General features: G+C 39.0%; 2 protein-coding genes and 1 pseudogene across 6 annotated transcripts; 2 read left to right on the top strand and 1 right to left on the bottom strand.

The window, feature by feature from the left end:
• The first annotated feature begins 8,322 nt into the window (after positions 1 to 8,322).
• SGIP1 (SH3GL interacting endocytic adaptor 1) lies at positions 8,323 to 177,629 on the top strand. 2 transcript variants are annotated; one of them, XM_081145952.1, is made up of 25 exons: positions 36,524 to 36,676; positions 84,637 to 84,700; positions 90,249 to 90,273; positions 91,264 to 91,347; positions 93,164 to 93,235; positions 96,833 to 96,889; positions 99,394 to 99,448; positions 100,157 to 100,332; positions 124,815 to 124,839; positions 125,782 to 125,833; positions 127,100 to 127,185; positions 129,529 to 129,621; positions 131,495 to 131,569; positions 133,722 to 134,222; positions 141,388 to 141,515; positions 142,426 to 142,552; positions 147,118 to 147,183; positions 148,115 to 148,174; positions 162,370 to 162,481; positions 166,353 to 166,508; positions 168,516 to 168,648; positions 171,889 to 172,091; positions 173,164 to 173,228; positions 173,808 to 173,972; positions 174,927 to 177,629. In XM_081145952.1, exons 1-25 carry the CDS (start codon positions 36,589 to 36,591, stop codon positions 174,947 to 174,949), a joined length of 2,691 nt encoding a protein of 896 aa, XP_081002078.1. In that variant the 5' UTR covers positions 36,524 to 36,588; the 3' UTR covers positions 174,950 to 177,629. The 2 variants fall into 2 exon arrangements, with proteins under 2 accessions (XP_081002077.1, XP_081002078.1); XM_081145951.1 differs by lacking the exons at positions 36,524 to 36,676; positions 91,264 to 91,347; positions 93,164 to 93,235; positions 133,722 to 134,222; positions 148,115 to 148,174 and adding exons at positions 8,323 to 8,606; positions 8,909 to 9,045.
• LOC308561230 (THO complex subunit 2 pseudogene) lies at positions 31,814 to 36,588 on the bottom strand (annotated as a pseudogene). Its single transcript has one exon. The product of its transcript is annotated as a THO complex subunit 2 pseudogene (transcript).
• A 5,738-nt stretch (positions 177,630 to 183,367) lies between the features above and the next one.
• Positions 183,368 to 205,807, top strand: DYNLT5 (dynein light chain Tctex-type family member 5). Of its 3 annotated transcripts, none has more exons than XM_081145953.1 (5): positions 183,368 to 183,519; positions 185,117 to 185,287; positions 195,857 to 195,946; positions 202,594 to 202,718; positions 203,572 to 205,807. In XM_081145953.1, the coding sequence occupies exons 3-5, from the start codon at positions 195,925 to 195,927 to the stop codon at positions 203,773 to 203,775; spliced, it is 351 nt and encodes a 116-aa protein (XP_081002079.1). In that variant the 5' UTR covers positions 183,368 to 183,519; positions 185,117 to 185,287; positions 195,857 to 195,924; the 3' UTR covers positions 203,776 to 205,807. The 3 variants fall into 3 exon arrangements, with proteins under 3 accessions (XP_081002079.1, XP_081002081.1, XP_081002080.1); XM_081145954.1 differs by lacking the exon at positions 183,368 to 183,519 and adding an exon at positions 183,911 to 183,969 and having other exon boundaries at positions 203,572 to 205,412; XM_081145955.1 differs by lacking the exon at positions 185,117 to 185,287 and having other exon boundaries at positions 183,379 to 183,519; positions 203,572 to 205,291.
• Positions 205,808 to 212,259: the final 6,452 nt, after the last annotated feature.

Below are 212,259 nucleotides of genomic sequence, written 5' to 3' on the forward strand. Positions count from 1 at the left end.
TTCCCATCATCATTTATCCCTGATTTACCCTCTTTTACCTACCCTACCCCCCTTCCCCTCTGGTAATCTTACTTGTTGTCTGTGTCAATGAGTTGTTGGGGTTTTTTTTTTTTGCTTAATCCATTCACCTGTTTCAACCAGGTGACAACTGGCAGTCTGTTCTCATATCTATGCCTCTGTTTCTATGTTGTTGTTTTATTTTGTTTATTAGATTCCACATATAAGTGAAATCATATGGTACTTATCTTTCCCTGACTGGCTTATTTCACAGCATAATCTCCAGGTCCATCCATGCTTTTGCAAAGGGTAAGATGTCCTTTTTATGGCTGAATAGTATTCCATTGTGTAAATGTACTACAACTTGTTTATCCACTCATCTACTGATGGGCACTTGGGTTGCTTCCATAGCTTGGCTATTGTAAATAATGCTGCAATAAACATAGAAGTGCATATATTCTTTTGAATTTGTGTTTTGGGTTTCTACGGGTATATTCCCAGAAGTGGAATCACTGGGTCATGAGGCAGATCCATTTTTAATTTCTGGGGGTATCTCCATACTGCTTCCCACAGTGGTGGCACCAATCTGCATTCCCACCAACAGTGCACAAGGGCTCCCTTCTCTCCACATCCTGGCCTGGCCAACACTTGCTGTTTGTTGATTTATTGATGATTGTCATTCTGACAGGTGTGATATGATATCTCATTGTAGTTTTAATTTGCATTTCTCTAATGATTAGGGATGTTGAGTATCTCTTATGTTTATTGGCCATCTGTATGTCCTCTTTGGAAAAGTGTCTACTCAGGTCCTTTGCCCATATATTAATTGGATTGTTTGGTTTTTAGTGTTGAGTTGTGTAAGTCCTTTAGCAGATATATCATTGGCGAATATGTTCTTCTACTCAGTGGGTTGTCTTTTCTTTTCATGGTTTCCTTTGCTATGTAAAACCTTTTTAATTTGATGTAGTCCCATTTGTTATTTTTTCTTTATCTAACCTGCTTTGGATACTGTCAGACTTGGAACTTCTTGGTTTTGTCTCTTGGTTCCAACATTTCATTTACTTCTTGAATGTGCTAACAGGTCTTAATTTTACTGATTTTTTTACTTTCAGCACTTCATGGGGTGAGCTGAATCACTCTTTTGCAAGTGACAGGCAACCTAGAGCAAAATTGGGAAACTATTGGTTCCTGTAACCATGGGAAAGTCAGAAGCAAGAGGAGGGGGGAAAGGGCTCACAAGCCAGTCGTGCTGGCTCTCTCTCCCTTGCTCTCCACGTCAGTGTCATTCTTTCCTGCACACAGGCTTTCAGGAAATGTTAAGGCACATGTATATATGGTATGTGGAGGGTGGGAAAAGATGGATAAATAGTTTGGGGATTAGGGAAATATAAACTGTGAAATACTGAAGACAAACAAAAATGAGATCCCAAACGTGGCTATATTTTTAGTGACTAAAACACAACAGAAAGTAAGGTAATTGGAACTGAGAAAGTAGGGAACCTTGAAGTAAGCACTTTGAACTGAGGAAGGAGTGCTGAATTCATGAAGAGTGGGGACAAGTGGTGAGATAAAGAGGACTGTGATACCCTTGCTGAAGTCACAGAGGAAAGTTTGACCTAGAGTTAGTCTGGGGCTGCTATAAAGAAAAACCGCCAAAATGCGGCAAGGGAGGCAGGATGAATCCTAGAAGGCATTTTTGGCAATGGTCCCAATGAGTGACACAGAAGCTGAAATGGAGAAATAAGAAAACGTCAACCCCTACTCTTCACCTAGTGAGTTGGGGAAGAAGGCTAGGGCTTGGCAGAGGGAGAAGGTCTCCAGTAGAGTAGACACAGAGGAAAGAGGAAATAAAGGAAATAATTAAAGGAAAACCAAAGCTGAGTTGGGCAAGTTGATGCTAAAGTTTGACAATACTCATTTTTGTCCACTATTGAGTAGGAGATCCAGACAGAATGCTTAAGAGCTATGCGAGGAGAAACTGAAGTAGAGGAGAGGTGGAGATGGGGTAGGTCTGAATGAGGATAAGTCTGCAGTATCTTACTTGCTTTTGAAAGAGCAGCTCAGGCAATAGCTCTTCTGGGAAGCCTTCTTTGCCTCCCCTTGACCCTCGGTGTCCCTCCTTTCTGCTGTCTTAGCTCCGAATACTTAGAAATCTGTGTTGTAATTCTTGGTTTGCTCATCCGCCTCCTCCTCTGTAGAATAAGCATCTTGAAAGGTTTATGCCTTTTTTATCTGTGTCCCAAAACCTGACACAATGCCTGGGTATAGATAATTTTTAACATATCTTTGTTGGATTAAAAAAAAAAAAAAAATGAATGAACTTGAGTGTGGTGAAGATACCCATTAGTACATAACCTCTTAAATTTAATCCATCCCTCTTGCCCACAATGTTTGTTGAGTTGGCTTTCTGTCAGGATGCAGAGCAGTGCTATCCAATGGAAATACAGTGTGAGCCGCAAATGTGAACCACATGTGTGACTGAAAATTTTCAAGTACACACATTTATATAACCAAATGTATAAAAATAAATTTCAACATGTAATTGTTGTAAAGAATATTAATGAGATATTTTAGAGTCTCTCTGTTTTGTGCTCTCTTCGAAATCCGATGTGCATCTTAAATTTACATCACATCTCAATTTCGACTAGACGCATTTCAAAGGACACTTAAGACATATTCCTGATTTTAATGACTTTTTTCAGTGTGTCTCCATTTAACAAGATGGCAGATTTATAAAAGAAGTTTGTATATTTTATCATCTTAAGTAAGTTTTTTATGTCTTTCTTTGTTAATGAGTTTTATTTATTTAATGAATAAGTTGAAATTTATCAGAATCTTTTCAGCATAATATTATATTCACAATATAATATTGTGAATTATATTTATAGATTTCTTAATGTTAAACTATTGTTTCTTACTCTTAAAATAAAGTCTAATTTATTATGATATATAATGTTTTTGAAAAGCTGGATTCTGTTTGCTCTTATTTTATTTAAAATTTTGCATCAATATTCATAAATGGGATTGAGCTATAGTTTCTTTTTTCTTTTTTCTATTTTTTGTCAGGTTTGGTAACTTATAAAGTGAACTTTAGAACTTTTTCTCTAGTTTCTTGAACTGTTAAAATTGCATCAGAGTAAACTGATTCCTCAAAGAGAAAAGAATTCCATTGTATTTGAGTCAGTTATTGTTGTTGCGGGTCTATGCTTCAAGCACATTGCCGCTGGGCCTATCAATGTTCCCTCTCAGCAATATCCATTATATCCTTGATCACAGCTACAACATTTAAAAATTTTAATAAGAATGGCTTCACTACTTCCATGCACTCTTTCTGGCTCTCAGTATGGCTCTTTTATCAGAGCAGTCTGCTCTTATTTATTGCTGCTGTATCCCTGAATTATACCAAAAGTAAAAAAATAGATTTTTTAAAAAAATGACTCTCCAATTTTCTACATTTCCTCTGCTTTCAATGGGGATGTTTTCTCTGCTTCAGTGAGCTGTAATTGTTTACTTCTCTTTTGAAACTGCTGATTCTTCTCATATATGCAGCCTTTATTGCTTATCTGTCAATGTAGGTCTAGATTAAGCAGTACTTCCCGGCTGATACAAGTTCCTTGCACACTGTGTAGGTTTGGATACATGGCTCTCCGGGTAGGGATGGACCAATGGGTGGCAAGCATAGGAGGGCATGCCTTGTTCTTGGTGTAAGTGGGCCAGCCAGCAGGGTCTGCTTTCCCCCTTCCTCCCCTCTCTCCACAGTGAGGAGGATGACTACAGGGTCCACAGGTTTCTCTCTGGATGGAGTGAGTGAAAATATATGAATAACCTCTCAAGTATGCTGATGGGATCAGTGTGGCTTTCTGAGTCCCTCTGTGATCATGAACCTTATGTAAGTTTTATCTTAGATGCACCGAGTAATGTTGATGTGGTGAACAGTTTTTGCTTCATAGTTTCTATCCCCACACTTATTCTGGTAATAGCTCCTTTTCTCCCTTTGACAGTCTTTTCTACCCCTCCAATCATATCTGGGCATTTGTATTCTTAACGGTTGTTTGTCGTAGAAACTTGCCTGTCTTCCTCCCCGTGTTTAGCCACGATAGTGGTCATGTGACTAAGTTCAATGAGTTTTGGTTTAAATTAGTCCATCAGGAGACCTCATCAAACCTGACTCCATTGATTAGCCCAAAGGGTGAACAATGGTCCAAGCCAGGTCAATCAGAGCCCATCCCAGGAATATTTGTGAAGTAGATCTTGGATAGGCCAGCTGTGGAGATGTAAGCTTAAAGGATTTAAATGTTCAGCTCCCTGATCACATGGAGAAAAATTAGTAAGAGGAAAGAAGCTGACGTGCTAGAAAAAACAGAGTCCTGAGTACTTGGTTCTGGTATTCACGTTTTATGGAGCACCTCCTGTTTCTTGCTTTCCCTTAGCTGTGCAGTTCTTCATATATAATTCTGCAAGCTACCCAAATAAATCCCCTTTTTGCCCACGTCAGTTTCAGTTGTAGTTCTTCATTTTAACTGAGAGTATAGTGAGTATGGGCTTATATGTATATTGCTCTTTCACCTATTTCATCCCATGGAACCTAACTCTTCATGTGGGATCCTTTGTTAATTTTTAGGGAGACTGAACAATATTTTCCCTTCTACATTCATTTAAATTTCCTCAACGGAATAGCAAGAGAGATATTGGATACATTATTAAACTTTCCCTCTATGTTAATTTCTTTCCTCTGTCCTTTGTGATTCAGTTCTCATTATTTTCTTTCCCTTTCTGAAACATGAACTGATTTCTCCCTCAAACGTTAAAATTGAGGAATAAATTCAACTATTCTAGTTAGAATATAATAGTATTTGATTCCAAAAACCATGTGTAACAGGGCAGCACCACTGTAAAAATTTTATTTCAGAAACAATTTTAAATGTCTAGTGAGTTTAGTAATTAAGATTTTTGTCTTGAACTAGTTGCAGGTACTGAATGAGCACTACTAGTGTGATCTAGGCACACAGTCATCTGGACTAACTCCTAGAAGGTTTGTAACTTTGGTGCAAGTTAATAATTTGCCCAATATTTTCCACAAATCCTTTGACTTCTGTTTGACTTGCAAAAAATATTCCATTAATTCCATTAATTAGCATAGGAAATATAGTCAATAATATTGTAATAACTATATATGGTGCCAGTTGGGTACTGGAAATATCAGGCAGAATGCTTTGTAATGTATATGATTGTCTAACCACTACATTGTACACCTGAAGCTAATACAAAATAATACTGAATGTAAACTATAATTGAAAAAAAATTCTTTAATAAAAAATAAAATTAAAAATATATTAAATGAGAATAAATACATCTTTAAAAAAGTATTCCATTATTTTAGCAGCTATGAATTCTCCTTTGCACTTGTTGGTAAGCAAAAACTATACTGGGAAGTGATGAAATTTAGATCACAATCTAAAAGTACTGTCTTTGTTCTTGAACTAAGCTCTTTTTTTTTCTTTTTTCCCCCCCAAAACCTATGAAAAGGCCCTGGTTCGTATGGCTCAGTTGGTTGGAGCATTGTCCCATACACCAAAGGGTGGTGGGTTTAATTCCTGGTCAGGGCACATATCCAGGTTTTGGATTCAATCCCAGGTTAAGTCATATCAGGAAGCAACCAATCAATGTTTCTCTCTCACATTGATGTTTCTCTCTGTCTCCCTTCCTCTCTCTAAAATCAATTAAAAAAAAAACAAACCTGTGAGAAGACAAAAGTAGGATATTTAATCTTTTCTAATAACAAACCGGAAGCAATGTTTTATTTGAAGCAGAACTTTGTTCATCAGGTATTCTTACACTTGGTGATAGCGTCTTCTCAATAAAGTTATTCCAAATTTAACCAATCTTGGGACTAGCCTTACCACCTTTAACTGCACATCCGTTTCTTGGTCCGTCTCTGACAATCATATCTAGACACTTTTGTTTTTCTTATAAACACCCACAGATCAAAAGAATCTTTGAACTCTCTGTGTCTAGCTAGTTGCCTTGCTGCAAGTCTAAAACAAAACTGATGCATGCCCTATTAAATCTATCTGAAAGGCTTGCTCTAAAACACTGTAAAAAATTTCATGGGGTGAGGGAAGGCAGGCAGCCAGGGTTTCTCTGACTATCTCACCCCTCACATCTCTAACAATGCCTCCTATCCCCGCATCTCAGTGCTTGCACTTACTTCCAGATTTTATATAAGCCATTTTTCTTATTTAGAACCCCCAATCTTATTTAGAACAGCCACTCCAGACCCATTCCAATTTTCTTTGGACTCTAAAATTTCATCTTCGTAGAAGAAACTTTCCTAACGCATCTCATTTGGTTCTCATCATTCTTCTACTTCCAGCGTCTCAGGACTCTCCAACAGGTTACATCTCTGGATACGGCACCTGGTCTTTCACTAAGTTATTCTCTGTGCATGTTATATAACTCTCACTTGGCTGCAAACTTCTTTGATGCCTCTGGCAGCCCTTTGGTGGTAATAATACTAATATTACAAAGCTAATATGGAGGGTTTATTATGCTCCAGACACAATGCTAAGTAATTTACTGGCAAGGTTACTATGCACAATGCATAGTAAGCCATTAATATAGGTTTGTCATTAATACTATTTATAGCCCCATGAAGTAGTATTATCTTCTTTTCCCGCATAAGGAAACTGTGAGGCACAGAGAGTTACATAACTAGTACAGAGTCCTGTAGTTCATTAAGTGGCAGAGACAGAACTTGATCCCAGTCTGTTTGGCACCATTATCTGTCCGTGTTCTTAACCAGTACAAAATTTTTGGCTAAATACACACACACACACACACACACTCTAGTCCCTCTCTCTCTCCCTCTCTCTCCCTCTCTCTCTCTTTCTCTCTCTCTCTCTCTCTGCAATAACACCCTTGCTGTTTTCAGGGCAGTGTAAGTTGTACTTAGACAGGTTTTACTCTGAAGTTTTTTTCCTCTTTTAAAATTCACCTGCCTCATAGCTATAAGGAAAAAAGTCACAAGTATTTCTGTCTCCCTGGAGAATTTCATTTTAATATTTAGAGGCCGTTGCTATATGTGTACTTAGAGGGAACAATGAGCTGTTTAAAACTTCTAAGTTGCTTAGGAACTGGGTTTTTGTTTTTTAACTGTTAATATGCTACTTAAGTCAGCTTCTTTCGCTATATTTCCTTTCGTACATCTAGCCACCTCATAGTTGCTCTGGTGGAAAGAGCTGAACTATGTCAAGGGCTGAGCAATATTGAAAGTTCATAGGTATATTTACAACATAACTGATTAATCGAATTAGAGGTTCAGTGATGATCATGCAATGCATCTTACTTCTTAAAGTTATTTCCTTTAGTGCTCTGAGTGGCCCTGTGATGTAATGGCTTTTCTCCTAGTCATGTTGCTAGATTGTGGAGGGAGAAATGCCCTTCTGTTGCTGTCCCCTAGGGCTTTAAAAAGGCTTTCCCCTTCCTTCCCATCTCCCTCCCTTTTCATCCCATAGGCCACCTGCCCTCTTCTTCCTTAGCGGCCAGACCCTGCTGGAAGGGCACAGAGATCTAGGCACCCAGGGGCCTGGCGCCCTCTGAAAGGCGCCCGGGGTCGCAGGGGACCAGTCAGGTGGCAGATTATCAACCCAAGCAGACCAGGCGTCATAACCCTCCCCGCTTCGGCAGCAGCGCGGCCCCAGATCCCATCCCTGGAGGCTGAGAAACCCGGGGTTCGCCCCCCGCCAGCCAGAGCCCAGCCCAGGTGCCTCCCTCCGGATTTCCACCGGGGTCAGCGCATGGGCTCGAGGGCGCTCACGGCCGCCGGGGCAGCGGCGGGAAGACGCGTCGTTGGGAAGAAAGTTGCTTTCCTACAAGGACTGCGGGTGGCCGCCGCACTCCCCACCGCGGGCAGCCAGGCGGGGGCGCGCGGGCGCGGGGCGCGGGGCGCGGGCGCGGAGCCGAGCGGCGCCCGCGGGGTCCAGGCGGCGGCCGGCCGCGCGCCCGGGTCGCGGCGCTGAGCGGCGGCGAGCGCAGCCGCCTTCCGTCGGGCGGAGGCCTCCCCTCCCCGCCCGCTGCCCTGCGTCCCGCCTCCCGCCCCAGAAATGATCTCGGGCATTGCCAGTTTGATGCCAGAGCCCCCCTCGGGTGGGTTCTTTTGTCTCTTTGTTTTAATGACAGTTCCCAGCCCTTGGCACGCCGCGCTTGGTTAACTCCCTGGCTCTCTTGAAGGCAGCTGGGGTGCAATTTCTTCTGCATCATCTTTTGGGGGATAATTGTTTATGACGTCAGCCGATTGATTTTTCTCCCTTGAATGAGGGGGGGAGGGGTCACAGATGTGTGCGGAGGCCACAGACACTGACATTCCTTTAGGGCAGAAGGAGCCGGGGAATAGGAGCTGGGAAGTGTGCGGCTAAGACTTCAGGCTGCGCGGCGTTAAGTTCTTGTTTTTGTTGTTGTTTTTTAAAATCCCCTCCGCAGCGAGCCGCTTAGGTGCTCCTTTCACGCCGCGTCCTGCGCTAGGTGGCAGCGCCTGATCCTAACCCCGGGTACCCGGCGGCTGCAGTCGGTTTCGGAGGCGCGGAGGAGGGGCGGGGGAAGTGCGTCACCAGGTGGGGAAGGGGCTGCGCGGGGCGCCGGGCGGCAGGGGCTGGGGGTGGAAGCGAGAACGCGGCGGGGAAATAGGTTCGGTGCGCTCTCCCGGGGTATTGTGTCAGGAGATGCGGGCCGGCTACCATGTGACGCGGGCCAGCGCTGAAGGGATTGGCCGGGCGCGCGGGCGGCGCAGCTCGCCGGCTGGCTGCTCGCTCCCTTTCTCTCGCAGCATCTTCCCGGGCGCCCGTAGGTGAAGCAGCACCAGCTGCATCCATGGCCTGTCTTTGGGGTTAATACTTGTCTTCTTTGGCTTCAGCAGCAACGGATAGAGCAGATCTCCCGGAAGCAGCTGCAGCAGTGTTGGGAGGATTTAGCTGGGACCTGGAATCGTATCCTCCTGTGTTTTTTCAGACTCCTTGGAAATTAAGGAATGCAATTCTGCCACCATGATGGAAGGTAGGATGCTTTCTGCCGTGGTTGACAGGCTTCAGGCAAGGTGTTGGGCAGGACAGCGTTGAAGAATTGTGTGCAGCTTGTGTTTGTGGCTGGTCTAGAACCTGGGTGCTGGGATTTGCAAGCAGAAGTGCTGCAGTTTGCTTGCAGTGGACCAGGGCTCAGACTCATGGAATCAAACCACAGGGTTTCTGTTTAGCTCAGAACCTACTGAGCTCCCAGCTCTTTTAAAAGAGAAAAAAATCTAAAGTGCTTGCAGGGAGCTGAGATAGAGCTACTAAAGAGCTTGCAGAGCAAATAAGTTGGGAGAGAAGATAAGGTTGTCTGCTCTGGATTCCTGGGACTACACTGATTAAACATTTACAATGGAAACTTGTTTCCTGAAATTGACATTAGACAGGAGAGGTCATTGACAGAGTTATCCATGCTGTAATTTTTACTGAACTGGTTTTTAAATTTGTAATTCTTGTAAGATATGTTTATCTTTGCAATTTACATTTGACTGTCGGGATGACAGATGCAGCAAATTTGTGCCATAAGGTATAGTTTTGTGGGGACGTTATTGCAAAGAATGAGCAATGTAAGGAAAATATCCAGGCCCCTTGGCTCCTGATTCAGGGTATTATCGGGTTGTTTTCTGTTGTTGTTTTTTTAATTTTTGCTTCCTAAATGTGTTCCCCATGCAGTGTTGCTTAGCCAAGCATCAAATGATTGCTTACAGATTACCTTTTTCATTCAATATTAAGTGTAAGGAGGAACTCTTCCTAGGGAGATGTTGTTCAAACTATATTTTATTCCACTAAATTACCCTTTCAATCCTAAGATAGTGACAGCCGAGACTGCCTAGAAAAAGCAGCAAGCTGATTCAAAAAGAAACAGGCTAGCCTAACCCTGGTTTTGATTTTCTGTGTTCACACTACAGGATGGTGCAAAACTCCTGGCCTTTCCTAAGATGACAGGCAGAAATTTGTCCCTAGCCTGGATTTCACAATGCAGAATCCAGTGCATAATGGGTCTCAAATCAGCCATGAAAATGGCAGAGAGGCCACCTCTTAAACTAAGGTCTGTCCTACAGATTTTAAACATTCCTTGGAAATTTACCAAAATAGAATAAGAGGAGGGTTTCAAAACAACAGCAGTGTAGTCTGTACATATTTGGCAGAAAATAAGTCCTTTGCTCTATCTACCATCATGTCAAACATCGTTAATGTGATCTGGGTGAGTGAAGAATTTTATAGTCATGGCCCACAGATTTTAGAATATAGCCTTAAAAAAGAGATTGGGTATCATTTTGATATGGAGCCTGGTCTTGTTTGCAAAGGGCTCTCAAGCAATGCTTTAAATATAGGCCTAAATAAACTGAGATTACGAACGCTCTAAGATTAAATCATTTTCATTAATTAAAACTGGATTTAATCTTTGAATAACAAGGCAAGACAAACAGAAAGAGTGTTACTGGTGTACTTTTCAATTAAAAGCTCATGTAGATTACCCTTTCAGAAAAAAGAAATCTTGTCTATGGGGGTACTGTATTTCCTTAGCTGAATTTTATGTAGAATTTCTTCAAAATAAATCTGCACACATTCTGATTCAATTTAATCTTACACAGGGGAGTGGAACATCTTTCATTTTACTTCTGGTCTTGCAGACTATGGAGTTAAAGTGTCTTCTTTGAAGGAAGTAACATTTATTAATGCTCATTAATGATTCTCCTGGTAAAATTGTCTATTGTGCCATCCCAGAATGTCAGTTCAAAGCCCTGTGATAAGCTTATTTGAGCTGCCTAAACTGAAATGAGAACTGTAACAAAGACTTATGTTGGAGCTGAATCAACACTATTGCTCTGGGTTTGCCAGATTTATCTAATGAAGGACGTTGTCTTAGCACTGTTATGACTTATGGGTGACACCATGGATACTGTTACCTTCTGTCAGATAGTTGCAAAAGAAATTGGACAGGTGTTACCATTGACTTAAAATTTAAATAAAACTAATAATTTGTTTTTACCTACACATAGTTCCTACGTAAATGCTTTCCAAGACTTACTATCCTAATGGTTCAGTGATCTTAGAAAGGCAGGTGGGGACCTTAACTAGAAATCAATTTGCCTATCAATGACCTTCCAACTTAGTCGCCAGTCTTTTGGGCAGTATATACATACATGTTTCTGATATTGCATCCCAGAATTTCACTTCTGAATTGCTCTTACTCTGAAGGTATGGGATAACAGTTATGATTTCCTCTTACCTCATTCCTAGTGGGCTCTGAGAATGTCACCAAATATCTAGGTAGTTAAAATGATGTCTTTTCTCAACTAGCACCTGCCTCTCTCTGTGTCTCTGTCTCTCTGTGTCTCTGTCTCTGTCTCTCTCTCTCTCTCACACACACACATGCAGTCATCCACACATAAACACTGTTCTAGAAAAGGAGAACCTCTGTTTGCATTTGTGTGTGCATATATTTCTATATTCAGAAAAGTGAGTCTTCTCAGGAAAAGCATGGTCATGGCAACTTTTCAAAGCTACTTCTTTACTTCCTGTAAAACAAGTGTAAACAAATATTCACCTGAATGGCTCATAGTGTAGTTTTGTGTCCTTGTTTTGATGGGACACGATATAGGTTCCATTCATTCGATCTTGTCATAGATGAAAAATATTACTACCTCCCCAGTGATTCTAATATCATACAAGGCAGTAATATAATTCTGCAGGGACCTCAAGCCGGTTACCAGTAGTTTATGGCTCCAAATGCTTTTATTAAAAAGTATTGTTTAAGGGACTTGATTTGCTGATTCCTGCATTCATTGATTTTTAGCAATGGTTGGTATTGAGTTGTGTCTTTCCTAAAGAATGCCACGTGGTCTGGAAACTTATGTAGTATGAATGTGAAGGGAAAGGACGAGCAAAGGGAATTGTTTGCTAAATGGTGTGTGTGTTGTCTTAAGTGTACAACAGTCTATGCGATTAGGGAAGCTGTTCGAGGATTCTGTTGTATTTCATGTATTATTATTAAAATTTGAGAATGGTAAGTGCAAGGTAAGTGCAAAAACTAAGTTAGGATTTCTTAGGACATCTGTGTATTCATAAAGTAGTCTGGGAAGTTTTGCCTCGTCTGTGCAGAACGGCACTGAAAGTGCTTGTGTTCTTAGTTCCATATTCAGGCTCTTAGGTGTTATACTGGAAAGGTAGGATTTTTGGTGGCAATGATTTCATCTTATATAACATATTTTTTAATTAACAAGCATGTGTTAAGGCTTTACTTGGTTTCATTATAATGTACAGGGTGATGTAATAAGTTTTGTTATATTTACTATTCACAATAACCTGCAACTAAGTGTATTCTGTATATAGTACTTTTGCAGTACTTTTTCTAAATTGCAAAAATAAAAATAGTAATACATCGAGGCAGAAATATGGTGGAATGGAATTTGAACCCAAGTTCATTAAACAACAGTGCTCATATTTTGGATCCAATATAACATTTTAAATAGGAACCTTTTTTTTTTTTTTTACTTTGCATCAGGTGGTCATGTTAACCTAATTGAAAACTAAGACTTATTTCTGTGGTGGCATAGACTGTCTCTCTCTCTTAAATATGAGTACTCACATAGTCATGATTTTTAATTCCTTGTTAAGGCCTTTTATCTCTAAAATCATTATTTAGAAAATTTTGAATAATTCTAGATTGACTGACCTTCTGTTGTTGCAATAAACCGTATGACAGTAAAGGCTTTTTTTTTCCCTGTCTAGAAATGGAGTTTTATTTATTTGGAAATTTTTTTGATGTGATCAAAAAGGAACAAAGCATTTTGAAGCTGGAACTGTTCATGTTCTAGTTAGCTAAGAAGTTTTAAAAGAAATGCTTCTAACTTTCCTACTGAGTCCCTTCCTAGAAATAGTGAAGTTATTTTGGAAGATCTTAAGCATGCATACGATATTCTAATATATGTTCTATTACTTATGTAATTTCTCTCCTTCTTCAAGGCTCTATGCCAGAAAGAGCCTACTTATATGTATGTTTCCATCCAATTTCAGGGGTCAACTCTAAATCTCTAAAAAGAACATGCAGTCCTTTAAAAAATTAACTTAGATAAACCATTCTAGAAGATTCTGGAAAATTCTTTCTGTTGAACTTGGCACATACACTATCCACATTTTAAATAAACAAGTTGCAGGAAGTCACCAACTCACAGTTTTTATGTTCCTGAAAGTTTGTGAATTGCTCTCTTGAAACAAGTTTTCCCATAGGAATAATGATATAAATGATGGTTAGATTCTCACACTTGTCTTTTGAAGACTATTAAACTCAATATCTAGTGTTTGCTATAAAATGGGTAAAGAACAGTACGGTTACTATAGTAATTAGCCAGAAGAGCACAATCACATTAAATATGTTTTCAATTTTGAATGTTACTATTTGAGGGAAAGAAGATTTAATTAGAGGACTCTGAGGAGATGGGGAGAAAATTTGAAGGGGATTTTTAGGTATGTTTTCAGGAGTTCTAGAGACTCATGACACTGATTTTTCAATTATGTTCCATTTTACTACCATACTTGTGGTTTATATTTTCTCAATTCAATTTTATCATGTCTACTGCTGTTAAATTGTGATTATTTTCATTATGTAAACTCACAAGTGGAATTAAGAAAGGTAAAGAGAATTTACTGAGATGACTATAAAGGAATTGTAAGGGTAAAGACAGGTGAAAGCATTATATTTGGGTTCAGATCTGAAAACGCCCCTGTGGACAAATTAACTGAGGAAGAGGTCATAGGTAGAAGGGAACTGGGGAGGGTGGCAACGGCAGGAACCCCTTGAGGAGAAAGTGGGCTGTGGGGCGGAGGCATTGGGTCTGTTTTATATGCTGACCACCAAGGATTCCTATGAGTGCAGGATCGCTTGCTTACCATTGCATAGCTAGTGGGGAAGGAGGTTTAGACTTGAGAGGGGGAGTCTCCATCCTGGGAAAGGTGGGCCATTTAACTGCATCTATAGAATGTTACAAAGATATTTTGTTATCTCTGGTTTAAATACCATATATCATGTCACTTCCTTGTGTAAAAAACTTTTATATCTTCTCATTTCTCTTAAAATCCATAGCATAAAAGAGCTTGCATATTCCGGCCCTCTGTGCCTCTTCAAGCTTATTTAATGCCTCACTTACACTGACAGCCTTGCTACCTGTCTCGGAGGGTTTAGAAAAAATACCTTCCTGCCTCGGGGCTTTTCCTCTGTCTAGAACACACTTTACACTTTTGGCAACTTATGGAGTAACTGATTCTCTTGCGGTTCCAGCAAAACTGCCACCTCCTCAGGAGGCCTTCTCTATCATTCTTGTCATCACAGACTCCCAAACACACATCCTGGGCCACTGAGTCCATTTTAGCCCCCTCTCTCTCCTCAGAGATGAACTTATGATTCATGGTTATTTAATGGTGTGCGGGCTGAATCTCTTCCTCAGAGGGAAGCTCCGTGAGGGCAGGAATCTGGTCTACCATAGTCACCCCTGTAGCCTTAGCTCTCCACACACAGTGGACACTTAGCATGTTTATTTATTGAATAAGTGGATAAAACCAGATATTAATGACTCAGATGACTTCAAACTATATATTGTAAGGTATTATGTTGGGCATTATGGTGGATATAAAAAATAAATGTTCATATTTATATTTCCACTGGAGAAACAAGAACTATAAACCTGAAATAATTAGGAAAAGATAATGTATTATGGAGCACTGAATTGTGAGAGACATATATATAATAAATACATTTTGAGAAGCAAAAGAAAAGAGTCCACTTGAAAATATGTACTTGAGCTTGATTTATTTTGGTGATTAGCTCCAAGAAATGATTTCATAACGGAAAGAGACAGGATATAGCACAGCTATTCAAAGAAATTTCCAGAAATTCCAGAGATGGCCTTGTCAATATCCTGTACCTTTTTTTCTTTCTCTCTTCTGCTTTCCTTGTATTTCTGCCTTGCCTTTCTCCACTTTTCTCATTCTTCCTTCCCACCTTTCCTTTTTTAGGATCTCTTTTATTTTTTTCTGATTTATGACCAAATCTGAAAATGGTGGCTTGTAGAGACAGAAAATTTGAATTTTGTAAAATATTTTTAAATAAATAAATGAGTATAAATCTTGTGTGATGTATTTGTGCATACAGTGGCAATGTGGTGGTATATGAGATTGTTTAGACAAGTTATTCCTGATCAGATAATTTGTTAAGAAACCCAATATGTTTGCTGAATTTGTGCAGTTAGGATTTTTTTGGTAGGAAGAGCATGGATCCAGAAGTCAGTCTTAGGTTTGAGTCTAAGTGATGTGACTTCTTGGCTATATGCCTTGAGAAGGTTACTTTACCTTCCTGGGGTTCTGTTTCCTTGCAAATAAAATGAGAAAATTGATCTGCCATATCTCTAAAACTCCCAGCCCTGAGAGTCTTTGGTACTTGCTGAGTACTTTGGGTTCTTCATATCTACTCCCTCCAAGGTTTGAATATGAATGATCAACGTCTCTTCCTCCCACCACAAAATAACTTGTCCTTGACACAAAAATAATTCAAATGTATTACCGCCTGCCTACTATTAGTTTAATCTTTCTCAACTGGTCTTTTGCATGGATGCCACAAGTTAGTTTTGCATCTTTGCTGTATTGGGAGACAAAAGCACATTTATGCAACGCTCCTCTATAGCTGCTAGCACATAACTGTTTATGTTTTCATCAAAAATCATATACTGAATGCTTACTAGGTGTTAGTCACAGTTCTAGGTGTTAGAGGTTCATTAATGAGCAAAACAGATAATAATTCCTGCCTATATGGAGCTTCTTGTTTGGTGCAGGAGAGAGATGATAAAATAAAGTAAAATGCAGAGTACATTATATGGGGGTAAGGACTTTGGAGAAGAACCAAGTGGAAGGAGTAGAGTAAATGGGAATGCAGTTGTAAATAGGGTGGTGATGTAAGACCTCACTGCAAAGACTTGCGAGAGGAGAGGGAGTGAAGAGCCATGTGATTATTTGGAGAAAGAGTCTGAAGAGGTGGGGAAAAGAGCAAGTGCAAAGACTCAGGATGTGGGCAGAACAGCAAGGAGATCAGTGCATCTGGAGCAAGGGACAGGGGAATGTTCGAGGACTCAGAGAGGTAATATTCAAATAGACACCTGTGAGTCCCTTTCAGGGGAAGGAAAGCCAGTTTCCTTTTGCAGAAGTCAGTTAGCATGCGCCTATGTTACCCATGTGTGAAGAAACAGGTGGGCATTCAGAAGCCTGGCATTCTGATACTGGTTCTGTCTTGTGATGGTGCCTCTTGGGCTCGTCCTTCCCACATATCTTAGTAAATGAATTAATATCATGCTCCTGCCTGAGCTTCTGGTTCCAAGCCCAAAGTCAGAGCTGAGAGTTCAGCTACAACTCTAGGCTTGAGCATTTTCACACAAGAGATATAGCCCCATGATAAGGATGACTTCAGAATCAGAATTACACATCGCCTCACAAATATTTTGACTACATACCAAAGACCTTTATTTTTATTTCTGATTCATATCAACTTCTATTATGCATCAGGACTGGTATTTTAGAATTTTTTAAAAGGCCATGCAGAGTGACTCATGTTGCATATCTTTAACAAACAGTATAATATGGAAAATATTGTGTGGCATTGCACACACTTCAGATTTTCCAAAATGCTTCATTCATTCAACAGGTACATCTGGAGCTTTCCCCTTAGTCTCAGGTGTGGTTTTAGGCACTGTGGATGTATCAGCAACAAAAAAGAGGGTAAGCTGTGTTCTCCATCCTCAGAAGCTTTGAGTCTAGTCTTATGTTATCACATACTCTTGTACATATTTTATTCTCACGTCATCTCTTTGGCAGAAAGAATAGGTATTACTGACCTTATTTCAAATAGGAGGCACCAGGCCTAATGGTATTAAGTGACTCATTCAAGGTGACCACCTTACCAAGTGGCAGGAGCAGCATGTTTAGCCAAACTTCACTCTTAGTCAGGTGTTCTTTGTTTGCATAACGTTGTAACTAGAAAGTCCTCCTCACATTGGCCTGTGTTTCTGGATGACAGCAAACAGCAGATCATCTAAATTGACATGGCATTTCAAAAGCCTTCTTCGGAACAGGTTAATTTTATTATCAGGCCCTGATCCTTCACACCAGCCATCAGCCTGAAGAGGGCCATCTAACGCAGAAGTGTTTTATTCCAGTGGGCTGCTTCCAGTGGCAATCCCCGGTTTCCGAGAATCTTGTGATGAGAAGGGACATGTGATATCAGTAGGCCAGTGCACTCTAAACTTTCCCAGCTTACATTCTACAAAGTGTTTCATCAAAAGCCTGGCTCCCACTATGAACAAAAGCCCTTTCTCCCCGAGAAGGACAGCTAGGTGTTCACTCACATCCGTGAAAGCTTTGGCTGTTATCATGAAAACATGAAGGTGTGGGCTACCACTGGAGATTAACCAATCTAGTCCAACCTCGTTTTGCAGTTGAGGACACCAAAGCCAAATGAAATAACTTACCCAAGGATTTTTGTTCTCTCTGTAAGAGAACAAGTCAAGTTTATTTTAGTAGTGATTCAAAAAATGTGAATAGACAAAAGACTTGGAATCTGTGGTGTCTTTCACGTTCAAAGGTGCTGAGGCTGGCTGGGTGACTGCCCAAAGATGCACAAATGAATGTGTCCCTGGGGTCATTGCTCTCCTGAGTACACATACAATGTGGCCATTTATAGCTCTCTCCTGTGCTTCCATGGCCCAAGGGTCTGCTGTCAGTGAGTCAGTGCCGTGGGGAGGGAAGGACCAGGACCTAAAGGGGCTGTACCCTTTAGCTCTGTGACCTTGAGTGAATTCCAGAACTGCTTTGACCTCAGCTTCCCTATTTGTAAGGTTAGAATGATGCTGCCTCCGATCAGATGAGATAATAAGTATTGAAGCATCTGCAAAAGTGTAGCGCAAATGCCAGTTATTTGCTCAGATGGCTCTCTCAGCTTGGTTGCTACATGTGGACTTCTTAGCATTCAGTGGCTAGAAATTATTGCTTGCTATTTTGCTTTTCAAGTACACTATTGCTGCAGATAGGCCTTACAGATGTCTCTCTTCTTTTTACCCTACTGTTAATTACTAGGGCACTCTATCTGTTCTGTAGCACCCAGGTGCTGTGCTGCCCCTTTCTGGACCTTGGAAGGCATCACTAATCAATCACAGCTGTCTTTCTCTCTGGCATCAGCATCTGTCTCAATTTCACATTCCAGGCTACTTCTGCCAGTTTGCTTTTTCTACCGCAGGCAGTTTCCTAAATTTGAAACACAGTGAATAAAACTGGAATATAGCTGGTCTAGCTGTGCATCCGGCCTTTACAGATGCCCTGAATGAATCACTGAAAAGTGACCTGTGAAAAATTGCTCACAGTACTGGTTGTGGTAACAATGGAAGATTATCTGTAAGCCCTGTTGCAGGTAGGAGGACCCTATTCCTGAGCTACTGACTTTAACCGTCAAGTATCTCTTAGCCTCTTTGTGCCCCCAATTCAAAGAACTGTGTCTACCAGGTAGCCAAGCCAGAGTTAGTGTTTGGATTCATTTGTGATTCCTCATTCCTTCCTGCCTCACATCAGTGGGTCTTCTTGACTCTGTTCTCTGCCTTCCATCCCCTGCTACCATACCTGGGCAGACGTCTCTGCGTCCACCTTCCAGCCCATCCTCCTCACGGCCATCAAAGAGATCACTTGCGTCGTCTGCCTTCGCCTGCTCCCCATCCTAAGATGAAGTCTGAATGCCTGAATGTGCTGTGCAACACTTTCATGCACAAGCCAGACGTGAGCTCCTTGCCCTTCTCCTTCCCTTGCATATGCTATTCATGCCCTTCTCTGTGTGGTAACAGTCTGTTCTATCATTCAAGGTCAAACAAAAGTGTTCCTCTTCAACAAAGCCTTCCCACATCCCCCAGGTTTGTCAGCCTGGTGCTCATTTAGCTCTCGATTCTCACCCTTCAAAGGGCATGAAGCGGAAGGTTTAAGAGCACTGGCTTTGGAGTCAGACTGACCTAGGTTAAACCCCATCTCTGTGACCTTGGAAAGCTAGTGAACCTTTCCTCCTCTTGAAAATGGGAGTGGTAATAAGTCTCTTTTTCATGGGTAATCATGTAAGGTTGGAAGGATTAATCAGAAAGTGCACTTGTAGCACTCAGAGTTCTAGAGAGTTACAGAACTGAGAGATAGAGATAGAGAGATAGAGAGATAGAGATAGAGATAGATAGAGATAGCGAGAGAGAGAGAGAGAGAGAGAGAGAGAGAGAGAGAGAGAGAGAGAGAGAGAGAGAGAAAGAGAGAGCGAGAGAAGACTTGATTGTGGGGACTGGCATGGCAAGTCCAAAATCCATAGAGCAGCCTGGCAGGCTGGCAGCCAACTTAAGTATGGGTTGATGCTATAGTCTTGAGGCAAAGTGTTAAACTCTCAATAGATCATAGCTATTTTCTGTTCTTATACCTACTTTGTTCATTCCTCCCCCAAGGACAAAGGACTCTGCCAGAGTAGAGACCATGTCTTACTGGTTTTTGTATTCTCAATGTGTGGCTTGTGTAAGTGCTCAATAAATAGCCAGTGATTAAATAAACTCTGTTGAGGGATCATAGACCTTTGGGGGGATAGTCAAGCCACCAAGCATATGGCTATCATGAGAATTAAATGAGTTAATATATGCAAAACATTTAGAAGAGTATTTGATCCATGGTAAAGCTTATTAAGTGTTACTCTGCTGGGTACATCAAAGGCTCTAGCATAGTTCCTGGATGCCAGGTAGTACCCAGAATTGTGCTTTCCCCAAAGTACCCATCTGTTGTGTGGGATCGCTCTGGCTGACAGCCATACTCTTGTTCCAGGTGAATGCAGTTAATCCACTATCACACACATTCTGCCTGACTCCTTTAATTGTTTGCCTCTCATTTAAAGAGAAACCAGATTTCATTGTACAACATGTGGAAAATAGGAAGATACAAAGAAGAAGTTGAAATCACCAATAATCTCATTATTATGAAATAATTAACCACTGCTAGAATGTGCTGAGTGTAGATCATGGGCTTTGGGGATAGATGATATGAAGCCCTTGAAGGCTGAGCAATATCATCAGTAAAGTGGGTGAAATAACACCTTCCACATAAGATTGTGGGGAAATGAAATAAGATGATGTATGGATGCACTTAGCACTAACCTGGAATTTTATGTAAGCACTCATGAACACTAGCTCTTAAAAGCTTTATGGTCAAAATATATATTTGTGTCAAAGAACCCCATTTTATCATCACATGATATCTATGCATGTATATATATGTGTGTGTGTATAGACAGAAACACATGACTTTTTCACTTTATATTAGATTGTAATCGTTATCCTAGGTAGCATGTACATTTGTTAAAAGCTTGGGATCAGGAGACAAACTTCCTGAATTGAAATCCTCATCTCTCTGTCCTTGCCAAATGTGTGAATTTAGGCAAGTTCTTTAACCCCTCTGTGGCTCAGTTTCTTCTTCTGCATGAGATAATCTCTACCTGAAATTATTATAAGTATTAAATGAGTTTAATATATTATACATAGTTACTATTTTATTATAATATATACTATATATGTAACATATAACATACAATATACATAAAGAGCAATATTTGGTGCAGAGTAAATGCTCAATCAAGAAATGTTAGCTATCATTATCATTGTCGTGAAACAGTCTCCAAAAGCATTATTTTTGCTGGTTGCATAATATTTCATCCCATAATAATTTATTTTACTATTCCCGTGTTAGACATTTAGACTGCTCACTGGAGACTGATTTTTATACTGAGCTAGAATGGCTCATATTAATGAGCCACACGGTATGATAGAAATTCTCGTGTAATAAGACAGCTTGATGAGGTGGTGAAAGTTCTGTATTGGGTTCTAGTCCTGGCACGGTCCCAGCCAGCTGAGTGACTTTGGGCAGGCTATTTGCAAAGTAGTAGAAAGAGAAATTGATTTCAACTCAAAATATTCTAACATCTCCTGGCACCATTCTTTATTAGCTATGATAATAAGGACAAGAATTTGCCAGGTGAGTAGGAATTGATTTTTTTCTTTTTTTTTATGCTCACCCGAGGATATTTTTTCCATTGCTTTTCAAAGAAAGTGGAAGGGGGGGAGAGAGAGATGGATTGGTCGCCTCCCACACGTGCCTCCGCCAGAGCTGGGGATTCAACCTGCAACCGAAGTACATGCCCTGGGCTGGAATCGAACCCGGGACCCTTCAGTTTGCTGTCCAGTGCTCTAACCACTGAGTCAAACCGGCTAGGTCAGGAATTGATTGTTTTTTTTTTCTGACCTCTTTGAAGGTCCTGGCTGTGTATCTCGAGCAAGTCACGATCTTTTTATTTTCCCATGTGTAGAGCGGTAAATCACATGAGCTTTTCTGCCTTTCTCACTTGGTTGTAAATATCAAAGCACAAAATATATGAGAAAGTATTTTGCAAGCTATGAATCTTTATATAAATATGTAATATTAGGGCCATTATTATATTTAGTATCTTGGAAACTGTTTTCAAGTAAAGGGTTAGGTTAGATAATTTTGTAGTTGCTAACTAGTTTGCTAACTAGATTTTTTTTTATCTTCTATCTTTGTGGCAATGCATTTCAAGTTGGCATTGGGGAGAGGGGCTAACTGTAGTGGAAATACATCCTGACACCCCAGTACTAGAGCACAGAATCTCAAAACTAGTCAGCAACCTTTCATACATACAACTGTTTTTCTTCATTTCCAGGTACAAAGAGAGAAACACTTTTCTTAATTTGCTGAATTATTTACTTGGATGGGGAACATATAATTTTGTTAAACTGAGTAACAATATTGTTTCAATAATAAATATGTAGTGGGACAATTTAAAATACATTTTAAAGTGTGTTCAACTGAAATCTATCTTGGCCTAATTATACATACTGTATAGTTCTTTATATAATTTCATCAAACTCTAATTCACTCAGTCTAATTGCCAGATCAAATTATTTAATCTGAATTTCTTCCCTTGATTTTTTTCTATCTTCTATCTTTGTGGCAATGTGTTTCAAGTTGGCACACTCAAGAACAGAGTTTGTTGCTCTCTTGATCAATTTGGACTAAGACAGGAAGTTTTTAGTGGCAGTGGAATGCGATGAGCTAGCCCCTGGCTCTAGATATGTGATACAAGTTTGCAAAACACATGCAGCCCTTGCTGTCATGGAGCTTGCATTCTGTTAAGAGGAGACAAAACTAACAAACCAAGTGAATAAACCGGATCGTTTCAGATGGTGGTGAAATCCATGAAAAAACAAAAACAAAATAAAATCACGTGAAAGAGAATGGGGAGTGGTGGCGCAAGTCAAAACAACTTGGATGGTCAGGGAAGGCATTTAAGTTGATACTTCTTCACACTGTGACATGTAAAGATCTGGGAACAGTATTTCAGGAGTGAAAGATTCAGAGGCAAAGGGTTTGGAACTTGGTGAACTCAAGGAACGAAAGGAAAGCCAGTGTGGCTACAGATCAGTGAAAGGGGGGGAAGGAGACAGAGAGAAGGAAGGCAAGAGTCAGGCCAGGCAGGGCTTTATGTGACATGGAGACAAGTCTGGAATATACCCCAAGGCAACGGAGGGCCACTGGATGGGTTTAAGGAGAAGGTCATGCTTCCATTTGCATCTTCAAACAATTACTTTGGATGTGGGATGGACATGGACTTGAGTAGATATAGTTGAGTAGCTATATTCTGGGTTTTTGTTGTTTTTTTTTGTTGTTGGGTTTTTTTTGAGAGAAGAGAGGGTGGAAAGGGTTGTGGTGTCCTTCCCAAAACTACTCGGCACCATCACTGCTGAGGTCTGAGGGCTCAAAGTAAAGGTTTAACTCAGCTATTGAATAAACTCTTTTTCTAACCCAAATGGTTTTGGTATTACATTTCTTCTGAGGCATGCTGACAGGTGAAAAAAAATGAAAATGTTAGAGATCCAAGTATATTATGTGGTGTGTGTTTTTATGTACTTGTCTTTAAATGGCTTTGAAGCACTTCAATTCTTTGATAGTCATTTTGATACTGAATCGGTTTATTAGGTTTGCTCTCATCACTGAGGCTCTTTCTCTCTAGTCCAGATCAGAAAGATAGAAACACTTACGAGATCTTGCTGTTGACAGTCTGACCTCCCTATGTTCCATTTTTCTCCCCAAATGTTTCCATTAAACCCTCGTGTCCTCCCTGGAGTTCATTGACAGAGATCCCTACTGTCTCCTTAAACAAGATTTACCTGTGCAGTCCTCCAACTCTAGCTACGCTGCAGGTGCGGAAAGTGCCTGTGCTCTAAAATGTGTTTGTAACCCAGAGGAAAATATATGAGGCTTCCTGGAGGTGGGACTTATTCCTGTTCCAGCCTCCTTTATACTAAAGACTCTGGTTTTCTTATCTAATTACTATTTTGATACAGAAGGTACGTGAACAGGCTTGAAAGTCAAAACAAATTGGATTCAAATCATACCTATAACTTACTGGCTCTGTTCCTTTGGGCAGGCCTGAGCTTCAGGCTTTTTTGTTTGTTCGTTCTTAGCTTTTTAATCTATCACAAATTCACAAAATTGTCAGCAAGTATTTATTGAGGCTGCAAACATTGTACTAAGCACTAGATATATATGATGAGCAAACATCATGAACCCAGGCCTTGCGGAGCTTACAATAAATTAATATGGATAATGAAATGACTATAAGTGACCAACATGCTGTGAAGGAAGCACTGAATGGGATTCTCAAAGAGCTTTTTAAACTATGGGACCTAACCTGATAGGAGAGGGTGAGTCAAAATTGTTGCAAGTGTTACAGGTCACAGTGCTTTTAACGTATTTCCTGTGACCTTTGTATTCAATTGATCATAGCCGTTGCTATAGTTCTTTTGATTGCGGTTGTCGTTGTTACTATTACACACACCCCATGCCTGTATACGTCCTCGCTTCAGGGAGCTCTCCAGAACATGTCACATGGTGCTCCACAATGTCTACTGACTGTGCTCTTGGTTATTCGCCTGGAGCTGCTCTGCACCTGTGCTCCCTGGCTGCTGCCAGCTCTCCTAGTTTCTGACCTGGTACCTGAGCAGTTTCTGGGGCTAGCCACTCATATTTTGGGTTCCATCCATGCCTGGACTCTCGCAGATTCCTTAGAAGGCTTCTGATCGTATTGCTCTATCTCCTAAATGAATGTTAGCCAAATCTCAACATGGCAACTGCCTCGTTGCTACGCTGTTCCAGAGGGAAGGAGGAATCTTTTAGGACATTTTCTGAAAGAACAGAAAAGTGCCCCCCTCTCTATTTAAGCCCTTCTGAAGAGCCTGCTGCTGCGCCTGCTCTGCACTCTAAGCATCTGTGCTGGCTGAGTTATGAACCTGAGGGTTAATTCTTCCCATTGTTTACCAGAAAGTTTTTCTTATTCACTACTGACGTGAGCCTAGACCATAAAACTAATCCTCAGACTGTTCCATTTCCCCATATCAAAGCCTGTGGAAATACAATTTTTAAATTATGAAGCTGTAAGTACATGTATAGTACCTTCATCTGTGCCGCTGATTGGTGAAAGGAACACCTCTTTATGTCCAGAACCTCTGAGTCATCTCTTCCACTAGACTTGCTCGTAACTGACTTTAGTTCTTCCTTCCTTTTCTTCCTATCCTCTAGTTAAGCCTCACTAAAATATAGCTGCCCTCTAATGTACTAAAAGAAAGCTGCCCAGAGCCGCCCTGGATCTCCAGATAGTGCATAATAGGGAAGGCAAAGAATAACATTATCCCTGAAAGGCTCCATAACTTCTAACAAGTAGGTACAGCTATAACCATCACTCCCTCCCTACCAAGAGGAGGAAATATTGAAGTAGAGTTTAGATTTAGTAACATAAAAATAGATACCGTTTCCTGAGTCCCTGCTTTGTGCCAGAAACTATTCTTAAATTATCTATAAGCATTTAACTCATTTAACCTACACAACAAGTCTATGAGGTTGATATTATGATAATTACCCCCTTACAGAGATGAGAAAATTGAGGTCAGAGAGCTCATGACTTCTCCAAATGTTTAGGTCTTGAACCTGATCTGACTCCTAAACTTAACGTTGTAAATCATGAAGTAATATTGCCTGTCAATTGTTATCTTTAAGAAATTATATTTAATATATTCCCACATAAGGGGAAACACAGTGGTATCATTTGTACCACATTTATTAGTTAATAATAAGTAATATGATTATAATATACTCACCTAATTCTTCTCACCAGATAAAAATTAGATTTGAGAAGACTCCTGTCCAGTTCCTGTAATATCACGAAACATCTATAATACCTCACATAAAAATTTCTGTCTAATAAAAAAGTGAGTAGATGATTATAGAGGTAACAAAACTATTCTCCAGGATGTCTTTGTTCTGATTGTTTTTAATTAGATTAGTTTTCAATTTCTTACATTTTACTTTAGAGGTCTCTGTGGGCACTGTATGTTAAAGCAAACTAATAAACTACCTTGGATGTTTCAGAGAAATTTACAATGTCTTCTATACTAGAATGAGAAATCTATTTCCCCTGTTTGCTCAACAATCTATTGGACACATTTCCTAGTTTAAGTATAATAGAACTTTTATTTTATAGCATTTCAGGGACAATTCAATCATCAGTTGACTTTTGTTTAATATGAGAAATGAAGTTATTCTGCTTTGGCAAGGGTTATAGTTCCCAATTCCATATTAATAGCTTCATTATAGTTAAGGCTTAACCACTGATTTTAATTTAGTATTTTTACCAGATGCTCAGTCCTCAATAACTATAATAAAATGTGTATTTTAGAAATGTGTAAAAATATGCAGCTCCTCTCCAAGATTATTTATAAACCTGAGATAGAGCATTTATGCTATTTACTCTGCAGTAAATACAAATGCAGCGCTTAGGTATTGCCTTTTTCTTGCACATTGTATTTCTTTTTCTCATCACAAGTTCTTTAGTCATAGCTGGAAAAACAGCAGTATAGATTAACTCTGTGTGTGAGGCACATGCCCCCAAAGTGTGCAAAAGCCCAAGACTCTGCATGTTCTCTGAACATGTAATTAACTCATAGAAAGGTGGGTCCCAGTCACCCAAGGTTGGTCGTGATTATTGTCATTATTGCTATTATGTATATTTTATCCATGTTCCAGACTTTGAGTAAAGGTCTATATAACTGGCCTATCACCTTTATCTCACCATAACCCTACGGGGTTATTCTCAATTCCATTGGATGAATGAGAAAAAAGGCCCAAGGTCTCATGAACAGCTAGGAAGTGGCAGAACAAGAGGGAACCACTAAGTCCCTTAATCTGTATCTCTGAATCACTGTGTTTAAGGACTGCCACCCACCGTCTTGGGCTTGTCTGAGGGAGCTGGGATGGTGAGGCTCTTGTCCATTGTTAAGAACAGTCAAAGATTTCATATGGGACCTCTATCCCCTCTCATCACCCCAGCTGAGCTCTTGACTGTGCTTGTATTACTAGCTGTGCATTTTAAAGTCTTTACTGACTTGGGCAGATTCATTTAGCAACACAATCTCCAGGCTCTGCTGGTGTGGTTCCTCCACCTCCTCCTCTGCACCGTGTACTGTTTCCCACTGTTACACTGCTCCCTCTTCTCCCTTCCCTCCTTTCTTCTCACGTTCCCCTACCTGTTTTGCATGGTCCTGCTGCTTCCTATGTTGTTGTTCTGTGGTCTCTGCCCTCCTGTCCACCTCATGTAGTCGGGTTTAGTTGGCTATAAAACAGCATTGCTAAGATGAGTAAGCAGCCTTTTGATCTAGGCCACTTGGGCCAAATCCTGGCTCCTTCGATTACTAGCTGTGCAATTTCAGGTAATTCACTTCTCCTCTGTATGCCTCTCTTTTCTGTTTTAAAATTTCTCAACTTTAAAATCAATATTATTATACTAATACCTATCTCATAGGGTTATTATGAGGAATAAATGAGCTAACACATCTAAAGTGCTTAGCTTAGTGCCTGGGACAGAGTAATTGCTCACTTAATCAGTTTTGTTCTATAGTTGCATTATGGCAGGTAATTTATATCAGAAATCCCATCATTTGGTGCTGACAGAAATGATTTCAACCATTATATGGAAAACCCTTCCCCCAGGAAGAAAACAAAACAAGCTCTCCCTTTAAGGTGCTTGCCATTCCTTTAGTTCCCCTTGGCCACAACAAAGCATGTTGGCCGACTGCCACTGGGACCTCAGAGACCAAAACATCAGCCAAGTTTTGTTTTTCTCTTAACTCTTGCAATTCCCTCTCACCAAATCCCTGCCACCAATATTTATAATGCAGGGGGGTGTTGGCAATAGCTTCACGTTAGGGTCATGGTTAACCTGGGTCTTGTGGTCTTAGGGGACTGCGCAGAAAGCTGAGGGGACAATGGCTTTCAGTGCACTTGCCTCACAAAAGTCATGCTTCAGAGCATATATGATCATTTTGCGTGCAAGTGGGGCGGGGTTAGTATAAAGAATTCAAAATGACCCTCAGCCGGCTGTGTGCAGTATTTTTCATGAAGCATTTCATCTGCTGCTCACAGCCTCCTCATACAGATGGTATTATTTTTTTTCTATTGTAAAAATGAGGTTATCAGCAGTGAGGCCAAGAGAGTTAAGTGATTTGACTAAGGTCTACCCGAATCTCCCATCTGTGCTCTTAACCACATCACGGTCCTATTCCCTTCACTTTGGCATACACCCCCTTCCTATACCACCCTCTTCTGGCCTCAGTTCCCTCATCTGTAAAATGATAGGGTTCGGCAGGATGATGTCGCCCTGACACTCTGGCACTCTGGGTTAGCGTCTGAGTTTAGAAGCACTGAGTGTCCATCTGAATGTGTACGACAGGCTTCATTTGCTCACTGCTGCTTGGTTTATGCTGCAGTTGTTTCTGAATCACATTATATAGCTCTCATCCTGTTCTTGTACCTACCAAACACACTTTGCTCCATTACCAGTAAACAAATCCTCTTAGGAATCCAGTAGAGTTTCAAGAATTCTCTCCTAGTAGTTACTGAATGTGTGTTGCCTTGATCCACAGTTTTATACAATTTCAGAAGAAAAGGTGCTCCTGAGAGTCTAAACAAGGTTGCAGTCAACTATAGAAGAGAGAAAACCCAACCACCATTGAACTCTACGGAATTAAGTATCTTTTGTCTTGTTCTTTATAGTTTTATGAGATTAGGTACATGCTCCAAGGCTCAGACAGAACAAGGTTCCATAGCTTGTGTAGAAAATTCAAATTTGAGTCTGCCTGTATTTTTTATGAGCTACCATGACATTTCCCTTGGTGTAGCAGTAGAAACACCGGATTGGAAATTTCATTCCAGCTTTGCTAATAATTTTCAGTGTGCTGTTTTGTTAAGACCCGATTTATCAATAAAATCAATCTATAAAGTTGATTATCTTTAAACTGAGTAATCTCACAGATTCTATTTCTTGAGACACATTAATGCTTTAACTGGTTAGGAGAACATGACATCATCTTTTATTCCTCTCTTTTATCTCGTAGGTTCAATCACTAAGTACTATCAGTTCTCTCTTCATAATACCTCTCTGTATTCTCTTCCTCTTTCTCTCACCCACTACTGTAAATCTGGACCCCATTTCAATCCTGGAATCCTGAAATAAATTTCAAATTGTCCATACTCCCAGGACCCACCCAATTTCCCTCCAGGAAAAAATATATATGTATGTATTTGCTCACTCCTTGCTCTTGTCCAAAGCCTCCATTATTTCTTCTCTAACACTTGTGGTATCAAGTTCTTTAGGCTTCCACAAGCAGAAATGCCCCAAATAAACTCTCTGTTCTCCTCTGTCCACCATCTTTATCTTATCTCTGAACCTTTGCCAAGGCTGTTTTTTGCAGCTCTCTTCATAGAACTCTTCCAAGTCCTTCAAGGTCCATTCCATGTACAAAGAAGGAGCCCTGTCCCTGTTGTTCATCAAGAAGCAAATACGCTGAGCATGAGCAAAACGCCAGGCACATAATGAGCACTTAGTAAATATTTGTTGAATTAATGTCTGACTCCCACAAAGGTATCCTTGACTACTTTTCATCCTACATGCATATCAAGATTCTTTAAATCCCAGCGGCACCAATTTAGCAGCTCTGTGGCCTTACAGTGCCAGAGAGTTGCTTTATTTTCATACACTTAAGGAAGAATTAGATGAAATCAAAGAAGGGTTTAAACTGACCAAATCCAAGCCCTGGCCATTTCTCTTACAGACTTGGAGGAGGAGGAAGTTCTTTCTGTGTTAGGCCCTGTTCCACACGCTCTATCAATACTTACTCACTGAACCATTACAACAGCATTGTGAGATGGCTGTTATATTATCCCCATTTTACTGATGTGAAACCCAAGATTCAGAGAGGTTAAGTAACTTGCCCAAGATAAGAAAGTTATATCATGGTTAAACCAGGATTCAAACCCAGACATTCTGGCTGAGGAATGTGCAGTCATCAGCATTATACAATGCTACCTCTCACACCACTGCAAACCAGGAAAGTATTGACTATATCACCAGACTAACCCCAAGAATGAAAAAAACCCCAACCTCCTAAGTCAGACTCTACAGTCAGTGGAGCACAATATATTCTTATTAGTAAATGGACAGCCCTTTAGATTCTGCTGTTTATTTATAATCTTCAGTAAGATGCTCTCCTAGCTGTTTATAAAATAGCTGTACTCTTGTGTTTTGGTGTGAAATGATAACAACCTTGCCCTAGCTGGAGCTGTTTTGTTTTCCTTTGAAGGGTCTTCTCTGGCCCTCTGAAATGCCACATGGCTAATGGCAGCATGTGCCTTCTTTAAGGAAGCTCTACTTCCTGGAGCTTCTCTGGCATGCTGTCCTAGGAAACTGCGCTGCAAGCCTCTGAGCAGCTGAATAAAAATGAAGTAGGCATTTGTATTTCCCCATTGATTGAGTTGGCTCAACCTGATGTAGGTTCAGATTCACAAAAGCATAGACAGGCTTGCTTCCAAGCTTGCAATGGAGATGAAGGCAGACTGTGTGCCCAGCTTCCTTGCAAAGCATGGCATTGGATATGTGTTAGTGGTACCCTTTAAAACCAAGGCTCCAGAACTCCCCCTCCCCTACCAGTCAGGATGATTTGTGCAAGATGCCCTACTTCTGCTGCCAACTCGACCCTGTTCAAATGAGTGTGCAGATCAGAAAGTGTTATTTTTTTCCACAAGGGCATGATTTTAATAGTGACTTATATTAAGATGCAATCTCTGCTAAATTGTAAAAATTGCATTGAAAATATACTTAGTTATACTCATTTTCTTCCCTGTATGTATTGACTTTTTTCAAATACTGCATTCTGAAATTCAAAATATGATCATTACAACATGTGGCGAATAATTTATCTGCCTACCATTTTTCTCATTCATTTTAAAAATAATGCTTAATGCATTAAACTTTATAGATGAAAATACTAATAATATTCATATATTTCATAAAATCAGAGCTAGAAGTGCCTTAGAAAATAATCACACTTGCAGGAAATGCTGACAAATAATTTACATATCATTTCTATACAGCATTTTGTTCACACCATATGTATTATAATCTTGATATCATCATAATTATAATTGTGGATACACTAACGTTGAACTTAAAATTTTAACACTTAAATTGTTCCTGTCCATAATTGATGAATGGATAAACAAAAAATGGTACACATTTATGCAATGGAATATTATTCAGTTATAAAAAGAAATGAAGTTCTGATATATGCTATATCATGGATGAACCTTGAAAACACAATGCTATGTAAAAGAAGCCAGACACAAAAGGTCACATGTTGCATGATTCTATGTTTATAAAATGTTCAAAACACACAAATCTATAGAAATAGAAAGTACATTAATTGTTTCCAGGGGCTGGGGAAAGGGAAGAATTTGGGGTGATTGCTAACAGGTGTGGGGGCTCTTTGGGGTGATGGAAATGCTCTGGAATTAGTGGTGATGGCTATACAACATATTGAATATACTTTTAAAACATTTTAAAATGGCAAGTTTTATGTTCTATGAATTTTACCTCAATTTTTTAAATGGCAAAAGAAGTCAATGTTCTAATCAAGAGTACCATGGTATCAGTATGGCCATAACTAGAATAAGAAATACATTCTCAATCATGAAGATGTCACAACAGGAGAATTACTGAGCAAGGGAAAATTTGGTAACATATTTAAGGGCATATGAAAGGATAAAACTGCTATTGCTGTTACAACATGTAAAAATGATCTTTCCCAGCAACTGAAATTAAAAATTTTACAACAAGCCAAAATTCTCAAGCAATACAACCAATCATCCCAATAATATCAAACTTATAGGAGTTCACACATAAATGCAGTCTATTTACATCATTAAGGAACTGGTTCCAGGAGGCGATTTCCTCTCCTTTCTGAGAAGGATGAACTAAAACAGTTAGTGAAATTTTCATTAGATGCTGCTTTTGGATGGCAAATCTTGAGTAAAAATTGTATACACAGGGACCTTGCTGTAAGGAACTGTCTGGAGGTCAAAATAAGTTCTGATAATCAGTGACTTTGGAATGTCTTGTCAAGAGGAATGGTGGTTTGTATTTATCTTCTGACTTAAAGCAGATTCCCCTTAAATGGACAGCACCAGAAGCTCTTAATTATGGGAGATACCATTCTGAGAGTGACACATGGAGCTTTGGCATCCCCTCTGGGAGACCTTCAGCTTAGGGGTCTGTACATACCCTTTTTGCCACTGGAGATTTTATCCATCTTTTCAGATTTAAGTGAATCACTGCCTTTTTCTTTGCCTGAAGATTTTGACTTATTTTTTTCCTTGTCTTTCTCATTCGAATAAGGAGAATCACATGGACTTTCACTTTTGTGTTTTGAAACCACCATTGTTCCGTTTTCCTCTTTTCGCCTCTTGGTTAAGTCCGGTAGCACCTCACGGTCATTGTTTGAGTGATGCCTTTTCCGCTCTTTCCTGTCCTTTTCATCTTTTTTCTCTCTTTCTCTGGATCTTTCCCTTGACTTGTCCAAATCTTTCTTGTCCGCTTCTCTCTCCTTACTCTTGGTCACTGGTGAAGGAGTATGATTAAGGTAGAGCTTTGCTGAAGACTCCTTGAGTTCGGTGAGACTGTCCTTTCCTGTTGAGGAATGCGATGGAGAAGGGTGGACATCAATTTTACGGCGTTTTTGTTCCTTTTCAGGCTCAGTAGTATCTGATCGGGGAAGAGGTGGCTTCAAGGACGCAGAAATTGGCCTTTTTTCTCCACCTTTAACATTTTCCTTTGCTTTTATTTCCTTTGCTACATCTCTCTCTCTGAATGGCTCCTTCTCTATTTCCTTTTCTTGAGTCGATTTTGAGTCTGCATTGGGGACAGTGGTCTTGAATTTCTCATCTTTGGCTTTTTCTTCCTTTTTGAATTTTTCTTTCTCTTTGTTGGACTTAGGTGTTCTTTCCTTTGTCTCTCTTGCTTTTTCATCTTTACTTGGCCGCTCTTCCTTTGGTTTTTCTTTACCATCTTTACCAAGTACCCTGGCCTCTGGAGTAGTAGCCAGAGTCTTTTCTCTTTTCTCTTTTTCTTTCTCTTTCCCTTTTTCTTTGTCATTTTCTTTAATGGTTTTGCTGCTATTAGAGCCACTATTTCCATTGCTTGAATTGCCTTTCAGTGTAGCACTAGAAGCTTTAGTAACAGTTTTTACACCACACTGAGATCGCTCCCTTGATTTATCATTCTCCTCAGCACTGTTTTCATGAGATTTAGATGCACTTCCTATGGATGATGAAGAAGACCCACCACCAGGCCCATTTTGTACATTGGCAACTGCATTCCTCGGAGTGGGATCTTTGTGATGAAACTCATTTTCAGGTATCATGTGTGACTTTCTACTTTTCAACTGCCCAGAGTAGCCCATAGCTAATGCATATAGATCAGGCCTCTTCTCTTTTTCTTCTTGGCAGATTTTATGCACTCTTCTTTCCAAAGCCTGACCCAGATTCAAAACTTTTGGGTACCAAGGAAGTATTTTTGTTAGCACAATCAAGATATTCCTAATGTGAATATATTCACCTGTTTCAAGGCAGTGTACCGATGCTTTGGTTAGTTTGTAATGCCATTTATGTACAACATGTCGAAAATTTTCATAGTCTAGCTGATCAGCTTTATTTCCACCATCGAATCCAGTTGCCCGTAATATAGTAAGGAATCCTGGATAATTTCCACATTCCTTTTCATATGTGGCTCTATCACTGTGCCACCTGGTCACAGTCTCTAACATGCAGCAAAGAAATCTCCCATATCGACTGGCTTCATTTTCAGTACAGCTTGCAACTGTGAAAATTATGTCAGAGAAAACTCGATCATAGCAAAGAAGTGTGGAAAAATTGGTAGTTTTCTGTTGATGTACCAATTCAACAAAACGAGCACAGTAAATAGCATCAATTGCTGAAAAAATACAGCGAGGAAATATACACAGCTGTAAAAACTTTGTGATTGTTTCATTTTTGGTAGATTTTGCTAAAAGCCAGTTGTCCTTTTCCAGTTTCAGTCTCTGTAGAACCCGCTGTACATGTTCCATCTGTTTCTTTTCTTCTTCAAGAAGCTTGTCCTGAAGGGCAGTACAGCGTTCCTTCTCTTTTTTCTTTTTATTTGGAGGCATTTCTTGATTGTCATCAATTGCTTTCATCTGGACTTTAAGTTTACTGACTTCCCGTTCATAGCTGGTGTGTGGAACTGCAAGGTCATACATTGTCAATGACCAGAATGTGGCATAGAATCGCGGGCTGATGTCTTCCCAGACTTTGGAAACATGTAAGGAGACCACTGCTTCATGGACAGGGGCCATCACCATTTCACATGATGTAATGTACTTGTGAACTTTATGTTGCTGTTTACTTCCCTTGTCTGATTTTTTAAGTTCATCATACTTGGATGAAATATGGTGTGCATACATTGGCCTAGACAGGAAAAATGCTGCATCATGGGGTATATGAAATTCGTTACAGAGCACATCAATGGAAGGTACTCGCTTTATATAATCTTCTGTGCTTAGATTAGATGCTAAAAATCCACCAAACTGTACCAGTGTATCATGACACTGATCATAGAGCTTTCCCACAAGTTTCAAATGTTTCTCTCCACCTTCCTGAAAGATCACTCCATTTCTCTGCTGAGCCATAATCAAACAGAGGGGAAGAGCAAGATCATAGTCCAATAGTGCATCTTTTAATCTCTGGGAGGATTTTTTAGTATTTCTGATCTGGCCAAAATAACCACCCTCAGCTTTTAGTTGTTCTCCACCAGTCATGGCCTCTAGCTGCTCCATTGTCATTTCCTCTGTAATTTCTATCCCTGCCATTTTTTGTACCACTTCTTTCAATATTAGCAGGTCAAAACTTCTTCCTGCCTTTAGCTGATTAGCCACATATTGAAGAAGACCAGCAAGATCAATTGGATATTTACGAAAAACTGCACCACAGAAACTAGCAAGACTTTGAAGCCAGCCAGAAATGGTTGTATCATCATGTTTCATTCTCTCCTTTTCTGGATTAGCTAATGCTTCAATGATACAATAAGCCAAGATATCATAATTCAATGAAGTGAGGTACTTCAGTGAATCTACTACAGGTGTTATTAAGTTATCATACTTCTGTATTTGTGACAAGATATAATCAAACAAAATGGTTGGATTGCTGTGGCTCAACTTACCAATTTGCCTTCCAGAAGGCTTCACATTTTCCTTGGTTAGACGCTTCATGATATACTTAACTTTGTCTATTGTTTGAGCTTTAACTTTTACTAAAAGTGGGTGACTGTTGTAAGTTGCATTCTTCCACTGGCCATACAGACGATATCTATGCTGATATGGAAATGTTTTAAACATTCCCCATAGTTCCTCAGACATACAAGCATTGCAGTCCATCAAAGAAAGAGATGGAAGTAGTACCTGGTCAGTAATGCTTAGCAAACAGCCAAGGATAACTTCCGTTTTCTCTTTATCGTCTTGTTTGCTTCCCTCAGACTGAAACTCCTTCATAAATGACTTGCCTATGCGTACCACTTTTGCAAATAAAATGGGATCGTGAGAAAGGTGGGGACCAAGGTAACAGAACATATTGAAGACATCTGTCCTTAAATCCTCAAAGCTCTCTGCTTGTTTTGGTGCTCTCTTATTTTGCAGAGCATTAACAGGTGAGCCTTTAGCACCTTTAGGAACGCCAACTCGTCGGTAGAGAGGCTCAATAGTTATGTGAATGAGCTTGCAAATAGCAAGAGCTATTAGCTTATGTGAAGCAGCATAGTATGGAGGCATCTGTTCCATAATGTTCTGTGCATGCTGCCAATCACCAATCTTTAATAAAGCTTCTAACAAACCAAGTTTTTGGTTGTCAGGTGGCTTTTCTACTTTCTCCTCCTCTTTTTCCTTTTCTTTCTCTTGCTTATCAGTTTTTTCAGAAGACAATACAACCATCGTAAGTTTTCTAACAATTTCCTTAGCTTCCACCATTTCTCGTTTATGTTCATCCATAATGCAATTATCAGCTGGAAGGAGATGTACATAAAGATCATCTAAATCAATAAGATTAACTTGTAGAAGCACTGCTGCAACTCTGTATAAAGATGAAGGAGTCTCTCCATTTGGCTCCTGGTAAAATTTGAATTTGAACCCAAGAATATGGCACAGTGTTTGTGGTTCACACATACTCATGTAGGATTCTAATAAAGATATAAAGAAGTCATCATGTTCTGGTCTGCATTCAAACACTTCTAAAATGACATCCAAAACTCTATTGGGATCCAGATTAAAGCATCCTATTAAAGATTTGATATTTTCTAAGATTAAGTCACTAGTAATATTTCCCGATAAATCTTGCCCCAATTCGGCAATCAGCTTGGCATAACCTTCATTCTCTTCTCTTAACAAATTGAACTTTTGCTGCTTATAAAAGAGTTTTGTCTTGATTTTAACTGACCTTTGATTGAATTGCTGTGATTGTTTGATAAGTCCTAATGATTCCAGTGTTTCTGGATCCAGGCGTTCCTTTAGAATCGTGTCCGAAACGAAATACAAACACGCCAATACCAACTGCGTAAAACAGTCTCTCTTGCTTTTTTCTTCTAAACTGTTTGTCTCAATATCTAGCATGCAGAATACATCAGCAAGAATGGAGGGCATTTCCTCACGAAATTCACTGATGTCATTAAGAACATTAGAAGCTAGTTCGGGCTTCAGATTTCCTTTAATGACATGGTACGATAACTCATAGAGAGCTTGCTGGAAATCTCTGTAAGTCGAACTGCCAAGGTTTTTATTTTCACTGAGAAGCCAACATAAGTCCAAAAAGTCACCTCTACCTGATTTCTCCCAGTTCTTTATCCACTCCACCGGGACCAACACCGCCGCGGCCTCCATCTTCCCCTCCTTAGTAACAGAAGCCCGGATGTGTAGCACGTCCGCGAGGGGTCAAAGGGAAGCACCGCCCACTAGGAATGCTGGGAACGGGGAGTTCGCTTTTCGATTTCCGGCCCCACGGTTTCCGGCCCCACAGCCTTCTCCCCGGACGGCGGTTTTTAAAGGGTGAGTGCGTCTGTCATGGATTCAAACGATCTGTAGCGCAAGATGTTTTAAAGTGTCTTCCCCTTGGTGTTTCAAGCTTAACATTCGCTCGCTCTACTTGAAAAGTTTCTCCTCAGAAAAGCCTAGTTTTTGCTCGTGCACGCCGGTTGTTTACGCAAACATCAGCTTGGTTAAATTAGGTTTCTGAGTCCATGCTCGACCTAGGACAATTACAATAGCATCTTCAAGTTTACAGGTTTAACATTCAGGTTTCCAGGATTTATAAATGCATGCATTTTTAGACTCACCGCAAGGAGTAACTCCTAGGTTTCCTGAGGTGTGGATAGGAATCGCCCACTTAGGGATGTAGGGGTGTAGGTGGGGCCGAGTAGAGAATACATCTAGTTGAGTGTCCAGCAACCACATCGTAACATGCTGTGTTACTCTCTGGAGTAGTAGTTATAATGTAGGGATATTTTGCCCAGAGTAACGTCCACATAGGATTCAGTGAAATAGCTTTAGATTTTTGTATAAATGGTTGTGACGTAAGACTGGGGAATTTCCCACTCCACACTAACCGACAATGTAGCTAATCAATCGGCTGCCCAAGCGCAGCCTGCATCAGACTCCTCACAAAAGGTTAATTGGATTTGGTGCTTGAAAATGTGAAAACTGCTCACTATTTCTGGGCTTTGGAAGGTCTAAAATAAGCTGCATCTTTTTTCCTCTCTCTCTCTCTTTCTAATTTGAGCCTGACAGTAAGCGCAGATTTCTCCACCCTCTCCTACACATGTTCGAGTCTCCTAGCCCTTGCCAAGCATTATCCAAACACATCAGGAAAATGGGTCGCTTCATTTGGTCTGCCTACCTCTCGCAACGGGATTGGAGAGATGGTTTGGGAGGATGTCATGAAGAAAAGGAGGAGTAGCAGCCAGATTTCATGCAGGAGAAAATGGGTAGGCACATACCAGACAACATTTCTGTGTAGGCAAAATGATGTGCCTCCTCCCTCAACCAGAAGCTCACTTGTGTTACCCTAGAATATCCTACTTCTTGACCTCATTTAAAAAGGATGTGGAGAAAAGGAAACCATTGTGCACTGTTGGCAGGACTGCAGACTGGTGCAGCACCTATGGAAAACAGTATAGATTCCTCAAGAAACTAAAAATACATGCACCATATGACACAGCAATTCCACTTCTGGGTATTTATCCAAAGAAAATGAGAACACTAATTTTAAAAGATACGTGCACTACTATGTTTTTTGCAGCCAAGATATGAGAGCAACCTAGGGTCCATTGATAGATGAGTGGATAAAGAGGATCATATCTCTATATCTATATCATCTGTATCTATACCTGTATCTATCGCTATATAGATATATAACACAGCAGTAAAAAAGAATGAATCTTGCCATTTGGACAGCATGGATGGATATAGAGGGTATTATGTAAAGAGAAATAAGTCAGGCAGAGAAAGACAAATACCATATGTGGCATGTAAAAACAAAGCAAACAAATAAAAACAGACTTATGGAAACAGACACCAAACGTATGACTGCCAGGAAGGAGGGTATGGGGAGATGGGGAAGAAAGGGAAGGGGAATATAGTCAATAATATTGTGATAAAAATAATAATATTGTGATAGGTTTACATGGTGACAAATGATTACTAGAATTAGCAGGATGATCACATTGTAAGGTATAAAATGCTGAATCTTTATATTGTACACCTGAAACTAATATAACCAATATAAGACTGTATACCAACTACACTTATATAAAAAATAAATTTAAAAAATAAAAATAAATTTTAAAAGGTTTGCCCATACACAAATACCTTTTTTAGGAAGGGAACTTTGCTAATCTATAGAAGACACCTAGATTTTATGCATTTGTAATTCAGTTTCAAATTCTTAATACTTTTTGGATTTTTCCATTGTAATAATCTGCTGTCTCAGATTATAGGCCTATTTTAATGTTAGTTTGCCCACTGGAGTGTGAGCCCCATAAGGATGGGGGAATGGTATTATTATTATTATTATTATTATTATTATTATTATTTGTGTCTAAGAAACTAGCCATGTTACTTACATGTGATAAGTTTGAATGAAGAAATAAATAATATTTAGTATGAACAGTTTTATCACAGAGTCTCATTTACCATGAACCAATCATAGACCTGTTCCAATGACAGTTTCTCTTCACTGCAAAAGGTTTTCTGAAAGCAGGGACAATTCATTCATTTCTTTCCTGCTCATTTTATCCTGAGAGCAGGGCTGGCTTCATGGATGTGCAACCTGTGTGGTTGCATAAGGCTTAGAAAAACCTTGCATTTGGTTTTATTGCTCTGTTGTTGCCTTCTTAAAATTCTTAATAATTTTTGAACAAGGGGCTCTGCATTTTTGTTTTGCACCTAGCGCCACAAATTATGTACCAGGTCCTGCCTGAGCTCCTACTATATATACAGTGTGCTAGGCTGGTAGCTGTGGATTAGCCTGTCCTTCCAATTTGGCTTTTCTTGCCCCAAGTTGAATTCATAAGCAATGGTTGGGTTTGTGATGTGTGGTTCCCTTAGTTTAATAAGAGCAGCCATTATATTCCTTGTCACCTGGGCTTCAGAGGAATAGTCCAGAATCTTACTATGCCGGCATTGTAATTTGGTTTTAAAGTGTCAGTGAACAGAATCTTTAGAGTAAGGGACCTAGGGAGGTGCTACCACATATGAATAATTTCCAGACCCTTTCCTCTAACTGCAGACAAGGGAAAGGAGAAAGAAGCTGAGCCTTAAAAGCTCCTCAAGAGATCTCTGGGAAACCATGTTGCTGGGCCCCTGTCTTCTGCTTCTTTTCCAGGACTCAAGTATTCTGTAATAGCTAAATGCTTCTCTGACTTTAATGTGTACAGGAAGCACCTACCAGTTTTGTTAAAACACGTTCTGATGCAGTAGGTCAGAGGTGTGGCTTAAGATTTCTGCATTTCTAATAAGCTGCTGGTCCATGTACCATACTTCAGGTAGCAAACTGACAGATTTGCCATGCTTCAGGTTTGGGGAGATCCAAAATTTCTGTTTCATCCTGGCTTATGTTAGAGCTACCTTCTTTTCCTAAAAGTGGTCTGATTTACCCTATCTTCCTAATATACATACTGGCACAAGCCAGCACAAGTGCATGCATGCATGCTATGACTTAGAATGCTTAGAGCTTCAAATAAGAGAAAAGTCTGACTCAAACTGCCTTAAACAATGAGATTTATTATCTTACACAATTGAAAAGCAGGGAATGCCAAAACCAGGCTCTAGGCGCAGAAGTACACATGACTTCATAGTTTCATCAAAGATCCAGGCTTCTTTCAGTTCTGTCATCCTCAGCACTGCAAAATGGCTGTGAGTGTTACAGGCATTGCCTTCAAATAAAACAGGGTCCAGAGGCAGAAAGGAGCTGCCTCTGGGGTGTCTCTTTTTAGAATCCAAATACGTTTTCCAGAAGCCCCAAGCAAACGTCTCACATTTCAGTTCAGGAGTCTATTTCTAACTCAAAGATTTAGCCAGGGGAACAAGATGACTGTGATGGCTTAGCTTAATCAGGATAATCAGGATCCACTTGCTGGAGACCTGGAGGAAGGGGTTACAATTCCTTGAAACACAGGGATGTGTAGAGGAGTGTATATCTGAAAAAAGTTCAGGTTATGTTGGAAAGAGGAAATGTGTTATGTCAGGGGAGAGAAGGAATAGGTACTGGCTTGGCAACCAACCAAGTGTCCACTCACACTCCCCAACAAAAGGCTTTCATTTCAAGAAGTGCAATAGACCATCTCATCGCAGATCTGCAGCAGGGAGCCTGGAGGCCCAAATCTTTTTTTCTTTACTGTATTAATTATCCCTGAAGTTGACCTCTAAAATGTTTGGTTTGATTTATAAAAATAACCTTAACTGCAACTTTTTCCTGGACACTTGATCATGGATGCTTAATTACAGTGCAGGACAGGAGTAATTGTGTGACTATGAGATAAGTACCAGATTGATTTTGCTGTTGACTCTACTTGATTGTATGAGTTCCATTAGTAATGTCATCCTCGTAGCAAATACATCTACATAACTAGAGGGAACTCTTAAATCCTACACTTTCTTGATCCAGTTGTTGAAATCTCATGATTTAGCATTTTGCGCATGGTTCTGTTTAGACACTAGATGAATTTTACAATAAACAATTTTTTTAAAAAACCAGACTTCTTGATAGCATTCCTGGAAGACCTAGTAAACTGCCAAAAACTACTTTTAAAAGTATGTTAAGAGAATTTGTCTTTGATAAGAATTCCTGTAGCTAGAATATGGATTGAATGAAACTTCTGTCTTCATTTACTTATGAATGCTACTAAAAAAATTAAAAGGCAGAACAATCTGGTGGGGTAAATTCACAGACTCTGAAGTCTGAGTTATGTCACTAGCTGTGTGACCTTAGGCAAGTTACTTAACCTCATTTTGCTTTGGTTTCCTCATCTGTCAAATGAGGATAAGAATAGCACCTGTTTCTCTCAGTTGCTGTGAATATTACATTTGCATAAAGAGAACAGTACTTGGCATTGAGTAAACCCTGTGTAAATATTAACACATTTGCATGTGTTTATATGCCTTCCATGGGGCAGGTCCTGTATTACACAGTTTGTCTCTAACCCTCAAAACAATCCTAAAAGATTATCTAGTATTGCAAATACCAATAGCGAATAGTAGCTAACACTAAATGAGCACTTACTGTGACTATGTAGCAGGCACTGTTTGGGATACAAAGCAGGCATCATCTCATTGATGCCTTGCATAACCCAGAGAAATACCCATTTTACAGACAAAGAAACTAAAGAACAGAGAAATCAGTTAGAAAAAATACTTTGGCCTTTTTAGCTATGGAGAACGAGCCTCTGGGCATGGCAAAAGAAAATCATGATGAAAGGGAAGAGAGAGGTGAATTACTCTATAAAATGAAGTTGGAAACATTTTAAATATCCAGGAATTGCCTGGGAGGGAACTTGGAAAGGATGGGAGTGAGCAAGGATCTATAGCAGAGTTGAGGGCTTAGAGATAATAAAGAAATGTGGCAGACCTCTATGGTAATAATGACCTGCAATTTTTAAGAATAGAAATATTTACAGTTCAGTCTTAAGTATCCTGCTTTGCTATAATGTAACTCTTCCTTTGTTATTCCCTATTTGCTGCTGTTGTTAATGTTTATTATCCACTACTCTTTAATATGTGATATTTAGGGGAAATTGGAAAAAAAGAAAGCATAAATATTAGCATAAAGTACAGAGAAAAATAAAAATCAGCTATGAAAGGAGAAATACAATCTCAAGAATTCAGTATAAATAGATCATGTGAATAAAATATGCCTAAGAGGAATATAGAGGAATATAACCCACTCAGTAAACGGAGGCACTGAGGGGAGGGTCAGTGGGTGTATCATAGTCTACAGCAGTGATTTTCAATCTTTTTCAACTCATGACACACATAAACTAATTACTAATATTCTGCGGCATACCAAAAAATGTATTTTTGGCTGGTCTGACAAAGAAATAGGTATAATTTTGATTAATTTACAAATAATAATAGTAATAGTAGTAGTAGTAGTAATTACCAACCCTTTTTGCTCCAAAGTGACTTTTTAAAAAATCAGGTGCCTGTCCAGCTGGGCGTGGCTCAGTGGTTGAGTATCGACCTAGGATCCAGGCGATCCCGGTTTGATTCCCAGTCAGGGCACATGCCGATGCGGGCTGCAGCCGATCAATGACTCTGTCATCATTGATGTTTCTCTCTCTCTCTCTCTCTCCCCCTCTCCTTTCCTCTGAAATTAATAAAGACATATTTAAAAAAAAAAAAAAATTCAGGTGCCTATACTTGTATATGAGATTTCTGGTACCAAGAATTAACCAATCAGATTCAACCTTATTATGTGACATGACCAGTAAGATGCAACTCTGTTATATGACTTATATATTTATGGTTCAAGACAGGGCATTCAGGAGGGCCGGCTATTGTTGTGTTGTCTGTTGTAATTTTTTTATTTGACAATCTAAGGGAAAAGAGGTCAGTGCCCCTGACTAAATAGTCAGGTATTATGTTTTAAAAATTCTTGTAGCACACTGGTGTGCTGCAGCACACTGGTCGAAAATCACTGGTCTACAGGGGTAGGGCTTGAGGCATTTCTACTTAAATATTGGGAAGTGTAACATAGGCCAGAGGATTTAGGGATATCCATTTGGCTAACTCCTAGATTATTTGCAGGGACACAGTATGTTGTAGCAAGGAGGGACTTTGGTACACATATCTAGTCCAGAATCTTCCTTTTAACAGACTTGGAAACCAAGACCAGAGAAGAAAGTTTCTTGTCCAATTCCAAACAAGGAGAGGCATAGGAAAGATCTTGACCAGATCTGACTGTGAACCCAGCCAGCAGTCCTCTCTGCCCCTGCCTCTCTCACAAGGGATGATTCTGTGCCCTATGGATGCTTTGGGAAAGATTTAGAGCTCTTCAGTGGGCTGATTGGCTTAGCATTTGGGAAATTCTGAATCACATCAGATGGAATGTTTTGTTTACTTCCTCCCTACAGTGCTAAAGGGGTGAAAGGGTTCTCTTTTTCAGATTTGTTGGAAGCAATAAATAATTTCCCAGTTTATCTGGTCTCACTTGCAACCAATGTCTTTCTTTGACCATCTCTTTGCTAGTTTCAGAGAAACAATGTCATTTGAAATATTTTACTTCTTTTCAGAAGTTAGCAAAGAGAAGGAAGTCTCTTCCTTAACTCTTAGTAAACCTACATCTACTACTAGTGGCAAATTGTAATACAGAGATCCCACCTAGGGCAGTCAGTACAGCCAGGAATAGATATGCATTCAGAGATTATTAAACTAGTACTGTTATCAGTCTAGTTCAATGGGTCTACTGTTATCAGTCTAGTTCAATGGGTCAGAAGCCCTTTTTTAAACCAAAGTCAACACCCAGTAAATAAAAATAAAATCAATAAAACTAGAGCTACCCAGGATTAAGCTAGAGGTTGAGGACATCTTAATCTCTTCCTTACCCTGGAGTAGCAGTCTCTGAGACAGTTTCCTAAAGAAGCAACCGAATAATTATTAAGCTTGCCCAGCTTATTCAGTCTATCAATAGTGACAATCATTTTAGAGTAACCTTCCCAAGGTCCTATACCTAAGGAATGGCATGTCTGAACTTGAACTGCCATCTCTTCAGTCTTAGTCCATTGACTCTCCTGTAGCTCACTAAGTAGTAAATGCTCTTTTGACTTCTGCCTCACCTGGATCTAAGATCTCCTTGGAGGCAGAAAGTGATGGGATGAGGCAAAGAAAGCTGTGGTTTGATCTCACTTATCTAAACTAATGATACAAACATGCAAAGAAGATACACAGAAAATATTTTTTATAATTCTTTTTTTAAAAACATATATATTTTTATTGATTTCAGAGAGAGGAAGGGAGAGGGAGAGAGAGAGAGAAACCTCATTGATGAGAGAGTCATTGGTTGGCTGCCTCCTGCAGGCCCTCTGCTGGGGATCAAGCCAGAAACTCAAACATGTGCCCTGACTGGGAATTGAACCTCGATCTCCTGGATCATAGGTTGATGCTCAACCACTGAGCCACTCCAGCTGGGCTATTTTGTATTATTCTTGAGAGACTTGAGATTTCTGTGTCATCTGCCATTTCCTCTTATATTGGTCCACATATGGTCCAAGGATATCCCATAGTCCTGAGGAAATGATACATGTAAGAAATCATGCTGCCCCAGCTATTCTTTTTGTAAATGTGTAGTGGTAGGAGATAGTCACCAGGCCACACTAGGAAAAGGGAATTAATTTTTTTTTTTTTTTAACATATTTTTATTGACTTCAGAGAGAGGAAAGGAGAGGGAGAGAGAGAGCTAGAAACACCAATGATGAGTCATTGATCGGCTGCAGCCTGCAACCCGGGCATGTGCCCCGACCAGGAATCGAACCCCAATCTCCTGGATCCTAGGTCGACGCTCAACCGCTGAGCCACACCCAGCCGGGTGGGAATTAATTTTGACCCAGTTCCCATTGACAGTCACACAGTTGGCCAATTGTGAAACCTTAGGTCAGTTACTTCATCCCGCTGCTTCAGTTGCCTCCCTCTGAAGAGGGAATGAGAGGGAAGTGAGCTAGTACACATAGAGCCCTCAGCACAGTTATAGTAAGCATGCAATACTATTGATATGATGATGATGATAATGATGACGATGTGATGGTGATGGTGATGATGATTTAACTAGCTTAATATTAACACTCCTTACAATAATCTTGAGGGGTTTATAATTATCAAAGTCTTCATTTTCCAAATGAAGACACTGAGGTCTGGAGTGTTTAAATGCCCAGCCCAAAGTCACACAATTAGTAATGAGGCAGAAAATGGGATGTAAAACCAGGATCACCTAATTCCAGTGCGCATTTGCTTTCTACTACAGTGACCCCTGGTAAACTTCTACTTGGGTTTAATTTCAGGGGTAACGATGTTTCTGCCAATGCATAGTCTTCCAACATGTAATTTGGCTGTCTTTTTGTTTTTGTGCTAGAAAACTTGGAACCAATTTATTGCCCAAATATAATTATCTAATTAACTCTGAAAGAATTTATCCCTTCTTTCTGTTTACATGGACTCTTATTTTCTGTGGCCTGGCTTTTATTTATTTTTTTGTTTTAAATATCATACTGTATATCTCTTCAGTATGTCTTTCCTAAAACTGGCCAGGTTATCAGAAACAAGTGGAAATTCATACCTAAGGGCTATATTAGGTTGTAGGGAGTATTAAAAGGATAAACTTAGGTTTCTTACAGTTTAATTGAGGACAATAAGATACATATACATGAATATGAGGCAGTATATAAATTCTAAGTGAAAGGGATATGGGCAGAAAATACAAGAGCTCTGAAGAAGGGGATAGATTTCTAAAATTGGGGATTATAGTGGGAAGAACTTTCTGAAATTTGGGCTTAGAATTCTAGAAAACAAAGTATGTCACAGTGGAATCCAAAAGCTGGAAGTTAAATCATTTACTTACTCATTTATTCAACACACTTTATCTTCCCTCTGCTTGTTGTCTGTGTAGATGTCAGGCGATGAGCACGATAGGAATGGTCTTTGTCCTGGTAGAATTTAAAGTTTAGTTTATCTAGAAAAACTTACTAGTTCTACCATGTTGTACTTCTAGGACAAAGCAAAGAATGGGAAGTACTAAAATAGAATAATCTAGTCTGGATTTTAAATATTGATCTCGTTTCCATTAGCCATTTTTATTTCAAAGCAAATTTTATTTCAGGTAAATTATTTTAGGTTATCTTGGCTTCAGCTAGGTTCAACCTGGACCAGTCATTACACTAACTGAAAGGTGTATTCATTTTAATATCTTTCTTTTATTGGGGGAAATTAATCATTCAGCTAGAATATGTTAGAACTTAAACCAGAAACTATGTAAACTATTTAGAAGGGCACTGGGGTGATTTCTCTGATGCTAAGCAACCCACCTCAGCACACCCTGCCAGCTACTTTGCTGTTTGAATCATGGGAATTTTTTAAGATCAATGGGAATAATGAGCATTTATTGTCCCTTAGGGCCATCAACTTTCTTAGGAGCTGATTCATATTCCATTCATCATTTTGATTCCAGAGACATTTGTAATGACAACTGATAATTTGAAAAAGAGAACTTATATATTTTGCCTCCAAAATCTTTTATCTAAAAAGAGAAGTACACTTTTTCTAGGGGAAGAGTTACTCATTTTCAGAGTAATGAATATTTATCCTAGTGTGCTGCACAGTCCTAGTATAGGAGAATGTCTCTAAGCTAAGAGAGAGGAGACCTGAGTTTTACTCCTACCACACCACTCAAACTGGGCTTCAGTTTTTCATCTGGACGGTGAGGATGATAGTGACAACAGGATAACTATGGAAGCATATTACAAGGTAGAGAATGGTGGGTTTTTTGTTTTGTTTTTGCTGTTAGAAAGCATTTACTCTTTTTCTAGTAACTATCCAAAATGTCTTTTGGGAACTAGCCATTCCTCTCTATGGCACAGAGCATGTGGCACAGACCTGGCCAATCAGAACATGAATTGATGAAGCTTATTACAAATAAAATTTCTACAGGGATTGGATCAAATGTGGATGAAATATCTAAATTGATTGAATCAGAATGAATTCTGGGAATTATATGGGAGCTGCCGGGATGTGATTACTCTCTCTGTTCTTTTGAACTTAAGCATGGGAAGATGTGGTTAAATGAAGTTATACAATATAATTAAATCAGTTAGATATGAGAATAGATTGTGGTTAGATAAGAACATATCCATATGTAGAGATGTAGGGGTGAAATGAACTCGGGTGAGAGATTTGCTTTAAAGTCCTTTATTTAAATAAGATAAAGCAAAAGTTGAAAAGTCTTAACAATTGTTAAGAGGTCAATGTGTATATAGTAATTTTTATTTTGTGTATGTGTGTTTTCATAGTAAAATTTTAACAGTAGTCCAACCATGTGCTTCTTTTAAAAAAAAAATGCTAATTCTCTGCTGGCTAAAGAGGAAAATCTAAACTCATAAGGTTACCATACAAGTCCCTTTATAGACTGAACCCAAACTAGTGTTCAGCCTACTTCTGCATTCCCTATAATTTGGCCTTGCATAACCCTTTTTCCTAAACTTGCCATACCCTTTCATGCCTCCAAATCCTTCCCATCCTTACTACCCCCAAATTTCCTTGCTCTCCTTCCCACATAGCAAATGCACTCATCCCTAAAGACACAACACAATATATTTTCCATTGAGACAAGGAGTTCAGTAAGAATTAGTCATTCTCTCCAAGTTTCCCCTTTATCCATGACTCTCTTATAGGTCTTACTACATTCTGTGTCTATATCTCTATATTCCCGACACTACCATAGTGCCTGGGAAACAAGGGGTGCTTGATAAGTGTCTACCAAATGATGCGATGCATGCAGAGTCAGTCCTTTCTTTGTGAATGTCCTCCTGATGACCTAAAGAGAGTGAATACAAAAGCAGCACTTTTCTGTCTTCCAGCAGTTTTCTCCTGCCTTGTAAATCTTCTCAGAAATTTAACTTCTCTAATATGTAAAGACAGTCACAATTCTAAACATCCAGGCTACAGAAATGTTAATATTTCATTTGTAAACACCAACAACAAATTGACTCTGTCATTAAGATTTAATGATTTTTAGACTAGCTGGGATTTACCTTTAGAAAAACACTGAGACTTGATTCTTTAATGAACTATTTCTCCTGACACAGCAATACCTAACTTCTACTTAATTGCTTTGTGTTGATAGTAGGTTTACTTCCTTGGGTTCCTCTCCAAAGTACGTCCTCAAGGAGGCTGCAGCCAGACTGGCTGCAGTGCATTATCTTTTCTTTACAATTCTTTAATTAAAAGGTATGAAACTGTGTGCTTTCCTCTTGGTTTTGTTTGTTTGTTTGTTTGTTTTTCACTCTTGGGGACTTTGTATGTTATCACTTTAACAGGAGTTTTGAATGATTTTAAGTCAAATAAACTGTTTTTTTGGTAAAATCTTGGTGGTTTTAACCCACAAGACCTTGAATGTATGTGTGTGTCATCTAGATAAATGAATCTCCTCTTCACTATGGTGCTAGGATATTTTAAAGAACCTACAGCAAAGATAAAAGCTTGGTCATGAGTCATCAACTAATGAATGCTCAAGTACAATATGGTCTGTCTATACAGTGGAATATTATTTGGCAATAAAAGGAAATGAAATACTGATTCATGCTACATAGATGAACTTTGAAAACATTGTGCTAAATAAAAGGAGCTAGTCATAAAAGACAATATATTGTAATATTCCATTTATAGGAAATGTCCAGAATAGGCAAATCTATACAAACAGAAAGATTAATGGTTGTCTAGGGCTAGAAGGAAGGGTTGGAAGGAAGTGAGGAGAGACTTCTGATGGGTATAGTGTTTCATTGTGGAGTGATTAAAATGTTCTAGAGTTAGCACAACTCTGTGAACATACTAAAAACCATTGAATTCTAAACTTATATAAAGTATATCTCAATAAAGTTGTTATTATTCTTTAAAACTTAAGCATGAGAATTGGATACATTATTTTTAGAGTAATGCTGGCTGATCTAACAAACAAACTCAAACATTATAGTGGCTTCACACTAGCAAATTTGTTTTCTCATATATAGGATGTCCCAAAAAATGTATATATAAACTTTGAATAATTATAAAGGCAGTATTTATTAAAATACATTTCATTTTCAAAATTGAGCCATCAGCTGTTAAAGGGTGCATATGTTTTTTTAGGACACCTGCATATAACAGGTATTCCTGATAGGTGGGGAGCCTCCCATGCATTCATCCAGAGATTCACATACTTTCCATCCTGTATGCCTGCCCATCTCTAGAGCCTCAGAATCCTCTACATTCAGCTGGTAGATGAGGAAAGGGAGTGGAAAGAGGCACATCCGTTTCCCTGCCCTCCCAGCTGGAAGTACCCACTATTGCTTCTACTTGAGTTCTGTTATGTCCTATAGCACAACTAATTGCAAGTGACTCTGGAGTGTAACTTAGTTGTGTATCCAGGAAGAAAAGGGAGCTGGCTTTGCAAATGGCTCTCCATCCGCTGTTGCAGTGTTCCCACACTTCCCAGTCCTCTCCATCCTTTCTTCCTTCTCCCATCTCCTCAGCTTATCTGTGCTTTCTCTAGTTGTTTGTCATGTTTTGCTTATCACCTAATATAATTTTGTAGTATATCCATTCTCAGCTTCTAATTAGGCACATATAGTGTGCATCAATGAGAAAGATGAGATTGTTTTTAATCCTTTAAGGGGCAGGAGGATATGTTTTGCTTTATCTGCAGCACAGGAGTAAGTTATCAACCTGTTGTTTCACTCCTTAATCCATTGTCTTTTTCATAAGACTTCTCTTTCTTTAACAAATCTATTCTTGTTATTTCTTTTCTTAGAACATTTAGTGGCTTCCATTGCTTACAGCTATGTTTTTCAAATGTTAGTCTTTAGACTGCTACTAGTCCATAGTGAAGTGATCAAAATTAAGAATGTAGTGTGCCTGGCCGGTGTGGCTCAGTGGTTAGTCAGTCGTCCCATGCACCAAAGCGTTGTGGGTTTGATTCCCAGTCAAGGGCATGTACCTGGGTTGCGGGGTTGCCCCTGCCCCTAGTGGGGGCACATGCGTGAAACAACCAGTTCATGTCTGTCTCTCACATCAATGTTTCTCTCTCTCTCTCCCCCTCCCTTCTTCCACTCTCTCTGAAAAGCAATGGAAAAAATATCCTTGGGTGAGGATTAAAAAAAAAAAGAATGCAGTGTGTGTGTGTGTGTGTGTGTGTGTTTGATTTAAGGTTGCCAACTGTCCTTGCTCAAGAAATTTATTTGGAGATTATGTCCTTCTGATTTTGGAGGGTATTAAAATAATATTTTCTTTCATGAAGACATGGTACTAGTTGATTATTTTTTAAAGTTCTTTTATTCTAAAATAGACTTAACCTTATACTTTGTCATAATGTGAGTTTTGAAAGCCATAGTTAAAGAAGATGTCTTTTGAGGGAAAAGTTGATAGAGTTGCCACTCACAGAACACTTGGAAGGTACATCATTCCCTAGTCCTGATCACATGATGTTTAATTTTGACCTTCAGCTTAGAAGGCTTGTCTGTATATGGTTGATGGGGGTAAGAGTGAAGGACCTCCCAGGAATGTAAGGAGTATTATGAAGAGGGTGGGAGAGCTGGGTCGTGTATCAATTTCCTGTAAGAATGTTAGTGATGGAAGAATAGCCCATGGTCCTAACTATAGTCTGTAGAGGAGGAAAAACTTACTTCTTCCCTCTTAGGTTCTGTGGGTGGCCTAAAAATTAATCTGACATTAGGCAGATAAACAGGGGGAAAGCATCTGAATTTATTTAATATCTTTATGTGTACACAGTAGTCTTCAGAAGGAAAATGAAGGCCAAAAGAAGACATCAGGCTCAGGAGCTTATGTGCCTTTCTACACAAAGGATAATAAATTGTGGGGATATCACAAGACAAAGCAGCTTGGGGCAGTAAACTGTGGGACAGTGACTAGAAAATACATGGGAGAAACAAGTGGAAGATCAGGGTTATTGTTTTAGAAGCTTTGTTTGTACAGGTCCATTTTGGTGTCCACTCCCATTCCCTGATGATAAGAATGTTCTTCTCTTCCTGGCACAGGGAAGGCAATTTTCTCATAGGAAATTTTATGACCTACTTTTGGGTAGAAGGGGAGAGGTCACAGGCTTCTTTCTGCATGCGTTGTTTCTTAAGTGCCTTCAGCTCAAAATAATCAATGTGCCAAAGCAGCATGTTTGAGGGCAGTGTGTTCTGAACCCCTTCAAGTCCATAATCTACATTTGAAACACCCATTTCATTTGGGCAACTTTCTCATTCTTAGATTTCAAGTTGGCCTTACATGTACTTGCAGACACGCCCCCGAATATTCTTTGCTTGCTATTGTTTTAGAAATGAGCCACTTAAAAATAGCAATCAAAAGCCTCAAAATTGAACCCAATTTTCCATAGCACAAATGAAGTAAATGTCTATTCCAATAAACCCATGTGTGTTGGCCTCCTGCACGTGGCTCACTGTGGGTCCTCATGCAAGTCATGCCAGCCCTTTGGGCCTCAGTTTTCATCAGTAGAAAATGAAATAGTGGGTCAATCTGATTTCTAATGTCTCCTCATTTCTACCAGTGTATAAACTGAATTATTTATGCCTGGTACATACGCACTTTGTAGTAAAAATCCTAACAATGGGTTAATTTTCTGTCCATGGTTAGGTTCTGACAAACTTCAAAGTAAAAATATGTATTATGTGTTTAAAGCTTACATAGAAACCACTTGGGTGTCTTAGAAAGACAACTAAAGACAGAATTTGCCTTTGTTATCAGTTACTCATGCTCCAAACAGACCCAGGCTTCCCCTGACTGTGTCAATTTTACTATTATACCAGGAGCAATGTGCAACTTATTTAGTGTTCAGAACTTTTCTTCCTAGGAACATGTGGGCTTTGGAGCTGGGAGTGAAGGTGTAGAGATCCAAAGTGGGCCAGTTTTTGTTTACATATTGCAGCAAGAGGTCAAAAACGAGAATTGACAATAACAACATGGAGATGGGACATGGGATTGGTCCTTCTGGAGTCATAAAGAAAAATGTTGTTTTAAAGTTGTTAACAGGGAAGACAGTACTGTATTAGCATTAGCATTGAAAAGGAGGTGCAAATGTAGTGTGTCAGTTATGAATCACTGAAGATGAGGAAGAATGAGAAGGCCTGTCTTTGTTACCTGAGCTCAAATAAATGTAACCAAGTAGCAGTGGCCCATCACTGAACCTGAGTGGCTTATCCCATTATAACATGGGGTAAGGAATGTGGCTTCTAGAGTCCATAACCTGGGTTTAGTCTGGCTCAGCCACTTAAAATCTTGTAGGTTATTTATCCTCAAAAGCCTCAGTGTCCTCATCTATAAAATGGAGATAAGAGTATAGGGTCATGGTAAGGATTTAAAGAGATGTGAACCTAATGCTCATGGTAAACATGCAAGGAACTGGTAACTATTTTTATTACTACACCAACCGTTAACACATATTCCAAGATCCCCTGTACCAACCCCTTCTATCTTTATTATTTTTGCTCTAAAAATTAATCTGTTTAAGTTTTCTGAAGCTGTTTGTGGCTTTGTTTCTTTTCTTCTTCTCCTCGTCTCTTCTCAGAGTAGGTAGGAACGGGTAGTGGCCGTATGCCAAACTCTTCTTGAAAGAGGATAACTTCGCATTAGCCATGTGTTTGGGATCTGAAGTTTGGGGTCTGGAAATTATCCTCAGTGATTGCAAACTAGACAAGGAGAGTGATTGTCTTTGTCCCCCGCCCCCCCGTCCCCCCCCCCCCAGGCGGAGCTGCAGCATCAGCAGGGTCATGCCTGGTGCTTGGCGTGCAGCTGCAGTAGTCAGAACTGAGAAAGCCCCACTTTATCTTTTGAGAAGGGCACTTCCAGTGGGTTGGGGGCACACTCGAGTGTCTTAAATAACTGCCGAACTGCTGTAGACTAGCAGGATATGTTTTCTCCCACTGGAGAAAAGCTCAAGCTGCCACTCCCCCCATCCCTCCTCCCATCTCTGCTTATTAAATGTTTTTCCCATTCTTCAAAGCCCACTGCAAATATCACCAAGACCTTTCTTGCTCTTTCTCTGGACGGCCTTACACTTTCAGCTCATAGCATTTGCTTTAGCAAAGACTTGTATCATTAAGTCCCCTTGATTGATTGCTGTAGTATTCCAGGGCCTCCTCATGTAAAAGAACCCCTTAAAGAATGAATGTTTGTTGTTCATAGGCTGACCCTGAACAGTTTCTTTTAAATCTATTTGTATCTTGGTGTGCTAACCATTCTCTAACCTCTTTTCACTTTACCCATGGTTTTTAAATTAATTAATTTTATCTTCCTGGCTTCTGATTTTGACCACATAGGAGACTGGTCACAAGTGAAGTACATAGAGAAGAGAGATCAGGGGGCTCTTTTAACTGGTGGGTGTTACCTTCATTCATTTGTATCATAGTGACAGGTGTACTTATCTTATTTGTCTCTTCTAAGCAAAATTCCAGGGACTTGTTTTTCCACATAAAATGAGGCTTTGAACATACCAGGTGCTCAAATGATTAATGACTTGAATCTGATGAGCTAATTTATTTAGCAATATAGAAAAGTGATACTAATCCAGTAATGTGTGTGTATGTGTGTTGCATATCCAGAGATAAAAAGAGAAAAGGAAATAGAAAGGACACAGTGGCAGCAGGCTCAATCCTAGAATCCTAGGTTAGATTTTGAATTTTTTCTTTCTTTACATCTTTTCACTTTTACTTCTTTTTTAAAAAAATTTTTTTAACTCCTCACCCGAGGATATTTTTCACATTGTTTTTCAGAGAGAGTGGAAGGGAGAGAGAGAAATAGAAACATCAATGTGACAGAGACTAATTGATTGGTTGCTTCCTGCACATGCCCCAGCCAGGGCCGGGGATCGAGCTGCAACCAAGGTAAGTGCCCTTAACTGGAATCAAACCCAAGACCCTTCAGTTCTGAGGCCAACATTCTAACCCCTGAGCCATATTGGCTAGGGCTGCACTTTTACTTCTTATATGAAGTTAGGATTCAAGATCAGATGATCAATTTCAGCTTCAAGATTGGTTTCTAGAAGTCATTCCCCTGTTAATACCTATTCTAACCAAAATATCACATTGTCATTTATAAATTAGTGTGACTTTTTCAAGGCCATACTTCTTGCAGATACATTTATATTTTAATCTTTCTCCATTGTCAAATATAAGTCCCTGCTATGTACAGATACTGGGTATTACTGGGGGTGGAGGATGTCCAATGTCATGTAATAATAGTTCCCCAACCTGACTGACCTCCCAAGTCACATGGAAGCTCCTGTTTCTGAGCCCGTCCTTGGAGATTCTGAGTCAAGATAACTGGGATAGGTCACGTGCTGGGAATGTGTATCAAATGGGGCTAATGAACAACTGATGTGAAAACCACTAAGTAAAATGATTGGATATTACCCATTAGGAATTTATAAATTGCTCGGGAATATTAGACGTAAGAAGAAATAACACACAAACTTTAATTATATTATGATATATATTATTTACATGTTTAAAGTGCTTTACCATTTTTGAAGCATTTTATCAAGTACTCTCATGTACTCCATTCCTCCTATGAGATAGGTAAAACAGCTGTTTTTATTCTTTTTGTTTTTAAATGGGAATTGAAACAAGACATTAACTGACTTGCCTAGAAACCCAAAGTCCTGACAGAGCCCAGAATCAAAAACTGCATAGTCCATGCCCTTTACTCAGCAAACTGACTCACTGGGAATTTGTTTAAAGAATTTGTTCATGGTGAAGCAGATATCTAGAACAGCAAGTAGAGAGAGTTGTGGGTGCATCTACAATACAAATGACACTGTGTGACCTTGAAAAAGTTTTTACCATCTTTGCTCGTTGTATATAAATGGGGATAATATATTACCTCATCATGTTAATAGGAAGATTTAATGACATATAGCCATAAAACAGTTAAAATAGTGCCATATAAATAGTAAAATCTTAATTTTAGCCACTATATCATAAACTATTTATGATTTAACATCCATTCTATAAAAAAGTATTCTAAAATTATTCTAAAAATAAAAATCTTTTAAGGTCCATATATTCTCTTACATTTAAAATGCTTTGCCTGGCACATCCTCAGCTCAGCTCTAGCTAAGTTATTACACATATTTTCATTAGAAAACTCTAAATTAATGGAGTTTTATTTTGTGTTCCCTGCTGAAAACTGAAGAATACTTGTCTTAGTAATACATGGCATCAAATGTAAGTTTGGTCCTAACATTGTTAACACTTTATCATTAAAAAAGGCCAGAGATTTTTTACCAAATTATACTTCAGCAAATAAAGACACAGGACATTAATTAGAGACAAGTAAGTAGATTATAGTTGGATTAATCCTTCTGTATTGGGACCTAATCTGCTTCATAGAGCATCAGTTGCCCGCACACCACCTGAGGGTCCACATGAACTCACAAGATTCAACCTCTCATTCTGTGTGTGCGGTCTTTGTCACAGATGACACGGGACCTGGTGACCAATATGTACCTTGAAGAGCTACAGGATTCCCACCAATTGGTGTCTTACTAGAAAACAATGCTAGATCACCTACTGCTTTGGCATCAGGAGAATTATACAAAAAGAAAAGGATAAGCATTGAACCATAGCTCAGAGAGGAAGATGATGGGTTCTGAGTCTCTCACCCACAGAAAGGAGAAGGGACTGCCTGGTTAGTGGTGACTACAGAATTGGAATCCATGACTCCCAAGTTCATTCAACACTTTCCACACTGCCATACAGGCAGGGCTGCTGTAACAGGTGGTGGGTTATCTAGAAATCTAGGAAAAGATCATCTTGATTTTAAGAGGGCTCATAAATTCTGAATGAGAATAAGTAGACTAGAATAGCAATGAGATAGATAATATAAAACATTACTTATTATGTAATGTTGACTTTGAAAATGAATGGCTTTGCTCTGAGGTATTTTTTCTCAGGGGAAGTGGCCAGATGAACTGGCAAGTGAAGACTGAAAGACTACTGTTCAGCATTCCTTCCAGGAATACTTTGTATGCAAACAGGTCAAGTCCTAGGCCTACAGATATAAATGGAGAGTGATTGTTCTCGGGGAGATCTGGGGAAAGGCATTTACCTCTAAGTTTTTTATTAAAGGAGAAAACATCCTTCACAAACTGAACATATTTTTATAAAGAGTTTTGCTAGTTTATGTCAGTGGAAGAGCCTTTAACTCTTTCCAAAGACATAGAAAGCAAATAGAGTTATCGGTGCATAAAGTAAGCTACAAAGATGATCTGCCTTGAGCAATCTAAGATTATGTTAAAATAAGTTAATCTCCAGATTTCATTCTTAAATCCTCAGGTCTTTGTTTATTTGAACAGAATGACAACCAGTTGTACTATGCTAGAAAAAGATTATTAACCTATAGGTACACGTTACTTTATAGCAAATCCAACTTAAATTCACATATATGAAAAAATATATTAGGGAGTGATCTAACTTTATACATATTTATTAAATTCTTTAATACATCAAGTCTCTAATGTGTTTGACATCAATTGATTCATAAATATCTGAATTACACATGGCTTTTTACATGCTGCCTAAAAGTTATTTGGGGAAGGTGAGATAGATATGCCTATAATATATATGATACCCTACATTATATATGGTTTCTCAAATAAAATACCTAGCTCTGTTGGCGTACCAAAAAAGTCTAAGTGGTTTTTACAAAACCTGAAGATGGATTTGTGTACAAGATGAGCCATCAGTTCCAGAAAGTAATGGGAAAGTTAGGAGTATATCTTAAATTGTGGTCCATGAACTACTTGCACTAGAATCCCCTAAAGTGCTCATTACAAATTCATATTAACCCCATTCTAATGAATCATGGGGAATAGGCCCCAATAACTGCATTGAATGAGTTCCTTAGTTTGTTCTTATGTACCCTAAAATATGGCAACCACTGGGACTGACTATCCACTTAGAAGCTGGGTCTTACCTTTGCAGAAATTGATGATCCTAATTTGTATTTTAATAAGTAAAAATCTAAGTTCCTCAGTTTGTGATTAAATACATATTGGCAAAATTCTCTAAGCCCAAGTACCCTTTTATTAGGTGAACTAAAGAGGAAACACTTATATTGTCTCAGCTGCATTTTGTTTTATCATTGGTTAAGGCCTCCTATTTCCCAGCAGAGATTAGTGGTTTCTTTCTCGTTGATCTTCCTATATTTTCTGTTTCACTCTAGGTTGTGATTTAGAAAGCTCTTAGTGCAGTTAACCTACACAATATCCCATTCTCATTCCTTATTCTTACCTCCATTTTGATTCCACATTTAATTTGTTTTATGCTTTGCAGCCAGAATAGATTTTCAGTTGAACATTTTCGTAGAAGTAACCAAAACACTATCATTAAATGTCCTTTAGGTTTTTTAAATAAGGAGAATATACTGCCTCCTTGGTTCTGGCACTTAAAAGAGTAAAATTTGGTAGAAATGTGATAAGAAAAATATTCTTCTGCCTGAGACAAGAAATAGAAGCAGAACCCTTACCTTCTTAATTTTTTCCCCCAGCAATAAAACACAGGCCTACTTTAGTCCATTTGAAATCATGTCTTATGTTCTGTTTAGCATCTAAATGTCATCATTAATTTTCTTCACTTAGATTCCTAATATCTATGTGGTAATGTTTTTTGTTTTTATAGAGTGAGGGTAAAGAGAAGGGAAGGGTTCAGGGATTTCTCATGACTGGAAGGAAATAGAATGAATTAATTTAATGTTTGCTGAAGAGGCTAAGATCTGCCTATTTTAGACTTTGTTTTTTTAAATCTTTTGGGCACAATTTTCTCTGTCATTAACCCTAAGTTTTCTTTTTTCCTAAAGCAAAACAAAACATATTCCCTAAACACTGGACTAGAAGGTCAAAAGTCTTTAAAGCAAATTCAAACTGTTTGTCTTTCTAGGCCATGAATTCCCTGAAGATGGGCTTTCCCAGGAGCTCTTAAGCTTGTGATGGGGCCTTATGCCTCCTCACAATTCAGCTTCCAAAGGACGCCTATGGTGAAAACCCAAATGCCCATGAAAAACACTTTCCTGATGCTATACATTTCCTTATATCTAATGACCTTAAGCCCTGAAGACTCAGCAAGTGAAGGTGTTTGACAACACATTCCTAAAACATTATCCATAAGTAAAGACTTTTTAAAGGAATCATCTTCAGAAGTCATGGGAATGGCTGGCTATGTAAACACTGCATGGCTATATAAAAATTCTACATCTTCTGAATGTAAGGTCCTACTCAGTCTTTCTGGCCTCACTTAAGTCTCATCTCTTCCGTAAAACTATTATCCAACATCTCATAAAATTTCTATTGTGTTTATAGACAGAGGCACACACTTTGCTATGTCATGAAAGAATGCTGTGTATTCTCTCCCCCCCCCCTTTGTATGTTTACATCCCCATTGAGTTTTTAAATTCCTTGGGGACAGAAAATAGATTAAGACCTGAACAGACCCTAGGTACAGAAACATTTTTGGCATTTTCTCTACCACCACATCTAAACAAAAATAAAAATGTTATTCAGTCGAATAAGGATAAGAAAACTTGGCAAATTTCCAAAAAAAAATTTATACTTGTTTTGGGAAATGTAATTCTTTAAAAAAATTTCCCATTTTTGGTACCCTAAACAAATGCAGTGATCACAATCTGAAAATTAAAAACAAATGTTAACTTCATTGTGTAGTCCTAGGTATAATTGGGTTCTGTCAGCATCTGTTAGTTTAAGAGTCTTGTAGTAGTTCTCCATAAAACTGAAGGACACATTAGAAAAGAATTTTCATCTGAATTACGGGTTTTAAATGCGTTCTGTATACCTGATTTTTAAAAAAAACTAAGGAATACATTCTGTTTCTGAAGCCCAAATGTCAATGGCCCACATCTTCCTTTTCAAATTGCTCCAACCAAAAAATCCACTCTCATCAATGCTTCTGCATTAGTAAGCAATGTCAGATTTGCTAAATATTTTTAAGACAATGGAGACATTTTAATATCAAGTAAACTTGAAATTTTCTGTGTTTATTGATTTTTCTCTAAAGTTGAGCATTGACTATAGTACTTCAGGGAGGGAAGAAAGGTCTCTGACACCTCTCTATCCTGCAACCTCTCTCCACATTCTGGATTTGGTACCGAAGGCCTGAAACATCTTATTCAACCATTTTCCAAACAATGCCAGATTCCTCTTTACAAGGAATCTTGAGCCAATTGTTAAACAGTAAAATTCTCTCAGATAATTGTTCCTCATTTAGGCCAAGAATATGATTCTTAGGCCCAACACAAGCTTGTGAGAAGGACCATGTCCGGGTGATAGACAGATTCTCCTGGACCCCCATTTTGAAAAAGTCCCTTCCTTTACCAGTTCTGTTCACTTGTTTTTCTGTTTAATAGACTTTATTTTTTAAAGAAGTTTTAGGTTTATAGCAAAATTGAATGAACAGCACAATTTCCATATCCTCCCATCACCCACACATGGATAGCCTTCCCCATTACCAACACCCTCCAACGTACTGGTACATTTGTTATAGTTAATGAACCTACACTGGCACATTATCACCCAAAGTCCGTCGTTCACATTATGTTTCATTCTTGTTATTGTGCATGCTATAGATTTTGTTTTTATTCTATGGATTTTGACATATGTATAATGACGTGTATCCACTATTGTAATATCATACAGAGTAGTTTCACTGCCCTAAAAATCCTCTGTGTGTACCTATTCATCTGCCCCACCCCCTAACCCTGGCTATCACTAACCTCACTGTCTCCATAGTTTTGCCTTTTTTTGGTATGTCATATTTTTGGCATCATACAGTACGTAGCCCTTTCAGATTGGCTTCTTTCACTTAGTAAGATGCATTTAAGTTTTTTCCATGTCTTCATAGCTTGATAGTTCATATCTTTTTAGCACTAAATAATAGTTCTTTATCTGGAGGTACCACAGTTTATTTATCCATTCACCTAGAGAAGGACATCTTTGTTACTTCCAAGACTTGGCAATTATGAATATGTACAGGTTTTTGTGTGGATGTAAGTTTTTAATTCCTTTGTGTAAATACCAGGAGCTCAGTTGCTAGACTGTGTGGTAAAAGTATGTTTAGTTTTGTAAGAAATTGTCAAACTGGCTTCTAAATTAGCTGTATCATTTTGCATTCCCACCAGCAGTGAATGAAAGGTTCTCTTGCTCCACGATTTTGTTCACTTTTCACATGTGTTCATTTAGTCTCTTGGCTTATAGCACTTACCACTGTGTGTGACTGATTAAACACATGATTCTCATATAAGATTGTCTTCTAGTCGTTCAGGAAAATGGAATATCGGCAAAATGAATTTCACTTGAGGTCAAAAACAGACCCAGCTGAGACCCAGTTCTGTTTCTTACTTGCCAAATATTTTTTTAAATCTCTTATATGGTTTGGTTTCCTCTACTAAATAAAGTTGAGATGCCATGATATTTTAAAGAATATCTAATACTATTTTTAAATTAAAGAATAGAACAAATATTCTGATAAACATTGTTTCTTAATAATATTATGAGAGCTGAAATAAAATAATCTTATTTATAGTTGCCTAATAACAAGAAAGTGTTTTTCTTCTTCATAACTTAAAGTTATAAAGTGCAATGTGAGTATAAATTTAGAAATTTAAAAATACTTCTATATCACATCTAGAAGTGAGAATAAAGAGTATTTGTGGGATGATCTAATGGGAGCAAAAACAATGTAAAAGAAAAAAAAAAATAGAATCTTTCTTGTTTTGTTTTGTTTTTTCTTAAATGTAAAGGTTCGTACCCAGTAAACTTCTAATACTGTTTAGTCCTCAAAATTATTTATTTCTCCCTCCTTGTAGGTCTCATGGGGAAATTTGTCCCAATCATTTAGACCTATTATTATTAACATAATTTCTGTAGGTGTGAGAAAAATACTTATAGCATTATTTTCCCCAGAATTCTGTCATTTGTACTGAGATCTGTGTTATGGTTTGTTAGGGTGATAAGGAAGGGTGTGGCTTAGGAAGGCTGACTCAGGACTAACCTAAGTGGCTTCAGAAAACTCCCTTGAGTCTCCCTTTCCAGATCTTGTCCTTAACCTTGGGGATCTAAGCACTTTGATTTTGCCAGTGCCCAGAGGTAAGCAAACTCCAGGAATGTGGGAACTATCATGCAGCCCAGACTCACCAGAGAGTTTGTCTATTAAACATAATTCCGGTTTATTAACTTGCAGTGATGAGGGCGAAAACGGTCTGGGGAAAGAAAGGCAGTGGAGACAGACACGAAGGCCTCTTTTCCCTAGTTTGAGTGGGTTATCAAATTTCTCTAAACCTCAGCCCTCATCTGTAAATGGGAATAATAATAGGACCAAAATTCCCAGGATTGTGTGAGAATTAATGAGGTTAATATACAGTGTATAAAATACATTGCACCCTGCTTATCACTTACTAAACACTCAAATATTAAGTAAAGGAAAAACTTTTAGCTCCTTTGGCCTTTCTCTCTCAAAATGAGCTATTTCATTGATGGGTGTAGAGTTGAAATAAAAAGAAATTAGGAGATAGTAATGAAGCTGTTGCTGGCTTGAACAGTCTTTTCCCACTATAAGGATACATTTTCCAATAACACCTGCTTACTGGGAGCTCCTTGCCTGAATAATGCTAGAGACACCACCCTTACCAGATTTGTTTTCCTAACCATCGTTTTTATATATACTTTGTGTTGGTCATTGACCTTTCAGGTGATGTGGGCCTTCTCTAGCTTTAACACCGCTGGTGACAAACAGCTGACATAGAGGTAACAAGATTTTGGATCTTCACCAACTAGGTTCTGCTCCTGCTGAGCCTGGACTCACCCTGTGAATTCTCATCACTGCCCTCCAGTCACTACCGATAATAGCTCATAATTTTTACTGGAAGTGAAATGTATTTGCCATTCTGGAAATAGGCCACAATGAAGTCAGCAGTCCCTGCTTTTATTTTTCAACACATTATTTCTCATCACTGTGTGCTGCTTTCATTAATCAGATTTTCACTATGCTAAGGGATCTTAGGATACCTCCCTCCCCAAATACCTTCCACAACCACACAAAATATGTAAAGATAAAGATAAAATTTATATTGGTAATCCTCTGAGTTCCAGTGTTAGTTTTTTATGTAAAAGAGTTTGTACTTTTGGCATTTCCATTCACTGCTTTCCCAGCATCCTTATTAAATTTACAATGAGGGTAAATAGTTTAACTGTTCTATGGAATCCATATTCTAGAATATTACACAGTGACAAAAAGAACAGACTACTGAGACACAAACTGTATGGGTCTTGGGTATTAAGCTATGCTGAAAAAGCCATTTGTAATTATGAAATGACAAAATTATAGAGATGAAAAAGAGATTAGTGGTTACCAGAGGCCAGAAAGAGGGAGGGAGGGAGGGAGGGAGGGAGGGAGGGAGGGAGGGAGGGAGGGAGGGAGGGAGGGAGGGAGGGAGGGAGGGGCAGCTACTAAAGGGTTAGTGCCAGGATGCTTGTAATAGAACTGTGCTATAGCTTGACAGTGGTGACAGTCACAAAAATCTACATGTTATAAAACTGTATTAAAAAAACAAATACACACATATAACATGCACACATGAGTGAATGTAAAACTGGTGAAATCTAAATAGTTGGGTGGATTTTGTTAATGCCAATTTCCTGGTTGTGATATTGTACTGTAGTCATTCATGCAAAATTTACTGTCGAAATAGGAAACTTGATTGAAGGCTACACAGGGTCTCTCTTTGTTATTTCTTACAAAGGCTTGTGAATCTATAATTATCTCCAGAGATTTTTATAAAAGCATTTCAATGGGCATTTTAGGATTGCAGTTGCATCTTATAGCAATTAAGTATCAAATAAGGAAATTATTTCTTCAGAATCATAGGAGAGAATGATGCTCAGCTGTTTTCAAACCTAACTTGGCTGTGTTCATAATATTTCCTAATATTTCTACTTTGAGGACTGTTCCCAAAGATATATTTGCTCCTTCATCTGGCCTGAGTCATCTATACTATAGCAGAAAGCTGTTAATCCAACATTCTATTAGACTGAGAACTTTATTTAAATTTTGAGAGAGTTGCTTTATATTTATAGTTATTTATTTTCTCTTTTTTTAATTTTTAAAATTTTTATTTTAAATGCTCCCCTCTTATTCTGGTCAGAATTTCTAGACACTAAAACAGCTTCCAAAAATAGAAACAACATGAATTTCTAATATAAAACAGTAAAATGAGTAAACAAAATGTGATTTGGCTGTTCTTCCCCTTAAAAGTGGGAGTGTTCTAGAGTTCTGTATATTAATATATTAATATATATGGCAAACATGTGGCATGTGTGCTGCTAGTCTCTGTTTCTGAGTCTATAACAAATACCACACTTAATTTTTTAGAGAGCGTAAATTTTCCTCAGAATCCTTCTTAACATAATACTTCAGATAGCCATTAACAGTAAGTTGCCATTGACACAAGATGGAGCCCCAGAGTCAGCATTTATGTGCCAATTATCTTTCTAGAGGATTGATTTTCCAGGGTCCTCTATCTCCTGTTCATGGCAAATAACAAGGATTTTATGCATTACCATTTTACTTCCTCCTCAAGCTTCACCTCATGTAAGTGTGATTCATATACTTACTGAAATGCTTTTATCTTTCATAAATAAAAATTCCCCAAATTAAGTATTTTTGTATTTAAATACAACCTTCCTTAAAAAGTAGTGCCAGATGCAGCTGGTAAATTGTGAACATATTTTAATTCCTTTATAGTTCAAGCAGAAACACATCACAACTGGAGGGGAAAGTAAGTTCTCTTAGGCATGTGTATATTTTTTAAAATATTTGCCCCCTTTTGAAATAATCCATCCTGGCGTCCTTCAGTATTAAAGATTATTGAAAGACAGATGCTGACACCAGTGACTTGTTTTGATGATAATGGTGCCTTTAATCTAGAAGAAAAAGGGAAATGGGTGATTTAAATTTATTTTCTTTACATGAACTCTATCCAGACTAGTATAAGCAGTAAAAACTAACAAATCATAGAATTATTTACTTGAAAGAGATAATTCAAATAGTTCAGCTCTCTCCTGAATGCCTACTATGTGCTAAGGCCATGGTTCCCAAACTGTGTGCCAAGGCACACCAGGGTACCATGGCTACCATGGAATACTTTAAATTTTCAAGGGAAGCAGTAATGTCTGTCAGACACCAAACAAGCTCAATTACTTCACACTTTCAGTCTTAGACCATGCCACATTCCTTCAGATGATTCATATCTTTGCAAAGCTGGGTTCTGGATGGTTACTGTGATGAAAAATAAGTGTAGCATGAAAATCTATGAGACAGAAAATTAAGGAGGCAGTGTTCTGTGCAGGGCCCAACAAGCACACACATCCCATTAGTAAGTAATTGTGGTTATTTACAAATACAATAAAATAGTTAATTTTTTTCCCCTCAATTTATGTGTATCTCCCCCCCCCATATAACTACTAAGTTGTCAAGGACAAAAGAATACCCAAGCTATTTGTATCTGACTACTTAATAAATTAAACTGTTAGGTATTTCTATTTTGTGTAAAGATTACTTAGACAAAAAATGGGTCTGGAAACCTCTGCCCTAGGGCTTTGGGGAACATATTTAGCGCATGTTATCTCATTTATTCCTCATGAAATTCCATAAAGTAGGTATGCTCAGCCTAATTTTATACCCAAAGAAATAAAGACTCACAGAGTTTTAGTGACTTGTCAAAATCTGTAAGTGACTGAGGCTGCAGGGGCTAAGTGACTTGCCTAAAAATTCATAGCAAATCAGAGGCAGAACTGAAACAAAATCCTGGCATCCTGCTTCCCCTCCAGGATGCCTTTTACAAAGCCATGCTTTCTCTCCAAATCCTCATTTGTCTTCTTCCTTCCAAGTTTGAATTTATAATATAAAGAAGTGGTCTTCTATTCTCCCTATCTTATTTAACTACGAGAATATTTGTCCTGATTTAATTGCTGCCCTTCTGGATTTTGAGTATGTGAGAAAAATGTACAAGAAATTATGGTGTGGGGATTTGTGTTCAATCTGAATAAACACTAAAGCAATATAAAAACAACTTTCGGCTTCTGTAACCAAGGAGACCCTGAGGTCTTTCAGAGGACATTGTCCTCTTCTCGGGTTTCCTGTAGTTAAATGGCTGATCCTGTCTTTCAGGGAATTGGACACTTGGGATTTGTTTTCAACCTGGTGAGCTCCAATTTAACACTGAAGAGAGTCTGGATTTTTCCTGTCAGCCCTCACAGGAACCATCCCAGATACCATCTTTTTAGCCCAGAGGGACAGGCGATATTTAAATCCAAGGTCCCGTGAATACTGATAGAACCTTCACAAGATTTGACACATTGGCCTCTATTGTGATGGGTATTTAAAACAGCTTTCCCAGAGCTTCAGTGAGCTTTTGCTTTGCCTTTGTTCAGTGGCATTTAACATGCAGTCTAATGAACAGCATGCTTAACAGTCAGTCTTTGTGCCTTTGGATTCTTTTCAATATATAGAAATTTAATTTTTTTAAAAAGTTGCATTACAAACCGGTGTGATTATGACTCACATCAAGACCAAAACTTGTTTTAAAGATTTAATCTTTCTTTGATTTTAATAGCTATAATTTGTTCAGATATTTATCAAATATATATTATTTACCAGTCATTCTGCCAGAAACGAGATGCAAAAGAGGAGCAAGCAGAGAGGCCCTCTCCTATAAATGGAAGTCATAAAAATGAAAAGTTATACTCATGAGGTAGTTGCAATAGGAGCATTAATAATAAGGCAATAATAATAATAAGTCGTTCACAAGTTCCGATGTTTGAAAGACTCACCAGTTCTATGTAGATGATGCAGCTTTTACAAAGGAGGTCACGATTACGTTTTATCCTGAAGCTCGAGTAGTTTTGCTGGGTGAACATGGTGAGAAAGGGAATTCAAAGCAGAAAAAAGAGTGTACTCAGAAGCCAAGGGCTGAAATGTTGCGTTATTTAGGGAGCATGCAAGTAGTTGAGTATTCCTGGGCTGTGGAGTGGTACAGGGAGGGAAACAGGAGATAAAGCCTATGAGTAGATGAGATTGTCATGATGAATGGTCTTGTATACCAGGCAAGGAAGGGTATGTATTTATGAGAAGAACTGATGGATTTTAGTCAGGGGCATGACATGATCAGATTTGCAGATTTGGATAAACCACTCTGCTAATAGTGTAGAGAATATCTTGGGATAGGTAAGAAACCCAGAACAGGAAGACTTACTCCAGGGTCTTGCTGCCCCTCGGGGATAACTGTGAACACCACTTTCCCTGATAGGACACAAATAACTGGGCTGGATTTATACTCAGGCCTTATTGGAAATTGCATTTTAGAGTAAGTCTGTGAGAAGTATTTAAACATTATTAAAAGTAATTTTTTAAAGAGCTTTATGGACCAACTTTACCAACTTGAACTTGCTCAAGGCTTTGTCTTGTTTAGACTCAGTGAGCATTCTCTGCATGACTGGATCTAGTGCCTTCACTAGTGCCTCACCTGGAAGGCCACAAGGTATGGAAAGTGGAAAGTGCATGGGTGCATAGAGTCTCATAGTCTTGAGCTAGAACACCATCTATCTTGTCTTTTTTTTTTTTTTTCCAGTGACTTTGTAACTCCCCTAAGCTTCAATTTTCTTTTTTGTAAAAGGCCAATAATAACTAATATTTCATAGTGGTGAGGATTATCTGATGTTATTTGATCTTGTATAGAGTACAGTGCCTAAGGTACAGTAGTTGCTACACAACTTATTTCAGATGTTATATTAAGAAATTCAGGCAGCTTTCGCCACACTTGCAACGTTCTCTTTGCAGCATTCTCCTTTATGAGGCTTCAGAAACATGAACAGTCTTTCAGTGTGACAGAGCAAAAAGCTCTTCCTCCTATGTCCACCTTTCAGATACCAAGATCCCCCAGGGTTCAGCTCTTTCCCTGACTTTCTTCTCAAGAGGCATCATAGCATAGTTTAAGATTGGCAGTCAGACTTCCAACTTCCTATAGCCCCTCTGCCGCTACTGTGGGACCTTATTTAACTTCTCTGGGCCTTGAATTTTTTATTTTAAATAAGGGCACTATGGCCTATCTCATATGGTTGTTGTAAAGATCAACAGGTACTCATTTCAGGATTGCTCTCATCTACCATGGTGGTCCAAGCACTACTTATATTCTGACACTCTTATCCCTGAGCTTCAGAATGATATACCCAAATGCCAACTGGATATTTCCTTATGCATATCCCTCTAGCATCTGAAAATTAACAGGTCAACAGTTCAACTCCCCCTTAAACTTATTCTCCTGGTTTCCTTACTTATTCACCTGCACAATACATGGCACCATTATTTATCATATTTGCTTAAAATAGAAATCTGTAAGTCTATCCTCTGCCTCCTTTCAATAGGGTCACGGTAATTTTAGCTTGTAATTTTCCTTTTTGATATTATCCCCTCATTTCCACTCCAGCTGTTATTGGCAGCATCCTCTTACTTGGATAATTATAAAGTCTCTTCCATTTGGTCTTCAGGCCTTTAGTCTTCCCTCCGCCCCCCCCATCAAATCTTTCCTCCACATGGTCACCAAAGTTTACTCTCAAATAATACATCTAATGATATCAATTCCTGTTTAAAACCCTTTCGTCGCTTTTCATTGCCTCCAGGATAAAGTCAAAACTATTTAACAGATGATATAAAAATTGTCATGACATTGACCACTTTTTTTCAGCCTATTTTCTGGTTTTCTTTATATTCCAGTTGCTCTGAATTGCTTTTAGACTCCTGTACACACCATGCCATTTCTTACCTCCATGTCTGTCTTTATTTGGTCTCCTGTGCCTGGTATGCCACCTCCTCAGATCTTCTCCCCATCACTAACTTCTACTAACTTACCACTACCACCACCATCACCCTAGCAAACCTGGATACTGGAGGGGTACCTCTAAATACAGTACAATGTGACAAGAGTCAAGATCTCTTTGTAGCTCTCTCTTTGCCTTCCCAAGCCCAGGCAGCAGGGCCTGGTCCTCACTAAATGCTTCCTGAACTGAGCTATCATATGAATTGTTAGTACCACTGACATTTCCTTGGTGGTGTTTTGTTTTTTTTTTTAGCAGGAATTGTTTAGATGGTATGACTTTCTGCAGCTCCTCTAACACTACCTAGCCTCCTGGGACAGTGTGTAGCAAACACTATTTGCATGATAACAGCTTATTCACTTAGATTCTTACCATTGGCAATCTGATTTAGTGTTCCAACCTTTCTCTACCAGTGAGTTTCCTCAGCATGAACACAAAGGGAGTGCTTGGCCTTTAGGAGCACAAATGTTAGTCCCGCTCAAAAGAAGTAAAAAGATACTGCTAAAAGCAAGTTCTATACTTTTTAAACAAATCTCACACAGATTTCTCTTTTCACTATTTTTGTCAGGGTTTTGTTTTTTGTTTTGTTTTTGATTGTGTGTAGATAGAATTCTAAAATCTACAATTGGAAGGAAGCTAAAAGATCTAGTACAGTGTTTTCAAAATAATTTTTTACCCTGTCCCCCACATTAATAAAGCATGTTACATTGGACTCAGACATATACATGTATGTATATACATAGATTAAAATTGAAGTATTTTACAAAGAAAAAACAAAGCAAAACACCTAGTCTTCCTCTTTGAGAGGCACTCTATTGTCTACTCTATTTCATTTTTTAAATGCTTGTCAAAACCCAGTAAACTGTTTTCCTGACCCACTAATCAGTGAGTACCTGTAGTTTGAAGAATACTGATCTAGTTCAACATCCATACTGATGTAGAAAGCCTTGAAATAACAGATTGATAAAACAGTGTTTCTGATTAGTGCAGAAACATTCTCTTTCTCTGTAAATGCCACCTTCTGGATGCTATGTTCCAAGCATGTCTGTGTAATTCCTCTACAAACAGGCCAAGGAGCTCCTGGGGTCAGGTGAACATAGAGGAGACTTGATTGAACTGAAAATCAGAGGTCCGGAGAAACTGGAATCACAGCATCGCAGACCTCAGGGAGCTTCTACTAGAGGGACGTGAAAGTCCAAATAGACCTGAAGGGCTCAAAGCTGGGGTCGTAGAAGAAAACTTGCCATAGGGTTTTAGGGCTTTTAGATTTTGCTCATGTGACCTGAGCTTCCCAGATACTGCGCTATGGACTAGCTACATCAGAATCACCTGGGAAATTTTTTAATGTATAATTTCCTTGGCCTCAACCCTAGACTTCTGAGCACTGGAGCAAGGACTGGGAATATAAACATTTTAAAAACTCCCTGTGTGACCTATGTGTGTGACCATGGCTGGAATCTCTGACATGGGCTTTATGAACCCCAGCTCTTCTTCCAGAGAATAGTCATACAGTTTGCCTCCCTGTCATGATTGTTATGGAGAAGAAATGAAATAGTGTAAAAACAGCCAAAGCCCTCCAGATGCAACACATCAGCATGAAGGTCTTCCAGTCTTTCCCGTCAGTCTAGGTAAATTAGCATTGTTTTTCCTGAATTTTGAAATTCCACAGTCAACTGAAAAGTCATATGTTTAGACTCAGCACAACTAACAAACCCAAATGGCCAAAGTATAGAACCGAAAGTAGCATGAATATGTAAAAAGAGGTTCTTTTCTTGTAATTCATTTGAATATTTTGCTTGTGATAACACCAGAAATTTCCTAGAACTTAAAAAAATTTACATAAATTTTTAGAAGTGTGAACAAAATTACACCCTCAATTAAAACCGGCCTTTCTGAAATAAAATAACGAGCTACAGTTATTTCCTGTGGAAAACAGTTGCATTTGTGTGTTACTTGCCTTTTCCTCTTTCACAAATGTATGTTAGAAGGAAGATATGAGAAAATTCACCTTATATTCAATTGTAGGTGAAGCCTAAATGAATGAGTCCTAAAATACATGATGTTAAGCTAATGTTATTTGATAATGGTTTGTCTCGGAAAATGAGGTGGGAATAGAGTGTTCAATCTTCGAGAAGGTATTAAAGGTTTTCCAGGCTATTTATGAAAACATCTTAAGTTTTTTCATGGTGCTTTACAAGTAAAGATTTTTATTCACTAATATAGGAATATAATAGGATTTATATGCAAAATCACAACCTATGTAGGGTTTATATATTAAATCCCATTTCTAAGTGAATGTATTCATAGACTATGCTTGGTGGCCCACAAAAGTTAAATTTCCATTTTTAAAATGAGCAACTAACTCTTTTGCAATGGTTGAAGACATAATAAAGAGACTTTTAAAACTGAAACTAAAGGGCTGGAATTAGAATATTCACTTGTATGGTTTCTGATAGAGCATTTTCAGTGTACAGGTGTGCATGCAAAGGAAGCAGCAGTCACACAAACCACACTGTCCTCGAGCTGTGAAACATACTGAGAGACCTTTTATTAAAAACTCAATATAAATTTTCAGGGTAGGAAAACCTTATTAGGCAAAATCTTCAAGGTAGGCTCTAGAAAGGAAGGAAAAATGAAATAGAAAAAGAGAGCAAGATTATTATCTCCGATCCACCTATATCTAAGTAATTACTTTCCAGCTCTCCCAATATCTTAATAAGAAAAGTGGCTGTGGAGTATTTTTTTAAATTTTCTGCAGCTAGACACAGTGGACAGCAGCTGCTTCAGCCTCAGGTGAGTGCTGGAGTGTGCTGCTGTGGCGAATGCAGGAGAACTGGAAAGGAGCCAAGGATGTCCCCCTCCCTTTATTGCACGACTGCAAGAGAATAGCAGCGCAGCACCATGTGGGCCAACACTCTGCATGTCCTCTTTGCATGTAATACCTTACCTGGCTTCATGAGAGCCTGGTGAGATAGCTGGAATCTGTCCCTGGAAAGCTATCTCCGAGGTAAGCCAAATATGATGAGATGTGAAAGATGGGCAAGTGCTGGGAAAGAAGCCGCTGCAGATCAAAGAAGTTACTAGCACTATAACGCCTGCTCCTTGGCTTTATTCCCAGGGCTCTGAATTTCATGTCAGTACAGCAGAATAGTCTGTGCAGGAAAACTGCTAGGATCCAGAAACGGAAAGGTTCTGCCATGCTAAATGAAGAAAAAGCCCCCATTTCTGTCACCGAGGCCTCAGACAGTGGAATTCACCCACTGAAGAACGCAGCATAGTGTTAGGTCGAACCAAAAGAAATGACCAGAATAGCCAAAATGGTCAAATATGAACAATTTTACACAGTACAACTTAAAAAGACAATTTTCTGTTTCTGGCTTAAACCTGAATCAGTGACTGCTCTACCACTGCTTGGTTGTATGATCTTGACCAAGTCCATTTCATTTTCCCTGAGCCCATTTCCCCATCTGTGACAAAACAGTGCTTTTCCCACCAAAGGGCAGCTCGGAGGATCAAAATGTGTGATTGTGGTGAATATCTAATTCACAAGTCATCACTACTGTGTAACTAAGTGTGAATTACCGAGTTCAGTCAGCCATGGTTAACTGGTTGCATAATCTGAGTCATTTGAGTCTTCCCTCATCAACCTTTAGCCTCTTATTTCTATCTATGAGTCATCTTGGGTTCTTCCCACCTCTCAATCCAACATCCAGTCAGTCACTCAATTTTTCCTGTTATCACCTAAATAATTCCTTAATCCACTCTTTTTGTTTTCATTCCCATAACACTGCCCAGTTTCAGGCCCCCATCATATCTCTAGACAAGATTGTTGCAATGGTCTCTAAACTGGGTCTCCCTGCTTAGCCTTCGCTTCTCACTCCATCTTCCCTGCTGCATACAAATCTAAAAATGCATATAAATGCTTTGCTAAAAACCTACATTTTCTTCCTAATAGCCTAAGGAATGAAGTTTTAGTTACTTGGTCTGGCATAAAGGGCCCCCCATGACCTGATCCTTGCCAACCTTTTCAGTCGCATCTCCTGTCACTGTCTTCTTACTTAGTTTTAGTAACAAATAGCAAATTGCTTTTAGTTGTTCATGTCATCTATTTCACCCTTCTGTGCCTATGTTTGTGTGGGTTTCTCTGTCTAGAATGCTCAGCCCACATTTCTGTTCCCACTAGACTCTTACTCATAATTGCATGACTCATATTATGCATGTCAGATGGGACTTTTCCTTGAGTTCCCTCCCCCCCCAGGTTGGGGTGGGTGCCTTTCCTCTCTTTTCTCACAGACTCTAACTACTGCACATAAGTATACACAAATATCATGCTGTATTTTAAATTTACTTTTATAAATCTGTCTTTCCAACTCAGCAGTACTCCTCAAAGGCAGGAGCTCTACCTTATTTATCTCTGTAGTCCAATGTCTAGAATAATGTTCAACGTATAGTAGGTGCTCAGTAAGCATTTGCCAGAAGTTTTCAGGTTGGTTACATGAGGCAGTTACCAAGGGAGAAACCAGAGTCAGTTTTGAGCATGACTTTGGAAGACATCATCTAGGTAGACACTAAAGGCTTTCTTATCTGACTACACAATTGCTCTTTGGCAGTGGTTCCCCAGGTGGAGCCCCATGGGCAGGGCTTCCTGGACACACAGGCCCCATATAGGCTGCTTACTTCATTTTAGTTACCTTTCCTAAGAGGTAGAGAAATGAAAGGAGATGTAGAAATGGGAAGCTGTCAAAGAACGCTAAAGAGATGTTACACCTCTAAAGAATTGTAATGTGGCCTTGTTTTCAACCTGGATACTTTTTATGGAGATACTTTTAGAAATTTAAGGAGACTGGTGCCATGGTCAGTCTACGGGACTATGTTTTAATGGGATGTGGGGAAAGGCACTCAGTCTAGATTGTCACAAAACTACTGTGTTACCTGGTGTGTCCCAGAGCTCTTAACAAATGTAACAAAACAATGACTCATGACCCCTTTATACCCCCAAACAGGCTGATATTCCTGCCATGACAGTTCATAAAGGCTTTTACTTTTGATCTAGAAAGAAATACAGATGAAGGCTAATTTGTGTCTGAGAGTGAATGGAAAGAGGATATGGAGTTTCATCATTACCGCCTAATACCACTGATTGTCTCTGAGGTTCAGTTAACCATGTCTTGAGAGAAAAGGCAGTGCAGTAGTCCCCCCTTGTATTCAATTTCACTTTCCACGGTTTCAAGTTACTCCCAGTCAACTGTCGTCCAAAAAGATTAAGTGGAAAATTTCAGAAATAAACAATACCCAAGTTTTAAATTTTGCACCATTCTGAGTAGAGTGATGAAATCTCGCGCTGTCCCGCTCCCTCGCTTACTTTGTCCAGCATATGGACGCTGTATATGCTACCCCTACCCACCCACTAGTCACTTAGTAGCCGTCTGGGTTATCACATCAGTTATCAGAGAGAGGGAGAGACCACATTCACATAACTTTTACTACAGTATATTGTTATAATTGTTCCTTTTTATTGTTAATTATAGTTGTTAATCTCTTATAGTGCCTAATTTATAAATTGAATGTTATCATAGGTATGTATATACAAGAAAAAACAGCATATATAGGATTCAGTACTCTCCACAGTTTCAGGCATCCACTAGGTAGGGATGGGCTTGAAACCTATTTCCTGTGGACAAGGGGGACTAATGTTTGAGTCTGAATGCTCTCAGATGGAGGCCAAGTCCTCCAGGTAAGGTTTCAGTTGCTTTGTAGCTCAGCCAAAACCATGTGACCTTAGTATTGGAATTCACCTGAGTATTCTAGGAGGTGTAGGTCATATTTTCCCTCCATGCCTATTTGTATCTGAGAAATTTTGAGGTCTCTCAGACATAGATAATTGCAAGATACTGGAAGCATGGAGTTAGATCTCAGGTTTTTTACTAAGTATATTAAAAAGCATTATATAGTAGGAAAATATTAGACTTAGAGTGAGACACAAATATATTTAAGTATTAGTGCAATTTATTAACCATAGGGTCTTATATGAGTTATATAATCTCTTAGATCCTTTAGCTACCTAAATGTAAAAAGTGGGTGTATGGTAGCTACCCAGCAGGATTGATTTATGGATTAAATGAGATGAAATATGTGAGAGGGCCTAACATTGTGATTAGCGCACATAGGAATTACTGTTATTTTGTCTTGCATTATCATTGCTAGTGACCAAGCTCCTTAGTTTTCTATTTCTGCTTCTGAAATAACTAGGGTGGTTTTTTTTCCTCCTCTACTCAGTTTTAAAAGCTGCAGTTCCAGCACAACACTGGCTGTTTGTAATTGAAACAGATGGATGACTAGACCAGCCAGAAGAAAAATAGGGAGGTTCCATGAGTGGGACATGGCGGAGGACTTGGCTGATTGACTGTAATTTAGAGCATCCATCATCATGGGTCCAGGGACAGACACTGAATTCTAAGCTTGACTCAAGCTCTGATTCCTTCTGAGGTGTTAAGGAACTCATTTAATTTCTGGTGAACATTCACCATAATGCCCGGCATGAGTGGGTTGCCTCTTATCAAGATCATTATACACTATTGTTACACATTAATGCCAAAAAAAATAATTGAGTTCGTACAGAGAAAGGGACTTAACTTGGGGTCCGTGATACATTTAGACAGTGCACAGGGGCTGGTAGATATATGTGAGTGTCAATATTTTATGGGGAGAGGATCCATAGCTTTTATTAGATTTTCAATGGAGTCGGTGGCCAAAATGAAAAGGCACTGCTACATAGTAAAAGACCGTATTTGTTATAGCTAGAGAGACCATTTTCGTGAGTATGTTTTTCCTGGAATTCTAAAACACATGCCCTGATGAAAACAGGATTGGAGCCATGTATTGTTTCTGTGAACTGTACTATCTTGTAATGAGGTTTTTACTACATTTATTTCTCAACAGAATTCAAGCAGTCTTTTATTTTATGAAATATGCTTGAGTTTATAATACTCTTCTAACAATGAACTTTCCCCATCATTCTCTCATATTCCATAAATAAAGTACTGTTTGGTTATCTCAAATGACAAGTTCCTTTAGGATGAGGGACTAAGTCTTGAAGTTTTATCACACTACAGTGGCTAGGTAGCCTAGCATCCTTGATATGCACTACTTATAAAGAAAACCTGATCAATACTGAAGAGTACTCTTAAGTAGATATGAAACAGCAAGCTGACTGTTTCGAGCAAGGCCTCCCATTAGGTACAGCTGAGTGGTACAGGGTGCACCATAGTGATGGGGTGGGTTTTGCTGGCAACTGATGGCTGAGTGTATTTGAAGTAAAGAAGGTGAACACTGTCACTATTGCTAAAATTAAAACTGGTATTCAGAGATAGAAATGGTGTCTTTTCCCTTTCCTTCTGGTTGTGTGGCTGAGTCTGTTCTATCATAGGGGAGCCCTGAAAGACCTAGAGGGATGCACCCCCTCTACTAAGGGACACCCTGTCACAAAGATACCTGATCAATCTCTTCAGTTCCTTCAGAGGTGAAACATACTCAACAGGTTAGGACTTGGTAGCAAAGAAAATACTTCATTCCTACAAACCAATCCCTGATTTAGTTCTTGCTTTTGCTTTTTATTTTCCTAAATTTAAACATCTTTTTTCTATAATAATGCTAGCAAGATAATGGAGTAGCCATATAGAGCAGATATTCCCAGAAGTGCTGGGAAAGGAGACCAGGGAACCATGAGCAGAATCAACTGGAGATCTCGTGAGGGAGTCAGCAAGTACATTGTCAGGGCGCTGAGTGCACCACTCAGCACATATAGGTCAAGGGCACAGGCCTTGGATTCCAACAAATGCGAATATGACTCCTGACCCATCACTCACTGTCTGTTCTGTGCTGGCAAATCATGGACTTTCTCTGAGAGGCCTTCCTCATCTGTAAAGTGGAGATGAGTATACCCACATCACAGTGTGCTGCTGTGAGTCTCAATGAAATAATGCATGAAAAGTCCATAGCAGGCATTGAATAGATGCTAGCTTAAGTCTAGCTTGTCTTATTCCACAGAATTTAATTTTTTGAGAAAAAAAGTTATAATTTTGAATATAAATATATATAAACTGTAATATATATTAGACTTTAAAAATATAGAAAGTGAGGTTTCAATATATGTTTGTTTATTATAGTTATATATGAATGCATATTAATACATATACATATCAATATTCTTATAGTTCTTAAGCAAAGAACATCAAACACAATTTAACCCATTTTTATAGTGAAAGTAACATTTTTATAAGTACTTAAAACAAATTAGAAAGGGTTTTTTGTGTCTGTTATTGTTTAGATAACCGATTAATGCCCTATGCTGTAATTCAATAAAGCTATCAGGCACTGTTGTTACGCATTGTGCTGGTCCCTGGAAGATAAAAGCCCCCATTTTCTGTAGAGTATGATGTCTCATTTCCTCTCTGACAGCTGTAATTACTACCTATGTTTAACTTTCCCTCTTTGACCTGTTCTCATTGGTTCCTGCCCTTCTGGTCTGGAAAGATGAATAAGTTTGTTATCTCTGTCTTTAAGACAAGAGGGAGCAGGCAATGAGGGAGTCTGAGATCTCTTCTGTGTTGCATACGCAATGTTAGTACAACTTACTTGTGCACACTCCTGTTGATGCACATGTGGTACTTTCTTTCACTGTTTCTTCTACGTCTTCATTTACTTTGCTATCTTTTGCTATGTACTTATGATGCATGCTCTTATAGAAGTGAAGATTAGCAAGTATTTAATGGATGTTCTTTTCTCAGTGATGGAACAAGTCTTAACTTGAAAGCTTCTGGTTTGGTCATTAATACAAACAAGGATGGAGAAGGTCATTTTTGACACATGCACCTTTGCTTGACTTGGAACCTTTTTCTCAAGTCAGTGAATGTTAACTGACTATCTGCTGTGTGCAAGGCACTGAATTCAATTCATAGATGGGGCACAAGATGAATAAGTTGGTCCTGTCCTCAAGCCTCTTAAAATCTACAAGAAACAAGAAATAAAAATTGTAATATGAGGCAAAATTTGATAAGCTCTGTCAGGAAACTAATACATAGACGACAAACATGCATGCTTGTTTAGGGAATGAGGAGAATTTTTGTTGTGTTACAAAGCAGAATGTTTAAAGAGTAATAGTGACATAAAACTAGAGAAATATGGTAGACCACGTCCTAAGTCACACAAAGTAAGGAGTCCTATCTTCTGGTAACGTCAGAGCAGACTGAATTCTGTTGAAATCACTGAGAGGGGCTCTCCTTAAACCAAATGACAGGTGAACAAGGTGTGTGTATGTGTTCAGGTGGCTCCAAAAAAGGAGCTAGAGCTAACCTCAGTTTTCAGAAGAGTTTCAGAGGGGAAATATCTGGGGCAGCCTGACTAGGGTGCTAGCAAACTATTGAATTAAGCATCCAATTTTTCTTGTAAATGTGACTTCCAGGAAGAACAAAATACATTTGTGGAAAGTGCCCCATAATTAGCTTGATCACACTCAGCATTTAGATTTTGGTGTATCTAAGACCCCATTTCAAGTGACTTTTTCTGTGTTGTTCTTTTTTATCATTATTAAAGTCACCTTTTACTTTTATTCTCCCTTTCAGGTTACAGTTTCATAAATTGAAAAGTATTTGTAGAGTACTTAGAAAGTTTAATTAAAATGCTAAGCCAAATTTCAGCTTTAAAAGATATTAGTGTTGCTGGAAATGTGATTCAGATTGTTGAGGTAATGCTATTTAGCCAAATAGGGGTTCATGGCACTTTTCCTGACATTTAGAAAGTCATGAGATATATTCAGCATAGAAGTAGAAACAAAACCATACTCAAACCTAAAACTACTCGGTATAGTAGAGCACTACAGGGTAGTTTGTGTTTCTTCCTCTCTCTCTCTCTCTCTCTCTCCCCCCCCATACACACACACACACACACACACACACACAATGTTTGAAATATAAGATCTATAAATAAAGGGAATAAATGGTCAAATTATTATATGACCATTTAGCCTAAGAAGATACCTGAGGGGATGGCTTATGGTAAATCTGGTTTGTGGTAAATCTGCAAACCTACCAATGGCTCTTTCCATGAGGGTTGACTTGATATTTTCTACCTCCAATGAGAGCAGACTGAAGAAGAGCAGATTTTCATTGCAACTTGATAGATTTGTATTATCTAGCAAGAGTAATTTCATGACAATAAACTTTGATACTTATTGGAATTTATAGCCAAAGGATAGATGGTGGGTGAATAGGTGGGTAGACAGATGGAAGGATAGATGGATGGAGGTGGGTGAATAAATAGATGGATGACCATTATTATTACTATAAATTTTGCAAACAGTATCAATCCACATGCAGCCCACAGACCTTTAAGGCCTCTCAAAAAAACCCAGAGCTAAATTCTGTATTCCCTTTTAAACCTTGTTTTTGTGTATGTTTATCTGATAACTGATTTTTTAAAAAAATAACTCCATGTCTATGTATTTTTAACTTTAACCATTTCCACTGGAAGTAGATTTCATGGATTCTTACTAAATAAAGCTAATAGCCTGTGGTGTGTTGGGTCAGCAGCACCATACAAATCCCCTTTCCCCCGTCCACCTCTCTGCTTCCATGTAGTTAGGTTAAAATTAAACCCAAACAATCCTATGTTGGACATGCTCCAGCTTTCTCATTTAATTCACCTTTGAAGAATATAACTGACAGCACTAAAGGTACATGTAGTGACAATTTAGAAATTTTACCAAAGGACTTGCTCCTTTCTCTATGGACGATATATAAAAAGGCAAGGGCATATGAAAAGCACTTACGCTATAGTCCAGTTTGCTTTTTTTTAGATTTATTTGAAAATGGAATGTTTTGAAAATGAGATTTGGTGAATTAAGATTCATTTGAATATTTCTGTTTGTGTCTGAAACCAGCGACCATCTGAGCAGGATCGTTAACTTTAGTTCTGTCTGCATGTCACTGACAGTCTGAGGAGGGTCTGGAGGTGGAAGGTGAGAAGAGAATCAGTCAGTGTGGGGGGAGAGAATGACAGAGAGAGAAAGAATAGGAGTGAAACCACTTTACAGAACAACGTTCTCATGGAACAGATCAGATTAATTTCACTAGTGTCTGAAGTGTTCTCCAAGCAAGGCGATGTGTCTTCCCACAGGAATGGGAGCTGGAAGCTCCAAATTCTATATACCACTAACCCAAACAGAAGTAGCACTGGTTTACCTTCACATCATGCTGGGAAGATCAGCTGATTAAAGTTTGTAATAGACTTGTAATTTTTTTCTGCTACAGGAGATAGTTGTATTTCTTACTGTGAGTCTTTTAATCCCTACTATCTTTTACGATAGAAGTTAGTAAATTACATTTATTGAAACCAAATTTGGTTTTGTTATTGCTATAGCTGTAATCAAGAAAAGTTTGAGATTTTGAAAATGTGACTATTTTCTAATTTTGATGTTGTATTTTTATTTCTAATTGAATAGAAGTATGGAGATGCTATAACTGCTGATACTAGGCGATGAGTTCCTCTTATGTAATTAGTTAAAATAGTTGATTTCTAGTTGCTCTATAAATCAAACTGCAAGAAAAGCAAAAGAAATCTGTATAAAGTGATGCATAATATATTTTAGGTGTGACTTAAACTTTGCAAAACCTTTTATGATACATAGCTGAGAAAGCTGAGATACGGAGAGGTTAAGTAACTTGCCCCAGGAGGTGCTGACGAGATTTGAACCTGTCCTTCGGAGCTCAAGCTGTTTCTTTCTTACAACTACATATGCTTCCCATGGATCTTGCTACTATACTTAAAGTTTAATAGGAGCTTTTTGCCTGATTAAAATTCCCTAATTCCATCCAGCTCCTTTGTTACATTAACACTGGCATAGCAAACACTAAGTTCTTTTTGTGGCAAACCTGTTTCATGGCCATCTTCTCTTTAATAGTTTCTTCCATGTCACCAAAAGGTTAAATATTTATTTTCTTAAAAAGTCATTATTATTTTAGGCCTTAAAGGTCATAACTGCCTTCTAGCCATCTCTGTTTTAGTGCACTAACATGACTCCCATATGTCAAATGTGAACTTCAAAGTGTTATCCATATCAGACCCTTGTGCAATTTAGTACTAGTGGAGTATCACTAAGATGCACATTTCTCCCAATGGGCTTAGCACAGAATGTTGGGGTACCATCTTGTAAAGAGGCTTTGTTCTTGCTAAGTACAGTGATCCCCTTTATTTCCTTTGAGTCACATAAAAGTGAAGGTAAAGCATTCAGACCAAAGAGCACACACCCACCAGTTTTAAACTATTTTGGTTAGAATTGCAAATATGTAGAGCAACCAATAAACATTCGTTAAGTGACTGCCATGTTCCAGCTACAGCTAAACACTGAACTCAGCTTTTCCTATTTCCCGGTACTTATCTTTATTAAGCATCTCCCATACCTTAGGCAGTAGTCTAAGCACTAGAAATCATAAATATCATTAAAAAATCATGGGAGGGACTCGCCTCCATCTTAACTGGTCTTAAATCTTTCTGTAAGATCTTATATAACAAAGAATCTGAATTGGATTAAAGTACCTATATTTAAAACTTAGAGGAAGAGCCGATAGGCAAAGCATCTTGATCTTTCCTGACAGAAATACATTGAACATCATAATGAATGGATATTACTATTCTAGAGTTGCTGTCAGTATGCTCATTATGCCCAGGACAATTAAATTTGCCTGTTTTTTATTACTGAGACTAAATGTTTGGCCTGCGTTCTTGCAGAAAATAAGTAATTCCATTACATGTGATTCACCTTTGAGTAACCTTCCAAGCTGATGAAGACACAAACTGAAAATTTATATATATTACAGAAATAATTCTTTTAGCAAACATTTATTGGGTCTCCTTATATTTGCTGGGCAGCATAAAACAATTTAAATATGCAAAATACAGTCTTTGTTTTTAAGAAATCTGCAGCCTAATTTTCCTAAAAGTGTCTTCTCAATTAAAAACAAACACCAAGTCTGTGTGTGTGTGTGTGTGTGTGTGTGTGTTGTTTGTTTTTAATAAGAGGGCAAAATGAATTGTGATGACTAACAAAAAGATATTCCAAAGACATGAAGGGCATGGACTCTGGAATCAGGCAGAGGGACTTTGAAATGTGGCCTGCCAATTACTACCCTTGTGAACTACCTAGCACCAGTTACTCCTCATGCCCCATGGGGGAGCAGTAGTGGAAGAGGAACCTCCAGTTTCCTCCCTGGAGATAATGATAATAAAATCTAACTTAGGCAAAACCTTAAGCTCATCACTTGAGATGAAAGCACCTTCTACTTTTCTACAAGGTTTGTAAGAGAATTAAACGAGACAACATATACAAAGCAACCAATTCCTGACCAATAAGTAGAGCCTCAGTAATGGTAGCTAGTAGTATTGCAACAATGATATTTCTTTGTAGTGTGTGTGTGTGTGTGTGTGTGTGTGTGTGTGTGTGTGACATCGCAGTTGTCAGTTGCTACATTTGTTGCTTTATCTCATCATCTTACAATGTCATATCCAGGACTGCCTATTTTGAAATAAACTTTCCTACCCTCTTAAAAATCAGTCCATTTTTAATTTTGTTGTTGTTCCCAGACTTGACTAGCTTATCCCATAATACCAAAGGAAACTAAAAGAATCTAAATTAAGTGGCGAGAAACTAGAGGCCAGACTTGCTATGTGGCTTATCTAAGAAGGCAGTTCTGGATGCACACAGGAAGATGTTCTCAGCTCCACAGCTTGGGAGAGAACCCTTCTAGTCCCGATCACCAAAACAGTATACTTTTTCCCTTTAGAATGCTTTCTTTTGATATTGGCAAGGGAAAAGTCACTTCATGTCTCAAAAACACTATTTTCCTCTCCCACTTTTAGTAAAGAATAGTTGACAAAAAATCATGACCCAGCCCAGAAAAAACTACACTGTAGAAAATGACTTTAAATTTTTCATGGAGTTCTGGAGTCATAAATGAAGACTAATTAGATATAGTGTTTTTTAAGCTTATCAAATGATCATATACAGTGTCTAAAACTTGTTGTCTGTGAGGTCTTTGACCATCATTTTCTTCAAAGAATTTCTTTGAATTTTTAAAATAAACTCTCAAAACACAAGCCCTCACCTCTCCATTCACTATTTCTTAATTATTTACACTATTACAGAGGTTCCCATTTCCACCACCCCCCTTGCCCACCTCCACCCAGCCCTCACCTCCACCTTCCCTCTGGCCCATTCACTTTTAACACAGATGGTATAATTGTTTCTTCCTGCATCTTCTCAAAGAGCTGCTAAGATATGAATCACTTTTACATATTATAATTTTGTTTGCTTTAGCCTTTCAGAGTTCTCCTCATACTTTCCTAAACTTCCCAAATCTTTTCCACTTTGTAAAAGGGAAGAAGTTTTCAGTGATTTTTATTTATTTTTTATTCACCGATTGGATTTGTTTTGATTTTCTGGAATGTCACTTCTTTGGTGCATTCCTATATACATTCCATGTATAGCTGTATTCTATGTATGGAAAACATGACTTTCAATGAAACTAAAGCTACAGATTAGCATAGCATTCTGTGAACATGTGCAAATTCTTTTATCCTTTATTAGTATTGCCTGATTTGTATAGATTAGAGAGATCAACATCCAAAAAGAATGTAACTTGTATTCAGCTACACAAATAGAAGTGGTCCTGGGAGTGGACTCTATGTCTCCTAAATCCTGATCTAGTGTACTTTTCACTGGAAAATGGACAGTTCGTGATGTTCATGACCTAGTTCATATTGGCTATTGTCCAAACTGGTGGTAAAAAACAGGACAGTCTATGGAAAACTACTATTGCCTGCTCTGTTACTAATTTAATACAAGAATTACTGGAATTTGCATGTATTTTCTGATCTACTTGGTAGGGCATGCTATTTCTTAATCACAATAAAGTTACAGAAAATAAAATGATTTGAAAACATAAAATGATAAAAATAGCATTTGTTTTATCCGATAAAAACCAGTAGTGATTGGTGTGTGTGTGTGTGTGTGTGTGTGTGTGTGTGTATTATAATCAATATAGCATTCATTGTTAACCCAAAGCTAGATTAGAAGCATGGAGAAGCCAATTTAAGAGACTCAGAAACCCAAGGAAAATTAAAGGAGGAAATGATGATTGTAACTGATATTTTTTCCCTGTAAGGAGATAGGCAATTAGAGGTGAGAAGGAAGAAAGTTTTTAACAATCAAAGTTAAAAATGAATGGGGGAAGGTGTTCCTAAATACTGTGGGTGAGTAGCTTTTTAAATGTCGATAACTTTACCTATAAACCCCTCCTGTGGAGAAAAACGAAGAATACTTTATGTGGGAATTTTGTTTTGTTTTAAAAAACATTGATGTTTTAAAGGCCTAAACGTTTTATATGAAATGACTATGAAAGTGCAAAGTTAGACTGAACCAGGGGCATTTTGGAGATTATATTTGAATAGTACCCTAAAAACAAAATACTGAGTGACTCAGATAATCTGAGCAGTTTGGGCTGACTCACATGTTTTAGAAGAAGGTGTCATCAAATCACTTATTCTGTCAATGTTTTTCCCTTTGTTCCACCTGGTAGTGCCAAGCAAATCCTGAAAGGCAGTGACTTTTCAAAGAAGACTTTCCAAACCACCAGAAAAAAATTTAAGGGTTTGAATATATAGGCATTTAGCATGTTTGAGTAATACTAACATAAGAAACACAAGTCACAGATGTAACTATGGAACATGCAGGAAATGCGAATCTTGAACAAAGCCCTGACAAGGTAAGAATGGAAAAACCAAGACTGGGCTTGTTTATCCAGGATGGAAGTAAAGAGCCTTCTTACCCCAGCACTGCCTGCATGATGCTTCCTGGCAGATATTTTAAATCAATAAATGTTATTGGTATTTGTGCTAGGTGTAAAGGACATACAAATATAGAAACCTTGGCCTCTGTCATAGAAAGGCTGACAGCCTATCAGGGAAACTGACACAGGAACTATTAAGTGGAACAGTTTGGTATATTCCAGTACATCTAAGAGCAACATCTGGGGGAAGCACAGAATAGTCATCTTACACCATTAGGACTGAGACATCCTCGCCGAGGAGGTGACATTTGGCGAGGCTTTAAAGGATGAATTAAAGTTCTAAATATCAACAGAATAGGAAAAGCATTTCAACCAGAGTTGAGGACCACATAAGGAAGAAAGATACTGGACTACAGATATTGGGTTAGATTCAAAGAATGGCTAATACTAATCCAGTCTAGCCCAGAATTGAGGAAATAGAAAAAGAGAAGATGGGGATATGGGATACAAAGATGTGTCAGGTCAGTGTAGCTCTCTTGGTGTGTTTTGCATAATCTGTGTCTTGGAATTATCCAGGTCTCAAGAATACATCTTACCTGGAAATTGCTATTCTTCTAAACCTGTAACGTGGTTTCTTGGCAGGGCCAATTTGGGTGATGCATAACAATATTCTAAGAAAAGCTTGCAGTCTTCTCTATACCATGCCCTGACCTCCTTTCCATTCTTTTACATTCTTATGTTGCTTATGGTGCTAAGAGCTTACAGTGCCAAATCTTTGATAGACATCTGCTGAAAAATATAATAGTGAATTATATACACATACACATGCATACACTTAAATCCAATTGAAAAAACTTTCCTTGCTTTATGAACATTCAAATTTAAGGGATGTTTTGCAACTCTTAAAATATGTTCATGTGAATGTTGCCAGGAACATACAAATAGAAAATAGATTTCTTTGACCCTCTGTTGTTTTCCCACAGGATTGAAAAAACGTACAAGGAAAGCCTTTGGAATACGGAAGAAAGAAAAGGACACTGATTCTACGTAAGTCCTTTAAAAGTGCCTCCTCACAGAAGCTATTTGCATAAGAGATGCTGCTGTCATTGTCACTTAGAGTACACAGAGTTTTCTTGGATATTGTGTACTATTCTCTTCCTGAGTAAACTAGCTATTCACCACAAAGATAAAGACTTTCCATCACATGTTTAATTTTTCATCATGTGTTATTATTTTATAACCTGATAACCACACTTCCCAGAAGTCCTGGAAGGCAGGAAGTGTTATTGTTACTTTTATGGGGACTAAAAGTATTTGTTTCCACCTCTAGGGTCGCCCTGAGTAATGAAATGAAGAAGCAAACTCCTGTTTAGGTAGGTTAGGCCTGGCCAGAAACAGAAATTAGTCTAGATAACATTCCAAAGCTTTACTTGAGATGCCAAGATTTTGTACAAGCAGAACTGTAAATCCACCAGCAGAATTCACAGGAATGATAGGCTATTTGGCTGCAAATAAGAAACCAGTGCCAGAAACAACCCTGTGAATACTTTTACATGTTTAAATGATCACACCCAAGGTAATCATTTGCTGACAGACACTGATAAACCCATCTTGAAAATGTCCAATGATGTAACAGCTTTATTCCATTTATTTGACCATCTTAAATTCTCCTTTAGAGCATTTACCTCAGACACAAAATCTCAGGTGCCTCTTTGAGCCAGGCAGATAGCTTATGCATGGGAAGTAAGATGGCCAGGAACTCAGGATTCCAGCCAGACCAGTGTGAGGAGAGCACCACTACCCTGCAGCATTGTGGCCGTGTAAAACTGAAGACCCATGTGTGGTCTGCTGTATATCAGAATAATGAGCCCATGAAACCCATCATTTGGCTAGAATCCATGAAAGAAAGTTAGAAAATGGGAAAATCAATAGTTGTTTGGGCACAGGTGAAAATAAGGTTACATTTATTTATCACCTTTAGGTTTTCTTTCTTTACAGTTTTATCATGCATAAATTTTATCACAGAATGCTGTCCATTGTCCTCCAAGATTTTATAATTCATGGGATAAAATATATACCACACAAACTGAAGTATCTTTCATATAACAAAATGAGATAACATTTGAAATGACTAGTATGCTACTTAGTAAATGCTCAGTAAATGGCAGCAACCACTACTCTGATTATTACTAATATAAATATGAGGTAAGTTCCTTATGAGCAATTAAAAATGGAACTCATGGGCATTTAAGAGTGGGGAAGCTCATATTTGGACACATGATCACTGAAAGCTTCAGGAGGGAGGAGCTCTGAGTATGACCTTCAAGATGAGAACAGGCATTTCATGCAAAAGGAACAACAGCCAAAGCAACGAGGTGGAAAAGTCAACTGGCATTTGGGACAAGATAAATAGGGCAGTTGGCCTACCTGTCGGCTACAGGTAAAGGTGATAGTTGGAGGCAAGTCTGGAAAGGAGATCAGGGCCAGATAGGAAGTGCCAGGCTATGGTGTCTGGATTCCTTCTGTAGGCAGTGGGCAACCTTGAAGCCTTGAAGGTTTTTAAGCCAGAGAGTATAAAGGATTCTATGGAAATAAAAGCTATTTTTTAATCTAGATATCAAATATTAAGTTACCTATTCTTACATTTTATGGTGCTTTTCCTTTCTGTAAATATTTCATGGAAATTACATTTACTCTAGTCTTGTAAGTTGTTCTAAACAATTTAATTAGGAATTTTTTTCTTTGAGGACCACATAATTACTATTGTCTCTTAAGAAATTGCTATTTTCTAAACAACCTCTAGGACAGGCGATGGGGCTCTGCTTCCAGCACTCCCAGCATTCCCACAGCCCTGCGAATATACCTTTCCTTTCCTTGGCCTCACCTTACACGAGATGGAATCTAATTTCCCAAAAGAGCCAGATACTATACCAGTCAACCTGTCAGCAACATCTGTTGTCACCTGCAATGTGCCATGGGTTGTGTGGGACATCATTAGACACATCCCTGGAAAACATCATTAGCAGAAACCAAATCTATTTTTCTTTGAAGATGGTGTCTGTAACTGACTGCACATTATCTTTGGTTTATGAAGAAAATTAAAAAGGGAAAAGAGGTCAAACAACCTCTCCAGAGCAGGCTGAGCTAATTTGCATGTGGCCAAAGCACTGTTCTTCCATCCATTTCTAAAGGTATGAAATTAAAGAATTTTTCCTCACAGCTTTGGTAGATGCCCAATATCTCTCTGAAGTACTTTGATGAGACATTTGCTTGTAGAATCCCAAGCATGTCTTCTTATCATTGGAGCACCCCAAAATACTTATGTGATAGCAAATTAGCCATAAATTGGTTCCACTGGCAGTGATGGTCCAAGGACCGACAGTTTAGCATAAGCAAGCCTTTGCTTTTCGTGAGCCCCTAATATCTAATTGGGTCATATATCATTCTTGCAAAACGCTGGCCAAAGGCTCTTGGGATTTGCTGTCTCTTCAGCTTTAGGTAATGCTTATGTTGGTCTGCTATCATTGAATCTTTGTTGATACAAACAAACTGTTTTCAGGGCTGTTGCAACTCCCTCGGGGTTGTAAAGCCACCTGCTGGTGTATGGCCAGCCCCAACTTCAGCTGATTGAACCTTCTTAGATACAGAGTGGGGTTAGGACCAGAGCTCCCTGATTTAATCATCATTACAGTTCCTGGTGAGAGAGGAAAGGAGAGAGCCTGTGCTAAATGGCAGGCCCTGTGCAGGGTGTATTGTATGCACTGATATCCCCTTTAATCCTCACAGTAATTCAATAAGGTTAGAAGTCATATCTCAGTTTTAAGAGATGAGAACTCAGTGCCAAAAGGGATTAAGTAACTTGCTGAAGGCTACCCAGAAAATAAGACTTGAAACTAGCATTCTAGTCCAGAATCAAGTGCCTGGGCTTTTATCACCCAGAAGAAAAAGAATGGATGGGCAAAATTATAATCAAGGCCAATAGGAGGGTAACAGAGAAAAGGCAATAGTTGTAAAAGGTAACTGCACTATTTAAAACCAAGGCAAAGGGTTCATGGTAGATGATTAGTTTTAAAATAAAAGTCAGTAAATATAATGGGCCTGGTATTAAAATTTTTTAAAGTCATTTAAAAATAAAATATGAAATTTCATAAGAAGGGTCAGGAAGTGAATTGAGAACACATGCCCAAATGTCTGAAGCTGCTAAGATCTCTCTACTCCCCATCCTAGGTCATATTATAGAGCAATTTTATTCTAGATGACATTTAATGAGTATTTACTACATTCTAGGCACTGTTTCATGCTCTTCACTTAATATTAAGTCATTGGATCCTCTAATTTCCTATGGGGTATATGTGTATGCTGTTATCACGGCCATCTGGTAGATGAGGAAACTAAGACCCAAAGGAGTGAAGTGACTTGCCCAAGGTTATGCAGCTAGGAAATCTAGGTTGATCGAGCCCAGGCGGTCTGGCCCTAGAGCCAGTGTTCTTGACTGCCACGCTTACTGCTACCACACTAGGAAGCACCAGCCCCATTTCCATCAGTGGATAACACAAAGGATCAGAAGAAGATACCAGTGCTGCTATATACAGTTACATTTTTTCTGATTAGAATTTTTGAAATGCTACCCCTATAGCTTCAATATGCATGAGATCAAGTGGCCTCTCGTGTATGATCCCCCATAGATATGCCCATGTAGCTGGACCAGTAGTGGGCAGCACCACAGCCAGGTTGTCTTCTCTACATCTCCAGAGATTGTCTTCTCTACATCTATTACTTGCCGCCCCCAAAGACATCCCCACAAGTGCCTTTGGATATATCCTATGCAAAAGTTGATACGATCACCTCTTTCTCAATTCCTTTAGCAGAAGCTAAAGTTCTAGTAAGAAATGCTCAAGTTTTGCAGTATATAGTTCTGAAAAAAATGTTTTTGATGAGTGTGAGTTGGTACCTTTCGTCTGTGCTTTCCTATGAACCTGAGCTTATTGCGGCCATGATAACTCACTGGATTTACTTGCCTGTCTCATTTTCTCTATAATGAGCATGTCTTCGTTATTTTAATCCCCAGATCCTAGCCTAGTACCTGACCCATTATAAGCTCTCACTATTTATTCAATGAATTATAACTTTTATCAGCTAAGACTCTCCTATCCTTTTGTTTTAGATGAAATTTCTTTAAACTAACTAATTCCCATAACCAGGGAATGTCCAAAGATCCTAAGATTTCTGTGAACTCCCATGGTCTTTCAGTATCAGTGTCCTCTCTGCTTCTAGCCCCTGTATCCACATGGACACAGAACATGAAAAATGATGCACCTCCATCAAGCGTTTTGCAATCCAAGTAAACATATTCTGCTAATTTAGAAGAGGGTGTTGGTGGGGAAGGGGAGTCTCATCTTGGAGCCCAGATGTCCCACTAATTTCTGCATTTCTCTCTCTGCCCCCACCCTATGAAGTAATAAGTAATTTCATTGGCTGGTCCCACCTCCTAAAGAACAGTTCCAACTACACCAAACTCCTCAAGATTTCACAGTCCACCTCAAGTACTTAAGGTGTCCTTCCAAATAATGCAGTTCCCCATCTAAGCGTAATTTGGTCTCTATGTTTATAGGATAACTTTTTCTGACTCCTTACAGAGTGAATTAAAAGAGGACATTATAAAGATACAATGACTACCCTCTTGCTTCTCCCTTCCTCTGGCTCCTTCAGTTCAGGTTTTCAAAATAACAATAATACCTCCCTTCCTCTATTGCTACAAAGTCGAATGTGGCTGAAGTGGACAGTTTTGTGTTCCTAGTGAAGAGGCATCATGTCAGAGAAAAAAAATGATAGCCAACATTTTTGAATACTTACTGTGTATCAGGAACTAATATAAGTTCTTTATATACATTATTTTATTTAAACTGGCTTACAGAGTTTAGGTGATGTGTTCAGAGTCACAGAACTAATAAGTTGTGGAGCAAGGACACATATTCATCCTATTCTAAAGCCCTTACTTCTGAGCACTATGGCATACATAGTGCCACCATGGATAAACTGCCCTGTAGTCATTAGAATGAGCCCTTAGGAAACATTGTCCTCCCTTTCCTGCTTCCCTATAATCAAAGAAGCAGTAAATAGAGAAATGTGGAAGAAAATATAGATTTTCAAAGTAAGTTTAACAATACCATAGTAGTTCCTTCTTATGGGGGAAATTTAAGACCACTCACAGGGGAGAAGATGAGAGAGAGCGCAAATTGGTTTACATTCCTTGTGGTAGTTTTAAATGGAGCCATCTAGACCGGGACAGACCTTATTGAGCTCTCCTCTTAAAAAGGGACCAAAACTGCTGCAGCAACTTGTGCCTTTTGGCCTTCAGGTTCTAATGAGAATCTCCCTCCCTCCCACACATACACACATACATACATACATACTCCCCGCACTCACATACCACCTGACCAATTTGTTTTGATTTAGTTTGCATTAGACAGGTTTACTGGGGTGGGAAGGCAGGAGAGGGGAAGAAGGGTGGCTAATGTTTCTTCTTGTTATGCTTTAGTCTATGTAGCAAGAATGATTTATTTTCCTAATAGCTACAAATTTCTTTTTGTTACAGAGGTTCACCGGATAGAGATGGAATTGTAAGTATTTAAATGATCATTTTTAGAAGGTTTGCACTTCAATATATGCTATGTTTAAATTTCTTTAAGCCCCATTTCTTTTTTTTCTGTAGGGAAAAAAATAGCTTAAATGATTTTTCAGACCTCTCACAATTTTCTGTAATAATTGCATGGGACATCATCAGCCAGTCTTGGTCAAGTTAAACTTATTTATTGCATTCACCTAAAACCCTGCCACAGATTAGGCAAGCAAACTAGTCATCAGTATGGTGGCCCAGACAGTTCTTACAGAGGCTGCTACCATCAACTGTTATTTCATTTCCAATTTAGTGATATAAAAGCTCATTATGTGAGAATGCTTTTCTCTAACAGAGGCCACAAAGTCATAATGGAGCAGAAATCCAGTAAAATTGAAAGAAACTTTCCCTCTTTTGTAGTTGAGCTGCAGATACATTTTCTATATTAAATTCACAAGTAGGGAATGGCCTTGAAACCACTTACGCCTGAATTTACAGCCTGAAGGAGGAAAATGCGTCCACTGGGTTTAGATTTAATAGTAACTCAGACTCCTTGCTGGTTGCCAGGTTTCTTGATTTTTAAAGAAGTCTGTGGTGCCTTGGCTTGGATTTATCTGAGTTGTGCTTATGGGAGTCTACACCCACTTCTAAAATGACTTCCTCCAGATCTAAATCAGATGCCTATTCAGAAGGTTCAAAAGAACAGCTGTTACTAGAAAAAGAAAACAGACTTACATTAGGCTCATTGGGCTGGAGTGGGAACTAAAATAAACCTGGTGGTTAAAATTAAAAACAAAAAAACACCCTTTATAATATTATACCTACATTGGGGTGTTAATTGCAGCTATAGCAGGAATTTTTCTCCCACACTTGATTCAAGGTTCTTAGCTTTGGGGTGCCTTTTGCATTCATGTAGTTCTTGCCATGAAATGTTAAGAAAATAGACTGAAATTTACCAGACATTGGGTAACACTATAATCAAGGCTCTATTCAGCAGGGGAAAAAAAAGACCCAGAAGACTCAGCTTCTCCTCACCTCTTGCTTCTGGCTCAGAGCCCTCTCGTTAACTCTGTCTCAGGTACTCTCTCTCTGCTACGGTGTCTTCTCTTTGCTTCTGTCTGGGTCCTCTCCCTCGGTTCTCTTGTCTCTCCATTCTGACCTCTGCAAGGCTCTGTTAGCTGTTCTCTGCTTTCTCTCCCTGCTGCTCCCAGGCTGAATTGCTATTTCTTGCTTCTTTCCTTCTGCCACCCTCAGTCTTGTCCTTTTTTCTTTATCTAAAGCCCCTCCCAACCACCCACTCATTGTCTGTGAGGCCCTGTGGCTACCTCAGTGTTCTCTGCTCTTCTAGGGACCACCAGTTTAAATCTCTGGTAGACTATGCACCCAGGTGCCTGGGACAGCGCTGACATAGAGCGGGCAACTCTGAGCACATGCTGCACCAATGATCCCAGCCTTGGTACTGTGGACGTGTTCACTCTAGCTCGGGGCTTGTAACCGAAATTCTCCGAGTTCTATACCACCACCATTCCAAGTCGTATAAACTTACTTATTAGTACTTGTGCCTTCTTTGTTTCTTAATTGGAAATACCATAAACACCCCTGATTATGATTATTAGGAAAGGGGAATTATTTAATTTCAATTTCTCAGGAAATAATGCAGACCCATTTGAAAAAAGGCTACATTCAAAATAAATGCATGTTCTCTGAAACAGAATGTGCAGCTTCATAGGTAATTGTAAATTATTTTATCCAGATGCTAGTTGTACTGTTTGGAAATGTTCCCCAAGTTTCCTCCACTAACTGTGCTCACCAAATTTGAAAACTCCCTATCATACCATTGCCACAGGGGTCCAAGTTTCTGTTTTCATTCAGTCCTTGCAGACCTCAACCTGATTTTCTCTCAAATTCAGATTTATTCCTTTAAGACCTTGTGTCTGTGGACCCAGTCCACTTTTATATGGCTGATTTAGCTTCCAAATCATTGTCTTTTGGATGTCTGATGTTGAAATTTATGGTTTCACTGATGTAGTTCTACAAACTATAGGTGGCGGTACACCCACTTAATACTTATAAATGACTTTGTCAACACAGGGCTACACAATAGGCTTAATATCCTTAAACTTACTTCAGTTTCTCAAAATCCAATGAAGCCCATCTCTGGTGACAGTGCTTTTGAGGTTGAGTCTACAGAGGCTTCGTGGCAGGTTCCATGTTGGAAGGTGGGCTTGCCTTGCTTCCCACGCAGCTGAATGTACCTGTCCCCTGCAGAACTGTCTGTCATGGTGTCTGAAATGTCAGGCAGCTCTGTGTTATAGTGTGTTCTAACCCAGAGACAAACTCTAACCATGCAGGATACACTTTAACTTACACCTACACAGAGCCTGGGGGCATCATCTCTGCTCATTTTGAGCAGGTGTGCAGGAAAGGCCCAGATTTGGAGCTGTCAACTGTGTGTACTCTGTATATTAATGACCCTCAGGAAGGCTTTGGTCCAGGGTAAAGTATGGTGGAGCTAGATTTTCATACTTTGTTTAGAAATGCCACTATTTTTATTCAGCCTTAGTATGTCCTGGTGTCTGTTCTTCACCTGTAAGTGAAGTGCTGGCTGAATGAGTACTAGATCCCCACAGTCCCTAGTGCCTGGGATGCTCCTTCCTCCTCCTTTCCTCTCCTTCTGACCTAGCTACACTGGCCTGCTGAATAGAGCCTCATTATGGGCCCCAAAGTCCACTCTTTCTTAAAGAACCCTGCCAAGATTGGTAGGCCCTACAATTTGGCCTAGAAACTGTTTCTTCTATGGTATGTTTGCTGACTCCATGTGATTCTTTATATGTGTCTTGAAGAACAAACAGATCCTTTAACAACTTTTTCTACATGAAAACAATCAATTCCAGCAGCCCAGCCCACATGAACCACCCTACAATAACAAAGCAGAGTGTGCGCGTGATGGAGGAAAAAAAGTGTCGGTAAGGAAACAGATTATAGTTTAAAATTTCCAAGGGGTTGTAGAAACAGTGAGTAAAATCCCAATTTGAAACTTGAAAAAAAGAGTAGCATTTCTTTACTCCACTTAAAAAGAGTCTTTTTTAGTTATGTCCAAATTATTTTTTGAATATGTGGGGCCAATTTTTAAATCAACCATGTAGACTCTGTATACTGATGTCTGAATATACTTCTTAAAGAGTGACCAGGCATAAAACATGTGTGTTTCCTTTATCTGAGACGAAGGAAAGGTCTTCAGATTTTTAAAAAAATCTGTTTATAAGAAATCATTGGCTCTCATATAAGCATGACATACCAGTTGAGTAATCATTTGTTAGGAAGAGCATTATCTCAGTATCATTAGGAATTTAGCAGGACCTTGGCTTATGGGAACAGTGTACTTGACCAAAGGATGTTGAATCAGGGATGCTGATCTCAGCCCAGGCTATGCAACAACTATAGCAGTATTGTTCGATACGGTAGCCACATGTGGCTATTCAAAATTCAGTTTCTCAGTCACAGTGCCACATTTCAAGTATTCCATGCCACTTGTGGCTAGTGGCTACCATATTGGACAGCACACTTAGAGAACATTTCCATCTTCACAGGCAGTTCTAATGGACAGTGCTATTCTATAGTATTGTTTGCAAAGTAAGTCAGGTCTACCTCAGTGGCAAAAAGATAATATTTAGACAGTACATCCTGTGTCTTTAACACTCTCACCCAAGGATCACTATGGGGCCATGAGCTGACCTAAGAAAATAGGAGCACTCTCAGTGGAAACTGAGAACTTTGATGAATGTATAATTAAACACTATTGTTACTACATTTATTGATTTAGCCCATTATATTATCTGAGAACAGATAATAAGCCTAACCAAAGTAAAATACCTTTTAAAACAAGATTAACATTGCTGTGAGCCTCAGTTATCTTTAAATAACTGTCATATACTCAAGTAACAAAAGTTACTTATGCAAGTATAGAATTTTGGAAAACACACAAAAGAAAAAGTAAGATAACTTATCATTCCAACTCCAAGGGAAAAATCGCTCCTTACATGTTGGTGCATAGGCATTATTACTTGTACTATTAAGCCAAGTTTTTAAATGATATGTCCCCACTTCACTTATCTCTTCCTTGATTTTTTAAAGTTTTCCAATTGAAAATCAATAGAGCCATTGCCTTCACTATTACCATGATGAGCTGCACTTGCTTAAGTGGTTAAACCAGGAGAACTGTTTGTTTCTTGGGGTTTACCAAAAGAATTTTAGCCAGACTCTGGCTACCTTTAACTTGATAATTTCCACTTGTGAAACCAAATGTATTTATAAGAATTCACTAGCGTGAATGAGGCCAAATTGCCAATTCCTCTAATAAAGCTCCGTGTGTGTGTGTGTGTGTTGAATATCTGCCCAAAGGAATGTATTGTTATGATATGTTGTTTGTGTAGTATTTGTGTTTAAAATGGTCCTATTTTAAAAGAAATTTTTTTATAGGTTTTGCTTACTATTTACCTCAAGCTTCCATTGGTTTCCATGGAAACTGGGAAATTTTCACTTAGCCAGATCTAGAAAATTCAGGAACTTTTTATCCATAATGTTGGATATATGGTGTTAGGAAAAAATACACATACACACTTGTACACACACACATTTATTCATCTAAACATATCAACTATGCTTTTGAAGGGCACTGGTGATAGAGGTGAAATTATCATAGAGGCAAACTGTAGAACTGAAAATTTTGAACTCAGTAATTTACCTAATCTCATTGTTTTTTAGGTAATAATCCTTTGTGTTGAAGAATTGTTTAATAACTGAAAGGTCCATCAATGGTAGTACTATACTAATCACAAAATTTACGAGTTTAGTTCTTTGGGATCAACTTAGTTCATTTGAGTCCCATTATTATATGTTAAGCTTTTGTATTAAATTTGTTATATGTGCTTTCTAAGAAGGATTTGGAAAATTTTGCAAAGAAGACATTAAAAAAGAAAGCAAACATGACAAAAACAAAAGAGTAACCATGTCCATTCCCTATAGGAGAGATTTTTATTATTAGCTGGCACATTATTTAATGAATCATGTCCTCAGCAATAGCTTTATCACTTATACAGGTGAGGAGTTAACGTGACAGGTTTTTAGAACCACCTTTGCTCAAAGTAGAAAGAATATCAGTGAAGCACTAATTCAGTGAAGACGATTATGTGGACAAGTTAAAATGATGTAGTCTGAGTCTGTAATCTATTTTAGGAGCAGGAAAAAAGAAGAAGGGCATAGGGCCCATTTTCCTGGGTTCTGGTCTGTGGAAACATTGGCAGAGTTCTTGCATTTGTAAATTCTAGTGCAGGGGTAGTACATAAGGAAGAGAAAACACTTGAACATATTATCTATTCCTTATGCACTGTTCACCCTTACTAAGCTATTGCTGTTTATTAGAATGCCCAGGCAACATTCAGTAAGTATTAATCAATGATGATGGTTACTGCATTACTTCTAATTTGGTTTTCTAGTGGTCCTACATGCAAACATGAAAAGCTTACTTCTCCTGCCTGTTTGTCAAATTGAGTGTTAGCTGTTCACATTGTGGTTCAAGTAACCTTCATTTGTGATTGCAAAATTAGATGTCCTGTCTTCAAGCCTCATGTGTCACCATTTAATATGTGTTGGTCTGAGGTGTGCTTGTGCTCAGTGACATGCCATTGCTCTATGTGCTAAATACTGGAATGCTGTTGAATGAACCCTCCATTACCAACTTGATTTGTGTTTTTGTCCTTTGCTCACAAAAAGTAGAGAATCCTAGTAATTTCTCTTTGGATGAGGCCACATCATTGCTCAAGTGCTTGTGGCCCTATATCATGGTTGTTCTAGGGGTCAAAATAGAACTTTAAGATAATCCATTCATATTGCAAAGATGAGTGTTCATGGAGACCTAGGACACATGGATGACAGAAATCCATGATTAATGCTATGATTCTGTTTTAATAATTTGTTAAGAAAAAACACTTGTAAAGAATATTGACACTATTTTTAATACCTAGGAGCTGAATTAACTAATTTGGAGCTGATTTCCTTTATAGTCTATCAAGAGGTTGGTTAGAAAAAAATTGAGTCAGTATTAGAAAAGCTAAAAGATTAGTTAATGACTTAGATAAATACTCTTTGGATATGTTGGAACTAATTGTATATGAGAGCAACATGGAAGTCAAAATGTTTCCATTTAAATATATATATATTTTTATCCCCTGAGGGTATAGAGGATTTAATTATAATGTAGGCACTTTTAATTCTTTAGTAATTGAATAAAATTTGAACAGCTAGTAGTTAATATTCTATGCTTAGGTATCCTACAGTCTTTTGTGAAATAAGTATGTAAGCTGTATTAGGCAGTGTCACAGCAACTCAAATTTCCATTCAGTTACACCAATGTGACTACTTAATAGGCTGCTCTAATTTGTCTTTCCAGTCCTGGATTTTGATAGCTCTTGCTAAATAAAGAGTTAAATGTTCTTTATTCCTTTTTTGTTTGTTTGTTTCATTCAAATGTTTCTATTCTAAATTTATTTTCAAATTTATTACAGAAGAAAAGCAATGGGGCGCCAAATGGATTTTATGCAGAAATTGATTGGGAAAGATATGTGAGTATCAGAAGATGGCTTTTTCTTTATTAAGTATTTCAAAATTTGAAAATGATTTCAAGTATTCTTATATTTAAAAGAGACATAGAAATAAATGAAACACGCCATGTCATCAGGAAGTACCTAGCACGAATTAACATCGTACAGAGTTGGAGAGCACTATAGGCTGTTAGATGTGGGTTCAAGACCTAGTGCCTCCACAGGTCAGCTGTGTGTGGCTTTGGGATAGTTATTTGCAGGCCAGCAAAAATTAAGTCAATAGCTACTTGATAGCATCATTGCAAGGATTCAATAAACTATTTGCTCATAAATAGTGTTATAAGGGAAGCTATAAGATATTAAGAAAGGGTTATTTTTAAAAATTAATTATTTTTACCTAGAAAGACTCTTGTTATATTTTCTAGGATTCTTAAATATGCATGAATGTGCTACTCTAAGTAAACAAGTATGATAATTAAAATACCAAATTACTCATCAAGTACTACTTACTACCTCCACTTCTAGCACACAAATCCTAAACTCCAGTGCTGTCCCTGCTCAACATGTAAGTGCTTAATTAAAGCATAACTTTCCTCAAATGTGTTTAGTCCTAAAAACTAATAAGGCCACATAGGAATTGCTGTTATAATTGTACATTAGATACAACTTTCTCTAAGTAATAAAGAAGGGTTTTATTCTTAATACGTTATATCATCTTGCTTTGGGCAGGGAGCGGGTAAGAGCAGGGACAGCCTCAGGGAGGATATGACCTGTAAGGAAAACCCTGAAGTATAAGTTGGGGTTTACTGGCTGCACACGTGAGGGAAGAGAATTCCAGGCAGAGAGAATGGCATTTATGAGAACCCCAAAATGGGAAAAAAAACTTGCAGCATTCAAATAATCAAAGTTACCAGTGAGAAGAAGTCCTTGTGGCTAAAGGGGATTAGGGAAGAGAATCTCAAACCTGAGGTGGGAGAGAAGATCCAGAGCCGGGTCACACAGGGACTTGGGGGCTACACGGAGGCACTGGGCTTTCCTTCTGAGTGCTGTGAGAAGCCAGGGATAAGCTTTGAGCAGGGAAATGACCTTAATACACTTGTACTAACAAATAAATAAACCGTTTATTGAGAAACAACAGAGGGAAACAATAAACAAGAAGGTGGCTTTTCCATGCATTTGGACCTTCTCTCCCCATGGTCATGGCACTTTCACTGCTGCAGTGACTCCAAAATCTCTCTCTCCAGCTCTGTTCCCTCTGACTTCCAGGCCTATTCAACTTCCCCTTCCCCTCTAAGGGATCACCTATAGTCTCAAACACCTGGGCACAAGGAGTGATTCTGCCATTTGCTGGGTGGATTCCTTGAGGAATGGCATCTAATTTCTCTTAGTTTCCTTCCTCGTGAATAAAATAAATTTTTCCACATATGATTGTTATGAAGGTTTAGTGAAGTAAAGTGTGGGTCACAGTTCTTACCATATAATAGAAACTTAAAATACGATAACTAATTCTAATCATGCAAACTATCTTTTTTCTTTCCTGTCTTTTTCCTAAAAATGTTAGTTGTCTGCTCTTATAGTTAGTTCAGCCAGGAGTACCAGCAGTCTCCCAGGATTAGAGGGTAGAAATCTTGGCGTTTTCCTGAACCTTCCCTTTCCTTTTTCTCCTGTGATACATCTGTTAACAGGAACTGACAATTTGTCCTTTCAAATGTCCTTGATTCACCCTTTCCCACCACCACCAACTTTGTCCGTATTCTGAGCACACTTATGGGCATAATGCAAGTATTTTGAATTAGTTTTCCTTTCTCCATTTTCTTCTGTGCCCCTAAACACCTTAAGATGCTGCTTTTGGCATGTTCTTCCCTAATTGGGAAGCTGCAGTAGCTATATCAAGTTGGAACCCTTCCCCCAGCATGTTGACCACCATAGTCTTATTTCCCATTGCCTCTCACTGTACAGCTTCCTTTCCAGTCATATCACCTGAATGACATTGTCTGTTTCTGCCTGGGAGGTCTCAATACAAGCTCTTCCTCACCACAGAGTCCCTTCTGTCCTCTCCCTGTATCCCAAGGGGCAAATGCAGATCCCCAGTTCTTTCAAACCTCACTGACTTCCTCTTCAACTCCTGTCACTGATGTCTTGTGTTTTGTATTTTGTTGTTTGATTGGTTTTTTACCTACCAAATACATTTCAGTTTTCCAAAGAAGTAATTTTTATTTTATATCTCTTTATGATGCTTAGCACAGGCCTTGGCTTATGGAAAATGCATGATAAATTCTCTCTGAATGTTTCCTTTCATTGACAGCTGACTCTTAGTTTGTTTTCCCATTAGGAAAACTCCTCACGTATCCTTGAGTAAATATCTACACATGTACTGCTCAGCATTCACTTCCAAAGGTTAAAGCCTCATCTCCAAAATAAGAGACATATTTATATCCTTAAGTAGAATGCTCTAGAAGGAAAATGAGTAATTCCTTGATGATTGGCAGGATAATAATTGGATTATGTGCACTTGTATTTTATAGAACTCACCCGAGCTGGATGAAGAAGGCTACAGCATCAGGCCTGAGGAACCTGGCTATATCCTTTCTTTTTTTATTTTATTTTCATGTTTATTCTTTCTCATGAAACAGAATCATAAATTCAGGTTTCAGAAAGGTGTTGAAATAAGCTAAGCTGCCCAGCCTTGTTGTCCATAATGTTAGAGGTAAATGAACTGTGCAGAGAACAGCCTGATCACTAACGAGCAGGCATTTGCCTTGATCTTTTCATAGAAGAGCAGGAGAGGGGAAGAGATGTGCCGAGAAACAGTTGTGCAAATTGCAGATACTGGGTTGTCTGCAAAAACCTGATGTGACAGTGTCATTTATCAGGGCTGGCACATAGCTGTTACTTGTGTTCTCCCCACAAATCACCTCTGGGCAGAACAGGTCACACTCTGAAGCACTTAAAACTCATCACAAACCGTCCATTAGAATGACTTTCCTCTCTCCATAGAGGGTCCATCGATGTGTGTACTAAGTGTGACACACCAAATGGCCAAATGCAGCAGAAATGTAGGGCATTATAACTATTGCTCCTTGAAATTCACCATCCTTAATCATGTGCCCAGGAAAGGTGAGTAAGTTCTAGCCCTTTCCTGATTTACTCTTTTATTTATTTGTTTTGCTTTGATTTTCTGCCATCTTAAGAATACGTTTGCTCCCACTATGTGCAGTCACTCTTGTCTTATACACATCATTGCCTCCCAGTAGAAAAAAGAGTTATGTATCTTTAACTGTGTTCTACCTACCAAAGGAAAGCACTTTTATTCTTCAAGTGAATCAGAAGAGGAAGAAGAATCGCACAAGAAATTTAATATCAAGATTAAGCCATTGCAATCTAAAGACATTCTTAAGAATGCTGCAACTGTAGATGAACTGAAGGCGTCGATAGGCAACATTGCACTTTCCCCGTCACCAGTGGTGAGTGTTTTTTTTATGTCAAGCTTGGGTGAGATTGGACTGAGAGCTGTGCTCTGCCCATATACATTTAGAACAGGAACTCCTTAAACTGAAGGCTGCATGTGGTCACCATTTTATGAACTCTATAAACCTTAAACAGATCATTCTAGCTTTAGAAAGTTATACTCATTTGATATCTCATTTCTTGTGCTTTTCAAAATGGTAAAAATGCATAGGACCGCATTTTCTTTTTTTACTTACTTTCCTGCAAGCATTTTCAAAAGAAGAAACAAATAATAACATTATCCAGACTTACTTCTGAAGCAATTAAAAACAATATAAAGTTTACATATTTACTAATAATGATTTTTAAAAACATGTCTTAGTTTCCATTTTTATGATATAACACAGAAAACCAAGCAAATTAACTTTTCATAAAAAAATTTATTGTAATGCTTCAAAAAATATATTAACCTAATATTATCTAAACATATATTAGAACTCATAATCATTATATTTTATTATCAAATTGTCTTAAGTACCCTTACCTTTTAGACACCTCAAATACAGATATGCCTTATTTATATTACTCAAATTGGTATTTTTTCCCCACAGTTTATACTTCCTTCCTCCAATTCCTATCTATTAAATTTCTTTTGTTGTTGAATTCTAAGTTCCACAATCACAGTATTTTCTCTGTGGTGTTTGATAAATGCTACAATTGTTTTCTAAAAATAGCTGTGAAGAGCAGCTGAAAGCTCTCAAACTAACAGCTAATATGTTCTTGGCATCTTCTTTAGAGAGATGTGATCTCCCTACAGCATTCCCCCAAAATGAAGTAGTTAATAAATGCTGAACTACTTTTGAGAAGCTTCTGGAAATATCTCAACTAACCTTTCTATAGGAGTTGTAATTATCTATCCTTTGATGGATGACTGCCTGGGATGAATAAAGTCTCTAATGACACCCTCGTCAGTGCTTAGTGCTCATAATGGCCTTTATCACTACTGTTAGTGACAGCAAAAACGATTGCTAATAGTAATCAAACACAGCAAATGATGTTTCAGGTCATTTTAAATCATATGCTCACTTGTTAACTTAAGATATCTTCCAGAAAAGGGAGGCATGAAGTACATTAGTTTTCTTTTCCTGCTGTATGGAAGATACAGATTTTAAACTCACATATTGGTCTGTAATACTCACATATTGGCCGGTAATACTAGTGATTTTTAGTAATGGGAGCATTTTAAATGCACACATTTTCACTTTTCAGTTGACATCTTTCAAATCATTTCTCACTTACTGGATCTTTTTTTATTGTAAAATTTTATTTAAGTGCCTGAAACCAGTTTATATCCACTGTTCTGTGGAGTATAATAAACTTACTAGGCATTTGGAAGCTTCCTGGGGTAAGTGTAAAAGGCAAGTTCACAGGATTAAATGAACAAATTTACATGAAAGTAAACTTACTAGAAGAGCCAGACACGTGGTAGATATTTGCTGAAAGCTAGTTGAATCTAAGAAAGAAAAAATGCCCTTTTATCAGAAAGAATATGTATACCCAAGGCATCTGCTAAATATTCCTCCTAGCAGAAATGCTGCTGAGGATTCAGCAAGAAGAGTTGCTACCTCCTCTGAGCTCTCCAAACACCTATTTTAAAGGCGCTATATCGGCATGATGTGGTTAAGACTTTGACAAAAAGATGTTAGGGAAAGCAGTGTAAAAATAAAATGGAGATGCTCATAAAAAGTAATCACAGGGTTAGGCTGTTTCTGATTGCCAGCAACACCACAAACCAAAAGACCCCCGGGTCCCCCTACCACCACCATCCCTGCACCGCCCCCCCCCCACTTGTTCCCTCTAATGTGAGAGCCTGGCTCTGCCATTACTGTGATTTGAGAATATTTGTCCTTTTTATATTTAGTATAGGAGAGTGCACTGTTATTGCTGCTTTAGGAAAAGATAAGCATGTTTCTTCATATACATAAGTATAAAGGGAAATTGCAACTGAAAACATACATGTTCTTGGCTTTAGAATCCTTATTCCCATCTAGAAAGTCCACATGTACCTGTATTTCACATATCCAGTACATTACCTCCAAATCAGATAGGTAGCAGTAACCTTCTGTAATTCAGTTAGTACCGTGATAAAAATGGCAAGTAATTTATACAACATTAGATGTTTCCACTAAAACAATCACAACATTTATATAGCCATAAATTCAGGTATAAAAAGAGAAATAGAGCCTATACCAGTTAATAATATGGCAGAATATTTCATTTAGTCTGTGGTTCTTGTGCTACAGAAGCATCAATCATTACACTAATAGAAATAGAGGAAATTCCTAATGGTAAGCTATTCATGGGTTATGCTGGATTTCTGATTTCTATTTCTTTTCAAGAATTTTAAGATAAACTCACAGGTAAAGGAAATTAATTGCTATTCTTATCATGTTGTAGTTTCCTGGTAAGATACCATGCTGCTAGGGCAAAGACTAAGCATCACCCAGGTTTCAGTTATTGATTTGGCATCTGTACAAGTTAGAATATTGGTAGAGCTGCTTTAATAGAGACCAAAATGGTAATGGCTTAAACAAAATATGTGGTTTATTTTTCTCCCATATAAAAGTCAAAGTTGGTAGACAGTCCAGATAGGTAATGAAGTCCTACTCCAAGGATCATTCAAGAACCAGGGACTTTCTGTATTATTGCTCCACTTTTCTAGGGTGCTGCTGCCTTACCACCATCAATTACCTCCATTTTCCAGCCTTGGGATGGAGGAAATAGAAAATAAAAGGCAACTGGTTTCCTTTAAAGGTTTAACCCAGAAGTTGTGCCCATCACCACCTCTCAGATCCCATTGGAAATACTTTAGTCACATGGCCACATTAGCTGAAAGGGAGTCTGGGAAATGTAGTCTTTGGCTGGATAGATATGTAACAAGCTAAAATTCAGGGTTATGCTGGACAAATGTGTTTTTTAGATATTGGAGATTGGTGTAGACATTGACAGTTTCTGCCACTATGTCTTAAATAATCTCAGACTGCTTTTGAAATTCATGAGGAAATGGAAATATTTTCCCATTTACCTTTAGATTATTCTCAGAATCTAGTAAGTTTTCTTTTAAAAGTTTCTCATCACTAATATCTAAATACCAGTGATGCTGTACTGTAGGCTAGCCAACAGAAAAAGGAACAGAAACAAATTTAATTAAAATACCAACATTTTTGGTTGATAAAGACCCTTCCAAGAGTAATAGTTCTCCTTCCCTCTATCTTACAGAATTTAGTGCTTTTTGAGGCAGGCCGTTTCACTATTGAAATAAAGTTATTAAACCCAAATGCTGTCTCAGTATAACTTTTGTCATTGGTTGTAGCTGTATTCTTTAGAGGATGAACAAAGTACAAAGCCCCTCATTTTCTCAGTGGGTTTAGCATGCAGACTGATTCCAACTCCAAGTTTAAGTTTAATGTGCAGGATGTTTGTTAAGGAGTGACCTTGTTTTCAACACCTATGGGGTAGTGTGGGCAGAGGGAGAAGTTAAACTGAGTTGATCACTCGGGGAGCTCCAGAGCTGGAGTGACCCTTCAGAGTTAGACCTGAGTTTGGCTGAGATGGATAACCTTCATACTGTTACATCAATCAGTACTTTGATATGGGCAGGCAAAGAAAGGGTGTGACCTTGGATCAAGTGACTCTCTGCAGCTGAGACAGATCCTGAAGTGTGAACAATTGAAGGCTGTCATCCAGTAGTGCTCTCAACAGCTGATATGAGAAGCCCTTCTGAAGAGAAATCTACATGGCACATTTTTGTGTCCCCCACAAACCCCCTGTATCTGACATAGAGCCTTTATATATCATCGCCATTCAGTTATGTTTGTGTGTGTGTCAGTGAGTGTGTGAGTGAACAGATATATGGATGGGACCAGGCCAAGGACAGAGCACTGTGGCATGTCACTACCATCTAGTTTTGTACCCATCTATTGATAACAGACTTCAGCCTCCCTCATTCACCATACAATGATTCACCCAACTGGTCCCTCATCCTGGCCACATATTTCCATTTTGTTCAGACTGGTGATGAACAAAACTGAATTTGAGATGCATGGAATTTCTTTGCCAGACCAGAAGCCCCATGAGAGACAGTGGTGGGTTTGGTCTGCCATTTAGTAGGACTATTTCTTTGCGCTGGTACCTAGGATTACCACCTCCTTTTCCAAGTGCTTTGTGGCCATCTGATTAAATAATTTGTTCTAGAATTTGGGGTCAATAGAAAGCAGCTGTATAGTGAAGAAAGAGCATAACACATGGACTCATACAGGCCTGGGTCCCAGGCCTAGGTCTGCTCTGTTCTCTCTGTGTAACCTTAGATAAGCCCCATAACTGTTCTGAGCCTCATATTCCTCTTCCAGAAAGGGAGGACAGTAACAATCCTTATGGAATTTTTGAGCAGATTACTTTCGGTCTCTGACAGAGTCAAATCTTACTTGATTTTTTTGTCCCTGCACTTAGCTTAGCTCAGTGCATGGCACACATTGGACATTCAGATAGCTACTCAATAAATGACCGAATGAACGGAGCATCAGAAGATCTTAGTGCTTGATGCATAATTGGTGCTTTTAAATTGTTCATTTCTTCATTACTAGTTAGGTTTTTCAGAGAAAAAGAACCAACAGGATATATGTATATATGTGTACATATATCAAGAGATTTATTGTAGAAATTGGCTCACACAATTATGGAGGCTGAGCAGTCCCACAGTCTGCTGTCTGCAAACAAGAGTCCCAGGAAAGCTGGTGGTGTGATTCAGTCTGAGTCCAGAAGCCTGAGAACTGGGATGGCTGGTGGTGTAAATCCCAGCCTGGGGACAGAAGATGAGTGGCCCATCTCAAACAGTAAGACAGAAAAAGGAGGCGAATTCCTCCTTTCTCTCTGCCTTTTGTTCTCTTCAGGCCCTTTTTAGATTGGATAATGCTTACCCACATTGGGTATGTACCAATTCAAAGGGTAATTTCATCAGGAAACACCCTCACAGACACACACAGAAATAATGTTTGGTCTGAGTACCCTGTGGCCAGTTAAGTTGACAGATAAAATTAACCATCTTACTAGTTTATATAGAGATTTTTCTTTTATTTAATTTAACTGTTTACCCTTATTGAGAGTTATGGCTTTGCTTCCCCATTTCCCGTCTCCAGTCCTAAAAGCATTTTGTGTTTTCCTGTCCTGGATGATAATACTCATGTCAAAGCTTGAATGCGGTTAGAGTTTGGCTCTCTTGCCCATCTTAGACTTTAATTCTGAGCCAAAGCTGATTGACCTTTCAGATGAACTACTTTTATGTCAGGTTTTTTTTTTGTTTTGTTTGTTTGTTTTGCATACTGGACAGTTGTGATTGATATTTCTTTAAACACAAATAGAAACTTTCTATTTATCTGCTGAAAAAACTGGCATATCGTGGGAAAGATGTTGGAATCTGATAGACCTGAACTCAACTTCTTGCCAACAGTACTGCTTAGAAAAGTTTTCTTAAACCTATTTAAGTGTCAGCATCTTCATGTCTAAAATGGGAATAAACACCGACCTGCCTTACAGGGAGGTTGTTGGGGTGTCATCTCATTCTGCGAGTGCACCGTAAAGATTGTTCATCCTGCTGAGAAGGGCATAGAAACAGAAAGAGGAGTGCTTCTGCCATTTGCTCCCCTCTGTACCGCTCTCCCTACTTTCAGGGAAGAAGCAACCTCCTTTACACCTTCCAAGAATGGCTTTGTTCTTAAAAAGTAAAATTATTTTCTGAAAGGGACGAAATAAAATAATGGTGCAAGACTGAACTATAGGAAACACGCCCTTATAAAAACAAAGTGGGAATTCAGCATATAATTGAATACAGTTCCATTTAAGATAATATGAGAGAGGTGGAAAGAGACACATTTCTTTGTCACAATTTCTCAAACAGCTAGGCTCTGCCTCTTCACTGGGTTGCCTTGGGCAAGTTATAAAACCTATGCCTTGGTTTCTTCATCTATAAATGAAGATAATTGCCATACCTGCTTCATAGGGCTGTTAAGATTGAATGAGTTCATATATATAAAATGCTCATAATAGATGCTACATTCCGGGATTATTTTATTGTTGTTAGAATTATCTACAAAGCCTAAGGGCATATTTGAAAGACTATCAGTAGTAGTGGTAAATCAGGAAAACCAAATAGCCAAAAGTCATTTAGACCCAAGACCAGTAATTACCCTGAGCATGAAACTGGGAAAATTAATAAAAGAACTTTTTTTGTAATGCCTAGGAACTGGTTTGGGAGGTAACGCCAGAAGTACTCATAAATTGTTTTGAGTAACATCAAAATTCCCTGAACAAATATGGAGACTGTATTGAAGGCTAACATTCACAATGGGATCCCACTCACTAAACTTATTTCTTGGAGAATTGACATTGTTTCTCAACCCCCTTTCCTTCAAATCAATTCACCAAATATTTTGTAAGAACCTTAATGTAGCAGACACTGAGAGCTAATAACAGAAACTGGACAGACTTTGTCCAGCCTTCTTACTAACACTGCCTAAAAATTTATCAGAAAACAACATATAATGATGTTTCCTGATTGAATATCTGATCTTCTGTGGTCAACTTTGCCTCTGGCTTCCATTTCAGAGCCTCCTGGCTTCCTCACCCCTCCCAGGCTGTCTGATGGGGACATGCCCATTTCTCCTAGAACCCACAGAGAGCCCTATCTCTGGCATATCTTTAGCCATGTGTTTTGCTCACCAAGCACCTTAAAGCCTGTGACTCCCATAGCTCTTGTGGAAGCGAGAAGAAAAGTGCTATGGCTTAATTCTTGGTGCAATATCCTTTCTTAGGTGCTGCCACTGATTGAATTACTTTTGTTCTTTGGTGAGCCAAGAATCACTGTTCACTTACCTTGAGAAGTTGTCCTTTGTTATAGCAGCTGTGAAAATTAGTGTGCTGACTGTATGTCAGATGCTTCACGTATATTAACTCATTTATTTTCACCACAACCCTATGAGGTAGGGACTATTATTATCATTTTACAGATGAGAAAATTAAGGCATAGGGCTAATTAGCTCGCCCAAGGTGTCACAGCTAATAAGTGAAACTGCTGAGATTTAAACTTGGTCCAATTTCTAAATCAGAACTCTTAACCACTGTATCACACTACTTTTGATAAAAGCTATTGGCTCTCTTTACAGAGGAAAAATAAAAAGCTCATTAGCTCATCTGAAACATTTTACATATAATTTGAGTACTCAGAACCCTTTGAAGATTGTTACTTCGGTGGTGCCTGAAGGGCCCATGATCCCAGCTCCGAAGCCCACCTCCCGAGCTTTCTTCCCAAACTACAGACACTTTTTTTCTGTGGTACTGCGTGTGTCATTCTGTGTGACAAGACAGCAAGGCTGAGCTAACTGGTCACTCAGGCTTCATTGCTACTCTGTCATATGTGATCTCTAGTTTATGAAAATTCTCTCATAATAAGACTTCATGAACCGTTAAGTGTTAAGGAACAAACACCTCATCTTTACATGACTCATATGTTTCCGTTCCCCTGATCAATCAGCAAGCAATTTTTATATCCATGACTCATTTTAATAATGGCTTACATTTTATAAATGCCATCATGATCAGAAAGATGGGATGAGCGGCCACACTATTAGGCAGGCAGAGAGATGATGACCACCCCGCTTTTTAAGAAGAAACTAACTCAGGAAGACGAAGAGGCTGCTGAAGGTTCAAGGGCGAGGACAACAGCAGCCTCCTTTCTGCCAAGTTAAAAACACAGTGTTTTCTCATCTACAAAGTAAGGGTCTGTGATTCAGTTATCTTTAAGATCCCTCTCAGCTTTAGTACTCTGCTGTGTTTTATAGCCTAAGAGGCTCTGTGGGAAGCTGCCTGGTTTAGGAGCAGGTGGGGAATACAGCACGGGGACCAAGGAAGAGAACATTTCCTTGAAGCACATTTTAAAACAGAGAAAACACAGACTTTTGAGTCTGTATCTTATCTGTGTCCATGGAAAGATTTCTTAACGTGGAGCCTTAGATCCTAAATCTGTAAAGTGGGAACAAAAACATCTACCTTCTCAGGATTGCTGTAAAAGTGACATGAGCTAATGTTACAAAATGCCCCGTTCAGGCCCTGTAAGTATCATTTCTCTTTTCAGCTCTGCTTTCCTTGTCCTTAAGAGACTTGTGGGAGGCAGAAAGATAAAAATAGTGAGGGAAGTCTTGTGCAAAGTCAAGGAGAAGAGGGCTGATAGAAATGATGTGAGTAGGTGTCGACCTCTCCTAGCAGGTGTGCTGGTGCCTCCTCCCATCCCCTGTAAAATTCAGTGATACAAGGAATGAATTTCATATGGAGTGAGGAAAGACCAGTTAGCTTAATCTTGTTCCTAGAGATTTGCAATCCATAACGGAGTTATTTAATAAAAAATTGGGGGAGGAGGAGACAGCTTTGAACTAGAGACAGTCTGGTGCTTTTTGCTTATTCCAGGTGGCCCACCCACCCTGCCACCCCCAAATTGGCCTGCCAGAGAGTAAAATCCATGAATCTACTGCTGCTTGGTAACACCACCCCCTTTCCTTTCTTCACCCCACTGAGTTCAGTGAAAACAATAAGTCATCAGTGGGGGAGGAGAGCTGCAGCCTCCTACACACTAGCATTTGCTCCTGGTAGAAACACTGTACAGTGCACGGGGAGGCTGAAGATGGTGTGTGTTCTGATGCTAAGTGCTCAGCCCAGGCCTGACATGCAGAAGGTTGGAAGGAAGAGGCTCAGCTTGGGTTCTGCTCATCAAGGAGAGCTTCATAGGGCAAACATAATTTGAGTTGGGCATATAAGCTGCCACTCTGCCCTCCAAACCCTCAGCAGACATTGCAACTACATCTCATATCCCAGATGTAGTCCAAGAAGCCTCTAGTCTAGACAGAGCTGCAGGCAGCCTGACCAAAATCACCCAGAGTTGGCACATGAGATGTAATCTCTGTTTCCAGGCCTTATAGAGAAAGATAGATGGGGAATGAATGGGACCTAATTTTTCAAAATACAACGTTCTCCTTCCTACATTATAATAAGTTATGGACTGTCTGCAGAAGAATTAGTTTCATATCTGATATGTGTTTGGTCTTTCCTTTAATAATTTTTTTTTTTCTGGGAATTCTCTGTTGCCTTCATTTCCTTTTTTTCTTCTTTTTTTCCAAACCCTCCATGCCCACCCTTCTCTGGTAAGAAGAAATCCTTCAGCTGTTGTATGTTTTGAACTCCTTGAAAATGGCAGAATATGAATTCAGTCTGAATTGCTTTTGTCATTATTTCTCTAGTTAATATTGGTTGTATTCTGTAAGTCCATGGTATTTTGCTTCCCTTTTTGAGGTGTAAGAGAATTTCCTTGCATAAATCCAAATATTTTAATTATGTTTTACTGTTTCAAGCAACCTGCTCTTGTTGGGGGTTCCAGAAACATGATTTCCAGGGTGAGAAACTGTAAACTCTCCATTTCTGTTACCAACTTAAAATCTATTTGAATGAAACAATGTACCCACAATATTGAAACATAAAATGTTAAGCTATCCTCAACCAGATGTAGCAAATTCAAGAATTATATGCTTTTAATTACAGTGCTAATTACAATATAAAAGACTAGTTATTTTTAATATATCTTTAAGTTCTCCTTGGTTTTGTTAGTCCTACTGGTGCAGAGTTTAGAATGTAAAACTATTTTTGTTAGCTAATGGCCGTAATCAGGTAGAATAAGCTCTGTAAAGAAGCAATCGACTGGGAAAATAAGTTTGTAACAGAGGCATAATTTGTGAACAATTCAGGAAATGTGAGTTTATGACAGTTACTCCTTCACCCAGAAGTTACAGGTTCTTACTCCTTCCTTAATGGGGCCTTTCCTCGAGAGCCTACATTGAGTGATGTATAATAGGTCCTTAGAAAATACTTGTTGGTTGGATAAATGAATGCTCTTCACTGTGGGAAATTATATGGAACTTGGTGTTTCGCTGTCACATAATGCAACTTATATCCCTTGCATTATTTAATTCAATCAAGTTTTTCTCCATTATTGGAGTGATGAAGAATATGAACAATAACTCTGTTTCTTCTCCTACAGTTTACAGGTTTTTTGAAAAGTGTATTAATGTATTCTTTTCTGTGGGTGCTAGCTTTCTGTCATAATTCTCTTCCCAGTAAGATGCTGTTTTTTCATCTAAAGTCTCAAGTTTCAGTCACTTGACCCTGAAAGTAAAGGGTAAATACTTCATTGTCTTTCTTATACTATTATACTTATTTTTATACTAAGTAGTTTCTATAAGTATATGAATTATAGTATAAAAATAAGTAGAACAGTATAAAAAATATATCTATCCCTTTGTCCTTTGAAGAAGAATTTTTTTAGTGCCAAAAATTATCTGCAGCAATGAATTACTTTTTAATTGTTTTAGAAAAAAAGTCTTAGAGTATGAATCACTCACATTAATTATGTCAGAAAAATGTTTCCTCAGCAACTGGGGGAAGTTTTATTTTTAAACAGAATGAAGGTGATATTTCTTTTGTCTCTCATATCTGTCTAAAGGACAGCCACTCACTGCCCGTGGATCTCAGGGACTACTGTTTTGAATCAGCTACTGGCACAGCAGTGGCACAGAGCCGAGCACGCCAGTCTGAGCCTTTTGTCCTAAAGTGGCCAACAGAGAGGGAAGGCAAGATGGACTGGTCTCATTCTGTTTTGCCAAATTGAAATCCCCTTTCTACCTCCTAACTTATTTGAAGCCCATCTTTATTTTATTTGTTAACATGGCACATAGGGAATCAAAATACACTGCCAAAGAGTCATGACAAGTGGCAGCATATGTCACATCCAGGCATTGTCTGATACTGTTTGTTTCATCTATGCCTCTTTTCAGCAACCAGTTACTGAGCATCCACAGTTGAGAACTCCTGATAAATAACAGCCATGAGCTTCCTTGGAACAGAGTGGAGCCACAGTCTTTACAGTGGCCTTCAAGATTCATAGTGGGGATGCCCCTAACCCCAAGACTAAGACCTGCCACTCTTCCTTCCCATTCCACTCCCCCAGGGCTCCCTGGCTGTGCCCTCTTCCCCCAGGTAGTTGCATTGTGGCTTCCCTCTCAACTTAAGGTGTTCGTTCAAGTCCCTTTCTCAATGAGGCCTACCCTGACCAGCTTATTTAAAATCACAAAACTCTCTGTCTTGGCTTTCCCAAACCTCTTTACTTGCTCTTCTTTAAAAAATTGTATTCATTATCTCAAATACTAAATACTTTGCATATTTATTATATTACCTGTCTCCTTCCCCTTGTTTGTCTATTGTTCCTATTGTTTTGTTCAATAATATGCCTAGAATAGTTTCTGGTCTTTATTAGGTGCTCAGTAAATAATTATCTGTTAATGGTTTAATAAATGAATAAATAATCCTTTTGCTCCTTGTTATGACTAGTCATAAATAACAGGTAAGTGGTTATATTTATAATAAAATCTCATTAATTAAAATATAAAAACTTAAAATACAGCCATCCTATTATTAAGGCTAAACAATTTTAGACTCTTAAAAGGCTTATAGATTAAACCTGGCTTTTGGTTTCTTGATCCCACTCTATAAAGCTGTGTGTCAAAAATTCCCATGGCAACTCAGTTGCTTGTTCACAGGCAGGAATGTATTTAGAACACAGAACTTCAATGTAAGGATCATTGAAACTCTGGTGTGTATTTCCTTCATTCACCTCTGTTAGCTTTGGCTCTGGGTTTTAAACAGAATGCAGTTTTAAATGTTGCTGATTTCTAACCCTTCATACAGTATTGTAGGCTTTAATAAGACCTAACGTGAATGACTACTTGCATTAGAAAGGGATTTGGGGTAATTGCAGCCAGAGATAGACTCTCCACCTGCAGAGAGCAAGGGTCTACGTGTTCCACGGAAAGCTGTTGATCATAAGGATGAGATGCCTTTCAACAAGGTTTGCAAATTAGAGAATTATATTTTCTCAGGCCATGGAACGGAGAAATCCCTGCACTTAGAGATGATTCACTGGTTATATTTTAGGTATATGTTTGTCCAATACAAAAATTCACTTACTCTGTTTCTAAATACTAGTTCACATGGGGGTATACATCTTTTTCCAGTGCTCTTATTATCTTTTCCATAATTAAAAATCAACTCTGATGCTATTACCTCATTTTAAGATGGAGAATTATCTTGCCATGTCTTTTGTTTGTTTGTTTGCTTGTTTGTTTAACATTCTGAAGAAACTCTTAAGCCAAGAGGCTATAGCCTTTTTGTATTGGTAGCTGTTAACAATTAAAGCAAAACAACATATTAAATAAAGATGGTTTTATTATCATGTAGCCTGGAATGGAAAGGTGTGGGGAGGAAAGAGAGGTGCTATTATCATTTGTGTATTCATGCTTATTACTCTGATTCTAATTAAAATGCATTTGATTGTAGAAAAAGGCTGAGAAATGTGCCTTAAAATCAGAGTTTAATTCCAAGATCTGAAAGCATGCCTAGAAACAAAAACTCACTCTGAAAAGCTCATTCTTTGAGACCTGCTATGATAGACAGGCATGATTTATTTAACTCTCTCCATTGGAAGGATTCAAGGTTATTTTCCAAGCTCTCTGATCTCTGAGTTTTTAGCTCTATTGTTTCTAGATACCATTGCTGATAAGGCCCTGAAAGTGAGTTTAATCTGTTTCGGGAACTTCAGCTGTGCCATGAGCTCACCCTTGACTAGCTCTCCAGAGTGAGACAACCTGGGATTGAGTCCCAGCTCCACTTCTTTGTAACTATGTGACCTACGGACCTATCTGAGTCTCCTTTTCCTCACTGGTAAATTAGAGATAGTAATGACACCAACCACATAAAGTAAAACAATAATAGTAAGTTCTCAATAAATGTTAGTTGTCAATATCGCCCTCTCTTTTAATCCTCATAATTCAACAAAGTAGCAGTCATCACTGCTTTACAAAGTATGAAATTGAGGCACAGTGTAACTTGTTCAAAGGCATTCAAGAAATAGGGGTTAAGCTAATTTGAATAACTCCTCCCTTGACCATGACAATCCCTTTGAAGCTATTTGATTTTAATCCAAAAATTTTTTTGGTCTGTAGATTGAGAAGCTGCATCTTAATAATTTTCATTTCTCTGTGCTGCCTACCGAGGATCTGGGTCTGAAAGCAGCACCAAAGAGGTGGCCCTTATCTTGGCCCTCAGTTCTTCTAAAGCATGAGCTTTTGCTATAGGAAGAAATTTCACCCTGGAGATCTGATCACATAGTTCTACACTAATGTTTATGCAAAGCTGTGCCACCTCCTTGGAGCCTTTGTAACCTATGTTAACACCTGAGGTCACTAATGGGCAGAGAGATCAACAGCTAGTAGCAGCTAAGTAAAACATTTATGGGAGTTGGTGAAGGAACCATTACAACTGGGGCCACATCTCTTGGTCCACATACAATCCAGCTTTATTTCAGAGAGCAATGCACCTTTCTATATTTTAAAAGACACTGTGCTTCGAGCATTTTAGAGTTTTTAATGGCCCCAAAAAGGGAGTTCATAAATATATTCTGAGTGCCTATTATGTGTCTAGTACTATGCTTGGGGCTAGAGAGAGTCCATTCATAACCATTACTGTGAGCTAATAATTGAGTGGAAATACCTAAATAATACAGAACAAAATATGAACTGCAAAAAATATACTCACAATGTATACATACCTTTGTTTTCCTTGAGGCAATTAAATGCCAAGCAAATAAAAAGGCCTTCAATGTGGGCTTATTATTTTGCATAAAAGGGATGTGCTGATATCACATAAGAGATGAAAACAGTTTATTCTGACTGGGAAGCGTGGAAAAGGCCTCAGGGAACAAGTGTTACTGGCCTTGAAAAATGAGTAAGCTTGTAATTGAGGGAGGGCGGGAAGGCTGAAGAGGCAGCTAGAGCAGAGGCAGGGCAGTGTGAGTCTACGGCACGTTCAGAAGATTCAGGAGAGTGCAGCTAAGTGTAGACTTCGTACAGATAACAGTGGAAGAAGAGGGCATGAAAGTAAACTGGAGCCTATCACGAGGGCATTAAATGACAGAATGGAGCTTACATTGTACTTTCTGAATAATAGGGAGGTTTATGAAGAATGGAGTAATATATTCACTTCACTATTTTTGGAAATAATTCTGAAGATAGTGCAAAAGGATGGATTTTTTTTTTAATTTTATTTTTGTTTAAAATATTATGGATGTCCCTTTTTCTCCCCAATGACCCGTTCCACCCTGTCCCATCCCCCTCCCCAGTCCCTCTCCCCACCATTGTCCGTGTCCTTGGGTTGTGCATATATGCATATAAATTCTTTGGTTACTCTCTCCCCTTCCACTCACCTGCCCTCCTCCAAAAAGGATGGATTTAGAAAATGAAACTGGGCATAGGTACCATAGGCTAGGAAGCACAAATAGAAAGCTCATGGAGTACTTCAAGAAATGAAGGCCTCACTTAAGACAGTTGATGAGGAAATGGAAGAGCATTCCAAGGAGCCAGAGACCACTCACCAGGAAACGAACTTGCAGTTGTCCATAGGGAGTGGAGGAAACTGAAAGATGGAATGAAAGAACTAGTTTGATAGTTGCAGCCAGGGCACTTTGTGAGATGACAGGTACTGGGTTCCCTGACAAGACTGGAATTTCTGGAAAATTGCGTGCTTTGGTTTCATGGTCATGCCTGGCTATAAAGCATTAATGACATTTTTCAACTCCTTTTAGTATTGCAAAGTATATTTTTCTATTTTCAAGGCACAAATCTATTTGATAAAAGTAAACTTTTCAAAAGAGAGCTCAGGATTTCCTCAGGGAGTCCACACCTATGCCCTCTATAGCTTGAACGTATAGGGGAGGCAAAACTTGACTTCTGTCCATCTTAGGTTTTCAGCTGGACCTCTAACAAAAACACAAATTAAGAGGAGAAAACCACACAGAAATTTATTAATGTGCAAACTTCATGTATGAGTGAAAGACACCCGGGAAAAATGAGTAGTTCGAAGAGGTGGCTGTAGAATTCAGGATTAAATATCATTTTATAGGGAAAGGGGAGGGGATGTAGCCCTCTTAAGGGGGAGTAAATAATTTTTAGGAAAGATGAATGGAGCCTGAGAAGACTAGATGGGAGGTATGGTGGTTCATAACAGAGTTTGTCTGGGTGTGGTGTTGGCTGCTGGTCTCCTTTCTGGTGGTGAGTCAGTGCTCCCTGGTTGATGAAACTCCTGGGAGGAGGAGATTAATGACAGTTGAGTTTCTTTTGGAAGGTTTATCTTTAGGCAGATTAAGGGAGTTCAGAGAAAGCCTCTCCCTGCATTTGTTGTTCTCAGGTGCCTACAGCTCAAAATAATCAATATGCCAAAGTGGCATATTTTGGGGTGGTCTTGCTGCTGCCCTGCCGTTAGGCCAGCAGCCCGGGAATGACTGTCAGACACTCAGAGGAAGTATTTACTAGAGCAGTGCCTTGGACAGCTGCTTTAAGTAAGGTGGTCTGAGCCCTGAGCTGCTGCTTCTTGAAAATACATTTCACCTCTTTCATGTTCTTTTTTTCCTTCCCATGCTTACGCTCTTAGAGGAAAAGTCCGGTAAGAAATAACAATTCCTTTCCACATTTTGGCCAAATATTTTTTATTCTGTTTATTTTCACCATCTGCATATTTAATGATTGACTGTGTTTAACAATTAGACAAGATTTTGAATTTTAAAAATGAATCTTTGTGAACCGGGACAAGGTCTATTTATGTCCTATGGGGAAAAAAGGAAGTTGGTTGCTAAGTGATTTTACCAGCTAGTTATAAAGGGCCACAAAGTAATGTTGTAAAGATTCACATCTGCCTCAATATGACCAAATATTTTAGGTATTGAGTTTCATTTATTGCAGCTTCCACTTGAATTAATCAAGCTACATGTATGTACCATGAGCTAGGCAATATTTTTTTAAGTTAATTTTTTTAAATGTACAACTTGATAGCATCCATCCTGAATGAATGTTTGTGAAGGTGACCTAGAAAACCTAAAAAAGGGAAGTTATTTTTTTTCTGGTTAATCAGAAAAGTATCTCTGTATGATGATTGCCAGAGGGAAAGGGGGTGGGGGAAGGTGGAATAGAGCAAAGGAGGGATAAATGGTGGCAGAAACAGACTTGACTTTGGTTCGTGAGCACCCTATTCAATATGCAGATGTGTTGTAGAGTTGTACACTTGTACACTTGAAACCTGTATGTTTTTATTAACCAGTGCCACCCCAATAAATTCAATTAACAATGTAAAAAAAAGAGAAAGAAAGAAAAATGACTAGGCATTTCAGAAGAAGCTACCCAGTAGAAAAATAAACATATAAAAATAAACCCATAAGAAAAAAAGAAAAATATCTCCTCCTGGAGTCAGACAGAAAAAGAGGATCTTTATAAAGTGTAAGTCACCTCGTGCATGCTACTTTTCAATAACAGTGGGTGAATTTTAGTGGCAGCACACAAAAAAATTCAATGTTCTCTTCTTGGCTGCCTGGCTTATTTGGAACATGTTTCCAGGATGCTGATAGTTGGCTGACACAGATGACCTTGCCAGTGGGAAATATAAAAACATTGTGTTTCCATGTTAACAAGGACCAGAAGTGGTTGGTTGATTCTATTTAACTCCCCTAGGTAGATGCTACAGCAACTGCTATAACCTCTCATCCTGCCCATTGACCCAAACCTGGCATTCTCTGTACCGTGTACAGGATACCCACTTGTAGTAAGTCCATGTGATAGGAGGGAGGAAGAACAAAAGACACAGAGGAACAAAAAAGTAGGATCAGAACTACTTTATTCAAATATGGGCCCAATGTCTTTTTGTTGCCCAAAATAAAATAAACACTTGTTATTAGTCTTATTACTACACTAAATAGCCCACTCCTGAGTAACTGAGTCAAATATGTAGCATGCAATATTATTGGTGCACTTTAGTAACTTTTCTTTATGTTTTGCCAATTTCAGTTATTCTCCTTGACCCTGAATCTTTCTCTGAATCATCCAAATTTGGCCACTTCAAATATTGATAAGACTGCATGGCCTAAAGTTCACCTGTGGTTGCTTTTAAAATTCTGTTTCTCATTGGTTTTCCTCCTGTTGTCCTTACAGCAATTTTAACTACAAGTACTCCTTTTGATTTTTAGCTGTAAGTCTTTAAGGATGAGTCCTCCTCCCACTCCCTTCCCTTGTTTTTTCTTTAGAAATGTCATCTCATTGATTGCTTAATCTGACTAACTTGAAGTGATATCTTGTTTTAGTGATCTCTTTGTTTCTCTTTCCAAATGGAGTTTCAGATCATTACAACCAAGTCCTACTGGACATGATTGGTATTTATTGTAATCTGACTTGTAATAGATATAATTTAAATACATATAATAAAAACAAATTTAAATATAGACAAATACCTACAATGGGAGGGTCGCAAATAGGTGCTTGCCAGATAGTTTGTCTTCACCCTAAAGATTTAAAAACAAATTGTAATATTGGCTAGGATTAAAGCACTAAACATAATAGTCATATATACCAATTCTTTTCTAGGAAATTTCCTAACATGGATCACTGAATTTGCTCTGACTAGATTATATGAAAGTAATATTTGTTTGGTGCTTAATAGCTTTTCATGCATTTTTTTCTGTTTCCCCATGGCACTGAATTTATTAGCAAGTGCGGATGTCATAAATGTCATAAAGCTTTGAAACCAGAGGCTAGTTTATTTAGTGCTTTTGATGAGCAATACAGATTATATTTGGTTACTTTTTTAAAAATAAGTATCTTAAAACACTGACCTGCATTGGCTAACACTAAGCCACCCTAGTTAACAGAATTTATATTCTTTTGTGGAAAAAAAACAGCAAAACAAACCTGGTGTGGAGTAAGGACACTATGCGAACTGCAAGGACATAGGCTCAAGTATATTCTGTAGGGAGTCAGAGCCATATTGAAAATTATATATGTTTTACAAATATAACATGTACAAATACAACCAAATATCTTTATTCTAAAGATCAAATCATAACTTAATACACCCACTTTGAAAGCAGACTCAAAATACAAAGAGTTATCTCTGAAGTAAACACCAAAATTAGAGGGAAAAATAAAATGCTTTTCAAAACCTCCCAAATTTATTAGAAGATCAAGAGCAATCTAGGAATTGAACAATTAATGTTTAAATAGGAATGCAAGAAATTTGTTCAGAAAAACAAATAGACCAATTGCAAATTCCCTGTTTGAGTAATCAGGTGAACTAATAAAAACAGCAGATGAAATTTACTGAGAGCTTATTTTATATGACACAAATGCCTGCAATCAGAGACAAATTGGCCACCTGCAGCTTCTGAGCACTGGATAAGTGTTTTGTTTGGTTGTGCAGTTAAAAACAATTTTAGTCTGCATTTAAAAATTAGAACATTTGAATTTAAAAAAAATAGATTGTGCATTTTCGTTCAACTCTCAAGATCTGGCAGTACAAGGCCCACATTCTTGCATGGCAGGCACAAGTGCACCTTAGTAGTGGGCAGTTCACCAGAGCTTCGTGAAATACGCGTGCCCTTGCAACACCCCAGCTCCTTGCCCTGTACACATTTGAGTTTTCAACACTACACTTAGGAGTGTTCAGCTTATAGAACATATCAAGACCAGATACTGAGTGAGTTTCCTTCCACCTTTGAAGCAAATCTATTAGTAGAACAAAGATAGAATGCTAAAGGCTTCAAAGGTCATGGGAAATGACAGAAGAAACAGTAAAATAAAACTTTTAACAGGCAAAGACCCTCCCCTCTTGGCTGATAATGATTTTACTGTCCTTCTCATTCAGCAGTGCCTACAGCTAGTTTATGCTCCTTAATGGTGATAATTAACATATATCAAGCCCTTTGATTTGACTTTTGGAGTTCTTTTTCTTTTGAAGATTTCATATAGCTCTTAATTATGGACCTTGAGGCTTTCTGGGTCTGACCTTTCCACAGCTTCTAGTGTCTTCTGGATTCTGGTTAATGAACTCGTGACTACTTGAATTTGAACAGCTGTTCCTTGACAAAGGCATTTTGCAAATAGTTTCCAAAATGCTCTCTTATGATGTTGTATTTTACTACGAAAAAATACAGGAACTATTGATTAAAATTTAGGTTTTTAACACTGGAAATTAAAATATGACTTAATTTGAGTGAATTAATTTATTGAAATTATTTTGAAAAGTGTTGTTTTCTATAATCTTATATTAATAAAATGTCTTAAATTTAAGTTTCTGCTTCTGGATGGCTACAATCTGTATTTTATTTTGCATTATTTCTCATAATTTTATCTTAGGGGAACTTGTGTCATTTTAATCGTCCCTTTGCTTTTAAGAATGAATTGTTTGCTATGAATTGAAGCTGAAATCATAAATTTCCATATGTCTTTCTTTTGAGGAGATTGTTAGTCTGGTCATTAAAGAATTATAAAGCCTAAATCTGTATATAAAAGAGTATTGGAACTCTCAAAATATAGTATGTATTAGTTAGTAAAAGAATTTAAGCCCAGAAATGCATATTCATAAGTATCCTTTTTTCAGATTTTATTTAAATTGCATCCATGCACATTGATAGATTTATAAGAGAGATGCAATCAATATGGAGCAGTAACTGGAAAGTAAGGCAAAAATTTTGTCTAAATTCTTACAAGTAAAATTGACTAGAGTAAATATATCTAAACTCCTGGCTACTTACAAGACTTATGTGAGAAGTGGGACATTAGCCACAAGAGCTCTTTGCTTTTTAGGAGTCCAACAATGTCACACTTCATGTCCTAGAAAGAATATGATAATGGGAGTTTATAGATCTAAATTCTGTCTCTGATTCTACCCATTTGCTGTGCCTCAGCCTCACTTTCCCCTTTAATCATAAAGGCAGCTGGATTAGATATTCATGAAGGCCTCCCACATATAAAAGACTATAGGTTTTCATTTCCTGTATATGTTCTGGAGAGTAGAACCATCCTCTTCATTTAAGCAACCTTCTAGTTACTTTTATGTTTATGTTCCTGAACCAGATTTGAAGATTTGGCCAATACAGGGTCCCAGGTGGCCTCTGGTAAATTCATGGGTTGACCCATATCCTGAAAGTGCAACTCTGAGCATTATCTCTTTCCTCACTCACATAATAGTCACTCTTGTTACTACAGAAAATTTTTTTAAAAGGAGAGCTATCAGCGATTGTTGAGGTAAATTGATAACCATAGTCATAGTTAAAGTGTGAGGAATGAAAGAGACAAGTAGTATGTCTACTTGTTGTGTTTTTCCAGACATTGTCTGGTCCACCAGTGTTCTGTTGGTGCTAGACACTTTCATTTTCCCATCTGTGTTTGGCAGGGGCACCTCATCTTCCCCATCACATTCCTACTCATTGGTAGAGGCTGCCCAAAGCACCAGGCCAAGAACAACTACTTGCAAAATAAAGTTCTCATCAGCACACGTGCCACAGAACACCAAAGAAAAGAGCCAGGCAAAGAAGAAGTCTTTCTAATCCTGGTCTCTGATTTTTGGAGGCTCCAATTTAGGCCCTAATTATGTGAGAAATGCATCGTATCTGTGATGTTTGCTAACACCCTGTTGTGTGGGGAATCAGCTTTCCCTGTACTACCTATTCTCTAAAGCCCTCCTCCCCAAATAATCTGGAGAAAAACTCCTCATGCCAAGATAACAAAATTTCTTGTATGTTTCTACCTTGTTCTTGTGTACCCATAACTTGAAACTAGTGCATCCCCATGAGCAAACTATATTATACAATGGACAAATTCTCTTTAGAGTTCTCTAAAACTTCCTTCTGTTTTAAATGAGGCACAAATACCTTGACTGCCTGTCTTCCTTTGGCCTGATTACTTGGAGTGCATGTTTAGTTAGCTGTTGATGAAGCCTTCTATTACCCAAGCCTGTTGACTGACCCATCATTCTCTGACTAGGTGTCTGTTCTCTCTTCCTTTTTGCTGATCACAGAGGCGCAGCCCGGTAAGAACTGTCAACATTTTTACCTTAAACATGTATAGAGAAAATTGCCGCCAAGGCCAGGTGGCCAGGTTGGCTTCTCATCAAATTTATGATAGCCCATTATGAATGAGACTATGAATTCAGTTTACTGGTTGGAAGTGTCTGGTCCTATAAGTGTCAGGAACTTATTTTAGGATTATAAGAGCACTTTTCCACAACAAACTAAATTAATACATAGGTATCCCAATTCCTAGGGCTAAATTTCAAAAATGTGGGGCGTGTGCCCGTGTGTGTGTGTGTGTATGGAGGGTCTGGAGATTGGCCAGAAAGCACCACAGAAGTCTATAGCAAAGTGATATTAAAGAATAAGAAAACTATAAGGAAAGTAAGGAAACAATTGTTAAGCCACGTGGCTTTTAACACTGCATTTGCGGTAAGTCCCTGGACCATAAGTTACATTGGTCAGTGTTCATGACACATAATCACAGTTGCCATCTTCCAGGAGGAGACATGCTTTCAAATCGATATGCCTAGGCTGTCACCTAATTCTTTGTGTCATCACTGAAGGCGAGTCAGTTTAGTTTACATTGTTCAAAGTAAAATCTCAGTCATTTTCCTTAGGTTGAAGAGTGTGATGTATTCAAAGGAACAAAAAGAAGGGTCTTTGCTATGTTTGAAATAACCCCCATCTGTCTGGTCAGTCCCTTGAGAAAGGAAATGGAACTGAAAACAATGCCCTCTGAAATATCCCTACGTCTGTGCCAATTAAATTCATCAGTTACTATTTAAGGCAAATACTCTGCTCCAGCTGAGAAACTGGTGGTTCTCTGTTTAAACTACTTGGCTGGGGATCAAAGAAAACAATACCTGCAGGTGTGGATGATCCCAGGCGGCATCTCAGATTATGGCAAGTTACTCCTTTTTTTAAAAGAAAAAAGTGAATTAACTAATTCAAAATGAAGGACATTTATTCACAACCTACCTATAAGGACAGTCATTGAAAAGAGGAAAATGTGGTCATTTGGTGAGGAGAAGGTTTTTTAATTCAATGGGTTTTCTTTCTGAATGTGGTTTGTGTGGTCGACATCACCGTAACCTTGCTCTGGATTTGTCACGCTGCAGCATCAAGGCCGTTAAAGTCTGTATGCTGGATCTAGCTGACAAGAGAGCTTTCTTTTCTGTTGCTGTTGACTTGCTGTTCAAATATCTGTTCCTTTCTAAATTGATCTTGTTTTATCCTTCCTAATTTCTAAACATGAATTTCGTTGCATATCTCTGCCATGTCTTACCGGCACTTAATGGGTAATTGTTGATTCACGAGGAGTATTTAATAAAAATGTTACAAGGGCTTCTCATTTAGGGCCTCCCAGCAGTAACTGTCTATTGAATGAATTGATACACCAGGAATCAGTGAATATAAAAGAAGCTTTGTACCTTTCTTGGTTTTATAAGTATTACATTTTTAATAAAAGGGGTAAGAGAGAGACCAGAAGGTCTTCAAAACAGCCTCTGGGGCCCCCTAATTCCTGGATTTCTGGTCTCACCATACTAGAGGGGCCCTATTCCCTCAATGCCAATCTCACAATTGACTACTTGAAATTAGAGCCCCTCCCGGCCGGGCGTGGCTCAGCTGTTCAGCGTCAGCCTAGGATCCAGGTGATTGAGACTCTATTCCCGGTCAGGGCACATGCCCCAGTTGTGGGCTCGATCCCCAGTCAGGGGCATGCGGGAGGCAGCTGATCAATGACTCTCTCATCATTGATGTTTCTCTCTCTCTCTCCCTCTCCTTTCCTCTCTCTGAAATCAATAAAGATATATTAAAAAATAAAAATTAAAAAAAATTAGAGCCTCTGGGTCTCTTCCTTCAGACCTTATTAATAAAAATCTGACTAGCCAGGGCTCCATAACCTAGAAAAACATTTTAACATCATTTAAACAATTTTGTTCTCTTGTTATTTTTGTCTGTATAGTCTTGTTTTCCAAAAGCCAACTTGTATCCAAACTCCAATAATGACTGAAGCTGATTTAAATTACCACATTTATTTAAAATGTTCATTTATAAATTTAAATAAACACATGTTAATGTAATGAAATATATTCACTTATTAAAATAAATAATTATATATAATTTAAAATATTAATTTATTAAAACAAATTAATATTTTAAACAAGTAAAATACTTATTTTATAAGATTTTACTAATAACAGTAATTCTCTATATGGCACACACACAGATTGATTGCATTATTAGGCAAAACAAGACAGAAACTAGTTTGAGAAATTGGGCCACCCACTAGGAAACATCTAGTGGATCCTGTTCAGACTGAAACTGCTCTTCTATTATGAGTTCAAAATGAAACCAAAAATTCTAAAAAATCCTTACAAAAGAGGAAAAGAAGCTTTTTATAGTGCTATGTCTTGTCCTAGGTTGTTGATATTATCATTTGAGAGAAGAAATATGTGACCACTAGGCTGAGCCTTCACCAAAGTGGGAAAGTAGAAAAAAATGCTTGTTGCCCACCCACGAAATTCGTGGTCATACCCTTTGGAATACTCCCCTATACTCCCACTTTTCCCGTGGCAGCTCTGCCCGTCTGCCTTCTCATTCTCCTAAGGCAGCGCTGCCATGCCACCCCCCAACCACAGTACCACCCTTTCAGTGATCTATTTTTCTGGAAGCACCTCATGCTAAGAATCTTTCACAGTAGTTTTGAATCAAATCTGTTTATCTAGTCAATCCTTCTGTTATTAAAATAAGTTTCTTCTAGGGCTTTATAAAAACTAGAAATGGCCTTCTCAGATTATTACTGTTGGGCGTTTTTGCATGCTACTAGTATCATAATGCCTTGAGCTAAAGGAATGGCTCCCTTGGTAGATTGGTGGGCCAGGTAGCAGGCAAGTGGAAGAAATTGGGGTGGGTCTACCTGGTAGGGAAGATGGAATCCCCTGGCTCCCTGCATAAAACAGCCCATTCAGTGGCAATGCTTCCAAGGTTTCCTTCTCTATAACATTTGCCACTTAAATCATTAAAAATTGCAATAGTTAACTAATGACTGTTTCTACTAAATTATGGACCCCATCTGCTAAGAGCAGACAGTACTCCTAATATAGTCTATGATTTTCAAACATCAAATGTAATTTAAACTTGGATTTACTTTCTTGTGTGCTAGACTTCAGGATTGTTTTTTAATAGACTATCTTTACTTTACCAAATCTACCCAGGTAAGGGATTTTTCTGGTTCAGGAGACTTATGATTTACCCTCCCTTTCTGTAATCCTAAGTAAGATGAAAAACTGATATATATGGGTGTGTCTCCAATTTCCAATTTGAATGTGATTCTGAGAAAAATTTCATTTTTTCCCCATCTGCATTTCTTTGAGTTCAGTTTAATTGCAATAACAGAAATATACATATTGTACATAACATATATGTGGTCTTAAACCTTATAGTGTCTATTTCTAATTCTAGGGTGCAATTAAAAGGAACTTATCCAGTAAGTATATCTTAGCTACCAAAAATAGAGTACAATTTAAAAGAAGGAATAAGTTCCTTGGATCTTGAAGCATATATACATTTTACTTATATACTTTTGGGCTTGATTTTTAAGACTTACACATACTTTTACAGCAAAGAAATCTTGTAATGATAAAAGGGGCTTGGTGGGTTCTGAATAATTAATATTTAAATTCTGAAAATGAATATGTTTTTTGGAAAAACTTTGCTATTTGCTTCCTGTATTTGTCAACTCTTACTGTATCATTTGACTATAGAAATGAAATTCATCAAGTGTGTGCTTGGTGATGGGGGTGGGGAGAGGAAGGGGGCAGAAGAAACTGAAGATAGATGTAACTTACCCATTCTTGTGTTATTTGATATAAAAATTTTCGTCAGCCAAGGTGACATGGAATAGATTATAGTATACATAAGGCATGATTTTTTCTCTGCTGTTTACAGCACATTCTAGGGAATACTAAATTCCTGGTTACTGGTTAAAGGTATAACATTTTCTTGGCATTTCAAGAAAAGAACAGGCAGAGAATGCTGGATTCATGTACTATGTACATATGGCCTGGCTCAGTGTTCTCTTATGGTAATTGGGAACGAATCAAGGCAGCAGACATTCGAAGAATGGTATGCTACTCCACTAGCTCTGCAGTATACAGATCTTCTGTTTGATGGCTTATCATGGTAATTCCTTGGTTAATTAGGTTTTACAAATGTCAGAGAAAATGCTACTACATATGCCTATTATAAGACTGTTGCATTGCCAGAGGAGAGGGTTTGTTTTCTGGGCTTGTTTTGCAGAGCTTTCATGTTGAGTTGCGTATTGATAGGACTTAAATCTCTAAGTGTTTCCAAACATAGCTCATAAGACAGATAAGTAAGGAATGGCAAGAAAAATATGCCTAAAAAGTTCCTTTGTCCTGTGCATCAGGTGAAGAAGTGGCCAGACCCAGGCGTTCCACACCAACTCCAGAACTCATGAGGTACGTGTGAAAGGCACTATTATACAAGGTATCACCACTCTTAACAGCTTAGCTGATCTCATTTGGGCTAAACTCTCAGCCCCTGTTCCAAAAAGGACCTGCCCATATGTGTAAGGTCACAGTGTGATTCAAATACGTTATCATTTCTCACGAGGGAGACCTTTAGGAAAGTTCTCTGTAGTCATCTACAGTAACTGTCTATCAGAATGTGTAACCCCCCATTAGGAGGGTTGAAAGTCTATGTGAAGAGCTCCTTTGGTGTCTGGAATGCTAAGCTGAAATATGATTATATTTTCCTATGAAGAGTAGCCTGTTTAGTTGGATATATTTCCTGATACATTCCACCTGCCACACACCAAAGGGATCTTCTGTTTTTGTTTGGGGCAGAACATTGTATTTTACACTGTGTATTTATTGGATTAAGCAAGTATTGTACAAATGGATGTTGTTTTCCAAATAGGCTCCTATTTAAAAGCTGAATCTTTTTCATTTTCCCTCCTTCTCCAGCCCCTTCCTACTCCCTTTCACCTCTTACCTCCCACCACACACACAGAATTCATTAAGATTAATCTGGAGAAGATTATGCAACCTTTTGTTAATAATGAGTTTAAATAATAATTGGGAGAAAGGTTGAATGTTGAACTTATTACCCTCCTTTTCTCCCTGATTTCCCAATACTCTTTTTCTCTTTCTGAGATGTGCTGTATTAAGGTTTTAGGAGGTTATAACTAGTCTGTTGGGTAGGAGGGAAGGATGGGTGCAGTTAGAAGCTGGTAGACCCAGTTTCTTACTCAAACACAAACTTCCTGGATGGCTTATCACTTAGCCTCCCTATGCCTGACTTTCACTAATTATTAACTCCATTAATTACAACACAGATGTGGTTAAGACAAATATCAGTGGTTCTGGAGATCTTAAGAGAGAGTAAGGTGTTGTACAATAAACTGTTATCTCTAGTGTTATCTCTTCTAGGTATGGAGAATCCTGATGCTTTGAAAGAGTTTCTCTCCTTCAACTTATTGAAACAGAACTTTGGTCCCCCATTGAGAACCAGGAACCTCATCTCCTACCAATTCTCTTTTCCATAATATATTTGACATCCTTATATATACTTTCTAGACCTAAGGGAACTTACATACATGCATACAGACAGACACAAGTGCACACACACACATCTGCCTTACTGTGAAAATATATGAAAGCTTGTATACGTTTTTCAGCATTAATATTCCCTTTCTCTGTTTTGCTTTAATGTGCGTGATTTAGCAAAAAACCTCCAGATGACACTGTGGCCCTAGCTCCCCTCTTTGGCCCACCATTAGAATCAGCTTTTGATGAACAAAGGACAGAAGGTAGGAAAAATGTGTATATCTATAGATTTTTTTTTCTTTTCATTAACTTACCTAATGTAACTATATGTGCTTTTGAAGCATATTTTTTAATGTGTCATCAGATCTCCAGCAGCTGTGTTTGGTAATACAAAATGCTCTTATAAAAATAATTTGATTTAAGAGCACTATGGTACAAATATAGTAAAATGTTATTTTTCTAGGATCCATGAGTGAGGGGAATTAAAGTTAAGTGTTAAGGACAACAGGACTTGAAGGCATAACGGGTAGGCTATGCTATCGTAACAGAAGGGCGCCACAGTACAGTGACTTCAACAAGATAGAATTTTATTTCTGTTTCATGTTAACAGTCTCACAGTAAATAACATAGGAGTGTAGGGTGGCTCTGCTGTTCTCAACATGTGGCCTTCTTCTCTGGGTCCAAGGGGGCTGCTCCAGCTCCTATCATCTCCCAGTAGAACAAAGGGGGGCGGGAGTGGGGAAGGGCCAGTGGACCTTGCTGCCAGTTCTCGTAAGAGCAAAATCTGGAAGAGACACAAATCACTTCCAACCAGATCCCATCATAGATCATTTGGTGCCACAGGGCCAGCTGAAACTCTTTAACTACAAAGAAGTGGAGAGAACATGCTGGAAGACAACTAGCAATCAGGCACATCGGGACATTTTCCAGTGATTTAGTTAAGAAAATGTGTAAGAAACACCCCTCAATTCTCCCTCAGTGATGTGCCTACAACTTCGGTCCTGCCACGAGGTTATCAGTTGACTTAGTAACTTACCTGTGATCATGTCATTCTTAAGGACATAATCATGTAATGACTGAAGGTGGGGTTTGATTTGTAGACCTGTTAAAGGAATTTTGTAACTGTATGCAAACCTGATATACAAAATAGAAAACAGTTCTTAAGAATATGGCATTCAACACTGAATCCATTAAAAAAAAAAAATGTTACTTCACATCCTTAAAGGATGTTTACCTTTATGTTAAAACAAAGTGGAGCTAAGGCCATCTTGGAGGTTTTTGGTGGAGAGGAGATACACCCTGACCTGTCAGTGAGCCCAGCTTGATTGCTCTTCAGGTGGTTTCAGCCCCTAAAGTTCCTTAAAGTTCCAACATTTGCACCAAGCACACTTGCTCTTCCAGTACTCACACTTACCTGTCATACCTACACACTCTTGCTTCTTTTGATTGATTTTGCTATCACTAGTTTAAAAGACCTGGAGAAAAAATATGTACTTTGGAGTCAGGTATGCCTGCCTGGGATCAGATCTTCACTCCTCTACTTTCACCACGTGTGCTCTTGGGCAGGTTATTCAGTCACTCTAATCTTTGGTTTCCTCTCTGGAAAATGGTACTAATACCAACCACATGGTGGTGGTGGTAGAATTAAATATATATATCAGTAGCTATGGGCCTTGTGGTAAGTGATTTATGTACATTTTGTATACATTATATTTATATCCCCCTTTAAGCCTTTTAGTAAGTGAGATTGCTCTATGATCTCTACGCTAAAGGAAAGGAAGCTCAGAGGTTAAATGACTTACCCAGGGTCTACAAATAAGTGTGGAGGCTGGATTCAAATCCGCATTCAACTAACTTCCCAGCTTGTGTTTTACAGCATAATGAATTACAGCTAGTACTTATATAGGTCCTGGCACATGATAGGTGCTGGGAAGAGCTAGTTATTTACATTGTTACCATAGCAATAAAAAAAATCAAAAGGAGGAGACAAAACAAAGAAGCCTTAGATTCAGTGTCCTTAGGCTCAATACCTAATTGCCCTGATTTACTTTCGATGTCTAAGCACTTGTTTATTTTCTTGGTTTTCTTAAGATATTCACCAAACATTTTTAGATAATTTAATTTCTCTCTGTGATGCTGTGAAAGGTTTATTTAAAGACCCTATAAGACCCTTTAAAGATACAAACCACTGTATGAAACCCAGGCATTTTAATTTTTGAAGCATATTCATAGCAAACTTTGAATAAACCAACTTAAAGCAAATTTCCATGGGGTTAATATCTGGATTTTCAAATGGGTGCCAGAAACTGAACCAGTACATTCAGCATGTCCTTGAGTGACCAACCAGAACGAAAATGCAGTTTTTATTTAGCTGTATGTAAACACTCACCCTCCCATATACATACAAACATACACCCCCTATTCCTATTTCCATTCTCTGCTTGAAAAGAAGGAGCAGCAGCACATTCCTAAATTAATTTGCTTGGTACTGAGGCAGGAGGGGAGTAGTTTTGTGAAGCTCAACTTTAAATTGAAATGTTAAGTTCTAAAATCTAGGGGCATGTTTTTTGTAAACTCACCCTGGAAAAATTTTTTTATGTTTCCAGTTCTTTTAGATCAGCCTGAGATATGGGGTTCAGGCCAACCAGTTAATCCAAGCATCGAGTCGCCAAAGTTAACAAGGCCTTTTCCCACTGGAAGTAAGTTATGTGCCTGCTCTGTCTGGAAAAATAAGTGACTCATTTTTTACTGTCTGTCTGCATAGTGAAATTAGGCAACTCTTAGAAAGTCTGCGTAAGCAACATTTGGACTGTGTAATATTGAGAAAAGATGTTATTCTAAGAGGCTTTAGAGTTAAAGGGACCAAGGGCAGGTTGTCAAGGCAGGAATAGCATAAATAAAGTAAAACTAGTAACTTCGGATCCTAGTCTCTTCTGATATGCCATAGGCTCACTTATTCATCCATTCATTCAGTCATTCATTATGTATATGTAAGAGTGAAAAGCAAGTGAGCCAAAGAACCTACTGTGCTCCAGGCATGGGCTATCAGACAAAACAGAGGTATCACACAACAACAAGTTAGGTTTGGTTTCTCTTAGTCCCACAGAAAACTGAGGCTGCATAGGACAAAAGGACACACTAAAAGGAAAGAATAATTAGAGAGCAAGAGAAACAATACTATATGGTAGAGAGAAGCTGAAACAGGAGATCCAGGCAAATTTATCTCAAAGCAGGACCGTCAGCCCAGCTATTCCAGCATGCCCTCGCCCACTCCAGGTGACTGGGGAAAGAGGTCCTGAAGATCTTTAGAGCCCTTCACCTTCAGTGGGTTGGGTATTCAGGCTGAATGGATTGCTCATTCGGTCAAGCCACCTGTCTAATGGATTTATTGAGTTCTCGTTTTAGTAGACTTATCATAGTAGATGTGCATGTGGAAAGTACTCCTTAAAAATCCCATGGGAGAAATATTGGATCTCAGAGAAAGGTGTTGGGGGTGGAGGGGGAATGCAGAGGGTATTTTTACTCTGTGAGGCTCACATAGAGACCAATTAATACTTTTTCCAGTTCAGCATCCCCAGGGCTCTGCTTTTTGGTGCCTAAAAATAATCATAGGAATTAACCAAGGGATTCCTAATCAATAGCCCAAGCAGCAATGTGTTGGAAATGTTGCTATAAAGCCATGTGATCCAGTCTTTCCAAGGGTATTTCCTTCATAAACAGGAAAAAAAATCAACCTTTTCTAAACTTGAACTTTCAAGGATGTGTTTTCAAAGGGTTAGAACCCCAGTGGCATGAACTCTTTGGATATACCAGATATGGCCAGTGACAAGAAAACATTCATTTAAAGAAAGAATAAGGAAAATAAATGTACTGTTGAAGCAGTAATTCCTGATTTTGCCCACAGAATGACAAGTCCAGTTCAGAAGGGTTGGGTCCATAACACAGTACCTTTTCTCTCTCCAGGGGTTATTTTTAGCCGTAATTTTTACAAAGGTAATGTGTTCATTTTTCCTTGACTCAAATCATTTTACTTCAGGCTTTCAAAAATATACTAAAATTTAAGATCTATAACTTAGAGAAATCTTTCCAGATTCAATCCATATAAAGCCATGTGATTTAGACTATAATATCCTGACTGTGTTCAAAACCTCTCACCTGAATCCCCACCAAAGCTGTTCTCATTTCCTTGATCACACCTGGATTGCAACTGTGTGTTAATATGATACTTAATAATTCAGTCATAAATTCCTTGAGGGCAGAAGCTCCTTTTATTCAACCCTATGCACCTAGTTCCTAGTACAGGACATAGGAGGTTTGTCATAAAGTAATGAATGAATAAAATGCTAATATTATATTGGTTATTATCTGACATTCTCATAAAGTGGAAGTATCTGAATGTGTCCTGCATCAGTCCCTCAGCTTTGAATTAAAAAAAAAAATTAGACTAGTAATGGCTGTTCCATTTCCGAGAGCAGGAATGTGAATGAAAGCTTAAATCCTGCTTCTCTACAAAATATTGTGTATCTCGGGGAGAAAGTAGTCAATAATGCTTGGCTTCTCATCTCTTTGCAGCACCTCCACCACTGCCTCCAAAAAATGTACCGACCACCCCACCCCGAACAGGCTCCCCCCTCACAGTGGGACCAGGTAAGCTTTAGTTTCTTCTTTTCCAGGATGACATGGCGACCAGAACAGTATCCCCGGACTTCAACATACCCATATGTTGGGAGCTGTAGACTAAACATGAAAATGTTTGCATTTAGTTTTACTTCCATTACAGCCTATCGTGAAGACTTATTTTAAAGAATCACTCTCAAGTTTCACAAAAAGATTCACTTTATCAGCTAATTTTTCTTCTGTATATTATTGCTGAATGAGGGCCACATTTACTTGTAAAAAGAAAAAAAATCTCTATCAAAAGTCATTGCTTAATTGACATGTCACTTCATTGGATCTCATTTTCATGATATGCAAATTTGTAGTCTCAAGAATAATTTGTAATTTTCCAAGAACGGATAAAATTTTTACCAGAATTAAAACTGTTTAGTCTATAAAGACATGAAACAGTTCCCAGGATGGGCAGCTCAGGCAGTGGGGAATTTTTTTTTCAGTAATCATAAAAGTACTTATTATCTTATGGCCAAAAGATGTGCAAAGATGATGAACCACAGCAAGCAATTGCTGCATGCCTTTAGACAGATAATTTCTAAGGCACAACTTGTTCTTCTGTTAAAATCAATACTACATATTCATACAATTTATAATCCACCTAGTCTTATTGGGTAGCAAGACAAAAGCAGTAATAGTTCCTTTATGTGTCTGGGCCTTTAAAGTGTGGTTCTTTATCACCTTTGGAATTGTATTGCAGCTTCATGCTTCCTCTGCTATTTATGCAGCCTGGTGAGTTTGATAGCTACAGAGGGGGATATTTATCAACAAGAGCGAATGCAAGACATAGTCATTTATGAAATTTATATTGACTCAAACCCAACAGGGAGTCATCCAGAGTGTCATCAGGAAAGGTGTTTGCAAGTTCAAATCATTTTGGCCCCTTCTATCTTCATAAATATGTTACATATGAATAAATCTACCATGAAATTATAAATATTGTGGGCTATGCAAACTGCTGCCCCATTTATCTGTAGCCTTGGAACCTTGAATGTGAACTCCTTTCAAATGTGAAATATGGAACACTAAGTTGGCTCTTGTAGCCAGTGTTATTTAAAGGTGAAATGCTTCTGCTCATGCCTTGCGATTATTTAGGTAACAATTTCTAATTTGAATAACCTCAATTTTTAAAAAGTATACTTCCTCACACTGCAGTTGTTATCAAATCTTTCCTGCCAAGGTCTAGAAGGTAATTTTGATTTTTTTTCTCATATGATTGATAAGAATTAAAAAGAATAGCTGATGCTAATGTGGATCAAAACATAATTTTCTGTCTCATGACTTCAGATAGATATATATTAGAGTTTTGCCTCATTAGAGTTTTTGCCTCATTTGCTTCAATTTTACCAATTAGAATTGACCAAAACAATTTATAGAAATGCTTTTATAATTTTCTTCCCTGTTAAACAGGTATATACGTATGTAACACTTCTAATAAGTAGTAAATATCTTCTCAATAATCTTTATGTGTGTTGTGTGTGGGTTGTATATGTGTATGTAAATATACATGTGGGGATATCCCTTTAAATAATCATACTGTGTTTCTGGTATATTTAAGGTAGAAGATATACAGTTAATTATGATGTGCTATTTTTTTAAAACTAACAGATAATTAGTTTTCACCAAACATTTTTATTTAATATGCTAGAGTAGGTAATCAAATATGAGGTAATTTTTCAGCTATCTTTTTACTTTTATTGTATTATATGTATTTCAGTCGGCCAGATTTTCACAAGGGGCCTCCCTTTTGGAATTTGCAGTTCCCGAGCCCGTGCTTCTTGGTGACCCTAGCACTGCCCCCTCAGAATGATCATACTCTGCACCCTTGTGAGCAGCCCAAAGAGCACAGCATGCTCAGCACTTTCGATGATGGTAAAAGTAGCTAACGGGGTCACCCTGCAGAAGGGTAAATAATCACACAAAAAGATGATGCTCACACTCTGGAGGCAGGGAGCTCTCCCCTCCCCTTCAGCTCCAATCAAAATATTTTTACATCATGAAATATGCTTGGTGAGGTACCTCAAAAGGCAGCCTATTTACCAGGCTGTGTCTCATCCCTCCCACCCCATCCTCTATACAAATAATATTAATAAAGTCAATTAAAGTTTAAAATTAACTACTTTAACCACAGGAACTGACCAGTCAGCCACAGAGATCAAAATTGAAAAACTACCATCGATCAATGACTTGGACAGCATTTTTGGCCCAGTGTTGTCCCCCAAGTCTGTTGCTGTTAATGCTGAAGAAAAGTGGGTCCATTTTTCTGATACATCCCCAGAACATGTTACTCCGGAGTTGACTCCAAGGGAAAAGGTGGTGTCCCCACCAGCTGCAGCAGACAATCCAGATGACTCCCCAGTTCTGGGCCCCCTGAGCCCTCCAGGCCCCCCAGGCCCTCCAGGGCCCCCTGGTCCTCCTCGAAATGTACCTTCGCCTCTCAATTTAGAAGAAGTCCAGAAGAAAGTCGCTGAGCAGAGCTACATTAAAGATGATTACTTAGAAACAATCTCATCTCCTAAAGATTTTGGGTTGGGACAGAGAGCAACTCCACCTCCCCCACCACCACCCACCTACAGAACCGTGGTTTCATCCCCTGGACCTGGCTCGGGCAGTGGTACGGGGACCGCCAGTGGTACGTCTTGCTGTTTGAGTGTGCTTCGTGTGACCGGGAATGGCCGTGGCTGCTGCAGAATGAGCAACACCCTCCTGCCTGGCAGCTGGTTTAGAGCTTCAGTCGTGCCTCCTTTGGTTTGGGTGTCCTTGGCCCTGTGGCATGTCCTAGTCAGTCCATCAGATGCTCGCGGTCCTAGTGCAAGTCTGTGGATGTGTTCTGCCCTCTCCTCCCTGCCCTGAGACGTGCCCAGCCTCCCACCCTGCAGTTAGGAAGTGTATGTTTTTCAATAAAGCTTTGCTGTCATTGTGTGGAATTCAAGAGCCTTCTAGAAAGACAGATTTCATAGCCAGTAAGTTTCATGTTAAATGTCTGATTTCCTTGTCAGATATCTCCTCAAGGGCCTAGGTGTTTTTTTTGTTTTTTGTTTTTTATTTTGTTTTGTTTGTTTTGTTTTCAGCTTTAGTGAGATATAATTGACAAATAAAATCGTAAGCTATTTAAAGTACACAATGTGATGACTCGAGATATATAGATATAAATATGGATATGGATATGGATATAGATATAGATAGATATATATAGTAAAAGGATTCCCCACATCAAGCTAATTAACACATCCATCACCTCACATGTTAATGTGTTTTTGTTTTTTTATTGAGAACATTTAAGTTCTACTCCCTTGGCAAATTTCAACTATACAATACAGTGTTCTCAATTATACAATATAGTCACCATGTTATACATTTATAACTCAGACCTTTTTTATCTTATAACTGAAAGTTTGTATTTCCTTTTCCCAAGGGCCCTAGTTTTTGTAAGTCAATGTTGGGGTTTTCTTCTATTTTTTTCTCTTATTTCTTCCTTCCTTCCTTTTTTTTATGAAGGGAGAACCATCTTAACCTTTCTAGTTTATTTCAGAAAAAAAAGTTAGAAAATGAGATTTTGGGGAACAGCGAAAAGAAGACACCTCACTAAATCCCCAACCTAATCAAGCTGCCACTAAAGACAAATTATTCTCTGATTTCGTTTTGATGTGCTCGTCAGCCTATCATGTCAACTCTAAGGGTGGTGACAGGTGACGGGGAAAGTCTATCAGAAATGTATGTTTTAGAACGATATATGCAGATGTTGACACTGAATCTGAGTTTTGGGGTTTTCTTATTCAAAGCTTCATTTTGCCTTCTGTAATTATGAAAGGATGGGAAAACCTGTCACGCGTACCAAAGAATGACCACGATTTTTCTAACACATCTTCCGTGTTGTTTATCCCACTGGTGCACGCATTTGTCTGGCAACACCCTCCCGTGCCTGTAGGTTCGGCTTAGGCACCTTCCTGGGGTGCCATGTGCTATTTGTTTTTCATTTGCCTTGAAAAAGGATACCAAGTTTAAGTTATTTAGATCTAGTAAGAACTAGAAATGAAAGACATTTGTCTTTATTCTAATACTCCTTATTGCCTCCTCTTTCATTGGAGTATCTTTCAGGGCTTGCTCTGTGTGTGCAAGTTCCTCTGTAAGTGTGCCCTCTGCCCCCTTCCCCTAAAAAATGAAAACTGTTCAATACTCAAATAAGTTTGAGAAACATGTCAAAACAAAATCAGCAGATTTATTTTATTTTATTATTTTATTTTATTATTTTATTTTTACCATAGGACATTTGAGAGCCTTTATTTTGCCAATAATAGCAACAGCTATAGTTTCTCGTCCTGGCACCATGCTCAGTGCATATTATTTTATCCTTACAGCAACCCCATGTGCTAGATAATCTTATTTCCCCCATTTTACTGATGGGAAAACTGAGGCTCAGAGGTATCCAGTAATTTGCCCAAGTTTACTCAGTTAGAGGTGATAGATTTAGGGATTCATACTCAGGTCTGTGTAACCCAGCACCTGTATTTGTAACACAGTTGTCTACAGGCACTCTTCTAAGGTTTAGTTACAAAATATCCCAGACTTATTTATGACAACTGACACCCACCTGTGCTGCAATATAGCATCAAAAAGATCACCAATATTCTCTCAAAGCACACTCCCTCAGTGCTCCTCTTTATAATTCTAGAAGGTTAGAGCACCCACCTTCATCCTCTGTTGCTTTTTTAGGTCTTTTTCTGGGATATAAGCTTCTTACTTCTCTGTAAAGGCAATAAAGGGCCCCTAGGTAAAGCCTTCAGTTTAAACCTCAAACCCAAAGAAGTTGGCTGTCTGTTGTCAAAGAGGGGCGTGTTTCTGTTGTCTTCCAAGGGGCTCTCTTTCCTGGGCCAGGCTCTCAGTCTTCTGAGCTGGCTTTTCAAGGAATAATGCCCTCTCTCCAGTGACAGGCCACTAAGCTCTTGTGGGGAGAGGGGATGACAGGGAAGCTTTGGTTTTTGTTTTTTTGTTGTTTTGTTTTGTTTTGAATTATTTTATCTATCTCTTTATCTCTTTATTTATTTGCTTTGTTTTTCATCTGTGTTTCCACTGTCACCTTCCACAAGGCTCTGGGAGACTTTTGTTTAATTGAATTGACCACTGATATGAGTGGAGAGAGGAGCTTTGGCTTTCTTTCTGGAACCTTTGGGAGTTTTTTGTTTGTTTGTTTTTTTAATGTTTAGCTTCTGTACCCTTATTTGAAATTACTTTAAAATGTTGCCAGTAAAGACTATTGATTCTTAGTAACTGAGCTGGAAAAAAACTATACTTTGCTGGGATTAAAGGATTGAATTTCTAAGGGGAACATTGAACTGGGCCAGTGAAGCTCATGAATAAATGAAACTTTGCACCATTATCTCCTTACTTAAGTCCCAGTTTATTTGCTACTTAATGTTTTATCGATGGAATATACACAGACTGGCAGAAATGTAAATTTAGGATTGCAACAATAGGATATGGACACATATTTTAAAAATTATGGATGCTCTCACTCCCTGCTCTTTATAACAGTCTGAGAAGACTAACTTTTCCTGTACTTCTCAAACTCTGTTTAGTTGAATACCATTATGCTCACTTTTAAAAATTTCATTCAAAGCAAGGTAACTGTCATCCACTAATTTTAGGCAGTTCTCACAGCTTTGTAAATCAAGAGCTATCTGCTGTTGAAAAGCAGTTGGAAGTTAAAGATTTGCTTCATAAAGTTTAATTTCCTTAAGGCAAGAGTTAAAAATACCTAGTTTGGCCAGAACATGGCTTTACTGGAATGCAGACTCTGATTCTTGGTCAAGACCATCTCGTCTGTGTGAGTTGTGTGCCGGAGGTGGGGTGGAGAGGAGAAAGAGTCTCATTGGCCTGCAGCAAATGTGGAGACCAGGGAAACAGAGGTGTTAATAAAGATATAATGTTCTTCTGTGCAACATTTTCCAACTTGGAATACTAAAGCAATATTAAAGATGCTATACATAGACACACACACACACTCCCACACATCCATAAGCAAATGAGTTTCAGTTACCTGGGTTTGAATTAACCAAATACATTTCCTAACTACAAGTCTTTTTAGAGCAGCGGTGTTCAATATGGAAGCCACTAGCCACATGTGGCTATTTTAATCTTAATTATAATTAATTAAAATTAAACATAGTTCCTTAGATGCAGTAGGCACAATTCAAGTGCTTAATGGCCTCATGTGGCTGGTGTCTATCTCATTGGACAGCACTCATTCTAGAACATTTTTGTCATTGCAGAAAGCTCCATTGGACAGAACTGTTTTAGGGCTTGTAATGTTCTGGTCACCAAAAAAACCACATAATATGTAACCATTCCCACACATATTTAATACTTCCTTGAAATAAATGAGGAATTGTGCTCTAAGAAACACAATAGGAAAAGGCTGTTTGGTTTCTTACATATTTTGAAATGCATGTATTTCATTTCACAACATTATGGTGTATTAGCCTCATTTTACAGATAAGAAACAAGCACAAAGATTGAACTTGGCCATAATCATAAAGCTACTAAGTAGCAGAGCTAGGAACTGCCCCCAGGTCTGTTGGATTTTATTTACCACTTCTCCCCAGGTGCCCCCACTGTCCACCCTCACCCACCCACCCACCTACACACACAAAGAGATATAAAGGTTGAAGCTATAGCTCTGTTGTTTTCGTGGGTCACCAGAGAAACTAGGATGGATGAGAGCAGCAAGTGGGTTGAGAACATGTCAATAGTTGCCAACTTTTTTGAACTCACAAAACTCAGATAATGTACCTGTGATTTTTAAAATTAAGCCTTAACTGGAGATGTTGTCCAATTATTTTCCAGCATTGTTCTTGGGAATAAACACTGCTTAAAGGGAAAATGAAAGTATAATTAAAGATCAGAGAGTGATAGAGATGTATAAATAATAACCTCTAACTCTTATAATACTAAACAATTGTGTAATCTCACAAAAGTATGGGAAGCCCTAGTTTACTTGTGAAATACCCCCTCAGTCCCTGAATATCCTCTGCTGAACCTCAGGGTTCTGTCAAGTAGGGTTGTATTCTTAAATACTCCCTTAGTATCTTCCAACTGCATAACAAATGAATTAAATCAATCCAGCAAGGAAAAAGTGAATTAAATAAAGCGTCCATAATTAGCCTCTTTTTTCTTTGCTTTTAGTTCTGTCTTTATCCAAAGACACATCTTTACCATCATCATCAAAATCTATTGCCTTCCATTTTTATAGCATTTTATACTTCAGTAAACACTTTCATAAGCATTTTTCTTTTGTTATGTTTTACTGATTTTAGAGAGAGGAATAGAGAGAGACATCGATGAGAGAGACATCAATTGACGGCCTCCTGCACACACACACCCCCACACAGCCCACAGCCCACAGCCCAGGCATGTGCCATGACTGGGAATTGAACTGGGGACCTCTTGGTTTATGGGTTGATGCTCAACCACTGAGCAACACTGGCCAGGCAGCATTTTCCATTTTGATTGTTACAACTACCTTGTAAGGTAGAAACATGTCTCATTTTTTAAAACAGGAAGCTGAGATTCACAGAGGTTAAGATCTCCTAGTTGATAAGAGGCAGGCAGGGCCAGAACTGAGATAGTCTGTTTTTTCATCCAGTTTTGTCAGTATTCCACACTGCCTTGATGATAATCCCTTACTGCTTTCGTAAGCATTACTGAAAGTAGTCTTTAAAATTTCCCTTCTGGAACATGTAGGAAAAGATAAGCAGCTGACCTTTCCTGAGACTGATTCAGAACACTATTTCTTGGAAATAGACCATGAATAAACATTTCAAACCATTCCTATGCATGGTTTTCCAGCAAAATAGAACCCCCAAAAAGCCCCAGGGAAGTTCCTGACAAAGACTTTGTTGTCTAAAAGTTTATCTCCCATCTCTCTGCTGTCACTTCTGTTTTCTGGAAACATCCTGGGTGTAAATCAGTTAACTTGAAAGATAACTTTGTAGTGAGACCTGTCAAAACATATCCAATTGTTTTGTTGTTCAAGAGATGATTAATCAAAAAGAATAAGACTATTCACTCATTCTAGAACATTTTCGTCACTGTAGAAAGCTCCATTGGACAGAACTGTTTTAGGGCTTGTAATGTCCTGGTCACCAAAAAAACACACATAATATGTAACCATTTAGAGAACTATGTGCAAGCTGCCCCTGCAAAAATAGGACCAGGCTTTATGCAAGATGTTGAACTCTACAGTCCACCTAAGGCTACAAGACATTGCATTTGAGCTTGAGCTTTGGAGTTAAACAGATCATTTGAGCTGTGTGACCTTTAGCAAGTTACTGAATATCTCTGAGCTTTACTTTCCATTGAAACAGTGACAATACCTTCCTCTAAGCTTACTGTGAAGATAAATAAGGTAATGGCTAGCATAGATCCTGGCCCAATAAAAAGTAAGAATATGGTAAAAAGGTGGTGATGGTAGAGAGAAGGTGGGTGTAGGGCTGGGGATGGCGATAATAATTAGTAGGATTTCCCACTAATGAAGTTCCACTTACAATAAACAGCACAGAGACACACAACATGCTCAAGATTTCAGGTGGTTTAAACAAGAGGAGCAAACTACGCCCAAGGACTCTCCTAAGATGAGAGCAGAAGCTGAGATGATGAGTTTGTTGCTCAACTTCTTTGAGAATCTGACAGTCTGGAGATGGAGATGCTGGGCTAGGATTCTTCAGGGAGCACAGTCTTGTGGCATATTGGAGGGGAGGCAGGGAGGAGGGAGCAGGTATTTTTCTGGCTCAGGATTTCCTAGAATTTTCTTGGAATGATTTTCTAACCAAAGTGACAACGAATCTGGAGTAGTTGAAATGTTTCTGAACAAGAACCGTTTGGTATATTGATCTGACTTTCTTAAGGATTTTAGCCAAGCAGTTTACCCATGTATCCCAGACACATGAGTGATGAGAGGCAGAACCCTGAGTCTAAGACCCTGCTGGTGCTGACTGGTGTGCATGCCGGCCTCTGTGTGTCGTCCGTATTTCACATGCTTGTCATGGACAGCCAGAAAAGTAAATCCAAGAGGCTCTTTTAAAAATCTTCACATACACACACACAAAAATCATTGTGGGCAAACTCTATGTGGAACGGATTCCTAAGCAGCCTCCTTCAAAACATAAAATCCTCTCAATTCAATGTCTTTCTGTTAAGATTCTAAACACAAAGTACTCAGGCAACATATAATTTACCTTCCTATACTTTGTCCTTTGCTTACCATCAAGTGGTTGCTTGTATTTATTAGCACTCATATTTTGAAGCATAGTACACAGGGCAAATCTCTTAAACATGTTCAAGTATATAATGTGGAAAAATCATTCATCTTCCTTCAATTTCTAACCTCCGTTTCCAACTAGGACATAAATAAATTTTGAATATGCAAAAATCAAAAGAATTTAGCATAAGTTTGGTGCACATATGGTCAAAATGAAAGCTACCCTCCACCCAGCCAAAAGAGTCTTAAAAATATTTTTTCTGTCACAGCAAAAAGGATTTACCTTTCACTGGGTGTCACATGACAACAGAAGGCAATGAGCTCCAGCTTCTACCATCAACCACAGTTCAACTGAGTGATTTTTTTTTCTGTATTAAAAAAAAATACCAGGTGCTACAGTGTTGAATATAGTAATGGCTGAAGTGAAAAAGGTGTCTGGGACTGGCTTTGCACTGTGGGAATGGGGAAGGAGAGATTAAGTGTTGACAATGCTTTGGCCAACTGTGTTTCCAGACGTTTTTAACACCAGCTTGTTTTTCAGGTGCATCGTCCCCTGCTCGGCCAGCCACTCCCTTAGTTCCTTGCAGCAGCACCACCCCACCTCCACCTCCTCCCCGGCCTCCATCTAGGCCAAAGCTGCCTCCAGGAAAACCTGGAGTCGGAGATGTGGTATGTTCCCTTCTGCCCTGGCTTGCTCAGAAACTCTGAGAATGACAAACAAGTGAAAAACCTTCACACAGGCCACCTCCACATCAGGTCTAAGCCTTAGATCACTTATACAAATGGCCCTGACAGGTGGCATGCAGTAGGGGTGTACATTTCAACCCTTCTCAACTCTCTACCATCTTTCAAGCCAGGGTCTAAAATGGTAGGAATAGGGATGCTGGGGCCCTCAGGTCTGCTACAGTGGGTTTGATGCAAATCAAGACAGTAATGCTCAATTGTGTTAAACCTTTAGAAAGGGATGTGTTCCTTTGATTCCAAGAGAGGGTAAGTCCTGATTTCTGTCCCCAGACTATAGAGAAGTTATTGGTGGTAGGCACCCTGTGTAGATATAAAGGAGAGTGGTGGCCCAATGAGTTTGTTCTGGAAGTTTTTTACGTCATGTTTTTGGGCTAAGGGGTGGAAAACATTCTGTGTGAGCAATAAAGAGACTTCTGGCAGATGTAAATTCCTTCGGGATCTATGCACAGGAGCCACAAGCTGATATCCGTAATATTTGGTTTAGCTAGCACACTACAGTATTTTGTATTTAAATGTCTTTCAATGGGCTTAAGCTCTCAGATTCTATTACCTGCTTAGTCCCTAAGGGCATGTGAGTTCACAGTCCTGAAATCCATTACTGACCGCATCACAGATCTCAGCTTCTCTAAGTCTCATATTCCTATTGGGTGCAGTTTATGGCTCCTCTAGCTCCATCTACAAGCCCCTGTGTAGATATAATTTCAGTGTGAAAATGGTGTCACCTGTACTTTTAAGAACTTTAGTTGTTATAGCTAGGGCTGGGAGACATGAAATATGGAACAAAAGTACCACGACCTGTGTATCTAACTCTCCACCTCTTTTCTTCTCTCTGCAGCCCAGACCTTTTAGCCCTCCCATACATTCTTCCAGCCCTCCTCCAATAGCACCCCTCGCCCGGGCTGAAAGCACCTCTTCGATATCGTCTACCAATTCCTTGAGTGCAGCCACCACTCCCACAGTTGGTAAAAATTATCTCCTCTCTCTTCATCCGTTTGTGATTTTGACTGGCTGTATTTATGACCTGAAAATCCCAAGGCCTTGTATTTCTGATCAGAATTGTTTTGCTGTGTGTTTTGCTACTATCACCTGACTCTTCTTTTAAAAGCACCTTCTCAGCAAAGGAGGCCAAGTGCTTTAACTAGGCAAATAAGTAAAAGAACATTAACACCTGTGTTTTACAGGAATTCTCTTATGCTGTTCCACACAGAGCTATTCATGAAAGCTAGGAGGAAATCAAATAAGGTCCTATAATTTAGATATTACTTCTTATGATCAAAATCATCTCCTTTGAGGGAGAATGTTTATTTAAATTCCAACTCAGAAATCACAAAATTTAGAGCTTTTATTTTCCTGAAGCTTTCATTTCTTCATCACTTTTGGTTGTTCTTATGTTGACAGATGGTATACACATTGGCGTTGCAGGACTTGAGCAAACTTTTTGACATGTTTTTTTAGTGCTTTACAGTGATATGTGGTCAGTGTTCCCTGAGAAATAAGCATTGCTGGCATTTGCAATAAATGCCTTAGTGCCTCTTTCCTTATGGTGTGATGAAAGTGAAGAGTTGAGAATGGCTGCTCAGCTGGATGGTTTTCCCAGGTTTAAATGCCTCCTTTTGCCTGGAGTGTCTTCCCTTTCCCCAAGGCTGTTCTCTCTCTCTATATATCTTCACCCATCTTCCATAGGCTCCTGCTGCCTCTCCTGTTTGCATGGTGTCTCTGATCTGGGGCTTTCCATTCCATTTTTCCCCATTGTTTTCCTTTCTTGTCAGAACTCCCCTCCAAGTCTCCCATATTATAAACCAGCTGACCATTCTGCATTGCTTGAGAGAATCATTAACCAAAGCTAAGTAATTTCCTTAAAAAAAAAACAAACAAATTCCTACTACTTACCAAGAACACGCTACGGAATTGCCCATGTGAGTAGTAGCTTGATCAAAGCCTGAAGCTCTTCTGGAAAAAAACTCACTATTTTTCCAGTGGAATAAGTTAAGTAAGGTGTGCCTCTTAGGGGCCCCAAAGAGAAATTCAGCTATATCACATGCTCTATATTATTAATTAGAGCAGCTCAAAAGAATCCTTCAAATTTGGTGAAAACATAGCCAGCTATCCAATTTCATATGATGCAGTCATATATATATATATATGTATGTATATGTATTTATATGTGTATATATGTGTGTATATATATATGGCCAACTCTATTCTTTATCCACATCATTAATTGGGACAATTTGGGGGCTTCCTATTTTTATATATCTATTAGTTAATTTCTTTCTGGCTTTTTGTTTGTGTTTTTTTTTTACAGCCCAAACTGATTTTTGAACTCTCTTTAGTACTCTTGATTGTTACGGCCATTTTCCCCACTCCTGCTTTGGTTTTTTTGTCCTTTGCTTGTTTTTCTCAAGATCAGTTGTCCTACCCACTTCATGTGGCTTTTCTGGTTGGTCAAAGAGGAAAGTGAGAATAAACTGTCACTCAGAAAGCAAGCCTCAAGTGACCTCAGACGACCGTCTAACATGTTCTTTCAACTCATTGAGATTCAGAGAAAATTGCACACTCAGGGAATTTGAACCATGTCTGTGTTTTCTGTGATGTGTTTTTATACTCCCTGCTGCCGAAATCCCAAATCCTGGCCAGTGACTTTAATTCTGAACACTTCTAGTACACACTCTTTCAAGATGAACCACAGAGGGGTTTATAAAAGAGCCACCTGAGAGGATAGTCACATTGCTTCATTGCTGAGGAGCATTCTGATTTAATCTGTGTGTTTTTTTAATTTCATTTTCATCTTCCCACTGCATTCCTCACTCTCCTGTTCCTTATTTCCTGCTGCTGTGGGTCATCTGACAGCCACTTCTCGGTGATGTAAACACATTGTCAAATGACTGACTACCCAGCAGCTTCTTGTATCTTGGTATTTACCTCTTTTTTGGACAGGATGTGCTTTGGCTGTTTGGTACAAAAGAACTGACTATTCCTGACTGTCTTGGAATGTCAACTTAGTGAAGTCAAATGGCTCAGGGAGATAGAGAATTTCAGCAGCAAATTCCCTGAAGTTGATGGCTCAGCTTTCCCCTCCCACCACCACAACACTTTTTGACATTTCCCGTCACAGTTGAGCCAAAATTGGGACAAATGAGGTGAGAACCAATAAGCAACATTTAATGTAATTTAAAGACTAAAATTTTAAGAGCAAGTTTAATCTCCCTGCATGACAGTTCATATAAAAATATGCCCCTGTAAGACATTGGGCATAAAATCTTCCATGAGAGCTGTGATTATAAAGCAGTAAATCTAATGCCACACCTGAAAATACAATAAACTCATATTGTACTCAGAAAAACCTATACAGGACTTTCACTCTGTGATTTTGGGGGAAATCTGTTAATATTATGGGAATAGAGACAATATATAAAGTTATTCCATTATAAAAAAAATAAACTCTTAGATATTTGAGCTAGAAATAAACAGGGAATTATCTCTAATTGTAAATATCCATTTTTTATTTCTATGGGTGATAGTGTTTTTGCATGTTTGCAGAATCTTCATTTGGGACCCAAATGCAAAAAGACCACAGTAAAGCCAATTTTCCTTTGTTATTAAATTTACTGTTAATTATATCTCTTCACTGTTAATGATGCATTTTCATTTGCCTCTTTAATATTGCAGTAATCTGTAATGACTGAGAAGTAATCATTTCTGGGCAACCAAGGGAGCATCAGTGGACTTGGATGCTTCCTTTGGTGTAGAACTTTGAGCAAAAGTCTTTTGTATGCAGTACTGGGATGTTAACTATAGTATCTAAAACTTAAAATACTTCCTCCAAGCCTTTGTCTCTCCAAGCTGGAAGCCAATTCTATACTGGATAGTCTTGCTTTTTAAAATACCTGAATTAATGCCAGTTATCCTGCACAAAAAGAAAACAGGCATTTGGAGGTAGATTTCCTGATTCCAATTAAAAATTCCCACATATAATTTTAGTCTTTTTCTTTTTCCTTCTGCTATTTTTTGGAAAAGCTTGTCTCCAATACTAGATTCCTCATCCTAGATCAGTTTGAGGCTATCTCCATGGTTAGTCCCTAGGAAATTTTTTCTTCTGCATTTAATTTGAGCGTTGCCCTTATTTAAACCAAGCACAGAGCTATCCAATGACTCCTTTTTTAAGTTCTCTGATTTATTTAGGATGTTTTCTTCTACGCCCTCAGTGTCCACAACCACCATTAAAAAAAAAAATCATAAGCATGCTAATCAACCCTTGTGAACTATTCTTTTGTAACTTCAGCTCAAAGAACAAATGGCAGTATTGAAGGCTCCTCATTTTAACGAGATTGTAAATAGGACATTAGTTCTTCAAAGGAAAGGAATATCCTCCATCATCTCCCCCTAGTAGGTATGAAAAGGCACTGTTACATTCAGTTACTGCCAGTGCAACTATTTTGGTTCCTATTTTCTCTAGAGACTGTAGAGTGGCCTCCATTTGTCCTGTTCCTCTCCTATAGATCTTACAGGAGTTGCATTAACTTGTCCTAGCCTCCAAGGAAGCCACACGTATATTAAAAACTACCTTACTCCCTAAGTCTAGGAGGCAAGCTAGTAGGATATTTTCTAAGAAACACTGTTTATGGAGTAGTTTTACTACCCTCATTCATTTCCTTATGTTATTCCCCACATTGTAGGAAGGATTCTCTCTTACTGTCTTTGTACAGATTTTACTCAGTTTTTCTATTGAAATTGTAGTAATACCCTTAGGATATGGCATTGAGTACCTTTTTTTATCAGATAGAGTAATATTCCAGTTGCCTGCATCTGTTAGTTGGTGAGAAGGGGAACCATGGGCGAAGATCTGGAACTCTTGGAGTCCAGAGCAACTGTTTAGACCAATTTACAAAGACATTTGGCCATAGTTGGACACTATAGTCAAAGAAGGAATTACAGTAATGCTGTTCAAAAGGAACAGTCCATAACTACCGAAGGCAGATACAAGGCAAATTGAATTTGGATATTGATGAAGTTGAAATAGGATGCTTCATTCATTCAGGGACCTCAGATTTATACTGTTGCTTTTTTATGGTCTTGTTAAAAGCTCCCTCTTTCCCCTTGGGGGAAGTGCATGCTGGGTGATTCTGTTGAGCTGTCACGAGGTTCCGTTGATGGACATATGTCTGGCCATTTGAGAATTGTGTCTGAGTGAAATACACTTGCACAAGTCAATTATTAATGATAGTGCCTTTAACAACACACTGAAAAGATGAGCCATGATTTCTTCCATGGAGCTGAGTTCAGTCAAATTCAGATGCTAAAACCTGGCATTTTTAAAATTATAATTTCTTCCCATAGCATCATCATGAAATAAGCACATCGCTTTTTTGTGTCCTAGTCATAAGCCCAGTGTCTAAGGTGTTTTTTTTTTTCCTTTTTCCATTAAAATCATTCCTGTGTTTCAGTCAGTAAAGTGTGACCTTGATTTCATTTGGGATTTGTACTTGTGTTTTTGTTTTCCATCCCTTTATATTTCTTTGGTTCGTAGTGTCAGAAGATGATGTTTTTTATGACAAACTGCCCTCATTTGAAAGGCGCTGTGAAACCCCGGCAGGTATGGTGCTAGCCAAGTGATCTCTAGATATCTAGACATTAAAAATCCAAGCCATTATGCCATCTGAATGCTATAAATGTCATGGACATGCTACTCACCTCATGAGTGTCCAGTGCCTTCCAGATGCACCCTGTCTGTTTACTGTTCATTGTGGAACTCATGCCATTGAATTTTTTTAAGTGAACATATTAAAAAGCAGCAGGTTGCATGACAGTTTCTCAGCAAAAAGGTTTGAAAAAGGTGAGATGCTATTGCTTTGTGAATTTACAAAGGAAGGAATAATTTAACTGCTCAGAATTACATGTCCAGGAACTGCTTTTTAATTTAAAAAAATAATAGAGCACCATTAGTAATCTTGTTTTCTCTTTGGTACATAGGTAAAGGGTGTTTTGTGTCTGGATGCCTAAGGTGATTCCAGGGAAGGGGATGGAAGATATATGACATCTTCCGGGAACATTAAATTGATATGCAATGCTGTTGTCATTTAAAACCTAAGCTAAGTTTATCTGACCCATAACTCCAAGTTTATCTTTTTTAAAACATAGAAGGGGATGACATTGAAGATGAAATGGATACAGCAATTGCTGAATGACAGTTTGCCCAAACCAGTGCAGTTAAAATATGCTGACGCCCCTGCATGGCCAGGAAGACTTCTGCTCCATGCGCACCAGCACCGAGTATCGAGCTACCAACCACACATGCCCATCCCTTTAGACCTCCATAGCTTTGCTTTGCTTTCTGTTTCCTGAACTAAAAACAAACAAACGAACAAACAAAAACGAAGATTGCCAGCCTCCCCTTTTCCCTGCACGCTAGTGGCATGCGGTGCCTGTGCCCCCCAGGAGGTTAATGAGCTGCTCTGTAACTCACTCTGTGTCCTTCTCTCTCCCTCCTAACCTTTCCCATCCCGCTTCAACTCCTGGCCATACAGAGAACGAACAGCCTTCCCTCGTTTGGTTTGACAGAGGAAAGTTTTATTTGACTTTTGAAGGTAAGTAGTACATAGCATACCAGACTCTGATGTATTCTCCCCTCACCCTCCTTCCCCATTCGCATTCCCAAATCCCAGATCTCTTCAAAAGACCTGGCCTCCCCCTCAAAAGAAAAATGCTATGGCTACTTAGAAAATATTAAATTCTAAAGAAATATTACACGAATTTCGTTTGTATGGGACCTTCAATTTTTATATTAAAACGTTAAAGCTAATTTGCAGTTAATCTTGGTTACTTAATTAACTGTGTGAAGTTGAAAAACAAAGCAAGACACCTTTTTTGTCCAAGGAACTTAACTCTGTCAACCAGGGCTCCTTCCTAACACTTTTGCAACAAATATAAGGACATTTTTTTGGTTGGAATTGGCATTTGACTCTGTTTTGGATAATTAATATTTCAGATATAATTTCCATTATTGTCAGATGTAAATATGTGTATATATCCTTATGACAAGGATAGAAGATCAGAAAAATAAGGAAGAGTTTGAAAAAGGGGGAGTAATTAGTAAGTTCTGTTCACATCTCCTGAAATTACAACTGGAATCACTGTAGTAAAATGGACAACGATCGCTGGACTTGCCATTTTAGAAAATTAAGGAAAATGCACATAAAAATGTCAGATAGCTAACCTCAGCATTGGATAATTTATGTTCTGCATTAAGGATTAGCATTCTTCTGTTTTATGTTTAAATTCTAAATCATTTCAACAGGCCAGGCATTTGATAAAATGACTCATTTAAACTAATGGTCTCGGGAAAATGAAGTAATTTAACTTAATTAATGGGTCATCTTACACATAAATATTTATTACTTAATCCCCTATTTTCTACCATTTTAAATAGCTGAATGTATCCAGGGATCAAAAGTTGGCCAAAAAATATTCTACTTTAGAATTGAATCTAAATATTGAATTTGTGTTTGTGTTTCATGACAACAAAAAACTTTCCTAACTTGAGTGTATGTTTTAACGCAGTTTTAAATATGGAAATGACTGATGGATTCTTAAATAGTTCATGCGGTGTGGCTTTTTTCTCTCATCAATGAATTTTCCTTGCAAGATGGTCCTAGGGATGGAAGTTCCTAGGTTGGAGTACTTTGAATAGCAGGAGAAAATGTGGTCCGATTTAAAACTTTCCAAATACCTGATTTCTTGTCCTGGGTCAGGTAGAGGACAGGAGGACAGGCAGTCCACATCACATCAAAAGCCTTGATCATCTCAGGTCATTAATATAATAACCAAGCTGCATAGTCTACAAACTTATGACCTTCTACACCTTCTCTTTGAATTGGATGGAATTAAAAAGTGCCCAGGTGTCTTTTTACTGATCAGCACATCTCAAAAAGAGAAGCTGCAGTTGAATAGTTTGGTGATCCTGAGGTACCATAAATACCTGCATATGGAAAGGCCCTTGCTCTGGTGCAGTCTGGCTGCATGTGAAGCTGTGGTGTACCCTGTTTTAACCAGGAAATCAAGCAGTACCCTTCCAGCAATCCGAAATGATTGCCTGAGGTTCAAAAAAACCACTTTGGCAGGTTTTTTGTTGTTGCAATTTGCTTTGGCTTTAGAACGTCTATTGGCTCGTTTGCTTGTGTTTTAGTTGGGGTTTCTTTAAACAGAGAGAGAGTCTGTCCTTAAAGATACCAATCTAAAGACAATTTTTGGTTGTTAGTTTGTTGTTAAAATATATATTATCAATCAAGTATAAGTATTAATAAATATATAGAGTAACATAATGTGAACCACTTTTATTTTTTGAGGAAAATATAATACTTGTTAGTGGATTTCTGAGCATCTAAATTTGGTAACATTGTCATTCTAATTACAAGATCCAGATTCCTTAAGCAACTCAATTTGGGCCAAGAGAAGTCATGTAAGAAAGTTTTAATAGAAATTACTTGGAATCTCTAGTACTGTGTTGTCATTACCTTGGACTTTGCTCAAGTCTGGGAAATACAAATAAAGCATCCCAAGGGATTAGAGGAGCAGCTATATCGTGAATGTGTGTCTCTTCTTATCTCGTCAAGAAATGCTTACGCAGATAAAAGTACTTTAAAATCAACTTCAAGCCCTAGCCAGTTTAGCTCAGTAGTTTATAAGAGTGTTGGCCGTGGACAGAAGGGTCCTGGGTTCGATTCCAGCGAAGGGCACGTACCTGGGTTGCAGGCTAAATCCCCGGCCCTGGTCAGGGTGCAAGCGGGAGGCAACCAATCGATGTGTCTCTCTCATATCGATGTTTTTCCCTCTCTCTCCCCCTTCTTTCCAATCTCTGAAAAGCAATGGAAAAACTATTCTCCGGTGAGGGTTAAAAAACAAATTAAAAAATCAACTTCAGGGGAAGACTTAGGAGAAACTAAAGATGACACCTGCCACCTGAGCAAGAACAGGGATGGTTTGGTTTTAATCCTCACCTAAGAATATGTTTTTATTGATTTTGGAGAGAGAGGAAGGGAGAGAAGAGAGAAACATGGATCTATTGCCTCCTGTATACACCCTGACCTGGGATCCAGCCCGCAGCCTGGGTATGTGCCCCGACTGGAAATCAAACCCGCGGCCTTTCAGTGTACAGGATGTTCTAACCAGCTGAGCCACACCGGCCAGGGCAAGCACAGGTATGTTTTAAGAATGGAGAAGGCTTGTTTTCATCATTTATGTACATTAGTCTCAGATCTTTTTTAGCTAGCTCAACCTGAAAGGATTTTTAAATTTTTCTGCCTTGATGATAAAATGATATCGAAATGGTGACATGTTAAATTGCCTTAAGACTAGCACCCCTACTCAAATTTTTAGACTCCAAAAAAAACTATCATTCGACATGTTTTATTGAATAGCACTTCTAGCATATTCTTCCAGGGCGCACTGCTTTTACCCACATTTGTTATTATTAATATTAATTCTTATTACCTTCAATTCTCTATTCAGGGAATATAGAAAAGGAAGAAAGATTCGCATGCCAAAAAATCACTTTTTCTAAATTATTTTAACAGTATTATTTATTGGCATCTAAATAGTGTGTTTATAGTGCTCAAAACCTTACCCTGTCTCATTCATTGCTTTAGGCATCGTAGTCACTCAGTAAGGGTTTGAGCCACTGAGTGACCAACTAACTAATAAACGTTGGCTTATGAGTTTCTTTGGAGATAACGTGAGGTGCTTCACACTTCCAAAGTTAATTTAACCAGAGACATAGGAAAGTGTCAGACAGCGGTTCTAACTCACAAAATTTCCAATACTTTTCTTAATGTTTTACTTTTATAAACAATGTCACTGAAATCTTAACCTTTGTAAATTGGGTTAATAAAAACAGTCAAGGTTATAAAAAGTAAGTTTAATTTTGATTCATTTTTTGATTCATTCATCTAAGAGTATATGCTATTGCAGCTATCAAGTGTTCTTCTGAGATGAGAGGAAGGGAAAGATATTTCTATGACAAGGAGAAAATGGAACTGTCAGATATTTGAACAGTTCCCAAGAGCATCGTAACATCAAGATGTTTCCAGAAAAGTGCTGTCCTTCTCCTTGGTTAGCTTAGTTAACTACAAAATCATCTTGTAGCTAGTAATGAAAAAACCCAAACCCAGTAACCATGCATTCTTGAGTGTCCTTGTGTGTGAATATCACCTCTATGCTCTGTGCACACAGCCTCTCGCACACTCACCTCCAGGCTGCTCTGTGCTCCGCATCGCTGCCCTGACTCCCAGCGCGCCTTCGGGAACGTCTCCTCCTCAGCAGCACGCTTCTCTATATTCCCAGGCTCTCTGCCAGTCTCCCACCTGCTTACTTAACAATCCCAGCTCTCCCAGGGACCATCACTTCTCCTGTAGCATTCTCCGTGGAAAGTTCTTCATTTCTGCAGATCTGGTTCCATGGCCTCTGGCTTCTTAACCTAAGTACCAGACAGGAAAACTTCAGACATCAAGCGTAGAAGAAAAACACCAGCTTCTAGGTGGCTGTCATTGCAAATACAAGTATACGTGGGACGATGCCCTGCCTTTTCCCTAAGTGCTGCCCATCAGAGCCTTTCATCCCCTCTTAGGTGTGCGTCCGTCTCATCCGTCGCACAGTCTTTTCTTTCTTTCTTCTTTTTCTTCCCCTGGCACACAAACGTAAACACTCAAAACTGAGCATAAGGTGAGACTGAAGGGATTTTTGTATTCATGTGTACATCAGATAAAAATGTAATGACTGGTATAAATCTTAAAAGTAATTGAGTAGTAAATTTTGTATTTACTTATGAATAGAAGGAAAATTGTTTTTTATAGGATACTTCATTTTTCTTTTTTCATGTAGAGCAGAATTTTAAAGTTACCTACCTACACTTGCAGTGAACTTTGGAGATATAAGTTATGTTCAAAAGAAGGAATTAGTTGTCCATCATGACATTATAGAATTTGACTTGAAACACTCTTCATGGTAGCTTCACATTCATAGTATTCTTTAGACAGGGTCAGGATTGTCTTTATATGCTTATAATGTATATGTATAAAATTGATGGTGATGGCTGCACAGCATAATGATAAGGTTTCCACTAATTTTCCATTAATTTCCATTAAATTAATTTTCCATTAATTTTCACAAAATAATAAGGTTTTTTACTAATTCTGCAATTGATACATATCTGATAAGAAAAACAATTACAAATTTGTAGAATAAGACCTTGATATTATTGCTATAAAGACAGATAGTATTATGTGTATTCATTTAATCAGCAAGTGTTTATTGAGTGCCTACTACGCGCATGAGACTATGAAAGATATTGGAGTTACACTAGTGAACAAGAAAGATATGTTCCTGTCTTCATGGAGCATGGAAGCCAGACATGAAATAAGTAGTTACAGTAATGTGTAGAGAATGTTATAATTCAGAAAATAGGGTGCTTTGGAAGCACCCAGCAGGAAGACCTAACCTGTCCTAAAAATTAGAGATAGCTTCCAAAGAAAGAAATATGAGTGACATTTAGAACTATACAGAGTCTTCTTTGAAAAAATTTAAAATGTTGCTATGTTAGAGTCCTAATATAAATACTTATGTAATGTGTAAATGTTATCCTAAAGGTATATTGGGTATTATCCTAGATATTAGCAATAGAGAGTCACTAATTAATTTATATCAGTTTATTCTCAGTATGTACACACATGCATATACACATATATATACGCACATAGAGAAAAATATATAGAATATATATATATGCGGGGGAGTGTGTGTGTGCGCACTCACACTCACATTCGCTCTGGAATTAGCCTTCTGCATCTGAATTACAGCTTCAGCACAATGTGTGACTTCAAGTTATTTAAGTCTATTTCCTTCTCTGGAAATTGGAATAGTGGTGGCACCTATTTCACAGGATTGCAGTCAAGATTAAATAGTTAAGTACTGAGGTCAGTGCCTGCAAAGTGCTCAGTAACAACCAGCTAGAACCAGTATTGTCCAACTTCACACATCCCTTCCTTTTAACATGGCTATGTTTTATTTAGGTCTTGTCTGCTTTGGAGAAGGTTGAGTTATAGCATTTTAGTGTTCTTCCACATAAAACATCTGGCAACTTAATCTACTGTGAGCTGTTACGCGGCATCCCTGCTTTTCATCAGGGACACCAAGCAGTCTTGTCTTCGCTGCTTATGGTGCAGGGGAATGACTTGGAAGCAGAGGCCTCCTCCCCGTTGTACAGCCCCTCCTGCCTCCACCAGAGCCCATCATTAAAGCTGACTGTTGAGGCTAATGATCTGCCACGTGATACACTCCTGGGGGCGGGGGGCTGTGGTAATGCTGATGGGAGATGTGGAAGAACATGTTACCAACTCTTTATTAAGGGATTTGTAAATCGTGGCATTTCAGCAGATTTGACAAGTAATTTCAGACTTCTTGAGAAAAGAATGGAGAAGCCAAGAGTCACCAGGGGGAACTGCTTTACCTTAGTGTGATTGTCAGCCTTCGTCACCCAATAACTTTTTATTATGTGTCTTCTAAGAAGAGCTGTCCACAGATTGAGGCTGCCCACCCCACTGTACTCTTCGTATTTTATTTTTTCCATCACCATTTATCCCCTCTATGCCCTCTTCCACCTCCACCCACCCCCCTTCACCCCCACAATCACCACACTGTTGTCCATGTCCATGAGTTCTCTCTTTTTCTTTGTTACTCAATCCCTCCACCTCCCCAACCCCCACCCCCACCCCAGCTGTCTGCCCGCTCTCTGTGAGCCTGTCTCTATTTTGCTTGGTCCCACTGTCCTCTTGACTCTTGACACCCTGTTCAGAGAGGAGAACTGACATAACAGATGAAGAAATGATTCAAACAGGTGATATCAAGACAGGAGAATCTCCCATTTCTAAGCCCTTTCAATTTGTACGGAATGAATTAATCAATACCACATATACCCCTAAGAGATTTTAGTCAGTTACTTGTGAAAGGCCTTTATAAACTATAAAATACTATACAAATGTAATCATTTCCTAAAATGATAATTATCATTAATGAATACTTAATATATGCTAAGAATTTTATATTCATTACTTCATTTATTAAATCTCAAAGATTGATTTGAAGTCATCAAGACATGGCATTTAAGATAAGGCATTAAAATAAGTCATTGCCCTTAAAATTTTAATCCTTTTGTGCCTGTTTTGCAACATGCATGTGGTAGCAATTTCTGGCAGAGCACGGACTTTGGGCAGACAGGTTTGCGCCTTCCTCCCCTGCTGGCCCGGCTGGCTCTGCTGCACTGTCACCGGCACAGGAGTATACCTGGTCTTGGGGCTTGATTTCCTGCTGGCATGCCTTCACAGACCACAGACGGGGTGCTATTTACAGTAGTGTTTCTTGATTTTGTATTCAGAGTAATTATATCATGATCTGAGTAATTACTGTAACATCTGAGTTAGAGGCTTGAAATATGCCTCTGAAAACCAACAAAGGGTTACTCTGGAGAAGTGTTGCAAGGAGCAAGGGTGATGTTCATTTTTTCAAGGATGTTTTGGTGACTTACATGAGTTGCAGTCATCACTGGAGAGGGGGAGTCCAGGAAGAGGAAGAGTGAATATTTAATGTTGATTCTCCTTGCCTTAGATTTTTGCCTTTTTTGGACTCTGCTCACAACCCATTCGTTCCCCATGAAACTGCAGCTCAAAGAGCAAGTTTTCAGGCAGACTACTGCAGACAACATTTTCATGCCTCTCCATTCATAAACCTCAGCCCCCTAGGGCTGAGGTTTCAGAAGTGTTCAAAATTGCCAGCATTCACTTGTTAGCTGTAAGGACAGGAACCATTCAAGAGATAAATAAGGCCCGGCCGGTGTGGCTCAGTAAATTGAGCATCACCCCATGCACTGAGAGGTTGCTGGTTTGATTCTGGGTTGCAGGCTCGAGGCAGCCAATCAATGTTTCTCTCTCATCAATGTTTCTCTCTCCCTCTCCCTCCCTCTCTCTAGAAAGATCTTTTTTTTTTTTTTAAAGTAAGAAATTTCTATTTCTAATATTTTTGTCAAAATATCCAAGTATACTGCATGCTCATTATAGAAAATTTAGAAAAACAGGAAAATTTAAAGAAAATGAAATACATAATGTTAATAACCACTGCTATCATTTTGGTGTATTCCATTTCTGAGCTTTTTCATATGTATGTTACTCTGTATGTGTGTGTGGTTTATGTTTTCATGCAGCATAGGATTATACATCCTTTTATTTGAACATATGATAATATCCTCCATGCCATTAAGACATATTTGAAAATAGCCCATAGTTTGTTTTATCCTAATTATGGTATTGACTTAAGCACATTACTTTTTAAAATGCAAACAGTATGGGAAAGTATAGATAAAGGAATAAACATAGAAAGGAGGAAATCTTGCCATTTGCAGTAACATGGATGGATCTTGAGGGCATTATGTTAAGTGAAATTAGCCAGACAGGGACAGATGCTACATGATATCACCTAAAAAAAAAGTCATAGAAACAAATCATAGAAAAGTGGCTGCCGGGGTCTGAGGGAGTGGGGAAATAGGGAGAGGTTGGTAAAAGGGTAGACATTCAATAAGGCAAATGCGGTCCGAGGAGTTCATGTAAAACATGTTGACAACACTGTATTGTACAATTAAAATTTGCTAAGAGAACAGGACTTAAATATTCTCACGCAAAAAAATATGTGAAGTGATAGATATATTAATAAATTAAATGGGAGGAATCTTTTCACAATGTGTATGTAAATCAAATCATCATGATACACACTTTATATATCTTACAATTTTATTTCTCAGTTATACCTCAATAAAGCTGAAGGGGAAGAAAGATCCTAGAACTTAAAAAAAAATACAACCCTGAAAGCACAGTGTTTAGAGAGTGGAAAATCTTGAAGAAAATTCTGTCTATATATATATATATATATATATATATATACACACACACACACACACACACACACACACACACACACACACCACCCCCACCCCCGAGAGAGAGCACTGCATTTATTTGAATCCAAGAAGTCATGTATCAGAATATGTTCCATTGATTTAATAACAGTTTTTCTGGTACAAAATAAACTTTATTAAATGTAGAAAAGCATTTTTTCTAACCAACAATAGCAGATAAAATGCACACCACTATCTTCAGTATAACCATCAGAAATTGAGTCTAAATCTGTATTATATTCAGAATTAAAGATACATCTAAATTACTTGTGGCCATCAGCAGTTATGTATAATGTCAGTGACTTGACACTTTTTATTTCTCATGTTCATAATCATGACCTTATTCTTTGATGTTGATAGTTTAATCTTGAAAGTCACTTACAAGCTTTTGACAGATACAGTTTTAGCACCTGAGTTAAATATTCTTTTATAATGCATAATTCAGTCACAACCTACTTGTCTCATCTTTCAAAGTTCTGTAGTTTAGATTTCAAAGATTGTGGCAGTTTCTTCTGCCTGATGTTGCAGTTTATCTTCTGTGTACAAATAACTTTACTTGTATATAAATAACACTTTATTACTGCATCAGATGGAATCCTAAAAAAACAACATTTTGCGGGGAAGTAAGGGTCCAAATGTAAGTTAAAATTCAATCTCATGACACGATATCAGTTCTAAGTAGTTCAACTCAACTGAGGAAAACCATGAGATGAACTGATAACTCTACTCATGGTTACAGTCCCACAAGTACAACAGAGACAACAGTGGAACATGCTCTATTAGCAGCTGCCAACTTTCTTTTGACATTGATTACAAGATGCATCTCAGTTTCAGAAATGTTCAAATGTTTTCAGAAGTATGCTTCTTATAATCAAGGAAATAGGTTATGTACAATTTTATGCCACTAGAATATATAATCTGCTCTGTAACTGTCAGTCAGTAGTAGCCATTTAAATTTACTATATGTAGTGTGTGTATATATTTACATGTGCACATATACATATCCATCTCTATAATGTTATTGGTTCTATAGTATTATATGAATATACCTATCTTAATGGATATTTAGGTGTTTATTTTTTTTTCTTTTGCTCTTATGTCAATGGTACAATGAGCAGCCTTAAACCTATATCCTTATGTATGTTTCTGAATTTGTCCTAAAGGTAAATTGTTAAAAATGGAATTGTTATATTAAAGAGAATGCACATTTTAAAAATTACTACATATTACCAAATGTCCCTCTACGAAGTTCATACCGGGATTATGATAACAGTTTTCTCATGCCCTTATCAACACCGAGCTATGTCAGTTTTTTTCCCCTTTTCCAATCTAATAGGGACAGTGTGATATGTGATTGTTTTTAGCTCCGTTGTTAATTACTGAAGGCTTTTAAATATCTGCATCACATTTCATTCTGTCATAAATCCTGATTTATTTCACTTCAGTTGTTAGTCATTTAAATTGCTTCAAATTGTCCCACATGCAATGAACATCACATAATTCTTTGGCCTTAAGATATTTTCTTAGAATAGGTTCTTAAAATTGGAATTATGGGCTAAAATTATGAAACTTTTAAATGTCCATCCTATACATTGCCAAGCAGTTTTCTAGAAAGATTATACCATTTTACTTCCACCATTATATTACAATGCCTATTTCATTATATTCTCACAAGCATGAAGTATTTTTTTTCAGATATTTTCTAATTTGAAAACATTCTCTGTTCCTGTTGCATTTCTTTGGTTACAAGTGAGGATGAACTTGTTTTCATACTTTTTTATACATTTATGGTTCTTCAGCGAATACTGTGTTCTTTTTTAAAGGTCTTCACGTCTCCCACTTGAGAACGACTCTAACAGGCTAATGGCATGCTAGTGCTGTCAACTCCAAAGCTATGCCTTCAAGTGGCAACCAATTTTCTGAAAATACACATCAGACTTCTCACAGGAAAACATACTCCACCTGCCCCCCGTGCTTGAATGTCTGTTTCGGAACCTCTGATTCTCCCCATTCCTTAAGCAAGCTCCTCGGATTTTCTCTTGGTGCTCATGGACCCGTGTCACTGTCCCCTACCATTATATTGTGGCCTTGTTCCTGTTTGGTTTGCAGCCTAAACCAGGCTCACCCTAGCTTCTCTGACTATATCCCCTGACTGTGTTTGCCCCTTTCCTGCCTCAGTTCAGGGACTGCCCGTGTTGCTCACGGGGGAACAGCTCCCCTGGCCGGACCAAGGTCTCAAGCCTCCCTTGCTTCACAGATGAAAACTGAGGTTTCGTTTCATTCAGTAGCCTCGCCCCGTCGCCACCCAGTTAGTAAGCAGTAAGAACAGAATTGGGGTGCAAATTCTAAACAGGACTGCCCGACTGTGGGTCCCACACTCTTGCCTACTCTGCTCTAGGAGTATAGAGTCGGAACAAAATTACGTTAGACATCTGATGGCATGTTTGTAGTAGGCCAGAAGGACAATCTGCTGCCATCAGGTTGTAGAGTTCTGACAAAATAGCAACTCCAGGGTCCTGGAAAGCAGTCGGCCTACAAAGTGGTTATTATTGCATCATTCCTGCCAGAGATCGTGTAGATAACAAGGGTCAGAGAGAAGACTCAATCCGAGGTATGTCTGATGCCAAATTCCGCCTTATCAGCCACTGCAATGTACCATACCATTTCTGACCATATTTTTTAGTTTTACCCAAGGCACTGAAGAGCCCAAACTAAGATCTCTGAAATAGTCCACTAGAGACTTCCCTCCCAATGGACATAAAACCACTGACTTATGCTCATTGGATATTGTGATTCATCTAATTCTCAAGTCACTTGATAGAACTATTACCTACCCAATTTCACTATTTTATTCACAAGAATGGAAGACTATTGAATGCTTTGCAGAACTGAAAAATATTATGCATGACATTCTTTTTATTCACATTGGCATTTCTCACCAATTTTTATTATTTTCTTTCTAAAAGATCACCTCACCTACATTATATCTCCCTCACTAAATTATCCACCACACTATAGCTAGAGTGTTTTAAACTCAATCCCTCTTATAACTGCCCTATTTTAAATACTTCAAAGCCCTCCCATCTTCTGTAGAGGGTGTTCTTAACTTTAGTTTCATGACTCCCAAGGACTTTAAGAATTTTATAATTCTGTTTCAGATTATATAAATGTTGCTTCAGCTTATATAAATGCTGTGTGTATGTGTGTGTGTGCATTCTGCTCTGAAAAGCATCCATAGATTTGTATTAGATTATCAAAAAAGTAACTGTGATTTTAATGCCTACAAGTCACAAAATAAAGACAAATTTTCCTAGATATATACAAACCTCTGCATGACCTAATTCCTAACTCCCAAGCCTCATCTCCTTCGATGTGTCAGCCTTCAATACCCAACACATTCATATATACACATGCACAAAAACACAAAAATAATAATGTCACACTTCCTATGGTCTATCAAAATATCGTGAACTGAGCCAACACATGGTCCACCTGGACAGATGGGACATGCTGGACCATTTCCTCCCCATCCTGAGATCCCGGTCACCCTCAAACCTCAGCTACCTTAGCACCTCAGTGAAGCCTTCCCTGGCCTATCCAAGCATGAAGTACTTTCATAGAGCTCTCTTCATGCCACTCTTAAAGCATTTATCAAATTGCTCTAATAATTTGATTGAAGAACTGCCTCTTCACAAAACTCGAAGTTTCAACCATATGGTGGCTGTGATCCTGATACAATGGTGAGAATCCAGCCCCCTTGCCAAGTTTTAACCAACAGTTAGGGAACCCATTCTACTTCAGGAGAGTAACCTAGTATTCATTCAATAAATATTTGAACTAATGAGTGAACAAATAAAACTGAGCAACACTATTACAAAATAATGGCCCCTGGTTAGTGTGCCTTCATTGTTTATAGATGTGCATAAACCTGACCTTTCTGAGATCCAACGGTGGACAATTTATTTAATAAAATGTCAATATAATTCTAGCTCCTTTTTATGGAATACAGAGGTGTCACAAGAAAAGCTAATGTCATAGTTTCTTCTTACTAAATGTTTACAGTCTTACAGGCAGACTTAGGCATGAATATTCCATCTTCAGAATCACCGTTGATACTTTAATTGTTTACTTGCCCTCAAATGGTGCCATAATTCCCTACTGAGGGGCAAAATAACAGAGCCCTCAGGACCTAAACTTTGAACTTACACGTATCTGAATACCAGTCTTAAATGTTCTGTGTGCCAGCTATGCAAGACTGGACAGGCTGTGCAAGCCCCGAGCCTTGGCTGTGTCAACCAGAAAATGAAGGTAATGCTGCTTTCATATGTTTACGTAGGGAATATACGTAAAACACACAGGAAATACGCAGCAAGTAATGGCGATGGAGGCGATGCGGGCCGTGCATGTTGATGATGTTAATGCTGATGATAGGAGCCTACTGAACTGTAGCTCCTTGAGGACAAGGATTTTTTATCTTTAATTTATCTTTGAATCCCCGGCATCACAGTACCTGATACGTAACAGAGAGTAAGCAAGTGTTTATTATGATCCGCTACCGTGTACTAGAGATTAAAAGCCAAGGGAAGGTGGAGAAAGAAGAGACTGGCTTGAACTAGGGTTATCAAGGAAAACTTGATTGAGAGAGAGGTACAAAGGGTAGAGTTTTTTATAACCAGAGAATAGGACAGAAGTGACTGAGTTACTGAAGATATAAGAAAAGAGCATGGCATATAGTCTGTGGGGGGGAGTAAATGGTTTTGTTTGATAGGAACAGAAGCAGTAGCGTGGGTCATAATTACAAATACTTTGTAATTACCAAAACTTTACTGTTCAGTACCATGCCTAGAGATTAATAGCAAAGCTAACAATCCCAAACCTTGCTCTTTTTGAAAACTTCAAGTTATATCAAAACCATACAAGAAAATGTTTCATTTTAACAAACTATGACATAAGAAAAACATGAGCTTTATAGGGTAGCAAATCTATGTTTGAATTTTAGTTTTACCACTTAGCTAACTTTATTGTCTTTGGCAAGTCACTTACCTCTTTGAGCTTCAGTTTTCTGTAAAATAGGAATAATGATGCTTATCCCAGAGGATAAACTGATGTGGGATTGAATGATATTCTTGTATTCCAGTGCAGCGCCTGGTATGTAGCAGGTGTTCAATAAATATGAGCACTGCTGTTCCTTTTAATAGTGTGAATTGATGCATTCATGTGTTTGTGCCCAGTCAAGATGTGCATTTTGGTTGTGCATTTTTTGGACATGTAAGCTTGAGCCTACTTGATCTGAGGATAATTGGGAAATAATCCAGAATTTTCGAAATGGAAATAATTCAGGAAAAGACAAAGTGTAACATAGTACTCCGTGGCTGTTTGTCTCTTTAACATGAAGAAATGCCAAAAGTTTTATATGCAGTTATATAGGGTGAGTGCTCAAATAGGAAGCTAATAATTTTCTTTATCGACGACCTGCTGTACAAACTGTCATGCAAATACTGCCTTGTGCTTTATACAAAACATTGAAAACCCCTAGGACTTTATTATTCTGCTTGGATTTTTTTCTGTAGTAAAATACATAACTGAATTAATTTCAAGTGTGTTTGTATGTAACCCAGCCAAATATTTCTTTTTAAATACTTGAGCTCTATGTTGAACATACAGAGTTATGGTTCTTACCACATTACTTTTTTTTCCAGTAGATTTCATTCTTTAATTCTTTAATATAGTTCCACATATGCTAAAATGTCTTTTATGCCCATATTAATGAAAGCTTTTCATTTTATGCAGGTTCCTCCAGGGGACCCAGCCCCCTAACCATGGGGGCACAGGACACCCTCCCTGTTGCAGCAGCGTTTACAGAAACAGTCAACGCCTACTTCAAAGGAGCAGATCCAAGCAAGTAAGCCTGGGGACTTGGTCCCCTTTGTTCTCCAAACTCTGTCTTGCTCAGTGGAAGGAACCCTAAGTACAACTACTTACTTAATTCCTTGTCCCAAAACCAAGCGAAGTCCAGCTAACATGAGCAAGTGGCATACCTAGAATGGAAGAGAAAATTTAATCAGGAAATATTAATTCACTGCTTTATTAAAAATGTACCAAAAGGTTCAGTAATCTAAAATCTTACTATCCAGACATCTCTGAGTTGCCTCTGAGTTAGTTTTGGTTGCAAGTAACAGAACATCCTAACTCAACTCTGTCAACAGTGAAAAAATGTATTATTTCAAGAAAGTAAATGTCCAGATCATGTCTTTTATTGCCCTCATCTTTCCTGGATGGGAAACACCTACATACAAACTCAAACAATGATGCATTGGAATAAAAATGTGGAAAAAACTTCCCATAACACCCAGATAAGTAATAGGACAAGTTTCATTCTATCCTTACCAAGTAAGGAAAAACTGGCCAAAAATAAATAAATAGCAGCAATATTTTCATTTGTTGACCTCAATTTCCCTAGAAAGTACACTCCTGAACTTAAAATTGTAGAACTGCTACAAGGGTCAGTTGTCCAGATGTATGGGGAAGTGATAAAAAAAGTTCACTCATTTTAAATATTGACTCTTTCCCAGAGAAAAATAATCCTTTTGAGATTTCTGCATCTGGCCAAGGTTGGGTAACAGGGACTTATTTACCCCTCCACCTGAAAACACTTGGAAAGCACACGGTATATGAAGCCATGATTTGCAAAGGACTGTGACCCTGGAGAGGTGATTGCCCCAGCTTACTTCTCAGCGTTTCCAGGCCATCCCGTAGGGAGAGCCAGCAGATTCCCAGCTGTGCACGGGGAAGTGTCTCACTGAGGCACACTGCACCTCAGAACTGACTGAGGGGGGTGCCCGAGGAAGCAGTGGCCAGCAGGTCCTGCTGGCACCATGCACTGCAGGTGCTGGCTGTGGAGAAGGTGCATAAGTGGCGGGAGCGTGGAGCTGAAAAACCCACTTTCGTTGCAGGATCTGGGTACGGGGCAGCCCAGCTACATGCGCTACAGGAGTCAGATGCTAGGGAAGCTACTGTGCTACGGTAGGGCACTAGCAAAGCCACATGGGCTGTAATACCCGTGCATTGGGGGTGCCACAGGCACTGCTGGAGCCTGGCACTAGATAAGCCTTGTATACTGGAACCCAGAAGGAAACCCCCTCTTCCTGCAGTGTCTTTCCAGCGCCCTCTAATGACACAGCTTAGATGGTTCCTGTTGCCAGAGAAAAAGTATACGAAGGGCCCATTATTAATTTTCTCAGAGCAGGCAGTAAAAGGTGAATTGAAGCTACATTGATTTTATGTAGAAATTGACACAATAATTCTAAATTTCACATGGAAATGCAAAGGACCTACAATAGCCAAAACAACCATGAAAAAGAACAAAGTTGGTGGACTAACACTACTTGACTTCTACTATAAAGCCACAGTAATAAAGACAGTGTAGTATTAGTGCAGAGACAGATAAACTAGATCAATGGAACAGAATAGAGAATCCAGAAATAAGTCCACACACATATGGACAACTGAAATTCAACAAAATTGCCAACGAGAAATTCAGTGAAGAACTGTCTTTTCTGAACAGATGGTGCTAGAACAATTAGATGTCCATATCCACACACTAAAAATGAACCGGGATCAACTGGCCACGTGGCTCAGTGGTTGAGCATCGACCCCTGAACCAGGAGATCACAGTTCGATTCTGGTCAGGGCACATGCCTGGGTTGCAGGCTCCATCCCCAGTTGGGGGTGTGCAGGAAGCAGCCAATCACTGACTCTCTCATCATTGATGTTTCTCTCTCCCTCTCCCTTCCTCTCTGGGAAAAAAAAAAAAAAAAAGAACTTGGATCCATACCTCACACTTTTTTACAAAAAATTGACTGAAAAATAGGATCATAAAGCTAAAAATAAAAACAAAATCTTCTAGAAGAAAATATAGGTGAATTTTCTGTGACCTTGGATTTGACAGAGAGGACCCCAAAAGAAAAAATTGATTAGGTACAACCCAAAAAAAATAAATTGGTGAATTAAAACTTCTCCTCAAAGGTACTCTTAAGAGAAAAAAAGCCACAAACTGGGAAAAACAAATCTTTGCAAAGCTTATATCTGACAAATGATTTGTATCGATAATGTATAATGAATTCTCAAAATTCAATAAAAGAACAGGAAACTCAAATTTAAAACTTGGCAGAAAATTTGAGCAGGCATTTCACCAAAGTAGTTAATTGATGTCAAATAAGCACATGAAAAGATGCTTAAGATCATTGGCCATTAGGGAAATAAAATTAAAACAGTGAGATACCACTGATTACCTGTTAGAATGGCAAAAATTAAAGAGAGACCCTAGCAAGTGTTGGTGAGCATGTATAAGAACTGAAACTCACACACAGCTGTATTTTCTACTTTAGAAACAGTTTGGCAGTTTCTTAATAAGTTAAATATATCTGCCATGTGATCCATTGATTCCACCCTTGTATATGTATCCAAGAGAAATGAGAGCAGATGTCCATACAACAACTTGTACACACATATTCATCACAGGTTTACTTGTAATAGGCCAAAATTGGAACGAATTCAACTGTCCAAAGGTGAACGGATTTTTTTTAACCCCATGGTATATCCATATGCTACCCAGCAATAAAAAGTCATGAACTACTGATGATCACACTACATGAATGACACTCAAAATAATTATGCTGAGTGAAAGAAGCCAGACCCCAAAAAATCACATACTCTCTTATTCAGTTTATATAAAATTCTAGAAAGTGTAAACTAATGTATAATGTTGGAAAGCATATTAGCAACTGCCTAAGGATGAGGAGTGGAAGGATGGAGGGCAGGAAAGAGGGATACAAAGACTCATGAAATATTTAGGGATGCTGGGTATGTTCACTCTCTTGAATGTGTGAGGGTCTCACAGGTATATACTATGTCAAAAATTGAAATTTTTGCCTGACCAGTGTGGCTCAGTGGTGGAGCATCAACCTATGATCCAGGAGATCTCTGTTCCATTCCCTGTCAGGGCACATGTCAGGGCTCAATGCCCAATAGGGGGTGTGCAGGAGGCAGCCAGTCAATGACTCTCATTAATGTTTCTGTCTCTCTCCCTCTCCCTTCCTCTCTGAAATCAATAAAGACCTATTTTTTTAATTGGAATTTTACACTATAAATATCTCATTTATTATATGTCAATTATACCTCAATAAAGGCCTTTAAAAAAAAGAATTATTCTTCCAAATTATCATTCTATTGAGTTAACTTATCTGTTAAAAAATGATGTTACAATTTCAACCAAATAGACAGGCTAATGAAATGCAGATTTGTTAAGTTGGAAGCTTAAGTTTACCTCAGGGGAACATAAAAGAAAATGCTCAAGGCATCAATCATGTCACTCAGAGAATTAAAATAAGTCCCAGTGAATGTGTGATAACACTGTGCAATTTAATATCTTCAAATATGTTGCCAAATATTCAGAAATCAAAGAAAGAGAACCACCAGAACATTTGTGGAGGAAACATCTAGACTTCTCTAACAAAAAAGAAAAGCTGCCCTTTTCTTCTTACAGTTTAAAAAGATATTCAACAAAATAACCATTATTTTTGGATAACTGTTAAAAAAAAACCATTGAGTCTTAGAAATTATTTATAGTTGAGAGTGGAATTGCAAGAGCTTACTTTTCATCTCTTCTGTGTAATATTGTTGCATAAATCTGATTTTTTTCACAGCTGTTTTGATTCACAGCATACTGACCTGGGCTTCCTCTCTCTTTCCTCTCGTGTGTTTTGATATGCCAGATGCATCGTGAAGATTACTGGAGAAATGGTGTTGTCCTTCCCTGCTGGCATCACCAGACACTTTGCCAACAACCCATCGCCAGCTGCCCTAACTTTTCGGGTGATAAATTTCAGCAGGTTAGAACACGTCCTGCCAAATCCCCAACTTCTCTGCTGGTAAATATTATTTTGCACAATTTTTTTAGAGATGTGCGTAGCTTAGCACTTCACACTTAGATGAGGGAGGGAAAAACCTAAGCAAGGGAGTAACACTGTAGAGCAGTTACCGCTACTCAGATATGTGTGTAGATTCAAACTCAGAACGTACCAGCTTGCCAAGTTTTTTGTAGTTGATTGTGTATCGTGCACATCTCTATTTGAATGGCCCACTATCTCAAGTGGCTGAAGAGATAGTGGCTGTTAGAGTAATAAAATCCGTATTAGTGACTATTTATTTATTGTCTGTTTTACTTCCATCAGTAGACAATGGATAAAGGGGGTGGAAAATGAACCCAATAAAAGGAATAAAAATTGTTGTGTTAGCATCTTTAAAATCAAATGATATTTGAACTGTGAGTTGCTCTTCACATGAGCATGGAAATCTTTTCTGTGAAACATAATTCAGTGACATTGCTGTAGATGAACTGCGAATCTCTTGTGGTTAGTGTGAGAGTGTGATCTATAGTAACGCTGGCCTGGGCTGGAATCCCGACTGTTGCCTATTAGCTGTTCAAACTTAAGCAACTTACTTAATCTCACTGACTCTCTATTACTCTTATCCCCTGCCTCCTTGTGTAGATACAACTCTGGCAGCTCTGGGTAACTTGGATGCTTTTTGATAATAAAAGTGTAGGCAGCCCATGTCAGCATCTTTAGCTCAGCTTGATTAGAGGCAAAGTCTCGGGGCCAGGATTCTTTTCCTTTCATTTCTGTACGCTGTGTCCTCAACAAGCTAGTCCAGGGCCCAGCAGAACCACGTGGGTCCTGCTGAGACTTGGACCCTACAACTACTCCCTCTCAACAGAACAGTAGCAGTTTTAACGCCCTGATGTTTTTTTGACCGAGCTCTTCTGACTTGTTAGACTTCTGGAGGCTGAATTATAACAACTTACTTTTTACCTGCCTTTATCACATTATCGCTACTACCCTTCTGTCTTCTTACCCTCTAATTTTCTCTTTTTATAACATTTGCTCATCTTTAAACAGGAAGATAATTTTTCCTTTGCAGGTAGATTTTAATGAAATGTTTCTAAGGTACCTATCAGAGAGCCTAGCACATAATAGGTGCTCAAAAAATTATAGCTACTGTTACTGTATGATGTAGGATATTCTGAAAGTGAAATGTCATTAAACTTGAGCTGTGTGTCCAGTTATTGAATCACTTGGATTCTCAGTTTCCTCGTTATTGGGGAAGTGAGCAGATGCTTTTCACACTCTTATGTGACCTTATTTTGTCATTGAAATGAGCATTTTCAAGATACATTGGGTGAATCACCTATGGACAGGCCTCTGAGCAAAGCTAATGCTTCTCATAAGAATGCAAAACTCCTTAGTTCATCAAGACTGTGCTGTCCATTGTAACTACCATGGTAATTATCATTTAAATTCCAAGGTCATCTTGTAAGAGAAGTGACTTTTTTATGATTTAGGTGCTCTTCAGTGAAAAATTGTGAATGCTAAAAAGGCAGCGTGGCAATTTTTGTATTACCCTTTTCTCCTCAGTTGGACACAAAGACATTTGGCCAAGTATTGAACTCAGTAATTCTGAGAAACTACTGTTCAAGTCAATTCAAAAGAAAATCAATGTACTCAGCTCTCTGATTGCATTAACTGACTAAGTCAGAGGAAACTGTGGTGATGTTAGAAAGCACTATTAAGTTTGGGTTAATAAATAATTCATTCTTTAAAGCAACCAATTATCATCATGATTGGTTAATACTACTGGGTACTCACTGAGATTTATAGCAATACAATAATGCCTCCCTATGGGTATTAATCTATTAACTTAATACCGTTCAGAACTGAAATTGAATCGAAACCATACTACTGTTAATAATGCAATTCTCTATAAATTGTCAAAGACGAATGTAGAAATCAGACAACAATTTGCTAAGATTCTTTTTTGTGTCATTTATATTTGTCACAAGATGATACTCAATGATTTTTTTCTTCCCAATTGAATAGTGATAATACCCAAAATGATGCCAATACCAAGGAATTCTGGGTAAACATGCCAAATTTGATGACTCACCTAAAGAAAGTATCTGAACAAAAACCCCAGGCTACATATTATAATGTGGACATGCTTAAATATCAGGTAAGCCTATCTATGTGGTCAGGGTGTCGCTTTCACATTACAAATGTGTATTCTTACATACCTAACATTAAATAAAAGTAAATAAAGTAACAATTCTTTTAATATTATTTAAAAGCTATAATTTATAAAAAATAGAAATGTTAAAAGACTACTTGCAGGCTTAGTGACAAGAATATTCATATATATTCTTAGTTTAAATTTACAAGTAAAATATTTTATTTAAAAAGTAGAAAAACATGCCACAAAATGAAGTTGCAGAAAATTACATCAGTTTAAGATGATAAATATTGATAAACTTTTCATTGTAATTTTGTTAAAAACATTACTATATTAAGACGTCTTATTTTAAATTATTAAATGTAAGTAATCTGGTGTTTTTCTAATGTGGTAGTCCTATGAAATAAATTCTAGTGAAACTTACAGTAAGAAATAATTTAATGTTAAAAGACTGGTTGGCCCAACACGATATAGTTTAAGAGAACTTTCTTTCTGTGGCCAGGAAGTATTACTGACAGTAAATAGGCCTTTTCCCAAAGTATTACTGACAGTAAATAGGCCTTTTTCAAACCAGGATTCTGTAAAGCCTCAGCATCCTGTTGATTCCCAGCCACTTGATCACCTAGGTTATTTTTAATGCATTGTAATTTTTGTGATTAAATATGTTCAAATTATTTTTCTTAAGATGAGGAAAAAATATATATTTTTAAGTTATACTTTAATAGACATCAGTGCATCTTAAACATGACTTTATAATCACCAGAGAACTTCTAAATAAATGCTGGTTCTAAATTTGTGCTAATTATGTATAGATATAGATAGATATCTATATTAAAATCTATTTATAGGTAGATACAGAAATAGACATATAGATATAGACACAGACACAGACAGATACACGGACATCTGCTGGGCCCTGAAACTCCCACCCAGAGATTTTGACTTAAGTGGTTCAGGGTATGACCCAGATATCTGTATTTATTACAAGTTCTCCAAGTGACTATAGTACACCCTACAGGTTGAAAAACACTTGTTTATATGGTAAGGAAACCATTGAAAGGGAAGTATCTTTATGATGGTACATTTTACAAAAATGCAAATGAATATAATGTTTTTCCTGTAAGAATAGGATTATCTAAGCTTATTATCAATACTACTAAACAAACACATATGACAGAAATTTATCACTGTTATAATTAAAAGATAATGTAAAATGCATTTTTTTAACTGGGTTTTTTCCCCCAAAACATTTATACACATTTAGTGATTACTTTAAGCTTCTGAGAGAAATGAAAAGCGGTTAAGAAAAAGGAGCTCCAGTGTCATTTTTCCCTGAATAAGAAGTTGAATTCCGGGGCATGTGCATGGTCCTTAGGCCCGAAGGGGTAGGACTAAAACTGTGGTGGTTTTCTTTCATGAACTTTCATTACAAATCCTGCACCTGCATTTTCAATTCAGGTTAAAATTTTTTTTAATTTTAAATCCCGTGAGATATTTTTTAGTCTCAATATTTGTCATTAAATGAACCTAGAAAATAGACAGAATTCACCTATTGCGATATGAGCTTGGTGTGTAAATGTTAGTGTCGGCAAGAGACTGAGTTCTGGAATTAAGTCAGCTTCCTACTGGCCACTGACTTGGGTTCATCTCCCTGAACCTCAGTTTCCTCATCTCTACTTAAAGATAATAATGATTCCCACCTAGATATTTTATAGGTTGTTGTGAGGAGCCAGTAGGCTAATATATTTCAAAGTACTTTGGAAAATATAAGTGGCCCCAGGCCTGTAGTGTTAAAGTGGGCGCTGAGGAATCTTTTGTTGAGTTGTGTTGTTTTCAACTACGCAAGGAACTAGGTGGGAGGCACAACTAGCGTTTTTTGTGGGATTGCCCTCAAATTGCAGCATGTTTAGTTTCTGGTCACCAGTAGCATCCCCCAGTAATAGGGACAATCTAAAGCACACCCTCACATAGCCACAAGCACCTCGCTGAGTAGAGCCACTGCTATCAAGTTGCGAACTCCTGCTGAGGATAGAGGCAGAAACAGCAGGAAGTGGTTCTGCTTATGATCTATTTTAAATAATAGATTTCTAAATAAAAGTTCATTTGCAGAAGATTGTACTGTTAAAAATGTTTAAAGTTTTAAAAAACATCATAATGTTCATCCAACTAAAATTGTCTTCAAAAGCCATGCCTGTCATTTTATAAAAGAACCCATTTCTGGGCCTGTTTCTGCAGCAGCCACTCCTGCCTTGGGAGCTCTGCCTGCCCTCAGGCCCCTTTGCTGTGATGTCCATATGTGCAGACATTGTGAGGCCGATAGAGAGCTGTTTATATTCTTCAAAGTCAGCAAAGCTCATACTCCATGGATAGAACTGCAGGGGCCCCTGCAGTGGGGTGTACTTGGAAAAGGAGAATCTCCTAGAGCTGTTCATCCGGCGAACAATCAAGGAATAACAGCATTGTGAAGTTTGTTCGTTTTTGACCTAAAACCCAAGTTGATGTCATCGGCTTTAGATAAAATAAATTTTTGTTGATTCTTCAAACCTGGCTTTTCCTTGGTCAAACTCACAGTTGATTCTCACTTGAATGGACAGTAGACAGCTGAATGCCGCACTTCCAGTCAGAGGACCTGGGTTAAAGTCCTTAATCTGACAAATCCCAAAGGAGTAACAATAACCTGCTTTGTCTTAACTCACTGGTTTGTTGTGAAGGGTAAATATGATGAGAATATTAGTAAGTAACATGAAGTAAAACACTAGTCACTTACTATGGGCCAGGCACTTTTCTGAATGTTTCACATAAATATCTCCTTCAATCTGCCCAACAACTCTATGGGTAAATATTATTATTATCATTCCCATTGGCAGATGAGGAAATAACTGAGACTCAGAGAGGTTTTGTAACTGGTCTAAGATCAGTCAGCTTATAACTGACAACCAGAACTAACTCCTTGGCCTTGGCTCCTAACCAGTGTGCTCCCACCTCCTTAACTGACATAAAGTACATTCTAAACTCTAAAGTCCTATAGAGATTTTAGTAATTGATTTTATGTTTTCATCTGTAACAATTTCTCTCTCACATGGCACCCTTCATGGTGATTTTTGCTGAGAGCTCGTCTGTGAACAGCACAAACAACGTGATAACGTTTTGGTATCTAAGAACATTCCTATGAGAGACAGTCCTAGCTTCTGGTTCAGATGAATGGCCAAGCCTTAAATATTCTCTTTCCTGTTTTTCGGCAAGGTGTCCGCGCAGGGCATTCAGTCCACACCTTTGAACCTGGCAGTGAACTGGCGGTGTGAGCCCACCAGCACCGACCTGCGCATAGATTACAAATACAATACGGACGCGATGACAACCGCCGTGGCCCTCAACAATGTGCAGTTCCTGGTCCCCATAGACGGAGGCGTAACCAAGCTCCAGGCCGTGCTCCCCCCGGCAGTCTGGTAAGGAGCCCCAACCCCCTTTCACTTCCCCAAAGAGCTCCTTCTGGGCAGAGGGATCGCAGACTTCTTAGCATTTGTGCTTCCTCACTGGAGCTCACAGCCGGCCTGTGTGTCAGGATTCCAGGAAGGAAACAGAAACCACTGGAACTATTTTAAGCAGAAAATGGTTTAACACAGGGATTTAGATGCTCACACATACATGGCTGAAGTGCTAGAAAAACAAGCTGTAGGCTAGATCTCCAGGAATGTTTCCCAGAATACTTCCCAGGAGCTGCATACCCTCTGCCATAGCAACAAGGAAACTTAGAAGGCTGCCAGGGGGGCCACCGAATCCAAGAGCCCCCACTGTCACTCTGACTCAAGGATGAGAAAGCTCCTACCGGCTCTGCCTTTCCTGCCTTTCGGCACCCGCAGAACTGGAGGGTGGGCTGGAGCACTGTGGTAGAGGATCCCCACATCTCAGTGAGGATGCTGGCAGCAGAAAACAGCCAGGAAAGCAGCAGGAGAATGGCCTCTCCCCCTTCTCATCTCCACATCGCAAGCAGTGCGTGTGACTGGTGAAGCCTAATCTGCACGTAGGGCCCTAACTACAGGGGAGTCTGAGAAACGTAGGGTTTCGTTTTGTAGCTTCTGGACAGACACCGAGTACCAATAGTAGCCGCTAAAAAGGACTTGCTGTCCTAGAAAAAATACTCTAGGTTTTCCATAAGATTTTCAAAAGCAAAAAATAGAACATAAAGTGAATGTCAGCCATATGACAGCTCCAGTTTAAATGAACTGAACTAACTGATTAACCCTTCCTATCTATTTTTTCAGTAGATGTGTTTAAAAAATTTAACTTCATTGTCCTCTAAATATTTATCTGACAGTGTTGTGGCTGGTTACAATAAGAAACAGGAAAGGAGAGAATTTAGACATGGATGGATGGCTGGATGGATGGATAGATAATACTTAAATTGTATCTGAAATTCTCAAAATCCTTTTTTTTTTAAATTAACACTATCTGGAAAAAATAGGGCAGCCATTAAAAAAAATTGCATATGTAAAAGTCTTTTACCTATTTTATTTTTAGGAATGCTGAACAACAAAGAATATTGTGGAAAATTCCCGATATTTCTCAGAAGTCAGAAAATGGAGGTAATGTGATTACAGGCTTATTTTATTTAGTATCTAAAGCTGAAGTAACTTGAAGGTATCAATCAGGCAACTATTAATCAAAATGCACGTTAGCACTAAAAACAAGCAAAATATTTCACTTTGTTTTGGTATATTTCAACCAATAAAAGCAAATAATTCTTCAATGAATCTTCTGCTTCCCCTTTTCTGCCCAAGACCCCACATCAAACAGATCTCATTCAGCAAAGAAAAGCTTTTAATGAGGCACGTTTTCACTCGGTATCAGGTCTCCCACTCGCTGAGAGCTTGGATATGTTTTACTTTCCTCTGATAACAATCATAGGTTGGAGAATACATTGCCTTCCAAGTAGCCTGCCCCCAGATTTTGCAGCACCATAGACACTACACTTGAATCTGCATGCAAAAAGAGTCACTCATAATATTTAGTGATACATCTTACTCATCACCATTTTGTCATTGAAACATATTCTGCTTTCTAATTAGTTAGATTTTGTATACTTAATTTTGTATACAGTTTCCAAAATTATATCCGGAATGTTGTGTTGACTATCATCTTGTAATATATAATACTCTTTACAGGCGTGGGTTCTTTACTGGCAAGATTTCAGTTATCTGAAGGCCCGAGCAAACCTTCCCCGTTGGTTGTGCAGTTTACAAGCGAAGGAAGCACCCTTTCTGGCTGTGACATTGAACTTGTTGGAGCAGGCTATCGGTTTTCACTCATCAAAAAAAGGTTTGCTGCAGGTAAGTGTGTATCTTGGGAGTTTCGTTTGCAAAAGTAACACCTTCGCAACTCTCTCTTACAAAGGAACAGGTTGTGATTTCTTCATCTTTTTTCTACTCTTCTGCGCTCCCAGCCCCTTTCCCATCCCAATTAGAAAGCAAACCAATTGTTGAATAAAGAAAAACTAGGACAGTGGACCGGAAATTAGGAATTAGGAGAGCCCCGGCCACTGACCACGGCTCTGGCTCTTTTTCTTATGTGGGGCTGAGCAGTCATTCCCGTTACATAGATGTGTACACTGAGGTTAACGAAGTAAATCCTACTTTTGTTATACTGACAAGCCAGGTAAATGTTATCTGCTTTTGAATGTATCTCTTACTGAAAACTTTTCTTCTCCAGTAGGGCTTCTAGGTCTTAGACTTGTCAGGCTTAGCTGAGATTTCAGAGATGGGACCTTGTTGCCCATGAGCCAGTGTGACCGTGAGACAGGTTTTGGGCACACAAGATCACTGTTGGCAGGGGATTTCCCCAGTACAAGGTGATTATACTTGTCAGTGATTTGTTGGGATAGGTCCTGGTTTTTATGCCTGCTGTACTGATATAATTCCTAATTATACTCCTTTCACTCTCAGAAATGACCCAGGTTGGAAAGTAATTATATGGCCACTCTTCCTATAATAAGATGGATTCTCATATCCAGGAACAAATCTCCCAACCTATTCTAGGCAAAACCCAAACTTCTGCAAAAATGTTTATATATGGAAATGTGAAAAGACAACTAGCTGGTCTGCAAAATGGAAAACGTAAAAAATATGATGTGTCTTATGTTATTAGTATTCCACCCCTCAAGTATTCAGTATTTGGCTCCTAGGGGTAAGGCAAGAGGAGTAGAAATGTTAGCCATATAATAGTCGCATTATTGATTATTATGTTATATAGTAGGTAACCTGTCAATGTGTTATTTTGTTTTGCAGGAAAATACTTGGCCGATAACTAATAAAATCTTCTGCAAGAATTCGGAGGATTTATATAATGGAGAACTGTTGTATGAGAAACAGATTTCGATTTTGGTTTGATGAAAACAAATCAAAATCTGCACTTGGGATAAATGTGCTGGAAATGCCCGTGACTTTCCAGCAGTGATTTCCCTCACACGATACCATGATGACCAGTCCTACAGTATTTACTTCTAGGTGTAATATTGTTATGGTTTTAAAATGTAATTATTGTATTTGTAAATTGTACTCATTCCAGTAAGGCAGTTAGACACTTGAGTTTTAGCATTTTACCATTCCTGAAATGGATGTAATTTAAGCTGTGGTATGTAAATTTAATAGTAGTACTGTTGAATGGCACAGTGCTTACAGAGGTAGACTGAATTTTGTCAATATATAAAGTTTAAATATAATATTGATAGCTATCACAAAGGGGGTGCCACATACAAAGAAAATTAAGTGGAACCAGAAAAAAACTTTCTTTTCTTCAGTCCTTAGTATGTTTTATGCTACTGCTAAATAAAAATTCTATCTTCAAATGTTTAGTGGGTTAAATTCAGAAACTATTTCAGAAAAAAATTCTAAGGTTACAGCATATTCAGAGAAAAGCATTAATTACCACTTTTTAAAAAGCTTTTTTTTCAAACTGCAAATTTCATAAAAATGCACACTGTGTAAACAGGGCCTCTTATTTTTATAACTTGTGTAAAAAGGGAAAGCAATTCATATTTAAAGTTTAAGTATATGAAATTATAAATCAAGAGTAAAGAAGATGTTGACATCTTAACTACTTTCCCCTCTCTACAGCTTAGCACATGTAGAGAATGTTGAATAATCCGGTCAGACTGAAACCAAAATTGTGATTTTAAAACTTCAAGACTTTCCATAGTCAAACTGGTTCACAACTTTTGCACAACTGCTTTGAACAGAGGGTTTCTGCCACCGAGCATGGAGTACGATCCCACATGTCTTCCTCTTTACCCACAGGAATCAAAATGTTGAGACTAAAAATCTCAGAAAACAATGTTAGTCCCCTGTTTAAGTCTAGAAGTTGTTTAATCAAAATCATTTATAATATTTGGGAAGGAGAAACACAAGCTTTATAAAATGAAATTCTATCCACATAATTGGGTAATAAATTCCTTTTAGATAAGATTCATTGTATGAAACAATAAATCTTTGCCATTCTGGGGGAATCCAAAAGAGAGTTATCAAAAGTGTGTTATGGTTTCGTTGTTGCAAGGTACAATACAAGTGTCAGTTACTCGATTTGGCCTCACGATGTGGGAATTCAGAAGAGAGAAGCACTTCTTTGGGGATCCCAGCTGTAAAACCTTCCTCCGTTCCGATCTGAAAACATGAGTCTTCCTTCAAGTCATAGAACTTATTTTAAACATAAGCAAATTCGTAATCTAGGTTATATTGTTAAATAACTGTAATTATAAGTTGTTCTATTTATAATTAGTTGTTAAATTTTACTTTGCATTTACTCATATTTGACAATGAATCTTTAGCCCCTTTAAATTTTAGAATCTTACTCTTAACAATGAGAATGTGACTGGCAGTTGTTTATAGTGGAATTTTTTAAATTAGTATTTGTACTTCTCAGTCAGTGTTTGCTGCCCAGAGAATGTTCAAAATGATCTGTCTTATGTTAGAAGAATACTCTCAATTGGTTCCTCAAGTCTTGTGTTGAAGTTTTTTAAACAAATAATTAATATACTCATTTTAAGTAAAGATACTCTATTTGATTTTGAAACCAAAATAGAAAATGCAAACTTTTAAATCATATGAAATATGGGGAAATTTCAAACACTAAACCCAATGGAAAGTAGGCAGAAAATGGAGAATTATCCAGCATATGAATATAAAATTGTGTTTTTAAGTAATCAGTTCATGAAAAAAACTTATTGAAAATTAACGCAAAGCATATTAAAATGTGTAAATATTACTGTTCTCATGTCTTGCTCTTTATATTTTATTTTATATAGTTCTGGAGTGAATTAGTAATTAAACACATGGACTTTTTGTCAAGAAATAATTTTGTTGATATTGTAAACATGTAATTTAAAACATAGATCACTATAGTCCCTAACATTATTCAAATGTTTCCAGGAACTAAAATTTTGAAACTATGATGATATCCTGTGATCCCTAATTGGTCTTTGTGAAACAGAATGAAAGTCGGTGATTTCAGATTTACTATACCTTCAATAACCAGAATCTCAATAGAGAATATATCCCTTCTCCTTTCAAAAAATAGGTCAAATAATCCAGTTATCAGGGAGACTTGGGTGTTTTGCTTTTACTCCTGTCATTTCTCATCTCCTGTTGCACCTGCCCCATCGTATTGTACAGTAAGAATTCATGTGAGAAAAAATGATCCTAGACAATGCGGGAGTCTCAGTCATAAAAGAAACATTAAGTCAGGTTCATTATCAGTTCCTAAAAGAGCAAAACGGGCTAGTCCATATTAAGATTTCCAACGCTGTGGGTTAAAACAAGAAGAAAGGGCTCCGTTAACCAGAGCGCCGCGTGCCGAGCGTCACGGTTACCGCAGCTCTGCTCTGACAGGGTGGAAAGTATGAGTGCTACTCCTCCACTGTGGCCAAATGGAAAGCATGCTTTTCAAAGAAATTTCATATTTTCATGGTATTTTTAAAATAAATCCTTATTGCAAATTAGTCTGAATTTTATCATAATTGGAATTTAGAATTCCTAAGAATTAAATTTTTGATGATTTTTAAAGCTCTTCTCTACACCTGCGGCCAAAGTGAGAATTCACTGCCTGGTATCTGGGAATCTGTCCCTGTAATGGAAGCATGTCCGCAATCCAGTGGTGTCCAGTGAATAGAGAACAGCCCAGAACGTCAAACTACAAATGTTTTATATATTTTTATTCCATCTCCATCTACAAAGCGTTTGAGGCCATAATTAAATATACTTTCATTTCTTCTTTTCAAAGGTGCCTGGTAACTGCATTAGCACTGACACTAACTTCTGCTCTGTGACCTTAGACAAATCACTGCCCTCTCAGCTTCTCATCTTTACGACGGGTTGGGATTGCCAGTGGCGTTCAAACTTTTCTTAACAGCAGCACTTTTTTCCTGCTAGAATTGCACGTGGAAACAATGAAGGAGTTCCTCCAGCAGTGTAAGTCTGGGTGCCCCACCCCAGGGCACTGTTGCAACAACCTACGAAGCTCCTTCCACCTCTGAAGCTCCATGATTCTACTTGGCTCAGATCCACCTTTGGGGGCGTTACAAGGACACTGTACAATCATAGCAGTTAACTGATATACAGTAAAAATTGCTATTTACTTGAGCGCTCACCATGTACCAGTCACTATAGATATTAGCTCATTAACCCTTATGTCAACCCCAAAACTATAGGTACTCTCTTAATTTCTGTTTTTACAAGTGCTGACATTGAGGCCTAGACAGATTCGTTAATTTGCCCAAAGAGACACAGCAACTGGAAGTAACCCAGTTATCTTGCCTGCAGAGGGAGCCCCTGGCCTTTTTTTGCTCATTCATTCTGGGATATAAACTCTTATTTTTACTATACATATTTTATTCTTTGCATGCCAAGGTAAAGGTGCTATGAAAAATTAGTATCAAAATCAGTATAATTCTAGTAGCAAAACTGTTGGGGAAAGTATTTTCTCAAAGTATGATATGTGGACCACTTGTATTATCACTTATTTTAAAAGAGCAATGATTTTGTGTTAGTCACAACTATATCCCCAGAGCCTAGAAGTTAGTAGGCATCAATAAATTTATATTGAATGAACAAATCTCTAGAAGTAGGGTTTAGGAATATATATGACAAGCATCTAAAATTTGAGAATCACTGCCCTGGTAGATCTCTCAGGTCCTTTGGAGTTCTGACATAATCAGATTTTAAGCATTACATTATAAGTTGAACACCCTTTTTCTAGTGAATTTATTTTTTCATTCAGCCATTTAACCTCCTCTAATCTCAAAAAAGAGAAAGATAACAATGATTTTCCTAAGAAAATCCCTATCTTTTCTTCAGAGCTCTCCTGTTATGCTGTCTCGGTCTCAAAATGGCCTGAAATGTGTTCTCTCATCTTCATGTTTCTGTCCTTTCCCTCAAAGCCTTGACAGATTAAAAGAAGCAGTAGGGAGTTTACAAGCTGTGGTTTATCCCAAACGTAAAGTCTAATAAACGCCTCCCTCCTTGCAAGGGAAACTCGGGCATCTAACCTGTAAGTTGACCCATTTGTCTTGTGGACCTTTGGATTGGATTCTTTATAAACAGACTAGTGTCATTCCAACAGAGTTGCACCAATCTATTTTTTCCTTTTAATTTTTCAAAATAGACCATTAATGAACGTTGAATCACACCATAAAATGTGCAGATATCTACTGAGGAGACGAGTTTGTGGGTTTGTTTTTTATTAAGCTTTCTTTTTCCCAAAAGATTATGCATGTGAGCAAAATCCCATGCAGTCCAAATGTACTCATTTTGAACATGGTTTTCTCATTAGCAGCTTTTAAAAAATGGAAGCATACTTTTTATATCAAAATGAGGATGATCTCTAGATTTTACTTTAAAAGTTAATATTACAAGTAAACATATTTCCTTGAAATGAGACAAATTAAACTTGATATGAACAAATCAATTCATATTACACTAAATAAACAGACTGTTCTGATGACCCACTGCACCCCCTTTTACTGTGTGCACTTCTCTCTTGAAGCTATATTGTATTTTCCTGCTCCCTTTTTTTTTTCCCAATTTGGCAAATAACATTTAAATGACATCCAGTCACTCATGAATTAAACATGGATACTATTACATTACTTTTGGTGCATGAAATATATGGAGGAAAAATGAGAAAGTACTAAGTTCTCCAAACATTAAAAAGAAAAACCCACTAGCTTCTCTCTTTTGTCATCGCTTTGATGGCCTGTCTTCTGTAGGCTAGAGTTGCATTTTTAGTGTCTAATTGAAATCTAAATATCTTGAAGGAATGTAAAAATTTAGTATCTCTTGAATTGACCATGGGCAGACCTCTTGACTGTCCCTTACGTTTAATATCTGATTTATATCCTAAGTGAGTATTCCTATGAGAGAAAGGCATCTCCTGGTTGACATTCACCATGGGTATAATAATTTATTCTCTAGGTTTAATTCCCAGGGTTATTTTCCTTTGATTTATAGTATTTCTGATTGCCTCTTTCTGTCCTTAGGGTAATACATTGCCTGTTCTAAATACATTGTTTAACCTTAAAAGAAAAGATGTTTCAGTGAAAAGCAAATATATTTTTATGTGTTCCTTAATGTCTAAAAGAAAATAAGTAAAGGATGCTTCTACTACATTCCAGTATTTTCCAATTCATGTTCAGTTCTACTGGCAAATGTTCATTGTGGTCTAAGAATAAATGATTCTATACCTTAGTCCCTACTTCTTGGGCATTGATAATAAATGTTAGTGTTTTAACAAAGCTTAAGAAAGTTATTGGATCAGGAAAACACTTTTTTTCCTAAACATACCTTGAAGAAATTTAGAAAAGTTTTCTTTTAACACCAGTTTACATATTTTTCAACAACTGCAAGTAATATAACCAGCAATGCTATGAATATATGCTCTGGTTTTTTGTTTCAGCTTCAAGGGGAATTCCTGGCATTTCAAGTGAATTTAAATTTCATTAGTACATTATAGTGAAGGATCTGCACCTATGACCACATCAGACTGCCATCTGTTGAAGATGGTCCAAATTCTTTGTAGTGTGCAATTTTTGGTAATATTTTATTAAACAGCTTTAAGAAATTGAATCATGATAGATAAATGCTGACAGCATTTTTATACAATCTTGTTAGAAATTATGTGAAAGACGTATTAGTTAAAGCTAAGAGGAATGCAGTATTTAGCATAGATTTTTCAGGACTCTACCCTCTATTGAGCATTTCCTGATTCTTTTTTGCTTTCCTTTGTTTTCCAAATCAATTGTTTCTGCACAAAACAATCAACAAAGTTCCTTTGAAAAAATTCCTGAGTAAACTGTTCCTAGACAAAAAAGAGTAAAGCTGAATTACTATATTTCTCTGAATATAGTTCAATTTTTAATTCATTCAGTTTGTGAATCAGCCTGATAGATCACAAGCTATTTATGTTTTTAAAATATGTCATTGAATGAGTATATCATGCAAATGTTAATTCCATCTCAGTTCAGTTGTATATTATTTCATTAACATTTTCATTTCTTCTTCCCCCCCCCTTTGGCAAAACAAATGTTTGGTGTTTTCATACATCATTACTTCAAAGTATTTTAAATAATGCACCAAATGACTCATTTGGGATCAATGTCCCAAAGTCCAAAGCCAGATTGTTTTCTCTTCCTAGGAGATGCTAAAACAGTAATTCTTACAGCTCTGTTGCTTTTGCAGACCAGTATTTAGTTTTGCTTTATTAAATGGATACACATGAAAGGGATCGGCTCTTGTCTGCTCTCTCTCACTCTAAGGGAGTAGGAATATCGCTGCTGAATAATTTTTCTTGAAAAAGCCAAGCGTTGGTATGATGATACACTGATCATATCTATGAGCAAGGTCTTCACTACAGGGCAAGCAATAATTCCTAGAGCTGGCTTTTTAAACTATTTTAATATTATTGGGCTACAATATAAAAAGAACTTCTTAAATTCTTTACTTTGTATAGGGAAAGATCTGTATGAATGAAATGATCGAATTTTAATTTTCATGCCTACACAGTGGCAACGTAAGGCATGATTTTTTTTTAACAATTAGAGAAACTAGGAAACAAATCTCAAAGAAATGTCGTGTTTGTAAAGGTAATACAATTCAGTCAATTGTCTTTCTTAAGGAAAATGCTATTAGGTGTATACTATACTTTGAGTTGGCGGTAGCCTTTATTTAGCGTTCTCCATGATCTTTGAAGCAAACATAAGCTGAATTTGTGACCTTATTACAGGGTATATAATTTCACAAAATGCCTTGGGCATGAAGTATTTATAAAAGGAATTGTGGGTTAAAATACTCAAGTATGCTTTTTAAAATTTAGCTGAAATGTCGACGCCTGTCTCTTTTTCCTTCTGTGCAATTCAGCAGAGAATACTTGATTCTCGTAGCCATTACCTTTGTCTGTGATGAAAACTTCAACTGCTTCTGTGCTCGAGACCAAACCAGCCAAAGCAGCAGCGACTTGCTCCGTCTCAGGCGGTGCGAAGCGCTCTGTTGCTCAGTGGTGACGCGAAGGTGCAGCACTGACTTATTGGAGATAATCATGAGAACATTTTAACGTTACTTGCCTTATAAGTTAGGAAAGGTGTATCATTTTTTTGTAAATAATGATTTTTACCAACAGTTTTTTCTTTCATAACTTTTCCAATCACCCACTTCACAGAATCCTGAATATTCCGTTATTTATCGCGGCACATTACTGCAACTAGGGTTCCCAGTTTCAGAACAGAGTTTCATTATACGTGTGAACAAGAAGAAATATCTGAGTGATTGTTTAAATGTGATTTTTTTTCCCCTGAAAAATAAATGAAAAACATAAAAATAAATTCAGCTGTGAACCTCTTTTTATTAACAGCCTCTTAAAATTTTGCTCACATTTCTAGAAAACTTTATTGCAGGTTTAGGGTGGGCAAGGTCAGAAAAAGGCCTGGCACCAAGCGAGGGCTTTGGAGCGGGACAAATCCCAGCTCTATAGTGTAACGATGGACTTGAGCATGTTACTCAGTGATTCTTCATTTCCTTATCTAAAAAAAAGGAGGCCCCGGGGAGCCCAGCTGGTTAGAGTGTCATGCCCACATGCCAGTGGGTTTGGGCATCTGTCAGGGCGCATACAAGAAGCAACCAACCAAAGAATGCAAAAATAAGTGGAATAACAAATCGATGTTTCTCTCTCTCCTCTCTCCACTGCCCCTCCTCTCTCTCAAATAAATTTATAAAAAAGAATAGTTACTAATGTCCCATTGTCATAGGGTCATTGAACAGACGAGATAATAGTTATCCGTCCCCTGCCCCTTCTTACCTAGTGCATGGTAGATATTCAATAATCCTTTCCCGGTTTTATGTGAATAGGCCTGAAAGGGGCCAGAAAACGCGAATGTTCTTTCTCAGACACTCTCACAACCGTGGGGCCCTACTGCGCTCTCAGTGTGTCGCCATTGCCAGCTAATCCCGACTGCGCTGAGCACTCACCAGGGGACACGGCCAGGAAGGTGGCTTTATTCGCACCTCCAATGACTGCCCGCTGCGGAGGGCCCCGGGAGTTTGGTCCTGTTTGCTCTGGCTGGGGAAGGGGTGCCGGCCTTAGGAAGGGGCTAGCTCTTAAGGAGGGAGGGTCAGTTTCGTGTCAGGCAGGTCCTCAGTCCCAGCCAGCTCCATCTGGGAGCTGCCTGCAGGGTCGGGCGCCGGGCGGCGCAGCGCGGAGGGGACGGGCCCGCGAGCCCCCGGGCGCCCTGGGCGCGCTGCTCAGCACCCGGGAACCCCAATTGTCTAAGCCCGCAAAGGGAGAGCAGCCGCTTGACGGCGCTGTCGGGAAGGCTAAATAAAGCTAAAGCTGCTCGTAAAGGTAAGTGCTCAATAAAGCGCCGCTACTATCAGCCAGCTGCGCCCGGGAAGGGGGTGGGGAGCGGCGGGGGAGGGAGGGGCTGCTTTCCTGTCCCCCTGGGCCTCGGATTCCCGACCCTAGGAGACCGCAGCATTTTCTGCTCCTGCCCTGACCTCTGAGGGCAAAGGAACTGCCCGGGGCTCTTCGGGCTGCATGTCGCGCCCCAGGTGGCCCCTCGACACCGCGCGCTCCAGGCCCCGCCAGCTCGCGGCGGCCCCTCCGCGCTGCGACCGTGGGGTCCCCGACAGCCGGGAGGGGGGCGTCTGTTTGGAGGGTGTCACCTTGGAGACGGGCCGCGGAGCCCCGGGGAGCGAGGGCGCTGGGGGGAGGGGGGAGGGGGAGGGGGAGGGGGGAGGGGGGAGGGGCCCCGGGGCGGGCGGCGGGCGCGGAGCCCCGAGCGCCCTGCGGCAGGTAAGCGCGCCTTCCCCTCACCTTCTCGCAGCGTCGGGGTGCGACGGAGACGAGGGCGCGATGCCAGTTCGAGCCCCGCGGGGACTGAGGAGCGGGGGCCCCGGCCGAGAAATGGCTGCCTGCGCGGCCGCGAGCCCCGGCCGCCCCGCGAGCCCCCCCCAACCTGTGAGGTGCGGGGCTGGAGGCGGGCCCCGGCCTCTGGTCGCCCCGCACCTGCCCGCCCGCCTGCGCTCCTGGGGCGGGGGGCCACCCGGGGGCGCCTGCAGGCTCCAGCGCGGGCCTGGGGGCAGCGTGGGGAGCGCGGGACCGACGGACAGACGGAGGTCTGTCTGCGTCCCTTCGGGTAGGAACCTGAATGGCGCGATTAATCAGTCTCAGTGTGCCCTGTCCACACACGCAGACACTCGCCCAGGCACGTGTGCACACACACGCTCACACATTCACACACGCGCACACACTCACGTCCACAGCTGCTAATGCTCATACCTGCAGGCACACACACATGCTCACACACAGCTCCACATACGTGCAGGACAAAGACGCATCATACGCAAGGCCACACAAAGGCACGCGCTCGGGTGCCCGCAGGGTCACCCATTCACACCGATGCACACCCGGAGATGCGCACGGTACGCACAGGCGCGCGCCTCCGTTCGCGGACACTCACTGGCACACACAGCCTCACACACTCATGGGGACTCGAGCACTCACGCACATGCCCAGAGAGAAAAACACTCTCAGGCACACGCACAAAGATGCCCACACTCAGGTGTCCACTCACCGCAGGCACACAGGCACACACACATGCACCACAGCCTCCCTTCCCAGTGTACAGGGCACCTCGGCCTTCAGTGCCCTTTGTCTCTGCCCTGACAGTGGTCACAGTGGGTTTGGGGTGTGTTCCTGTCCCCCCGGCCCTCAGCTGCCAGCTCCTTGAAGGCAGCAACTGTTTCAGTTCGGCTTGAGTGTCTAGCACAGTGTCTCCTTGCTGGGGCTCTCAGATTTACAGATTATAAAATAATTTAAATGAATTGCTAAATTTGTATGTAGGCAATAGGACAGCAGAGTCATACTCTAAGTTCTGGGAGGTCCGTTCCTACTACCAGCTTTTATTTATTTATCTTTTAATATATTTTATTGATTTCAGGGAGAGGAAGCAAGAGGGAGAGATAGAAACATCAGTGATGTGAGAGTCAGTCATTGACAGGCCACCTCCTAATCAAACCTCGATCTCCTGGGTCATAGGCAGATGCTCAACTGCTGAGCCACACCTGCTGGGCCCTGTCACCAGCTTTAAACAAGCATTTGTGAGAAAGAGGTAAGTGTTCCAATAAATTACCGAGTTAAAAGTTAAGCTCTGTTTGCCCTTTACAAAGTAAATCATGGTTGCTTGAAAAAAGTGCCCTTTGGGGAAGACTATTTTAATTTTTAAAGTAACAGCAGCAACAACAAATATTAATTAGCAAACTTTCATCAAGAGTAAACAGGGAGCCCGGCCGGGCGTGGCTCAGCGGTTGAGCGTCGACCTGGGATCCAGGCGATCAGGGTTTGATTCCCGGTCAGGGCGCATGCCCGGGTTGCAGGCTCGATCAGTGACTCTCTCATCACTGATGTTTCTACCTGTCTCTCCCTCTCTTTTCCTCTCTCTGAAATCAATAAAGATAAAAAAAAAAAAAGAGTAAACGGGGAGTCAATAAAAAATACTGCTTTCTGTGCTAGCTAGTTTGGCTCAGTGGTTAGAGCATTGGCCCGTAGACTGAAGGGTCCCGGGTTCGATTCCTGCCAAGGGCATGTACCTTGTTTGCAGGTTTGATCCCCAGCCCTGGTCAGAGTGTGTTCAGGAGGCAACCAATCGATGTGTCTCTCTCTCTCCCTTCCACTCTTTCTGAAAAGCAGTGGAAAAAATATCCTCAGGTGAGGATTAAAAATAATAATAAAAGAAAATAAAAGTACTGCTTTCTGGTGTGAGATAATATCTTTCTTCTACACGTGGCTATCTTTTCTCAGTAACCTTAACCTCTTCTGCAGTTAAGCAATTTGCTGCAATTTAATATCTGCTTATGTGAAGTAAGTATACTATTGCATAAATAAAAGGCTATCAGGGTTATTATATTTCCAGTTGTACTGACCAGAATAACAGCATACATTAAAAATCACTCTTAAGGCAACCCCACTTCTCTGCAAAAATGGTAGTAAAAGCATCTATGTACTTTATTTAGAATGAATCTCTGTGTTATACTACAATGTTTTCAGATCTTTCATCTGCTGTTTTAGGAAAAGTTTTCTTCCATAGGTTATGATGACATCAGACATTGCTAACGACCGAATGGCTCATTCATTGAAGAAAAGGGGGGAGCATGTCTTCTCTAAGTAGTCATGAATTCCGGCCGAAGGAACTTTATGGGCGCATCAAAGAGTAACTGAATGTCTAATAACTTATATTCAATTATTGAATAGTCAGGTTCATAATGTTTATCAAGAGAAAAGGAAACATTTCCTTTAGGAATTAAAAAGAGAGAAAATGGACAAGTACAAGGTTCAGGTGCGATATAAGATCAACATAGATTTAATCCTATAATCTTGATTTTTATGCCTACAGTCTTCTACAGTAGCATCTAATGCTTAACACTGATCCCTGGGCATAATGGATATCCAAAGAGCCTTCTGAATTGTGAAAGGAAGATAGAATTTATAGTCAGTATAATTATTGTTAACAGTTATTAGGGTTGGCTGTTTTTATTTAAATTGTGTTTTCATTCTAATGTAATTTTATGTTTGTTTTTAAAGAAACATGTTAAGTTGGATCTTACTATCTCGCTATCATAACTGTTAACACATCACATTTCTTTCTATACATACCTACGTGGTTGACATCATACTTTGTATTCCACTTAAATAATTAATAGTAATAAGGGCGATAATAGCTGACATTTATTAAGCCCTCACTATGACCTCACTTAATTCTCATAGAAGCTCTATTTCAGGGGGTGGCAAACTATGGTCTAAGGGCCAAATTCAACCTGCCATGTGCTTTTGTTATGGCCGTAGCTAAGTATGGTTATTATATGGTTGAAAAGAAACATCAAAAGGAGGTAATATTTTTTTGTTATGTAAAAATTATAAGAAACTCAAATTTCAGTATCCATAAGTAAATGTTTATTGGAACATATCCATGCCTTTTCGTATATGTATTGCCTCTGGCTGCTTTTACACTAGAACTATAGAGTTGAGTAGTTGCGATGGAAGCTATAGGTCCCACAAAGCCAAAAAACAATTGCTGTGTGGAATTTTACAGCGAAGTTTGCCAACCTCTGCTCTATAAGATAGATGCTATATCATCTCCAATTTACGAATGAAGAAACAGGTGCTTAGAGAGGCTGAGCCTCCAAAACTGCAGAATTGAGAAATGGCAAAGTGGGCTTCTGTTTAGAGTCAAGTATTCTCATCCTCTGGAAACTGGTCATTTATGTGTGACTTGCATTAACGAAACTCTTCTGTTCATTCACCAGAACCTTCTGTTTCCCATCCTTGGGTAAGAGCAGGTATTTACAATGACATCTTTCGTGTTGGAAGCTCAGCCTTTGGCAGCCTTTGAACAATATTTGAACAGATGTGCTGCTCTCATGTTCTTAAAATGGAAATTGAAACCCGAGGTTAAGTTACTTTCCCAGGATCATGTGACATAATATCCAGGCTTATTATCTCCGAGTCCAGTAGTTCAACTAGTAGGCGAGGCCTAAGGTTGGTGACAAAAGAGTCTCTTTTGCCACAAACCAAAATTACGGCAATGTCATGTTACGAGAACTTTGAGCATGGATCCCACAGCTCTGCCCTTGAACCCACTGGCAGCACCTAACACACTGTATTCTTGCAGTTATTCATTTATTCAGGGTTCACTGAGCTTCTGTGTGACTCATTGTGCCACGTTAAGCATATAAAGGTGCTTAACTGTAGGGTCAACTCTGGAGAAGCTCGTTACTCAAGTAAACTAAATGCCACCTGGTGAGGATTTATTGAAATAACACGTGGAAACGCCTGCGATGGTTCTTGGCATGCCCAAGGACAGAGCAAGTACAGTATTAACTGCTATGATTACATAGAACTTTGGAATCCAGCTAGGCCTGAGTTTGAATCTCAGATATTCTGCTTCACCAGTTACCATTTAATATTTTTTAAGTCTTACTGGGTTATCTATAAAATGATCATAACAATAGCGCATTTTGTTTATTCACTGGACAAATTTTTGTTGCCTAGGGTCTGGGCATTGTGATAGATGCTGAACATGCAGTGGTGAGCAAAACAGACTGTCCCTGGACTCATGACATTGCTCTGGCCGAGATCGTGACTTTCACAGTGCTGATTAGTGTTCAGTCCTCAGGCCCTGCTTGACCTCTCAACAACATTTGGCACTGTTTGCCACTCCTTTCTCCTGGAAACACTTTCTTCACCTGGCTTCAGGACGCACACTCTCCTCTTTTCCTTCTACCTGACTGGCACCCCCTTCTCAGCCTTTTTGGCTGGTCTACCCTTCTCAGCCTTCTTGGCTGGTCTACCCTTCTCTCCCCAGTTTCTTAATGGAGAATTGCCTTAGGGAGCCGTCCCTTGTCCCCCTCCCCCCCTTGTCCTCCTCTTATCCCCTCAGGAATCACCTCCAGTCTGGTGCCAGACATGGTGTTATGTCCCCAGATGCGTATCTGCAGCCCAGGCTCATATATCTAACTGCCTAGTGACCTGTCACTTCAGTACCTAGTAGACATCTCAGTCTCAACATTCTCACAGCTTAACTCTTCATCTAACTACCCTCCTTCCCATTTATCAGGAAATTCTACCAGATCAACTTTGAAAATACATCCAGAACCCAACTTCTTACCGTTACCCTCGCCTGCTGCCATCCCGGTCTTGGTCACTGCATTTATCAGCTTGAGCTGCTCTAACAAAATTGCATAGGTTGGGTGGCTTAAACCATAGGAATTTCTTTTCTCACAGTTTTGGAGGTTGGAAGTCGGAAATCAGGGTGCCAGCATGGTCAGGTTTGGGTGAGGGCCTGCTTCCTGGCTTGCAGACGGCCGCCTTCTCACGGTGCCCTCACGTGGCCGAGAGAGAACCCTGGCGTCTCTTCTTTAATGAGGACCCAGTCCTGCCTGCTCAGGGCTTCACACTTACGACCTCATTTAACCTTAATCACTTTAAATTTAAAGGCCCTGTTTCCAATACATGGGGGGTTGAGGCCTCAGCATATGAATCTGGGGGAGGTGCTATTTAGTCCATAGCAGTTGCTGTCCTCCCTAACCTGGATTACGTTAAAGCTTTCTAACTGGTCACCCAGCTTGTATTCATGCCAACCTACAGTCTATCCTCATCACCACAGTTGAAGTGATCGTTGTAAAATATAAAGTGAACCTTACTATTTCTCTGCTCAAGACTCTCTGCAGGCTCCTGCTTTATCAGAGTAAAAGCCAAGGTTCTACAAACGCCCACAAAGTGCCACATGATCGGGCTACCTGACACCTTGGTAACCTCATCTTTTGCAGCCTCCCGCTTGCTCCCTCCACCCCAGCTACTCTGGTCTTTATGCATTTCTTCAAAGACACCAGGCAGCCTCCTGTCTCAAAGCCTGTGCGTGTGCCCTTCCCTCTCCCTGACACACTCGTCCCTCAGACCTCCACGTGGCTCATTTCCTCACCTCCTTCAATTCCTTGCTCACCGAGGCCTATCTTGACCATTCTGTTTAAAATTACAAACAGCACCCTCCCCCCATCCACTGACGAGCTCCCTTAACTAAGCTCTCCTTTCCCTTGTAGCAGTTATCACCTCCTAACATAATAGATAATTTACTCATGTAGTATTTTATTGTCTATTGTCTGTCTCTTCTCACTAAGTTCCACGAAGGCAGAGATCTTAGTCATTTTCACTGTTGTATCCCAAGGACCCAGAATAGTGCCTGGCACGTAGCAGTGACTCAGTGACTATTTTTTGACAGTTGAATGGATAATTATTGCATTATACTAGTTTCTGAACAAGCAAGTTCTTTTGCTCACAAACAGGTTAGGTTCACGGGTTTAATATGTGTGTTAATTCTAGGGTGACTAAGGGCTTTTATCGTGTAGACATAAGATGCATTTACAACAAATGGAAAAGTGCTTATTCAAATTTGTAAAATAAGGTATCCTTTTACCTCTGTTGAAACATTCCATTGTGCATCTATTTTTTAAAAATTAAAAAACACTTTCATTTGTGTTGAAAATCTGTAAAGAGAGATCACACTTCTTGATGATCTCCATAGTATTGTAGAGGTAACTGCGGCACCCACACTCTCAGCCTCACCTCTCTGATGATTGCCAAGGGCTGTGCAACATTGAAACTATGCATTCATTCAGGGGCTTCAACAGAAGTTTCATCAGCAGCCCTTGACCTTAACCTTACCTCTTCTTGGGTGAACATTAGTTCAGTGGACTTTAGACGCTCTGGTTTTCTATCTGTACACTTAAAATTGTTCTATTTTGTCAATTGCCTTTCCTAGGTTATCTTCAATCCACATCAGAGCTAGACTTTCACAGGTCACATGGTTCACTCTTTGTCCTTGAGAATCATTTCTCCTCTTAAAAAATGTATTTCACAAGAACATGTATCATGTCATTTTCCTCTCCTCTTTTGTTTCTGAAAATATCTTGATTTTTGTTTACATTATAACTTTTCTCATACCAGTAAGATGGGGTCAATGTAAATAAAATATCTTAAAACTACATAAAAATCCAGCAAACTTGCTGTAAATTAAATGGCCATAAAACTAAATTACCTTACCAGGCAATTTATACCCTCTACTGATGGGGGAAGAGTAACTATGCTTTTCCTTTTAAACATAACATACATAAAATTATCCATAGAAGCTTTGAGGAGGAAAGTTCCCAAGTAAGTGCGTTGGGATGCATATTTTATCTTGTTTTCTACATCTTATTTCTTAAGCATTGGGGGTTCTAATTTTTCTTTGTATTGCTGTTACTTCCCACTTTGCCTGCCACATTCTGGGCGGGGAATATTTGTTGAAAGAATGAAGAGAAAAAAGTACAAATTTATACCCGGGAGCCTTCTTTTTCTCTGTGGGCTCTGAAGTTTCCCCACTAGGAGGCAGCACATGACTTTAATAACAAATTTAAGGGAAAAAGTCCTGCTTAAATACCATTCAAAATATGGCAGTTCCAGATATTTCAAGGTAACAAACAGAAGAGATGATATTCTGATCTTCTTAATCTACTAAAGTAATGGCTCTAAGGCTTTCTGCACATTCAAATATTATGTCTTACTGCAGTTTCAAAATATTTAAGTAATGTAGTGAAAATATCTGGGAATGAATTCTCAGTGAAAATTACATGATATTTGTGGCTAGTGAGATTTAATCGAAATAATTGTTTCTATCTCTAACAGCCAAAACAATAAGACATGCCTTGCTTTTATTCTGTGTAATTCATGGAATGCTCAGCAAACAAATTTGTAAGATGTTTTCAGGAAACCTGAATTTCATAGAAGATTAAATTAATTACAACTCTAACTATTTGATTTTTTGTCCCTTTTTTGTGTAATTAGAACACTGGCTGTTGGGTTAGTTAACATGGGACGTTTCCAGTCAATCAAGTACAAGATAGAAGGGTTACTTTTGCTACTGTGGACCAATTTTATGCAACTTATTTCTGCATCCAGATTAATTTTCAAATCTGTCTTCATCAATTGTACATGTGATTCTAAGTATTAACTGAAATTTGCACTGGGTTACAAATTGTTACTCTTCTTCTAGAGTAATGTTAGTTGATTTGTGCAATGCTTTCACCAGTTTACGTGAGACTTACCAGTAATCTACCTTTCTTTCTAAAACTTTACATCTCTTATATATATTTTGCCAATTGAAATGTCTTTCTCCATTAATGCCAAGAAGCTGATGATAAACACATAAACAGCAAGATCATTTTTCACATTTAAAAAATAAAATCAACTGCAGCATTCCCTTTGCAATGAGATCATGACTCTGAAGAGTTAGTATTATACACTAGGGAAAGTCTGGTCATAGACGACTGAAATTCATCCACTTGGAATGTTGTGACATATACTCAATAAATTTATTGTGCTGTGTATGCAGAACTGATAATTAAGCTTTCTCTTCAAGCATCTCATGTTTTTAATCTTTGAAAATTACCAAGGGCTTGAGTAAAGCTGTTTATCAAAAGAAAATATGTATGTTCCTGGCCAAGTAGCTCAGTTGATTAGAGCATCATCCGGATACACCAAGGTTTGGGGTTCAATCTCCAGTTGAGGCTCATACAAGAATCAGCTAATGAATGCGCAAATAAGTGGAACAACAAAATTGATGTTTCTCTATCTTTTCTCTTTCTAAAAATTAATAAATAAATAAAAAGAAAATATGTGTTTTTATAAGTCAATATCCTGAATTAATATTGGTAATTCCCAATTTTCAAATATAAGATCTCTTTTATTTCTTTTTTTTAACATTTTTTTAAACATTTAAAAAAAAATGTCTTTACTGATTTCAGAGAGAGGAAGGGAGAGGGAGAGAGAGAGATAGAAACATCAATGATGAGAGAGTCATTGACCAGCTGCCTCCCGCAGGCCCCCGACTGAGGATCGAGCCCCCAACCCGGGCATGTGCCCTGACTGGGAATCGAACCTTGATCTCCTGGATCCTAAGTCGATGCTCAACTGCTGAGCCACGCCCAGCCAGGCAGGATCTCTTTTATTTCTAAAAATTCACTGAGTTCGTAACCTGGTTTAATGTCAATTGCCCAGATTTCAAGCATTTTTAGTATTTTATCTTTTTTCAAGGAATAAGTATCTTCCTTTTTCTGTTTTTTCTGTTCCCCTTATTCTTCTCTTTACTCTTCTCTCTCCTTTTTTTCAACCCACCTTTTTCGAGTGTGTACCTATCAGGTTTCAGTTTCAAAAGTTACCATAAACAGAGTTTTTAAAAAAGAATAATTTTTCTATAATTTTTCATGAAGTTGTAGTCTTGGATTATACAGGGTCGGCCACCCAAGGCACAGAAATTGGTAGCCTAACCAACTATTTTCCTTCTGTGCGATAAGCGATGCCAGGTTTCCAGCAAAATGTCTGAAACATCACACCCCAAAGCCCTGTCTCCTCCACAAAACTAACTCCAAGTTTTGTTTCTTTTACTTTCAGCATCCTACTTCCAAGAAACAAACTCTGTATCAGAATTTGAATCAGTTATAGCTACGGCTTTTTATAATAATATATTTTTTAAAAAACCACAAAAACTGTAGCTTAAACAAAATAGAAATATATTTTTCTCTTACATAAATAGTATGGAGGGAAGCAGTTCAGGGGCCTAGACATCTATTTTTCTGGTCCATAATCGATAAAATTGTCTCAAGGCCCAGGATAGCTGCTGAGCTCTTCCCATCGTATCCATATTCCAAGCATCATGAAGGGCACAAACTTCCACTTACATTATAAGCCACAAGGCCCCCATAGCACCAAAGAAGTCCAAGAACTTGTCTTTAATTTAGAGAGAAACATTCCCACAAACTTAAGGCTCTGTTACCAAGGAAGAAAGAAAGAACAACATTGGAAAGCAAATGGCAGTCCCTGCCACGATGGTCACTACAATCTCCGTTACGATAGTGGAGTAATGGAAACAACCTAAATGTCCTGGAGAATAAACAGTTACATAAAATGTAGCATGTTCATATATTAAATATTCTCTTGGTATTTCAAATATTGATGTAGATAACTATTTATTTACATAGAAAGTTATTTACAATACATTTGAATGGAAAAACAACTCAGCATCTATAATGTGACCGTGTATGTAAAATCATGTCTGAAAAGATTTTTTTAATGTTAAAATGGTTAGATAACCACTGGGGTTAGTACTTTTTTGTGTAATTTTACTTTGCTCTTTATACTTTTCTATGTGTTTTGAACTTTTTAGAATGACCATACACATGATTACCATGGAAATAAAAAGACAATGAATGAAATCATCTTCAGTAAATAAAAAAAGTCACTGCGAAACTTTCTATTTGCACATAGTCTTCAGCCAGTGGGGTTTTGGGGCTTCCCTATGGCACCAGTTTCATACTGAAAATATTGTAAACTGCCCTAAATATCAATTTTTAAGTAACGTGGCAATAGCAAACAATAGTGAGGACTGTTTGTAAAAATCCTTGTTTGCTTTCTTGCCTTAGACTCTAACTCTGGCAAATCTGGGTTTTGTACCAACTCTGCTTCTCTTTCTATGAGTTTTTAGTATGGTATTCAGTAGAAAAGAAATGGGGTTTTTGTTAATACCTTCTTACGTGTGACATCTTAATTGCAGTAGTTAACTTTCTCAGGTAGTCATTACCCCTGTTTTCATTCCGTCAGATACAATCAGACGTGAGACTTTGTCACTGAGGTGAATAGCACGTTTGAAATAAGTCTGCCTGTCCTATATGTGTGAAAGTAAGCCTTTTTCATTGTTCCCTGTATCTCTGAAATGGGTAGAATGGTGACTCTTTTACTTACTCAAAAGACCATTGTGAAGGTAAGATAAGGTCATCATAGGAAATGTTTTGCAGAGTTAAATGTCGCCTTCATAACATGGGGACAGGCTGGCTTATCTCAGAATCAAGGGGCTTCTGCAGCGCTAAGCAGGAGCTGTCTTCTTTGGAACTGCCCACAACACCTGCAGCCATGGAGCTGAACAGGTTGGTTGCTACTTCAAAAGGCAGCAAAAAATTGAGGACAGCAGGTGTTACAAGAATAAAGCCTAAAGCACTAATCCAGAAATCCGTCGTGAAAAAGCAGCCATAACGTCTTGCATTGCCTTCCTGGGCTGGGTGGGTAAACCTTCATTTATTGTGTAAATGGTATTGTATTAAAGGATTTTTAAAAAAATAGATTAGCCATGACTTTCTTAAAATATCACTTTGCAAGAAGCTCGCTAATGCCACACAGCTGAGAATTAAGTATTTTAAACTCCTCATGGAAGAAAGAAAAAAAAATCCCCAACGATTAAGGACAAATATCTATTTTTCATTTAATTAAAGCAAACACATAGCCTGCTTATAAAAGTGGTCACTCTGAAAACACACACACACACACACACACACTTTTGTCATCTCCTTTGAAATGACACCTGGCTTAACTTCCATTTTCACAGGTGGAGAAAATTGGGGGTAGAGCATTCTGAGACTGCCATTAGTGACAGTTGGATTTCCTCTGAATTAAGTTGAATTAAGTAGTGCCTGAGGGACACTGGGGGCTCCTCTTGGGTTGGGCCTCCTGTTCAGCACCTGGATAAGCTTATATCGCCTCGGTAACCGAGCCAACCCCTTTCTTAACGTTGAAAAGGGTGATTGACACTTATTGATTTACGATAGTTCGGGTGAATTGTGGTTTCTCTCACCATGTAGATGAGTTTCCCATTTTTCTTTTTCCTACTAAAGGGACTTGTGAGGTGCATATACTAAGAGTGCACCTTTTATAACCCCCCATGTATACGTAGAGTTGTTTCCCAACGTTTTAAGCTTTCTCATACATTGCCCAGGCCCTTTTGTGAGCTTTGTCCGCTTTGAGGAGAGCCGGAGATGCCCGCGGACAGACCAACCGTGAATTTTCTTAATAATCAGGTGCCCCAGGCACCGCACTGGGCTGCAGGCACTATGTTGAGATCTGCTCCAAGTAACTTCTTACACCCTAATGTTCCCATCTCTCAAATGTTTTGGGCTTCAAATATGCCACCGGGATATTTACATGGGACTTGCTTGAAATTTTTTAGAGAAAATTTTACCTTTGTAACATTTTTGCTGAAAGCAACCTTGTGTTTGTTATTATTGTTGCAATAACTACTGGTGCTTGTTTCCTCCCTTGCTTTCAGCTTGTGAGCACTGTGCCTACGTGGATGAACGCAGCCGGCCTGGCGCTGCCTCCCAACCCAAGGCTCGGATGGAAAACTCCTATCAGCTGGGTGTGTTCTTTTATCACTCGCTTCTATCTTAAACTTCTAATTTTGTGAATGATATTTACTTAAACTAATATCTAATAACTTGGCATTATCGTCAATGCTAGTACAGTATAAGAGATCTTCATTAACCGAGTGATTTGATGCTGCTTTAATTTCTTTTCTATTTGTGTGTGTGTGTGTGTGTGTGTGTGTGTGTGTGATCACCCCAAACTTTATTAGCAATAGAGCTCTACGATTCCAGCTCTGCAGTACCAAGGCCGCGGTTCTTCATGTGCTGGGGGCCAAGGCGTCTCCCTGGGGAGCAGTATGGCTCCAGGTAGATAGCTGGACAGAGGGACCTTGGCAAGACATGGGGACAAGCTTTTCCCAAGGAGGAATCTCAGGGGATACCTCCTCATCATGGCCCTATCCTGGACCTGGGCGGATCTTTAGACACTCAACACCTGATGCTGCTTTAATTTCTTCCTCTGCAAACTGGGACCAACTCCCTTCGCCTACTTTTCTTTATCTGTGTTTCCTAAACACCCAGCAATTCACCGAGTGGTGCTGATGAATATTATGTGTACTGAATTAAGAAATTCACTGAGTATTTGGGGGGTTATCTTGTGGAGTTATTTTATATACACTTGAAGTGTGTATATAAAATATGAAATAAAAGATATGCATTAAAGTCCTGTCCAACAAAACCAACCCATGCTGTTGACAGGTGGAGAAAAAGCCTTCAAGGCAAAGGCAAATGCTTTCTGGTCCCCTGTTGACAGAGATGTTTATCCCTCACACTGAGGTTTTAGATCTTTGAAAACAAAGATCTTTGCACCTGCCCCTATACTCCCAGTGGAGTCCACAGTGAATATCTTTTCCCATTCATGTTTCCTCTTAGACATGCTTGTTTTCTCTCGATGCGTGTCTGCCCACTATTATCTGAATCCATATATAATTACTGCTAGATAGAAATTCCACAGAGGCTTACCAATGACCAAAGGAAGACCCTACGGGCCGGAGCAGTTCCATCTGTGCATTAACCTCAAGAAAATTATAGACCATCAGCACATCCCATTAGGCCTTGTAGCCGGTTTTCTACAGTAATCCCCAAGACTACATGGATTACAGGCTCCATAATTAGTCGGTCTGCTGGTATTTTCATAGTGCTATGGTAGGCAACTAATATTCCTGCCATCCAATATACTTTTATATTTCTTCTGGTAACCCTTACCCAGTTTTTTTTAGGGGGGGGAGGGGGGCACGGCATCATTACCACTTTGGGTTCATAATATTCTGTTGAAGCTGACACTAGCCTCAGAGATGCAACAGTGACTGGTTCTGGGATGGCATAGAACCCTTTGATTGGTCAAACCAAATCAAAGCCTTGATATTCAATGCAGAAAATGTTGTTTGAGCTGTTGAAGAAGCAAATCAGGCCCTGAAACCTGGAGGAATATAGGGGGTAAGGCAGCTTGGCTATCTTGCCCTCACATGAAACTGAGACCAAGAGAGAACTAAAAATGTCACCATCCGAGTCCTAAGCCCAAAGTACTTTTAGACTAGGTTTTCACCCACTTATAACTAAAAGATCTGAGCCATCTGTGCCTATGACCTTGGGCCCTGCATACCGAAAGGGTTCAAATCAGATTTCAGCAAGATAAAGGAGTCGAAATATGAAGCCCCTGTGTTTCTTCTTCATAGGATATATTATTTTCATAACTTATTTCTTCAAATAAATGAATTAAATCATTTTATCAGTTTTAGAAATCCTGGATGTTGAACCAAGTTAGAAAAGTAATTTTCCAAATACCACAGTGTGTGTGTGTATGTGTATATATATATAATATATAATATAGTATATAGTATATAGTATATAGTATATAGTATATAGTATATAGTATATAGTATAAACATAATATATATAGTATTTTTCGTATTTTCTTGCAAAAAGTTATGTGAATTATTCTTTTATAATTAAAGTCTTTTATGCTTGACAGTCCATTTTTTAAACATTCAACTAGTCAGCTTATTAAAATAAAAAATATATTTCTACTTCTTATTTCTGGGTTTATTTTGCATCTGAAAGGTGCTCTGTGAGTCTTTGGTAAAGATTTTCTCACAACTACAAAATGCAATACTGACCAGATTAGTAGGGTGGGAGGAATCAGTCAGTCACCAGCATCACTGTGTTTAATTTTTCATTCTATCCAATAATATTTGTATCCTCTAAACATATCTTAAACGTTGAGCATGTTTGTACTCCCTTTATCTGAGTGATTACAGCTACCAAGGATGAGATGAAACATGAATGCAAATTAATGAAAGGAAAAAAGGGAATGGAAAAAAATGAAAGTATATTTCTTGTAATAAAACACTTTTTACATTTGCTCAGTAATTAATTACTGAAACATGCATATAGAAAAAAATAGAGGCTATCGGATCCAAAGTATCTGAATTCGAATACTAATTTTGCCAAATTCTAAATAAATGATGTTCGAGCAAGGAATTCAGAATCCTTGAATCTCAGCTTCCTCATCTGTAAACAGGGATAACAGTCCACACATTATAGGGCTACAATGCGAATTAAATGAAGTGATGTGTTTAAATTGCTTCTCCATTCATTGTGTTATTGCTTCTCAAAATGACTGGCTCTAAGACTTTACCTTGGATCACTGAGAAGAAAAGCCTTCTATGAGATCCAGTAGAGTTTCCTATTAATTATGGAATGAGTTCTCCACAGACTTTTTTTGGAGCAGTGATTGAAGACGCACTTGATTCTTTAAAGACACTGACGGTGAGCACCCAGTCAGGCGGGAGTCCTTGGTGGCCCCCCTGAGACCGCCGGCGTGAGAATGGAACCAACATAATGGAAAGTGGAATTTTAAGATGGAGAGAGAGAGAGAGACATCATCTGAGCTCAGCTTCCCTGAGATGAGCAGGCCCTGTCATCAGCTGCTTTCCTGGACCGAGCCCGCGGGTCTCTCAGCTCTGACTTGGCCCCTCCGTGGCGGCCTCGCTCCCTCCCTGCTCGCCTGTCGCCCCCTCGCAGGGCGCCCATCTCCCCCTCGGAGCGGGAGAGCAACAACAACGTGATCTAAGGAGCGTGTGTGGCAGACACTGTTGGAAGCACTTTAAATAGTTCAACTCATTTAATCCTAACAAAAAACAATATGCGGTCATCCTTTTTATCTCAACTTGGGGACACTGAGACACAGATATATTAAATAACCACACTTTTATCTAGTCTCTCTTATCTGTTTTTATGGACAAGTTTTTCTTTTTTGCTTTCTTTTTTATCCAGCAGAACTTCAGGTCCTTGATTTTTGATTTCTAAAAAAGCGTTCCCCTCCTGAAGAACATAAATGTCTCTCAAAAAAAACACAAAGAAAAAAGAAAAAATGCTCTGGCGTTCACATCAGTTGACTGTCGGGAGCATATCTGGGAAGCCAAGAGCTGAACACTGACTATTTCTTCCTCTCTGTGTGTCTGCATCCCTGCCTGAGCAAGGCAACGGATGGTTCTGGCTCTATAGGGAAATGTCACAACGAAGTGAGAAAAGTTCATTACTATATTTAAAAATATTTGCAGAATAAAATCTGGTTAATGAGATTTAAAAAAAACACACCAACTAAACAAAGTGCAGAAAAGACGTTGGTTCATCTGGCCAACGGAAACTACTGGAAACGGGGACTCAAGTGCCACCAGGATTCTGTCTTTCCAGCACTGAACTGTGCGTGAGCTCCTCTCACTGTGCCCGGGACTCCCTCCCACTGTGAGAAGCATGGCCTCCAGCAGTTCCGAAGGGTCCCGTGGCATAACTTTGCCACAGAAAGAGCCTGACACCCCCCTTCCCATTTCAATTTGAAATAAAAATTCCAAGAAAGGAGTCTAATTGGCCTGGCTTGGGACAAGTGCCAGCTCTGGCCAGTCAACCATGACCTGGAGTTGAGCTCAAAGGAAGCGATGGTAGATCCTAAAGAGCCAGGTGCTTAGTGTAGACAGAGGACCAGTTCCTGGAAAGGAAGGTGCTGTTCCCAAACGACAGGGAGGTGTAGTAGGCAGACAAACCCCTGCACTGATGGCATTTACCACTTTCTGAAGGTAACCATGCATATGGTCACCGTACACATGACTAAATTAAGCGTCATGTGAGTGATGTAGGTCAAGTAGGGGATATGTGATATGAGTGCTCGGTAGGAGGAAGTGAAAAAGAGAGAGGTATCGATCTAAAGGACATAATCTATTTTATTTAGTACAAGCTGGTAGCATCATTTCAAGCTGGTAGTATTTTAAAAGTTCTTAAATAGAAAGGGGAAAATCACCCACAAATTTAGCTTCATTTCACTAGAATATTTGAGTAGAAATCTAAAAGATCCTCAGAAAGGGACGCCGAGGCCTATAGGTACCGGGGAGCTTGGCTGCGGGGACTGCTTCCCTACCACTGACCCCACGAGCAGGAGTAATCGGGACCAACCTTTCACAGGTTTATAACTGCTCACCTCTGTCCTGCAGAACAGAGATTCCTGCTGACCAAGCATTGGGGTTAATTATCACACTCAGTGTACCAGGTGTCTCTGTTTTACATGTTCAGATTCATTCCCCACACTAATATAAATTTAAATGAACAATTTCTATATAATCACCAAAATAAAAATACTGTTTATTGAGTCTCAGGAGGCTGGCCTAACTCATCTATAAGCATGGGCCGTAACCTTCTGTTAGGTTCAGCCATCGGGAAACTTCAGTAGGAAGTCTCAGGGTAAAAGGACTGGGAGCTGGAGTTCTTTCCCCACCCTGCCTGTGGGTTCACTTCAGGCTGTTTGCATCCACCAGCAGAAGGACATAACTGCTCTCAAGGGAGCCTGCTTCACATGCTTCTTCCAGGATCTAGTCAGAGTCTCTTTCTCAGACCCCGCAAGCCTGGGGTAGGAAGAGGGTAACACCCTCACTTTCACTAACCCAGGCGTAGTTTCCTTTGTGATTTCCTACATCCCGCTCAGGCCTCTCGAAGGAGTCTTTCTTAAATCCTTCTGGAATTGTCTTAACTCTACTGTGCCATGTGTTCCCTTAGACCCCGACCAATACAGTCATTAAAAATAAACACTTAAAAGATACTGATGACTAGTCCAATAGAATTGCATATAATTCTCGATTTCATTCCTTTATCCATATCAATTCAGCAAATAACGATTGAGCCCCTGTACCCCAGCCCCTGGGCACCTGTGCATGTTGTACAGTGACAGAAATACGATGAAGTTAATATTCCCAGGAGGTACAGGTAAGATTCCTGGAATGCAGGACAAAGAAGATCCATCTGAAGCTCCTTATCTGAACACGGACTAAATGTGGTGAAGAAGATGAGCTCTTGAATCAGATAAACCTGGGAGTACACCCCAGCTCTGCCACTGTGTGATTCTGGGCAAGTTACACAATGCATTTAAACCTCTGTGTTCCCATCTGTGAAATGGAGATAACAGTGAGATTTACCCCAGAGATTTATTGGACGATTATATAAGGTAATAAATATGAAACTCTTATCATAGCGCCTGACGTGTAGAAAATGCTCAGTAAAAGTAGCCATGATCTGTACCATGGTTATTATCTATAAATGTTTGTTTTGCTCTTGTTTTGGAAATCACACATCGAACACTTCTTGTGCCTTTAGCATGGAGTTAGTCTCTGAAGAAGATAAGGTCGGGCCTGCCTTACCGTTTCACTGGGGAGAGGGCGGGCATGCCTCAGCCCTTAGGTAGATGAGGAGCCGCGACAGAGGTGGGGTCCCAGTGCTGGGAGCACAGAGGAGGGGGTGGCTTCTATCTGAAGAGAGGAAGAAGGATACCTGGAAAGGGCTTTGAGCTGGCCTTGAAACGTTAGTGGCTATTTCTCAGATGAACAAGACGGGAAAGGGTGTTCCGTACAAAAAACAGAGCAAGGGCGAATGTCCAAGCACCCTTTAAAAAATGAAGCCCGTGAGGTGCAGCAGCAGCCACGGGGAGCTGTGGTGCTGGGAGGGGAGTCTCGGGGAGGACGGGGGCCGACGCTCAGCCCTCGCCAAGGGCAATGCTGCAGGAAGACCTGGGACTTAGCGCCACCGGCCAGCTGCGGTGTGGTTGGCAGACGGGAGGGGGGAGAGGTGCTGAGACTTGGGGGGAAGTCACTGGGAGTGGGAGCTGGGAGGGTACCTGTTGGTGTCAGGCCTGCGTGGCTGAGCACACTCTTTGGGTAGCTGCTAAGTGGGCGAGCCCATTGCCCTGTCCTCTGTCAGGGAACCTGACTGGGAAACTAACTAAGACTACCTATTTTTCCTTAAATGAGGGCCCCACAGAAGACTGAGCGTCTCTTCATGGTTCAGTGCTCTTCATTAGCCTCTGAGGTGCGCGGTCTGATATAAAATGACTTCTCAGCCCTGGCTGGTGTGGCTCAGTGGTTGGGCGCCCTCCCGAGCACAGAGAGGTTGGGGTTCCATGCGGGTCAGAGCACGTGCCCCGGTTTCCGCTGGGTGCCGGTAGGGGGCGTGCAGGAGGCCCTGACATGTTACCCTCTCACATCCAGGTTTCTCTCTCCTCCTTTCCTCTCTAAAAAATCACTAAACTATTCTTTTTTTAAATAATAAACATAATAAATAAATAAAATGACTGCCTAGAAAGAAACTTTGTCTGTGTTTTCAGGTCCTACCACACCTTTTCCTGTGGTCACTGTCAGTCACATTCTGAAAGATGTGTTAACTGGCTATCTGCAAGAAGAACGATATGAGCCGGAGCTCTGTCGACAGATGACTAAGACAATTTCTGAGGTAATGTGCGATTTGCCTAAAGTGTTAACTACAACTAGAATATTTGCTGAAAGCATGACCCCCCACTTTTTGAAGAAAGCAATTAATGGGCAGTAGCAGTAAAAATGCTTATTTATATTTTATTTTATTAAAATATTTATTAGGTCATATTCTATGTGTGTAAAAGCCTTTGTCTAAAACAATCATTATGTGCATCATTTGCATGCATTTTGTTTTAAAAAATGTATAAAACGGCCCCATTTATTTTTAAAAATTATTGTAAGAGACAAAATATTTTAATGATCATTTCTCTTCCCCAAGGCAGCTTTGATGCCCATCAAACACAGACATTGTGGCCTTTAAATACATTTAAATACATTCATTTCTATTTTTATCAACTAAAGTGCTGGCACTCCACCAGCTGTTCTCTGTTTGCTGTTTTGTTACAAAGTCTTTAATGAGCATTTATGATTAGTCATATCACAGGAGACTCCAGGCGTATGGTTTCTTACTTAGGCATGAACAGGATGGTGTAACTCTAATGCCAACACTCCCTGAAGGGAAGCCATCTTAACATAGATTTTCAAAAGAATGTAATAACTCTATTAATAAATTCCATTTTCAGCATTACAGTATTTTCATGTGCCTTAGAAAATGTAGATTTATTGCTGGTGCTATCACGTTGTCCCTACATGTCCACTCTCATGAGGACAGTGCTTGAAGCAATTCAGTTATGGCTCTATAACAATTTCTGAAAGTATCTACAATGGATCATGTTATTTTCTTAAAACCACTATATTTATGAAAAAGATTAATACCCTTAAGATTCAATGTTGCTAAATGAGAACCTTTTTTTTCTCCTTTTAAATTCTAGGTTATTAAAGCCCAGGTCAAGGCCTTGGCGATTCCGAGGTACAAGCTAATTGTGACTGTTCACATTGGACAGCGGGACGGTCAGAGCATACTTATTGGAAGTAGATGCCTCTGGAACCCTAAAAGTGATAACTTTGCATCTTATGTTTTTAGAAACTCTTCTCTCTTTGCTCTTGCAAACGTCTATGCCGTTTACTTTGAGTGACTGAAAAGAAGAAATCTAGTATTACTTTTTTTTAAATCAAGAAATAGGCTGTATCTAAGTACACAAATTTTTACTGAACTAAAAGTTTGAGAAGAAAATATTAATACTTCAAGCAACTGGAAGATTTTGGACTTTTTTTATACTCTTAAAGGTTGGGGGAAGGGAGGGTGGCACAGGAAAGAATCTTGTTTAGCTTAAGAAGGAACGAAGTCTTGGTCCTGTTGGATTTTTTTCATAGACGTAGGTTCTTATTAAATATTACTTTGGGTACTAATTATTTTAATTAGTCTTCAGTTAAAGAGTTAGAATTTTCTGCATTGTTGTTAATTGAAGAGAAGTTTTTTTTTTTTTTAGAAAAACACACATATGGCTACAAACCCTGGCCCATAAATGACAGTAGAATATTCAACATGGTATACACAACTGATAAACCTTAGTATGCCTCAGTGCTGCGTATAAAAGAATACTGGCTTTCATCTTCTACTTAATAAATTGAGCAGCATTCATTAAGTGCAATTACTGTTACATGTACCTGACAGTTGAAACTGCTGAGGTAGAATTAATGATTTCATAACAATTACCGTCGTCCCGTGGGGCCGCTAGCTAAAACTAGAAGCTCTTGCGGGTTGCCTGCACTTTACAGAATTGTGGGAGAACTGAATGTTGGCTCTTCAATAATGGAAACTATAAAGTGAACAAAGCCTTTTTAGGGCACCGAAGTAATCGTTGTGATATTAAATATACATGATGCCTAAGAGTAAATGTATTTGTAACACATAAAATCATGGATTCGAAAGAGACACTGCTTTTAAGTGGACACTGCCCGATGTGCCTTTGAATAGATTTTTCTGAGGCTAACAAACTTTCCCACAAAATATATAGCTGGCAGCTTAACACATAAGACATGTGTATTTACTATTTTGTTCCTATGAATTTAGTGCTGAAGTGATCCAGTGTGGTTTTGAATGGATGGCACTAAAATTTACAGGGCTGAAATAGTTTATTATTCTGCTGGTTAATGTAGCTTGTACTCATGGATCATTTATTTTTATGGAGCTTTCAGCCCTTTGTGTGCATGTAAAATGATGCTGGGGCATTGTTCTTGGATGGTAAGTGGACTGCCTAGAGGACATTTGTTAGAGGTCAAAGACAAATTGTACACATATGGAAAAAATTAGCAACACCGTAGTCCTAAGGAAAAAATGATGTGTAATTCATACCAAAAAGAATTTAGGAAGTGGGAAAACAGTCAGTGGGTTATAGTTTTAAAATGTATCGATGTCTCATTTTTCCCCCCAAATGACATGTTGTAAAAACACATATACTTTTAAAATCTCTTTCCTTCTGCTTGCTCTGGCTTTTAAGGTAGCTTTTCAAAATGAATTAATTGGTATTTGTTATTTTTTCTGTTAGTGCCTTGGTGGGAATATGTCCGTGTAATAATTTATCACAACCAATATTTGTCAATCTCCATAGGCCAGTTTGGGATCTGGATTAAATCATAAATACAGTAAGTACATGAGCTTCCTATTTTCATTGCACATTTGTGAACATCTCCTCTCTTGGGACGACAGCAGGGACAATCATAGGGCGATTTTGTGTGATTAAATAAGAATAAAGAAAATTCTTTAGTATGTAGAAAGTCCATTGTAAAAATGGCTTTTTTTTAGTTCTAACATCTTATCCATGAGATTGTCTTACCATCTGTCCCAGCTGTGTTAGGAATCAAACCTTAAAACATGATGGCTGTTAAAAAGCAAAGAGGAAGCAGTCTGCCCGTCTATGGCCATGTACTGTATGTAATCCAGAGAGTTGATGATGAATTTTAGCAACTATCTAGCAGAAGAATATACAGTGAAAAGCCACTCGTTGCGACGAACTTGGAAGAATGCTGGTTGTCCCAAAAGGCCTTGGATGGGTGTGTCAGCTAAGCCATGGTGGTAAGCACATGGCAGTATATAATATTATATAAATGTATCGAATCGACTTGCTACACCTTGAACTTACACACTATTATGTCAATTACATATTTAAAAAAATTAACTATTAAGAAAAAAAGAAATGACACTGTAAATTTGAAAGAATGGTTTAATTTGAAACATCCTGACTTTCCCTGGTGCTTTCCTTCTCAGTGGGTGTTCCTAAAGGCCGCCCTTGTTCCCAGCCCTGCGCGCCCAGGCCCTTCCTTCCCCTACAGCTACTTTCTTCACTTCTCAGCGCTGCACTCGGGTCTCACCCTTCTCTGAACCCTCCCCATTCCCTCCTTCCCTCCCGTCTCTCATCGCTCTCACAGTCGAGCTCCTGGTTGTTCTCCAGCCAAGTTTGGAACAGTAGTTTCGTTTCCCTTACTAGATCGAAAACATCTTGACTACATGGACCACACACCCTGGCAGCACCTAACAATAAAATTTAATGCGGGCGAACGCTTCAAGTAAGAGGGGATGGCTCCACGCTAACCAGCTCCCAACCACAAAGATACTGGTAACAGTTACCAGGATCCTACGGGGGCGATAAGCACACAAGCGACCCAGTACGGGCTAGGATATGATTTTGTAAGAAAAGCCCAGAGTATCTTTATCTGAATAAGGGAATCAGAGAAGGATTCTTGAAGGAGGTAGCACCGACCTAGGCCGTGAAGGTGATAAGTAGACTTTCAGCTGACAGAGGAGGTCAGAGCCCTGGGTGAAAACGGTGTTCACAAGGACAAGTGCTCAGAGCTAAGAGCGGAAGGGCCCTTGGATGGTAACCGGAACGCCTGGGTTAGAAAATGACACGCAGACCCCGGGTAGGCACCGAAGGCTTTCGCTCAGCTAATAATATACATGGGGTGACTCCCTCAGATAAACCTGTCAGTGGAGAGCGGAAAGACCACTGAGGAGAAGTGAGGGGCCGTGAGAGGCTGAACTGAGTGGGGACGCGGAAATGGAAACCAGGACAGTTGTGCGGGAGGGACACTGTAGGGGCAAAGTCTTCACGACCAGGCACAGGGGAAGGACGAGTCACAGGTGACTCTGAGGGAACACGACAGCACTTGAAAGTTTGGAGCTCTGGATGTTTGCAGTCTCAGGTCTGAGTCCTGTTGTCACAGTCACTAGTTAAGTGACCTTAAATAAACTGCCAGCCCTGGCTGGTTTGCTCAGTGGTTAGGGCATCGGCCCTCGGACTGAAGGGTCTCAGGTTCGATTCCGGCCAAGGGCATGTACCTGGGCTGCAGGCTTGATCCCGGCCCCGGTCGGGGAGTGTGCCATCCATGTTTCTCTCTCTCTCTCTCCTTCCACTCTAAAAAAGCAATGGAAAAAAAATATCCTTGGATGAGAATTTTTTTTTTAATTAATAAAAATATAATACATTACCAACCTCACTTGGCCACAGCTTCCCCATCTTAAAGTAATGATGATGCTGGCACCTACCTCACAGGGTTTGGGAGTCGGGCCGAGGATGGGGGCAGCCATGGTTGGGGCCCGGCCCCAGGAGACATAACACTCACTCAGAGGGAGGGCTAACCAGGGCATGTGGGGGTACAGCCTCTGCTTACCAAAAGCAAGTGAAAATACCCGGTCGCTAAGCTCTTAACAGTACAGAGCCCGATAGGAAGCCCTGGGCAACAGTAGCTCCTGTGACCGCAGCTGAAAGGTTGAGTCTGGGCAACGAGATCAGTGGTCCTGGTAGCAGAACTAAGGGCCGGTTAGCAGGAAGGACGGAGGACCGAGATTCTAAGTTTGAGCTTGTACTTGTTGCATTTAAGTTAAGAATGGGACGTGCAGACGGAGGTGCCCTCAGGCAGCTGAAAAAGGGGAGGTGGCGCTGAGCGAGGACCGCGAGGTGAGAGAGTTAGGCTTGGCCGCCATCCACGCTGAGACCTGCCGTCCCCCTCCCGCTTCATAAAATATTCATTAGCAGCAGCTTCAGCTGCATCGTCAGTACTAATAGCAAATTAGGGACAATTCTGTTGACTCTGGGAATGTCGGCGGGAAACCCTCCCCCAAAATCAATAGGGAAAATTTCCCCCCCAACCAAATTAAACGATGCCTTCCTTTTTATCTTCACTTTAAAGTATTTCTATATGATCTGTTTCTGTTATCAGACATCATAGGAAATATAAAGCTTCTCTCAAAAATACGTTAGCATCTTGAATCAAGATGTTTCTCGTCTGTTGTCATTGTTGATAGAACGATGCTAAAGAAAGCATAGTAGGAGGCCCTGACAACAGAGCCCAATAGACTATCTGCTGGGAAATTAAGCACTGCTTCAGTTCATTGATTTAAAAAAAAAACAAACCTCTTGAGAATTATCCAGTATATGGGAGTGAGTTAAAAAACAATTCAGAAATTAGAACTTTTAAATCTAGCATTTTAGAGAATGAACACTTTCTTTGTTGGGACCATTACCTGACCTTTCTAGGTATATTTAAAAAGGCTTCGGGAAAACTCAGTACTAAAGGGTTATTGATCGTTTACTGTGCTCTTTTGCTTTCAAACTTTTAAGGAAGTGGCCCGCACCCACCACCTCAGGTTTTCTCTGCTCCCCTGCCTCTCATCTCCTGCAGCCTGGTTCTCACCCCCAGCCCTGAGTTGTTTTCACAAACAGCAGAAGTGGTCCCTCCGGCCAGACCGACCCAACATTCCTCCAGCTGCATTCTGGCTGAGCTGCTGAATTCGTTTCTTTTGAGCAGCAATGTGATCTAGGTTTTTGGTTTTGTTTCTCTTTTAACACAGATTTGACAAACATCTCATTTTAGCTTTGAATCCTTTCTAGTTGTGTGACGTTAGGCAAAGAGGCCGGTGTCCTGAGCCTCCGTTTTCTCCAGGGTAAAAATGATTATAATAACGATTGAAAGGTTAAAGTTGGTGGTGCTCGGGCAGGCTGAATAGCCATCTCAGGCGGTGAATAAAGAAAAATGGAATTTATTTAACGAAAAGGGGATAGGGGTGGGGATATGCAAAGGGAAGGGCTACAGAGAACTGAGCCACAGGGTCCTGGGTGGACGATGGCAACCCCTAGGAGCTGGAGTCTCGGCCTTACCTGCAGCCCCTGGCGGGAAGCTTTTGTGGTCGGTGGGTTTTGGGGGCTTGGTTGGTGGGCTTGGGCAGTGGGGTTGGGTCGACAGGATTGTGAATGTGCGATCGGGTGCTTCTGGGCCGTTTTAGTTCCTTATATGGTTTGATCCCTGGTGTCTGGCATTTCCTGCCTGACAAGTCTTCCTGGTCTGTGTTTCTGCGGCAGGGAAGCTTATGGTTAAGAATTAGATTGCCTGTGAGTCCTAACTGAAAGGTTAGGGCCGGTGGGGCGTGGGCAGGATAAACAGCCATCTCAGACGCTGAATAAAGAAAAATTGAATTTATTTCAGGAAAGGGGATGGGGGATGGGGAGATCCAAAGGGAAGGGCTACACAGCAGTGAGTCAAAGGGTATTGGGTCCATGGTGGCAGCAAAAATATACTTGGGTCAGTGAAACAAGGAAGAGCGCAGAAGAGGCAACAGGAGAGCCCAGGCTGGGCTGCACTGGCTCACTGGGAAGTCAGCGAGAGGAGGGGGCCTTGGAGAGGTTCAGGGGTAAGCCCGGGAGGAGCTGCCGCTGCCCATTGCTCCCCTGGTTGCAAGTCTCCTGGGGTCCCCTCGGAGGGAAGAAGGGGAAGGAGATGGCACTGGTGTGCTCCCCTAGTGGGGTGCTCTTGCTGGGTCCTTTGTCCTGAGCGTATTTCTCTCTTTCTTGCAGGTGGGAATCTTAGGGGAGATCTCAGGGGGGTGTCTCAATAGAATATTCATCAGCTTTCCAGGGGTGCTCTTTCAGGGTCCTGGCCTCCACTGGTTGGTTGGTGCCAGGGTGGGTGGGGGGCACGGGGAAGGGCGGTCGTTAGTCAGTGCAGCTGGTCCTGAGGAAGCCACAGTGCTGCTTGTCTGGTTTTGCTGCTTCTCTGGGCCTGGAGCTGAAATACAACTGAGGCCTAGATGTTATCTTTAGGGAGGAACCGCTCAGGGGGTCTAACACGCAGGACCAGCGATATGCTGGGGGAGGATAGGTTACCCTGGGGACAGGGTTTTTGTTTTCCCAGTTTTGCCCCTTGCTGGGCATCTGGGGCTTTCTGCCCTGGTGAGTTTCTGTACCCGGGTTTCTGTACCTGGCCCATCTAACACTAACAATGATCACTACTTATCACTGATCAGTGATCACTACTTATGTTCTTGCCATGAAGAGTGAAAGGGGAAGTGTACGAAAATGTCTGACCCATCGTAGAATCTTACCCTTGATCTCCAATTTCTTGCTGCAGAGCCTGTTTTCCTAAAGATTTGAGCGTCTGTTTTAGCAACTTCTGCTCACCACCACAATGTAATACCCTAGGTCACCTGCTTTCTTTTCAAAGTTTTAATCATCTGCTGCCGTCTTTGAATGACAAATAATTTCTCCTAAAGTCAACATTTATTATAAAATCCTGTTCATTTTCAAATTTAGCCTCTTTTTGCTAATCTCTGCTGGTTTGTACACTTCTTACAATTACATGCCTTGCCTCCCACTCTAGTACTTTCTTGGTTTCTTTTAATGCTTTTGCTTTACTGCCACTTATTTTTTCCTGTCCATTTGAATTTTTATGTGCTCTTCTTCATATGTAGGAACTCATGCTACTAGAAGGTTGAATGAGGCTTACATATGTTAAGGATCTCATTAAAGTAATCTCTTCTCAGTTTCTTTCCTTGCTAGTTTAATGATGATACACAATTTTTCTCTTTCATTTTAGTGCAGGTTATAACTTGAAACTTGTGGTTCCCCACCCACCCACTGGGCAGTTTTCCCCTACTTAGCAAGGCAAGGAACCAGCATAACCAGTATGGGAGCACTGAGCTTCACTTTCCATTTCTAATAAAAAAATGAAAGTTGTTGCTTCCCACAGACAGACAAAGATGAAAGTGAATCATCTAACTATCCAAAGGAAAGAATATACAGCCTGATTTGTGAAGAGGGTGCTGGGAAATCATTTTTTAAATTCATATAAAAAAACACTAAGCTTAGAAAGTCATTATTTCATTAAAAAAAAAAAAAAGAACTAAATGTTAATTTTATATAAAAATACATTATATTTTCCTTTAAGGAAATTTATTCTATAACAAGAAATTTGCTTTGACAAGAGTTAAAAATTTTGAAAACCAGTCAATTTGCATCCAAAATCTTAAACACAAGTAAAAGCCTCTTAAGGACCCACTCTAGAGAACTGGGTCAACCTGAGGAAATTGGAATGTTCTTAAGCACAGGTCAGAAAAATGTAAAAGGCCAGTTAGTAACTATTTTAAGCTCTGTAGACCACAGGTCTCTGTTACAGCTTCTCAACTCTGGCCTTGAAGCACAAAAGCAGCCATGGACAGTAAGTAACCAAGTAAGTGTGGCTGTGTCCCAATAAAACTGAAAAATTACACACTTGGTTGTATTATACTGCAGTGAATTTTTTTTTAGTCACCAAGCAAAAGATACTATTGTTACCAGCAAGACAAAAGACAACAAGAGCTCAGTTCTTGTCTTCTTGAAGGAAAGATTTCAATCAAGAGACAAAGTGTAGCAAGTAAATAAGAATTTATTGGCCGCAGCAAAAATATAGTTGGGACAGAGAAACAAGGAAGGGCACAGAAGAAGCAACAGGAGAGCCTAGGCTGGGCTGCTTTGGCTCACGGGGAAGTCAGAGAAAAGGGGGCCTTGGAGACAGGTTCAGGGGGTTAGCCCGGGACAAGCTGCCGCTGCCCATTGCTCCTCTCATGGGGTCCCTTAGAGGAAAGAAGGGGGAAGGGATTGGCACGGGTGTGCGCCCTGGGGGAGAGCACACACCCGGTCCTTCATCCTGAGCATATTTCTCTCTCTCTTGCAGGTGGGAATCTTAGGGGAGGTCTCAGGGACGGTCTCAACAGAATATTCATCAGCTTTCCAGGGGTGCTCTTTCAGGGTCACGGTCTCCATTGATAGGTTGGCACCAGGGCAGGGGTCAATGCAGCTGGTTCTGAGCAGCCACGGAGGTCACTTGTCTGGTTTTGCTGCTTTCCTGGGCCCGGAGCTGAAATAAACTGAGGCCTAGGGGTCATCTCTGCGGAGGGAAAGGTCAGGGGATTCTAGACTGCATGAGCAGTATGAAAAGTCAGGGGGTCCAAACCGCATGACCAGCAACATGCTAGGGGAAGAAAGGCTACCCTGGGGGTGAGGTTCTTGTTTACCCAGTTTTGCCCCTCCCTAGGGATTCAGAGCTTTCTGCCCTGGTGAGTTTCTGTACCTAGCCCATCGTCCTTGTTCTGCTCATGTCTGTCTAATTGCCTATAACACTATTACAGCTTTTTTTCTTTCAGATTTCTAAAGAACAGATAAATGCCTTCATTTTATGAAGTTATATCAGTCTTCACTGCCAAACAGGTAGAGATCAATTTTTCTTATAAACACAGACATAAAAATCCCAAATAAAATATTAACAGTTCAGTCATTCTGCGTATTAAAAATATTACATCATGATCAAAT

This window comes from Miniopterus schreibersii (genome assembly GCF_964146895.1).
Source record: "Miniopterus schreibersii genome assembly, chromosome: 8".
Taxonomy (NCBI): Eukaryota; Metazoa; Chordata; class Mammalia; order Chiroptera; family Miniopteridae; genus Miniopterus; species Miniopterus schreibersii.

What these genes read in the sequence shown, in the direction of transcription:
- SGIP1 (XM_081145952.1), top strand. Translation starts at nt 36,589, where the DNA reads ATGCTGGGAACGGGGAGTTCGCTTTTCGATTTCCGGCCCCACGGTTTC. An exon ending in AAGGCCTTTTCCCACTGGAA is followed by an intron (nt 129,622 to 131,494) that starts GTAAGTTATGTG and finishes ATCTCTTTGCAG; the next exon opens with CACCTCCACCACTGCCTCCA. An exon ending in AATCCCCAACTTCTCTGCTG is followed by an intron (nt 166,509 to 168,515) that starts GTAAATATTATT and finishes CCAATTGAATAG; the next exon opens with TGATAATACCCAAAATGATG.
- DYNLT5 (XM_081145953.1), top strand. Translation starts at nt 195,925, where the DNA reads ATGGAAAACTCCTATCAGCTGG. An exon ending in GGAAAACTCCTATCAGCTGG is followed by an intron (nt 195,947 to 202,593) that starts GTGTGTTCTTTT and finishes CTGTGTTTTCAG; the next exon opens with GTCCTACCACACCTTTTCCT. An exon ending in TGACTAAGACAATTTCTGAG is followed by an intron (nt 202,719 to 203,571) that starts GTAATGTGCGAT and finishes TTTAAATTCTAG; the next exon opens with GTTATTAAAGCCCAGGTCAA.